The following is a 288,358-nucleotide window of genomic DNA, read 5'->3' as shown; positions in this document are numbered from 1 at the left end:
GTTGATTTCCCCATGGCCAGAACAAAAGTTAATAAGTAAAGAGAAACTTAAGAATCTTGAATCTGTCACCTCATACAAAAAGGTGTCTGGCCTTTCTATAAGAAACTAAATTCCAGTATTGACTTTGAAGATGAGAATGGAACAGTTGCAGATTTCACAATGGAAGATGATGAATGAGTGGAATGCTAATTTGTATCATATGTTAATACTCAGTGATCTATTGTCAAACCATCCCTGGGTCCTTATAAATAGAATCAATTTGAATTCATTTAAAGAGAACCAACAGCCAATTTGATTGATGAGTGTATGAAGAGAGGTTAATATTTCAATTCAATGGAATATGTACTAGTAAAACAGTCTACTGTGCTTCTCAATTATCTTAATGCCCTTTGCCAAAAACAGAAGTTTTTAAATTTTTAAACTCTAGATAACTTTAAATAGCTTTTTCTCAATTTGAAAAACTGGAGCTTGATGCCTTTTATGCAAAAACAACCCAGTTGAGACTGAACAAATGGATGGATGAAGTCCAAAAATGCTGTCATAAAACAAGTGAAGCTAAAACAGTGGTAAAGAAAGTGAATAGGGAAAGCAGGTCTTCAAACATGAAGCTAGATAATTATCCCCTGGAAAGTGTAAACCAAAAAGCTGTTCCTATCTTGAAAGTGTAATTTCTTCAGACAATTTAATCATGAAAGAGGCTACACATAGGTTCAGAAGAGCTCATGCTTTTATCTAACATGTTAAACAACTTATTTGTGGTACCAAGAAAAGCAAAATCTATAATATACAACAGCTACTTCTGGATAGTCCTAAAATATGCTACAGAAACATGCATTCTCATAAAGAGTGACTCATCTTGACTAAAGATGTCATCTTGTAGTTCTTGAGGTTGAAATACGGAAAATGAAAGTGGACAAAAGGTGAAATGAAAGGGTAAGGACATGGCTGGGAACTAAACAGCATTACTAGAGCAAGTTGGAATTTCTAGACTCAAGTGGTTTGGGCACACATTAAGGGTGGAACCAATGTGGGCAGCTTCAGTTAATCTGGAGATAAACTGAAGGGAGTCAGACCAAGACAATGCTGGATGGTAACTATAAATGTGAACATTGCAGTGAGAGGAGAAACACTGGATGATGGCAAGAATAATAAGATGTTTGTTGATAGGGAAGTATGGAGGAGACTTGTGTGCAACACCTGGGGAAATGGAGCTGTTAGATGATGATGATGAACATTTAAAAAATCATTAAGAGAAAGACCAATGATGTGAAGGTAGTGTTAAAAAATTTTCACACCAGCAGTTCCAAATTGTTTAGAGAATGTACACAGTAACTAGTGGGCATGTTGTCTTGTGTACAAGCCTTCAGTTGTCAGTATCAGACCTCAGTTTTTAATTGTCTTTAGTGTACATTACATATTACTCACATTCTTGGCACCAAAACATTCAAAACTACTCACTTATTTTGTTCCAAACCGTATCTGCCATGATTTTTTGTACAGATTAAAGATATTTGAAATTTTTATTTTATAAGACATTAAATAACGCAGTTGTTTCAAGTCTGTCATGACTCAAGGTATTACTTGCAACAGAGTCACAATGTGTGATGAAATTTCTTCAGTTATTGTTATACTGGAAAAAACGCATGTATGCTGATGTCATTCATTGTTTTATGAGTATGTGGCAACACTATTGGTATCTACCTCGGATGTAGTTACATGGCAACATTTCTACACAACATTGCCTAGGACAGGGGTAGGCAACCACAAAGCCTTCACGATCTACTATTCCGTACCAACAGATTAAAGTGATCTATTTTTAAAAATTCAATTGCTACATTTTTAATTTTTGGATACTGGTACTGTAAATGGCTCTGAGCACTATGGCACTTAACATCGGAGGTCATCAGTCCCCGAGAACTTAGAACCACTTAAACGTAACTAACCTAAGGACATCACACACATCCATGCCCGAGGCAGGATTCGAACCTGCGACTGGTACTGTAAAACAACTATTTAAAATAAAAGTTTTAAATCTTCACTATATATTCGAAACATAATAATTTTATTTCATAATATTCTCAAGTATATTCTTTCATTAATAACACAAGAATTATTTTACATTTAATGTGAAATCTGAGTAACTGTTTTGTCAACAATGTCCTTCATATTTGGTGTTTAACTTTTTACACTTAGTTGAATATACGAGTCTAGATGTTCATCAGTCAACCTTGTTCTGTGTTTATTTTTAATAAAGTTCATATTTGAAAACAGTGATTTACACAGGCCTTTATTCTAAGAGCAACGTTAACTAAGATAGATCAACACTTTTGAGAAACAAATCATTTTTAATGATATTATTTCAAGTTCAAGAGCTGCCCTATCTATGTCAAAAACTTTTCCAATGGAAGAAGATATATTCAATAGTTCAATGTTAGCTCAAGGGAAAGATACAAACTGGGTTACCACTGAAATCTTTTAGAAGTCTGAAAACTGGTCGCTGAAATCATCCCTCAAATTGGAGATCATTATTGCGTGACATTCACTATTGTTAAGATAGCTTACTTTCTTCTGTTTGTGTCTTCAGAGTTGGAAAATGTCTTAATTCACTCCTCCTAAGGCAGCACTCCCACAAAAACAATTTTTCAGTAAAAGAATTTACTTCAGATAATTTCAAATTCAGCTCATTAAGCTTTTCTGTTAGGTCAATTAAGAAAGCAAAATTCATAAGCCAGAGAGGATCTTCAATACTGACCAGCTATTCTCATCCTGTTTTTGCAAAAACAGTTTGATAGCTGGTAAAAACTTGTGGAAAACTTGCAGCACTTTTCCCCTTGCTGAGCCAACGCACTTCAATGTGGAGCAGAGCAGTAAATCTCCATACTGTAGTTCTAGTTCATTTGGCAAATCTTTGAAAAGTCTTCTTTGAAGAGAGTGAGACCTAATTTTGTTGACTATTTTACAACAGTATTCATAGTTTCATTCAAATTTAAAAACTTTCCACACAGAGACTTCTGGTGTAAAACACAGTGATATGTTAAAAACAATGGAAAACTTTCATGTCTTTGGCACAGAGCAATAAAAACACTTTCAGAACCTCTCAAGGCTGGGGCTCCATCTGTGGTAATGCTTACAAGCTTGTGGCTAGGTATTTTCTCCGATAGAATGAGTTGCTTCATGGCAAAAAATATATCTTCTCCTCTTGTATGGCCTTTCAAAGAAATTACTTTCAAATTTCTTCCTTGACAGTAAAGTTAATAAAAACCATTCTTACAAAAACTGGCAACTGAGCAGTAGGGGAGAGTGGGGCACGTTGAACCATAAAAAATATTTCTTCATGTTACTCATGCAATAATTTTATTACAGAGTTGTGATTTACAGATGTTACAGTTTAATCATTCAAGTATCAAATGGCCTTATATGACTGCATTGTCATTAATTGTTTTTAGCTGCACACCTTTGAAGAAAATTGGGTAAATGGTTCATTGTGCCCCACATGTGGTGTACAATGAACCACTTTAAACATGTTCATTGAAAGAACTTATTTAGCATACAAAGTAAGTGTACATGTACTTTAAACATAATGTTTACATATATTCCATGTGTGAATCATATAATTAAATCTGTAGGTACACAATCATGTAACTTGTTTTGGAATTACCGAACATCCATGGACTCGAACCAGATTCCAAATTTGAAATATGATTTTTGTCTCTTTGTCACACCATCAGTAGCAGGTCATGGGAGCATGCAAAGTATGTTGCTAGCTGGAACAAAAGCTTCATCCTTTACATGAGGAAATGATACCTGATAGTCTCCTGCATCATCCTTCGGTTTCAAAATCTTCCCCACATAGTAAACTGGTGTTTTGTTTTTCAGTTCAAATTTGGTCAAAACGTAATCATCTGTTTCTGGTAATTTGTCCAAGTCTTCAAAGTTGTACTCAGATTCACCAGACACATCCACATTGGCATAGCTCTCTTCATAATGCGCCTCACTAATGTCGCCATCTGATTCCTGTTCATAAAGCTTCCGGTTGACCTTTTTATTGGGATGTTTTGTGGCTTGCAACAAATCTTTCTCTGGTGTATCAGTTGCAATTAAACTTCGTCCTCTCATGTTTACTGCTCTTCTTTCTGTACTCTGCTTTTGGATATCCTCGAATTATTTCAGGAGAAACTCCATTAGGAAAAGCTGTTTGGGTGTTAAGTACTGCAGATGGTCCTGCTTGCTGCACATCTTGTGCCTGGCTGACAATGACTGAGGCTTGTCCTGCAGATCATTCATTCTTGATATGATGGAGAGAATTAACATCTGAACTTGATCTGTTTGCCTCTACGACCCTGTCTGTTACTTCACTGACCATAAAGTCTTCATCAGTGAAAAAATCTTCATCAAATAGAAATATTCCACGTTTCTTGAAAGCTGAACATATGTTAGTGGGTCTCATTGATCTGTCATGAGCAATTTTGACACATACAGCTACATCATAAGTAGTGAGAGGAGTGCCTTTTTTGTGTAGGAGTTTTGAATTTAATTCTGAGTAATAAGTTCCCTTGAATGAAGAGAACACTCCTACATCTAGAGGCTGCAGTTTGTTCGAGGTATGGGGGGGAGGGGCGCAGTTAGCATAACCACCCCATTGGCTTTTGCTACATCGATTACCTCAGTTGACAGATGGGTTTCATGAATGTCTAAAATTAGAAGCGCAGGATTGTCTTTGCTACTACTGAATTTGTGGGTGAAATGTTTCACGACATCCACAAAAAGTTCGCTATTCAGCCAGCCACTCTTTATTGCTAACCCCAGGGTGCCTGTTGCTGCATTCCTTACCATATGTTGTTTAAAATGTACTTGAGGAAATATTGCTGGGGGCAGGGGAAAGTACCACCTGCACCGATTATGCAACAGGTGGTCACTAAGACACCACGTTCTCCACTAGTAGCTTGAGAAAAGTTGTTTACTTCCCTTTTGTGCCACTACCTTTGGAAGCCTATCTGGTACAGTTGAGGTACTTGCTTCATCCAGATTGAAAACCCTTGTACCACCAGCAAAAGTAGGATATTTCTGGTAAAGGTCTTTCGTGTTTTTGAAGAAATTCGAAACAGTATATCGATTAAAGGATGTTGCTCTGGATAAGCTGCAGCCCTCTGGGGTTCAGATACTTAAACTGGGATTTCGTTTCATGAACCCATAGAACCAGTCTACACCAGCCATTCCCTCCGTCCAGTTCTCAGGATATTTCATACCATTTTTCACAGCCAGCTCACTTGCTAAGCGCCTGCATGTTTTAGTGTCAACACCAAAGCAAATCTTAGAAGAATGCAACAAATACTCCACTAATTGTTTCTCCTGCTCCACAGAAAATACCTTTCGATTTTCATAGTTTGGTGTCAATCTTTCACTGGAACCACATTTAATGTTTTGAACATGCTGTTGAAGAGTAGGGTAAGATATTGAATGAAATTTAGCTGCTTGGTGAACTGACATACCCTTATTAAGAACATCTTGTACAGCTTTTTGCATAACATCATGGTCAGTTTTACCTCTGTCCGTCTTCCTGCGGTACAAACAAACCATCTTCAAACGTGATAATATAAAACAGGACTGCTGAACGTCTGTAATTTCAAAGCCTTAAATACCTACACATATGTATTTCCTATGCTAAGGAAACAAAGTACAGAGTGCTTGTATTGGACAATTAAAATATTCCTGGGGCACAGTGGACCACCCTGGGGCACAACGAACCATGGCTCATTGTGCCCCGGGAGAGCTTGGTTCAGTCTGCCCCAACTGTACATATTTCAGACAAAGCTCATGTGAGGTTATGTACGAACATTGTTAATATTTGAAGATTTGTATAATTAAAATACAGTATTGGTATTGTTGCAATGACCTACTTTCTCTCAAATTTGGTGACAAAGGACTGAACAAAATTCAATCTATCTACGTCTCCAGAAATTACTTCACTGTCACGAATCTAACATATCACCAGTACAACACTAATGGTGGGAATTAGATCCTGCAGAAAACAAATGGCAGTACTGACAACATATGCACAGAGGAAAAAATAATTTACCACCTTATACAGAAATTATGCTACCTGATTCATTGTGCCCCATGGTTCAGAGTGCCCCACTCTCCCCTACCTGTTGCATCAATGGACTCACCTAATTGCACTGAAAACTAACAGCACTCATCCAAATCTGTTTTCAGTTGAGAGGAAACATCAGTACACATATTTTTAACTCTCCTTTTGACTGTTCTTGATGAAAGTTGAAGGGATTCAATAGCAGCAACTATTTCAGACTTGTTCTTGAAATTACGAAACAACTCGTCAGCAGCTTCTTGAAACGCTTCTTTTATGAATTCACCATCTTCGAAGGGTTTCTTCCTTTTTGCCAATACATTCAAAACATGATAAGAAGCAAGAGTGGCAGCAACACTTTTGTTTACTGTTTTCGTGAACATGCTTTGTTGAACACTTAATTGATTTTTAAGTTTCTTGATTTTCTCTTTTCTCAGTTTGGAATTTACAGGAAACTCGGTGTTAAAATGTGGGTGCACAGTTTTGAAGTGTCTCTCAACCTTTATGTGAGTGCAGGCTTTCTTGGCGAATTTCATATATCAGGTGTTCACGGGTTGTCAGCCGAGTAGCATCTTCATCTCATAGCAACATTTTGATGGAATGCATCTCCATCATCTTCAGGCAAAGTGTCGGGATATTGCTCACTCTCATCTTCTACTTTCCCATCTTTGGGGAAGTGTGTGGGAGAGTTTGTAGCCTTTCGGCTTTTACTCCTCTGTGTACTTGTGTGTGTGATTTTATCTGTTATTTTTTTGTGTATGTGAAATGTGATGAATGTTCTGTATGTGTCTGGTACTTGCCTGAGGTTGGCATGATGATTGGTAGTATGTGGGAGGGAGCAGGGTTAGGGACTGGATGTTGGGATTTTCTCTTCGACTTAATCATCAAAGATCATCATTGGGCGTTTGTGCTTATTGTGGGACATGTCATACCGACCTAGGGAGCGGATGAGAACGTTTCCTGATCTGGAAGAGTCCCCATAGAAGGCCCTTGCCAGATCTTGGAAACGCTCTCTTAGGAGTGGGATTTCAGCTGCAGCGTGCAGATCATTGGTAGGGAATCCAAGGGGTAGATGCAGTACCCTCCTGAGGGCGTGGTTCTGCAGCCTCTGGAATTTGTTCAGGTGCTGATTTGCTGTGGTTGGGATATAACTCTCTCTCTCACCTTTTACTTTCCCCTCCTTGGGGAAGTGTATAGAGGAGTTTGTAGCCTGTTGGCTTTTACTCCATAGTTTATGTTGTGGGTGTGTGATTGTCTTTGATTGTTTTGGCTGTCTGTGTGTTGTGTTGGTGTTCTGATGGTGTCTGGTACTTGCCTGAGGTTGGTGAGATATTGGGTATTTTAAGGATTAAGGATTGGTGTAAGGATTTGGAGATTTTTTGGGATTTTTCTCTTCGACTTAGTCGTCAAAGATGGTCATGAGGCATTTGTGCTTATTGCGGGACATGCCATACCGACCTAAGGAGTGGAAGAGGTTATTTTTAGGTCTGGAAGAGATCAGGATATCATTGGTCAGTGGCTGATATCTTTGCTGGACCGCTCTCTGCTTCTCACCACTAGCCAATCACGCACCCATGGAATCGCCCGATGTGCCTGGAGCTGCCAGTAGTGGGGGGGGGATGCGTGTGCGGGGTTCGTGTCCCAGTGTCCGTCTCTGTCTGCTCCTTCCGTGGCCCTTGGTCTGTTGACGTTTGTCTTTTTCACAAATGCAATCTTAGCATCACACAATAAACAAATGAAAAATTCGTGTTCCCATTTGGAATGAAAATGATAAATTTTATGTTTTTTTGATACACAACTCATTATACGTGAAGTCGCTGCACTACTCAAACGTTCTCGAAAAGTGTCAACAAGGTATGCAACTACACATGCTCAGTGCTGAGTACTGACAGCACAAAAAAGTTCTACCTATGTCCTTTCCACGCTCTATTACATTGCAGAAGTTGGTAGTACACGGCACGAAACTCAGCACCTTCTCCTGACACATATCAAACACATTTCACAAAGATGAGTGAAACAGTGCAGCAATGAGAGGTGCGCAGGTGGCAGCTGATTTAAATTTTAGAGGTTCAAGGTTGATGTTGATACCAGTTGTAGGCTGTTATTAACAAACAAAACAAATTGTGTCGAACGAGCGCGCATTTTTACTGCTACGGAAAACCACTGATGATTTTATTCAACCATTTATCTTTTGTACTCTCAGTACTTGTGCGATCTACCAAATAAGCACTCGTGATCTACCAGTAGATCGCGATCGATGTGTTGCCGACCCCTGGCCTAGGACAACTTACTTCACATTCCCTACAGGAATGATACATAGGGGGCTATTGAATATCTCTAGATTCCTTGCTTACTTGTTGTTTTCAGAACTTTAAAAGCAGGCCTTTGTGGGATAGTTAACTAGCTTCAAACATTTGCCAGTCCAGTCTTTGGTATTTCTGTGTTACACTACTGTCAGTCAAAGGAGACAGTCACGATTTGCACTGCCCTACTTTGTATGTTTCATATCCAATTAGTCCTATTTAGTATAGATGCTACACACTTGTACAATATTCTAGGATGGGACACAACTGACAATATTCCATCTTTCCATATCATTGGGAAGTTCACAATAATAGATTAATGAGAAAGATGAAGAAAGTTCTTGAGTACAACTGGCAATGACAATACTTAGGTGGTGATTCACTAGAGAGTAATGATGTAACTGTGACTGATTGATTTTTACCCCAGTTACCTTTGTTTCTGTGATGATACCTTCACAACAGAGAAAAATCATGTAACATACAGTAACCAATATGTACAAAACAAAACACAGAGTAATGCAAAAATGTCAAATGGAACACATACATTTATCACCATGTTGTCATGATACTCTTTCATTGAATTCAGTGGATACATACATGTGGTGCATATTGGCCAAATATTCCATCAGTAAAATTAGCCAGTGTTGTTTATCACTGTTAATGTACAAATAACATTGCTGGGAAAACAATCCCAGGACAGAACTGAGCAGTACTGAAGAAAACCGAAGGGTGAAGTGTAGAGTGAGCAATACAGCTTTCAACAAGTACCATGAATAAATGGAACAAACTTGTTCCCAAACCAGACACACACAGCTCATGCCCTCATCATTTTACAGATACAAAGATAACTGGGGTATGAAAATGAAACGCAATTACCCTCTAATGAGCCACTGGTGACCATGGGTCCCTTTACCATAATACTCAGAAATATACCAAACAATCTCCAAAATTTTGTCAGTGGAGTTCACACTCTTCAAAAAAGATAATCCAGCTTGAGATTCTGGAGCTGGCAGTCATATGTGCATGTGGTGCACATGCTTGTGTGTTACACTTTTGCTGATGAAGGCTGTGGCCAAGAGCTTTATTTAAGTGTCTTTTAATTGTAACTGTCTGCAACTTAACATGTCTCCTTTATGGTAAATAGCGCTCTGTCTTTTCCTACATTGTTGATATCCTACCTGAAGTTTGTATTGTTTGATAATCTGGAGTGTTTCAATTAGTCACCCAATTGTAAAATCAGTTAGGACCTCTGAAATAGACAGGGATGATGGTTTATTCCATCTCTGGCTCATTGTCTTGAATTCTTGTACACATAACTTGAAATATGTTCTTTAACATTCATTCTGGAAGCCTTAGCCACATATGACAGATGTGCTCAAAGTTTGTAGGATGAAACACACTAAATGCCAGTGGTTGTGGTTATAGCTATATACTCTCAGGACTCATCTCATCCATGATGAGGCACCACCTTGCTTGGAGCAGTGGCTCACCATCCTGCATGTGCAGATTCACAAATGGGCTACTCCAGTAGGTGTCTATTGATCCTTCATGATGGGACAACATCTAGTATTATCTGATAGGAGGACCACGTTCAATTATAAATAGCACTACAACTTTGTGAAACTACAGGAGGCAAATATTGTTAGCATTCCATGCACATCTCCTGACGTATTTCAAAGTGTGATTGCATGAACTTTTTTCTAAGATCTTTCATATGTGGTAACCAGGTGTATTTCTTGTCAGTGATTAATCCAAAAAGATACATATCATTTCACATTTAAAATAGTTTCCATCTTTTTTAACTTTAATTTGTTAAAAAAGATAAAACATTGCAAAAATAACTATCTTATATTAAAACCTGAAATCAGTATTTCCTGCCCATTCTTCCCACCTTCAGCTACACAGCTGTAGCTTTCATATTGTGGTTGTAAGACTGAACAATGAGCAAACGGTGTCAAAATCATTCACAACCAGCAAATACTTAACAGGACTCCTTAATGAGAATAAAATGCTATGGATGCCTATTGCAAATCATATTATACCTAAAATATTGCGTTGAGGAAATTGTTTGATGTAGCACCACTGATATGTTCATTGAAATAGTAGTGTGCCCCTTGGAAAGACTGAACAAAAGTTGGCAGATGTCCTCAAAAGCACCATTTGTGGAATTTGAGACTTCTTCCCATGACTTTTTTAACTACTGCATATGCTGAGGTTTTACTCTTGTAATATAAAAGACAGATTGCTACTTAATGTAAAGAAGACACTTTAAGTAGCAGGCATGACAAGAGGTGCTGACATATTAGCTTTCAGTCACAACTTTTGTCAGAAAAAGAAATGGGAACACACACACATGTGCATGAGACATGGTTACTTGTGTGAATGAATATGTGTGTGTGTGTGTGTGTGTGTGTGTATGTGTGTGTGTGTGTGTGTGTGTGTGTGTGTGTGTGTATTTCTGTTTCCTTTCTGATGAAGGCTGTCACTGAAAGCTAATAGCTATGTGCCTTTTAGTTGTGCCTGTCTGTAACTTAATCTTTATGGTAAGTAGCAATCTATCTCTTCCTTATATCGTTGATATTCCAATCTGGAGTTTCCATTGTTTGAGATCTTACTCTTACAGTTTGAAAGGCTGCATGATTTTCTACTAATGGGTTACATTTAAACTTCTGAAAAGCCTCATGAGTGTCCATTTTTACCAATTTGCATTCCTTACTCTGCCAGGGAGGAGAAGATTAGTGTTTAACGTCCCATCGACAACAAGGTAATTAGAGACAGGGCACAAGCTCAGACTAGGGAAGTATGGGGAAGGACACTATCCGTGCCCTTTCAAAGGAACTATTCCAGCATCTGCCTGAAATGATTTAGGGAAATCACAAAAAACCAAAATTAGGATGGCCGGAGATAGGTTTTAAACCATCATCCTCCCAAATGCAAGTCCAGCAAGCTAACCACTGTGCCATCTTGCTCCGTACTCTACCAGGGGACAGGCACCCAGGTGACCGAGTGATCTTAGAAGGGATGCTCCAGCAGCATGTGAATCATGTTGATAGTGTGATCCACGATGTCTTGCATATGTCTCAGAGTTTGGACATAGCTATGTGACATAAAAATAAGCAGCTCTACCAGCTAAGCATTCATTTAGGCAGCCTCTTGTGAAGTACTGCTCTTTAAAGAAGGAAAAATATTGTCATATAGAAGAAGGTGTAATTAGATGAATGACGAACACTAACTTCACTTAATCAAGGTTTATTCAGCACTTGCACATACAAGAGTGTGAAGCAAACTGCCTCCAGCCAGAACACATACAGTATATACATACAGCTACAGAACATTCCATTACAATGATTCTTGAAATTTGTGGATACTTCTAGGATGTACTTGATTGAATATAGAAATTAAAATTGTACAGTTCAGGTGAGTTTTGAACTCATGACCCTCCATGCAACAGTTTAGTATCATAACCACTAGACGACAGTGCTACTCAGCTTCTTCTGTGACATTGCTTCCTCCTTAAGAGAACAGTGTTTCAGTGTTATGTCCTCCTAGACCAGGAATGAGTCATCAGTCCTGGATACTTCGACTCCCAATTACTGATGCTCACCCTGGTGGTGATCTCCTTAGAACTTCTTTTGCCGCTATGCTCTTTGTCACCTTTCTGCTTGTTGCCTGTCACTGGAGCTTCGAATTTACCCTGGGTGGCAGGATACTTGTAGGGCTTCATTTGAAGGACATCGACCATATCTCTGATCTTTCGTCGTCTCGCGTTGGGGTTGAAATTTTCAACTTCATAAGTAAAATCAGACACCTGTCTTACAACCTTATACGGTCCAAATAGCGCGTCAGGAGCCTCTCAGAGAGACCAACCTTTTGAACAGGAGTGAACAAGGTCACCAGGCTGGTAGGCAACAGGACGGTGGCTCGCATCTTACATTCGGCAATTGTTTTCGTGAGCCTGCAGCGTGCGGAGTCAAGTTAACTGCTGAGCTTCCTCAGCTCTGGTTAACACTGGGCCAACGTAGTTGTTGTCCATGTCATCAGGATGTAACGAAAACACAGTGTCCATCGTTGTAGTCACCTCATGCCCATGCACCAGGAAAAATTACGTAAATCCTGTAGTGTGTTGTTTGGCAGTGTTGTAGGCAAACATCATGAAAAGTAGCACCTCATCCCAGTTGCTCTGCTCAATATTGACAGCATGTAGGCCAAGTTCTTATTAGGGCATTCAGTAAGCTCATTAGTTTGCTGATGGTAGGCAGTTGTTATGTGATGAGTAATGTTGCACCAACGGTTTATTTCTGTTACAAGATTCCATTGAAAAACTTTCCTTCGATCCATAATTAACGACCTTGGGGCACTTTGTTTTAATACAATGTCTTCCACGATGAATTTGGCTACCTCGGATGCTTCGGCTGTTTTCACGGCTTTTGTAATGGCATAGCATGTCAGATAATCAGTGCAAACAATAATCCATCTATTGTCAGTAGCAGACATCAGAAATAGTCCAAGGAGGTCAATCACAACACACTGGAAAGGTGTTTCGGCTGGTGGAATTGGTATGAGTCAGCCAGGTGGTTTCTGGGGACCTGTCTTTCTCCTCTGGCGCTCTCAACATAGTGACGGACACTCCTAAATAAATATGGCCAGAAAAATCTCTTGTGGACTCTATCATAGGTCTTAATAAATCCTAAATATCCAGCCTTAGGTGTGTCATGGAATTTCTGTAGAACATCTAAGCGCATGTGTTTAGGAATCACTGGGTTTCTTGAGAAACAGTCGGCTTCTTGGTGTTTTCTTCCACTTTTGTACACTATGGTAATGTCATACTCTTGAAGACGTAGTGCCCACATGGCAAGTCGTCCTTTTGGATCCTTAAGACCTATCAGCCAACAAAGTAAATTATGGTCTCTAACAACTGTGAATGGCCTTCCATAGAGATACTGTCGAAATTTGCACATGGCCCAGATCACAGGAAGACATTCTCTTTCTGTGGTTGAGTAGTTTCTCTCGGCTTTTCTGGGTGTCCTAGAAGCATAGGCCATAACCTTCTCTTTTCCATCCGAAATTTGCACCAGAAAAGCACCGATCCCATACCCACTGCTATCTGTGTGTAGTTCTGTAGGTGCTCTCTCATCATACAGACCAAGTACAGGGTCAGTCGACAGAGCTTTTCACAGCACATCGAAAGAGTCTTGTTGAGCACCACCCCAGATAAATTTAGTATCAGCTTTTAACAACTCTTGGAGTGGCCGTCTTTGATACAAAAGTCTTTGATAAAATGATGGTAATAAGAACATAATCTGAGGAAGCTTCTCTCTAATACTTTTAGGAATAGGAAATTCCGTTATAGAGCTCACCTTTTCTGGGTCTGGCCACACACCTTCGTTTGAAACAAGGTGTCCAAGTATTTTGATTTCTTTTGCTCCAAAGAGACACTTTCTTGGATTAAGTTTCAGTCCGCCTTCTTGGAGATACTTAGGAACAGCCTTCAGTCTTTTTGTGTGTTTATCAAATGTCTCTGAGAACACTATAATGTCATCTAAATAACAAAACACACATCATCCACTTCACGTGACTTCGAAGATTATCCATCATCTGTTCAGAAGTTGCTGGTGCATTACACAAACCAAACGGCATTACCTTAAACTCATACAGGCCCTCAGGGGTGATGAATGCAGTTTTCTCATGATCAGCCTCATCTACTTCGATTTGCCAGTATACCGAGTACATGTCCATGGTTGAAAAAAAAAACTTAGCCCCCTTCAGACAATGTAGTGTATCGTCAATTCATGGAAGAGGGTAAACATCCTTCTTAGTTATCTTATTAAGCTTCCTGTATTCAACACAAAAGTGCCAACTGCCATCCTTCTTCCTGATGACGACCACTGCTGATGACCATGGGCTCTGCGAAGGCTGATTGATGTCATTCTTCATCATTTTCTGTACCTTGTCCTGAATTATTCGTCATTCCATTGCTGACACACAGTATGCTCTCTGGCTTATTGGTTGATGATCTCCAGTGCTAATCCAGTGCTTCATTGTCAATTTGTCTAATTTGCACTTCACCTGTGGATTGAAGCATTCAGAGAACCCTTGAAGAATGGCAAGTAGCTTCTTCTGTTGTTCCTTAGTGAGATCTGGTGGTAGTTGAGCTAGATCATGTCTCGTAGTGGTAGTGCTAATTTCACCCACAGACTCAACATGGGAGGTTTCTATGACACTCAGCTGTTCTTCAATTAATGGCTCAGTGTTTCCTATGGATCTGTGTCTAGAAATGATCTGTGGTTCTCGGTGACAGTTAACTATCCACAATTCACCGAATCCGTTCTTAAACAAGTAGACAGAGGCTGGGATGACCAAGTTATTCTTCATTGGTATGCTTCTCTTACATTCCACTACAAGATCCATGGGTTGATGATGCATGGCATGACACGTGACAGTTACCTTTCTAATGCTGACTGCAGGAATGATCACTTCATCCAGCACATATAGTCTCCACACACTCGGATGTGCATCTTCCTATCCACAGTATCTCATCTCGTCTAGCATATCATAATCTTTGAGCGACCACAATCTATAATTGCCTGAGAAGCTTTCAAAAAGTCCCATCTGAGAATGACGTCATGACTACTCTCTTGTAAGATGATGAATTCTAAGGGCTGTGTAAGGCCACTTAAACCCACACGAACGGTACATCTTCCTGTTGGTTTTCCATATTTCCCTTTAGCCACCTTCAGTAGAGATGTTTTACTGTTGACGAATAAGGTTTTCTGCAGCTGGCGACAGTACTTCTCTGAAATGACTGAATATGATGCTCGAGAGACCACAAGAGCTTGAAATGGTCAGCCATCCATGAAGATATCGATGTAGTTACCTATCATTTTTGTAGTGATCGATGGCAGAGGGTTTTTCTCTTCAGTGGCCTCACCTCCAAGGGAGGTTGCACCTTTTAGCTTTCCATGTAGCGATGGCTAGGTGATTGACTGGAGCTACTAAACTGCAATGGAGACCTTGATCGGTGTGTTGGGGAGCATCCTCTCCAGTGGCTAGCTTGTGGCGATGGTGACGTACAGCGCTCTGCACCCACATCTTCTTCTTTATCTTCGTCATCCCGGAGTTGGCGTTGGGTAAGATCAACCTGCTGTCTTATGGTGTGGGCGTCATCACATATCCACTGCCTTTCTCGACAATAGCGCACCACATGTCCCGGTCGTCCACAGTGGAAACATACTGGTTGGTTTTCCTGGGTCCTCCAGACATCGGTCTTCCTTGGTGCCCAAACAGGTTCCTCATGTGGCATTGTAGGAACGTAACTCCGCTTGGGTCTTGACTTTTTCACCGTTTTAAAGAGAAATGAAGGACGAGAGATTGGGTTCAATGTCTGTTCCACTTCCTCCCTTATGACCTCTTGAAGTGTTTAGGTTTTTTTACTTGCCGTGCAATCCAAGTGCCTTCTGAACTTCGTCTCTCACTATCTGACAAAGAACACTTGTGAAATCAGTTGCTTCCTCCATCACAGACATCAATATGACGTTTGGAAGCCATTCAAACTTCTTGCATGTAATTCTTTTTTGATGCGTTGTCTCGATAGACTGGCACCATTTTATGAAGTCGTCTGCTGTCGAAACCTCCTTCAGGAGCAGGGCTTGACACATGTCCGCAGCAACACCCTTCATGAGATGTGCAACCTTATCTTCCTCCTTCATTCTAGGATCCACTGTTTTACACAGCTCCAAGATGCCTCGAATGTAGGGTGCTGATGTTAAGTCCCATAGTGCTCAGAGCCATTTGTAGGGTGCTGTTGTTTCTCTTGGATGCTGTGCCCTGCACTTTAATTTGTCTTCAGCCTTGCACTTCTGTCATTGTGTGTTGCCGAAATGCTTGTGCAATTTCGCCTGGAATACTTCCCACCTTGTGAACTTCTCCTCGTTGCTCTCATACCATGGCTTGGCAGTGCCCTCCAAGTAGAAAAATACATTTGCCAAACACATGGTGTCATCTGATTTGTAAAATTTGGCTATATGCTCTCATACCTTCAGGCACTTGTTTGGATCTTGGCCATCGTCACCAGAGAACCCAGAAGGATGTCTCATGAGGTGGCACACAGTTGCTATCATCGTAATGTCCTCTTCTTCTTCTGTCTCTGGTAGATTGCGATCTTTTGAAAATGGCTCAAACTCAGGTTTCTCGCCACATAAATGGCGGCTCTGTTGTGGCCTGATGGGAGCCACTGTGTCGTTGATAATTTGCGCTATCACAAGTTCCGACACCCTGCGTCTCAACCAGAATAATGCCACAAAGAAGAAGGTGTAATTAGATGAATGACAAAGACTAACTTCACTTAACGAAGGTTTATTCAGCACTTGCACATACAAGAGCACGGAGCGAACTGCCTCCAGCCGGAACACATACAGTATATATACAGCTCAAGAAAATTCCAGTACAATGATTCTTGACATTTGTGGTTACTTCTATAATGTACTTGATTGAATATAGAAATTAAAATTGTACAGTCCCAGTGAGTTTTGAACTCATGACTCCATGCAACAGTATAGTAACATAACCACTACACCACAGTGCTACTCAGCTTCTTCTGCAACAATATTATCATGTCCAGTGGTTTGTATCAACCCTGTTACAATCCTGATGGGTGTCCCTATCCCTCTGTAGAACAGAAAAATGTCCTCTCTGAAGAACTGACTTTCTAGAGCTTGATCACTGGAACAGATATTAGCAGAGCCCCATGGCACAATACATGCACTAAAATCACCTTTAGTAGTAACTAAGTGTGGAAGGTGCCTCTTGAAGAACCATGGTTGTAGAGAGTCAGGCAGTGACATGTATGAAGAGTCTGTCATTTTTTCAGTGACAAATTCTGACAGCAGTAGCTTACAAGCGAAATTCATTAGGGTATTATGTGTTGGTGACAAACACAGTCACCTCTTCTCTAGCCCTAAGATCACAGTGGTAATCTTTCTTTGTGCCGGTGTAGCCTCTTATCACAGGTGTGTTAATATCTTTAAAGTTTTAGACACACAAGTGTAGGGGTCTCCCCTACGCAAAGAGCTTTAATTCTTCTGCATGAGTGCTGAATACAGTCATATTCCACTGAAAAATATGACTCATTTTAGCAGTGAAATGTGTTTTTGTGGTATGCGCAAGACACTGGAGGAAGGTGTCTTTAAGAATTACTGGTTTTATGAAATAGAATTATGAGTCAGAATTGCTGGCCAATACCTACCTTTCAGAGGCAAAATGTCTAAAATTGCCTATCTAGGTTTGAAATTTTTAGTTCCTTCTTTGGGAAGGAAAAAGGGATATGTTGACAAAAGTGAAAAAGGAAGAGCATGTAACTCAAATTCTAAGATAAGAGGCTCAGTTTCGCAAACCTGTTCATCAAATTTCTCAGAATTTTCCACAATTTTCAATATTTTTTTCCCTCAGTGTTTGTTTTTCTTAGACTACACACATTGCTTCTATTGAAAACGGGGGTTATGTATTGTGATAGACACACATTGTTGCCATCTCATACCACTTGTATTTTATGTTACCTTTTGTCACTGATTATGGTTGCCAAAATTCCTCACAGCCAATTGTGGGTATTGATTCGCAAGCACACTTGTAGGTGCAGGTAGTATTGTGGCAATACCACATTTTATCTCTGGTTTTGGGATTATATACCGTGGCGATAACGTTATTGAAAGCACAGAAAAATAACATATCAAACATTTGGAGCTACAATTCTGTAAATGCCTTTCATGCTTTAACATAAGGTATTCATTCAATACCTTCAATTTAGATTTTTTAAAATCTTCTTGGCAAACACAAGACAGACGTTGATCCTCACAGAGAAATAACTAGAATAAATGCAAAATGAAAAGGAAACTGAATGGCATTTCTAGTTCATATGCAGCTGATCCACAATCCCCATAGTTTTCTTTGCTTCCAGATGAAATTATTTTGTGTTTGGACTTTTGCTGGATTATATATTTGCTCAGTAACATAATATTTTACAGAGAAACATTATTTAGGAACATATATTTTACTATATTTCATGTTTCCCAAGAAATTTACAAAGGCATACAACACAGAGGCATATAACACAGAAAATCTAGCACACATGCCTAAGAATACATACAATAAGCAGAGACTTCTATACACATTAACTCACTGCCGACATACATCTCAAATATTTTATTCATCAAATCCCAACACTTCCCTTCACTAAATATTTTTAAGTGTTCGCAATACTCAAACACTACACCATCTCAAAACACTATGCATGGAACTTGATGTTAAATTATACAATTTTTGGAATTTGTCATTACTGGGAGGCTTGGTCAATAAATCAGAAAGCATTTCCTCTGTACACAAATAGTTTCTAGTATTATCCTTCTGTTTTTGGTAGCATATATGAAATGGTGTCTAATATCAATGTGCTTGGATTGCACAATTGTTATTTGGTTATGAGCTAACTTGATAGCACCCATATTGTTGCAAAACACTTGGGTTGGCTCTATAATCATATATGGCTCAATTCTACCTGGTAGAGACCTTAAAATAACACTCCTTGCATGGTGAAAGACAATGCCATTTACTCAGCCTCAACAGTAATCAAAGCCACAATTCTTTGGTTCTTGTAAGACCAGGATAATAATCCTCCCGTCAACTAGAAACAGCTACACGTAATAGAATGTCTGTTAAGTAGTTCATTTCCCGAGTTCGCACCACTATAACATTCCAGATTAGAGCTTCCTGTCTTACAGTACCTTAATTTGTAATCAACGGCTCCTTTTAAGTACCTGAATATTCTCTTAACTGCAACCTAATGTTTAATTCTAACATCTTTGCAATTATTGCTCACAGTATTGGTAGCAAAAACAATATCTGTCCTGGAAATATGAGCTAAATATAAAAGCCTTCTCAGTGTGTCCAAATAAGATACTTCCATTTTACACAATGTAACCTTACCCTCCCCCCCCCCTGCCCCCCCAATACATCACCATTAAATTTTTCTTAGTGTCTTCATTAGTTTCAAAAGCTTTTAGAAGTGTAAGATTTACAAAAGAAAGACTTTGTAAATGAGTCCAGAAATAAACTTTATAATTACTGGCAAATTGTGCAATTAATAACAGGAAATTTAAGTAAACCAGAAATTTTGCAATTTCTAATACTTTTAAAATAAGAGTAATTTTAATTGTACTAATTCTCTAAACAGTGAGTTCCGTGACTATACAACACGCCAGAGTAATGACTTCCACAGAGAAGTGCATAAGATAGCCCAGTACAACACGAGTGCAATATACCACCTGAAAATTCTCTTCCCTTAAAAATTAAAAGGATTCAGAAGCTGAGCAGTTTTAAAAGTGAACTCAAAAGAATGTTAATTAGTAATAGTTTTTACAGTGTTAGTGAATACATGAATTCTTCAGAAAGATAGCGTGCCTTCACCTATCTTATAAATCACTCATATACAAACTTGTATCGTGGGGTAGACTCTTTTATGTACACACAAAAATTAATTAATATGTCAATATAGAGTGTTATAATCATTGTTTCTTGTTGCTGTCCATTATACACAGAATATATGTAACCTATTTGTGTCCTATATTGTTACAAATTTATATCATGTAAGCTATAATTGTTTTTGCTTATATATTTAATTCAGATTTGTTCACTGATATTTTTTACATAATATGTTGTTATTCATATTTTTTCTGTATGTAACACATGACAAATCCCATATCATTGTATATGATAAAACGGGTGCTCAATAAATCAAAATCAAATCAAAAAATTTTAGTTAAGCAGCTCAGATAATGTTCACCTATACAAGAATCGATAGTATAAATGGTATTGCTTATTTCTATAAAAAATAGTAATGTTAGAAAAGGGGGTCCCATTACAATATCCCCCTCACAAAATTTGTCTGCAGAGTATTTTGTGACAGTCTACAAGGTTTGCCAAATGATGTATGTAATGATGCCCAGGATAGCAGATAAGTGTATAGAAGTATCTGATACATAACATATTACAGAAAACATAAGAAAAATATCCACTATACAAATCATTATCTATACGTATATCAGGATATAGCATTCAGATTTTCAGAGCTGTGGAACATACTGTCACAAGACAAATACTACAAGGTCAAAACTACAATACTACACCACTAAACTACAGAAATAAATACAGAGACAAGGAAAATTACTATGTTGACTCATGAAAGAACAAAACAATGGTAAAATATTAGGGCCTAAGTTTGCACACACACACACACACACACACACACATTCGCAATGACCAGGGGTACCCAACATAAAGCTAAGCGTGAGTCTGTCCTCAACTCAAGCTCCAATCAGATAAAATATTGCAATATTCAGGATAAATTCAGGTAAACAAACTCATAAATTAGCTTTGAATGATGACACAATCCAGTAGCTCAAGGACTAAAATCAGTGCATGAAAGCAGACATGTATACATCTTATTATATTGTCCATACTAGTAAATGTCTTCCACACTATTTGCTAACTGTCCATACAAAGTAACCTATGTACAGAAAGACCTAGAACAATTACATGCTGATTTAAAGTTACATAATGTGTTGGAAAGCCAATCCCCCTACTCTTAAAAAGAATTTTAAAAAATGCATTAATGCTGAATAACACTGTCTTTAGCAGCCTTAGTTAACAATTCACAAATATCTATCACAACACAGACCCAGTTCACAGATGCTCAAGTACATTATCCAATACCCATGATCTTTTGCAAGTTGATTGTTCCAGCAAGGTACAGCCATACAGCAATGTGGGGAGCGGATCTGCCCATATCTTTCAGTTTCCTTCTTAGAGTTCTCATCACACACTCCAACAGATAGGTAATTTCCTGTCTAGCAATCACATCAAAGCCTGAAACATTGTTTTATGTACTAATTACATTGTTCAATACCTTCTTCACTTCACACAAATATGTTCTGCTTAGTAACTTTTCAAAGTCTATTATATGGGATTTATGTCAGTTGGGATTAAAAAGTGTTCACATATGAAACATTAATAAACTTAGATAGATTAAGATACTATTCCTAATTTTTGTAGTACAAATTATGAACATTGTCCCATTTCAAAATTGTAAAAAGATCAAATTTACCCTCAAGGCATATATGTATCAAACTCTAAGGCACAAATCTAATACAGAACATAATTATATATTGTATCATGGATTTTAACTCAGTCTATACATATGAAGATCTTCAAAAATCACGTAATCTTACATACTAAATTCCAGACAATCAAAACACAATTAAATATTTTTTATGAAACTACTAAGATTTAAACTCAGCCAATGGATAAGACAGAACTTTAGAAACTACATGATCTTACATATTATGTTCATGGCAAATAAATCACAGTTACATAGTCTTAAAAATTGACAGACATAGTGAATATTTTCTTCTAAACTAGGTATCATTATGCATCCATGTTCATATCTCTTGTCCTCTATACTAAATGTTAACAGTACTTGACATCTTACATACTTGCTTTTCTTACCAGTAGCTCCTCTGATCTTTACATGTGCAATGGACATTTTCATAAAATTCCTACTGTATTTAATCTTGTCTCCAAATTGTTCAGATATACCACAAATCAGGCTACCTGTATCAATCAAACAGTTCCCTTCCCACTGATAAGTCTTAATCTTAATATAAGGACATCCAAAATCTGAATCATCATCATCTCTGTTATCAGATGCTTCGTGTAAAAGATTACTTCCAATTTCATCAAATGCTACATCTACACCGTTTTTGCAGAGTTTTATCAACTTTACTGGTATCATAGCATTACTTTGGTTACACATGTTGTCAGGTATAGGCTGAACACGCTGAATGGATTCCACAGCATAACTAACCTCACTTATTACAGAAGAAACACAAAATATGTTACCATCAAAATTACATTTCCTGCTTAGATATTCATTCACTTCATTCCACCAATTTGGATACAAATTTTGACTACACAGCTAACTTATTCCAGAATGTGCATTTGTCATCGATCTTGTTTCAAACAAATTTCAAAAAGTTTTCACCTTTATTCTCTAGGCTTACAGATAACTCACCTCTACTGTTAGGATCATTACTCTGCATGACATTAATGAAAAACTGCTTCGACTGGACTGGTATTCCATAACTCTCACTTACATCATCACATACATCACTCAACTTACCTGTGTTCCCAAATTAACTCTGAAACTTCACCATTCTTAACCTGTTCCCAAATTACTTCATCAATAACATCATTAATAAAACAAGTCTCATCACCATCAAAGTCACATGCCTCACCTACATTCATTTGCAATAAGCTATCAGTCTCAGACATACCTACCTCAGTCATTTCACAGCTCTCATTCACATCTACATAAAAAATACCACCTAATTCACATCCGATAAAGTCATCACCTGTTTTGCACACATCAGTAGCACTGTTCTCTGACCAAGAGAAGAAGTCATTAGAACAAACTACATCAAAATTCACATTACTCTCACATTCTAGTTTGTGATTAGTATCTACATTACTATAATTAAACATAGTATTCCAAAACTTGTGACCAAAACATAAATGAGAAATCCGATAGTCCTTCTGTCCAACTTCAGATACCTGTGCCACATTATTAATGCTGTGGGGTCCTGTACTTCTTGTGTTTCCTCACCCCAAAACTATGGACCTTCCTTGAGGCAGACTGCCATTTCCTGAATATTTACCTTTATGATTGTTTCTCCTGTTAAATTGCCCATGGTTATTCCCATTGTTCCTATTTTGTTGATGTTCAAAATTTCTGTCTCTGTTACCTTTTTGACCCTGATAGAAGTTACCACTATCTCTGTTTCTGTAGTTGTTACCATTGTGACCTCTATCATTTCGATTGTTACGGTACATGCTTCTTTCTACTGCCCTATCTAGCCTGTCAACATACTGCAAAAATTGTTCAAGGCAATTGTCAGGTCTGTGTACTAAATCTCACTGCAACCTTCCTGGTAATCTTCTTTTTAGTGTGCCAATCAATGTCATTTCATCAAATGGTTTATCAAGGTGTGTTAATTTCATAAGTTGATTGTTACAGAACTCTTTCAGGGTACCATCCATATTCCTATAATTTGGACCACTCAGATATTCACTTTTAATTCTCCCTTGTTCAGCTTCTGAACAGAATTTATTTAAAAAAACTTTTTGTGAAACTTTGATATGTTCCCCACTGACTTAAATTTAGATTTGTCCACGACAACTTCACCTTCAAGACATCTTATAACAAATTTAATCTTTTGGTCATCACTCATGCCCGACCCAAAACTATCTCTACAGTGGTCTAGAAAATCCACTGGATGTAAATTGTGTGATGGAAAACTTTTGATTGGCATGCAATACCGTTGTTATTTGGATGCAGATTGTTGTGAATGCAGTTTTCCTGAACTACTGAAATTTTTTGATCTAAAACATTTACATTAGTTAGCATATTGTTTCAACATTTAAGATTTTTTAATCTAAAGTACTAAAGTTCTGTTCCATTTTCTCCTCTATGGCTTTCTGTTGAACTCTGACACCATTAACATTCTTCTCATGGTTTGCAGATTGTGTGACTAACTCATTTTCCAAAACAGTAAATTTATTTTCTAATACACTGACTTTTTCATTCCACTTTTTAACCCATCTGACAACCCATTTTTTAGCTCTGAAACATGATTACTAAGTTGGTCTATTTGGTATTGTACCTTGTCCATTTTATCATTGCTTTCAGTTCGGATTTCCTTTAGCTGATCAGTAACTGCACTCAGTTTTCCCCAAATCAACTGCATGACATCGGTTTTAACTGTTTCTTTGCTAACTACACTTTCACTTGGTTCAAACCTGTCAACGCTACGTCCTACAGCTTTCACTTCATCACCACTACCCTCATCTCTATTCATTTTTCTAGCAATCACACAAGTCTACCAAAACAATGAATTTCACAAAAGTCTGCACTTATCTTTTTTCTTATCAATGTCCCTCTTTGTAGTTGTAAAGTCCTCTTTCAATTCATGTGGTCCAACATTGTCTATATTATCTCGTCACTGTTGATACGACTTTGTAGGGCAGTTCCTGGGTCTTCTTTCATCAAGTAATTGGGACTTCATTAATATATAAAAACTTCAGATATAGAAATGATTGTCCTTACTTCTTCTGCAATAGACAAAACTTCATTGTCTGTCAACAGATCACGGCTGATGCCCACACTTGTAATCTTACCCTCCAACACATCACCATTAAATTTTTCTTAGTGTCTTCATTAGTTTCAAAAGCTTTGAGAGGTGTAAGATTTACAAAAGAAAAACGTTTTACTTATCTTCATTTTCTCTTTTTGTTGTTGGCTCCAAGTCTTATGTCTAGAGGTACATTTTTGTGGATGAAATTTTAATTTAACGTTGTGGTTTCCTGATTACTAAATAACTGATAAAGATTCACCTGAATATTTTTTGAGTTTTATTCTTTGTCACATTATTAAATATCAGACCATCTTTACAATTTCCACTTCTATCGCACCACAAATATCACTGTTAGTGACACAATCAAAAACACGTCAGATTCCATCCGAGGCATGCCCACTACTACCAACATTCTGTGGTACTCATAATATTCCAAAGAGTTTACAAAGCAAAAGAGTTTACACACTTTCTTGACAAAAGACTAAAATATATCATCATTTTTAAATGAGTCCAGAAATAAACTTTATAATTACTGACAGATTGTGCAATTAATAATAGGAATTTTATGTAAAGCAGAAATTTTGTTCTATCAAATATTTTTTAAAGAATTTTAGCTGTACGTACATAGTACTACCAAATTAATTTTTTTGTACGTTTTAGCCTCAAATATAATACATTGTATACGAAATCATATTAAATTCTTTTAGTTATATGGCTGCGATAATGTTCACGTATACAAGAATTGATAGTATCAATGATATTGGTTATTTCTATAAAAAATGGTAATTTTAGAAAAGAGTGTCCCATTACAACATTTCATCATATTCTGTTACTAACAGCTTCACATTCTGTTCCATAGTTGTGGAACCTGGCTTACAGTTTTTCATGCCAAATGTTTCTAGTGTCCTCTTTGTGTAGACTGATTGGTCAATCGACAATTCTTCTCCGTTGTCAGTTCTTATGATCTTCATGCCAAACCATTGTTACACATCATGTATAGGCCTATGAAATTCAGTCAGAAGATCTTTCTTGAAGCTACTCATTCAACTTTCACTTTTCATCAAAATAAAAATACATTGTTCGATAGAATTAGGAAAACATGTTTCAGTGTCCAGTATGGTAAGTCTATTTTGATAAAGACAGTACCTGTAGTCTTATTGAATGGCTTGAGATCCTTGCTTTGAATGTAGGCTACAATTACAACCATTCACTGTCTATTGGTTGTGCTGTGCATTACATTGTCAGGTGAGCCATCAGTAGGAAGCACCAATATCCCAGTGTTTTCTACTGTGGTACACAGACGGTAGCTGTCATTTGTGGATATTGTTTACAACCAAGCACTTGCAATGCACCATCTTAATACAGTTCAAGTTCAAATGGCAGTCTGTTTGATCCATTAAGCAACTCGAATCTCTTCTATCCCATATATATATTCAAAAAATAAAAATACTGTAGTCTTAGGAGACTTTAACATTAACCGTCTAGTTTATGATAGTACTAGAGCTGACCTGCTACATATAATGAACACATACAACCTCACACCCATGGTAGACTTCCCCACAAGGGTTATGAACTACTGTTCAAGTCTTATAGATAATATTTTCATTGATGAGAATAGAAACACCAATGCAACAGTAAAACAAGTCCCCAAGGGTCTTTCAGACCATGATGGCCAATTGCTAACTATCAATGATATATGCCCATACAAGAAGGACAAAGTCTATAAAAGGTCATTTAAGGTAATTAATAATGAAAATCTCATGATCTTCAACAGTTATCTTCAACTCATTGACTGGAGTCCAATTTATAGAGCACTGAAAGTCAATGACAAATTTAACCTATTTATAAATGAATTTATGTGCCACTTTGAAGCTGTCTCTAAGAACTCCAAAGAACAAGTACCAGAGCCAACCAGCAAACAGTGGCTCACAAAAGGAATAAAAACATCATGTAGGACTAAAAGACTGCCTTATGTTCCTCTCAGAAGTGCTAATGATCCTGAAATAAGAGCTCATTATAAAAGGTACTGCAAGATCTTAAATGAAGTTCTGATAAAGGCAAATAGTATGTTCATCAAATCAGAAATAGATAATTCTGGCAACAAAATAAAAACCATCTGGGGTATTATTAAAAGAAAAACTGGTAGTTACTCAAACGATGCAGAAAATATTGAAGTTAGTCATAATGGGAATATCATTGATAAAGGTGAAAATGTTGCAAAAATTTTCAACAAGCATTTTTTGACTGCAGCAAATAAAATAGGGTGTAATGGTTCTATAAATGAGGCTCTGAATCTTTTACAAAGAAGTGGACTTAGTGCAACACCCCAGATTAGCATACTTCCTGTCACTGTTGAGAAAATTAAGAAGATAATAAGGACCATGAAAAACAAAAATTCAACTGGTATTGGTGGCATTTCCATCAAAGTGTTGAAACACACACACATTTTCATTTGTGAAGTCCTGTACCACATCTTTAATGAATCGCTGAGACTGGGAATTGTCCCTGATAGACTTAAATATGCAGTGGTGAAACCATTGTACAAGAAGGGTGACAGAAACAAAGTAACCAATTATCGTCCTATTTCACTCTTAACTTGTTTCTCCAAGGTTCTCGAGAAACTAGTACACAGAAGGATTCTTGAACATCTTAGTAAATACAATATTCTCGATAAAAGTCAATTCGGTTTCCAGAAAAAAATCTCAACAGCAGATGCAATATATTCTTTCACCAATGCAATTCTTGAATCAATCAATAATAAAATGTCTCCAACTGGAATTTTTTGTGACCTTTCTAATGCGTTCGATTGCGTGAACCATGAGATTTTTCTGAGAAAGGCAGAATTTTATGGGCTAACTGGAGAAGCAGGGATGTGGCTTGCCACCTATTTAAAGGAGCAGAAACAGAAAGTCATGGTAAACGACACTAATGGGGAACCACTGTCCTGTTCTTGGGGCACAATAAACTGTGGAGTCCCATAGGGCACTATTCTGGGTCCTTTACTTTTCCTTATTTTCGTAAATGACTTTCCAATGTGTAAAAGGGCTAAGATAAAATTTGCTTTGTTTACCAATGACATGAAAATTCTGGTAGACAATTCAACAAATACTAATCTTGAAATCGGTGTAAACGAAATTTTTAGGAGACCTTAAACTAGTTTACCTCTAATGGATTATCACTAAATTTTGAAAAAACTCAAGTGATTCAATTCCATACAAGCCAAAATATCGAAGGGGAGATTAATGTTAAATACAATGATGGGAATTTAGCAAGAGTGGTGTCAACAAAGTTCCTGGGTCTGCTTGTTAATAGCAATCTAAACTGGTCCTTACACATTCTTTACCTACATAAAAAACTAAGCTCAGCAATTTATGCTATTCGTGCGACTGCTTCCTTCAGTGACTTAAATACTTTGAAAGATGCCTATTTTGGTTATTTTCATGCCCTGATGGCCTATGGAATTATATTCTGGGGAAATCAACCAAAGGAAAACAAAATCCTTATAGCCCAGAAAAGAGTCATTGGGATTCTGTGTGGTGTCACTTACAGACACTCCTGCAGGAAACTCTTCCAAGAACTAAGAATACTCACAACAGTATCTCAGTACATTTTCTCTCTCATGTGTTTCTTGTGTAAAAACCATTCCCTTTTTGAAATGAACAGCATGTATCATAACTGTGACACTAGGGTAAAAAATTATCTACATCTTGAGCAAAAGACTAAGTAGGGTGCAAAAAGGAGTACACTACTCTTGCATAAAAATATTTAATGCTCTCCCTCAGGCAATAAAAATGTCAGTTACTGATCCACCTACATTTAAAGATCAACTGAAACAGTATCTTCCAAATAAGACCATTTACTCACTGGACGAATTTATGTATGAGAATATGTGAATTGATTTTGATCTATTGTAAGTTTGTTCAATGTAATTTGTAACTTTTTACAAAAAACAATACTTGTAAACATTTTTTCTAAGTGATATATTATTCTTTGTACAACCTATTATTGTAAACAAATGTCTCAAATCTATGTAAATCACACGTTCTACACCCAAGCGATTTATCGCTAATGGGTCTACAGAACACGAATGAAATAAATAAATAAATACTTTTGGTTGTGTTGCTGCAGATGCTGATGCCTCTCCATGTGTCATCCACAGGTTAAGGCCACACTACAGGGAGACAGGTCAATACACAAGGCGGGCTGGACAAGGTCACTGACACATTACAACCCCATGTAAAGATCAATATCTGGCAATCTATGCGTTAGGGTGCCATACAAATATTGCCAGTGCACTGCAGGATGATCTCTGAACAGCCACTGGAATCACTATGTCCAATGAGACTGTAATGTACAGGTTATGAGAAAGGATCTTCTGACCCAGACGCCTTGTTCACGTTTGCTGCTTGACATGACAACACCTTGCAGTTCACCTTCAGCTCTGCTGTTTTCATGTGAACTGACAACTTAGTTACTGGTAAAGTGTGTTATTCACAGACAAGTCTAGATACCCTCTGATGCAACGTGATAGCCGTGCTCATGTGCGGAGATATGCGATAAGTGGTACCTGCCAAATGGTGTCTAGAAAACTGTTAGATTTCCAATGTTCTCTGCTGCTGTGTGGAGGCTTCAACGATTATAGGCATATGGATCTTGTTGTCCATGGTCACGTTAGGGCCAGGCAGTACATCTAACAGAACCTGTTGGTTGATGTGGCGGCTGGTGCATACGGTGTTGGCCCTGAATCCCTTCTAATGCCAGGGTCCATGTGGCAGTATTCAGCAGGGATGTCTTGCACAGGCTGGATAATGAAGTAAGTCCCAACCTAAACGCCATAATACGTATGCAGGACATGGCTGACAAATGAGTTCATGTTCGTGGCCATCCTGTTTGTAATATATACATCTATATGAATAAGTATAGTAATATGGTTGCACTGTTAAAATGTTTGTGCTTATTGGTATTCTTTTGGGCATCGGACTTCCTTACACTTTTGTTGAAGCTGCAAGCTGCAGAGGGCTCCAGGGACACCGGCGCTTGTCGTTATCACGAAAATCCTCTTCCTGTACTTTTCCTCTTTACTACTTCAATAAATAAAATGCTTGATACGGTTCTTTAACATTATATTATTCACTCACACATATAACACATCGAGATCCCAATACTTCATCTCTAAAATCGCCCATCCTCAGTGTCCTTCTGCGTACGAGTGTTAGCCTGTATCTGTGTAAAACAAAAAATTGAATGAGAAAAAGTTTTCGTTTGTCTGCACCTTACTGCACATTCATAATTAACGTCTTTGCCAACCCTCTGGTTACTCGGTGTTTCAATTTTTTGTTTTTAAATAAATCTTAATTTTACAGCATCCTGGGGGCCTTTCCTCATGTACTTTGACAATTGCCCCAACACTGCATGTTGATATGTTGTGGGGACGTACAGTGTTTTTTTACTTAAATTTTCCTATAGAGGTCGATGTCTTTTATTGTCGGCTTCGTTTTTATTTAATGGAATTCAATATGTCAGCTTTTCCTATGTATATTAAAGTTCTACAAGAAATTAAAATATTATATACATAATATGTGAGTCCAGTACATATTTAAATTTAGCGCACTAAGAATAATGTCCAGTTTGCTCCATTCTCGCTGCCGTCTTCCATGCTGGCGCACTGGCTGATTTGGTGGCAATAACTAGTTGCCAATGGTCAACATGCCATATGCTACCATTGCACGTTCGTGCACCCGTTTTCTTGGTGTTAATGCCACACTGAGTGTCGCACTTTCACCTGAGTGCCACGAGAGGTATCGAAGAACTGATGTGGCGTTTGTCTTCATTCTGGGTGCAGTGAGTGTGTGCCTATTGTTCAAAAACCGACGCTGTGGCAGAAGATCTCCATTTTTACGGCCCAGGCGTCATTACTACCCTTGAATTTTCAACGGAGAGAACACTGACCAATAGCATCCGTCGATGAGGTGAGTACCCGCTCGAACAACTATAGTTCACTTGTCCATGTATCAAGCGTTGTGAGCCACGATATTCGTAAGTTATTTCGTTGCACACGCATGTTCATGTCACCACACTTGAGCGTGCACTTGTTGAAATACACATATAGCAGTCCAAAACATTGTATGAATTGCTTGTATTTGAAATTCATTTCTTCATATAGAGTTTGGTTTCCAATGATGATTCATACAAATATTGAGTAACAACAATATATATAACGTGATAGCTTATACCTGTGGCTGACATTCCATCCACTGGTTTATATTACAAACATAAATTTTTTAAGTTTTAAAATGTCATAAAAATTTTCATGAACCGGGTTCTGTTACTACAGTTTGTTTGTTTGTTAGTTTCAACATACCTTCGTTCACATGACATACACAAATTAATTATATATCACATTTTTATGACACAATACAAGCATATGACACATTTTTGCTTCATTTTATAGATAGGCCTTTATCACTTATGGGGGCTTATTTCTTTCTTAGGTACAGGAGAGTGAAAAACATTGGAAATAGGACTTACACACTGTGCGCATTGCTGGCCTAACTATGCCTGGCGCCGCCACCTTTGTTTGTAAGTGAAGGAAGGTAATACTCGTCTACTGGTTCGGGGATTTATGAGAAAATGTTACTCGTACAATCATGGACTAGTTGCCAAGAAACTTCTGCTTCATTCAAATAATGTGTCCCGACTAATCATTGACGAAGTGTCAGGTTGTTTCTTCACGTACTTGTGTTGTTTACTTCAATTCACAGATAGCTTAGTGTGAAATCTGATGTTTTAGTCATTGTATACTTATCTTTCTCAAATACGTAGAAATGTCATTATTCAAGCTTTCATGTGTGAAGATAAAAAATTAATTGGTTTTTGTAGAATCTCATACTTAAATGTTTATGTGTACTCTGCAGCGATGATGCATATTTCATTTTTCATTTGCCTTATGACCTTTATTGTAAATATCCTTATAACTAAATTGTTTACTCGAGGTGCGGCCCGTTTCTTCATTTGGTACCCTACTCTCGACGTAATTCTCTTCTTCTGCAACGTGACGATGTATTGGTCGCTGAAAGAAAAAAAAAACTTAAAAGTAATTGCATTTCGTAGCTCGATGGCCACAGATACAATTGGTCATTGCATACACCCGCAAACATTCCCATATTTTGTTTAAATACACAGACATTCGTTTATTCTGTTACCCTCTATGATCATTTTCCCTGCAAAGAAAATTATGTGACATTTATTACGGTATTTTGTTGTTCGTCCTTAGCTTACACGTCTCGTACAGTTTTTCATAATGCTTCCTTTTGGTTGTAAATAAGTTGTATAGAACTTAGTATTTAATGAAATCTCTGTGTACGCATATCAATAGGTTCCTTAGTTCTTAGACAGTAGATGTATTTAAATAGTATTTCCGTTTACCTTGTGTTTGAGTTAGGTAACATATTGCATTCCTACTTTGGATGTGCCTTCAGCCAGCTAATTTCGTTTATGCTCTCGCTTTGAAGGAAGCGGTGTGTTATTTCTCCTTACTGATAATTTTTATGCCTATGTGTACAAATCAAAAGAATCATTTATGTCTATACACATTACTTTATCTTAACATACACTCCAGAAGAAAATTACACTTAGAATTATGTACACTATGTACAATTATCTTGTGAAAAAAATGTTACCACGCTTCGTCATTCTACAAAGGCTTTTATATCTTTGTGAGGGTAGAGACCCTTGTCTCTTCCTGTTTTCTCATAGTCTAATCTGCACGTCGCAGGCTATGGTATTCTGGAAATTACATATGGTCCTGAATAGAGCAATTGCCGCTTCTTATTCGGTTTGCCAAATTTTGTCGATTTAGGGTGAGTCCGTAAGAGGACACGTTGCCCTTCAAAAAACTGTGTAACCACGTTTCAGTTTATTGTTATAAATTTTCCTTTTATACTCGGCCCTTTTTCCTAATGTAACCAGCTTGTTTGATTTTATCTTGTAGTGTCATTTCAGTAGTGGGTACCTTTGGTATGGGCGACTCCCACTCATTCATCTGCTTTGTCCGGAACATCAATTCATTAGGTGTGAAACCTGCTGAAGAATGAGGAAGGTTATTAAAAATTTGCATGAAAGAAGTTACATGTTCTCCCCATTGGATATGTTTGTGATGGGTGTATGTCCCAATAAACCAGTAAATTTCTTTAAAGACTTGTTCAACTGGGCAAGCTCCTGGGTGAAAAAAGCTTGCTAACATGTGCTTTATGCCCTGTGAGGTCATAAATAGTTTCCACTTCCGCCCAACGAAATATGAAGCATTATAAGTTAGCAGTATCTTTGGTTTACCTACCCTTCTCAAATGGTCTCCCTCAGTTCTTTTTCTGATATTTGCGGCTGTTGCATTTTTAATGGCATACATTTTGATATGTTTCGAGAAAATATCGTAAAGTGCTACTATGTATCGTACTCTTCCTTTACTTCTTGGATGTGGACCAGCTATGTCCAGGGATACAATATCTAGAGGGTTTTTTTGTGAGTATATTTTGACACATTAGACTGTTTTTATTTTTGACATATCGCACACTTTCTTAATACCCGTAGGACTCGCCTTCTCAAATTTGGAAAATAACAAAGTGTTGCAATTTTTGCAGTACATTTGCTCATTCCATAATATTCCCATGCTTCCTGTGTGTGTCTTATAAATTCGTCGATATAATCTTCCGGAACACACACACACACACACACACACACACACACACACACACACACACACACCATTGATCAGATTTTCCATGATTCCTATGAAACCAAACGCCCTTGTACTCGTGATACCATTTACTTACCTTTCCGCCTTCATCTTTCGTAAGGTTTTGCATGACTTTACTCCATCTGCGATCTTGCTGTTGTAAAATGTTCATCTGCTTACAAAATTTATGATAATCGGACTGTTGTGTTGTACCTTGCATTAATAAGGTTTTGATTTCTGCATCTTGCTCTGTTAATTCACTAAATTTCTCTAAACCTAGTGGTAGCCTAGACTAGGTGTCTGCAATAACGTTCTGACTTCCTTTAATATAAATGATCTCAAAATTGAATTCTTGTGAATATAGACACCACCTATCTAATCTACGGTGCAATAGTTTACATGTTAAAAGAAATGACAGTGACTGGTGGCCACAGTAAACTTTGGTATTCTTGCCCCTCAAAAAAATATTCAAACCCTTTAAATCCCCATATTACAGCTAAACTTTCCAATTTTGACACGGAGTAAGACCTTTCTGCTTCTGATAATGTGCGACTAGTAAAACTGGTGACCTTAGGTACTTTCTTACCTCCTTCATCTCGCATCTGGAATAAGAATGCCCCCAGCCCTTGAGAGATGAGGCATCTGTGCATAGATAAAAATCCTTGGACATGTCAGGGTGGCTAAGAATGTTTGCATTTACCAATACCTGCTTAATGTTATTAAGGTCCTCTTGACACTTCTCATCCCAAAACCAAGGCCTATTTTTTCGTAATAAGTTGAGCAATGCATCAATGTTTATCAGTTGTTGTGGAATTAATTTACGAAAAAACGAAGCTAGTCCTAAAAAGACTTATAGTTTTCTTTTGTTCCTCAGAGCTGGACAGTTGCGTATGGAATCAAGTTTTTTCGGATCAGGTAATATATCTTGTTATGACACAACATGTCCTAAAAATTTGACTTGCTCCTTCAAAAACTAGACTTTTTAAAATTGGCTCTTTCTCCGTAATCTGCAGATCGTTGAAGCATCTGTTCTAACCAAGTAGGTGTGGCTATTAGCAGGTGTCTACCTAGACAGTAACTTTCCTAAGCAATTCTGGTCCTAAAACTTTGTCCAATGCAAATATACTATTTCGCTAATGTTCAGTCCAAAAGGTAGAACACAGAATTCGTAACATCTGTCTCCACAAACTGTATATTTTTTACTTTCTTCGTGGAGTTTTATTTGCCAGTAGGACATCTTGAGATCGAGTATACTGAAATATTTTGCATTGTAAAACTTCAGATGCTCTTCGTCCAAATTGTCTGGCCTTATGTGTACTGGTACTGTAATCTTATTTATACTTCCAGCATCGAGAACTAATCTTACAAAACCATCTGGTTTGCTTACTGGCAATATTGGACTACAGTAGGATGAAAATGAAGGTTGTATAATTCCCCATTTAATCATACGATTGATCTCTTCCCTTTACTGCCTCTCGTTTTGCCCATGGAATAGGCCATGACATTACACAAAATGTCTCATATGGATAGACTTCAGATTTGTATTCATAGTCCTTGGTTACTCCTGCCTCCTTACTTGAAACATTGGCATATTTAAATAACAAGTTAGAAAGTTCTTGCCATTGGATATCATTAAGTACCTGTGATTCACTTAGTTTCTGCTGTACCATTTCGTAACTAACCTCAGAGTTTGCTTCTTGTTCAGTATCAAATTTGTTTGTGAAATACACAGCTGGAAAGGAATATTGTACTACAACATTTGACTCTAGTTTGTTTTTCTTACTTTCATCAGGTTTTTGACTAAATCAATAGAAAAGATCTTATCCTTCACATGAAAGTGGCATTTACCATTACCTATGCCAATCTGTGTTTTGTACGTTTTAAATGTGTCCATGCCAATAAGACAATTAACAATACGTTTGTCACTACAAGAAAGTTGCACTTCACTGTAAAATGTTCAATTTGTACTGGAATAAATGCTTGATGCTTAACTAATTCAGTCTTACAGCCTGTAGCAGTTTGCACCTTGCAATTTTGTAGAGGAAATGTTGGGAACTTGCCTCTCTTCTACAATTAAAAAAAATAAATGCATTTGACATTAGGTTGGTAGCTGAACCTGTATCTAACATTAACTGTGAGTCAATGTTAAATATTTTCACCTTAATGATTGCTTCTACTTGTTCTTGCTTCACTTTATCTACTATATCTAACTCATGCTCATACAAATCATCCTTGATGTCACCTCGTTTGTCAAATCTTATGAAACATGTTCTGTCTTGCCTCCACTCCCTGAGAGGTTAATAGCCTAGGGCATAACTACGACCGGTTGGTGTTTTCCGATGGCGTAGTGTGACTTAGTTCATTACCTGGAGAAATTTCAGTGAGTTGCACTGTGTGTGTACCTTGCCAATTTGTATCGTTAGCTGCTGTGCAGTTATTTTCTGCCCAAAGGTCGGCTGCATTAGGCCCGTTTCACACGTATGCGGGTGCATTCGGTTCGGTTCGTTTCCGGTTCCTTTTCGGTAGCTACCCACAAGTGTGAAACAGTGCATCGGTTTCTATTCGGTACCTAATACAAACAGTATAGCACCGAATACTCCCTCCACACAAATAGGTTCCATCAGGTTTCTATAAGGTTAGAACTTGCGTCCAAGGAACTGAAAGCAATCAAGGCGTTCACACATATATGGTTCAGTTTCTGTTTTAACCTGATAGCGAGTGGATGTCTTTAAAAATTATCTCTTATTGTAATTTTTTTACAATTGTCGCAGTTTTTCTGATAAAATGAGCGATTTACCAGATGTTGATGTGGATCAGCTGATTTCTGTAGTGCAATCGAAACCAGTGCTGTGGGACAAAAGTTGTGAAAAATATAAGGACAAATTTAAGACGCTAGAAGCCTGGAAAGATGTTTCTGTGTCGAAATTTTTAACGACTTTGATGAATCTGACGTCTCTAAAAATATAGAATTGCGTAAGAAATGAATTCATTTTTGTCGAATAAGACACGTAGTACATTATGGCAACTGGTAAACTCATGGCGAATCAGAGAACATTTAAAAGGAAATGATTTGAAATTTAAGAAAATAACCAGTGACATTTATTTAAAATACATATCAAACTAAAATACAGTACACCATTTTTGTCATAAGTATTAAGGTAAATCAGATTTTAGAAAATTGCCAACTCACTGAACCCACTTCAGTAATGAAGTAATCTTTCAACACATCTCTTACATTTTTTGCCAACATAGTTGCCTGATCTCTCCTTTCACCTGAGGGGACATCTTCAAAACCCGAGATGGACAACGTGTTTTCCATTTAAAAACCATCTCAGTCTCTTATGAAGTTGCGCAGAACTACACAAGCTTTCACTGTGTCCATTGCATATTCAGGATCCAAGTTAATTGCCCAATGGAAGATCCTCCATTTGTTGCTAAGTATTCCAAAAGTGCATTCCACGTACCTGCGAGCTCTGCACACACGATAGTTGTAGAAATTTTTCTCTACCGTCAAACTATTTCCACTGTACAGTTTGAGGAGGTGCTTATGTAAGCCAAAAGCATCATCTCCAAGGAATTTTTGGGTCATTTGTGCCTGGAAGACACTTGTCCTCAGGTAGGTCTATGGTGCCGTTAATGATAGATCTCCATAGTTGACAGTTTTGAAAAATGTGCCGTTAATGATAGATCTCCATAGTTGACAGTTTTGAAAAATGTTGGGAGTCGCAGCCCTTCTCGTATGCTCCAACATTAGCGTAAACAAATCGGTATTCTGCATCAGCTACTGCCCTCAGAACTAAAGACGAATATCCTTTATAATTGATATGCATCGAGTTGAGAGGGTGGAGATCCTTATATGTTTTTCTCATCAATGGCGCCCAAGTAGTTCGGGAAATTAGAGTTACTTTCAAATTTCTGGTCAATTGATTCCCATTTCTTCTTATTTGGAGCAGGAATGCATTCCAATCGTAATACCGTCCAGATTGCACAACAAACCTCTCTGAGTATCTCACTTATAGTCGAAATCCCCGGGAGATACGTGTAATGCAAATCTGAGAAAGTGTAACCACTTGCCAAATACCTAAAGCAGAAAAGAAAAACACCAGATTAAAAAATATTTAAAATATTGTAACGCAAGTTGATATGTAAAACCACGAACGGGAGATTGACAGGTCTTGTGATTAATTACATAAATTTTTTTTCAGGTAAACACGTTCTGAAGAAGTGGACGCAAGTGAGAGACTCGTACCAAAAATCAATTAGCAAAACCAAAGATAAATCGGGAGCAGGGGCATCAAAAGCAAAAGCCTACATTTATGCATCTCAATTGCAGTTCCTGAACCAAATATTTAAAGAAAGAGTAACAGAGGACACACTCTCACAAAATATTGATGATAATGATGGTGGTGTTGCGGATGTAATTGTTGAAAATGATACGACTCCTATACAGTCAGTTCCAAGCGTACCACGCTATGCGGCTGCAGCTGAAAATCCTGAATCGTCTTTCAAAAAACCTGCATAAAAAAACCGAAAATGGATTCTGTTGAATTGAAAATGATTGCAGCCCTCAAGGAAACACCAAATCGGCACCTTTCGTTTTTTAAAGGATTACTCCCTTCTCTTGATGATTTCGATGAATATGACACTCTAGATTTTCAAATGGAGGTGCTGCAAGTAGTAAAGAAAATCAGGCAGTGGAAGCATCCTCTTCTGTCTACATTCGGTACACCAAATGCCTACGACCTCTTCATCTGATACCTCACCGATGGTCCCTAATCAGTATATACAGAGCCAGCCAAATATGCAGCACGTTACATCAGCCTACCTAAAGTCAATTCATTCACAAGTGTCCTCTGTTCAGTTCTAAGAGGACTCACACAACCTTGTCCTGAACTGTCATCACAGTTCTTCTTCCGATGACAGCTCCGAACATGCGTATCACAATTTATAAAACATCATTTAACTTCGAATTTCCTTGTATTTACTCTAACGTATTATTTATGAACTTATGTTATTTCAGTTTTATATTAAAATCTAAATAAAAAAAGGGACTCTTTCAAAAAATTGTGTTAATTGTACTGTCTTACCTCAAAGTTACGGCCAGCATCTGAATCGGTTGAATAATTCCCTCATAAATGTATCTTGGCGTTGAGGATGGTCCCTTAGTGTCACATGTAATTCATCAAATGATTTCATTGACAACCTGAAGTAATTAAAAAAAATTGTCTTCGTGCTCTCGCAGCTTCGAGAAAATGGTGTAGGTTGCTCCAAATTCCTGCCGTAAAGTATTGGGAGGGTGGTCCCAATGGATTCTACCATTCCTCCTTAGTTTTTTAATTCTTTTATAGAGAAACAACATGGCAACAACTTGGCTTCTCTCCATGATCACTACTGAGCCTGTGTAGGAAGAAAACACTAAACCTAATATGAACCGCATGAGAATCGTATATTGTGAAAGGGTTTCATTCGTTTTCGGTTCAACTGAAAACGAATCGATTCGAACCGAACCGAATGTAACGTAGGAAACATGCCTTATTTTTCTTTTTCTTTTTTTTTTTTTAATGTTTGAATCTGTGTGAAATCTTATGGGACATAACTGCTAAGGTCATCAGTCCCTAAGCTTACATACTACTTAACCTAAATTACCCTAAGGACAAACTCAAACACCCATGCCCGAGGGAGGACTCGAACCTCCGCCGGGACCAGCCGTACAGTCCTTGACTGCAGCACCCTAGACCGCTTGGCTAATCCCGCGCGGCCTGTTTCTATTCATGTTTGGCATAGGACCTTGTGATGGCGAATTGTAATTTGCTCGTACGTTGAAATTACCTATGTTGTTTTGGAAATTTCTTTTAAATAGTTTGTTTTTTCCATTCCCATTACTGTACTCATTACCTCTAGGTATGTAATTTTGCTTTTGTATGTACCAAACTTCCTGCGTGTTTAAATCACGTTTTGCTGACTGATTTACATAATTATGTTGTTATTGTGCCTGATTTTCTGTTGCTCTACGGGGTAACGGTCTTTCCTCATAGATTAAGTCGATCGAATCGAGCACTGACAGAAAATATTCAGTGTCGTGCTCAGGCGCTGTCACTAATTTTTCTCTAATGTGCGATGATAAACGACTTTTCAAAATTTTTTATTACGTCTACCTGTGATATAGGGTTTGTCCAGTAGCGTGTCTTGTTCAGCTATTTTTCGAAGTATTCTCGTAGACTACCGTATTTGCCATTGAATGGTGCAGGGTTAAAACCCTCGCGTCTGAGTCTCTCTTGCATTGCCTCAGACCAGTATTTGTCGAGGAAAGCTCGTTCAAATTGGGTATAAGTGCTGCAACGTTCGGTCACTTCAGCTGCCCATAAGAGCACATCGCCTTGCGTATATCCCACGACAAATCTAATTTTCTGTGCTTCCGTCCAGTTGCGTGGAAATACATGACGAAAAGCACTATTAAATACTACAGGATACAGTCTTTTACCTTCGGCAGTAAATATAGAAAGCTGTCGATGTCTCAGCAAACCTTCGTCTGCAAAAATAGTTGATAGACTCGTGGCATTTTCGATCGTATTTATGTTGTTATTGTAGTTACCTGTAATTCCGGCTGGTTATTGTTCAGGTATTGGAGTTGTGGGTATGTTTACATTTTGCAATCTACAACTGTCACTGGTACCTGCTGTGGGACTCGTGACAGTTTGTGAATAGATACCAACAGGTTGTGGTTTGTTTACTGTAGCCTTTGTATTATTTACTTGCATATTTCGAGATCCATTAATATTTTCTTCTAAAAGATTGCAGATCTTATTTTCCGCGGCTTGTAGGTTAATGTTTACTTTGTTCACGATTTCACTTTCTTTTTTTCTGAATGGCCGTTTCTACTTACTACATTTGTGTATAACTTGACAATCGGTTACTAACTTCTTTGTAATTGTGTTACCCTTATCTAGCGTACCTGCTTCAGCTTGACTAATGATGTCACACAGATTTTCATTAATCTTCTCTCCCTCCTTCTTAGCACATGCTGAGAAAAACTTCTAATGTTGCTACCCTTAAAGTAAGTTCTTTTACAGCTAGAGGTACGCCTTCATAGTCTTTATTAAGTTTGTTAATGACAGTGGTTACCTTATTTACTGTCGAAACCAACTGGTTTTGTGTGGCTTCAATGTTTGTATCTGCATCTGTGATTTTCTACATCTGTTGTTCTACTAAATCGCGATAGTCATTATAAGAATCTACCTTCTGTTTTACCTCTGTAATGTTATTGTTAACTCCAGAAAGTACTTCATACTTTACCTGTGTTTTTATATCTTTCAATTTTTCGTCGATTTCAGTGCGAAATTTTTGGCTAAGTCATCGAATTTCCGAGAGACTGTGTCTTACAAATCCTTGAATACTTATTTTTGTTTTTGCTTCATTGTATTTAGATCTTGTGTAACAGTGTTTTGTTGCTGTTTTACCGTATTCATATCTTGGATAACAGTGTTTTACTGCTGTTTTACCATGTTCATATCTTGTGTCAAATTACTGAAATTGGTGTTTATATTGTGTTTCATAACATCAAATTTCGCATTTATGTTAGATAGTAGCTGCCATAGCAGTGCTCCAGTTGTACCACTGTGGTTGCTGTCCGAAGTTCTTCCCAAGTTAATGTTTGTGTCGTGACCAAGTGGTGTTTCTAACATGTTGTCAAGATTCATATTTAGATCGCTCTCCGACGTTTCATTCATGAGCGGTATGTCGCTCTGGGAGATGCGTGACATTGTCTCGTCAATTGTAAACATTGTGTCGTCAAGTTGATTCATTTGTGAAGCGTCGCTATCATTTGTCACTACTGCGACACTCATCTCTTTTCTATTTAAACCTTCGGCAGCAGGCATGCATGGCGCCTGAACTTCAGTTGTTCGATTTAGCAATTCTGCGCCATCTTGGCTGATTTTCGATGTCGCTATCAACAATGGGCATATATTTTTCGGCCATTTTATATGAATTCGCTAAATATGGAAATTTCAAAGAAATGTTAAGAATTTCATACTCTAATCATTACACTTGATAAATGTAAATCACATAATGTCAAAGCCTGTTTACGTCTATTATGATGCTCAAATTATTGTGTCACAGATCTTTACATTTTACTGACAATGTGTATGGCACTGAAAAATTTCTATAAATTTTTCGCCAATAAAATCCAAGGAAGGAAATAATAAGGAAAAGGTTTCTATCTACATCAAAAGAGTGGCTACCGAACGTAACGATGCAAGCAACTTGCATAGCCGTCCTACCTGTGCTGCACTGAACCATCAGCTTACCATGGAAAAATTTTTACGCAACCTGCATCCAATTCTTATTCCTTTCAAAATTTTTCTTCTCAGTTTTGATTTTTATTGCATTACTTGCTCTCAGTCGTGATTAATGCAAACAGAAAATACAGGCAATTAGTTTTCATAATTCATAACAATGTCATAGAAATTTCTTACTGTTACAATAGTTAACAAACACTATTCACGACCGGTGCCCAGAAGTCCTGGCACACAGATCAACAGTTGTGTGTGTGTGTGTGTGTGTGTGTGTGTGTGTGTGTGTGTGTAATTTTCCTCTTCACTTACTTCAATAAATAAAATGCTTGATACGGTTCTTTAACATTATATTATTCACTCACACATATAATTCATCGAGATCGCAATACTTCATCTCTAAAATCGCCCATCCTCATCGTCCTACATATGAGAGAGTTAGCCGCGCAGGAGGACCCAAGTCATGGACTCTGCGGCTGGTCCCGGTGGAGGTTTGAGTCCTCCCTTGGGCATGGGTGTGTGTGTTTGTCCTCAGGATAATTTAGGTTAAGTAGTGTGTAAGCTTAGGGACTGATGACCTTAGCAGTTAAGTCCCATTTTTATGAGAGAGTTAGACTGTGTCTGTCTAAAACTGTACAACAAATTGAGTGAAAAAATGTTTTCGTTTGTCTGCGCCTTACCGCGCATTCATAATTAACTTCTTTGTCAACCCTCTGCTTACTTGATGTTTCAATTTTTTTGTTTTTTAATACCGTAAATCTTAGTTTTATGGCATCCTGGGGGCATTTTATCATGTACTTATATATGTTCCACCACAGACTCTCCAAGAACTCTCATACGCTATCATTGAATAATGGGAATGCATACTACAGGATTACTCTGTAGACTTACACAGAGCACGCATGTTGCTGTCAGGCAGTGATAAATGCTCATGGAGGGGATACGAGCTGTTGAAGCTTTCAAAGTCCAATGTAAAGCCCCCTGGACGGGGTCAATGATTGTTTCCACTCTGTTTTTGACACGTATCGGACATTTCAGTTCTTTTTATGTAAATCCTCTAGGATGTAATGAAGTTTTTTGTGAACTTAATTTGTGAAAGATAGTAACATTTGGTAATGTACCTAGTCCTCAGCTGTAGCTCAATGGAGTATGGCACATGCCCAACGTCATGTTTCCCTAATTCTTTTGAGCAGTGTATCATCAACCCATATCACCAAAACTGTAGTTTGTTCTTCATTCCTTCTGTGATATATGCCAGGATCACTGCTGACGTTCTTGTACATCCTTGTTAATGCTCTATGTGAGCACTGATTCCAACAGTATCCACTCCGTTTAAGACTATACAAGCTCCTTTTTAGATGCCAAATTCTGTTCTTATCTTGAGGAGTTTACTTGGCCTCCCTTGGTGGAATCACAAAAATTTCTTCTTCCAGCTCTACATGCGGTCCTTGCATCCATGTAGTGGATTACTAAATTTTCTTCTAGAGCAAGGAAAAGGAGATATCTTAAAGAAGCACATTCACTACAGGTAAGAATGTTTCTTTGTAATCTTTCCCCCCATCTCAGATCAACCTTTGATTACTAAACGAGCTTTAAAATTTGGTATTGCTTCTTCAGAGGTTTTAATATTAAAGATACATCACACTTGTACTGGTTTCTTGCCTTGTGGTGCATCAACCTATTCGTAAGCATCATTCTCGGAAAAAGACTATTTTCTTTTCTACAGCTTTCATCCCATTATCTGCATTCGAGCTGGTCAAGGATTCTTCAACAGGAAGAGGTTCACTGTTGAATACTTGTGCAGCCATTTACGTCTCATAATCTGGTTAAAACTTAAGCTTTATTACACGATACCATACATTTACATCCTCTGCTTTTGGAGTTTCCTGGATCTCAATGTACATCTCATCTTCAGTAAACATATCCGACTGTTTCTGGACAGCGTCTTTTGGTACACTAGTTTCTAAATTTACTGGTGCCTTTGTATGTTCTTGGTCATCGTCTTCAGGATTAATATCGAAACGTATTTTTTCACCATTTTTTTTTTCACCAGACTCCAAAAAATTACATATCTGCTAGCAATTATCTGTTTGTTTTTATGTTTTATAAATCTGTAACCCTTAGGAATCTTTGAAGTATCCAATAAAAATACATTTTTAAGATCTGGAGTCACACCGTGTGCCGATTTATGTTTTACATTTGCATATTTTACAGTTCGTTTCTCCAATACTCATCTGCATTGCGATATATTGTGAAATTTCGAACATTTTGCAAGTGCCACGGTAAACTTTTACTGTTATCGTCAATTGTAGGCTTAAACTAATTTGTGTTCTTTCGAAATTTTTGAGAGCAGTAGGTCTGTCCTCTTTCAAAAGAATAGTTCTCTGATTTCACTGTACAATTACGTGAGAAAAAGTTAAGTTTGAGCGTTTGTGGACACTTACAAAACTACATTTTCGTAAGTTACTGGTACGATTATTTTGGACTTTTCCGATATTTTATTTATTTCGCAGCAAATCAGCGTTTGTGGTTCACAGTTCAGCCAAAGAATACATCAACAATGAGTTTCATTGTCTGTCAATGCAAATAAATGTTTTTTTAAGAATTTTCGGAAGTTACTATTGTCCTTTGCATAATTTACGAACAATTTGTAGCAAATCGGCGTTTGCGATTTAGTTTCTGTTGCAGATTTCCTAACTAACATATTGTCCTACATCCAGTTTTGTCCTAAAGAGGAGTAGCCCAATATATTATCTGCATTTATCGTAAACATCAAAACTCGTAATTTTACCTCAGATTATTGTGTTGCCCTTATATAAGGTTGCCATACGCCACGGATTTCACGGACAGTCCGCGATTTTAGGGTAAATGAAAACGTCCGGGCCGAAAAGGCAATTGTCCGCGATATATGCTGGATTTGAAGTCAACTTCCGGTAATTTCAAAAATTGCATCAATATGTTATCTCTTTGCCTTCACATTATATAAAATCCAAACAGAACAGAACAGCTTTCGAGATATGGAAACAATTGGCAGTCAGGCTCAGGCGTACGGTACATCCTCTTCGATTTGCGATTTGTCGATACAGTGGGCGGTCAGTCATCTCTGGCAGTGAAGAGTAAAGCGAAATGAGGGATGCTCAACTACCTGACCTACCGATAGATGGCTCTAGCGCGTGCCACAGGCGTCTAAAGCTAGCGAAATGAGGGATGCTCAACTACCGGACCTACCGATAGATGGCTCTACCAGCTGATTACTATCGTCTGTATTGCCCGCCATATTTGAATTTGCCAAGAAGTTTCTCTCGGTCTGTACGGTGTATAAGGAATTAAGGATTATCGAAATGGTGATTTCTTGTTCCGCTTTCAATTGTGCGAAGCGATGGAGTAAGGAAAGTGACTTACCATTTCACAGGTGATAAGACTGCCGATACAATACGACAACAATACAGACTTCGTGCGTTTGCTAATTCGATGTTTTTGAACAGGTTTCCTCTAAAGCACCCAGAGCTGCTAAAGAAGTGGATTACTTCCGTGAAGCGGAAAGATTTTAAACCTACGTCTTGCAGTTTTCTTTGCGGAAACCTTTTCCCACAAGATGATTACGTAGTGAGCCCCGGAACGTGGAAGAAACGTCTCAGATCCGATGCAGTGCCATCAATTTTTGACTTTCCGACACATTTGATGCCACCAAATAAGCAGCCACGACGACATTTTAGGATTTTGAGTGACAACGATGCTTCTCCATATGAGGTAGCTAATTAATTTCCTTGCTATGTGTGTGGTTTTGACTTTTGTGAATTTATTTCGTACGGACACAAATGGGCTACATAGGTCTAAGCAATGTTGTAATACAGTTCCATATTTTTGTTTTTAGCGTTCTGTCCTGGAATCCGTGCTTGATATGCCCTCTGCAGAAGCAACTGATTGCGTGGAGAATGTTGTCAATGAGAATTTTTCCGTGGAAAGCATGTCCCATTTATCCAATGCAGAAGCTACGAATTGTGTCGAAATCGTTAGTATAAGGATGTTTTCACACCCCCGAAGTTTTCTTATAATATTTTTTCATCAAGCCTTGAGTTATTTCAATCATATATAACGAAATTATTTCTTTATTTCAGAGTGCAGTTGGTTCTCAAGTAATTGATTGTGGTATACAGCCGAAAGTAGAAATGGAAGACAAGCGACCGAAACTTGCAATTTTTTCTCAGACATTGTGCACGAATTAAAACGTAAACTGAAGTGTGTCCGTGAAAAACTTCGAAGAAGAGAGAAGAAAGTGTTTTCCATGGATGACATCATAAGTTCATTGAAGGAGAGGGGGCATCTTCCTGAATACTTACATAACTCCCTCAATCATCAGAAAGGAACACAAGTGGAACTGGTGTGCAATTTAGTGGACAACTCTCTCTCGTCAAAGGGTAATAGATACACAACAAATGTGAAAATGTTTGCGATGACTGTGTACTTTTATTCACCAGCAGCATATGAATACCTGCAAAAATTAATGCCTCTGACCCATAAATCATTGATTCCCAAAAGGGGAGCAAGTGTCGACTGTGAAACTGGCTTCTTAAAAGATGTTTTTAAGTACATTGATTCGAACCCAATTGTAAGGGACCAGTTCAGCGATTCATGTCTAATTGTAGACAGTGTGGCACTTAGGAAGCAAGTAGTTTAGGACCAAGGAACTAAGCAATACACAGGTTTTTTAGAGTTTGGTGGGGAAGTGCCTCAGTCAAAAGAAGTAATAGAGGCATCTGAGGCTCTGGTTTTCATGCTTGTCTCTATTAAAGGCAAATTTATATGTTCGATTGCATATTTCTTTATCAACGGTGTACAGGCAAATAATCAGGCCACACTGATAAAATCCGCTTTAGAGAGGCTGCATAGTTCTGGCATTAGGGTTTGGTGTGTTACATGTGATGGCTGCAAGGGAAATATAAGCACTTTACGTACACTTGGCTGTACTTTAAATTTTTCCAAGGGTGATTTTAAGAGCTACAATGTTTATTGTATCTTGGGCATGTCATATGGTTAAGTTTGCCAGAAATGCTCTAGCAGAAGTATCTGCTATTGAGTCTCCAACTGGCGTTATTAGATGGCATTTCGTTGAGCAATTGAACAAGGTACATCATCTCCAACTGGCGCTATTAGATGGCATTTCGTTGAGCAATTGAACAAGGTACAACAAGAAGAAGGTATGACATTTGCCAACAAACTATCAGGACAACATATAAGTTATGTAAATAGAAAAATGAATGTTTCATTAGCTCCACAGACTTTCTAGTGTGGCAGATAGTATAGAGTGTTTGTGGAGGGTTGGTGATCCAAATATTAAAGGAAGTGAAGCAACAGTAGAATTTTTGTATAATATTGATAGGATTATTGATATTCTGAACTCCAGAAATCCATTAGGTAAAGGGTATAAGAGCCCCCTGAGACTTGACAACAAATCTTATTGGCTTGGCATTAAAAAAAAAAAAAAAATTAAATTAAAAAAAAATGGTTCAAATGGCTCTGAGCACTATGGAACTTAACAATTATGGTCATCAGTCCCCTAGAACTTAGAACTACTTAAACTTAACTAACCTAAGGACATCACACAACACCCAGTCAACACGTTGGTATTTTCAGACACACTGAAAATTATATCAAAAGCTTAAAAATCATTGGTGTTCCATTGCTGCTCCATGCAAGAAATATTTTTGCTTTTGGGATAATTTTCAATGTGCAATCAGTAAGGCACATAGCTCTGACAAATATGCTTCATGTTGAATCTCCTTTGAAGTATTTGCTAACATATAAACTGTCACAAGACCACATAGAGCTTTTTTTCCCCTGCATTCGGTCCAGATGTGGTTGGAACAACAATCCAAATGCATACCAGCTCAAATGTGCCATGAGAAAGTTGCTCTTGGGTAACAGTGTCACTGCAATGAATGGGAATTGCTCAAATTTTAATGTGTTGTTTGCCACCTGTTTATGATTTTCATGCAAGAAAGCATGTAGTAGAAAGTGATGAAAGTGCTGCAGAAAATGAAGTAGAGGAGTGGTGTGCACTTCTTGATGATAAGATTAAGTTCTCATTTCACAAGTAAAAAATACTCAATTATATTGCAGGGTATGTGTCATTGCGCCTTTCAAGGCAGATCACATGCAAAGGCTGTCTTCACATACTGAAGCCACCAGTAATTAAATCTGCATTAGAATGTGATTCTCTCTATGCTTTTCCGAATATGGCCAAAAAAAATGCATTTGTAAATTTTTTTAACTGGGGAAAACTGTTTAAAACAAGTGACTGCATGTACTCTGTTATAGAATACTCAGAAACTGTTTCAGATGTTTGTGATCGCTGGGGATATGCGACAGAAATATATACAGGCCAAGATTTTGCATTGTGTTAAAAATAAATTTGTAGATTACCCATTTCCTGCCCTTGGTCATGATTACAGTTATGAAATTAGGATTGAGGACTTATATCAGACTCAACTTGTTTGTAAGATTGCATCCCTATACTCCTGCATACGCTTAAAAACATGTGGAAAAAAAGCCTGCTGAGAAAATTTTAAACAACAAATCAAGTATAAGGCAGAAGTTAAATAAACTCATATTGTTTAATCATGTATAGTGCTCAAATTGGAAAAATTATGTAATGGGACATTCCATGCAGATGGGTGCGACATTTTGACAGATTTTTTAAAACTATTTTGTCCATAGATTTGTTGTTGTGTAATGATGAACTTCAAAAGGTGAATCACATTGAAGTAAAATTAAGTCTTTACATCCTGTGTAGATATTGTAACAAAATTATAATTGTTTATTATACAAGCTTATTTTAAGATGTTTGGTGTTACAAAATATGCACTTGCATTAAAAATGGGTGATTTTTGTGAAATTAATGAAAAAAAATGTGCTGAGACTTATTTGACAGATGGCTTTCAGTGTGAGAAAATATGTCCCTCAATAACTATGTTAACTTGAATTTTTCACTTTAAGAAAACAGTTTAATCACAGGATGGGTGTGATCTAATGAAGTATGCAGTGGCCCTATGTTTCAAACAGTAATGTTTGTGGATACTCTGCAACATAAGAGCAATAAAATTGTTACTCTGTTAATTCTTGTTTTAATACTTCCTATAATGAACACAATGTTCCAGTTGATCATAAGATTCTTATTACTTTATAACCATTCTAGAATAAGGGGACCTGAGACAGGCAAAACCTAATTTTCTGAATTTTGTCCTTATTTTGTTAGGATGTCTTTCTATTATATTCTCCTGTGTAAAAGGGGGGGGGGGGGGAAGAGAATGCAAATAATCATATAGAATTATCTTTCTAGCATTACAAAGTACAGAATACAGTGATTACAGGTACACATGGAAATCTAGGAAATTTCAGTATTCATGTTACATGCTTAATTTTCATCAACATTTACCTTAATTATACGGTTACACTTTTTGTTGATTTGAACTGTGTACTACATGTTAAAAAGATTTTGTTTGGTCATTGTAATAAAAGCATTTCATTTTGTTAGTTCTTATGTCCCATACAGAACTGAAATTATCGAGTTATGATGACAAAGGAAGGAACTAACATTAAGGAATCTTACTTCACAGAAATTATGTAACAAGGGTTACACTTTTTGCTAGTTAACTTTAACATAAACCATTTAGTTTTCCATTAAGAGTGAAAGCAGTTGTACGAGTCACATAAAGAACAAAGTTTCCCATAGGGAACTAAAGTATTTTACGTTTGAGTTATTGCAGACCCAAAGTATTGTGATCTTCATATTTCTATTTAAAAAAGTTTGTAACTCAAATTCACAGACATTTTGGAATCTGTACATACATGTGTGTAGCAAGGTACTTTTCATGTGCCATGTGAAACCTTTAATTTTCTGGCTTAAATATAATTTATTTCATGAATTACCTTTAATACCAGCACTGTCTGAATGCATTATTTACCATTTAGAAGAAGAAATATTAGTGTACAGAATAACAAACCTCATGAAAAATGCGAGAGATTGTTCTGTACAGAACTTGGAATGGCTCTTAATCAATAGCAGGTAAAAAAGAAGGCTTCTATTAAATGTTCAAAGAAACCAGTCAGTACCTCTTAATTCGCCATAGAGGTGATACAGTAATAAAACAATTTACTTTTTTCAGAATTTCTGCTAAGTATTAAAAGTGTGAAGACGTATTCAATTAGTATTTGCTTTACCAATAACCTGTAGTACAAGCACACGTATAAGCAGATAATTATGGGAGTCAAGAGTTATGTTAAAATTAAAGATACTGACTATTATTACTTGCTCACAAAGCACTGTAGTTGCTGTACAATTTATGCTGTATGTGGTGTACCCAATGTGATTCCTGGAGGACATAATATTCTGTTATCCTATGGGAGTGCACTGGTACCACACCTACTGAAAGTACGTTTTGTTGTGGAATAGTTGTATCAGGTGTCTGTACCAGAAAACAAATCTCCACTGTGACACCCTCATGTTCTTGGTATGCTATTAGCTATTATTACAGGAATACTCTTCACATGGAGGAGGAAGCATAGTGAGATTTTCTTTTTCATCATTTCCAACATTTTACACAACTTTCTTGCACTTTTATGTTATCACATTTTTCCCTTGATAATCGAAAAGAGAGAGGGGGGAAAAAAAATTTAAGCGAGCTTTCATAGCTGAGAACTCTACTTGCGTCATTTGTTATTTTCAAAATGTTACTCTCTTTCCCAAAACTGTCCTATTTCTTCAAACCAATTTTGAATTTCTCAGATTATTACATATTATTTACTGTACATTGTCCACCAATACTTCTGTTGTTACCAGATAGTTTGTAATGTTGCACTACCTTTGTGCCACTGGTATTGGCTAGTGTACTTTTGCAGATAAGAAAATCGACTGGACTAGATTGTCCTGTCAGTATAGGACAAATTCAGACAATATGGAACTTTTTACAATAAATTTGCAATATAATGTCACCCTTGTCTCACACAGATTGTAACAGCCATTGGGGTGCCTGTCAGGCCAGCTTCTGCAGCTTTCACTTTCAGGTTTGTTTTTTGCTTGGGCCGTATACTGACAACCACTCATTCCAGTGATTGACACCATGTCAAAGACTGGAACCAAGATTCACAGAAATAGAATTCTGTGGTTGTAAGTCAAAGTGTAATTAATTTTGCTCACTGACATGTTTTGAATTCAATTTTAAAATACTCCAACATTACGCAAAACAAACATAAATCTCTGTTCCTACCTCTATATTCCTCCAAAATGGTGAGCGGTGCTGTATTTGATTCGTCTGTCGCACCAGCTATTCAATGGAGCTCAACAAATTACCTTGGTTGCCGAAGCTTTTAACTACAGGTATAATTCGGAAAATCAAGTGTGGAAAACAGTGAAGACGTGTCTTGAAAAAAAGTTGACATCGTTTGCTTAGGCGTATCTTTACTGACAACAGAAATTACAACTGAACAATTAAAGTATTACTAGTTATAAACGGAAAAACTGTTATTTTTGTTTATCTGAAGTGATGCATTACCGATCTGCATATATGCTGACACTGTAATTGCAACATTCACTTACGAATTTGGCTCTCTCTTTGATCAGAAATTTAAATGCCATGATTTTATTAACACCTGTATATGACACAGTGTATTTTAACTGAGTGATAAGGTAGAAGCACCAGTTTTTGACAGTGCTTCAGTCTTTGATACGAGACAAGAAATACATTTAAATGAGACAAACACAAAGGCCAACGTTAAGGCTCCTCTTAAATGCATAACTTGTATCATTTGGAAGTTAAGTGTAGTAATAATATTATATTGGACTGATCCATGATGATGTAGGAAGTAAAGGAACTTGTTGAAAATAACATTGATCACAGCTCTTAATTTTAAGGTTGGGGTGTCTTAAAACTGTAATTTTCCAGTCTGACACCCAAATAATGACTGGTACCATGGTTTTATTTTAAAATTGAATTCAAACATGTCAGTGAGCAAAATAAATTACACTATGAATTACAACCGTGGAATTTTATTTGTGTGAATCTTGGTTCCAGTCTTTGACATGGTGTCAGTCACTGGAATGACTGGTTGTCATGATATGGCCCAAGCAAAAAACAAACCTGAAAGCGAAAGCTGTAGAAGCTGGCCACACAGGCACCCCAATGGCTGTTACAATCTGTGTTAGACAAGGGTGACATTATATTGCAAATTTAGTGTAAAAAGTTCCATATTGTCTGAATTTGTCCTATACTGACAGGACATTCTAGTCCAGTCGATTTTCTTATCTGCAAAAGTACACTAGCCAATACCAGTGGTACAAAGGTAGTGCCAAATTACAAACTATCCAGTAACAACAGAAGTATTGCTGGACAATGTACAGTAAATAATATGTAATAACCTGAGACATTCAGAATTGGTTTGAAAAAATAGAACAGCATTTGGAAAGAGAGTAACATTTTGAAAATAACAAATGACACAAGTAGAATTTTCAGTTCTTATGAAAGCTCGCTTACTTTTTCTTTTTTTTTCTTCTTCCTCTCTCTTCTCCATTCTCAAGGGGAAAATGTGATAAAATAAAAGTACAAGAAAGATGTGTACAACGTTGGAAATGGTGAAAAAGAAAATCTCACTATGCTTTTAACAGCATATGCTGCTGTAAAGCTTGCTCCTCCTAAGAACATGATTTTCTCCCATATCTCCCCCTCCCTCCCTCCTCCATGTGAAGAGTATTCCTGCAATAATAGCTAATAGCATACCAAGAACATGAGGGTGTCACAGTGGAGATTTGTTTTCTGGTACAGACGTCTGATACAACTATTCCACAGCAAAACTTACTTTCAACAGGTGTGGTAGCAGTGCATTCCCATAGGATAACAGAATATTATGTCCTCCAGGAATCACATTGGGTACACCACTTACAGCATAAACTGTACAGCAACTACAATGTTTTGTGAGCAAGTAATGCCAGTCAGTATCTTTAATTTTAATATAAGTCTTGACTCCCTTAATTACATGCTTATACATGTGCTTGTACTACAGGTTATTGGTAAAGCAAATACTTATTGAATAGGTCTTCACACTTTTAATACTTAGCAGAAATTCTGAAAAAAGTAAATTCTTTTATTACTGTATCACCTCTATGGTGAATTAAGAGGTACTGACTGGTTTCATTCAACATTTAATAGAAGCCTTCTTTTTACCTGCTATTGATAAAGAGCCATTGCAAGTTCGGTGCATTACAATCTCTCGCATTTTTCATGAGGTTTGTTATTCTGTACACTAATATTTCTTCTTCTAAATGGCAAATATTGCATTCAGACATTGTCGGTATTAAAGGTAATTCATGAAATAAATTATATTTAAACCAGATAATTAAAGGTTCCGCATGACACATGAAAAGTATGTTGTTACACACATGTATGTACAGATTCCAAAATGTCTGTGAATTTGAGTTACAAACTTTTTTAAATAGAAATATGACGATCACAATACTTTGGGTCTGCAATAACTCAAACGTAAAATACTTTAGTTCCCTATGGGAAACTTTGTTCTTTATGTGACTCGTACAACTGCTTTCACTCTTAATGGAAAACTAAATGGTTTATGTTAAAGTTAACTTGCAAAAAGTGTAACCATTGTTATACAATTTCTGTGAAGTAAGATTCCTTAATGTTAATTCCTTCCTTTGCCATTGTAACTTGATAATTTCAGTTCCATATGGGACATATGACCTAAAAAAAAAAAAAAAAAAAAAAAAAAAAAAAAAAAAAAAAAAAAAAAAAAAGGCTTTTATTACTATGACCAAACAAAATCTTTTTAACATGTAGTACACAGTTCAAATCAGCAAAAAGTGTAACTGTATAATTAAGGTAAATGTTGCTGAAAATTAGGCATGTAACATGAATACTGAAATTTCCTAATCCGCAACTTGTCGTCGTGTGGTAGCGTACTCGCTTCCTGTGCCCGGGTTCGGTTCCCAGCAGGGTCAGGGATTTTCTCTGCCTCGTGATGACTGGGTGTTGTGTTATGTCCTTAGGTTAGTTAGGCTTACGTAGTTGTAAGTTCTAGGGGACTAATGACCATAGATGTTAAGTCCCATAGTGCTCAGAGCCATCTGAACCATTTTTTGAAATTTCCTAGATTTCCAAGTGTAACTGTAATCACTGTATTCAGTACTTTGTAGTGCTAGAAAGATAATTCTATATGATTATTTGCATTCTCTTCCCCTCCCCCCTCCCTCAACACAGGAAAATATAATAGAAAGACCTCCTAGCAAAATAAAGACAAAATTAAGAAAATTAGGTTTTGCCGGAATCAGGCCCCGTTATTCTAGAATGGTTCTAAAGTAATAAGAATGCTTACAATCAACTGGAACATTGTGTTCATTCTAAAAAGTATTAAAACAAGAATTAAGAGAGTAACAATTTTATTGCTCTTATGTTACAGAGTATCCACAAACATTACTGTTTGAAACATAGGGTCACTGCATACTCCATTGGATCACACCCATTCTGTGATTAAACTGTTTTCTTAAAGTGAAAAATTCAAGTTAACATAGTTATTGAGGGAAATATTTTCTCACACTGAAAGCTATCTGTCAAATAAGTCTCAGAACTTTTTTTCATTAATTTCACACAAGTCACCTGTTTTCAATGCAAGTGCATATTTTGTAACACCTAACATCTTAAAATAAGCTTATATAATAAATAATTATAATTTTGTTACAATATCTACACAGGATGTAAAGAGTTAATTTTACTTCAATGTGATTCATCGTTTGAAGTTCATCATTATACCACAACAAATCTATGGACAAAATAGTTTTAAAAAATCTGTCAAAATATCACACCCATCTGCATGAAATGTCCCAATACATAATCTTTTCCAATTTGAGGACTATACATGGTTAAACAATATGAGTTTATTTAACTTCTGCTTTATACTTGATGTGTTGTTTAAAATTTTCTCAGTGGGCTTTTTTTTCCATATGTTTTTAAGCATGTGCAGGAGTACAGGGATGCAATCTTACAAACAAGTTGAGTTTGATGTAATGCCTCAATCCCAATTTCATAATGGTAATCATGACCAAGAGCAGGAGCAGGAAATGGGTAATCTACAAATTTAATTTTAACACAATGCAAAATCTTGGCCTGTATATATTTCTGTCGCATATCCCCAGCGATCACAAACATCTGAAACAGTTTCTGAGTATTCTATAACAGAGTACATGCAGTCACTTGTTTTAAACAGTTTTCCCCAGTTAAAAAAATTTACAAATGCATTTTTATTGGCCATATTCGGAAAAGCATAGGGATAAATACATTCTAATGCAGATTTAACATTTCTTGCATGGAGCAGCAATGGAACACCAATGATTTTTAAGCTTTTGATATAATTTTCAGTGTCTGAAAATACCAAGCCAATAAGATTTGTTGTCAAGTCTCATGGGGCTCTTATACCCTTTACCTAATGGATTTCTGGAGTTCAGAATATCAAAAATCCTATCAATATAATACAAAAATTCTACGGTTGCTTCACTTCCTTTAAAATTTGGATCACCAACCCCCCTCAAAAACTCTATACTATCTGCCACGCTAGAATTCAAAGTCTGTGCAGCTAATGAAACATTCATTTTTCTATTTACACTACTTATATGTTGTCCTGATAGTTTGTTGGCAAATGTCATAGCTTCTTCTTGTTGTACCTTGTTCAATTGCTCAATGAAATGCCATCTAATAATGCCAGTTGAGACTCAATAGCAGATACTTCTGCTAGAGCATTTCTGGCAAACTTAATCATATGACACATGTCCAAGATATACTAAACATTGTATTTTTCCACAGGATGAGGAAAGTAGCTTTTAAAATCACCCTTGGAAAAATTTTAAGTACAGTCAAGTGAACGTAAAGTGCTTATATTTACCTTACAGCCATCACATGTAACACACCAAACCCTAATGCCAGAACTATGCAGCCTCTCTAAAGCAGATTTTATCAGTGTGGCCTGATTATTTGCCTGTACACCGTTGATAAAGAAATATGCAATCAGGCATTTAAATTTGCCTTTAATAGAGACAAGCATGAAAACCAGAACCTCAGATGGCTCTTTTACTTCTTTTACTGAGGCACTTCCCCACAAAAGTCTAAAAAACCTGTGTACTGCTTAGTTCCTTGGTCCCAAACTACTTGCTTCCTAATTGCCATACTGTCTACAATTAGACATGAATTGCTGAACTGGCCCCTTACAATGAGCTTGAAAACATCTTTTAAGAAGCCAGGTTCACAGTCTACACTTGCCACCCATTTTGAAATCAATGATGTATGGGGCAGAGGCATTAATTTTTTCATGTATTCATATGCTGCTGGTGAATAAAAGTACACAGTCATCGCAAACATTTTCACATTCGTTGTATATCTATTACCCTTTGATGAGACAGAGTTGTTCACTAAATTGCACACTAATTCCACTTGTGTTTCTTTCTGATGATTGAGGAAGTTATGTAACTTCTCAGGAAGATGCCCCTTCTCCTTCAATGAACTTATGATGTCATCCACGGAAAACACTTTCTTCTTCGAAGTTTTTCACAGACACACTTCAGTTTACGTTTTATTTCGTGCACAATGTCTGAGAAAAAAAAGAAAAATGCAAGTTTCGGTCACCTTGTCTTCCATTTCTACTTTCGACTGTATACCACAATCAATTACTGAAGAACCAACTGCACTCTAAATAAGGAAATAATTTCGTTATATACGATTGAAATAACTCAAGGCTTGAAGAAAAAATATTATAAGAAAACGTTGGGGGTGTGAAAACTTCCTTATACTAACGTTTTCGACACAATTCGCAGCTTCTGCATTGGATAAGTGGGACATGCTTTCCACGGAAGAATTCTCATTGACAACATTCTCCACGCAATGAGTAGCGTCTGTAATGGGCAAATCGAGCACGGATTCCATGACAGAACGCTAAAAACAAAAATATGGACCTGTATTACAACATTGCTTAGACCTATGTAGCGTACGAAATAAATTCACAAAAGTAAAAAGCGCACACACAGCAAGGAAAGTAATTAGCTACCTCAAATGTAGAATCATCGTTGTCACTCAAAATCCTAACAACATGTCGTCGTGGCTGTTTATTTGGTGCATCAAATGTGTTGGAAACTGATGGCACTGCTTCTGGTTTGAAACGTTTCTTCCACGTTCCAGGGCTCACTACGTAATCATCTTGTCGGAAACGGTTTCCGCAAAGAAAACTGCAAGACGTAGGATTAAAATCTTTCTGCTTCACGGAAGTAATCCACGTCTTTAGTAGCTCTGGGTGCTTTAGAGGGGTCGACAGAAGCGTCCGATCCAACGCGTCGGCTTTGACCCGTGACGTAAGGGTTTGGTTTGAGTGTGGCTGTCTCCAGTTCTGTTTTATCTTATTTTATTTACTTTTCTGATCTGTTCGTTCTATCTCGTGAGATTTTTTTTTTAAATTTAAAAACACTTATTACTTATTTTAATTATCTGTTTCCTCGAATTTCTGTTTTAGTTTATTATATTTATCTTTCTGATCTGTTCGTTCTATCCCGTGAGATTTTTTTTTCTTTTAAAGACAAACACTAATCAGCTACTGAAGCATCTTTATCTTCTATGGGTTGCAGGGGTAACGACCCGTGGGGAGGTGGGTGGGTATTCATGCATGGCTGTCTTCACTTACACATTGTAGCTACGCAAGGCGTCTAAATTTGTTTATATTTAGTTTGCCCCCCACCCAAAACACCCCATTTCCCGCGCTTGTCCCGTTAGTGTCATTAGGCTTCTTGTGGAAAGTGTGTGTGTGTGTGTTTGTTTTTGTTTCCGCCATATTTGTGACGTCATGGGGTCAAAGCAGACGGGTGGGATCGGACGCTTCCGTATTTCTCTTTACATCTACATCTACATCTATACTCCGCGAGCCACCTTACGGTGTGTGGCGGAGGGTACTTATTGTACCACTATCTGATCCCCCCTTCCCTGTTCCATTCACGAATTGTGCGTGGGAAGAACGACTGCTTGTAAGTCTCCGTATTTGCTCTAATTTCTCGGATCTTTTCGTTGTGATCATTACGCGAGATATATGTGGGCGGTAGTAATATGTTGCCCATCTCTTCCCGGAATGTGCTCTCTCGTAATTTCGATAATAAACCTCTCCGTATTGCGTAACGCCTTTCTTGAAGTGTCCGCCACTGGAGCTTGTTCAGCATCTCCGTAACGCTCTCGCGCTGTCTAAATGTCCCCATGACGAATCGCGCTGCTTTTCGCTGGATCATGTCTATCTCTTCTATTAATCCAACCTGGTAAGGGTCCCATACTGATGAGCAATACTCAAGAATCGGACGAACAAGCGTTTTGTAAGCTACTTCTTTCGTCGATGAGTCACATTTTCTTAGAATTCTTCCTATGAATCTCAACCTGGCGCCTGCTTTTCCCACTATTTGTTTTATGTGATCATTCCACTTCAGATCGCTCCGGATAGTAACTCCTAAGTATTTTACGGTCGTTACCGCTTCCAATGATTTACCACCTATGGCATAATCGTACTGGAATGGATTTCTGCCCCTATGTATGCGCATTATATTACATTTATCTACGTTTAGGGAAAGCTGCCAGCTGTCGCACCATGCATTAATCCTCTGCAGGTCCTCCTGGAGTACGTACGAGTCTTCTGATGTTGCTACTTTCTTATAGACAACCGTGTCATCTGCAAATAGCCTCACGGAGCTACCGATGTTGTCAACTAAGTCATTTATGTATATTGTAAACAATAAAGGTCCTATCACGCTTCCCTGCGGTACTCCCGAAATTACCTCTACATCTGCAGATTTTGAACCGTTAAGAATGACATGTTGTGTTCTTTCTTCTAGGAAATCCTGAATCCAATCACAAACCTGGTCCGATATTCCGTAAGCTCGTATTTTTTTCACTAAACGTAAGTGCGGAACCGTATCAAATGCCTTCCTGAAGTCCAGGAATACGGCATCAATCTGCTCGCCAGTGTCTACGGCACTGTGAATTTCTTGGGCAAATAGGGCGAGCTGAGTTTCACATGATCTCTGTTTGCGGAATCCATGTTGGTTATGATGAAGGAGATTTGTATTATCTAAGAACGTCATAATACGAGAACACAAAACATGTTCCATTATTCTACAACAGATTGACGTAAGCGAAATAGGCCTATAATTATTCGCATCTGATTTATGACCCTTCTTGAAAATGGGAACGACCTGCGCTTTCTTCCAGTCGCTAGGTACTTTACGTTCTTCCAGCGATCTACGATAAATTGCTGATAGAAAGGGGGCAAGTTCTTTAGCATAATCACTGTAGAATCTTAAGGGTATCTCCTCTGGTCCGGATGCTTTTCCGCTACTAAGTGATAGCAGTTGTTTTTCAATTCCGATATTGTTTATTTCAATATTTTCCATTTTGGCGTCCGTGCGACAGCTGAAGTCAGGGACCGTGTTACGATTTTCCGCAGTGAAACAGTTTCGGAACACTGAATTCAGTATTTCTGCCTTTCTTCGGTTGTCCTCTGTTTCGGTGCCATCGTGGTCAACGAGTGACTGAATAGGGGATTTAGATCTGCTTACCGATTTTACATATGACCAAAACTTTTTAGGGTTCTTGTTTAGATTGTTTGCCAATGTTTTATGTTCGAATTCGTTGAATGCTTCTCTCATTGCTCTCTTTACGCTCTTTTTCGCTTCGTTCAGCTTTTCCTTATCAGCTATGATTCGACTACTCTTAAACCTATGATGAAGCTTTCTTTGTTTCCGTAGTACCTTTCGTACATGATTGTTATACCACGGTGGATCTTTCCCCTCGCTTTGGACCTTGGTCGGTACGAACTTATCTAAGGCGTACTGGACGATGTTTCTGAATTTTTTCCATTTTTGTTCCACATCCTCTTCCTCAGAAATGAACGTTTCATGGTGGTCACTCAGATATTCTGCGATTTGTGCCCTATCACTCTTGTTAAGCAAATATATTTTCCTTCCTTTCTTGGCATTTCTTATTACACTTGTAGTCATTGATGCAACCACTGACTTATGATCACTGATACCCTCTTCTACATTCACGGAGTCGAAAAGTTCCGGTCTATTTGTTGCTATGAGGTCTAAAACGTTAGCTTCACGAGTTGGTTCTCTAACTATCTGCTCGAAGTAATTCTCGGACAAGGCAGTCAGGATAATGTCACAAGAGTCTCTGTCCCTGGCTCCAGTTCTGATTGTGTGACTATCCCATTCTATACCTGGTAGATTGAAGTCTCCCCCTATTACAATAGTATGATCACGAAACTTCTTCACGACGTTCTGCAGGTTCTCTCTGAGGCGCTCAACTACTACGGTTGCTGATGCAGGTGGTCTATAGAAGCATCCGACTATCATATCTGACCCACCTTTGATACTTAACTTAACCCAGATTATTTCACATTCGCATTCGCTAATAACTTCACTGGATATTATTGAATTCTTTACTGCTATAAATACTCCTCCACCATTGGCGTTTATCCTATCCTTGCGGTATATATTCCATTCTGTGTCTAGGATTTCGTTACTGTTCACTTCCGGTTTTAACCAACTTTCCGTTCCTAATACTATATGCGCACTATTTCCTTCAATAAGAGATACTAATTCAGGAACCTTGCCCTGGATACTCCTGCAGTTTACCATTATTACGTTAACTTTTCCTGTTTTTGGTCTCTGAGGACGGACGTTCTTTATCAACGATGATAATGTCCTCTCTGGTAAGCCGTCAGGTATTTTATCGTTTCGCCCAAGGGGGCGTCCCTCTAACCTAAAAAACCCCCGTGTGCACGCCACACGTACTCTGCTACCCTAGTAGCTGCTTCCAGTGTGTAGTGCACGCCTGACCTGTCTAGGGGGGCCCTACAGTTCTCCACCCAATAACGGAGGTCGATGAATTTGCAACCATTATAGTCGCAGAGTCGTCTGAGCCTCTGGTTTAGACCCTCCACACGGCTCCAAACCAGAGGACCGCGATCGACTCTGGGCACTATGCTGCAGATATTAAGCTCAGCTTGCACTCCGCGTACGATGCTGGTTGTCTTCACCAAATCAGCCAGCCGCCGGAAGGAACCAAGGATGGCCTCAGAACCCAAGCGGCAGGCGTCATTCGTTCCGACATGTGCTACTATCTGCAGCCGGTCACACCCAGTGCGTTCAATAGCTGCCGGAAGGGCCTCCTCCACATTATGGACGAGACCCCCCGGCAAGCACACCGAGTGCACACTGGCATTCTTCCTCGACCTACCCGCTATTTTCCTGAGGGGCTCCATAACCCGCCTAACGTTGGAGCTCCCTATAACTAATAGGCCCGCCCTCTGTGACTGTCGGGACCTTGCCGGAGAATCGGCCACTGGCCCAACAGGCGAGGCATCCTGTGGTGGCTCGGAAACGATGTCATCACCACTAGGAAGCACCCCATACCTGTTGGAAAGGGGTAAGGCAGCTGCCACGCGGCCAGATCCCACCTTCGCCTTTCAGCCAGGCACGCGCGAGCCCACCACTGTCCGCCATTCACCCTGGAGTGATGGCTGACCGGTAAGATGCTCACTGCCGGAAGACGCAGCGACATCAGGGGTTCCATGTGATTCCAAGGCCACCGAAGTAGGCATAGGTCTCACCACAGTTGCCCCAACGCCACTATGAGCCGACGCCTGCACCTCGAGCTCGATGAGCCTAACAGACAAAGCCTCCACCTGCCCCCGAAGAGTGGCCAATTCTCCTTGCGTCCGCTCACAACAACCACAGTCCCTACACATGACTATGTTTACCCTACTCTATACGGTGACAAATTCCCAAGATAATCTTCTGATGAGCTACTCTGATAATCAAGAAACACTCACTGAAATACGAGACGCGAAAACTACGCTAGGTTTTCCCAGAAAAACTATTTAAAAGCTAAGCGCAGCAAATAAGTACAAAAACGCTTTATACAAACAGTACTCGCTGCTGCTGGTGCTCTCGCTCTGGCTGTCACAAGACAACTGCTGATTCAAGGGACTAGTGGCTAACGGCCGCGAAACAAACAAAAGACGGTTTTAGGGCGCTTTCTGTTCTAAACGATCAAGAAAACACTAAGAAATCTAACACGAAAACTACGTAAAGTTTTATCAAGAACTGTTAGTTACTATGCAGAGCAGATAAACACAAATAGAATCCCTTCCTTAGTGGAAGGTCGTAAACAAAATGCAAAATAAACGCTTTATACAAACAGTACTCGCTGCTGCTGGTGCTCTCGCTCTGGCTGTCACAAGACAACTGCTGATTCAAGTGACTAGTGGCTAACGGCCGCGAAACAAACAAAAGACGGTTTTAGGGCGCTTTCTGTTCTAAACGATCAAGAAAACACTAAGAAATCTAACATGAAAACTACGTAAAGTTTTATCAAGAACTGTTAGTTACTATGCAAAGCAGATAAACACAAATAGAATCCCTTCCTTAGTGGAAGGTCGTAAACAAAATGCAAAATAAACGCTTTATTCAAACAGTACTCGCTGCTGCTGGTGCTCTCGCTCTGGCTGTCACAAGACAAGAGGAAACCTGTTCAAAAACATCGAATTAGCAAACGCACTAAGTCTGTATTTTTATCGTATTGTATCGGTAGTCGTATTACCTGTGAAATGATAAGTCACTCTCCTTACTCCATCGCTTCATACAATTGAAAGCGGAACAAGAAATTACCATTTCGATAATCCGTAATTCCTTATACACCGTACAGACCGAGAGAAACTTCTTGCCATATTCGAATATGGCGGGCAATACAGACGACAGTAATCAGCTGGTAGAGCCATCTATCGGTAGGTCGCCTGTGTGAAGAGTAATAGAGTATTATCCTCTTTGATTAGCTTGTTGAATGTTCGCATGATTTGCTGTGCTTGCGATTTCGTTGTGTTTGGCGGAGTGTGCTGAGACTAGAATGCCAAAAGGCACAGCACCACGAGGTTGTCAGGAAGGTGGGGAAAAAAGAAGCAAAAAGGAGAGGAGTGGGGAAAGATGGGCAGGTGCATTGGCAGAGTGGAGAAAACAAAGAGGTTGTGAGACAAGAATGGGGAGGAGATGATAGGGCAAAGGGGTCAGAAACTGTTGGGTGGAGGGTGTGGGGACAGCACGTTACCATAGGTTGAGGCTGGGATACTTACAGGAGTGGGGCATGTGTTGTAACAATAACTCATAGCAGCAGAGCTCAGAAAAGTGGAGGGAAGGATCCAGATGGCTCAGGTACTAAGCAGCCACTGCAATCAAGCACGTTATGCTCAGCTACATGTCGTGTCACAGGGTGGTCTACTTTGCTCTTGGCCACAGTTTGGCAGTGGCCGTTTGCCCTGGGGGACATCTGGCTGGTTGTCATACTAGTATAAAAGACTGTGCAATGGTTGCAGCAGAAATGACATGGTTGCTTTCACAGGCAGCGTGGCCCCTGATGAGATAGGATAAACTGTGACAGGACTGGAATAGGAAGTGCTGGGTGGGTGGATTGGGCAGATTTTGCACCTGGGTCCTCCACAGGGATATGATCCTTGTGACAAGGGGTTGGGTTTGGGAGTGGCATAGGGATGGACAGGATTTTGTGGAGGTTGAGTGAGCAATGGAACGACACTTTAGGAGGGGGAGAAGGATCTTGGGTAGAACGTTCCTTATTTCAGGGCACAGTGACAGGTAATCAAATCCCTGGCAAATGATGTGGTTCAGTTGTTCCAGTCCAGGGTGGTACTGGGTAACGAAGGGGGACTCCTTTGTGGTTGGTTCTTGTTGGGGGCGGTGGGAGGATTGAGGGGGTGTGAGAGGGAAATGGTGTTGGAGATCTGTTTGCGGACTTGGTCTTGGGGGGGGGGGTTAGTGCCTACCTGCAAAGGTCTTGTGAGCCCCTCAACATACTGAACAATGGAGTTCTTGTCCTTACAGATATGCCATCCCTGGGTGGCCAGGCTGTATGGGAGGGATCTTTTGGTGTGAAATGGATGACAGCTACTGAAATGCAGGTACTGTTGGTGTTTGGTGGGTTGATTGTGGACAGAGGTGTGGATGGAGCCCTCGGGAAGGTGGTGGTCATCTTCTAGGAAGATGGCACGCTGGTTTGAGGTGAACCAAGTGAAGTGGATGGAAGAGAAGGTGTTGAGGTTGTGAAGGAATGAAGGTACGGTGTCTTGGGCCTGAGCCAATATCATGAAGATATCATCAATGAACTTGAACCAGACTACAGGTTTTGCATTTTGGGAATGACAGTGGCTACCTGGTAGAGCTCTTTGATTCCTACTCGTCACTGTGGACACCCTTTCCATAAACACTAACATCCCTCATGCCCATGGTCTTAAGCTATTGAACACCACCACTCCCAACAAACTTCTGACTCCAAACCCACTACCTCATTCCTCCTACGCCTTACTAACTTCACCCTAACCCATAACTACTTCTCCTTTGAATGGAAGGCACACAAACAAATCTGTGGCACAACCACGGGCACCTGTATGACACCCTCCTATGCCAACCTGTTTATGGGCCATCTAGAGGAGACCACCTTAGCCTCCCACAATGGGCAAACCCTTAGTCTGGTCTATATTTTCCTGTATTGTTAATATTCCTATGAGGAATTTCATTGTTTGATACAACATTGTCAAAGCAATGTGTTGCATAGGGTATTAAGGACTGACAAATAACAATTGTCGACTGCTGGAGAAAATTTATTTAGTGTAGTTTAGAAAACAGGACACAAGTTTAGTGTGGTTCTCTCTTTGTGTGCATGTTGATTGAATGACAATAGAGGCAGTGTTACTACTGGATGGGGACAGTGCTTGTGGCATCTCATGTTTGGCCACATTTGCTGTTCTTAATGTTTTTTCCATATAGCATCTCGCCACCTAGGAGTTGTGCTGGCCTCCATGGAAGAAGATGGCCATGACAATGCATAATAAAGTCATGGAACGAAATACCTTCATGTTAGTAGGGTCTGCTATGAAGAGTGATACTAGTAATTTTGAATTGATTTCAAATACACTTGACAAGCAGACAGAAAAGTATTCAAAATTGTTTCCTGGGAGTAAAAAGTTGTTATATATGTGGTTTATGAAAGAAGAAATTTCTCTCATTTACTACAGTGCAGTGCAGCAGTCTATTGTCAAGTTTTCAGCACTCCGCTGCAGACCAAAAAGAAGCAGTAGCCAATGATACGAGGCATACACGGTATGGCTGGATGGTGATTTGGAGGGGGGGAGGGGAGAGAGAGAGAGAGAGAGAGAGAGAGAGAGAGAGAGAGAGAGAGAGGAAAGTTTTTCAAGTCAAGATGCCGATAATGACATTAGCAGCCTAACCTCCATCTAACGTTATGCATTACTCAGCAAAATTGTCATGGAGATACCCAGGAACTATTTTGCCACCTGTACATAAATCAATTTGTTGTGTTTAAATGAACATTTAATCTTCTCTTTCAATCTTCGCTAAGGATGTCCACATTTCTTCTATTCTGACGAGGCATAACCTGCACCTGCCCAATGGAATAGTGACCTAGAATGTACTTTTTACAGAGGCACTAGTCTGTTAAGACATAGCTTTTCAACTAAAAGGAAATTTCTTCCTAGATTTCTAATTCCCAGCAATTACCTCTAACCTTTAAGGATTATAAGGGAACTATTTCTCAAATTACCCATTATCTCTCCAAACAACCAGGCATACATTAGATTACAGTTTGCTATCACCTTCAAATATGACTGCTCTAGAGAACAGTTTTCACATGCTTTCTTAATTGGTGTTGTGTTAGTACTCATCAGAGGGCCACACACTTCAGTGGTACTTATTTTGTTTAGATTAGGAGGGAGATACACGTCAACTTCAGAGCACTATGTACGTCACCAAACATACTGCATCTGAGGTGTGGCAGATGCCCCAGAAACTGCTCACTAATCACTATTTTGGCCTCTACAGCCATCGTGCCCATCTGCACACAACTCCCCTTTGTGTGTTTTTTCTCATGAAGCATGCTCAAACTTTATGACTGTAATGGGTCTTGTGGCACTGAAAAGGCTCTGACATAAGAGCTTTTGGTTTACCATGACTGTATCCAGCCATTTCTGGGTGAATTTCCTGGTGGAACGATATAAAACATTCAGTTCCTTGACAGTAGTATGAAGGCAAACAAAGACAGGGTATTAATGATCAAATTAAAGTAAATCTATCTAATAATGCCAAAAACCACAAGCAATAAAAAAACTGAAGTACAGATGCATTAAATTTTTCCTGTCAGACACCACTGGCATGTGGCAAGGTCAACAGCTGTAGTGATACAACCATCACAGAGATAACAAAGATTTTTTGGTTACTGAAGAATAGCCCGCAATTCTTTGGTGATCTAGTGGCTGCAAGGAATAAAATCATGGAGGTTTGGAGTAGGAAGAGTGTACTTAAATAATCACCCAGACTGTAGACAACCAACTCTGAAGAGGCTGGCACATAGATCATATTCCAATAGAAGAGCCAAGTACAATACCTATCCTATGCATCCATCCAAGCACATCCCCTTCCAGTCCCATCACATGCATATCCTATCCTAGAAGAAAGAGGACATCTGTGGAAGCAGTGAACGTATACCAGCTCAGCTGTAAGTTTTGCAAACTTTTTATGTCAGCATTACCACTAATCAGCTCCCCACTTTTAGTGTGGGAACAAGGCTTCCTCCTAAAAATATTATGTATGAGGGTTGACTGAAAAGTAATGTCTCCACCTTCGTAACTCTTCAACAGTTGGCAGCATTGGTATGTGGCAGGTACTGGCTTGTTCCATAGCCTCTTCTCTACAGCTCTAGTTGGTGGGAAGCCTTAGCATTCAACGGTTGTGTTGTTAAAGTGCAAAGTATGGAACCCTGTGCAGACGGTCGGTCAATTCGATTTAAGAGCCGAGCAGTCATTGGATTCCTGACAGTAGAAGGTGTCACCCCAAAGGAGATTCATCAGAGAATGGGATGTTGAGACGGGAACATCTGACCTGTGTGACAAAGAGCTGGACGTCCTGTGACAGCAACCACTGAGTTTCACAAGCGAAATGCTGAAGATTAATTCAGGATGATCGTCTTATCACTCAGAGAGAAACTGCAACCACAATCAGTATTTCACAAGAACACATGGGTCACATTATTGCTTTCCTTGGCTATCAGAAGATCTGTGCACTATGGGTACCCCGGATGCTGACTCCTGAAATGAAAGCACACAGACTTGAAATTTGCCAGGAACTCCTCTCGCGTTACGAGAATGAAGGTGATGCCTTTCTCCATTCAATTGTGACAGGAGACAACCTGCAAGGACATTAATGCTTCTGATGAAGGCGTTGAGAGAACTGTGGTTGTGGAAACAGAGTGTTGACTTCTTCCATGATGGCTTCAGAAAACTTGTTCATCGTTAGAAGAAATGTATCCAATTGGCTGGTGATTATGTGGAAAGGTGAATATTGGTAATTAAAGATCACATTCAAAGGATTATTTCTGCATTTGATTTATTAAAATATTCCCATCCAAACCCAATTAATGAAGGTGGAGGCATTACTTTTCATTCAACACTCGTATCATCAGTCCTAGGTGGATCAAGTTGCTTGCTTTAAACATAAAATAGATATGGATTAATGGTTAATAATTAAACTGTGATACAACCTTTTTGAACTCACACATTTTTATTATTGTTTTCTTTTTATAAATATTGGTTACAAAACATCTTCTGTAACTAAATGAATGTCTACCTTGCTCTAGCACAGAGAAAGAAGTTGTGTGCCCATTGTGATTTTTACAATTTGTTTAACCAGAGCAAGCCCGCAACAACAACTTCCCTGGATTAAAAAATAATGTATATGACACACTAAACGAACCTGTCAACAGTAATTAAATAAATTGTACAGTAATTAAAATAATTATAATAAAATAACAACCAACTGATTCCTACCACTGATGAGGGAAGGAATTGTCCTTACAACACATAATTTGGTCTTGCAAATCTCCCTGGTCTCAATCTCTACTGGCCCGTGTTCCACCTTCACTTCCACACCAGTCCCAATGACCCCACTTCACTCACTCTACACCCACACCCACTCCTCTAAAGCCTCCCTTCTTTCTATTCTAGTTCCCTCTCCCAGAGCATGCAACCATTTCACTATTTGCCACAAGCAACTTGCCTGTGTCAGAGTGAGCTTACCTTTGGCACATTCCTATCCTGCATGCTTACTACCTCTCCGTCCCAGCCATCAGCCACCCTTCCCACCAACCGCCTTCCCCCTCCTCTCTCCCCTCATCCACTCCACCTGCTATAACCCAGCTGAGCTACAGTGTTGGTACAATGTAATCGGATGGGACAATGCAGACATGCAGGTGTATGTGGGTTTACATTTATTCTCTTATTTGTATTCCACCGCCACTTTCCAGTATTATACTGAAACTCCAGTTACTTATGAGAGTTTTTACCTTACATACACTAATCTGCAGCAAAATGGTTCACTTTTCATGTTTGTGAAACAGCTATGCAATTTTACTACACCTGCACACTCCCTTTGATCAGTTCAAACAGTTGCTAAACTTAGCATTTCTCTGTGGGGGACTGGTATTAAATGTCATATATGCTTGTGTTTATTGTTAATAAAACAGTACCATACACAGTACAACAAATCATGTTTAAAGTGACCACTGTTGCAACGAACATACCTTCTTCCTAGTGTTACACCATATCACATTACCTGAGAAGTGACTCACTTCAAAGAATTGGCTCAAAATAAAAGCACTGAAGTAATACTGATACAGAAACAAATATCTCATTCTGTTCATTAATTCTACATCACAAACAACAATAAGGGAATTAAAAAACAAAGCACTCACATATTTATTTATAATTTTTCTACTTCTGTGAATGTTTATGAATGTAACAATACTGTATAAATCTTATAAAATACAGTGCCACTAACACTTTAAGCATTGATGTGGCAGATATATTACGTGATTTATTTGATAATGGATGGAATAACAATACTTTAACATTTATTTTGTGTCAAGTGTCATGTCTTTTACACAAAAGCTGTTCAACAAATGAATTTTTAATAAAATATAAGTATGTTGAAGTTAGTTTGCTGATTCTATCAAAAAATTTGTCTGCACACAGCAGGGGTATATATTATTAAAACTATCTCCAGAATCATATTCCACTCGTTTACACAGTTTGTGTGTGTCAACATTATGTACAAAATATCAGTTGATTGAAATAGAACAGAGCAGCAAAACGGTTGTTCCTCAACCAATGATATAATATGACAGCAATCCAATGATCAGACAATTTCTCAGTGATCTCACACACTTCACTAACTCTGAAAACCAAACACTTAAAAATAAGTGTTACAGATGCAGAGAAGTTCACTTTGGTATTACTGGATGTACTATAATGTGACAGTTCACCTTTTTCATTTCCGTACTTACTGCACAATTTACTTGTCAAAATATCTTTCAACTGTGGTATGACCTCAACACATTCTACTTTCAGTCTTAGTTTTAGGTGCTTTCTTCTTTCATAGAAGAATCAAAAATATTTCCAAATGCTCTCCAAGACACACAACAAATAATTTACATCATGATGCATTATAGCTCAGGATTTGGATGTTCTTGAGAGCTATAATGAGAGTTAAATCTAAGGAAGTTAGTGATATGCAAAACAGAATCAGTTACTACATTATGTTAAAGGGCAAATTTAAATTGCTCTTCTACATTTCTGGCAATATATGAGAGTATTGAAGGCACATTATAGATTTTTCACTTGACAGCTTTCACTTTTTACGAAAAATGCCTTGCAAGTTGGATATATTAGCTGCTCGGTTGGTTGCAGGTTTATTCTGAAATATTTTTGACACACGATTTTTCATATCCTCCATGCCTTGGCCCATGTTTGCAGTTGCTACTGCCAAGCTTAAGGTACTGGACCTGCATTAAAATAAGAGCCAAATTAGTTAACAGGCAAGTGAAGTATTCATGAAATAATTATGAAGTATGACTGCGTTTATACCTGTCAATGGGCCTTTGAGAATCCAGACGTGATTCTGCACCTCGTATCATTGCCATAACTGTTTCATGATGCGTATACAGGGCTGTATTAGTGATAGGTTCCAAGTACCTGCAAAGAGCAAATATTTCACAATATAACCAAAATTTAGTACTGCAAATTGTTTTGTTTTCACATCTCATACAAACTTTATATCAAAACAGAAAATAATTATAGCTGAAAACGTCATGTGCTGCATAGAAAACGCATGAAACATTTAATCCCTGTGGTAAGCAACTTCATATTGGTGGTGACCTAGGGTATCTTTGTAGTAACCTTTTAATATTAGTGTTCTCATTTAGAAACAAAACACAAACAACAGGTGAAGTGACATGAAAGAGACAGAGGATAGGGTAAGATAGTGGGGACATGTGTAAGAGGGCAGGAGGCAAGGGGAACAGATGAAGAAGAACAGGGAAGAAGGGGGGGGGGGGAGGCAATGGGCAAGGACAGGTGGAGGAAAGTAAGAAGATGTGTGAGCAGAGCAGATTGGGGAAGTAGAGGGGCGGGATGGGAAGGAAAGGGGAGCTGAGGTGGCTGAGATGGGGGGGGGGGGGAGTGAGAGGGGAGACATATGGGGTGAGAGGGGCGAACTGCCGGGGGGAGATGCCGGGAGGGGGGAGCAGATGCCAGAGGGAGGGGGGGTTCGCAGAGATAATGGAAAGGGGGGGACGAGATACCGGGAGAGAGGGATGAGACGCTGGGGGAGAGGGGTGGGAGGTGAGGGTTGGATGGTTTTTTGGTTGGTTGATTGATTGATTTGGGGGAAGAGACCAAAGAGTGAGGCCATCGGTCCCATCGGATTAGGGAAGGAAATCGGCCATCCTGGCATTTGCCTGAACCGATTTAGGGAAATCCCAGGAAACCTAAATCAGGATGGTCGGCCATTGGTTTGAACCATTGTCTCCCGAATGAGAGTCCAGTATGCTAACCACTGCGTCACCTCACTCTGTAGGGTGAGGGGTAGACAAGTGGACAGGGGGGAGATGGTTGGATAGTGTAACATATCGTAATATTACAATCTGATCCACCATGTTTGTGATCTTTGTCAGAGTCTGTAGAATATTCCATAGCCATTATTACATGAGTAATTTAAATGAATTGTAATTCAATATATAATCCCATTTTGTTCTTATTTCTTGATTGATAGAGAAGAGAGAGAAAGTAATTGTGTTATGCTACGACAATAATATTGTTATTAATCTGAAATTCACAGTACTTCATTATTATCAGAGATCCTTTCACTAAAGTCTTATCAGCCAGTAGCTCTTGTTCCAGCAACACCACAGAGAAGTATAATGTTCATTTATGAATTATTTGCATGAGCTTCAAAGAAACTTTAATTTGTAAATTTCTTCCATGTTTGTGTGCTTACTATGCACAATCTCGTGTCTTAAGAAATGTGAGCTTATAGTTCCGTTACCTTTAGCGCGAACAGGGACTGTGATTGCTGTGTTCAGATACATGCTAGCTGGTGATGCTTTGATTACAGCTCCAGGAGGTACTAGCTTCAGGCACACAACTTGATGCTGTTGGCAATGAACATCACTTTGGGGGGGGGGGGGGGGCAGACATGGGGATCCGAGTGACATCCAGCATGTCCCCTATGTCCCCCGGTCCTCTACTGTGACTGCCTCAGTTACTGCTGCACTGAAGTTGACCCTGCACCGATGGTCGAGTAGGAGGTCTTTCCAATGGGTGGGTGGCAGGCAACAAAAGACATTCTGGGAGGGGAGGGGGTGAGGGAGTGGGTGGGGGAGGAGGTCCAGTGTGCACTCTGTGCACATAGCATGGGGAATCATCCCAGATGTAGAATGGGTTGTTCTGCATGCGATGAAGAGATGTAGAGCAGAGGATGCAGCCAGCTGCAGGCAGTGGCTCATGTTGGTATTAACGATGTGTGTTGCCTTGGGTCAAAAGAAATTCTTTATGGTTTCAGGCAGCTATCTGAAGTGGTAAAGACTTTCAGTCTTATTTGCTAGATGAAGGCAGACTCACAATCTGTAGCACTGTGGACTGGACCGATTGTAGGCAAATGGTACAGAGTTGAATGGAGGGTCTGAATCGGAGGCTCAAATGGTTGTGCGACTGTATAGGCTGCAGATTTCTTGACTTGCTCCATAGAGTGGTGGGGTATCAGGATTCTGCTTCATAGGTCAGGAGTCCATTACACACAGGAGGCAGCAACACAGGTAGTGGGGGGATGTATGGAGTGGACAGGGGTCTTTTCTTACGTCAGAGGGTCACAGGAAAGTGTAGAAAGAGCTTCAGTCTCAAAGGGTGCAGGTCAATCATAGGATGATGGTAGACTTGGGAACCATACGTATTATAATAGTAATTTGTTGTAGCTGTGTTGAGAAAGAACTACAGCTCCAAGCGCCAATAGAATGCACTGAAGCTCAAATCGTTATACATACAGAAAGGTGACTAAAGCTGGGGATAAGTTCAACCAAAAACAAAGGACCTAACTGTATTAAGAAAGGATAGATTAAATATAATTGGTGCCAGTGTATTTGTTGCTGTTAGAAATAGTTTATATTATAGTGAAATTTAAGCAGATAGTTACTGTGGCTTAGGGTGGGTCGAGGTTATACTTGACAACCAGACCAAGTTAATAATTGGTTCCCTTTATTGATCCCCTGACTCAGATAATACAGTGGCTGAAAGGTTTAAAGAAAACTTGAGTATCGTCTCAAATAGCTACCCCACTTACACCATTCTAGTTGGTGGTGACTTCAATCTACCTTCAATATGTTGGAAAAAATATACGTTCAAAGCCAGTGATAAGTATAAAACATCATCAGACAATGTACTATATGTCTTCTCCTAAAATAATTTTGAACAACTGGTTCAGGAGTCCATTTGAAGTGTTAAAAAACATACTTTACTTCTTAGCAACAAATAATCCCAAGCGGCTAGGGAGCATCATCACCAACATAGGGATTAGTGACAACAAGGTGGTTACACCAAGACTGAATACCACAACATCCAAAACTACCAAAAATAAGCACAAAATATATCTATTTAAAAAAATCAGATAAAAATTTGCTTGGCACCTTCCGAAGAGACAATCTCCATTCCTCGCAAACTAACCATGTAACCGTGGAGTATATGTGGCTTAAATTAAAAAAAATAGCATCGACAGAAATTGAGAGATTTGTATCAAATAAACTGATAAGAGATGGAACTCATTGCTATGGTACACAAAACAGTACAGGACATTGTTGCAGAAGCAATGAAAAAAAGCATGCCAAATGTAAAAGAATGGGAAATCCCCAAGGTAGGCAAAGTTTTACAGAAGCTTGAAATTGAGCTTGATTTCAATTTGAGATGCTTTTAATAGTTTCCACAACAAAACTAGCAAAATAGGGTACAAAATCCAAAGAGATACTGGTCATATGTAAAGTACACAGTGGCAAGACACAATAAATACTTTCACTGCCCGACAGTAATGGTAATGTTAGCGATGACGTTGCACCAAGGCAGAGTTACTAAGTACAGTTCTTTGATATACCTTCACCAAAAAAGTAAGTACACATTTCAGAATTTGAATCACAAACTGCAGCTAATAGGAGTGACTTAAAAGTAGATACCTTCGGTGTAGCGAAGCATCTCATATTACTCAATAAAGGCAAGTCTTCCGGTCCAGATTGCATACCAATTAAGTTCCTTTCAGAGTATGCTGATGTAATAGCTCTATATTTAGCAATCATCTATAACAGCTCACCCGACAAAAGATCGGTACATTAAGACTGGAAAGTTGCACAGGTCACACTAATACTCACAAAAGGAAATAGGAGTAATCCACTAAATTACAGACACATGGGCTTGTGGAAAGAGGTGCAGGTAACAGGAAAGGGGGGGGGGGGGGGGCAGTGGAATGAGGTATGGGTGACACAGGAGATGGGAGACAGGTGGGGGGACGGGGGACAAGGGTGCAAGACAGGGGAGGGGGCGGGGTTATGGCAAACATGAGGTGGATGGGGAAAGAGGAAGGGGAGAGGTGTTGGGTGTTGGTGGTGTGGAGAGAGGAGAGGAGAGGAGAGGAGAGGAGAGGAAATTATACTAAATTCATATGTGAAGTTACTACTGGTATCTGATCCTGAATAAACTTTGTAGGAAGTGCCACAATTTTTGGCATTTTTTAGGAACGAAGTTAAGAAGCCAGATATGCGGGTTCCCTGTGAGTTCATAACATATGAAAACACAAAAAATTGTGCCCTGTTGTTGAAAGACAGCATAGATCACACCTGTGTGCAAGAGGGAAGTGGAAATGATACACAAAGCTAACCAACCAACCATTGTGTTGCACCTGTTGTAGAACATACTCTGAGCTCAAATGAGATGAAATCTCTTTAAAAGAATATTTTCCTCCATGCCAAACAGCATAGACTCTGTAGACATTACTTGTGTAAAACCTTCCTCGTGTTCCTCTCACATAAGATCCTGAAACCAATAAAGCATGGCAGTAGGACACAAGCAGTTTTCTTGACTTCTTAAAACCATTTGACTGAATACCTAACTAGGTATGATCACATGTGATCTTAAGCAAAACTTGTGAATGGGCTCAAGATTTCTTGGTAGGGAGGATGCAGCACATTATTTTGGAAGGACAGTCATCCTCAGCATATGCAGAAATAAATTCAAACATGCCCCCAGGGAGATGCATTGGAACTCTTTCATTAATGTTGTATGACCTGGCAAACATTATTAATAGTAATCTCAGACTTCTGGCAGAGATTGAGTTATTTATCATGAACTAGTGTAAGGTGAGAGAGACTCCCTGCACCACTCTGACTTCAAATATTGGAATACTGGATAATATCTTTGCTTCATGTGTGTTTCCTGTCACAATTCTTAGATATAATGTAACACAGTTTAGAGCCACTGAAAAAGTAAAATATCACAAAAGCACAGCATCATTTCGTCCAGTGACAAATGGCCAAGCAGAATGTTATGCACATACTATTAAGTGTGTCATCTGCGCATTGTCTAAAATTGCAGGATAATTACAAGTGAACTTACATATATTCCTTCAGCAATACAGGAAAGCTCCACATATTACAACAATCACCTTCTCATTCCTTGGATGCAGTATACAGACCACAATTGACTTAGTATGTCCTATTGAAATACATCATTCCAACGATTTTAACATATGCAAGTAGTGTACTTCCTGTCAATCTGTTTAGGGGTGAATAGATTAGAGGTGCAGCTGTTACAATATTTGTATCAGATTGGTTATGAAGGCTACTGTTTCAAGAGCCTTAGTGACTGGATTTCAACACTGCTCAGTACAGTGTGACATTTCATTCAGCAGTATGATGGAATATTATTTCTTCTGGCATTTAGTACTGCAACTTTCAGTCAGCACAACATTCTTCACTTTGGCAGAACTGTACTGGCAGCCCAATTTATCCCTTGCTATTAGCACTTAGTACAGAGGGAGTTGAAAGGTTCAGTGCTTATTGCAATGGTAAATATGCTCCAAAAGAGGCAGTCTACTGAGCTTTTGTTGCAAGTTGTTAAAAATAAATGGGAATTACAGCTCTTTTTCAAAGAGAAGTATGCTAATTCACAATGTTTATTACGCAGTTGCCTAATTAGGGGCATCACAAATTTGCCGCAGAATCCCATTACAACACCATGCACAGACATGCCGTTGCAGCATCCCTGAATATGGAAGTTAATAGGAATACTATAAAAGGGAGGAAGGTTTATCTGTTTAGCAAGAGTAATAGAAGGCAGATTTCAGACTACCTAACAGATCAAAACGAAAATTTCTGTTCTGACACTGACAATGTTGAGTGTTTATGGAAAAAGTTCAAGGCAATCGTAAATTGCGTTTTAGACAGGTACGTGCCGAGTAAAACTGTGAGGGATGGGAAAAACCCACTGTGGTTCAACAACAAAGTTAGGAAACTACTGCGAAAGCAAAGAGAGCTTCACTCCAAGTTTAAACGCAGCCAAAACCTCTCAGACAAACAGAAGCTAAACGATGTCAAAGTTAGCGTAAGGAGGGCTATGCGTGAAGCGTTCAGTGAATTCGAAAGTAAAATTCTATGTACTGACTTGACAGAAAATCCTAGGAAGTTTTGGTCTTACGTTAAATCAGTAAGTGGCTTGAAACAGCATATCCAGACACTCCGGGATGATGATGGCATTGAAACAGAGGATGACACGCGTAAAGCTGAAATACCAAACACCTTTTTCCAAAGCTGTTTCACAGAGGAAGACCGCACTGCAGTTCCTTCTCTAAATCCTCGCACAAATGAAAAAATGGCTGACATCGAAATAAGTGTCCAAGGAATAGATAAGCAACTGGAATCACTCAACAGAGAAAAGACCACTGGACCGGGCGGGATACCAATTCGATTCTACACAGAGTACGCGAAAGAACTTGCCCCCCTTCTAACAGCCATGTACCGCAAGTCTCTAGAGGAACGGAAGGTTCCAAATGATTGGAAAAGAGCACAGGTAGTCCCAGTCTTCAAGAAGGGTCGTCGAATAGATGCGCAAAACTATAGACCTATATCTCTGATGTCGATCTGTTGTAGAATTTTAGAACATGTTTTTTGCTCGCGTATCATGTCGTTTTTGGAAACCCAGAATCTACTATGTAGGAATCAACATGGATTCTGGAAACAGCGATCGTGAGAGACCCAACTCGCTTTATAGGTTCATGAGACCCAGAAAATATTAGATACAGGCTCCCAGGTAGATGCTATTTTCCTTGACTTCCGGAAGGGTTCGATACAGTTCCGCACTGTCGCCTGATAAACAAAGTAAGAGCCTACGGAATATCAGACCAGGTGTGTGGCTGGATTGAAGAGTTTTTAGCAAACAGAACACAGCATGTTGTTATCAATGGAGAGACGTCTACAGACATTAAAGTAACCTCTGGCGTGCCACAGGGGTATGTTATGGGACCATTGCTTTTCACAATATATATAAATGACCTAGTAGATAGTGTCGGAAGTTCCATGCGGCTTTTCGCAGATGATGCTGTAGTATACAGAGAAGTTGCAGCGAAATGCAGGAAGATTTGCAGCAGATAGGCACTTGGTGCAGGGAGTGGCAACTGACCCTTAACAAAGACAAATGTAATGTGTTGCGAATAAATAGAAAGAAGGATCCTTTATTGTATGATTATATGACAGCGGAACAAACACTGGTAGCAGTTACTTCTGTAAAATATCTGGGAGTATGCGTGCGGGACGATTTGAAGTGGACTGATCATATAAAATTAACTGTTGGTAAGGCGAGTACCAGGTTGAGATTCATTGGGAGAGTCCTTAGAAAATGTAGTCCACCAGCAAAAGAGGTGGCTTACAAAACACTCGTTCGACCTATACTTGAGTATTGCTCTTCAGTGTGGGATCTGTACCAGATCGAGTTGATGGAGGAGATAGAGAAGATCCAAAGAAGAGCGGCGCGTTTCATCACAGGGTTATTTGGTAATCGTGATAGCATTACAGAGATGTTTAGCAAACTCAAGTGGCAGACTCTGCAAGAGAGGCGCTCTGCATCGCGGTATAGCTTGCTCGCCAGGTTTCGAGAGGGTGCGTTTCTGGATGAGGTATTGAATATATTGCTTCCCCCTACTTATACCTCCAGAGGAGATCACAAATGTAAAATTAGAGAGATTCGAGCACGCACGGAGGCTTTCAGACAGTCCTTCTTCCCGTGAACCATATGCGACGAACAGAAAAGGGAGGTAATGACAGTGGCAAGTAAAGTGCCCTCTGCCACACACCGCTGGGTGGCTTGCGGAGTATAAATGTAGATGTAGATGTAGATGTAGACAGAGAATCTAGTTTTAGATGGCAATGAAAAAGTAAAACATTACAACAATGGACAGACAGTTTGTAAGGGATTCATTGTTTTGTACACCTAGAAGCACTTTGTGCTAAATTTGCTGGCCTGAAGCATGTGATGAAATTGGAGCTACAAAAAGCAATTTTTTTGAAGTTGCATGGATTATTACACTATCAGGTTGAACAGCTTCAGATGGTGTGGAATGGAGTGTGTAGAGACATTATATATTACTGAGAAGTACATTGATTAAGTTGAAGTGAATGCCTAGAATGGATTTTTGATGTTAGACTCACTATTATTGAATTTCTGAAGGGAAAGGGAAAGCAGGAACAAAAATTAGACGATCCAGAATCATTTGCAGACCTGACATTTATAGCTAATTTGACTGCACACTTGAATGTCCTCAATAAGACACTGAGAGACGGGAAGAAAATTATTCGTTTTGATGGGGAAAGTGGAAACATTTGAAAAGAAAATCAGATTGTGGAAGAAACAATTTCTGACAGAGAACAAGATCAAGTTCTATAAGTTCTCTGGGTTTATAAAAATTTGAATTTTGAAGACCCCATTGTCAAGCTGAAATAATTCAGGAACAGTTCTCCAAACCTTTTAGTAGGTTAAAAACCAAGTATCTGTTTTGAGCTATTTGCAAGACCATTTGCCATTTCAGTTGAAAGTGGTCTGAGCAAGTGCAGATGGAATTGACTGATCTGCTGTAATATCCCTTTAAAAGATAAATTATTTTATGTTACAGCTGTCCAGGAGTTATGTGCAGTTTTCCCTCAGGAAGAATTTCCACCTCTGCATAATGACACTGCAAAAATGATACCAATTTCCTGATCAAAAAATATCTGTGAAAAGTTTTTTTGATTATGGAACTAAATAAGTGACAATTACATAGCACCCTGAGTGACGCAAATCTATGAAACTTTTTGCAACTGTGTGTGCTGACAGTTTGTACCAGATATAAATTTTATTATGTCTTTAGCAAACGAAAAATAACTAAATAGTGAAAACTTGTTCTGTTTGTCATCTGTTTTTGAGGAACGTACCCATTGCAGTGTTGTCAGAGTAAGTCGTCATAATAAAATTTGAGTCTAGCTGTATGTGTAAGAAATATTTATTCCACTCCCAAAGGCATGCTCTAGACTATCTGTTTTTGTCTCTGTATCTAAGCTTAAATGTTGTTAGAATTTTAGGAAACAATGTGGTGAGCACAATAATTCTAATGGAATACATTTGCAAACCTAGCTTTTTTTTTAGTTTTGTACACGTATTCTCATCTTCCAACAGTCAGAAGCAATATAATATTGCTCTTTATGATGAGTTGCACACACCTTCAGATTTTTTAATTACCTAATCTATGTAAATAAAAATGTAAATGTTTGCTTGTTCAAGATCGTGTATCTCCGGATCTTCTTGACCAATTACTTTGAATTTTATGTTGGATTCTAATATAGATTGTTTTAGGTACCAGTGTCTGACTCAGAGTGAGTGGCAGCAAACAGCATCTGAACCAGAGTGGGTGGCTGGTATCATATGTGGAAAGCACTGGGAAGCTACCACATTACTATTCGCAAGGTGCACTTGACATGGCCCTCTATGTCCAAAATAATGATTCCGGAGGGAAAACATCCCCTCAATTGGCTCTCCGGGAGGGGAGTACATCGAGGCTAATTGAAAGTGTAAAGATAAAGAAAAAGAAAAGGAAAGAGGAAATGCTAAGGATTGGTACATGGAACGTTCGCAGCCTCTTACAATCTGGCAAAGTGGAAAATGCAAAAAAAAGAGATTGAGCAGAACAACTACTTTATTCAGACGAGGAAAAGAATGGAAGGAATGGAGTATCTGATACAGGTCTACATACCAACCAGCCAACAGAGCAATGATGAGTTTGAAGAGTGCTACTCTCAGATTTTGTAAGGAAAACTCACTGGTAGTTGGAAACCCGCTTTTTGAACATCACAAAAGAAGACGGTACACACGGACATCGATTATAGACAATAGTAGATACCAGATCGAGTACATACTAATACAGAGTACATTCCTGTCATGCATGAGAAATGCCAAGACCTATCCAGGAGCAGATATTAACTCTGACCACAACTTGGTTGTAGCAGATGTGCAGGTTAGATTGAAAAGAATGTTGGTAGGTAAAGGGAGAGAGAAGGATGCTCAAAAGGAAAACGGAATAATCTAAAAGCTTGAAGAAGAGTTTTGAGACAAGTGGAAAATTATAGAAAAGACAGAGGGCATAAATGAACAGTGGAACCACTTCAGAGGCACCCTGAAAGCAACCAGTAAAGATGCTGTTGGTCTGGTGAAGTGCAAGGGGAGAAGGAAACCACGGGTTACTGACGAGATGATCTTGAAGATGGCAGAAAGGAGAAAATGGAAAAAAACACACAAACTGACAAAGGAAAAAATACAGAAGACTGAACAATGAGCTGAGAAGAGTATCTGATCAGGCCAGGAAAAAACGGACAGGGGAAATCTGCTCAAAAATTGAGACACCGGAGAAAGAGGGCAAGTATGAAAAGATGTATCGAGTAGCCAAGGAAATAGTATTTCAGGGAAGGAAAAACAAAACAAATATGGAGATAGAAGGTAAAGATGGAACTCTTAAGTGACCCACATGCTTTTTAGAATAGATGGAAAAAATATATTGAAACTCTCTATGAAGCGGATCAAAGACCTTCTGTATTAACAGGATCCATGTTGTCCATCGCACTTCACATAGTGTAGACCGGTAACTGTCTGCTAGGCATGCCCGATGTAAAACTGACTGGACATGGCTCATGCTGCCTGAGTTGTTGTTCAGCCGGCAGAGAGCACGGCCGAATTCTCGTGTGCCCTCTGGTGGATGGGACTTTACTTGCAGCAACTACTGTCCATGACGCGCCATGCCGATGTGCGCCTCCCGTGATCTTTCTGTTAGCTACTGCACTCCTCCTCCTTCGAGGGATGAAGCCACTGTGATCCACTGCGTCGGAAGGTGGAGTGTCGTGCAGTAGCGATGACCTCCACGTCCATTGGAATGCTGGAGTCGGGGGGGGGGAACTGCCAACCCTCGAGCCGGAACCTTCGAATACGATTGGAAGTGACCCACACGAAGAGGCCCCCGTCATCCCACCACCAGAGCCCAGGACAGAACGGGCGACATGCTGTTGAATTCCGGATTCTGTTCCACCTCGGGAGGGGCAAGACCCAGTGGCGGGGACGATGGGGAAGTCACGACCACAGGTGAACCAGCCTCCTGAGAAACCAGGCCTGCGAGGGGGGTCAGCTCTCACTAGGGCATCTCTAATGATGGCGATGCCAGTGCTGGAGCTACTAGAGGCCACCAAGGCTGAGAACCATCGAAGTGTGGCGGAGTCACAGGCGGGAGGGGCGGTAGCGTCCCCTGAGAAAACAACACAGGTTCCGGCAATGGGGAAGCTGGGGTCCGAGGGTGGGTGCCCAAACGTGGACGTAGCTGATTTTGGTGATGACATACCTCCCGGTCCCCCGCTTGCAAGGTATAGAGCCGGCGGCCATTGCGGCGCAGGACCACCACCGGTATCCAACGTGGATTGCGACCAAATCCACGTGCCCAGACCGACATACCCGGTGGAAAGCCAGGTACCCCGTTTTGCGAAGACTGGCGAGGACCAGGCCTGAGGAGGTGCAGCAGAGTCCTAGGTTGGCACCCATGGAAGAGCTCTGCGGGGCTGCGTTCTCCCATCGGTATGGTCTGGTATGCCATCAGGAAAAACGTCAATGCCTCCTCCGCCGGAAATTTGTGCACATACTTTTTCATCTGCGTATTAAATGTGCGCACCATGCGCTCGGCTTCCCCATTCGAACCAGGTCAGCTGCCATTTCCCTGGCGACTCTAGAACTAGTGATTGAGAAGCCATCAACCGCTTGGCGGGACGCCACATCCAAATGAAAACACATAATCTCTTCCCGATCGAACTTTGGATCCGGGCCCACTGGAAGACGGGAAAGAGCGTCGGCGTTGGCATGCTGTCCAGTAGGGTGAAAATGAATGTCATAATGGTACTTAGGGAGGAACAACGCCCAGCGCTGCAGTCTGTGGGCCACCCTATACGGAATCTGAGAGGCGGGGCCAAATAACAATATCAATGGCTTATGGTCAGTGATTAACTGAAACTTTGTGCCATACAATAAAGGGTGAAACTTGGTAACAGCATAGACAATGGCCAAAGCCTCTTTTTCCACCTGGGAATAATGGGCCTGCGCGGGACTAAGAGTTTTAGATGCAAACGCCAGTGGCTGCTCGGAGCCATCCGCGTTGCGATGGGCCAGGACTGCCCCCACCCCATACTGCGCAGCATCTGTAGCCAGGACCAAGGGCTTATTGGGGTCAAAAGTAGCCAAACAAGGTGCTGACATGAGGAGGCCCTTCAACGAGGTGACCAATCAAAAGTAACACCCTTGCGCAGAAGGCAGTACAGGGGAGGCGGGCTATGGTGGAAGCCCTGGGAATGAACCTTTTGGTAATAGGCAATCTTGCCTAAAAAAGCTTGTAACTCCTTCAGTGAAGTGGGCCGCACAAGGTCGACGATACCTTGGACCAAACTTCCTACCGGCTGGACGCCGTGCCGAGAGATGGTGTAGCCCACATACTCAATGGAGGATTGGAAGAAGTTCGACTTAACGTAGGTTGCAACGCAGGCCCACGGACCTGAATTTGAGAAGGAGGGTTTGAAGGTTGTGCAAGTGTTCCTTCATGCTGCGGCCTGTGACAATTATGTCGTCCAGGGAATTAATACAATGAGGGATGGTCGACGTGACGTGCTCAAGGTAACGCTGAAATACCGCCAGGGCACTGGATATTCCGAAGGCCAAACAGGGTGTTGACGACTGCCAGCCGTTTGTGGAGTCCTCATCAAGTGGTATCTGATGATAAGCCTCCGAAAGATCGATTTTCGAAAAATATTCATCAGAAGGAGGCAAGGGATAAGTGTCCACCACCAATTGGGAATTAATGGTGGCCTTCAAATCGCCACAAAGGCTTAATTTTCCCGAGGGTTTCCTGACAATAACGAGGGGCGAAGCCCACTCACTAGAAGAAATGGGAAGAACGACTGCGAGTGCTGTCAGCCGGTCTAGCTCTGCTTTTACCTGAGGGCGGAGAGCCAAGGGGGATCTGCCGTGCGCGTAGAAAACGCAGGCGAGCCAACGCCTTCAACGTTACCAGGCCCTCCTCAAAGATATCCTTAAATTCAGAGGTCAAAGATTCCAATGATTGATTGGGAACATCTTCGGAGACCAACTGTATGGTGTCTGCGATAGAAAAACCGAAAGCTTGAAAGGCATCCAATCCAAAAATCTTAGCGGAGCTCGCATCACTGACAACAATAAAAGTAAGAGGCCGAATGACTGATTTGTAAGTAACGTCGGAAGTGAATTGACCCAGTAGGGGAATGAACTGTTTACCATAACCGCAGAGACACCGGTAAACTGGTGCCAACGGGGGCGACCCAAGGTCGAAATAAGTTTGTGAATTCAACAAGAAAACTGCCGCGGCTGCACCTGCTTGCAGTAGTAATCGGCGTAACCGAACCGACACCTCGATAATGAGTTTGTGTGCCGATGCGTCGGGAGCCTGGCCTGATGAAACTTCCTGAATATCGATGTCCATGTCCTCTGTACCTGCATCCTTCGATTCTTTTGAGGCTGAGCGGCAAACTTTAGCAATGTGTCCTTTTTTGTTACATTTGCGACAAACGACCCAACGCTGGGGGCACTCTGACCAATCATGATGTATATAGCACGACGCACAGGGCGGTAACAGGGGCCGGCAGCCGGAACTCTGTTTACACGCTGTGCGGGAGCGGCTGTAACGGCTGGATTGTACCGCTCGCACGTCGTCCACCCCAGACGCAGCGGACACGGCCGTGCCAGCCTGAACTGCTGCGACATCGCACCACTCTTCCAACTGTTGACTTCATACGGTTGAGTAATAGACAAGACTTCCTCAAGGGAAGGGTCTTCCAACTGCACGGCCTGCTGCCGGACCTCCCTATCAGGGGCCGAACGAACAATGACGTCTCACACCATAACGTGGGCATACGACTCTCGCGACTGCTCCGTGACAAAATGACACTTGCGACTAAGGCCGTGCAGGGTAGCGGTCCACGCCCGGTAAGACTGATGGGGCTGTTTCTTGCACTGATAGAACTCGACCCTAGTCGCCACAACATGCGTGCGGCGGCGATAATATGAAGACAGCAATGAACACAATGTGTCAAAAGACAAGGATGAGGGTTCCTACAATGGCGCTAGCTGCCGCAAAACTTGATACAGCAAAGGAGATATCTAAGACAAGAAAAGAGCACAACATACCTCCGCATCGGCAACATGAAATGCCTGGAAATGCTGCCAAAGGCAATGTTCATATGTGTCCCAATCCTCCGCCATCTCGTCATATGGGGGAAAGGGAGGAGGGAACGGCGCTGGAGCAGACTGCGTGAAGAGCAACGCTGGAAGCACTTGTTTCATGGCTGCCATGAGATCCGTCTGCTGCTCAACCAAAACCCGCACTAAATCCTCCATGCTGTGGATAAGCTGCGAAACCGGAACAACACCGCAACACATGAAAGAATGACCATACTCGTCACCAATTGTGTATTAACATGATCCACGTTGTCCGGCGCACTTCACATAGTGTAGGCCGGGAACTGTCTGCTAGGCATGCCCGATGTAAAACTGACTGGGCACGGCCTGTGCTGCCTGAGTTGTTGTTGTTCTGCCGGCAGAGGGCGTGGCCAAATTCTTGCATGCCCTCTGGTGGATGGGACTTTACTTGCGGCAACTACTGTCCGTGACGCGCCGTGCCGATGTGAGCCTCCCGCGATCTTTCTGGTGGCTACTGCACCTTCTGTTGTGCAGATCGAGAAGGAAGAATCAGTAAATGAAGATGAAAGAGGAGATTTTATCCTAGGTTCAGAGGTAAATAAGGCATTGGGAGAACTTAAAAACAACAAAGCGTGTGGTGTAGATGACATTTCGGCAGAAATCTTAAAAAGTTTAAATAAAACTGGCGAAAATGTGTTGACCTCTCTCTGCTACTACATCTACGACAAAGGGGAATGGCCAGAAGACTTTCTCGTAAGTATAATAGTCCCTATCCCAAAGCATGATAATCCTAAAAAGTGTGAAGACCACAGGACAATCAGCCTAATATCACAGGCAGCAAAAGAAGTCTTCGAATTCTGAATAGGAGGCTATATGGAATGCTGGAAGAAACACTTGGTGAAGAACAATATGGTTTCATGAGGGGAAAGGGAACACAAGATGCCGTTTGTCTCTCACCAATCATATTTAACATCTATCTGGAGAAAGTACTGGAAAGCTGTTTGGATGGGACAAGAGGCTGACTCAACAAAATAAAAAAAATTAGAGTTCCTTCCACATGAATATTAAATAAAATAATAGGTGGGCAGAAAATCGAATGTATAAGATTTGTAGCTGACATGGCGATCCTCACTGGAAATCAAGAGAGACTGACTCAAATGCTAAATTATCTGAATGAAGCCTGTGCAGCATATGGTATGAAAATTAATAAAAAGAAAACCAAAAGCACAGTCATAGGCCAAAAGAAAAGAAATGTGAAAATTAAGTTCGTGTCAGAAATCATAGAGCAGGTAAGAGCATTCACGTATTTGAGAAGTTGGATTAAAGAAGACATGGATTGCCAACAACATAACAAAGTGACAATGGCTCTGACAATAGAGGCATTTCAAAAGCAGAGAAGACTCCTGACTAGTTTTTTAAACAAGGAATTAAGGAAGCAACTGGTTAAGTGATTAATATGGAGCATGGCCTTGTATGGAGCAGAAATGTGGACGTTGAGAAAGCAGGATGAGAAGAGAATTGAAGCTTGTGAAATGTGAATATGGCGTAGAATGGAGAATATCAGCTGGACTGATAAAGTTAGGAATGAACAATTACTGAAGAGAGTTGGAGAAGAACGGAGGATGCTGCTGATGGTGAAGAACAGGAAACTAAACTGGATAGGCCACAATCTGAAGAGATAGCCTCCTAGTAGAGGCAACTGTAGGTTTCGTTCCGGGAAAGAGAGGGAAGGGCAGAAGAAGGTTCGAGATGCTGGATGATGTCAGCAGGCCACAAAGAGGGTAACAAAGAGTGAAGAGGAACGCAGAAGACAGAGAAGCATGGAGGGCTATGCAAAAACTTATATATAACATATATTCAAGAAATAGCTAAAAGAACACACACATGTAGAAATGGAACATTGTGTCAAAATTTCAAAGCAATCACTAAAAAACTTTCGGAGATTTGCGATTATGAACAACCAAGTTTTATATATAAGTGCAAACAAAGATGTTTGTTTCTTCAAAATCTCAAACCTCCAAAAATTATCATGGATTGCTTTGAAAAGTTGACACAACATTGCATTCGAATAAGTGTTTTTATGTACCTACTGGAATGCTATCTGGTATGTGTGTACTAAAAGAGGAAAGTTATAACACACACACACACACACACACACACACACACACACACACACACACAAAAAAAATATAGTGAAACACGGTACGCAAATAGGAAAATTGTATTGGTTTATGATTAGAATAGAATCTGAATCCCCAATAACAATAAACAAGACTCCAGGTTTATGATTAGAATATCACTTTAGAATCTGAATTTCCAATAACAATAAACAAGGCTCAAGGTCAGAGAGAGGGAGGAAGAGGAGATGGGGGCAAGGGTGGGAGAAAATGGCCATAGAAAACAGGAAGGAGGAGATGAACAGTGATGGGAGGGGGGGGGGGGGCAGCAGGAGTTGATGAAAAGGGGGAGGGAGGAAAAGATGGACAGAGAGAAGAAGAAGAAGAAGAAGAAGAAGAAGGTGGGAAGAGATAGGGGAAGGGGGAGATGGACAGAGACAGAGAAGAGAGAAGGAGATTAGGATGTATATCCAATTCCCACACATACTAGAAACAAGCTGTGTCTTTTCGTTCTTTTCCATTTAAGCACACCAAGCCACAGCAAAGCATGGCCTGGTACAGCTAGCATAGCATAAAATAAAATAAAGCTAAATGCAGGCCATTCAATGTTCCTTGTGCAATTGCCTTGCCACCTAATGTAGCATCAATAAGCCATAAATACAACTTCGAAATCTAACGTGGCATGCAAGAGCTCTGCATGCATTCAGAATTCTTTGCCATCCCTATAGTACATACATCAGGGTGGTGTTCCTAATTCCACAGGTCTTCTTACATCTGACAAAAAATAAGAAATTGGATATCCCTATAAATTTAGATGATAATTAAAAATAAAATTGATTAATTTTTCTTTCTACGAACTGTCTGCTTATATACACTGAAGGACTGAAGATTTCTCTTAACTGTATGACAAGTAAGAATGTTCATTGTAAATCTGTGTCTATTGTAGTCAACTCAGCTAAAAAAATTAGAAGAAAAAAATTGGGTAGTTGCAAATTTTTGTACATTGGTAAGAAGGAGTGTCATGAACAACTTTCTAAAATTGGGATCAGTGGGTATTAGTGCAGGGGTGGTGGAGGAGAGTGGGGTAGGTGTTAGGTGGGCATTAAAAGGTCATTTTTTTATGTCTCTCCCAAATAACTCAAAAACCGTGGTTTATAGTGAAAGTGTTTTCCATTACAAAATTAAACTACACTAAATTTCGTACATAAAAGGTCCTCTTCATTTTTTATTGACCTAGTAGTTTTTTCATTGCAGGGGATGGGAAAAAAAAATCACAGGATGTTAAAAATAGTGTTTTAATGATATGAAATTAATGTGTAATCAAACAATGGAAAATACAGGATAGCATAATGATAATATTATGAAAAGGGTACATTGCTACTCATTGTGTAGAGAGGACGATGAGTCAGTCTCTCTAGTCGTCTACCACCTCCCACATACCCACCATCTGGCCACAAAGGAGCACAGCCCCACCGTTCAGTACCATCCACGAGTGGGGCAAGTAAATCACATTCTCTACCATGGTTTTAAATACCTCTCATCATCCTCTAAAATGAAGAATATCCAACCCACTATCCTTTCCACCCCTCCCACAGCAGTGTTATGCTGCCTATAGAGCTTATGCAATAGCCTTATTGATCCCCACTCCATCCCTGCTTCCAATCCCTTTGTCTTATGGCTCCTATCTCATACACCCTCCCACCATGACCTACTCTAGTCCAGTCACAAGCATCTTCTATCCAGCCATCTGTTCTAGAAACTAAGCTGCAACCACTGTGCTGCTTTCTAGATGGGCATGACATCCTGTCTGTATGCTGAATGGCCACGAAAAACTGTGGCTAGGAGATAGCTGGACCACCCAGTTGCTGGAAATGCTGCCCAACACAACATGCCTCACTTCAATGAATGCTTCCCAGCCTGCGCCATCTAGATCCTTCCTATCAACACCAGCTTTTCTGAATTGCACAGGTGGGAACTCTCCCTGCAATATATCCTATGTTCCTGTTAACTCCCCTGGCCTCAATCTTCGCTAATCCCTATCCTTCACCTACCCCTTCCCTGCTTCCACTCCAGCACTACACAGTCTTCTATTGCTCCATCACACCCACTAGTCTTTTTCCCCTCTTCTACTTCTCTCCCTTCAGCTCACTTTACCCCTCCCCTCCTTTCAAACTTTCTGCTACCCTTCGTCTACACATCCCATCTTCCTCCTTATCCCCACAACCCACAGATTGCTTCTCCCATCAGTCACATTATTTGTATGCAGTCTGGCCTCAGGAGCCACAGACAGTGATATATATAATAGAGGGAAACATTCCACATGGGAAAAATATATCTAAAAACAAAGATGATGTAACTTACCAAACGAAAGCGTTGGTATGTTGATAGACACACAAACAAACACACACACAAAATTCAAGCTTTCGCAACTCATGATTGCTTCATGAGGAAAGAGTGAAGGAAAGGGAAAGATGAAAGGAAGTGGGCTTTAAGGGAGAGGGTAAGAAGTCATTCCAATCCCGGGAGCAGAAAGACTTACCTTAGGGGAAAAAAGAGTTTTGCAGAGATGTCAGTCGAGGTGGAAGTACAGAGGCAAAGAAGTTGAATGACAGGTGAGGTATGAGCAGCAGCAACTTGAAATTAGCGGAGGTTGAGGCCTGGTGGGTAATGGGAAGAGAGGATATATCGAAAGGCAAGTTCCCATCTCCGAAGTTCAGATAGGTTGATGTTAGTGGGAAGTATCCAGATAACCCGGATGGTGTAAGACTGTGCCAAGATGTGCTGGCCGTCCACCTAGGCATGTTTAGCCACAGGGTGATCCTCATTACCAACAAACACTGTCTGCCTGTGTCCATTCATGCGAATGGACAGTTTGTTGCTGCTCATTCCCACATAGAAAGCTTCACAGTGTGGGCAGGTCAGTTGGTAAATGACATGGGTGCTTTCACACATGGCTCTGCCTTTGATCATTTACACCTTGCGGGTTACAGGACTGGAGTAGGTGGTGGTGGGAGGGTGCATGGAACTGCCCCCGGTGTAAAACCTGTCCCATGCACCCTCCCACCACCACCTACTCCAGTCCTGTAACCCAGAAGGCAGAGCCACGTGTGAAAGCACCCACGTGATTTACCAACTGACCTGCCTACACTGTGAAGCTTTCTATGTGGGAATGACCAGCAAGAAACTGTCCATTCGCATGAATGGACACAGGCAGACAGTGTTTGTTGGTAATGAGGATCACCCTGTGGCTAAACGTGCCTTGGTGCACGGCAAGCACATCTTGGCACAGTGTCACACCGTCCGGGTTATCTGGATACTTCCCACTGACACCAACCTATCAGAACTCCGGAGATGGGAACTTGCCCTTCAGTGTATCCTCTCTTCCCGTTACCCACCAGGCCTCAACCTCCGCTAATTTCAAGTTGCCACCGCTCATACCTCACCTGTCATTTAACAACATCTTTGCCTCTGTACTTCTGCCTCGAGTGACATCTCTGCCCAAACTCTTTGCCGTTACATATGTTTGCTTGTGTGTGTATATGTGCGGATGGATATGCGTGTGTGTGCACGAGTGTATACCTGTCCTTTTTTCCCCCTAAGGTAAGTCTTTCCGCTTCCTGGATTGGAATGACTCCTTACCCTCTCCCTTAAAACTCACATCCTTTCGTCTTTCCCTCTTTCCTGATGAAGCAACTGTGGAAAGAGGGAAGGAGAGGGAAAGACGTGTTCTAGAAACTAAGCTGCAACCACTGTGCTGCTTTCTAGATGGGCATGACATTCTGTCTGTCTGCTGAATGGCCACGACAAACTGTGGCTATTCCCTCTTTCCTGATGAAGCAACTGTGGGTTGCGAAAGCTTGAATTTTGTGTGTGTGTGTGTGTGTGTGTGTGTGTGTGTGTGTGTGTTCGTTGTGTCTCTATCAACATACCAACGCTTTTGTTTAGTGTATGTGTGTGTGTGTGTGTGTGTGTGTGTGTGTGTCATTTCTATTTTAGGAGGAGGACTGTTGTGCCTGTCTGTGACACACTGTCTCCTCTACCTGGTATGTAGTAATCTATCCTTTTCATAAAATTTGTGTTTACTGTTAAATGAAGTGGGTTAAGAACAAATACAGAATGTGTATACCATGTCTAGGTGCAGTAGAGCTAAATTGTATTCTGGAGCAGTAACAGAGTGGAGGAGCGAAGTGGAGCATAGAAGTATGAGGAAAAGTGGGTTGTCAGAATGTGATCATGCAATTTCCTTCATCACAGGTCTGCATATCGAAGAGGGAGCAGGAGATTCACCAATCTGGCTACCCCACTACATCACATGAGTGTTTTGCAAAGTTACACCAACCCTCTGAAGTGCACCGTATGAATCACTGGCAAAGCAGTGTACAGACATACCAGGGAATATATATTATCCAGAAGGTGTGTTAACACTACATGGAATACAGATCTGACTTAGTAATGATACTAATGTAAGAAATGCACATGGACAGAATCCACGTAAATCTCTGCACAGTGTTCTACACTGCTAAAGGGAAAATTGGTTCTTAGTCATGCTGTATGGCAGCTGTAGCATTTCTATTTACAGACACTCTATATCTCCCCAGCATTTCCTATCCAGTTCTTTTATGTGAGAAGACAAAATAACTTCACTGAGTTCATGTGTATACAGAGGAGTTACTTTCAGTTTATTAAGTGAGCACTTACTTTCAATCGTTAAGTGAGCTTCTATGTAATGTACATTCCTATGAATAAAGGCTGAGAACGCAAAGGTGATGCTTCAGTGACTTTTGTAATTTGGTGGGAAAGGGACTGGATCAGTAAACACTTTCTGCATTAGTATTATTATTAAATCATATCGCCGGCCGCGGGGGTCTAGTGGTTCTAGGTGCGCAGTCCGGAACCGCGGGACTGCTACGGTCGCAGGTTCAAATCCTGCCTCGGGCATGGATGTGTGTGATGTCCTTAGGTTAGTTAGGTTTAAGTAGTTCTAAGTTCTAGGGGACTGATGACCACAGAAGTTAAGTCCCATAGTGCTCAGAGCCATTTTTAAATCATATCTGTATCCTCGTAATGTTAATACCCTTCGTGGAAAATTAACATTCTCCAGGCATGTCTGCACACTGTGTCGCCAATGATTCTTAAGGTGTGCTGCAGAGGGTTGGCATAACGTTGTGGAACACCATGTAGTTAGTTACTTCAAGTGGCATAGTGGGGTAGATAAGAATGGGGAATGACCTACTTTCTTTTCAGTTTGCAGACCTATGATGGAGGGAATTGCATGATCACATTCCAGTGATCTACATTCCTTCATGCTTCTACCCTTCACAACCCTTCTCTCCCCCCCCCCCCCCTTCCCCCCCTCCACCCACCATCCTGTTACAGGCCCAGAACACAATTTATCCCTTAGAACAATTCTACTGCATTTAGATGTGGTATAGACAACTGTCATTTGTTCTTAACCCACTTTATTTAACATTAAAAATCAATTTTACAGTATTAAACACTTTTTAATAATCTGCAATTTTCCCATCCTTTGCAGTGCAGCAACTTGTAATCCAAGAGAGAAAATGAACAGGATCTTCTCCATAGGAAATTTAACGTAGTTTAATTTTGTACTGGGAACGATTTTCGCTACAAGCCACAGTTTTTGAATTAGTCAAGTAAAACATTTGAAAATGACCTTTAAATGCCCCTCCCCCCACCCCCACCTACACGATAGTATATTGTTCATGCTCTCCTCCCTACCACTGTACAAAAAATTGTGCCTACAAGACTTTTTCCCCTATTCTATTGTTTCTGGTCTTCACTCACTGGGCTATTCCTATGAAACATAGATAATTGTTGCTTTATAATACGTATTAATGTGGTAACGTAGTTATTAATCCTTTGGTAGTTACTAGGGTCAAATGTCCTGTCTGTCCGGCTGGCTAAGAGGATGAACATTGTGCGGCTCACCAGTGGGCGGCTGACACAACCCTACGACCACTGCAGGCCAATCAGACGTTCCAGTGCACACAGAAGCAGTCTTTAATAATACTCTTTATAAAATCAGTATCACACTATGCAGTCACAGTGGTTGGAGTTTCTTTTAGCCACAAAAGAGAACTTCAAAACTAATCCAAGTCTTCTGTTGTAAGTTTATCCTGAGGGTGACAAAAAATTATTTTATAAAAATTGTAATAACTTTTTTATTTGTTTGTTTGCATGGCCATCATCCACAGGAAGCACAGAAATATTCGTTTTGTAAATAAAAAGTGCCTTTTCTTGTTGCAATGCATTTTATTTCTTCCAGGCACATTCCACATTTTACTTTGAGGCATCATTCTACGTTCCACTGAAGATGCCTTAAAGTAAAAGGTGAAATGTGTCTGTAAGAAATAAAATACATAACAGCAAGAAAAGGTGGTTTTTATTTACAAAACGAATATTTTTTATTTGTAGTTGCAAAATTCTGTAACTTAAGATTTACATTACTGATATATTTGCCTATAATCTATTAAAATCTCATTAACACCAGACAAATAGATTTCAAGATAAATAGTTTTAAAGAGAACAGTTCCTAGTTTCCTAGTGAAGACACCCATTAACTGGCCGTACATACCGCACTGTTCTGTTTTTGTAACATCTGATATGTCAGTTCATTAGGATAATTCATGTGCTTTAGACTATTTATGTTTATATAATAGAGGGAAACATTCCACGCGGGAAAAATATATTTAAAAACAAAGATGATGTGACTTACCATATGAAAGCACTGGCCGGTCGATAGAAACACAAACACACACATACATACACACAAAATTCAAGCTTTCGCAACAAACTGTTGCCTCATCAGGAAAGAGGGAAGGAGAGGGAAAGATGAAAGGATGTGGGTTTTAAGGGAGAGGGTAAGGAGTCATTCCAATCCCGGGAACGGAAAGACTTACCTTAGGGGGAAAAAAGGACGGGTATACACTCGCACACACACACATATCCATCCACACATATATAGACACAAGCAGACATATTTAAAGACAAAGAGTTTGGGCAGAGATGTCAGTCGAGGTGGAAGTGCAGAGGCAAAGATGATGTTGAATGACGGGTGAGGTATGAGTGGCGGCAACTTGAAATTAGCGGAGATTGAGGCCTGGTGGGTAACGGGAACAGAGGATATATTGAAGAGCAAGTTCCCATCTCCGGAGTTCGGATAGGTTGGTGTTGGTGGGAAGTATCCAGATAACCCGAACGGTGTAACACTGTGCCAAGATGTGCTGGCCGTGCACCAAGGCATGTTTAGCCACAGGGTGATCCTCATTACCAACAAACACTGTCTGCCTGTGCCCATTCATGCGAATGGACAGTTTGTTGCTGGTCATTCCCACATAGAACGCATCACAGTGTAGGCAGGTCAGTCGGTAAATCACGTGGGTGCTTTCACGTGTGGCTCTGCCTTTGATCGTGTACACCTTGCGGGTTACAGGACTGGAGTAGGTGGTGGTAGGAGGGTGCAAGGGACAGGTTTTACACCGGGGGTGGTTACAAGGATAGGAGCCAGAGGGTAGGGAAGGTGGTTTGGGGATTTCATAGGGATGAACTAACAGGTTACGAAGGTTAGGTGGACGGCGGAAAGACACTCTTGGTGGAGTGGGGAGGATTTCATGAAGGATGGATCTCATTTCAGGGCAGGATTTGAGGAAGTCGTATCCCTGCTGGAGAGCCACATTCAGAGTCTGGTCCAGTCCCGGAAAGTATCCTGTCACAAGTGGGGCACTTTTGTGGTTCTTCTGTGGGGGATTCTGGGTTTGAGGGGATGAGGAAGTGGCTCTGGTTATTTGCTTCTGTACCAGGTCGGGAGGGTAGTTGCGGGATGCGAAAGCTGTTGTCAGGTTGTTGGTGTAACGGTTCAGGGATTCCGGACTGGAGCAGATTCGTTTGCCATGAAGACCTATGCTGTAGGGAAGGGACTGTTTGATGTGGAATGGGTGGCAGCTGTCATAATGGAGGTACTGTTGCTTGTTGGTGGGTTTGATGTGGACGGACGTGTGAAGCTGGCCATTGGACAGGTGGAGGTCAATGTCAAGGAAAGTGGCATGGGATTTGGAGTAGGACCAGGTGAATCTGATGGAACCAAAGGAGTTGAGGTTGGAGAGGAAATTCTGGAGTTGTTCTTCACTGTGAGTCCAGATCATGAAGATGTCATCAATAAATCTGTACCAAACTTTGGGTTGGCAGGCCTGGGTAACCAAGAAGGCTTCCTCTAAGTGACCCATGAATAGGTTGGCGTACGAGGGGGCCATCCTGGAACCCATGGCTGTTCCCTTTAATTGTTGGTATGTCTGGCCTTCAAAAGTGAAGAAGTTGTGGGTCAGGATGAAGCTGGCTAAGGTGATGAGGAAAGAGGTTTTAGGTAGGGTGGCAGGTGATCGGCGTGAAAGGAAATGCTCCATCGCAGCGAGGCCCTGGACGTGCGGAATATTTGTGTATAAGGAAGTGGCATCAATGGTTACAAGGATGGTTTCCGGGGGTAACACATTGGGTAAGGATTCCAGGCGTTCGAGAAAGTGGTTGGTGTCTTTGATGAAGGATGGCAGACTGCATGTAATGGGTTGAAGGTGTTGATCTACGTAGGCAGAGATACGTTCTGTGGGGGCTTGGTAACCAGCTACAATGGGGCGGCCGGGATGATTGGGTTTGTGGATTTTAGGAAGAAGGTAGAAGGTAGGGGTGCGGGGTGTCGGTGGGATCAGGAGGTTGATGGAGTCAGGTGAAAGGTTTTGCAGGGGGCCTAAGGTTCTGAGGATTCCTTGAAGCTCCACCTGGACATCGGGAATGGGGTTACCTTGGCAAACTTTGTATGTGATGTTGTCTGAAAGCTGACGCAGTCCTTCAGTCACATACTCCCAACGATCAAGTACCACGGTCATGGAACCCTTGTCCGCCGGAACAATGACGATGGATCGGTCAGCCTTCAGATCACGGATAGCCTGGGCTTCAACAGTTGTGATGTTGGGAGTAGGATTAAGGTTTTTTAAGAAGGTTTGAGATGCAAGGCTGGAAGTCAGAAATTCCTGGAAGGTTTGGAGAGGGTGATTTTGAGGAAGAGGAGGTGGGTCCCGCTGCGACGGAGGACGGAACTGTTCCAGGCAGGGTTCAATTTGGATGGTGTCTTGGGGAGTTGGATCATTAGGAGTAGGATTAGGATCATTTTTCTTCGTGGCAAAGTGATATTTCCACCAGAGAGTACGAGTGTAGGACAGTAAATCTTTGATGAGGGCTGTTTGGTTGAATCTGGGAGTGGGGCTGAAGGTGAGGCCTTTTGATAGGACAGAGGTTTCGGATTGGGAGAGAGGTTTGGAGGAAAGGTGGTTCCAGATTGTGTTGATTGGAATTTTGAGGTTTTGGAGGGAGTGGAGCTGGAAGTGGGAGATTGAGTAGATGGGAGAGACTGGGTTTGTGTGCAATGAGAGGAGGTTGAGGTTTGCTGGAAAGGTTGTGAAGGGTGAGTGAGTTGCCTTTCCGGAGGTGGGAAACCAGGAGATTGGATAGTTTTTTGAGGTGGAGGGTGGCATGCTGTTCTAATTTACGGTTGGCCTGTAGGAGGATGCTCTGAACAGCCGCTGTGGATGTGGGAGAGGAAAGATTAAGGACTTTTATTAAGGATAGGAGTTGACAGGTGTGTTCATTGGCTGAATTGATGTGTAGGTGAATGATTCGGTGGGTGAGGGCAATGGATTGTTCAGTTTGGAACTGGTATAGGGACTGATGGAAAGAAGGGTTGCAGCCAGAGATGGGAACTTTAAGTGTGAGGCCTTTGGGGGTAATACCAAATGTCAGACAAGCCTGAGAACATAGAATATGGGAGCGTAATCTAGCTAGGGCGAAGGCATGTTTGCGGAGGGAATGTAAATAAAACTTAATGGGGTCGTTGTGGGGGTGTTGTGAGGGTGACATGGTATTAGAAGGTGGAAAGTGTAACATGAGGCTGAAATGAAAATGAAAATAAAAATATATGGGGAGGGATAAAGGCGGACTGGAAAGTAACTGGAGATCTGGTGTGAACAAATGCGAAAAGGTATTGGCTACAGCTGGGCTATGTTGGACTTGGGTTGGTAGACAACGATGTGCACACAGGTTAGGTGGTTGTGTTGCCGCCAAAACATGTTAGAGGATGGAGAAATTCGGGAAAATTTCGAAAAAAACTGCATGTAATATATTAAAAGGAGTGGTTTTGTCGTGGCAGATTATGAAAATGAGGCTAACAATTGTCTGACGAAGAAATAATGATGTTAAAACCTGTGGTAAGCGGCTAAAAATTATCTGTGATGTGGGAAAAACGGAAATGAAAATAAAGCGAAAGTTATTAGAACTAGCCGAAATGGTTGTTTAAAAGGTGAAAGGAACTGTTTGTGAACTAGAAATGGTGGATTTTATAGCGGCGGTAGTGTTGAAAGTGACAAAAAAATTTTTTGGTTATGGTTTGGAAGTGGGTTACGTATTATTGAGTATATACAGGCGGGATAAAATTGTACAGCAGATTACGGTAAAAAGGAGAAGGTGAATACAAAGTGAAACTACTGGCAAAAACAGAAAGAGAAAATAAGACGACAGAAAAGATTTCGAAATGCAACAGTGACAATAACAAACGTAATTGTTGGGTTCAAATTAATGATATCAATATAATAGAGAGAAACATTCCACGCGGGAAAAATATATTTAAAAACAAAGATGATGTGACTTACTTACCATACGAAAGCGCTGGCAGGTCGATAGAAACACAAACAGACACATACATACACACAAAATTCAAGCTTTCGCAACAAACTGTTGCCTCATCAGGAAAGAGGGAAGGAGAGGGAAAGACGAAAGGATGTGGGTTTTAAGGGAGAGGGTAAGGAGTCATTCCAATCCCGGGAGCGGAAAGACTTACCTTAGGGGGAAAAAAGGACGGGTATACACTCGCACACATACACACACACACACACACACACACACACACACACACACACATCCATCCACACATATACAGACACAAGCAGACATATTTAAAGACAAAGAGTTTGGGCAGAGATGTCAGTCGAGGCGGAAGTGCAGAGGCAAAGATGATGTTGAATGACAGGTGAGGTATGAGTGGCGGCAACACCGGCTGTTCAGAGCATCCTCCTACAGGCCAACCGTAAATTAGAACAGCATGCCACCCTCCACCTCAAAAAACTATCCAATCTCCTGGTTTCCCACCTCCGGAAAGGCAACTCACTCACCCTTCACAACCTTTCCAGCAAACCTCAACCTCCTCTCATTGCACACAAACCCAGTCTCTCCCATCTACTCAATCTCCCACTTCCAGCTCCACTCCCTCCAAAACCTCAAAATTCCAATCAACACAATCTGGAACCACCTTTCCTCCAAACCTCTCTCCCAATCCGAAACCTCTGTCCTATCAAAAGGCCTCACCTTCAGCCCCACTCCCAGATTCAACCAAACAGCCCTCATCAAAGATTTACTGTCCTACACTCGTACTCTCTGGTGGAAATATCACTTTGCCACGAAGAAAAATGATCCTAATCCTACTCCTAATGATCCAACTCCCCAAGACACCATCCAAATTGAACCCTGCCTGGAACAGTTCCGTCCTCCGTCGCAGCGGGACCCACCTCCTCTTCCTCAAAATCACCCTCTCCAAACCTTCCAGGAATTTCTGACTTCCAGCCTTGCATCTCAAACCTTCTTAAAAAACCTTAATCCTACTCCCAACATCACAACTGTTGAAGCCCAGGCTATCCGTGATCTGAAGGCTGACCGATCCATCGTCATTGTTCCGGCGGACAAGGGTTCCATGACCGTGGTACTTGATCGTTGGGAGTATGTGACTGAAGGACTGCGTCAGCTTTCAGACAACATCACATACAAAGTTTGCCAAGGTAACCCCATTCCCGATGTCCAGGTGGAGCTTCAAGGAATCCTCAGAACCTTAGGCCCCCTGCAAAACCTTTCACCTGACTCCATCAACCTCCTGATCCCACCGACACCCCGCACCCCTACCTTCTACCTTCTTCCTAAAATCCACAAACCCAATCATCCCGGCCGCCCCATTGTAGCTGGTTACCAAGCCCCCACAGAACGTATCTCTGCCTACGTAGATCAACACCTTCAACCCATTACATGCAGTCTGCCATCCTTCATCAAAGACACCAACCACTTTCTCGAACGCCTGGAATCCTTACCCAATGTGTTACCCCCGGAAACCATCCTTGTAACCATTGATGCCACTTCCTTATACACAAATATTCCGCACGTCCAGGGCCTCGCTGCGATGGAGCATTTCCTTTCACGCCGATCACCTGCCACCCTACCTAAAACCTCTTTCCTCATCACCTTAGCCAGCTTCATCCTGACCCACAACTTCTTCACTTTTGAAGGCCAGACATACCAACAATTAAAGGGAACAGCCATGGGTACCAGGATGGCCCCCTCGTACGCCAACCTATTCATGGGTCGCTTAGAGGAAGCCTTCTTGGTTACCCAGGCCTGCCAACCCAAAGTTTGGTACAGATTTATTGATGACATCTTCATGATCTGGACTCACAGTGAAGAACAACTCCAGAATTTCCTCTCCAACCTCAACTCCTTTGGTTCCATCAGATTCACCTGGTCCTACTCCAAATCCCATGCCACTTTCCTTGACATTGACCTCCACCTGTCCAATGGCCAGCTTCACACGTCCGTCCACATCAAACCCACCAACAAGCAACAGTACCTCCATTATGACAGCTGCCACCCATTCCACATCAAACAGTCCCTTCCCTACAGCATAGGTCTTCATGGCAAACGAATCTGCTCCAGTCCGGAATCCCTGAACCGTTACACCAACAACCTGACAACAGCTTTCGCATCCCGCAACTACCCTCCCGACCTGGTACAGAAGCAAATAACCAGAGCCACTTCCTCATCCCCTCAAACCCAGAATCCCCCACAGAAGAACCACAAAAGTGCCCCACTTGTGACAGGATACTTTCCGGGACTGGACCAGACTCTGAATGTGGCTCTCCAGCAGGGATACGACTTCCTCAAATCCTGCCCTGAAATGAGATCCATCCTTCATGAAATCCTCCCCACTCCACCAAGAGTGTCTTTCCGCCGTCCACCTAACCTTCGTAACCTGTTAGTTCATCCCTATGAAATCCCCAAACCACCTTCCCTACCCTCTGGCTCCTATCCTTGTAACCACCCCCGGTGTAAAACCTGTCCCTTGCACCCTCCTACCACCACCTACTCCAGTCCTGTAACCCGCAAGGTGTACACGATCAAAGGCAGAGCCACACGTGAAAGCACCCACGTGATTTACCGACTGACCTGCCTACACTGTGATGCGTTCTATGTGGGAATGACCAGCAACAAACTGTCCATTCGCATGAATGGACACAGGCAGACAGTGTTTGTTGGTAATGAGGATCACCCTGTGGCTAAACATGCCTTGGTGCACGGCCAGCACATCTTGGCACAGTGTTACACCGTTCGGGTTATCTGGATACTTCCCACCAACACCAACCTATCCGAACTCCGGAGATGGGAACTTGCTCTTCAATATATCCTCTGTTCCCGTTACCCACCAGGCCTCAATCTCCGCTAATTTCAAGTTGCCGCCCAGGCCCCCACAACCGCACTAGTGGTCGACTGTGAAGAGCGGACAAATTGAATAGCTGGCCGGCGGCCATTAGAGTGGTAAACTGACGCGCGGATTTCGAATGTTTATACATCGCTTTTGGTTATAAAATGCCTTCCCTAGAGTTAGGTCACAAACATAATGCCTCATTTAAATACGTTACTACAATATAGTTTTTAATTTATGAACAAACAGCAACTAGTCACTGTTTATGAATTTATATTACGTAGTACATGGAATCACCCGTAGCTAAAAGTTATGCACTGGACCCCTAGCATTTTTCGTAGTTCATTTACGATAGATGTACGCAAAATGCATCAAAATACTCGAAGATTTGCCCACTATGTCAATAGATATTATTTCTGACTCTATCTTGCTTTAGATTTTATGACGAAAAGTGCGTTATATATGGCGTAGTGCTTTGGCAACTCACGACCAAATTATCAAGTTTCAACCTAACCTAGACCATGAAAACACTACCGATCAGACAGCTACAACAAACAAGACTTCAGACAGGCATCCAGTATCGCATTAGTCACAATATTTACTTTCGAAGATGTACACTTCACTTTATATGTGTGGTTTTTTCATATAATAAATAAAACTCAACAACTGTTCTATCAAGAGAAGTTGTGAAATCAGATTACAATTAAACACATTCAGTTGCATTTTATAACGATAAAAAACCTGCTAACTCAAATTTTGTGTTGCTTGCAACTCAACTTTTAAAGTTAAAATAAAATGTGGTTCACAAAGAAAAATTTATCTTCTGCTGTATATGGTCTGGAAAATGAAAGATGGATGGAACAGCATCATCTTTCAGCTTTCTGCGATTTACGTAATTTTCAAGGAAACAACTTTCTTCAAAATGATCGGAACATATAAAATGGTATTCTGTCGGTCGGAAATCTTGCCTCCTTACAGCGTGTAACCATTTTTGTAACAGCTGTGGTTTTGAGAAAGGAAACCTGCAAATACATGCACAGACATTATGCTAATACCGTGTTACAAAAACATTTACTAAGCAAGTGCACTGACATACAAAACAACTTAAAATATCCACATACCTGTGAAATGTAATATTGGTTCCTTTCTCGAATTTATTTGTACAATTAATCGCTGCACAACTCTTCACCATTGTACTTCTTTTGATTGGAACGTACAGACAGTAGAATTACGAGTAACAAATACTGTATGTACGCCCCAACAAATATACAACGTTGAATCAGGGTCTTCATAAACAACAGTACTACACAACACATCAGACTACCACCACTATAATGGCGTCCAGCCGAAGGTTCAAATTATCCCGCGACTGCAGCGCCATCAGTGAGTCTAGTTATTTTTTACAAGGTCTTTGTTGCCGCCACTCATACCTCACCTGTCATTCAACATCATCTTTGCCTCTGCACTTCCGCCTCGACTGACATCTCTGCCCAAACTCTTTGTCTTTAAATATGTCTGCTTGTGTCTGTATATGTGTGGATGGATGTGTGTGTGTGTGCGCGAGTGTATACCCGTCCTTTTTTCCCCCTAAGGTAAGTCTTTCCGCTCCCGGGATTGGAATGACTCCTTACCCTCTCCCTTAAAACCCACATCCTTTCGTCTTTCTCTCTCCTTCCCTCTTTCCTGATGAGGCAACAGTTTGTTGCGAAAGCTTAAATTTTGTGTGTATGCATGTGTCTGTTTGTGTTTCTATCGACCTGCCAGCGCTTTCGTATGGTAAGTCACATCATCTTTGTTTTTAGACTATATATGTTGTGTCATTTGTCTGTGTAGGTTAGGAAATCAAATTGTATCTACTAGATTGACTGGTGAGCAGAAAGGAATGATGAACAGGTGAAAGCTGTACACTTTCCGACATCACAAAGGACGGCAGGTAACAATGTTGTCAGGAATGTTGAATTGCACACAACAGCAAGTTGCTATTCTATTGTGCACCTTTACCTGCTACCATTATCAGGCGTGCATGACTATCCTTAACTATTAGAACTTCCTCCCTGCCGGACATAAACTAATACCCGTAGCTGTCTGGAAATTCACTTGCTGGGCTGACATGTATGCCCATGGCCATCTGGATGCTCTAACTGCACAGCATACATGTAAATCCATAGCCACAAAAGGTTTAAGCTAAGAATAATAAATAAACATCATAACTTCAAAAGCAGCAGCTTTCTCCAAACAGCAGCTCTTCTGTTAATTTTACTATGCTATATTAAGCTTGAAACATTCCGAGTAATGTATTTTGCCAATTTATTTATTTTATTTAGCTTATGGCATGTAACACATCATATAGAAAGGACATAAAAATCATAAGACACAGAAATAAAGAGTAGTCACAGTGTGTAACATATAGTTGTAGATATAAAAGTGTTTAAAAATACTGTATATAACAAGTAAAAGTTCACAAACAAACATCCAGATTTGTGACATAGTCTATTGCACTTTCAGTCGCGGTCAGAAACTCATTGGGGTCTCCTGCAAAACGTCTCAGAGGGCAATCTTCCACGATGTGACGAATCGTCTGCCGGTCCGCACCGCAGTCACATCTCAGGGTGGTGATTTTACCCCACCTGTGGAGGCTCTCTGCACATCTTCCGTTATTTGTCCGAATTCGATTCAGGGTCGTTCCAGAGGTTGCCAAAATCCGGGTTGAGAGGATGCATATTTTTTGCCTTTTTTAAAGAGGGGTGTCTGGAGCGCAATCTGTTCATCTCCAGGGCAGGAACATCCTTATGGATTGGCAGTTTCTCGTTGTTCAGCACTTTTCCATACTCGCGTAAGAGAGCATTCTCTCTGCGCAGGTCCGATGGGGGAATGTTGCTCAGTATAGGTAGCCAATGTAAAGGCGTTGGCTTTATTGTTCCTGATATCATCCTCATTGTGTAGTTTAGTTGAGCATCGATCAAGCCTGTGTGTTTACTGTTTAGCCATACCGGTGCGGCATATTCTGCTGTTGTGTAGACAAGTCCCAGAGCCAAAGATCTCAGTACAGCCGTGGAAGAGCCCCACGTGGTCCCACATAGCTTCTGTATGATATTATTTCGAGTTTTAAGTTTTGCGGCTGTATTACTTAGGTGTTCCTTGAATGTTAGGGTTCTGTCAAAGGTGACGCCTAGATATCTGGGGTAATTATTATGGCCACAGATATCTAGGCGTCACCTTTGACAGTGTGATTTTAGCATTCCTGCATTATGTATGTTAAACATCAATTGTAATCACTTTTAAATTGCATTCTTGTTTTTTAAAAAACATGCCAATGGTTAATTATTAATTTAATACCTACCACCTGTTTTGCTATGTTAATGTATGCACTGACTAGTTCATTACCTCTAATAATGCCATTTCATGATGGAATGTACTGAACATGACGAATTTAATGAATGAGTGAAAAGGTAACTAACAGTAGAGAAAGACCCTCTTTCCTACATTTGATGTTGTCTTTCTTAGAATTCACAAGACACAAACTCATTCAGTTCTTATGTATATATGTATTGCTTAACAGTTTATAATAAATACTATGTAACATACCTCAATCCCGGTAATAAAGCTGTACTTATAGCCTGTTTAGACAATGGGCAAGACACTGCAGATGAAAAAGCTTCAATTAGGGCCTTAGCCAAGTCCACACGACGAGTTGCGTTTGACAGTTGCGAAGCAAAAGCTGCGGTTCCAGCTAACTGTGGCAAAATTACTGTAAACACAAAAGAAAAATATCGGTAATTTAGCCGAGTTGAAACCAGTTCTATCAATGGTGAATATAAGAGGTGAGTCAATACATGTTTGAACCATGGCAACAAACAGTCATTGCTTGACAGTTCATGCGCGAGTGTGATTTTAGCATTCCTGCATTATGTATGTTAAACATCAATTGTAATCACTTTTAAATTGCATTTTTGTTTTTTAAAAAACATTCCTTTAATACAGTCCTTATAACTATTCTGATTGTCCAACAAAATTGGTCCATGATTTTATACAGAGAAATTGGAAAATTGCCTGCAGCTGGACAGTTAATAAAGGAGTTGAGTGTCAGACAATTGAGTGTTAGACAAACTTTATTTGTGAATATTTCATGTATTCTAATACATTTATAACTTTTAACTAGGAGAATATCATAATATAGGGGCCTAGTCTGAGATTTGGTGAACGAAATTAAAAGCAACCCTGAAGTAGTGATTCAGGTAATGAGCAACATCAGAACTTTATGCAGATGAAAAATTCAAGATAGAGATTCTGGTGGTAAGTAAAGTATATCAACAGCAAGGCACAATCAATACTTTCATTGTACAACATCATTGGTAATGTTATCATTGATGTTGCCACTAAAGGGAAGTTACTAGATCAGTGTTTCCAAAGAAAGTGCAGTTAATACTCTAGAATTTGAATCGAGAACATCTGCCAATATGAGTAACTTAAAACTAGATACTCTTGTGTTGTGGAGCAACTTGAGTCACTTAATACCGACAAGTCTACTGGTCCAGATTCTACACCTTTCAGAATACACTGATGAAACACTCCATTCTTAGCAATCATACAACCACTCACACAATGAAAGATCAATAACTAAAGGCTGGAAAGCTGCACAGCTCATGTCGGTAAACAAGAAAGGAAATAACAGTAATCTGCTGAATCATACAGCCATAAATTGATGCCGATTCGTAGCATGATTTTGGAACATGTACTGTGTTTGAACATTACGAAATACCTCAAAGAAAATGATTTATTGACACACAATCAGCATAGACTAGGAAATATTCTTGCAAAACACTGCTGGCTCTTTATTCACAAGAAGGAATTAATGTTACTGACAGGGATTTCAAATTGATTCTATATTTCAAGATTTCCAGAAGGCTTTTGACACAGATCCTCACAAGCAGCCTCTGATCAAATTGTGTGCCTATGAAATATTGTTCAGTTGTGCAAATGAATTTGTGACATGGCTGGTGAATAAGAAGTGGTGTCTAGGGGTTTCCCAATAAAGTTTTGTAGGCCCTATGCGATTCTTAATCAATATAAATTATTTAGGCAATAATCCAAGCAACCATCTATGATTCTCTGCATATGTGGCATGCATTTAGTGTCTAATACAGATATCAGAAGATTAAAATGAACTGTCTAAGTCATTTTGCAAGATATCTGTATGTGAAATGTGACAACTGACCCAACAAAATAAAAAAAAGAGTGTCCCCTCCATATGAATATTAAAAGAATCCATTCAACTTTAGGTACATGATCACACAAATTTAAAAGATATTGATTCAAACTAAATACTTCGAAATGCAATTCTGAACAACTTAAACTTGAACATTACATAGAAATTGTTGTGGGGAAGGTGAATCAAAGATTGTGTTTTATTGGCAGAACACTTAGAAGATGCAACAGATCTACCAAAGAGACTGTCCTTCCTCTTCTGGAGTAGTGTTTTGCAGTATGGGATCCTTATCGTCTAGGATTGATGGAGGACACCGAAAAAGTTCAGAGAGGGCAGCTCGTTTTGTAAGGTTGCAAAATAGGGGAGAGGTTTTCATGGATATGACACACGAGTTAGGGCGGCAATACTTAAAACAAAGGTGTTTTTAACTGTAGAGAGATCTTAGAGATCTTTTCTAGAAATTTAAATCACCAATTCTCTCTTCCCAATGCAAAAATATGTTACTGGCACCCACTACATACAGAGAAACCACTATAATATAAAATAAGAGAAATCAAGAGCTTGCACAAAAAGATTTTGTGTTCATTTTTTCCACATGCTTTTCAAGAGTGGAATGGTCAAGAAATAGTCAATGAGGTTCTATGAATCGTCTGCTGAACACTGAAATGTGAATTACAAAATAATGATGTAGATATAGTTGTACACATAGGGGTGTTGTAAATACCAAGCAACCTTCGAAGTGAAATCACAAAATGTCAAAGACATCAGAAACTACAGTGAGTGTGGCATGGATAATCTGCCAGTGTGTCTATGCGGTGCCACCGAGCAGCAGCTGTCCACATTAGGTACCGACAAACCAGATAGTAGTGTGGGCAGCCACACAAAGTAATAGCAATGCTCCAGCTTTGTTTGTTTTGTGAGAAGCAACAGGATTACTAAAAATAAGTAAAAATAGTGAAAAAATGTACTGTCTCATGTAGCAACATGTATCTGAGTCTTGTGTTGGGTTTATCAACAACATAAAAATGAATAAATACTACTGTGAAAGTCAACAGGGTCTATAAATTTTGAAATAATGAACCAGAGTAGGCTCAATGGATAGTTGTGAAATGAAAGTGAACATCATAACTTCAGTACTCGAAGCTTCAGTGAAAATGAATAGTCAATTGGTTGTGATTAAACACAGTATTGAAGACCCAGAAGTTGAACTTATGAGTAGCATCCAGTCATTGGAAAATATTAAGCTGATACTGAAAACAAGCTGAAGTATGAGACCAAATGTAATTCAATGGATTAAATCTGGTTAAATGGCAAAATTAGGGATGATATCAACAAAACAGAGCAAAAGCTAAGAGCTGAATGTTCCATACTGGAAGTAATTAAAGTGTGCAAATATTGCCAGCAACAAGATAATATGATTAAGTATAACAGACTAAATAAAGCAGTTATAAAAGTATATGTCAATACAGGTTAGTATTCTACAGTTTCACAGGTAAAAGATATTTTATCAGTGATTGTGGTAATGGAAGATTTGCATGAAATAGTTAAGAAATTGCAAGGAAGAGATGATAAAATGAAAGTGTTTCCTATTTCATATTATTATGTTATGTTCTGCCATCAAACACCAACACAAAATACAGTTAAAATTACAAGTTATTTATTACGATGTTGTTGCTGGTTATTGTGTTGTCGATAGTATTGATGGTTTTATTTGGAATAATGCTGAAGTGAATTTGAATGAAATTGTTAATTCTGGATATGATAATGATGCAAACAGTGAAGTAATATTGATGATGTAGTTGACTTTTCTGATAATGCTGGACATGTTGAAGTGGTAAAAGTTCAAATCAGGTGTAATAAATGGCGTAGTAAAATTTGAAACTCTGAAATCTAGTGCATTCATATCAAATTTAGGGACGCATTAACGGAAACTGTTACAGAATATCAAGTAGCTTATGAAATTATGGTAATCGAAGATTTGCATGAAATAGTTAAGAAATTGCAAGGAAGAGAGGATAACAAAATGAAAGATGATTTTCTTCACAGAGACAGACATGGTATGCCAAGAATAAGAGGGACTGCCAAAATTTTGCATGCAGCAGACACAAGTGTTTTATTGGAAAACCAAAATCATATTTATGTTGTTCTCTTTGATTTTAACCAAACATATAACATGAAATAAAATAGAATATGCTCAGTGGGTTAGCACCCTTTTCTGCAGACCCCTTCATATGAGGAGAAGCATTGTTATCAGTAGGATAGTTCTCACTATTTAAAAAAAAATACCCTGTATAGTGTGTTTATTTGCATTGTGTTAAATTACAGTGTCCGGAGACTGTTAGACAGGGAGGTGGACAGACGGGGCATCAGGCAGTGGAAAAGGACAGGAGTGGGGAAGGAGAAAGATGGGAGGGTGCATTGGCAGAGGACAGCAAACAATGAGCGTGGGAGGACAATAATAGCAAGGAAATGATAGGACAGAGGGGGGTGGAAACTGTTGGGTGGAGGGGGTTGGGACAGTGCATTACCGCAGGTTGAGGCTGGGATAATTCTGGAAGCAGAGACTGTTTCGTTATCCTGACCTCAACCTACAGTAACCTACTGTCCCTACATTCTCCACTCAACAGTTTCACCCCCTCTGTCCTACCACCTCCTAGTTATTTTCATCCCCCTCCACCGTTCCCCACAGCCTCTCAATGCTGCACCGGTTGCAGTCTTGTCATGCTTCCTACTAGTCTCTGCATGCTCTGCCAGGCAGCACTCTTGTCTCCCCCCAACCCGTAACCTGCTATCCCTTACCCTTCCACCAGTAACCTGCTATCCCTTACCCTTCATTGCCTCCTCCAGATTGCTGCTTCTGTTCTAGCTGCTAGACATGGCGGTCATGTATGCACGAGGTGTGCTTCCTTGTGTGAATGAATGTGTGTGTATATTAAAAACAAAGATTCCATGACTTTCCACACGGGAAAGCGCTGGTAGATAGACACAATAATAATAAAAAAAAATAATAATAAAAAAAAGAAAGAAAGAAAACAAGCACACACACAAAATTTCAAGATTTCGCAACCGCTGCTTCGTCAGGAAAGAAGGAAGGAGAGGGAAAGACGAAAGGATGTGGGTTTTAAGGGAGAGGGTAAGGAGTCATTCCAATCCAGGGAGCGAAAAGACTTACCTTAGGGGGAAAAAAGGACGGGTATACACTCGCGCACGCACACACACGCACACACACACACACACACACACACACACACACACATATCCATCCACACATATCAGACACAAGCAGACATATTTAAAGACAAAGAGTTTGGGCAGAGATGTCAGTCAAGGTGGAAGTGCAGAGGCAAAGATGTTATTGAATGACAGGTGAGGTATGAGTGGTGGCAACTTGAAATTAGCGGAGATTGAGGCCTGGTGGATAACGAGAAGAGAGGATATATTGAAGGGCAAGTTCCCATCTCCGGAGTTCGGATAGGTTGGTGTTGGTGGGAAGTATCCAGATAACCCGGACAGTGTAACACTGTGCCAAGATGTGCTGGCCGTGCACCAAGGCATGTTTAGCCACAGGGTGATCCTCATTACCAACAAACACTGTCTGCCTGTGTCCATTCATGGGAATGGACAGTTTGTTGCTGGTCATTCCCACATAGAAAGCGTCACAGTGTAGGCAGGTCAGTTGGTAAATTATGTGGGTGCTTTCACACGTGGCTCTGCCTTTGATCGTGTACACCTTCCACGTTACAGGACTGGAGTAGGTGGTGGTGGGAGGGTGCATGGTACAGGTTTTACACCGGGGGTGGTTACAAGGGTAGGAGCCAGAGGGTAGGGAAGGTAGTTTGCGGATTTCATAGGGATGAACCAAGAGGTTACGAAGGTTAGGTGGACAGCGGAAAGACACTCTTGGTGGAGTGGGGAGGATTTCATGCAGGGTGGATCTCATTTCGGGGCAGGATTTGAGGAAGTCGTATCCCTGCTGGAGAGCCACATTCAGAGTCTGTGTGTGTGTGTGTGTGTGTGTGTGTGTGTGTGTGTGGGGGGGGGGGGGGGCGCGTATACCCGTCCTTTTTTCCCCCTAAGGTAAGTCTTTCTGCTCCCGGGATTGGAATGACTCCTTACCCTCTCCCTTAAAACCCACTTCCTTTCGTCTTTCCCTCTCCTTCCCTCTTTCTTGATGAGGCAACAGTTTGTTGCGAAAGCTTGAATTTTGTGTGTATGTATGTGTCTGTTTGTGCTTCTATCGACCTGCGAGCGCTTTCGTATGGTAAGTCACATCATCTTTGTTTTTAAATATATTTTTCCCGCGTGGAATGTTTCCCTCTATTATATATATATATATATATATATATATATATATATATATATATATATATATATATATATAAAAACAAAGATGAGGTGACTTACCGAACAAAAACGCTGGCAGGTCGATAGACACACAAACAAACACAAACATACACACAAAATTCAAGCTTTCGCAACAAATTGTTGCCTCATCAGGAAAGAGGGAAGGAGAGGGGAAGACGAAAGGAAGTGGGTTTTAAAGGAGAGGGTAAGGAGTCATTCCAATCCCGGGAGCGGAAAGACTTACCTTAGGGGGAAAAAGGACAGGTATACACTCGCACACACGCACATATCCATCCACACATACAGACACAAGCAGACAGATATATATATATCTTACCAAACAAAAGCGCTGGCAGGTCGATAGACACACAAACAAACACAAACATACACACAAAATTCTAGCTTTCGCAACCAATGGTTGCCTCGTCAGGAAAGAGGGAAGGAGAAGGAAAGACAAAAGGATATGGGTTTTAAGGGAGAGGGTAAGGAGTCATTCCAATCCCGGGAGCGGAAAGACTTACCTTAGGGGGAAAAAAGGACAGGTATACACTCGCACACACACACATATCCATCCACACATACACAGACACAAGCAGACATTTGTAAAGGCAAAGAGTTTGGGCAGAGATGTCAGTCGGGGCGGATGTACAGAGGCAAAGATGAAGTTGAAAGACAGGTGAGGTATGAGCGGCGGCAAAATGAAATTAGAAATTAGCGGAGATTGAGGCCTGGCGGATAGCGAGAAGAAAGGATATGCTGAAGGGCAAGTTCCCATCTCCGGAGTTCTGACAGGTTGGTGTTAGTGGGAAGTATCCAGATAACCCGGACGGTGTAACACTGTGCCAAGATGTGCTGGCCGTGCACCAAGGCATGTTTAGCCACAGGGTGATCCTCATTACCAACAAACACTGTCTGCCTGTGTCCATCCATGCGAATGGACAGTTTGTTGCTGGTCATTCCCACATAGAACGCTTCACAGTGTAGGCAGGTCAGTTGGTAAATCACGTGGGTGCTTTCACACGTGGCTCTGCCTTTGATCGTGTACACCTTCCGGGTTACAGGACTGGAATAGGTGGTGGTGGGAGGGTGCATGGGACAGGTTTTACACCGGGGGCGGTTACAGGGGTAGGAGCCAGAGGGTAGGGAAGGTGGTTTGGGGATTTCATAGGGATGAACTAAGAGGTTGCGAAGGTTAGGTGGACGGCGGAAAGACACTCTTGGTGGAGTGGGGAGGATTTCATGAAGGATGGATCTCATTTCAGGGCAGGATTTGAGGAAGTCGTATCCCTGCTGGAGAGCCACATTCAGAATCTGATCCAGTCCCGGAAAGTATCCTGTCACAAGTGGGGCACTTTTGGGGTTCTTCTGTGGAAGGTTCCGGGTTTTAGGAGATGAGGATGTGGCTCTGGTTATTTGCTTCTGTACCAGGTCGGGAGGGTAGTTACGGGATGCAAAAGCTGTTTTTAGGTTGTTGGTGTAATGGTTCAAGGATTCCGGACTGGAGCAGATTCGTTTGCCACGAAGACCTAGGCTGTAGGGAAGGGACCGTTTGATGTGGAATGGGTGGCAGCTGTCATAATGGAGGTACTGTTGCTTGTTGGTGGGTTTAATGTGGACGGACGTGTGAAGCTGGCCATTGGACAGGTGGAGGTCAACGTCAAGGAAAGTGGCATGGGATTTGGAGTAGGACCAGGTGAATCTGATGGAACCAAAGGAGTTGAGGTTGGAGAGGAAATTCTGGAGTTCTTCTTCACTGTGAGTCCAGATCACGAAAATGTCATCAATAAATCTGTACCAAAATTCGGGTTGGCAGGAATGTTTCCCTCTATTATATATATATATATATATATATATATATATATATATATATATATATATATATATATGTGTCTGCTTGTGTCTGTATGTGTGGATGGATATGTGCGTGTGTGCGAGTGTATACCTGTCCTTTTTCCCCCCTAAGGTAAGTCTTTCCGCTCCCGGGATTGGAATGACTCCTTACCCTCTCCCTTAAAACCCACTTCCTTTCGTCTTCCCCTCTCCTTCCCTCTTTCCTGATGAGGCAACAGTTTGTTGCGAAAGCTTGAATTTTGTGTGTATGTTTGTGTTTGTTTGTGTGTCTATCGACCTGCCAGCGCTTTTGTTCGGTAAGTCACTTCATCTTTGTTTTTATATATATATATGTGTGTGTGTGTGTGTGTGTGTGTGTGTGTGTGTGTGTGTGTGTGTGTGTGTGTGTGTGTGTGTCTGTGTGTGTGTTTTCCTTTTCAGCCAATAGCTAAATATGTACAAGGGGCATTTGAAAAGTCCATGCAAAAATAAAAACTATTTTCAACATAGTCTCCTTTTAGACTTACACACTTCGTCCAACGCTGTTCTAATTTGTTGATCCCCTCCAAATAATAGAAATCATTCAAGTCTGCAAAATAGCTACTAGTTGCTGGCAATCACCACCTTGTTTGAATAAAATCTTTTGTCCCACCAGCCATTTCTTCAAATTGGGGAACAAATAGTAAAATTTTTTCTTTCAAAAATTCAGTCCTGATCACACCACGTATGCTTCAAGAACATAGGTGACCAGTTTCGGTCATATCACATGACCAACATCAGACCCATGGCAACCTTCGAAGATGGTAGGTGGAGCACTCTTCTCAGCTGCTCTGATGTCAACTGTGAATTTTTGAAAGAAAAATTTTTAAAATTTTTGATTACTGCTCCAAAAATGTTTATTAGAACAAATAGTAGTCTGAGAGAGCCAAGTCTGGAGAATACAGGGGATATGAAACTAGTTGGAATCCTATTTCCATTAATTTTGCAACCATAACTGCTGAGGTGTGTGCTGGTGCATTGTCATGGTGGAAAAGGACTTTTTTGCGGTCCAATCAATGGCATTTTCCTTGCAGCTCAGTTTTCAAATGGACCAATAACGATGAATAATATGCACCCGTAATAGTTTTACCCTTTTCCAGATAGTCGATGAGGATTACCCCTTGCAAATCCCAAAAGACAGTAGCCATAACTGTCCGAAGGAATGGTCTTTGCCTTTTTTGGTGCAGATTCTCCCTTGGTAACCCACTGTTTTGATTGTTGTTTGGTCTCAGGAGTATAGTAATGTATCCATGTTTCATCTACAGTGATGAAACAACACTTAAAGTGTTGCGGATTCTTCCTGAACAACTGCAAACCATTCTTGCAACACTTCATAGGATTCCACTTTTGGTCAAGCGTGAGCAATCATCGAACTCATCTTGCAGATAGCTTTCTCATGTCCAAATGTTTATACAAAATATTATCTACCTGTTCATTCGAGATGCCCACAGAACTAGCAATCTCACGCTCCTTAACTCTTCTGTCATCCACCACCATATCATGGATTTTATCGATGTTTTCTGGAGTTGTAACCTCCACAGGGCATCCAGAATGTTCAGCATCACCTGTGCCCATATGGCCATTCCAAAAATTTTGAAACCACTTGTAAACTGTTCTAATCGAAGGTGCAGAGTCACTGTAATGTTTATCAAGCTTCTCTTTAGTCTCCTGAGGAGTTTTGCCTTTCATAAGGTAATATTTAATCACCACACGAAATTCTTTTTCGTCCATTTTTTGATAATCACTCTACTTCCTTGATTCACAAGAATGAGAAACACAAAGAAGTAGACCAATATGGCTCCAACTCGGTGGGTGTTCTTTCCAAATATGCTACTCACTACACATGACCTCAAAACGTGCCAGTGGTGCCATCTCTCGGACTTTTCACAGACTTTTCAAACGCCCCTCGTAACTGTCTTTTCGTTGTGCCTCTCTGCAATGGAATTTGTCACCTTTATGGTGAGTATCAGTGTGTCTTTTTCCTTATATTATTCCAAACTGGAGCTTCCATTACTAAGTTTAAATTACCTTTTATGACCAACAATTATGTTCATCCCCCTTCAGAACTATGAGGTGACCCACACATGCCTCCTTGTTGTACTACATTAAAATGAAAGAAAGATGGAAACAGATATATCACTACAAGGTAATATATGATCCTTGAACACATTTAGAATATTATAGAAATTTTATCTTGCATGAAAAGCAGCTAAAGGAAATTTATCCCCTTCTAAATGCATCATCAAATCTACTACTTGACTGTATGTATTCTGAATATAACACTTTACCATCATCTCGAAATGCTGGTTCACATGCAGTAACAATGGAGCCCATTGTTTTTACAAGCTGTATCAGTGAACTGTGATTATCTCTTGTTCCTGCATCTGCCATTATACTCTGAAGCTGGAGATATACCTTGGCATGGATCTGGAAAAAAAGAAAAATATACAGTATATGTACATGTATTGTTACCATTCAAGAAAAAATGGTTAAAAAGCTCCCCACACCTGTGGCTTATGAATAAAAGATATCTTGTACAGCAAGTACAGGAAACAAGATGATGATCAAACAAAGAAGGACCGAAGATCACTATGAAGACTTCATCCACAGATAAAAATACTCTGATGAGCTGAGAGTAAATTTGACATAACATAATTGTCATATGCTCTGTGTACACTTAGTATTAGTATGTTTGCTTGTAAAAGTCCTGTGTCATATACTGATATTCAAGACATGCTCAACACATTATTTAAGTAATGACAAATGTAGTGTGGTGGCTTATCTGTGAAGATGGTCCATGACTGAGACTGGTTAATACTTGGGGGTTAAAATAAAAGCAGCTGATGGTCAAAAATGTGTTTTATACATTACTTGATGACTGCTAATAGCCACCTTCCAAAAATGTTTAAAACAAAATAAAAGTAAAATAGTGCAAATCACTAAGTCGTACAACCAATTGTTGAGTTATACTTGGGGCCATTGAAGACAATGCCTGGTGGTCAGGAAAAAAAAAAAAACCAGTAAAAATGGTCTGGGTTTTGGTAAATCAGATAGGGCCTTTTCAACACTAATCTTTCAATGAGTATGAAATGGAAAATTTACAATCACCTTGTATTAGCAGTTTTGACTTGGCAGTGATCCATGGACTTCTCAAGCAAAAACTGTCTACAAACTTTGGGCTGCTTAGGATGCATTAGAGAGACGTATGCTGAGAATTACTATGAGATATAGGAAAACAAACAAATGTAACGTATTGGAGTGAGGTAATGGTAACAAAAATTTAATGGAAGTGGGCAGGAAAGCACTCAGGTAAAGGGATAGTAGACAGAAATGCAACTACTTTGCTGTATTCCAAGAGATGAGAAAAGACAGAGTTGATAAACTATTGGAAAGGTGGTAAAAGCATGCAGGAAAGATGGGGTTACATATAGCAGCAGGTTTCATAAAAATAAAGATGACACTTTAATTTAGTAGAGGATGTTAAAGGGCTGATGACTGCAACATTATTACTAGCACATACAATAATGTATGTCTAATATTCAACTTCTACATGTTTTAAGTAGATTAATATGATCAGAATAGGTATATATTGTTAATTCTTTTCTTTTGAAAATGCTTGGTGTAATGGTCTAAAATATTTTAGCAATTCATTTTATATACATCTACACATTTATGAAAAGTGTAGTATTAATTTTTAAATGAAATGCATTTGTAATGTATGACTTATTCTATACGCCTGAGCAGTACTTCACTTTGAATACGTGCAACAAAGATTGAATCTCAGGATATCAGTTCTTGTGTAGATTAATTATACCATATTTTTCCTTTTCTGATATATTCCTCATTCAGAATGATCTCCACACCATGCATCCATGAACACAATGTAATCCATTCTAATCTAATCGAACTTATAATCACAGAAGATTTTGAATTGCTTAAGTGTGACTGACAGTTCAAGATATTGCCTACACTTCTGCAGGAAAACTTTGCATTATCACCTTTTACTGTCTACATCTACATTTACATTAGGTTTTGTGTAGATCTGTATTGTGCAAGTCACATTTCTGCGTGATGCAGACTGTATTTGTCTGTTCCATTCCCAAATGGTGCATGGGATGAACAGCTATTGGTAAGCCTCCATAAGAGCTCCAATTTCTCTTATTTTCTGGTTATGGTCATTTCCTGAGATGCATGAGGGAAAAGGTAATATAACCCTTCCTGAAACATTCTGAAATTTCAACAGTAAACCTCTCCGAGATACACAACAGCTTCCTCGAATTTGCCAACACAATTTATTGAGCACTAGTGCATATGCTTACTAAACAAACCTTTGATAAGGCATATCGCTCTTCATTAGATCTCTCTCTCTCTCTCTCTCTCTCTCTCTCTCTCTCTCTCTCTCTCTCTCTCTCTCTCTCTCTCTTTTCCAGTAATAAAATCTAATAAAAGTCCCGAAACAGCCAGAACACTCAAGAATTTGTCGCAAGACTAGGGTTGCAATTCCTTGTGACAGATAGAATGGCCACCAGACGGCATTAGTGTTGTTCATGTTTACTGTTGTTATCAGGCCTGGTAGATTACATTAGGGGCATGAACAGCTCAGATGTTGAGTGAATGGTGTGAAAGACAAGGAGATGCCATATACTCAAGTGGGATGGCAATTATCAGCACCAGATGTAGTTTGAAAGGAGTGTCATTGAGGGTATCCACTTGACTGGATAGTCAAATTGTGCAATATCTCGTTCAGTCATGACATGGCCCAATGTTGGAATGCATGGGAACGTGAAGGTAGGCATAGTCATCATCAAGGTTCTGATCAAAAACACCTGACCATCACAAGGGAGGATCACCATACAGTGCACAGAGCACATTGCAATCATGTCACATCCGCACCTGTCATCGGAAAATAACTAATGGACTCCCTGTAACCTTCTGTGTAATTCTGCACCACTGCTTGGAGACTAGTAGCAGCTGAACTAGGGAATTACCATCCCATACATACGCTGCCGTTAACACCACAACACAAATGGCTGTGTTTAGAGTGGTGCCATGTTCAGGATGCTACGATTACTGAGAAACGGTGATGCATTCTGTTCGGTGACAAATCATGGCTCTGCACTACCCCAGATGACCATCATCAATGAGCATGGTGGCAACCTGGGGAAGGGTCTCCGGTGTTACTCTTGGTGTCAGTCTGGGGAGCCATCGGGTATGACTGCAGGTCATGGCTTGTAGAGACTGAGGGCACTCTGATGGCACAATGGTGTGTTACAGACAACATGTTTACTCACAGATTCTCTCTCGTGCAACAGTATCATGCAGCCATTTTTCCACACATGACATGTGTTTCTATGAACTACCTGAGTGTTGTCGAAGTACTCTCGAGTTGTATTCAACATATGTGGGACAAAGTAACATTCTGACAAACTTTTTGCAACATTGTGAAATTTTGAACAATAAATCTCTCCAAGAGCCCTAACACCTCTCTTGCATTTGTCAATGGGATTTATTGACTACCTCTGTTAAGCTCTCGGCTTACTAACAAACCCATAACAACACAAGCCATTCTTCATTGTATCTTGTCTATCTCTTCTATTAATCAAACCTGATCAAGGTCCCTGGCTCACAAACAAATTGGCACCCTTCAACCCAAACTAAGCCTCCAGCTATGCTACAGACCACTCTGTCAACACAACCTATACTTAAAAAATATACACAAAAAATATTTTCAGTGTTCTGTGCTCTTTCTTTTTTCAAATTAAGATGTCTTGTGCCACAACATCATTACATTATGAAGTGAAGCTGACATCCAGCAAGTTCAGTTGATGCAATATCCCCTCCAGTGCAAATTCGTTTGCACCGATGAGCCGTTGTAGTTGATTTTCTATTCCACTGTCACTCAGCTTAATATCTGTAATTTCAGCATCCCAGTGAGACTTGAAAGGAGGGACCATGTCTTCTGCAGTAAAACAATTATGTGAGACCAAATTCAATATTTTGGCCTTTCGTCATCATCTATGTGGGCTCTAGGTGACTGAATAGATGGGTTCGATCCACTTCCTTACTCTACAGTAGACTAAAGCTTCTAATGAGTTTTGGTCAGATTGACTGACAAAATATCACTTTTGAATTCAATGAGCTTTCTCACATTGTTCTTCTTATGCTCATTTTGGCTTCAGACAGTTTTTGTTGCTAAAATGTTATTAATTCACTTACATCTGTGGAACAGCTCTCTTTGCTTTCATGTTAACTTCATAACACAATATAACAGGCTGTTCTGATACAACACTGAACAATTGCATGTTGTATACTGTACCTGATAGATGGCCTTATTTTCTCACAAAGGCTACAGCCCAGCTGTCTGACTGCTCATGCATGATGAGTTTGCCCACGGACAGGCTTTCAAGCTTGGACATCCTATAATAAAACTATGGCTGATCTTTACCAGCTGCTCATCACATACAAGTGTAATACACATCATACAGTGTTTTTGGTTTATCTATTTGTGCTTCACATCATCATTACCAGAGATAAATATCTGATGTTGACTGTTCAGATACTCTGCAATTTGTTTCCTGTCACTCTTTCTAAACAAAAATATTTTCTTATCTTTCTTAGCACTGTTTGTAACACCTGCAGCCACTGATACTATGACTGCCTTATGGTCACTGAATTGCCCCTCTATGTTAACTCTTTCAAAAAGTTCATTTCTGTTACTTATAACAAGTTCTAAGATGTTGTCTTCATGTCAGTTCTTTAACAGCTCTAAACCTGCAATTTACTAAAAGCACATCAACATTTTCTCTTACTGATCTGTAATGAAGCCATAAAAGAGAAAAACTTTTCTACTACCTATGTAGATTCTTCCTTTGTTTAGCACATGTCTGACCTACTGAAGGAAGACATGCAGTTCTCCTCCTGATAACAGTGGTTGAGAAATATGTATACACGTTCATCACAGAATCATCACAGCTTCTGATTTATAACTACTTCACAGGTCCAACTAAAAGGCTCAAACTGAGGGCAGAATGGTGGAAACTGTGGACCCTACTTCACCCTGTCAACAAGGCTTTCTCTCTTCAATTAGTTCAACAAACCATCTACAGGAACCAAGGATGGCCACAGCACTCAGGCAACAAGCATCATTTGTACAGACACGAGTTGCAATTTTCGGCAGGTTGCACCCAGTGTGACACACAACAGCCTTCTTTCCCAACCTGTGTGACAATTTTCTGAGTGGCTCCATTAACCATCTAACACAGGAGCTCCCTATGACCAACGCATCTACTCTCTGTGCTTGTCTGGACATCATAGTAAAAAGATGAGACATCCCAGCACCTTGTACCTGTTGCTAAGGTGTAAGGGGGCAACCTTGTGGCCAGTCCCCATATTTGACTTCCACTCAGACAGGTATCCACACTATGTGCCCCTTATCCTCAAGTGATAAAGTGGTCAATGTTGTGTATCAGAAAATACAAAGCCATTGGGGTTTCCAGGGGATTTCAGTTGGATCAAAGATGATACAGCTTTTGACACTGGTGCTCTTCACCACAACAGCAGGCTGATGGATGTCAACCATGGTCAACAAAACTTTTTTGGCTGTATCTGCCCAGAAATCAATCCACCTTAAGTCCACACCAAACAAGCACAGTACCTTTCAATTTTCTCCTACATAAATCAAACAATGGAAACTCCAGGTAGGAATATCAACAATGTAGTAAAAGAAAGATTGCTACTTACTGTAAAGAAGACACGTCAGGTCGCAGACAGGCAAAATTAAAAGATACGCGGGTCGGAACGCAACATCACGTGGGATACAAGCAGCAATCTGGAGGGGGCGGAGAAGGGGAAGGGACAGCAATGTGTGGGTGGGGGGAGACATGAATACTGTCTGGTGGACTGTGCAGGGATGAGACTGGCAACACACACAGTGTAAGGATGTTGTGGGTCAGGGAGGCAAGAAAAAAAGGAGCAAAAAAGGAGCAAAAAAGGAGAGGAGCAGGAGAATGTGGCATAGATGGTAGGACAAAGGGAATGGAAACTGTTGGGGGGAGAGTATGGGGACAGTATGTTACCATAGGTTGAGTCTGGGATAATTGAAGGAGCAGAGTATTTGTCGTAAGGATAACTCCCATCTATACAGTTCAGAAAAGCTGATGGTGAAGGGAAAGATCTAGATGGCTCAGGTAGTGAAGCAGCCACTGAAATCAAGTGTGTTATATTCAGCTGCATGTTGTGCTCTGCCCAACAACCTCCTGACGCTGCGCATGTTGCCAGTCTAGTCTCTGCACAGTCCACCACACAGTGCTCATCTCTGTACCCACTCATACACTGCTGTTCCTTCCCATTCCCCACCCCCTCCAGATTGCTGGTTGCACATCCCATGCCCATGTGATGCTGCATTCCGGTCTGAGATGCTGGAGTTGGTAGCGTGTGTGTGTGTGTGTGTGTGTGTGTGTTTTACTGATGAAGGCTGCAACCAAAAGAATTGTGCCTGTCTACAACTTGACACATCTTCTTTATGGTAAGTAGCATCTGTCTTTTTCCTACATTGTTCATACTCCTCCTACATAAAACTACATAAAATTACAAAAAAATGTACTAACCTAAGTAGTCGCCTCCTAATTGAGTAACAATAAGTAGACAACAGCAAGAGCTCCAAATATCGACTGGGATGTTTTAAGTGGCATAAACTTATAAAATGAAAACACACAAAATAAAAAACAAGAGAAATAAAATATAGCTCTGGTTCTTTTAACCAGAACTGGAGGCATTATTTAAAAAAAAAAAACACACACACACACAAAAACGGAGGGGGGGCCGAGAGAGTATATAATAATGTACACAACTGCCACTCAACACAGACAAATACACACTTTCACTTCTTTAAGGAAGAATGGTAAATCCTGTGTACAAAGTATATACTATGGATGTTGCTGCATGTGACTGCTCTCTCCTCCTAGCTCTACCGACTATTTTCGGTACAATGTAACTGGATGGATAAAAAGTCAACTCACCAAGCGGTAGCAGGAGACTGCACATATTAAGGTATTTAAATTTGCGAGCTTTCGGAGCCAGTGGCTCCTTCCTCCGACAGAAGGGTTGAAAGGGAAGGAAGAGAGGTGAAGGAAAATTATTGGTGAGGTTTAGGAAATGGGAAAGTTCAGAAAAGTCACCCAGAAACCCAGGTCAGGGGAGACTCACTGGATGGGATGAGAAGGAAATACTGTTATTTTTGTTGACTATTTACAATGTTATGTAGAACATTAACAAAACTGAAAGTCAATAAGGGGACTATAGTGCTTAGGGTAGCAAGAAACTACTTTATGTCATCAGTACACATGATTTTAACTCTTGAAAAGTATACAAACATGTGTCCATTAGTCTTAAATCAAATTCTCTCTCTTCGCCTACAACTCCAGTGAAAAGTTCTTCTAGCATGTGTGGGTTTTGATGCAATTTTTTCTATAGTTATGCTCTTATTTCTACACTTGAAAATTGTTTTCCAATTTTCATTTATATTCCCTTTGGACTGGTGGAGTAACAAACAAAATTATATTGATAATTTATTAACACATTCACACTTCTCTGTGACATACCACCCCCCCCCCCCCCCCAAAAAAAATGAATACATCATCTTTAACATTATATCAGGTTTTCTCCAAATGGTGATATTTTTACTGTGTTCACTTTCTGTAGGTTTTATTTGTAGGTGAGCTTTGGTGACAGTTTTATTTTGCTTACTGTGTATTAGCATTTTTAACGCACTCAGAAATTCTCATGCTGCTCTCTCCCTACCTACATGAAAATTCAATGGCAAGTCTTGTTTGCTGTGTTTACCTGGGATCCCGCAAATAATGCTGAGCATTAAGTAATGGTGACACTCAGGTGAACACTTAAGTACTCAGAGGTACAAACAGGTTATGGTCTATTTTAACAAATTTATTAATGTAAATTGAATTTCTACAGTGCCCACAAATATTTCTACGATAAACCAAAGAAGTTATGCTCAATTGAAATGTATTTTTTTTTAATACGTTTATCATCTGGCAACATACATCTGAATTACATATAAATGTGATAGCATGTGGTGCTGACTGCTTGGCCAGTTTTCTCTAAAGGGCTATGGAAGGGACTTCGGCTTTTAAGAACATAATACACTTTTATTACTGCTTATAGTACGGACTTACCTCCTTAATTGCTATACTGGTTATAACTTTTCCACAAGCCGGAATAGTAGCAGTCCTGACTCCCCTAAAAATAGATTTACAGATGAATTACAATGAATTTTCTTGAATATGTTATAATCCACAAAAATTTGGTAGTACTATGATGTAACTGAACATGACATCTAGAAAGAAACACGTTACAAGAAAGGAATCTGCTGACTTTTTTAAGGAGACCAAGTATTTCTTCAAAGAAGAGTTTCAATGTGGCTTGCAGCAAATCATAGTGACACTGTGGCATGGTAAACCAATTGTAAGCAGTTTAAAATGCATGCAAGAATCAAATTTGTCTCATGTTTAATTTTCAACAACAGTCCCTCTCTACCATAAAATAACAACGTGTTACAAGTATTAAAAGTACAATGCACATCTCATTTTTGAACAGTACAGCTCAGTACTACACTGGCAGCTGAACATCTAGCTAATGAAAGGTTAAACAAAGAATGTTGAGTCATACGTTATACTTTTCTTAATAATTCCTTTAACTTTCTTTTTGTTTAAATATTGAATGCTGACGAAGAAAAATTTGCTTGTTTTCATACCCTACTTCATCATCTCACTCAGAAACATGTTGTCTGTGAGAGCTACAGGGATGTGGTGGGGACAGGCCAGGGCTGCTAGGTGCAGCCTTGGGAGGCTTTCCTGGAGGGGGGAAGGAGGGGGGAGGGGATAGAAGGAATGCGTAGTGCTGGAGTGGGAGTAGGAAAAGGGATAGGTAGGTGGATTACACAAGCTAATGAAAGGTGAGGCCCAGAGGTTATCAGAAGAAAGGATAGAAGCATTCAGAAAAGTTAGTGTTGATAGGAAGACTCCAGATGGCACAAGCTCTGAAGCCGTCACTGAAGTGAAGCACACTGTGTTGGGAAGCATTTTCAGTAAATGGGTGGTCAAGCCACCAGTTGGCCACAGTTTGGCAGTGACCACTCATGTGGACAGGCAGGACATTAGATATAATGCCACATAGAAAGCAGCACATTGGTTGCAGATTAGTTGGTAGATCACATGTCTGCTCTCACAGGTGGCCCTGCCTTTGATGGGGTAGAACAATGGTCGGCAAACTCATTTGGCAGAAAAGCCAACTATCAACAGCCCAAAGATTTAAATACCTTTAGAGGGACAATTCTTTAAAAAAAATTAAGCTATGTGGGTAGTTAGATAATTTTTTACTTAATTAAGGCATTTATAAGCTGGCCTTTGCTAAAAACATCCTCAATATGAATACAGTACATTGGCTCAGGTCAACCCCTTTGAACTGTTGCATCAACACTCTTCTTATATACTTGTTTCGTCTCTCTCTCCTTTCCTTCATACTGTCTCTATGTCCAAACCATCTCAAAATAGCTTTTTAATAATCAACACTACATCTTCTTTCATTCCACAATGCTCCCTAACATTAACTTAATAAACTGTATTTATATTTGTAAGTCTTAGTTAAAACTGAGACGGGCTGAACAAAACCTATTATAGTACATAAAAACAGTATTCTATATTGATAGAAATTAAGTCATGACAATGACTGGGCTACCAAAAAGTAAGATGAACAATAATTTTGCATCTCTTTTGGGTAAATCAGGTTCTCAGTAATAAGACAACTTCTCAGTTTACTCTTGAAAACTTTATGCTTGAAAGTGACAGTTCGCATGAGTAAAAGGATAGAAGAGCAAACCCTATCTTTGTTTCAGAGCTCTTGCTTAAAGATAAAGACAAATCACCTAAGTATGTAAAAATGGAAATAAGAAATTCAGTCATATCTAGGAAAAATACTATATGTAACTGCACAAGCTTATATTTCTTTGTCATTTAGATCATCTGTTTCACGTACTTCCGACTGAGAATTAATATAAAATTTCTTTCAAACTGTTTGTTAGTTCATTAAAACATAAATTTCTTCTTCTTTCACCAAATTGAACGCTTTTTCCCACACATCATGAGAAACTGTTTCACACATTGCAATGGAATAGATACCCCAACTACTTCATTTTCTGATTAAAACTGTGTGCCCGACCAAGACTCCAACTCGGGACCTTTGCCTTTCGCGGGCAAGTGCTCTACCATCTGAGCTACCGAAGCACGACTCACGCCCGGTACTCACAGCTTTACTTCTGCCAGTATCTCGTCTCCTACCTTCCAAACTTTACAGAAGCTCTCCTGTGAACCATGCAGAACTAGCACTCCTGAAAGAAAGGATACTGCGGAGACATGCCTTAGCCACAGCCTGGGGGACGTTTCCAGAATGAGATTTTCACTCTGCAGCAGAGTGTGTGCTGATATGAAACTTCCTGGCAGATTAAAACTGTGCGCCCGACCAAGACTCGAACTCGGGACCTTTGCCTTTCGCGGGCAAGTGCTCTACCATCTGAGCTACCGAAGCACGACTCACGCCCGGTACTCACAGTCATGCTTCGGTAGCTCTGATGGTAGAGCACTTGCCCGCGAAAGGCAAAGGTCCCAAGTTCGAGTCTCGGTCGGGCACAAAGTTTTAATCTGCCAGGAAGTTTCATATCAGTGCACACTCTGCTGAAGAGTGCAAATCTCATTCTACTTCATTTTCTGTCATTTTTGTCACACTAAAAATCTCACATGCACAGTCCGTCCCCCTCCCTCCCCCCACTCCAATCGACTCACACTTTTGTAGATACTGTCACAAGCAGTCATCTACACCCCTGTTTAATGCCACTTTTTCAAAATAGACTCATTCAGCTCAAAAACCAACTGCTGTCTATGGACCATGAAGGTTCATTTGCACTGTCTATTTTGTGGAAGAGCCACACTCAAGGGATCAAAGAGCTGCTTGTGGCTCCCAAGCCATGACTTGCCAACCACTGGGTTCGATGCCTGCGGAAGAACTGGAGTAAGTGGTAGTTGGACGATGTATGAGACAGGTCTTGCAGCTAGGTCTATTGCAGGGATATGAGCCACGCAAAGGACTGGGTGGTTACTGAGTCACAGGAAGAGTGCTCCTTTATGGCTGGAAAATGGGTATGTTGGAGGGAGGAGGTGACTGGAGAGACGCACTCTATCCACATTCCTCCAGAACATCCATAGCTTCTGTCCCATTTGCTTCACCTGGTAATCCTCAACCCAATAAGCCACCCTCATTGATGATGAGCTCCACCTCAAGAATGCTACTTCTGTACCATCGATGATACCTCCTCCTATTCCACATCAAGAACTCCCTCCCACACAGCTTAGCCACCTATCGTTGTTGCATCCATAGTGATGAGCAGTCCATCTCCAAACATGCAAAGGGTCTCACAGAGGCCTTCACAGACCAAAATTATCCTCCCTGTCGTGTCCCCAAACAGATCTCCCATGCCTTGTCTCTCCAGTCACCTAACACCTCCCACATAGCCATTTTCTGGGTAGAAAGGCGTACTCCTCTCCTGACATAGTAGCATCCAGGACCAGAACAAGGGAATCACATTCTCTACCAAAGTTTTGATTAACTTGCATTGTGCCCTGAAATAAGGAAAATCCTCCTCACCCCTTCCACAGCAGTATTCCACCATCCACCGAATCTATGCAATATCCTTGTCCATGCCTACTTCATCGTTGCTCCCACCCCATTGCCTCAAGACCCATATCCCTCAAGAGATCTAGATGCAAGACCTGTTGCATACATCCTCACATTGCCATCTGCACCACTCCTGTCACAGGCATCTTCTAATCCATCACAGGCAGAGCCACCTGCAAAAGCACCCAAGTGATCTACCAACTAAGCAGCAGATATGGTGTCGCTTACTTTATGGGCATCAAGACTAACAAGCTGTCTGTCTAGACGAATGACCATCGCCAAACTGTGGCCAAGAGATAGCTGGACCGCCCAGTTGCTGAACATGTCCAACATGATATACTTCACTTCAGTAACTGGTTCACACCCTCCACCAACACCAGCTTTTTTTGAAATGCACAGATGGTAACTCTCCCTACAACATACCCCTCATTCATGTATTCCCTTATCTCAACCTTCGGTGGTTCTTGTCCTTCACCTATCTATCCCCTTCCCCTGTTCCCACTCCAGCACTACTCACGCCTTCTATCCTGCCGATGCACTTACTCGTCTTTCCTCCTCCTCTCCTTCCCCTCATTCTCCTCCCCACTTCATCCCCTTTCCCAAGCACAGCATCCCGAGACTATACCTAGCGGCCCTATCCTACCTTCCTCACTGCCACAGGCAGCACAGCACCTTCCCCCATCCTTGCCTGTTATCTCCCCCCTCCCCTCCCTGCCCCATGTTGCCTCCTTACCCCCACAACCCAACACAGCAAATTACTGCTCACATCAGACGAAGTCACAGCCAGCCAAACCCCAGTGCCCAAGAGACAGTGGCCCTGTGTGTGTGTGTGTGTGTGTGTGTGTGTGTGTGTGTGTGTTTTGTACTTGTGTGAATGTGTATATGTTTTCTACTTCAGAAAAAGGACTCTATCTGAAAGTTTAAACAGTTAGATTTTTTTTCCATCATGCCTGTATGTGATTCAGTGTGTCCGTTACGTGGTGAGTAGATCTTGTTATCTGTTTATGAAGTTTTTCCATATTTAAGACTTGAAATAATTAATTCGGTCTTCATCTTCAGTAAGCTCTGTTAACAAAATTTAAAGCAGAAAGATGAACACACATTTTTAAAATTACCTTGTGGTATCCATCACCAAATGTTCAGTAACTGTGATACAGTTCACACATACGCTTTGTGAGATCAGTGGATTACTCTAGAGGCACTTTACATACTGTTTTATTATGCGGGTGCTCATGATGTAGGCAAAATATCAAATCAACAAAGTGGTAGAAAAGGCCTTTCAATCACAATGTACAAGATTTACAAGCCCTACATCACTATCTCACACTATAAAATTGTGGTGGCAATATTTTACAATAAATTAGCAAAACTTTTGTACAGAATTGCGAAGCAATGTCAGTCCACTGACTTACAAATCTTGGTCATTTCCCAGCGTCACAAGGGCTGGCACAACACGTGCAGCCACCAGCTTCTCGCCAATGGCTGGCACAGTTACTGCAAACAGTGCAGCAGCTGCACGTCTTACTGCAGCTCTAGGGTGTACAACTGCCTCCCATAGAGCTCCCAGAACATCATCACGGCAGTGACCCCCATCTCCACCGACACCCACGCATAGCAGATGCACACTCATTTCCAGACATGTTAAGGGAGCTCCACATGTTGGCAGGGCACATACAAACCGCTGCAGCACTTTTGCCAGATCTTCATCCTGAACATTTTTAACAGAATGAGATTGTAGATCATTCAACAGTGATGAGAGAGAACTCAGTTTATCTGAAACTATGAAATTCTCAATGGCATTTGATGATAATTTCTACACAATAGCTAAGAAAGCAGTGAAAACAATATAATACTGCATAGCATTCATTACAAAAGGAGTTTCAGAGTAACTTACCTTCAAAGGAGCTAATACTCCAACAATATAAACAGGTACAATTGCTAATGGTGGATACATATTTCCATTCCTAATATCGGTTAATGATACTTCTATATTCTGTACACGTTCAATGAAGCATGGTTTAACCTAAAATAATACAATTACAAACATTACTTTAAATTAATTCAAATTAACAAATTTTCTTGAAAGTTACAAAAAATAAATGCTGCATGTCTGCAACAATGATTTTTTCAGGTCTCTTTTCATAACAAATGTCAATTTCCACATCAAAATCACTACACAATTGTATTTGTTTTGAGATTACAGTCCTGCTGAGTTTTTAACTGACATGTTTGCCACTGATTATCTTATTCATTCCAATTTTCACAAGTGCAATTTCAACCTTTCATCACATCAGTGCACAATGCATGAATACCAATGATTATATGACAAATGTTGACATAATCTACAGAGGCTCACATCAATTTGAATCACTTTATTAATGTTGACAACAGTCGTCTTTTAACACTATACCACTTTAATAATGACCAAAGTTTGAAACTGCAGTTGTGGAAATTGTAATAAATAATACAGTCAATGGCAAACATGTCATTTAAAAAAAATCATGTTATTCATCACCAACAGAAGAGTCTGCATTATTAATGTATAAGCAGTCTTCACGTCTTCCAAACTCCTGAGACCTAACAAAGGAGAAATACGATTCAAGAAAAGTTGCAGGAGCACACTATAAGGTGAATGGAGAAAGTAGGGGCAAAAACGTAGTATGATGAACAACACAGTTAATGGGACTTCTGTACTTGAAAAGCGTGACAAAAAAATTAACAGGCAGAGATGTATTCTTTGACTTTTCCTACATTACAGTACATATTTTGTACAGAATGTGACTTAACAGAACCAAATAAAACTACAACAAAATAAAATCTTGACTAAAGCTTTCTATACATCTGTAATTTGATAAAAGAATGTCGTTAATGGGACTGTATGTTGGTAAAAGGATGTGATTGAAGTTTACAGAGACTTCAGCCACCTATATGTTGTTTCTATCTAAACAAAAAATCAGACACTGGAAGTCCAGTATGGAATAACAACAATAATATGGAAAGGATAGTCAGGTCGTAGTGCCCAGAGACAGTGCGCAGCGCCCGCCCCCCCCCCCCCCCCCCCCCCACACACACACAGTGTATGTGTGTGTGTGTTGACCTGTTTCAAAATTCTTATAAGTATTATTAAGTTCTGGTATCATCATATAGCCACAGCCAATTTTATAGAACATACAATAATTTCACTATCTGTTCAAGCCATATGGTGTGACATATCATCACATCAGGCTTAAAAAAATAATTTCTCTCTCAGCAGAATTAATATGCTTCCTGGTAATCTTTACTCCCTTACAAGAGAAACTCTCCATCACACTGCAATCGAATTTAATGGTAAGATGGACCAGTGGGTAGCCCGTCAAAAAACTGAACAGAGCTCAAGTATGAAAACAGGAAGAGAAAAAGAAAGCAAAGTAGAAACTGTGAACAGTCCAAGGACAAGAGGTGAAATGAAAAGCAGCCTGAAACAGAAACGGCATTGTAGTTAAGTGGTGACAGTGTTTGGCTGTGAAGCGGGCAAGCCATGTTCAAAACTCTCTTGCGCCATTTACTTTCATTTTATTTTTTCACAGCATTATGAATTGTCCATCTGGTCATTGAAATGTTTGTTCTCTTTCTGTAGTCTTGGCAGTTGTCATACTATACACTGGTTACAGAATATGAGTCATGTGGTAAGATGACGTTACTGTCGCATGTAAATGTGGTGCATATTGAGAGCAGGTGAGATACCACATAGATATCTCACAAAAAAAGAAAACAACAAATAAACAGGTGTGAACTATGTTACAACAAAGGAATTCAAGAGTCAAAGCTTCCAAAATGGAATGCAACTTCAAAAACACATGTTTTGACAGAGCACAGAGAAACCACGTGATTGTGAAACTATTGAGTTGATTTGTTACGGCTTATGTGACAAGCTATCATGTTTTCATCATTTCCTTGGGAGTGACCACATTCACATTCATACAAACACTTAAATCTGTGAGATGAGGAGGCTTGCTCTATATTGCAGTTCTTGTTCTTAGATCATTCAGTTTCTATTTTGCTTCTTCCAGTTTCCATGCTTAATGTGTGTTCAGGTTTTGACGGGCTCCCCATCGAGCCCTCTTACCACCAAATCTGAGGGGAGTTTCCCTTGTTAGTATCTGTAATCTAATTTGTTAGTGTGAATCCATCCTACAGCAGTATCTGTTTGCCAAATTATTTATGTATTCAGTATTACTTAAAGCCAAATAACAAACCAAAAGGTAGCAGATGCCATTAGAATCTTTTAAAAAAGAATATATTCAAGGCATTCATTTTTTACCTACATCTTCAAACAAATTCATATGAATTTTCTGAAAAATAAAGTATGTTATATACGCATTACACACACCTTCTGTCTTATAATAGAACTGCCAAATCCATTGCATAAATCTCTAAATAACTTCACAAAGCCAACGACAATATCATCCCTCATGGTTTCCATACCTTGGACAATATCTAAAACTTCTGGTATCCTACAAAAAGAGAAAGTACACTGTCACACAAAGTACAATCAAAATTAATAAACAACTACCCATAGCAAATTATATTAAACAATGTCTGATTAATTACAACTCACATCTGTGCAAAGATCCATTCTAGTTCTGGCCATTCTTCATACCATTCTTGGTCAACATATGCATCAAATGCTCCCAAAACCATTGGTATTTCATGCTTGCTATCTAGAAATGTTGTTGGGTTGGTTAAAGCATGCCCTGCCCTAAATGAACGAGACCCTGCAAAAGAAAAAAAAAGCGAATCAAAAAAACTAAACAACAGTATTACATTTTTCACACAATGGAAAATCCAGAATGAAATAATGACAACATTATGAAATGGGTAGACTGCTACTCACCACATGGCGGAGACATTGAGCCACAAACAGGCACAAGAAAAAGACTACTAAACATGTTAGCTTTTGGCCAGGAGGGAGAACCAATCTGCATCTGGGTGGTGGTGATGGTAAGGATGAGGCTGGGGTGGGGTGGGGGAGGGGGAGGGGGAGGGAAAAGCATGGCATGGGTGAGGACAGTGAGGTGCTTTGTAGGAGCATACAGGGACAATGTGGAGAAAGGTTGGGGGGGTGGGGGGGGGGGTGGGAGGGGGTGGAGGAAGTGGAAAAGAAGAGAACTAAAAAGAATGTGGGTGGGTGTGCGGAATAGAAGGCTGTGAAATTCTAGACTGGGGACAGAGAAGGGGATAGGTGGGTGGAAGACTATTATCAACGGTTGAGTCCATGAGGGTTACGGGAATGTAAGATACATTGCACAGAGAGTTCCCACCTGTGCAGTTCAGATAAGCTGGTATTGGTAGGGAGAATCCAGATGGCACAGGCTGTGAAGCAGTCATTAAAATGAAGAACATTGTGTTGGGCAGTGTGCTCAGCAACTCGTGTTGTGTTGGGCGATGTGCTCAGCAACTGGGTGCTGCAGCTATTTCTTGGTCACAGGTTGTCCGTGGCCATTCATCTGTGCAGAGGGCAGACAGCTTGTTGGTTGTCATGCCTAGGCGTGGTCTACAAGTTAAGTTGCAACTACTGTGTTTCATTCTATGTCGGCATGAAAACTAACAAGCTGTCTGTCCGCACGAATGGCCACCGACAAACTGAGACCAAGGAACAGCTGGATCATCCATCTACATCTACATCTACATCTACATCTACATCTATACTCCGCAAGCCACCCAACTGTGTGTGGCAGAGGGCACTTTACCTGCCACTGTCATTACCTCCCTTTTCTGTTCCAGTTGCGTACGGTTCGCGGGAAGAACGACTGTCTGAAAGCCTCCGTGCGCGCTCGAATCTCTCTAATTTTACATTCGTGATCTCCTCGAGAGGTATAAGTAGGGGGAAGCAATATATTTGATACCTCATCCAGAAACGCACCCTCTCGAAACCTGGCGAGCAAGCTACACCGCGATGCAGAGCGTCTCTCTTGCAGAGTCTGCCACTTGAGTTTGCTAAACATCTCTGTAATGCTATCACGATTACCAAATAACCCTGTGACGAAATGCACCGCTCTTCTTTGGGTCTTCTCTATCTGCTCCGTCAGACCGATCTGGTACGGATCCCACACTGATGAGCAATACTCAAGTATCGGCCGAACGAGTGTTTTGTAAGCCACCTCCTTTGTTGATGGACTACATTTTCTAAGGACTCTCCCAATGAATCTTAACCTGGTACCCACCTTACCAACAATTAATTTTATATGATCATTCCACTTCAAATCGTTCCGCATGCATACTCCCAGATATTTTACAGAAGTAACTGCTACCAGTGTTTGTTCCGCTATCATATAATCATACAATAAAGGATCCTTCTTTCTATGTATTCGCAATACATTATATTTGTCTATGTTAAGGGTCAGTTGCCACTCCCTGCACCAAGTGCCTATCCGCTGCAGATCATCTTGCATTTCGCTACAATTTTCTAATGCTGCAACTTCTCTGTATACTACAGCATCATCCGCGAAAAGCCGCATGGAACTTCTGACACTGTCTACTAGGTCATTTATATATATTGTGAAAAGCAATGGTCCCATAACACTCCCCTGTGGCACAGCAGAGGTTATTTTAATGTCTGTAGACATCTCTCCATTGATAACAACATGCTGTGTTCTGTTTGCTAAAAACTCTTCAATCCAGCCACACACCTGGTCTGATATTCCGTAGGCTCTTACTTTGTTTATCAGGCGACAGTGCGGAACTGTATCGAACGCCTTCCGGAAGTCAAGAACAACAGCATCTACCTGGGAGCCTGTATCTAATATTTTCTGGGTCTCATGAACAAATAAAGCGAGTTGGGTCTCACATGATCGCTGTTTCCGGAATCCATGTTGATTTCTACAGAGTAGTTTCTGGGTTTCCAAAAACGACATGATACACGAGCAAAAAACATGTTCTAAAATTCTACAACAGATCGACATCAGAGATATAGGTCTATAGTTTTGCGCATCAGCTCGACGACCCTTCTTGAAGACTGGAACTACCTGTGCTCTTCTCCAATCATTTGGAACCTTCCGTTCCTCTAGAGACTTGCGGTACACGGCTGTTAGAAGGGGGGCAAGTTCTTTCGCGTACTGTGTGTAGAATCGAATTCGTATCCCGTCAGGTCCAGTGGACTTTCCTCTGTTGAGTGATTCCAGTTGCTTTTCTATTCCTTGGACACTTATTTCGATGTCAGCCATTTTTTCGTTTGTGCGAGGATTTGGAGAAGGAACTGCAGTGCAGTCTTCCTCTGTGAAACAGCTTTGGAAAAAGGTGTTTAGTATTTCAGCTTTACGCAGGTCATCCTCTCCTGGAGTGTCTGGATATGCTGTTTCGAGCCACTTACTGATTTAATCTAAGACCAGAACTTCCTAGGATTTTCTGTCAAGTCGGTACATAGAATTTTACTTTCGAATTCACTTAACACTTCACGCATAGCCCTCCTTACGCTAAATTTGACATCGTTTAGCTTCTGTTTGTCTGCAAGGTTTTGGCTGCGTTTACACTTGGAGTGAAGCTCTCTTTGCTTTCACAGTAGTTTCCTAACTTTGTTGTTGAACCACGGTGGGTTTTTCCCGTCCCTCACAGTTCTACTCGGCACATGCCTGTCTACAACGCATTTTACGATTGCCTTGAACTTTTTCCATAAACACTCAACATTGTCAGTGTCGGGCAGAAATTTTCGTTTTGATCTGTTAGGTAGTCTGAAATCTGCCTTCTATTACTCTTGCTAAACAGATAAACCTTCCTCCCTTTTTTTATATTCCTATTAACTTCCATATTCAGGGATGCTGCAACGGCCTTATGATCACTGATTCCCTGTCGTGCGCTTACAGAGTCGAAAAGTTCGTGTCTGTTTGTTATCAGTAGGTCCAAGATATTATCCCCACGAGTCGGTTCTCTGTTTAATTGCTCGAGGTAATTTTCAGATAGTGCACTCAGTATAATGTCACTCGATGCTCTGTCCCTACCACCCGTCCTAAACATCTGAGTGTCCCAGTCTGTATCTGGTAAATTGAAATCTCCACCTAAGACTATAACATGCTGAGAAAATGTGAAATGTATTCCAAATTTTCTCTCAGTTGTTATGCCACTAATACTGCTGAGTTGGGAGGTCGGTAAAATGAAGCAACTATTAACCTAGCTCGGTTGTTGAGTGTAACCTCCACCCATAATAATTCACATGAACTATCCACTTCTACTTCACTACAGGATAAACTACTACTAACAGAGACAAACACGCCACCACCGGTTGCATGCAATCTATCCTTTCTAAACACCGTCTGTGCCTTTGTAAAAATTTCAGCAGAATTTATCTCTGGCTTCAGCCAGCTTTCTGTACCTATAACGATTTCAGCTTCGGTGCTTTCTATCAGCGCTTGAAGTTCTGGTACTTTACCAATGCAGCTTCGACAGTTTACAATTACAATACCGATTGCTGCTTGGCCCCCCCATGTCCTGACTTTGCCCCGCACCCTTTGAAGCTGCTGCCCTTTCTGTACTTGCCCAAGGGGCCATTTAACCTAAAAAACTGCCCAGTCCACGCCACACAACCCCTGCTACCCGTGTAGCCGCTTGCTGTGTGTAGTGGACTCCTGACCTATCCAGCGGAACCCGAAACCACACCACCCTATAGCGCAAGTCGAGGAATCTGCAGCCCACATGGTCGCAGAACCGTCTCAGCCTCTGATTCAGACCCTCCACTCGGCTCTGTATCAAAGGTCCGCAGTCAGTCCTGTCGACGATGCTGCAGATGGTGAGCTCTGCTTTCATCCCACTAGCGAGACTGGCAGTCTTCACCAAATCAGATAGCCGCTGGAAGCCAGAGAGGATTTCCTCCGAGCCATAGCGACACACATCATTGGTGCCGACATGAGCGACCACCTGCAGATGGGTGCACCCTGTACCCTTCATGGCATCCAGAAGGACCCTTTCCACATCTGGAATGACTCCCCCCGGTATGCACACGGAGTGGTTTTCTTCCCCTCTCTTGCTGCCATATCCCTAAGGGGCCCCATTACGCACCTGACGTTGGAGCTCCCAACTACCAGTAAACCCACCCTCTGCGACCGCCCGGATCTCGCAGACTGAGGGGCAACCTCTGGAACAGAACAAGCAGCCATGTCCGGCCGAAGATCAGTATCAGCCTGAGACAGAGCCTGAAACCGGTTCGTCAGACAAACTGGAGAGGCCTTCCGTTCAGCCCTCCGGGATGTCTTTCGCCCCCTGCCACACCTCGAGACAACCTCCCACTCTACCACAGATGAGGGATCAGCCTCAATGTGGACAGTATCCCGGGCAGTCGTAGTCCGATCGGGGGATGCGTGGGACGAGGTGGCCGTCCCCGACAAACCCCCATCCAGACCCCCACAGTGATGCCCATTGGCAACAGCCTCAAGCTGTGTGACCAAAGCCAACACTGCCTGAAGCTGGGAGCGAAGGGATGCCAACTCAGCCTGCATCCGAACACAGCAGCTGCAGTCCCTATCCATGCTAAAAACTGTTGTTCAAAGAACGTCTGAACTAATCTACAGAGAGCACAAACAATTTGACACAAAATTTCAACGGTTATTAAAATACAAGATTGCCTAGTAAATGCAGTAATGCTGCTACTTGTGCACTGCTGACACACTGCTCGGCGGCGGAAGGAGACTACATGATTTTACACTATTCAGGTACTAAAACACGATGCTACAACTCTCCAATACTATAACACGCCCGAAATTTATGAATTAAACAATGCAAATACCAAAACACGCAAAGAAATTGAGAATTAAACTATGTAATAAATAAGTTAGCTAAGAGTATACGACTTGCTGCTGGCAACTGCTTATCCAACGGCGGCAGGGAGCACCCAACACAACATTCTTCATTTTAATGACTGCTTCACAGCCTGTGCCATCTGGATCCTTCTTACCAACACCAGCTTTACTGAAATGTGCAGGTGGGAACATGCCCTTTCTATGTTCCATAGCATTTCTGGCCTCAATATTTGTTAGTCATTGTCCATCACCCACCTATCCCCTTCCCTGTTCCCAGTCCAGCACTACACAGCCTTCCATTCCAGAAGTGCACCACAGACTTTTTACTTCTCTCCTTTTATGATCCCCCACTCCACCCTCTCCCCACCTCCTCCCTGTTTTATGCTCCCAAAAACAGCACATTACCGTCCACACCCATACACTGCTCTTCCTTACTCCCACTGCCCAGGTTACTTCTCCCATAACATGCAGTAGCTCGCAGTCTGGCCTTGGCAGACAGAGACAATGGTCATGTGTGTGTAAACTGCATTTGCAGGAATGTGCACATGTATGTTGTCTATTTCAGAAGAAGGCCTTCTGGCCAAAAGTTAATCTATTTAGTAGTCATTTTGTTGTGCCTGTCTATGACTCAACATCTCCACTGCAGGCTGAGTAGCAATCTATCCTTTTAATAATATTACATCCTTAATATTTACAGACATTTATCAACATGACAAATACTTTATTAAAATTTATTTCATACTGTTAACTGATGTAGAACAGTAATATTAATCTACTTACGAATGGAGCTCGCAGCCTGAGTATCTAAGGTCTCTAAGACTGGTTTTACTGCTACTACAGACATCACAATGTAAGGCACCAGAGTCTTTAGAACAATTACAGGGGACAGAAGGCGTTGTTCTGCGTTCTTTTGCATTGCTGTTCCTGGAGAATTTGGTGGGCTCTGTGAACAAAACATAATTTGTTTAACAAACTTAAAATATAATGAAATACTTCATTAGCATCTAGGAAGGTTTTAGAGTGAATCAAATGAATGTCTTTAGCATAATAAAAGCAAATTACAGAATCACCTAGTTTGTTGGACACAGGAACATCCGGTACTGCAAATGATGAATAACAATTAAAAAATGGGAATTATGTGTCAATAATCTAAAGATTTATGCCTCTCCTCTTAGTCTTGAGAGTTTGCTTTGAAACTTCTGGCCATATTATGTGTATGGGAATGAAGTTTACTTGCACAACATTACAGATTTAAATCTGAACAGTTCTTTCCCAGTGAAACTGATTGGTGAGCTGGTTCTCAAGATAGAGGAAGATAAAGATTATTTTGTGTGTGTGTGGGGGGGGGGGGGGGGGGGGAGTCTCTCAATGTAAAATATTATACAGGTCATCTCCACCCGTCCAAAATGCATGCCAGAGAGAGAGAGAGAGAGAGAGAGAGAGAGAGAGAGAGAGAGAGAGAGAGAGAGAGATAGAGAGAGATAGAGAGAGAGAATGCAAATGTGCAGGCTAACTAGCCCCACCCCCTATACATGGGGCAGATCATGCTTTAGCCAACCCAACAACATTTCTAGATATCAGCACAAAATAACAATGCTTTTGGGAGAATCTGATGTATGTTTTGACCAACAATGTTAGAGGACCATAATTCCTAAAAACGGTAAAGGAATTTTTGTCTCACAGTCACATTTATGTTTTTATGCATTTGGCTTTGAGCACATAAAAATGCCTGAAAAATAAATTCATTTTAAATACTCAGAAAGATACAATTGAATTGAGTACTGCAAGCATGAAAGCTGCAACTAGCATAAAATTAATGCAACATAAAATTAATCCAGCATTTTCATTAGTTTACTTTCAGTCTACGGGTTCAGCTGCTATTTTTGACATAGAAATGAAAGAGGTGGAACAATAATCTCTCACTATAAGAAAAAAAGAACTGACACACAGCTGCTGCACTTACTGTCCCAGTTCCATTATTATACCAGGAAATACAACGAAACAAGAGTTGTCATGCTTTTCAGACAACTGGAGGATATCAAGGTGAAATGATTTATACCATTTTCAAGGAATACCTACAGACTTCAACACCTCCAGGATATTTTGAATAGGCATGATACTGACTTTACTACATTAGTGATCATTTCAAGATTTACCACACTTATGTACAACCAGCTGAGCAGCAAAGGCATAAACATTTGTGTCAAAAGGTCACAAGAGAAAACTGGACCTGAGAGATGTTCAACACTATTGATTAAAAATAAAATTTCAATGAAGATGGCACTGAGTTCTATAATAACGCTCTGCCAAAGAGAACACTGCATTTTAAGCAAAGAAGTCTAACAATGGGAAAATCCAGGAGTACAGAGTAACTGTTTTGCATATGATCAAGCTGATTAGCTACAAATTTTCAGCACTTGAAAAAACCTACTACTATTATATCAATGGCATAGTTGGATATATCAACAGTATCTTGATATCTGGCATGCACACTCTGGATACAAAGCTGACAAGTTGATACAAATTGTGCTTCCATACCAGCATAAAATAAGAAAGGAATAACTGCCACTTCACAGAAATGCTGAAATCTATAGAAAAAATCATGTCCTTCCATGTAAGTCCTGTAACTGTTGACATTTACGAGAGGAAGCAGATCATTTCTGGGGGAAAAAACAACTTGATGGAAAAAAAACAAAAATTGCAACAAATGCTATCTGTCACGTATATACATACGCTGCAAACACTATTTAGTTTTGTCATCCCCTACAACTTCAAGTCCAAGCCAGTAGTTTCTACACTTGCAGAATTGATCAAATACTCTAGTGTTTGGAAAAAGTCATTGGATAAGAGTATGTTATTAATTATTTTTATGTGGTATTCACCTTAAATAAAAATTGTCATACCCAAAGATCACTACAAATTTTTGCATCAGTTCAACAATGTGTGTATTACAACAACAAGAGGCATTTAATAAATAACGCAACACAATTTTTTCCCTGAAAACTGTTTGGTTTTATTCAGGATTCCAGTACACCATATTATTATTCACTCTTTTGACTACAATAACCTATTTTAGAACATAATCTCTGTTCAATGCAACAGCCTTATGCCACCTTACTAGGAGGAACCGTGTGCCCGCATGGTAGCACTCTACCCATCAATGACAGAGACAACGTCTTGCTGTATCAATAAGTTCCCCATCATACACGTGCAGCTTCCTGCGGAGTTCATCCTTCATTGGGTCAAACAAGTGGAAGTCTGAAGGTATGAGGTCCAGGCTGCAGGGCTGGTGAGGAAGAATAGTCCAATGAAGTTTCGTGAGCTCCTATCGGGTGTGCAGACCTTTGTGAGGCCTTGCATTGTCATGGAGAAGGAGAAATTTATTTACATTTTTGTGGCACCAAAAACGCAGAAGTCATCTCTACAATTTCCTGAGGGTAGCACAATACACTTCAGAGTTGATCACTGCACCATGAGGAAGGACCTCAAATAGAAGAACCACTTCAGAGTGCCCGAAGACTGACTCCAGTGAGGATGCAGCCAGTGAGGATGCAGCTTTGAACTTTTTCTTCAGAGGAGAGGTGGTGTGGTGCCACTCCACGGATTGGCAATTTCTTACCTGTTAAAAGTGATGAACCCTTGCTTCATTGCCTGCAATGATGTTCGACAAAATATGGTCATGATCATTATCATAACACACAAGCAATTGCACACAGATGGCCCTTTGTTGCTCTTTACAGTCTTCTTTTAGGTGGCAAGTGACCCAAAGGGTGCAAACCTTTGAGCAATCCAACTGGTGGATAGGTGAGTCAGCACTACCAATGGAGACACCGAGTTGAGTAGCAAGGTGTTGGATTGTGATCCATTGATCACCTTGAATGAGTATGTCCACATATCCTGACACTGCAGGAATTACAGCTGTGTGCAGCCAGCCAGCATGCAGGAAATCAGATAGGTTTGTGCAACCCTGTACCAATGATGACAGACGTCTCATCCAATGACTCATGTGCTTTTGTTCACTGCCAGGTCTCTGTAGACATTCTGACGCACTTATGAATATTTGCAACACTCTGATTTCTGCCACAAGAAACTCAATGACAGCTCTCTACTTGGACTGCACCTTCTTCAAAAAATCCATTTTGAATGCTACGCATAGTGCCACCACCTACAGGGACTTCATGAAACTATAGGGGCTGAAGTGGGAATATTCCTTGATGTCCCATGACAAATTCCATATTTTCCTCAACCAAAACTGGCCAATAAAAATAATGTGTTGCATTACTTATTGAACACTCCTTGTAGATGAATGTCCACTACATCTTAAAGATCTACAGCTCAGGAATATTACCAGTGATCAGGAAATTATGTTGTAAACCAGCACTGAACTTCCAAGGTAATAATAACAGCACAATTGTCAAATATAACACAGCTATTACGGCACCAACCAAACACTGTTATGCGAGTTAAAAAAGAGCTACAGTATACCAAATGTGAATACAAAAATATACATCGTATGTCAAGTCCTGTTACTACAAAGTTGGTTTGCATGTGTAAGGAGAAATAGTCACGAGGTAAGATTTAAAAAAAGTGTACACAATACAAGGAAGGAAAGTTACTCTAACACTTAGATCAGATGAGACATAAGAAGCCAGAGTAAAAAGAAGGAAGTAGGGATAAAGTATAAAGTCGACTTCGCAAAGCTCTTATTGACTTAAACACGATTTACAGGTGATAGATGAGTTTCAACATCTGGAGATTCGCATTTCGAAGATATCTTTGTGACTTTAGGATAAAAAATGAACAGACAGAAGAAGAAGAAGAAGAAGAAGAAGATGATAACAATGAATTGACAAATAAAATAAATCAGAAGAAAAGAGGGGACATCAAAATAAAATAAAAGACAGACAATGGTGATAAGGTAAAAAAGTAAAGGAAATAAGTTTTGCTTTTTTCTCTCTTGAAAAAGAGAAATCTCCGTGTACTTGTTTACAACCCAGGGCCAACAGAAATCCATGAGAAACCCTTGTTTTCTCAGATGGTGGGAGGGGAGGGAGGGAGGGAGGGAGGGAGGGAGGGAGAGAGAGAGAGAGAGAGAGAGATGTCCCTCTCAGAGAATAACCAGAGGTTCCTTTTGTTGTACTTCACGGTGACTTCATGTATATCCGTCTCAGTTGTTTGTCAATACATTTTAGCATTTTGCAGTTTATTTGGGAATGGAAAAGATATGCCTAATGCTCATAATGTTCAATTATTACCTTCACCTGGATGTGAATCCGCTGGAGAAGTCTAGTGAGAAGATGTGTATGTAGTCGTCCTATGTCCAGTGACCACTGTGCCAGGACTGGAAACAAGATGTTTGTTGTACTAGCCACCACACTTGCTGCTGGATCATCCAATGCAGTCATTGAGAGCTCCTCACACTGGAAAAAAGTTTTTTTACTGTTTGTGCACTCAGCTGAGTAACAGCAGATTCCACAGACAACAAAAAATATTTAATGAAATCTATGATAACCATACTTCTATAGAACCATTCTCGAAGTGTTTTACTACTTACCTGTCTCATTATTTCTAATGATGTCATTTCCATGTTATCAACTTGTAAACATACTGTAATAACTAAAATCTCAATTTTTCACCGTTTATGGATTACAAGACTTCACAAATTTTTCACCTTTCATCTCAAAGTACAGATGTATTATTTATTTCTTGAAGATAGGGCTGGACCCTACACTGTTGCAGCACTAATTTTTAACATGAAAGTTGCGTTTGCATATGAAAAACAGGTTCAGTGCTAACAACACATCAAGGCCTGAATAAAACAGGGTTAAAAAAAAACTACTTCGTGAATGATTATTGTTGGTTGTATCCATGTCTTTTATATTTACACAACGTGTTTTGTACAACATTCTCATCTAGCCAGTTTTAGATGCTGTAGTATCACATATCACGTGCATTCATGTGCCAGGAGATCTGATGATTGGATAGCAACCAGAGTGCTTTTCTGATATCATGATGAAAAAGAGAATCCCCAACCGATGAAAAGTCCAACACCATCACTATCCTTAAGTAGGAAAACCAATCAATGAGTCAATATACAAGATTCTCGAAAAATAGTCATCTACAAAAAGACAACTCTGCTATAACATTTGAGAAAATTCTGATTGAAAAGCTGCCTTTTGCCCAGAAAGGAGCTGTACAGACCATATAACGTCACTCACGACTTACACAGAAACAGGCTTTCATAAACATTTGAAAACAACAACTAAATTTTTAGATTTCTCAGCAGCTTACAATACAGTCGGGAGACAGCACCTTCTCTACAAACCCATTCAAATAATCCTATACAGAAAAACAGTCCAACTTTTAACAGCATGCTTGCCACCAGGTCATTTTGGATCATACTGGGCAACAGCATAAGCTCTTCAAAGATGCTAAACGATGGACTACCTCAGGGACCTGTCTTTGTTCCACTGCTGTTTAATTGGTACATCTACAGTATGCCTAAAACTAGAGCTCTTAAGTTAGGACATGACAATGACTGGGTGCTGGCAGCAGGACAACAAAATTTTCAAGAAATGGAAGCCATCTTAACATCTCATTTGGTGATAATGGGAACATACTTTCAGAAGTGACAATTGAAACCAAACAGCTTACTTTCATTTGTGTGACAGAGTGGTGAACAGACAGTGCCCCTACTTCATCATAATCAGCACCCAAAATATCTAGGAGTCATATTGAATGACCCCTCTGCCTTACAAGAAGCATCGAAGATGTGCATTAGGAACAACATCCCACACAAGTTGTGGTGGTGGTGGTGGTGGTGGTGGTGGTGGTGGTTGCTGGTGGGTGAGTGGATGGGTGGGTGGGGGGACTCTGCTGCTGAAACTGTACATTTCAGCACTTTGACTAGTCTACTGTACAACAGAATACGGTGCTCCTTTATGGCTCAATAGTGTGTGTGTGTGCGTGCGTGCGTGCGTGCGCGCGCGCGCCCGCACACACACACACACACACACACACACACACACACACACACACACACACATATACAATGCTTGATGCACAGCTGAACAACATAATGAAAAATATCAGTGGTACACAAGGCCAATCCCTGCCCATACTGCACCACATTCTACTCTCTGGCCTTCAATGAAAAGCAGCTCTTCTCCATGAGTTTAAATGCATACAAGGCAACCCACAACTATATATACGCCAAGATGCAGTTTTCCTAGATATAAATTGGCTTCTATGAGGAAAACCATCCATAAAAACAGCCACAGAATTGCAGCATACACCTCAGTTCAATTTAACCCAGTCACATGAACCAGATTGGACAGAGAGTTGCCCTCCGCATTGTCAGAACTTGTCCTGTATAAGGAAGAAAGACACTGTCTTCAACAAGTCGTGCAGAATATGGACAACGATTAACATAACATGCACCAGCCATGGCAGAAGCACAGACACTCTTTTTCTTATGTGATTGTGGAGCAGCCAAGGCAAACAATTTGCCACACTATTACAGAATGTCCCAGCAGGGCATATTATGGAACCTTCAATGATTTCCTGATAGCTATGAATGATGTAATCAATTTTATTAAGATCTTAAATGTATGTCTGTAAATTACATGTGCTACTGTTGGTATTTTATTCAATATTATGCTTAAAACCCCTACAGTAAATAAATTTACATTATATTGTTGTTGTTGTGGTCTTCAGTCTGAAGACTGCTTTGATGTAACTCTCCAGACTACTCTATCCTGTGCAAGCCTCTTCATCTCTGAATAACTACTACATTCTACGTCTATTTGAACCTGTTTACTGTGTCCAACTCTGTTTCCTCCTACACTTTTTACACTTCCCTCCAAAACTAAACTGATGATTCCCTGATGTCTCAGAATGAGTCCTATCAACAAATCCCATTTTTAGTCAATTATGCCACAAAATTATTCTCCCCCATTCCTAATCAGTACTTCCTTGTTAGCTATGTAATCTACCCATCTAATACTCAGCATTCTTCTGTTGCACTACATTTCAAAAGCTTCTATTCTCTTCTTTCCTGAACAGTTTATCAATGAGTGGCCAGCCAAAACAGCATTGGCTACATTCACATTATTTTTCTTTTATATTTTTATGTATACTCCATGAACAGCACAATCTCTAAGTCATTCACCTACTTCCTTATTTTTCTTATTTTGTTAACCCAATTTATTTTCTCTCACTATCTGCCTGTGTTACACTTTTGTAAATTTATTCTGAATATAACATGTAGTTAACTTATGTCAAAAATACACAGACAATCTTATATACAAAGCTGCATCATCAACAAAAAAACATTTCAATCATCAGGTTTTTTTTTTTTTTTGTTTTTTTGTTTTTTTTTTTTTGTGGTTTTAGGGCGCACAACTTCAATGGTCATTAGCACCCAGACTACGTTAGGAATGCACCGCGAGGCACAAGTTTAAAACAGCAACTAAAAGGGAAAACATGATAAAAGACAGATTGACAGGCATAGGATTAAAAAAACAGCATAATCAAATGTCCTTAGAGAGGTTTGTCAAGTTGATAAACGAAGAACGCGAGCAGGCCAAGATCAAGACGCAGTGTAGTAAAATCCGGACAGGACGTTAAAATGTGGTGGACCATCAGCAATTGCCCACATGGGCAGAATGGTGCCGGCACAGCCGTCAGCAGATGGTGATGGCTGAACCGGCAGTGTCCAATTCATAACTGGGCCAAAACGACCTCCTCCCGCCGAGAAGGGCGTGAGGACGTCGTCCAAGCCACGGGAAGAAGTTTCAAGGCCCGAAGCTTGTTGTCCGTAAGTGCAGCCCAATCGGCATGCCACAGCGATAAAATGCGCCGACAAATGACCCTGCTACAATCTGATGAAGGGACACAACAAGAAGCTGTCCGAGGCTGGAGGATCGCAGCCTTGGCCGCGGCATCTGCAGATTCGTTCCCAGGGATACCGACATGGCCAGGAACCCATATAAAGCTAACCGGAGAACCGTCGTCCACCAGCTGCTGAAGAGAGCGTTGGATCCGGTGCATGAAAGGGTGAACCGGATACGGATCACTGAGGCTCTGGATGGCTCTCAGGGAATCGGAGCAGATGACATAAGCAGAATGTCGGTGGCGGCAGATGTAAAGAACAGCCCGGTAGAGGGCAAAGAGCTCAGCTGTGAAGACCGAACAATGGCCATGGAGCCGGTATTTGAAACTTTGTGCCCCGACAATAAAAGAACACCCAACCCCGTCATTGGTCTTAGAGCCATCTGTATAAATGAAGGTCATATTAATGAATTTCGAACGAAGTTCGACAAAACGGGAGTGGTATACCGAACCGGGGGTAACCTCCTTTGGGAGCGAGCTGAGGTCAAGGTGAACGCGAACCTGAGCCTGGAGCCAAGGTAGCGTGTGGCTCTCGCCCACTCGAAAGGTTGCAGGGAGTGAAAAATCAAGGTGTTGAAGGAGGCGACGAAAGAGAACTCCAGGGGTAGCAGGGCAGAGACATACAACCCGTATTGACGGTCGAGAGAGTCGTCAAAAAAGGAACGATAAGACGGGTGGTCGGGCATTGAAAGTAGCCGACAGGCATACCGACAAAGCAGTATATCGTGCCGGTAGGTGAGTGGCAATTCACCAGCTTCAGCATGAAGACTCTCGACAGGACTAGTATAAAACACTCCGATCGCAAGACGTAAACCCCGATGTTGGATGGAGTTGAAGCGGCGTAAGATGGACGGCCGTGCAGAGGAGTATACGAAGCTCCCATAATCCAGCTTGGAGCGACGATCAACCGATATAGGCGAAGTAGGATGGTTCGATCCGCTCCCCACGACATACTACTGAGAACACGGAGGACATTTAGAGAACAGGTACAACGGGCAGCCAAATATGACACATGTGGAGACCAGCTAAGTTTCCTGTCAAATGTAAGACCTAAAAATTTTGTTGTCTCCACGAATGGGAGAGCAATGGGACCGAGTTGTAAGGATGGTGGGAGAAACTCTTTGTAGCGCCAGAAGTTAATACAGACCGTCTTCCCGGCAGAAAAACGGAAGCCATTGGCGACACTCCAGGTGTAAAGACGGTCAAGAGAACGCTGAAGACAGCGCTCCAGGAAACATGTACGCTGCGCGCTGCAATAGATGGTAAAATCGTCCAACACGTACCCTGAACTGACGATCCATTAAAAAGGAACGAATAAAAAGAGGGAGGCGACTGCGAAGGCCCCATGTATGCATGGTGCGGAGAATGCCCGCCCTCCAACAGGTGTCGTAAGCCTGTCGGGCACTTCCGCAAGAAGTTATTCATAATGAAGGTCGACAAGGTAACCAGATGGTCAACAGCAGAGCAGCGCCTACGAAATCCACATTGTACATTGGTAAGTAGGTGTCGAGATTCGAGCAGCCAAACCAAACGAGAGTTAACCATTCGCTCCATCACCTTACAGACACAGCTGGTAAGCAAGATGGGTCGATAACTGGAAGGCAAGTGCTTGTCCTTCCCCGGCTTAGGAATCGGTACAACAATAGACTCACGCCAGCATGCGGGAACATGTCCTTCAATCCAGATGCGATTATAAGTACGAAGAAGGAAACCTTTACCCGCAGGAGAAAGGTTCTTCAGCATCTGAATATGAATAGAATCAGGCCCTGGAGCGGAGGACCGTGACCGGGCAAGTGCATTTTCGAGTTCCCGCATGGTGAATGGGGCATTATAACTTTCACGATTCGAGGAGCGGAAGTTAGGTGGCCTAGCCTCCTCTGCCTGTTTTCGGGGGAGGAAGGCAGGGTGGTAATGAGCGGAGCTCAAAACCTCTGCGAAAAAGCGGCCGAAGGCATTGGTGACAGCCTCAGGGGCCACAAGGACGTCATTCGCGACCGTCAAGCCAGAAACTGGTGAGTGGACCTTAGTGCCAGATAGCCGGCGCAGGCTACCCCAGACAACAGAAGAAGGAGTAAAACTGTTGAAGGTGCTTGTAAAAGCAGCCCAGCTGGCTTTCTTGTTTTCTTTAATAATACGACGGCACTGCGCACGTAATCGTTTATAATTGATACAATTTGTCACTGTAGGGTGGCGTTGAAAGGTGCGTAAAGCATGTCGACGAGCACGTAAAGCATCTCTACATGCTGCGGTCCACCAGGGGACTGGTACGCGATGTGGAGAAGAAGTAGTGTGAGGGATGGAATATTCAGCAGCAGTGAGAATGACTTCCGTGAGGTGTGCGACCTGACTATCGCAGCTTGTGAAGGTTTGATCCTGAAAGGTCGCCCTGGAAGAGAAGAGCCCCCAGTCTGCTTTGGAGATGTTCCAACTAGTTGAGCACGGAGAGGGGGTATGATGCAGGAGATGGATAACACACGGGAAGTGGTCACTCGAATATGTATCAGAAAGTGCATACCACTCAAACCGGCGTGCAAGTTGAGTAGTACATAAAGAGAGGTCTAAATGGGAATAGGTGTGAGATGTGTCCGAAAGAAAAGTAGGGGCGCCAGTATTGAGGCAGACAAGTGAGCTGGTTGAAAAGGTCTGCTAACAGGGAGCTCCTCGGGCAGGATGCTGGAGAGCCCCAAAGGGGATGGTGGGCATTGAAGTCTCCAGTTAACAAAAATGGTGCAGGTAGCTGAGCAATAATTTGCATCATGTCTGCCCTGGTAACAGCAGACAGCGATGGAGTGTAAACGGTACAAATGGAAAATGTAAAAGTGGGGAGAGTAATTCGGATGGCAGCTGCCTGCAGGCCGGTGTGCAATGTGATGGGATCGTAGTAAATATCATCCCGGACCAGCAACATAACCCCACCATGAGCCGGAATACCTACGACAGGGGGTAGGTCAAAACGCACAGAGGTGTAGTGTGCCAAGGCAATTTGATCGCATGGACGTAGCTTCGTTTCCTGGAGGGCTACGACGAGTGGACGGTGCAAGCGGAGCAGCAACTTCAAGTCCTCTTGGTTGGAGCGAATGCTGCGAATATTCCAGTGAATAAGTGCCATCGTGAGAAGAAAAGGAAGATGAAAGAAGGGGTCACCTGCATCTGACTTCTGGGTCTTCGTTTTGGCAGAAGCTGATGGGAGTGCTTGTGTGAGGGGTGACGGGAGGAAGTGGAGACGTCGACCGTGCGACCTTAGCACTGGCCGAACGGATGACCGTGGTGCTGAAGGTCAGATCGCATGTCTGGGTTGCCACCTCCCTGGTAGTCCGAGGAGAGGCGAGGACAGTACTGTATTTCCCCGCTGGGAGCAGCGTGGGCTTCCTACTAGCAAATAGCTTGCGAGCAGCTGAGGTGGACACTTTCTCTTTGACCCGAATTTCTTGGATACAGTGTTCTTCCTTATAGATGGGACAGTCATGGGAGGATGCTGCATGGTCACCCTGACAGTTCACACAACGAGGAGACGGAGGTGGACAGTCACCCTCATGGGTATCCCTGCCACAAGTGACATATTTAGCCGCATTGGAACAAGACTGGCGAGTGTGATTAAAACGCTGACACTGGTAGCAGCGCATAGGTGTCAGGACATAGGGGCAAACAGAAATAACCTCCTAGCCCGCTTTGATGCGCGATGGCAGCTGAACACTATCAAAGGTCAAGAAAAGTGTCCGGGTCGGTACAAGGTCATTGTTGACCTTTTTCATGACCCTATGGACAGCCGTCACACCCTGCTCAGCGAGGAAAGACTGAATCTCCTCGTCAGTCAATCCGTCGAGTGATCTAGTATATACCACACCACGAAACGAATTCAAAGTTCGGTGAGCCTCCACCCGGACAGGGAACGTGTACAGGAGTGTGGCCCGAAGCAGTTTTTGTGCCTGAAAGGCGCTCTCAGTTTCTAGTAACAAGGTACCATTACGCAACCTGGTACAAGACTTAACAGTTCCGGCTATGGCATCTACGCCCTTCTGGATAACGAAAGGGTTGACAGAGGAAAAATCCTTTCCGTCCTCAGATCGAGAAATGACGAGGAACTGTGGGGCAGGTGGTAGTACTTTTGTCACTGGTGGCTGGTCAAGTTTCTGTTTGTGGGCAGAAGTCGAGAGAGAAGAAGAAGAGAAATCCATTGCGGAGGAATCCCCCATGATTGCCAGCGTCTCCGATGGCGCGCTCCTTCCTTGTGGGGACCCTCTCAGAGGGCACTCCCACCTTAGGTGAATGTTTACACCTCACGTCACACCTCCTGAGAAACAGACGGAGGGACCAATCGGCATGGTCAGAAGGTATCAGCTCAGGCAATCACCCCTCCCTAGGCCTGGCCTTTACCAGGGGGTACGTGCGTGCCTTACTTGTCGACCCAGGGCGGGGAATTACGCGTTACCCCGTCACCGGCTACGCGTGCAAATGCATGGGTCGGCCTTCAGGCGCGCACAGGGAGGAAGGAAGAAGAGGAAAAAGAAGAGAGAGAGGGAGAGAGAGGACAGACTGTCTCAAACGCCGAGGCGGAGACCAGAGAAGACAAGGAGAAGAAGGCAGGGGAAAGAGTAAGGAAGACAGTGAGATGGAGAAGAACAAAGAAAGGAACCAACCAAAGGAAGGAAGAAACGAGAAGAAGTGAAAAACCAAAATGACCGCAAATATAGGCAGGCGCTAACTACCCCCTTGAGGGGGAGGGACTCCTTTTAGTCACCTCTTACGACAGGCAGGAATACCTCGGGCCTATTCTAACCCCCGGACCCGCAGGGGGGATCAGTTTCTGTGATAAGTTACCTTGTTTAATGTAAGAAGATTAATTCTTTTGAGTCAGCCATGACTACTTTCATTTCTTATGGTTGTCCAACTTCTTTCTAATGACTTTACCTCTCCCTGTAATATTCCTTCATTCCTTGTTTCCTTATCCGCTGAAAGAACTCACGTGGTACTTAAACCTATTCTAATCACCCAACACCTATAATGAGGAAACTGATTTTAACCTCCACAAATTCTTCCTTGACTTTACAGATATATTTGTGGGTACTGAAACACTTTACACACTCATCAGTTTCACCACAGAAACATTTTCAGGAATGAGGTCTTATTCAGAAACATTAAAGAAACTCATGGAAAACTGCAAGGGCTAATGGTAATTCTTGTTATTGTTGATCACTTGCCCTTCACTTGAACAGAATTCATGCCATATTATGTAAATAAAATTGACATAGCCTCTTGGTATTGAAATTGCCTTTCTATATTCGAGCACAATATCTGAACACTATGAAATGGCCCAACATTGTATCTTAGCAGTAGTATATTTTTTGAAATGTTAATGACAGACTTAAGGAAGATTATAGAAAATCCCCAGATACTCAGAATAAAATAAAACTTCAAATTGTGGAATACTTGGACTCAAGGATGTAAACTCTGTGAAACTCTAACATTATATTAAACAGCTCTTGACTTGACCAGAATTTAAAAATATGACAGTGGTCTGTATTAAGTTAGATAAATTATTTCTTTGAAGAATTTGGTAAATAACAGCAGCTGAGCAGTAGAAGAGGAGCTGTCACTTTTTTCAAAATAGCTATTTTCTTCATATGTCCTGTGTATAACTCTGTATACAAAAATTATTTATGATACACAGATAGTGGCACAGATTTTATTTACCTGTACAAGTCACATCTTAGTTACGATTTTGCTTCACTTAGAGATGTACAGTTTATAAATAGACAACACAAAATCAACAAGTTTAGAAAAATTACTAATGGCAAATCATGATTAACACCTCTAAGTTCCTTGATTTTATCTTTAAGCTATATTTACAAACATTACAAATATAACTGCTTGCTTTATCACAGTTGTTATGTATGGTAAAAACAGTGAAAGTAACTAGCTAACCATGGTTACCTGAAAATATTTATCTTTATCATCCATAAGCAATATAATCAGAGCTAAGCTTCTTACAACACTTTCTCTCACTGTTTCTTCTTTATCCTCCAACAGCATTTGTTGCAACATAGAAAGCATTAAGGAGTTACGAATGGAACTCTGAAATCAAGTAAAACGTCTTGCAGTGTAAAACAGTTTGAAAACAGTGTAATTGCTTATTAAATTATTTAGATCATTAAATTTATAATAAACAGTTTCAAATTATTCTGCCACTACATCTTGACGTTCTGTGGTTCACCCAAACTACATAAAGTGTGTGCCTGGATGAGACAAAAGCACAGTTTTGAACTAAAAGATGCTGTGCTGCCAGTACATTAATTTCTCTAAATAATTAAAACTGTTTGGGTGCAGTAAAATACATTACAAAATGACAAGAAAAAACACCATTTACCATTAAAATAGGCTGAATGTTCCCACGATGATGATACAAACTTTCAGAATTGGTGGAGAAGGGCAAATTTATTAATATGAGCTACAGGATCTTGTTCCAGCAAAGGGCAAGTTGAAACTTGGGGGGCAGTGCGGGCGAGGGCGGGAGGGGGGGGGGGGGGGGGGAGGACGGGCGAGGGCGGGGGAGCCGAGGGGGCGGGGGAGCCGAGGGGGGGGGGAGCGAGGGGTGGGAGTGAGGGGAGGAGCGAGGGGAGGAGCGAGAGGTAGGAGCGAGAGGTGGGAGCGAGGGGTGGGGGAGCGAGGGGTGGGAGAGCGAGATCAGATTTACCATTGTTGACATTTTCTTAACTGATACCTAGAAACCTGATATGGTTTGAAACCAAATGCTACAGCAGTTATGGATTGAATTAAGATCCTACATAACCTCTTCTCTGAAAGTCTGAAAACTGTTTTACTGCTATACTGAATGTAGTAATTACAATCCAAATTTCAGTATGATATACATTAAGAATATATATATGGTGAACTTCATCACAGTCTGTGAAGTTCAGCACTTTATTACCTACATTCTTCCATTACTTTACTTCAAATGTTGAAACGGAAGAGAACATAGCACGGCTAAATCAAATATGACAAATTAAACGAGAAATGGCACCAGAATTTATGAGTTTATTATCCTCAGGCAGTTACTTCATCCAAAATAATGAAGACAACTGTTTCATAACCATAAAACATTCCTTCCCCTTGTATTGTACTGTCCACAAAAGCTTTTGTACAATCCAGCAGTTTTCCTTCTGGGCATTTCACCTCCCCATCCTTGCTGCCTGTTAACTGCCTACCAATTCATTCAGGTTAAAGCATTAGCACAAGTAAAGAAGTTCCTTAACTGTAGAATTTCTTTTGGGACTTCATTAGCTGTAAATATTTTCACATTCAAGCTCATTTCACCAAAACAAAAATTAATTATTGTAATAACAATAACAGTAACATAATAATAATATTAAACAATTTTTATCAAACAATGGAAAATACAGGATGCAATGTAACAATACTATGAGAAGGAAAGTTGCTACTCACCATACAGCGGAGATGCTGAGTCGCAGATAGGCATGACAATGAGACACTCACAATTAAAGATTTCGGCCATTAAGCTTTCGTCAACAATACACACACACACACACACACACACACACACACACACACACACACACACACACACACACAAACAAATGCAACTCACACACAAAACAAACAAATGCAACTCACACACAAAACAAACAAATGCAACTCTCACACACACGACTGCAGTCTCCAGCAACTGAAACTGCAACTCAGCATCTCAGCTATATGGTGAGTAGCAACTTTCCTTCTCATAACAGTTTTTATTTATTTATATTCATTGTTAAGCAAGGTAATTGCCAGTTATGGCTGACAAAAATATTTGTTTATCACCATTGCAATTTCAAACCTTCCTCATTTTCAACTGAGAGTAGAACACATCTATTACATGCGCAAGTTCATAAACACAACCTTGTGTCCTACTTTTTTTAAAAAAACTCTCTGTGAAATTAGTTACATATGGCTAATGTAAGTAACCACAGGGCCCAGGAAATGATCTGTGGCAGTCTCTGCAAACACCTTGAGACTCTGGCAAAAAATGGAAATGATATGCGATTACAAAAACTCAGGAAGAGGGTTCTCTTAGCCTCTGTCACCTCAATTCTTCAACTTCCTACCTTCACATAGTACTCCTGTTTATCTAAGTAACTCGGTGGAAGGTTAGGTAAGCAACCACAACAGGAAACTGAGTCAGTGAGCAGACAAGACTTGGAGGTTAGTGGAAGGCAATGGGAAACCATTATTGAAATTATCTCAAGAAAACCCCCAGCTTTACTCAACACAAAATGTTCCAGAGTTACAAGTTCCCTGTTTGGATCTCCAAGGGGGAAATGGGGGGGGGGAAACTAGGTTGAGAGGAAGCATCATGAAAAGTAAGAGTCTGTAAGGAGTACTGTTCAGGAACGTGGAATGTAAGGTATATGTAACAGGGAAAACTGGATGTAGTCTAAAAAGAAATGGTGACAGCTGGCATCGACATATTGGGAATACATGAAATAAGGTGGACTGGCGTAAGAATTTGCTTCTAATGGCTGTACAATATACTATTCTTGACAAGAGAGCAATAGAAGTAATGGAATGTGCTTCATTATTAGTAACTGTGTATGAAAAGCAACAATGGGGTGCAATTATAAAAATGATAGAATGATGTCCATCAGATTTCAAAGTCAACTCCTTAACATCACAGAGATTCAAGTTTACGAGCCAACCACCAATGCTAATGAGGACATCACTAATCATATTTATGGAGATTTGCAAGTATTACTGCTCCCAATATCAAAAAAGGTGGTCTTCTTCATTGTTGGATTCAATTCAATTCAATTTTTATCATCACATAACATGCCTTATACAATCAAAGATTGTGACATAGGTGACTTGTCAGTTTTTACACTATATATAACAATACTAAAAATAGACAATAAACTAATAATATACATGGTGTAACATCTTCAAAGAGGTATTTTAATTACAATTATAATGCATTGTTACCATTCATGAAATCTTCTACACTATAGTAACATTTATCTTTCAGATATTTTTCCAGGTCTCTTTTGGTGCCTTTTACATTTGGGTCATCCATATCTTTCCATATTTTATTTACAAATTTCATGCCCATATAAAATGGGGTTTTTTCATATGATTTTAAACGGTGGGTAGGTAACATGTAGCTCGTTCTATGTCTTGTATCATATTGATGCAAGAAGAAGTTGCCCTCAAAAAGTTGTGGGTTTCTTTTCGTGAAAGTGAGAGTTTCATAGATGTATATGCTTGGAATGCTCATTAGATCCAGTTTTACAAATAAAGGTTTGCAGTGTTGCTTTGGTTTTGCTCCAACCATTGCTCGGATGATTCTTTTTTGTAGTCTAAAAGCTCTAAGTAAATTTGTTTTTTCAGACCCCCAGAAAATTATACTATACCTAATGACTGAAACAAAATATGCATTATATACAGTTTTTCTTACAGCTAAATCAGTAATACTATACAAGATATTCATAATATATACAAGGCTATTCAGTCGACCCAGTATGTTGTCCACATGGCGACTCCATAACAGGTTTTTATTGACTAACATGCCAAGGAATTTGACACAGTCTGCAGTCTCTAATTTTTTGTCCATATACCTTATTTCACTTATAGACTGTGCAGATTGTTTTGTGGTAAAATGAACAATTTCTGTTTTTGTAAAATTTAATGTCAAGTTATTATTTTTGACCCATGCCTCCACTTCCCCAAGTGTTTGTTCAATATGACGAATTAGGTCTACCTCATTTCTACAACAGACTACAGCTGTTGAGTCATCTGCATAGAGGATAGTATCAGACTGGACCTGACATGGCATATCATTAATATAATATAGAAAATGCAGTGGCCCTAATATTGAGCCTTGTGGAACACCTAATTGAGTGTTTTTCCAGCCAGAGAGAAATTTCTTGCCGTTGATGTTAATAAGTACTCTTTGTTTTCTGTTTGCCAAGTATGATGACATCCAGCTAAGAGATTTGCCTTGAAAACCATAGCGTGCCAATTTTTGGAGAAGCAGGTCATGATTTACTGTGTCGACGGCTTTGGACAGGTCACAAAAGATGCCTGACACACACATTCTATCATCAAGACATCTGCTGACTTTTGTGACTAATTCAGTTATTGCATGGATTGTGCTGCGGCCTTTTCTGAAACCATATTGATTGCCTAGGATAATGCTGTTAGATGAATTGTGATTTTCAATCTGATCACATGCAGCTCTTTCAAATATTTTTGAGAAAATTGGTAACAGTGAGATTGGCCTATAGTTGTCCAATTCATCTTGTTTGCCTATTTTGTGTACGGGCCGAACTTCTGCATATTTTAATTGATCTGGGAAACATCCCTCATCAAATGATTGGTTGATTATGAAAGAGAGTGGATATGCAATACTGTGACGGACTATTTTTATTATTTCAGTGGGGACCTCATCCCACCCCACAGATTTTGAATTTTTTAGGCACATTATGATTTTGATGACATCTGAGATGGAAACATGAGAAAACTTAAAACATGTGCAATTGCTATCTGTCATATTGAGCTTTGTATTTGGTGGTGAACAGTCACCAAATTTGTTACAGTTTATGAAAAAGTCATTGAATGATTCACAAATGGCACTGGGTTCTGTAACAGCTCTACCATTTACCACTATTTTAGAAGGACATTTTCTCTCTGCCTCACTGCCAACTTCACTTCTTATAACAGACCAAACAGCTTTTGATTTGTTTTTTACATTTGAAATGAAGTCGTTATTTGCAGTACGTTTTGCTAGTTTAACTATTTTGTCAAATGTTTTTTTGTATGTGCTTACATACTTAAGAAATTGAGGGCTTCGATTTACTTTTGCCTCCATATGCAGTTTCCTCTTAGTAGCACTAGACACTCTAATTCCTTTTGTTACCCAGGATCTACTTTTTTGGGACCTGGTCCTCACTGTTACAAAAGGGAAGCATTCATTGAATATACCCAAGAATTCAGTTAAAAAGTTATTGTAATTGTCACTTGTGGAAGTGTGTTTGCTGACTGTCCACTTGGTTTGGCTTAGTTTTTTGCAAAATACTTCCACATTTTCTTGACTGAAATTCCTACATCTTTTTGTTGTGTAGACTGAATTTTGCTTCGGTAGTGATACAAATAGTGCTTTATGGTTTGATACTCCTAAATCTAGAAGAAACTTTTCTTTTACATAATAATTATAACTACTTACAATATTGTCAATACATGTTGCAGAGCTTGCTGTAATTCTTGTATACTGATCGAAATTGAGATTTAGCCCATTTGTGGCTACCAGGTTCTTTAAGTGTGAAGAAAATTTGTCATCAGTCCTTACATCTATGTTGAAGTCAGCACATATAACCACTTTCTTGTACAGTTTCTCACATTTTAATTTATGTAGCAATGTATCAAACTTATCTAAAAATACAGAGCTTATATGGTACCCAGGGGTGTGATATATGCTGATAATTAGTGTGTTATACTCTTTAAGTTCTATACAACAACTTTCAAATGTGCCTTCTTCATTCAGATGGCTAAAATTCTGTCTGATATCATAGTCTACCGTGGAATGAACTAATATGCAAGAGCCTCCATACCCATTGGTCCTACAAAAGCTGGTAGCCAGTTTATAACCTGTAAGCTTATTTAGGAGACTGATATTTTCAGATTTTAGCCAATGTTCATTAAGGCATATTACTTTCACAGATTGTTTCACACTTTCTAGCAAAATTTCTGTATCGTAAAGCTTCCTGATCATTCTTGGAGACTTAATGCTAGAGTAGAAATTAAGCTGTAGAAGATGTATGGGAAAATTTGGTCTTGGCACAAAAAATGAAGCAGGATAGAGACTTCTAGAATTCTGCCAGGACAATTTGCTGCTTATTACTAATACACTGTTAACAGCTAACCAAACAATGCCTATACAACTGGACTTTGCGTCACACCCAATACCACAACCAAAATGATCATAAACTTTGTAATCAGAGGTGGAAGCTACTCAATAATTGCTAATTGCAAATCAGATAATGAGCTGTTAATTACAAAATTCTGGCTGAAAATGAGGAAAGTAGCCAAAGGTATTACATCTCACAGATACTACTTAAGGTTGTACCTTCTGATTATACAGTAGAAGTCAAGAATAGATTTAATGCATTACATTCAAGGAGTCGGCAAAAAAACACATTCCCAAGAAATAGGACAGCAAGAAGGCTAGATGGTTACCAATCAATGCATTGAAAATTTCAGAAGAATTATGTAAAGCAAAAATCAAATGACATTGATCAGCAACACTGAAATACAGGGTTTTGGAAATTAGCTAAGAGAGACAAGAATATAGTCTTAAAAATGAATGGTGCAAAGAAGCTGAAGAGAACAGTATGATGGAAAGATGAGAGATCCTTACAAGAAAATTAAAGACATAAAAGAAAAATTCCAGGTGAAACCTGGAATTATAAAAGAGTGGCAGCAGAGGACATTAAAAAAATATAGACAGAATATGTAGAAGTTCCCATAAGATAGAACTGCATACTGATGATTATGAAGTTAATGTGAATTTAGAACCAAAGCCAGATATTTTGCAGAGTGGAGTCAAATGGGCCCCTGAAAGTATTGCTGGAAACAAGGCTAATGGACATGATGGAATTCCAGCAGAACTGTTCAGAATCTTTGTAAAGAATGCAATAAAAGTGTTGCATTCAATATGTCAGAAAGCACAGAGAATCCAACGGTGGCCAAAAGACTGGAAAATCTCAGTGTTCAGCCTCATTATGAAGAAGGGAATTTCTAAACGCTGTTCAAATCACTGAATACACACATTTATCACACATGCTAGCAAAGCCATGCTTTAAATCTTACAAAATAGACTTTGCCAGTATACAGACTGAAAATGGTCCGAAGAACAAGCTGGATTACATACAGGAAGAGGGACCAGAGATCAAAGTGCCAACATCTGACAGATTATGGAGAAGGCAAGAGAATTCCTAAAAGATATGTATATCTGCTTTATTGATTATGCTAAAACCTTTGTCTATGTTGGTCACAAGTAATTAGGGGAACTACTCAAGAACATGCGAGTACCAGATCACCTCATTTACCTCAAACAGAATTTATACTCTGAACAAGAAGTCACTGTGAGAACCATACATGGAACAACTAAATAGGTCAAAGATACAGAAAGGAGCATCACAAGGGTGCTTTATGTCACCTCATTTATTCAACCCGTAGACTGAGCACATAATGAGGAACATCAGGTTAGATGATAAAGAAAACAGAATTAAAATATCTGGGGTAAGTATAAATAACCTTAGATATGCAGATGATACCACACTAATGGTAGAAAGTGAAAAAGAGTTAAATATCCTCCAACAGGTGTTGAAAGAAGAAAGTGCACAGACTGGTCTAATGCTGAAAATTGAAAAAATGAAACTTATGGCAACTTGACCTATTACTTCATGGAATGTAGGAGGAGAAACAATGGAGACAGTTTCTAGGTTCAAGTATGTCAGCTCCAAGATTTCTGCTGATGGTGACTGCATGCACAAAATCAGGAGACACTTGTTAGTTGATAAGCATGCAGAGTTCCTTTCCCAAGTATTGCTATGGTGTAGAAAGGTATGTGAATATCTATGAAGGAGTTGATAAGATTAAAAATTTCAGCAAAAGGGGCAAGTAGGAAGAAGTAAAAGTAGGAGACATATAGAAGGTGCCAACTATTTGGGCACTGAATAGTTGTCCTATCTGAAAACAGTGCTTAAAATCAAAGAAAGCTGTTTACTATTCATCATGTAAAAATGAAAACTTACAGAAACATACGGTGCCAGTGCACTACAAGATTCTACAACCAGAAGCCGCCTTTCAATGTGTTTGTGGCTCAGCTGCTCCCAACACTGAGGAAGCACTTCTGTCTCCACAAGGGCTGGCCCTGAGCACTGTGCTATTGCCACCATGCCTGAAATAAATCACTACGTATTAACATACACAATGAGAGGTATGTAAGATATTTGTCACATCAGTTTACAGGAATTAATTTTGCAGTCACTGAATGTGGGTACAAAAAAATTGCTTTTGTACCATCTAGGCATTGTAGGAGCATATCACACGAGCATTTACATTATTTTATAGAGCATTTATGTTACTTTATACTATTTTATGTTTAACGTCCACCACTTAGAGAAAAATTGCCTATCAGAACATGACTTGATTTTGTGTGTTCATCTTATATACCTTTTCATTTTAGTTATGTTTTCTTGCCTCATGTGAGTTTTTGTCTATCAGTTTGTATAGATGAAACATAATGATGTAGCTAAAATGCTGCAAAAACAGTCGTGCCTATAAATAAAGAACTTACAGCTAAAGAGTCAGACGACCTTACCTGCTGAGATGGAGATAGGAGTTCCAAGGAGTGGGTGGTATGGCAGAAAGAGCATCATGAAATCTACGAACCCAAAATGCCAAACATAATAAATGTGTTGCAACTGTTAATTATCAAGTTTAATATCAGATCTGTTAAGTGAATTGAATCTCACTTCTTATTTATGTGGTGGAGTGAATGAGAATCAGAAGTTAATTTTCAGCAGCTGTATCTGTAGTCTGTAAAGGAGGTAAAGTCTGAGCCAAGTTGGAGGAAGAAGGCACACAGATTCAGAGCACAGACTAACTGGACCCTGATTAATAATACTTAACTGTGATTGAATATTCAGTAAGCAACATTTTATATAAAAGGAGTGTTCAGGTGACAATTTATTTAAGTGTTTGGTGCTGACCTGGCAAAAGAAGTATACCAGTTTGATTACTTTAAAATGCTGAGATGTATCTGTTCTACCACCCGACAAGGTCATTTGTAGATAAAACACTCTATTTGTTTATAATCAAAGTCTGAAGGTTAATAAATATAAGAACAAAAGAAGCAGAAATTACTCAAACAATAATACTGTGTAACAGACAATTATAACTGGCAGATTTACAAGAGTTATAACTGGATTTTATTTGGCAAAAAGCTAAACATTTGCTTGAAACAATATACACTAACACACACAGCACTTATGTTGTCATATTTCCCAAAATAGAAGTTGCTGTGTTGTTGTACATTATTCCCTTATCTGTCATCAGAGTGCAAATGTGAAGCTTAAATGAAGGAATTACAACACAGTAGAGTGGCACAGTACACCCACTTGACAAAGGCAACTTGCAGATATCTGTATTGTTTTCAGTGTATCTGTACTGTAGCAGACTGACATTAAAGGCCACAGAGATCACACTGTCAACATCTTTGCAATGAACTGTTACACTCCAATATGTTTTAATCACTTCATTATAACACCATATTTGCACTCAATAATGAGACAGTGAATAACATATGACAACAAGGATACTTCTATTTAAGAAAATATGAATAAGTAACGCTACTTCTGTAGCCTGCAGATTCATTAACCTCCAAACAATGACTTTACACAAATGCACAGTTTTACAGACAAATGACCTCCATGGATGCTAGAGCAGACATCTCCGATTTTAAAATAACTTTTATTCTGTTTTAGCCATTCAAGCTGGAGTACTTACTTTGTTATAACTTGCTCATGGAGCCAGTGATAGGTGGCCCTACAATTTAACATGCAATTTGAATCACAGGGTATCTCAGTATTACCCAAATACACAAACATCAAAGCATGCCGAGTGTGAAAGGCACAAACTTTGACAAACGAACACCACACAGTAATGAAATGTTAGGCCATTTCATTTGCACAAGGCACGTTTTATAAGCAAATACAATTCTGAAATAAAAATAAAGCAGATACATTTGCCTTAGCAAACTTATTTTTACAAGAAGGCCTGTACTTTAACATACTTTTCTGTGTAATTCTCACACATATTGACTCATTTATCGTACCATACAACAAAATTTTAAATACCACCATTGTAGAAATCTGCTGCCTGATTAGACACCCATTGTAATATAGTTTCAAATAAAGCTCACTTCTTGACAATTGAGGAAACTCATCACATGTCTAAATCTCATAAAGCAACTGGTCTCTCTCACATTTTTCAACTTTCTGCACCAAATCATCAGTAATGACTGGAGGTTTCTCACTTTGTTCCTCATTGTGCGTCTCATACAGCGATCTTTGAAAGCTCTCACCCATTGCTGCACCATCTCATCACTCATAATGTTTTCTCCATACTGTTCACTGACCTGATGATGAATTTCAACCACTTTCACACACTTAGCACTCAAAAAACCAACCACAGTGCGTGTTTCAGTCAGCAGGATCCTCAACTGGAGGAGGTATATGAAAGCTAGTTGTGCAATATGTTAGTGCCTTAATATTGGTGGAAATTAAGCAGAAGAGTACAATGAAGTACTGGCTTTCATGTAAAAATAAAATTGCTATGGAAAGACTACTTGTTATATTTTTATTTCAAAATGGTACTTACTAAAAAAAAAAAAAACATGCCTTGTACTTTTTCACTTACCCACAAAGTGAACATGTTACACTGTATAATACTGAAAAAATGACATGTATGATTGCCTGCTTATTGGCTAGAATTTAGTCACCACAGTGCGTCAATGCTCACTAAGTGTGGGAATCTGGAATGGTCTACAGCATCTGACAAATATTCATCATTAGTCACTTGACATCCACTGCTGGATAAAGGCATTCTCAATATTTTTCAATGCATTAGGATCTTCAGCAAAACAATTTCATGATGTTGCTGCATTTTGTCTAATTTTGTCTATCCACGAAACACCATATTGTCATGTCTTTTCTTATCTTGAGGAATGCAGCAAAGAACAATATTGGTCCATGTACCATCCATTCTTTCATTTGGCTACATTACCCGCCCATTGCTATTTCATATTCCAATACAGTATGTTCCCTGATCCAGCAATTTGTTTTCCTGCCACTACTAGTAACCCTAAGGTGCAAAGTTCCAATTCTTGCATAAATAGCTTCACTATCATAAGTCAAAACCTGTAAAACAAACCTATTGTAAACTTCAAGCACAAAAATCAGCAATATTATCCAAAGGATAGGTTGCTACTCAACTTAAAGACGGCAGATTGAGTTGGAGAACAGCACAATGAAAAGATCGTTACACACTGAGCTTCCTGTCAAAGCCATCTTCAGAAAAGAAAGGAAAACACACACACACACACACACACACACACACACACACACACACGTTCACACAAGTAGGCACACCTAATGCAAGCATGACCACAGTCTCAAGGCCCTCCAGCCAGACTGTAACAGTCAAGTTGAATGAAAGTAGCAATACAGAGTGTGGCAGGGAAAGGGTAATAACAGCAAGGTACAGGTGGGGGGATGTCTGGTGGAGCACACAGGAACTAGAATGCACTAGGACAAGGCTGCTGTGTGCAACATTGGGACGCTGTGGTGGAGAGGGGAAGGTGGGAATGGGACATGAAAAATAAATGGAGCAGAGAGGGAGAAAAGGCCAGTGGGTGCATCGGCAGAGAGTGGCGTACATGAGAGTGAGGGGATGTGAATTAGGGGGAGGTGATAGGACAGAGGGGTTGGAAACTGTTGGGTGAAGAGTGTGGGGACAATAGGTTATCGTAAGTTGACATCAGGATAATTTCAGGAGCAGAGAATACGTTGTAAGGATAACTTCCTTCTCTGCAGTTCAGAAATCGGTGGCGGATGGGGGGATGCAGATGGCCCAAGTTGTGAAGCAGGCACTGAAATCAAGCATGTTATGTTCAACTGAATGTCGTACAACAGGGTGGTCACTTTGCTATAGGCCACAGTTCAGCAGTGGCCATTTACCCTGGTGGACAGCTGGTTGGTGGTCACATGAATACGAAAATCATTGCACAACTTTTGATTATTTCACCCTCATTGTGCACTATTCTCTGCCAACACACCCAAAAGTCTTTTCTTGTTCTCTGTTCCTCTCCTTTTCTGACCCCCCTCCCCTGCTACTGACCAACACTGTGCCTTGCATCCTTGTCCTGCCACCTTCTAATCCCTGCATGCTCCAGCAGACAGCAATCTTCTTTCCCGACATCCATATCATGCTATCCCTACCCCTGCCCTACCACACTCTGTAGTGCTGTTTTCATTCAATGCGATAGTTGCAGTCTAGCCAAGGTGGCCAAAGATAGTGATGATGTGTGTGAGAGATATGCTTGCTTGTGTGAATGTGTGTCTTTTCCTTTCTTTTCTGATGAAGGCTTTAGCCAAAAGCTCAGCATGTGACAGTCTTTTCATAGTGCCTGTCTGCAACTGAACATGCCATGTTTATGGTGAGTAGCAGTCTAGTCTCTTCATAGTATTATTGCTTTATTATTGCTTTACAGATGACTCTGGAGCTAAGTTTTGAAAACAATATTTAGTTTATCACACTCTTTTCAGACCATTTCCAATCTTCTGTTTATTTTCTTTCCCATCCACCCTGCTGTTGTCTTCAACTGTCCTAAATATGAAAATTTGTCAACTGGTTCTATGACCTCAGTGTTTATTTTTAGTCTTCCATTCTATGCTTCATTGTAGACTATTTTTGTCTTTTTATAGATGATTTTCAGATCTAATTTCAAACGTACCCTATAAACTTATTCAAAGTTGAAGTTTAAATATGCATGAACATATGCATGAATGAATCAATTACTCAATAAATCAGTCAATGAAGGTATCAATCACTCTAATCAACTAAATGTCTAGAGAGAGAGAGAGAGAGAGAGAGAGAGAGAGAGAGAGAGAGAGAGAGAGACTGACCATTAAATCAATTAGCAGTGGGAAGTGACTAAACTACAGTAGGAACCTTGCTGGCTTCAGTTCGCATCATAAAAGTTTAATGATGGACACAGACAGCAGGTACTGCACATTTGACACTGTGCTCCACTGTAGACTTAACAAAGGTTGCCTGATATGTGAATGTCTCAAAGATTTCATAAATAATAGAAACCAGTATGGTGTACTCGACAACAAAAGTTCATAAGACACAACAATATCAGCAGGAATGTCCCAGGGAAGTGTGATAGAACACTATTATTTTCTATATAAATAAACAATCTGGTCGACAGGGTTGGCAGCAGTCTACTGTTGTTTGCTGATGAAGCTGTGGTGAATGGGAAGGTGTGGAAGTTGAGTGACCATAGAAGGATACAAGATGACTTAGACAAATTAATAGGTGGCATGATGAATGGCAGCTAGCTCTAAATGTACAAAAATGTAAGTTAATTCTCATAAGTAGGAAAAACATGCCTGTAATGTTTGGAAACAGCATTAGTAGTGTCCTGCTTGACACATCCATGTCATTTAAATATCTGGGCATAATGTTGCAAAGCAATATGAAATGGAACAAGAACATCAGGATTGCTGTAGGGAAGATGAATAGTTGAGGTGAGGTTACTGGACGAATTTAGGGAAAGTGTGGTTCATCTGTAAAGGAGACCGCATATAGGACACTAGAGCGACCTATTCTTGAGTAGTGCTTGAGTATTTGGTATCCAAAACACGTGAAATTAACTCTTACCATGCTAAGCGCTAGCTGCATGCTACTCCCTGTGCTCTGGCTGATTTCCAATAGTTTCATTAAACTTTCAATCGCTATAGAACAAGCTTAGTATGAAATATACAAAAAACTAAAAGTTCTTTTTGAAATGACATGGTTTCAATTTCATGTGGGGCAACATTCATGTATGTGGAAGATAAATCTTTTTCAGGAAATGATGAAGCTTATAGAATGAATGAATCATTTTTTGAAGTTTTGCATCTTTATCACATGCCACAGCAATTAAAAAGAAGATAAACAAGTTAACATCAATAATACACGTGCCAAAAACAAAGGTAAACAAATGAAAGAACACCATAGAAAATGTAACAGACAAACCACAACCAAACCTCCTTAGTTCCTGTGGTCTAGCACTTAAGTGATTGATTAAAAGCTTTAAAGAACCTACAGTTTTTAGTAGGAACAGTAAAATTATGTGTGAAATTCAAAATAACACTGAATACTGCACAAACATTATGGCAGCTGCATTTTCTTCTTTTCTGCACCCAACCTAATATTACAGCAACAGCATGGTAAGTGTTAAAGTAAGATATCGAAGCAATTCAGAAATGGAATGCCAGATTTGTTACCAGTTCGAACAACATGCAAGTGTTGCAGAGATGATTCAAAAACTCAAGTGGGAATCCCTGGAGAGAAGGTGACACTCTTTTCGAGCAACACTATTGAGAACATTTAGAGAACTGGCATTTAAAGCTGACTGCAGAACAATTCTACCTCCACCAACATACATTTCATGTAATGACCATGGAGATAAGAAAAAGACATCTGTTAGATGGATGCGAAGACCTGCTGTATATCCACTTTCAGTTGGATCATGTTATCATTGATGGTATGGTTATGCATGGTAGCTATAAGTGACAACCAGAGGTGCTAGCATTGCAGCATTTCAAGAAAATGTGTACAAAGTTTGGAAGGAGTGGAGAGGATCCAGTGAGAAATGGAAGCTTCAATTACTTTCACAATGTGTGCTTGAGTAGCTCAGCTGGAAAGCACTACCCATGACAGACAAATTTCCCAAGCCACTGCACAATTTTAATTTGTCACACACAATCTAAAAAATGTATACTACACCAGAAACAAAAGAATGCAAATCCATGTCACAAAGTTCTTTATAATATGGAAGCCATCCAAATAACTGCTTGTTATGTGTATCTCCAATAGCCCATAAGAACAATGTTGGAAACAATTAACATTTATTTTCAACAAAGTGCTGATTTTTGTCTCTACAAAAAATATACAAATGATTCAAATGCGATTGATTCCTATAGGGATAATGGAAAATGTTTTCCAGAGTTTATCAGCCTTTTAAGGCAAGAAACAGAATGAACTACAAAACTGTGATGATAGTAATATTCAAGAATACAAACTGAATAGTTGTATTAAAAGGAAGCAAGTCAGAACATGTAAGAAGAGGTTGAAAAACTAATGAACAAAATCAGGCATGCACTTATCTTTCATTATTTTTGTAGCTGATGCAAGAGTTACTGAAAATTTACTGACCTGCAATAATTGTTAACCTCTCTTCTTCATTAGGTTTTTTCTTCAGGTTGAACAACAGATTTAACAACTTATCTCTACTGTCTGCCTCTGGATGAAGCTGAATTGTCATGACTATAAGAGGTATTATTTCCTGTAAGTAAATGAGAAAAATATTTTTATTCAGTTCCACACTAACACATTATGGGCTAAAATTTCTATCATCATATGTAATAAGCATAATCGTTTACAAATAAATGTTTCTAGTACATCATGTCTTGCAGTGTGCGCATTTGTGAGTCTATTGTTGATGAAGGCCTTGGCCGAAAGCTTTAATTGTGAGAGTCTTTTTGTTGTGCCTATCTGTGACTCAGCATCTCTGCTTTAGGGTGGGTAACAACTTTCCTTCTCATAATATTGTTACTTTCCATCCTGGGTTTTCCACTGTTCGACTAAAATCAAATTGGTTACTTCGGAATCTTCCAAACTTCTGAATTAACTTTTAACAACAATGAAAATTTCTGGATGGAATAACACATAGAATAAATGAAAGGCAACCTCTCATCTGAAGCTACATGATATGTGGTGCAGAGATACCTGCATTAGAAAACAGTATTTACATAAGCTTTCGAGCTCTTGCTCAATTATTGATAGTTGTTGCCTGTCAGGTGGAGGTGGGGAAGGGGTACAGAAGGACACAAGAGGAAAGGAGTGGGACACAGGGCAGTATGAGGCAGAGCTTTCAACAGATGAATCAGTGGTTGCACGACAAGACAAAAGGTGTTCAGAGGGTAGAGCATTATCAGAGATAGAAAGGGGAAGAGGTGGAGGAGAGGAAAGTAGAGATGAAGAAGAAGGGAAAGGTTGGGGGCGGGGGGTAGGAGGAGGGGGGGGGGGGGGGGAGAGGGAGGAAGAGAAAAGATAAGGTGAGGCAGTGAGGAACATGTTAGCAGAGGTTTATGCCAGGGGTACTGTGAGAGCACAGGAAATGCTCGAGAGAGAATTCCCACCTGCATGGTTCAGAGAAATTAGTGCTGGAAGGGAGTATCCAAATGGCCCTTGCAGTGAAGCAGTGACTGTGTGTGAAAACAATGTATCAATGTATTGTACTGCATATCCAAGTGCAGCTATGAAATATGACTTCTACAGGCAGTATTTTCATGAAAAGTATAATTATAAGTTCTGCAGACCACAGATGGATGTTTGTTCTCTTTGTGAGGAGCTTAAAGTGAAATTAAAAAGTCCTCATCTCTGTGAAGCTTCAAAACTTGCAGCCAAGGGAGATTTGCAGAATCATCTTCGAAGGAATTGAAAGTTTTACACATCCGTGAAAGGAGCGAAGTCTCAGTGTTTTCAAAATGAAGAAATAGGTGCCATTGCTGCCTTTGACTATATGCAGAATTTGCCCTTACCAGAAATTCCTGTGCAAGAAGTATTTTATATGCGGCAACTATGGGTAAATGTGTTAAATATCCACAATTTAAAAGATGACAGCAACGTGGTCTATCTTTATCATGAGGGTGATAGAAGAAAAGGTGCAAATGAAGGGTGCACTTTTCTATACCACTACATTAAAAACTATGTTCCAGACACAATCAAGCATCTCAACCAGTTCTCAGATGGATGTACTGGACAAAACCAAAATCACACAATGGTGAGAATGTATAGGACTGACTACAGTTGGTAGATTTGAGTCAATCACCCACATGTTTCCTGAACATGGTCATTCATACCTACCATGTGATAGAAATTTTGGGGTATTCAAGAATAGAATAAAAAATTGGGAAAGAGTTTATATTGCAAAAGAATATGTTGAATTAATATCAAACAGCAGAAAAAATGTGGAAGTTCATGTTGCAGAGTGCACTGAAATCACTGATTTTGATAAATGGTGGCCTTCCTGTTTTATTAGGACTGTTATATCAAGGGAAATTGAAGATTTTGAAGACATAAGAGGCACGCATTTTCTCTCTTAAAATTCAAGCAATTCAAGTACTGCAACAACAAGATTGGAGAGTTTGAAGCGTCTGTTTACATCAGCTCTCCTGTTATATACAGACTCTTTCTGGGAAAGTCATAGTTGCTGCCTTATTTTACCATACCATCTGAAAAGGTATACAAGAACAAAAGTTCCCATAAACTTCAAAAAGATACAGGACATTGGAAAGTTAGTGAAATATGTCCCTCACGATGCAATGGAATTTTACGAGAACATTCTAAAGTGGACAATTATCGGAACTCTGAGTGAATCTTTCTGTCACTAGTAGTTATATGTGTATGTTTCTTCATGAATTTAAATTATATTCAGTCATAGTAATAATACATTTTGTAATTAATATTACTGTTGTCCATTAATATGTATTCAATAAACACATGATTAATATACCATATTAAATTTATTAATCAATACAGGTTGTGAATTTACTAGTAACTGCAGGGTGAAAAGCATTAAGTCCATTTTTTAAAAACAAAAATTAATGTGGATGAAACATTCAAATTGTATTTTCACTAACAAAAATTACATTCTAATAAATTATTTTATAGCTAATAGAAGTTAAATCAATATTTATTTGGCTTAGATACATCTATACAGTCTTTTCCTTCTCCTGAAAAATTGTGAAAATTGACTTGAGGCCTTTCAGCTCTGACCGATTCAATTGTCAAACTGACTCATTCCACACCTTAGCAAAAAGTCACCAAACAAGTAAATAGCTAACTAGTTTTGTTTAAAAAAATCAACTGAAAATTACAAATACTGAAAAAGATGTTCTCTATGATATTATACCCTGAGGAAACACAAAATAGATGTTCTTATTTACATACCTCACGTTTGTTAAGAATAATGTTTGGTATGACACGTGGCAATGTCTGCCCTAACACAGGAAGTAAATAATCACTTAAGTTGTCTTTCTCTGGTATCTCTGCCAGTAACGGCTGGCTCTCATGCTGTTTTGATGTATCCACAAAACAGCGCACTAACACTTCCTTTCGAAATGCAGGTGGTAATGACCTAGAATGAGAAATACATATTATTAAATAGGTGGCTTATCCTTGTACAAGTTGCTTACAGCCACAAAAGAGAGCAAATTTAAAATTCACAGGAAAAAGAGAGAGAGAGAGAGAGAGAGAGAGAGAGAGAGAGAAGGTAGCTTAATACCTGTATTCTGGACCTACAAGTCAGGGGTAAGTGATGTTGAAAGTCCATGATGATGACAATGAGACACAAATACAAGATTACGGAAGAGAAAGAACTGTTCAACCTTAAGCCACAACTAATAGATACAATTCCAAGAAATGCATGACAACTTGATTGTACTGAAGTTCATAAATTGATTCCTACTGGATATGGTTCTAAACCATCATCCAGGGAAATGGAAGAAACAACATGACTTATACATGCCACAGTTGAATGCCATACTACAGTATAAATTACAACAATTACCAAATGCTCACAGGGGGTCAATGTGACTCACTCAACTAGGACAGAAAGACTGAATCATTGAATGAAGAGATGACCGTCAAAATTTAAAAAAAAAAAAAAAAAACAAAGAACCAAACAATTGGGATCGTATAAATACAACATGACAAAGCTCAGGAATACAGAAACAGCAAAGCAATAACTTAACTGAATCTTTGAATCATCTCTCAGTTCAGAATTCATTTCCATAGGCATTCATTCAAAAAGTACCAATGTAGGTTCCTAGCACAGCGTACTACTTAAGTGTGATTGTCCAACATAATCCTGTTCATGTACAGTGCATGGTTCTAGTGCGTCTGAACTGTTATGAATGACTATGGAAATTATAGAACAATCTGGTGCCAGCACATGTGTTACTCCTCACAGAAAACTCCAATGATACTCGATTATTGCCAAGGCCATGAATCAGCTGGTTCTAAACAGCAAACAAAAACAAATCTGAAATATTAAACTGCATTTAAAAATACTTTACTACCACCTGACCACTGCAAAAACACAAAAATGAGTCCATTTAAATAAGCTCTCCTAGTATTTAAACCACTCTAAGTAAACCAAGCATCATGCCCCGAGTAAAATTTATAGGGTGACAATTATTGAACTATATGAAATAAAATCGTCATAACTTCTGAACGGTTCATGTTAAGACATTCAAACTGCACAGTTGGCCATGGAGCATGATGGGAATTAGTATGCGCATTATGGTTTGGTCTAGCAACAAAGTCCACTTCCATTTGGATGCATTTGTCAATAAGCAAAATCGGTGCATTTGGGGGGCTGATAATCCGCATTTCGTGATTGAGAAGTCTCTTCACCCTCAATGGGCGACTGTGTGATGTGCAGTGTCCAGTCACGGAATAATCAGTGTGATATTCCTTGATGGCACAGTGACTACTGATGGGACATGAAGGTTTTGGAAGATGATTTCATCCCCATTACCCAAAGTGACCATGATTTCAACAACATGTTGTTCATGCAAGACAGAGTTTGACCCTATCAAAGCAGGAGAATGTTTGATATCCTGGAGGAGCACTATGAGGAGTGCATTCTGGCTCTGGCTTGGGCCTCAACTGGCCGCTATATTCTTCGGAGCTGAAGGCGTGTGACTCATTTTTGTGGGGTTGAGCTGAAAACAGCCATTCAGGTGTACATCGATAGCACTGACGTTTCGACACTTCAGTGGGTCATGCAAAATTTCACTATTGGTCTGCACTCTGTGCCACATCATCGGCAATGATAGCAGCCATATCAAACATGTCATAACCTAAATCCGAACATCTGTAGCAAAGTTTACATGTTGAATAAAGTGTGCACAGTGTAGTTTGCAACTAATTTACGTATTTTTTCATGTAATTCAATAATTGTCAACCTGTATATTATGTCTTACACTAATACACTATAGAATAAGCATCTTTGTTTGAGCGTACGTACGGAGACACACTTATGGAACAAATTCCCATATGTTTGGAAAAGAGAATATATCACTCCAGTTTCTATGAAAATTAAGTCAAGCGATTCATGAGACTGAAACACCAGTGTCTATAATATCTTTTACTGCTCGACCCCAGAGGATGTTTTAATCTCAAACATGATGCGTTTCTGCAAGGAAATGAACTTCCTCTCAAAGAATCAGCAGATATTCTGAAAACACCATTCATATGAAGCAGAATTCCCTTTTCCTATATACCATACGCAGGTAAACAGGTAGATTCTGTCTTCCTAAATTATCAATCTGTCAACCGAGATATGATCATTTGATGCAGCTCCTCATATGTAAGATTGCCTCAAAGAATTTTTTGACTCACAGAGACCAGTTCCTTATGCTGCATAGCAAATGGTTAACAAAAATGGAAATAACATCAGATTAACCACAAAAGAAGCATAATAAGATACCTAAAGGTCTCAATATCCACGAATGGCTTATCAGGTAAAGTCTGCAGGATTCTCAGATTTTTCTGTGAAGATACTATTATCTGTTGGAAAGTGTCACCACTTGGGCGATTGTCTAGAAACGCAGAGTGATTTTGTCACTATTTACATTTGGCGAACTGATAAAGCAGCTTTCCATAAATGTGAATACTGATCAGCAGCTTTCCTTACATGTGGATAAATGCAAAACTGTGCAAAGAACATGAGTAACAACCCAGTAGTAGTAGTAGTAGTAGTAGTAGTAGCAGCAGCATATGATGAATGTCATATTGTTTGCACAAGTATTATGACAAAATAAATTAGCACAATGAACATGTGGAATAAGTGCTAGGGAAGGATACTGGGTGACAATCTGTTGGGAGAATCCTGTAAAAAAATGTTAAGTAAACTATAAGCAGAATTACTGAACTAAATTTCAAACCAGTCCTGTTCAGGAGGCGGCTAGGAGAGCATGGCACTCAAGCTCACTCGCTATTGGGAAATGAGATTTCATAATAAAATGGGGCAATTAGATGTCATTGCATAGGGCAGTGAAAGTGCTATTTTCAGAGGAATGCTGACATGTTGGGTTTGCCATAGCCTTAGATGCAAGGGCATATGCTTACAGTGTCATGCTTAAAGTGGAAAGCAGCTCATATTAAATCAATTAAAAGTAGCACAATGGCCAGGTTAGGAACTTCAAAGCTAAGGTCAGACACATCAACAACAGTTTATAACATGACAGTGCACAGTGCACAGCTACAGCTACAGGCCTGATGTTTAGCATGACAGGCAGTTACATGGGAAGTTTCAAACAAAATAAGTCTCACACACTTGCACAAAAATTTTCCTCAACATTGATTTCCACGACTTTACAAGTTTGTAGCTACAATTATGTCAATTTTTTAATCTATACTTAGCAGTGCTTGTAAAATGGCCCAAAAAATAAGTAGTGTTCATTGACATCCAGTGTTTTCAAGGTTGAAGTGGGAATAAAATAGTTACAAAATACAAATTTATGTCAATTTAAACTTCATTCAGAAACTACATTCATCATAAAGTTGCAACAGTCGTAAAAAAAGAGCGAGTTTCATAACTAGTGGCCCCATTTTCTTTGTTTCATCAATTAAAAGAAATGTAATTATCATTTCATTATCATTTCTCATTAATGCAACAGTATTAATTAGCCACCACAGAGTGTACAGGTACATGGAACTAACATTAGCAGCTGTAGAACAGACGTTGACAAGTTTCTCATGTGGAACTACCTTGTTGAGATCCCCCCTCACCATCACATGCTGTGAGCTGGCCAATGGCTCACTTCTGTGACGTGAGCATAAGTTAGCTAGCACAAGCAGATTGATGAACAGGGTTGTTCTAAACTACTGCTCCACTGTTAGAATTCTTTCAGTGTCTTACATCAGGACTCCACAGCCTTGCTGCTTGGATCTCAACAAATCAATATAGTCTACAGAAAAGTGTAACAGAGGCATTTAGGTGATAAATGGGAACTAAGGGAAGAAAGGGGATATTTTCATGAAATACTGTTACATAAAGAGAACCAGTACTTGAGGGATACTGGGCCACAGTTTTGTCGCATCTATTATATGTATAATGCAAGAACCAAAAGAATATGATAAGAAAAACTAGAGCACATATGGTGGCATACAGACATTTACTCCTCACTGTTGAGAGAACTGAATGGAGCAGGGAATGGTTAATATTGGAACAAAATACCCACTGCCTTACACTGTACATAATTAAAAACAGGGACCACTGATGGATAACTTTTAGGACTGAATTATCTTGTGCTATGAAAAGAGAACCCTACTTAATTCAAAGAACAAATTGTGGTCAAGAGTTGGAACTCAATTACCACTTTACATTTTTAAAAACCTGTAGTGTGTTACTGTAAAGTGGCACACTAGACCAAACTGTTCAGATATGCTTAACTTGCAAAGTAATGAATACATAGCGACAACTGAAAATTTGTGACTGACTGGGATTCACACTAATTTTTTCAGTTAATATATATCCTTCGCAGCAGCTTAAGCCATGGTCCTCCACTGTTCCCATTCTCTCAGAGGTGCTATTCCCACATAACCTATGGGACTTCTGTTACTAGTGTTCAGGAATTATAAATACAAGCACTAGTGACAATGAAAGTTTGAGTCAGGTCTGTAGGCATACTCAGATAGCCTAAAAGTTACTGTGATTTCTTGTGATAAACAGGAAATCTGTATTCAGGTCCAACAAAAATTTTCAACTGTCACTAAATAGCCATCATTTTACATTACCTTCAGCAGTCACTGTAAGTACCATCAAAAGACATTTGTTTCAGAAACATAACTCCTAGGAAGATCAGGTTACTAGAGAGTAATGGTTATGATAGCTATGATTGTGTTTCTATCAAACTATTAAATTTTGTCCTGACTTAATAGAGCTAACCTTAAGTTATGTTTGAAATTCACCATCATCTTAGGGAACACTTCTGGGCAGATTTCAATCTGCTGCAGAAAATCCCACCGACAAAACTAGAGATAAGCAAACTATCTTCCTTTACAGACCTATTTCATTCATTCTGATTTTTGAAAATCTTCTGAGAAAATGATCCACGATAAAATAAGACTCACATTTCTGAGCGCAAAAGATTGTCCACAGAGAGAGACATGCAACATTCAGAGAGAATTCCTGGCAGAAAAACAAGAAAAAATATCCTGTTGGTATGTTCTGTGATCCTTTGGTTGTGTGGGCTACAAAATTCTACTTGCCAAACTAAAAAAACTATACTAGAGGTTGAAAATACGACTTCAGTAGTAAATTTCTTTTATTATCATGACCAGTTTCGGGCTCTCATAAGCCCATCCTCAGGTGTCGCATTGGAAATAAGAGGCGGGAGATAATTTTCACATTACATATATAAAAACAAAAAAATTTCATAAAAAAGTTTTAAAAAGCTTTTAAAAAAAATTTAAAAAAATGTTTTGAAACTGCCGGTCAGGCTAGGTGCTGAGAAACCTATAGCAATGCGAAAATGACACCACACAGTCCTATGGACAACTGAATGGGTAGGGAAAAATACAAATAATAGCACAACACTTACACTGTGCTGTGGCCCCCAAGCGCCACGGTGGATTTGTACTAGATGCGGTGTGCTACTTATGAGCACAGAACAGGGCGTAGCAGATACAAACGAGGTAGCAAATTGGTAAACCAGAGTGACTAGAGTGCTGCCATCTATTGATGGAGAGAAGAACGCGGGGCCACTAGCCCGGCCGTTCACAATTTGAATTAGTGGTTTACATTTAAAATGAATAAAATAAATTACATAATAAATACATGAAATAAGTTAAAGAAGTTACAGAACTGTGGTAAAACTGAGTGGAAGCTGTGATATAAGATTATTATGTTGTTGTTGTTGTTGTTGTTGTGGTCTTCAGTCCTGAGACTGGTTTGATGCAGCTCTCCATGCTACTCTATCCTGTGCAAGCTTTTTCATCTCCCAGTACCTACTGCAACCTACATCCTTCTGAATCTGCTTAGTGTATTCATCTCTTGGTCTCCCTCTACGATTTTTACCCTCCACGCTGCCCTCCAATACTAAATTGGTGATCGCTTGATGCCTCAGAACATGTCCTACCAACCGATCCCTTCTTCTGGTCAAGTTGTAACCACAAACTTCTCTTCTCCCCAATCCTATTCAATACTTCCTCATTAGTTACGTGATCTACCCATCTAATCTTCAGCATTCTGCTGTAGCTCCACATTTCGAAAGCTTCTATTCTCTTCTTGTCCAAACTATTTATCGTCCATGTTTCACTTCCATACATGGCTACACTCCATACGAATACTTTCAGAAATGACTTCCTGACACTTAAATCAATACTGGATGTTAACAAATTTCTCTTCTTCAGAAACGCTTTCCTTGCCATTGCCAGCCTACATTTTATATCCTCTCTACTTCGACCATCATCAGTTATTTTGCTCCCCAAATAGCAAAACTCCTTTACTACTTTAAGTGCCTCATTTCCTAATCTAATTCCCTCAGCATCACCCGACTTAATTAGACTACATTCCATTATCCTTGTTTTGCTTTTGTTGATGTTCATCTTATATCCTCCTTTCAAGACACTGTCCATTCCATTCAACTGCTCTTCCAAGTCCTTTGCTGTCTCTGACAGAATTACAATGTCATCGGCGAACCTCAAAGTTTTTATTTCTTCTCCATGAATTTTAATACCTACCCCGAATTTTTCTTTTGTTTCCTTTACTGCTTGCTCAATATACAGATTGAACAACATCGGGGAGAGATTATTATATAAACCGTAAAGTGCAGTGAAACTTTTCTTTTACATGAGTGACAAGCAAGTTTTCAATTTAGTGAGGATATATATAAGTGGCAACATGGAACAATATGCCACAGCCATCAGTTAAAAAAACATACACATGTACCACTTCTATTTACAAGCTCTCATTATGGATTAACGGGAAAAGTAACGAAAACTTACAGTCTATGGTGTCCGAAAGTAATATGCCAATTAAAATCTAGCAGCAATTGCATAAAAGGACACATTAAAAGTGGGGTCAATTTAAAACCTGCTAATCAACAGTCGACAACTAATGGAGAATTACACGAGACCCAAGACCCATTTTACATCATGAAAGACAGGTAATTTTTTAATTAGTGAAGGCACAGATAATGCCACAGTACTATAATGTGCCATAGTCATAGGATAAAATGAAAAACATGCGAAGTATATTATTAAGAGGGGTCAATTTTACAGCTATGTAAAATGAACTAAATGGACCTAGCAGACCTCACTATAGGAAACATGCATATGCTGTACATTCGTTAAGCCTACTGAAGGCTGCAAAAATTATGGCAGAAAAACACTGACCCAATTAAGAACTAAACATGTATGGTGTACAGTAATCAGGGACCAGAAAGAGAAGGAAATGAGGTTGGGCGCTGCTTTAAAAAAAAAAAAAAGTTATTCGGCAGGACTGCGTGCTTAAGCGCAGTTTGCTCGTTCAAAGTGCCAGACAGATCATGGCAAATGCTGCGGATGATTTCTATTTCTTCTAAAATGTTTAAAACTGGGGCCTTGCATTGAATATGTAGTATGCTGCAATTTGTGTTTATACTTGAAATGGAATGGTTATGATCCTTCAGGTGGTTAGTGAGAGCAGATTTGGAATTGCTAAGATCCTCATGCTCTCTGAACCGTATGTTAAAGGAGCGGCCAGTTTGGCCTATGTATGTGGAAGAGCACTCACTACACTGTATGTGATAGACGCCCAATTGTGCGTAGCAATTGTCTTCTCTGGTTTCGTGGTGCTTCAATAGGTGCCCGACCTTATGCAGGGTGTAGAAGGCAGGTAAATCCTCTCTTTTCTAAGCAATTTGTCAATCCTGTCAGATACAACATCTACATATGGGATCCTGCAAGAAATTTTTTTAGAGTTATCAATATTAGTAGATGACAGGGTAGTCCCATACAGATCGTTGGAAGCGCCTTTCGATTGCATTGGCTGATGAAGAATAAAAACAACAATTGGCTAGCAGCCATTAGCATGTGCTATGACTTTAATGGTATCCAAATCACACTGGTAGTTCTCTTTTGAGAGAGGGACTCTGGCCACACGGTAAAGCATAGCAAGAAGAGCTGCCATTTTTTGCTGCTTTGGGTGGACTGAAGAGCAACAAATAATAGAACTAGTCATACTTGGTTTTCTAAATACGTTTAAGTGAACATTACTGTCCTGTAACGAAATTTCCGGGTCTAAAAATGGGAGTGTAAAGACAGAGTGGTATTCTATCGTACACTGAATCTTGGGGTGCATTTTGTTACAGTCATGTTGAAATAGTTGCAGCTGGGCGTCGGTCCCGTTATATAAAAGTATGATGTCATTGATGTATCTTTTGTAGCACACTACTCTTTGGAGGTGTTGTGGGTGGGTTGAAAAAAAACTGATGTTCAATGTGATTGATGTAAATATTAGCTATTACACTGACAATGGGGAATCCCATGACTAACCCGTCAGTTTGCCCATATACGGTGTCATTGAAGACAAACTAATTATGGTCCAGGACAATTCTGAGCAGATGAAGGAATTCATTAATTTTTTGTGAATCTAGATGATGGAGCATCCGTAAGTTGTACTCAATAATAGGAATCAACTCTTTAATGGGGATATTTGTGTACATGCTTATGATGTCAAGACTTGCTAGATTTGTATCACTGGTTACAGTTACATGTTTGAGGTGTGTAATTAACTCCTCTCTGTTCTTGATGGCATGATCAACACGGAAAAAATAATGCTTACTGAGGAAACTTTGCAATTCCCTAGTCAATAAGTAATCTGGGGCATTAATAGTGTTGATAATTGGCTTTAAAGAAGCCTATGGTTTATGAAATTTCACAACACCCCTGAAAGTGGGCGCTCTCGGATTCAGCGGTATTAAAGTTGTGGTTTTTTTCGCATCCGCTACTCCCTGTTCTGCGCTCATAGGTAACACACTGTGCCTAGTACACGTCCACCGCAGCACTGGGGGGACACAGCACAGTGTAAGTGTCCTGCTATTATTTGTGTATTTCCTACCCCAGGCAGTTGTCCGTAGTACTGTCTGGTGTCATTGTCGCATTGACATGGATTTCACAGCACCTAGCAAGCCCGGCGGTTTCAAAATGTTTTTTAAAACTTTTTTATGAAAAATTTTTGTTTTTTATACGTGTTGTGGCATGTGAAAATTATCTACCACCTCGTGCTATTTCCAGTGTGACACCTGAGGATGGGCTTATGAGAGCCCAAAACTGGTCACGATAATAAAAGAAATTTACAACTGAAGCGGTATTTTCAACCTCTGGTATAATGCTCAGTTGTGGATGTTCTTCCAACAGGATTGTTTGTAATAAAATATTATAACATTAATGACACCCTTCTTGCATGAATTGAGTTTTACTTCGTAACAGAAAGCAGAGCATGCATGTCATCAAATTGTCTCATAGCAATGAAACTGGTCTCAGAAAGAGAGACCATAACATGTAGTGCCCCATGGAGTGATACTGGATCTGATCTTGTTCTTAACTGACTTAAATTATCTTTCAATGACTTTAAAGGGTGACTCAAAGCTTATAATATTTACTGACTACATAAGCATCCTAATCACTAGATCAACCTTTTCATACATCACCCAAATGATAAGCAAACAGGCCTACAATTGTTTCACAACAAACATTCTAAATCTTTGTATCAAAAATTCATAACATGCCATTTCTAACAAGCAAAATGTCTAATCCAGAACCAAATGTTCACACGAATCATCATACACTAAATGAAGAACTGTGCAAAATTCTTTGGAGTTCATTTGGATACCCCCCGCCCCCCCCCACCCGCATGTCTACTACAGCCAGCAGAAGGTGATCAGTATGAATATTGCATTAAGTAGATAATTCAGAAGACTGTACGTCTTTCAGAAGCCTTTTTAAGGATCCACATTTACTCCTTAATGGCTTCTGTTGCTGATAATAAAAATCAGTTTCAGCTGAATTCGATTTATGCAGTCATAACCCACGACACAAAAATAATTTTCATTTAGATTTTGCCTCCATGCCTAGGATCCAGAATGGACCAAAGGTATTAAACAAACTCCTGTCTAATAAAACAAGAAATTTGGAATCCTACTACATCAAACAAAAGTTCAAAAAAATGCCTTACTAGCAACTTCTTCACCAAATTATCTTATTACCTCGATTCAAGGATTGAGAATTGTCCATAGTAAATAGTAGTGTGTTTTGTAAACCTGCATGACAAGTAATAGTGTACTGTAAACATATCTCTTTTGTTAAGCATGAAGCCAACTACTTTCTTTGAAAATACTAGTGTATTCACGTAAATATTATGCTACCAATTACAGATAAGAAGTCTCTGTTTGATGTCATCGAGAAAGCAGTAGCTTTCCCTATAATTTACAAGTTTTGACAATGTGGTGTAAATGTTCAATTTCACACAATGATTGGCTTTGTTAAGGTTTACCTTGACTTGTCCCACATTCCTGATGGTTCTCCCCTTTAATGAGCTCTATGTAACAAAATTAATTAATTAATTAATTAATTAATTGTGAGTATATATGTAAATGTAGCTGTGGATATATAGGGGTTATCAGTCTTACTGTTACTATGTGACCGTCTGATTAAGGAATTTCAAATCTACCCTATTTGCTGATCACAGTTGAAGATTTTTTACATCAGATCTGTGTACATTTGTGTTCCTTTTTTTGCATAGTACTGCATACAAAAATGCAGCTGAAATTAGATATAAATTGTACAGTCTACCTAGACACTCACTACAGAATTTGCAATTTTACATGGAATCTGAACCGAAGTTCAACTCTTCAGTTGGCCCTAACAAAGTTTTGATGTGGAAGACAAATTTTGGATAGGACAACTTTCTTTTTGATAACAAAAAAACAAATCCCTGACATTTAGGCAATAAAACTGTTTCTCTTGGAGTCATCAAAATGACACATTAATGTATGCAAAAGTGAAAGGAAAATTTAAAACAGTAACCGAGTCAATGTCATAGAAGTACTTGTATACATCAGCAATGAAACACAATCTAATAAACTACCTTGAAGTACTGGTGTCTAAAAGGACTTTAGTTTCTGATTCAGCTTCAGCACTGGAAGAAGCCATCTCATTTTGCAGTCTGCTTGAGGTTTCTGCAGGTTCCGCACCACAAGTGCTTCCAACTCGAGTCCATTCAGCATCAGTGTCAGTAAGGCTGATAGGTAACTCATCATCTTCATCTTGCAATGCACTACAGTCATCTTTAGTTTCTACATCCAAGATCTCAAAACACTCTGGTGTCCCACTATGGGATGTTGAGGTAGTTAGAATTCCAGCCAGATCAGATCCTGGTGTAGTAACATTAGAAACATCCACATTTGCAGCTGCAAATTTGGAGTCCATTGTCCACAGCCTTTGGAGCTCTTGTTTTTCTTGGTCCATAAGTGATAACTGCTCCTTAAGTTGTTCAACTTCCATTGCCTGTGCATAATGAAAGTAGAGACTTAAGAGTACTCTGAAACCAAGTTCATAAGACATATGGAAAGTAAGGTTACAACATGCCTGTAGCTCGGAGCATATTTGTTGGAGCAATATTAGTACTCCTAAGTAAAGAGCCGTACTTAGCACACAAAACAAGTAGTGTTGGGGCCAACAGATTCAGCATTTGTGTGAATGTTGTGCATAAACATTAACACAGCAATTCTCAATTCCACCTAGCATGGAGTTTACTCCCTCATCAGCAATCTTGCTAACACACAACATAAGAAGCCCCTTTACATTTAGCACAAAATTGAGACTATTTACAATAAATTAATGTCACATAGCAAATTGCAAAGTAGGTAGATAATTAAAAAATGGTTGAATAAATATCCATGATAACCAGAGTATTAGGTTATTGTCTATTTTGGCTGAGAAAGTTGCTAATGCAACCTTTGATTCCAACTCAATATATAAAGACTTGCTGAGTCATAAAAAAAAAAGGGAGAATGGCTGTCGCATGTACTACTTTTTGCACAATAATATTGCACCAAACACTGCAATTGTTTTGACGGGATATTTAGGAAGATCAAGTCCTTAGTACTAATGTATCACCAAGCTGTCCATTTTCTCTTTCTTTCTTTTTTCTCCCTTTAAGGTAACATTTTTCAACAGACAAGGAAGACAGTTGAGGGAGTGGCAGTGCCACAGATATACAGAACTTGATACCAAAGTCTTGGAACTTAATGACAATCTCTTGACAGAGGGGAGAAGAAACAAAACTTGATACCAAACGCTTGGAGCATAATGACAGTCTTTTGAGAGGGGGAAAAAAGTTCTATTCCTGCCCAGCTGACAAGTTTTGGGAATAAATATGCAATTTTCTGTGTAAAAAATATGTTGTAACCTCACTTTACAAACATGCCTCTTAGATACACAGCTGATACATAACACACAAAATAAACATTTTCCATCACACAATAACACATATTTCAACGTCTATATGACTGCTTTCAGATAACAGTATTTGAATTATACAGCGATACACAACACACAAAATAAACATTTTCCATCACACAATAACACATATTTCAACGTCTATATGACTGCCTTCAGATAACAGTATTTGAATTATACAGCTTACACTAAAAGTTTACATTCTTCAAATGTAAAATAATTGTACCTCATGAACCCTAAAACTGTATGCAGTTGATGACATTTCAAAGTTTTTGAAGTGAAGAGCAAACTTGTAAGTCAGATGTGTATGCACAAAAATCTATCCCAAAACAGAAAACACATTTTATGGGACATTTAAGTACAAAGGAGTTCAAAGACAAAAGAACAAGGCTGGGTGGTTAGCTGACTGTAATTCACATCTAATAATCTCTCAATAAAAGATCATTCAGGAAACTAAATGGCTTAATATCATGTCCAATCATAATAGGAGTTCTATACATAATCATGGTATATTACTTTGCTCTTTTGTCACCATATACAATGGGCACTACACGTAACACATCTCATTAACAAGCTTAATTTGGAAATGAAAGATGAAAAGAAATCACTAGGTCAATTGGAAATTTTATTTGTCTTGTGTTCAAAAGTAGAAGTTACAATGTCACACTCAGGTTTTCGAGTTTGCAGCTAAGTCTGTGTCATAATTTATGATATTCCCAACCTCTTCAGGTAAAGAAACTGACAAAATACTATGAAAAATTAAAACTTGGCTGCAAATTTAAAAATCTCATAGTTATCATTTTGATCAAAAAAGCCTGAGGTGTCAAGAAAAAGGAGGAACTTAACTTGATCCAGATTCTAAGTTAAGATCACTGGGAGAAAATGTTATTTTCAAGAGCGAACATCCAAAAAATAATTTAACATTTATAACAATAGCTCATACAAATACAAACACCACCACAAACTGTAACTCACCAAAAAATCTATCAGTCCTGTTGTGAGTGAGTGAGTGAGGGAGGGGTTGGGACTGTGTGTGCAATTTTCATAAAAGACAAATTTAAATATATCTCAAAAGATACACTATATTTATTCTGGTGATTCTATCAACATGTAATATAAGAACAACTTCGCAACTGAGTATTTTTCATCTAATAGCTCGACAAGATTTTTGACAATATACTGCAATATCTTACCATGTCTTGTAGTTTTGATTCCTTCTCGAGGTCAAGTTCATCAGTTTGGCAGGCAACATTCTGGCACAGCACTTTCCTTTGGCCCGACTGCCTCATAAACTCACGATACAACTGAAGCAGTTCAGCTGGTTTTGGTATATTCAATCCTACATCATCCCAATCTTCAAAATCCTAAATAAATATTTTTGAGGTAACTTTCACATAATTGATTAACATTAAATTATTCACCACACAACAGAAATCCATCATTAAAGATAAGTGAAACTGTTGGCTCACACAGATTATCACTAAGCTGACAAGAACAGGAAACTGAATTTCTCAATATTGATATTTCTTCTGCCAAAATTGTTCTCTGTGAGAGCCCAAGAACAGACATTTGGTGGAAGGGGGTTATAAGTCTCCCATAAACTTGGATAGAAAAGCCTGAGGTACGAATAGGAAAATACAAGACATGCGTGTGAATACAGTTCACATTAGCAATAGCCATTAGATTAACTTTGAATGTGAGAAAGCTCTAGACCCATCAAAATAATAGATTATGCTCAAAAAAATTATCTGAACTGTAGGGTTCAAGGTTCCCTGGGGATAAAGCAAATATGAGGATTGTTTGACACAACATTAAGTGATGAGCATTCTCCTTTACTTCTAAATTATTTACTTAACATTACATTAGTATACTCTGTCAATCCCAAGGAGAGTAATTGCCAAGATTTACATTTAATTTAATGGCAAAGCAATTAAATGACACTAAATCATTTTAAATTTGGGAGTTTCTTCGAAGATACTCTTCAATGGAGTAGTGGGCATTTCCCAATGCATAGTTCTTTAATTCAGTCTTAAACACCATTACATTATTCAGGCAACAATGTGCTGTCTGTCTGACACCTTTCTGTACTAATGTTGTTTCTGGTCCTAAGGTTATGTTCATATTGTTCACTATTTTTAATTATTTTTGAAGAGAGAAATATAAGTAATGACAAAGACATTAATGAATATATGTATTATGAAGCAGTTCTCAAATACCCATTTTTTTTTACAAGGTCTCTGCAGAATGTTCTTGAATTAATACAATATGTAATTCTTATAACATGCTTCTGCATTCTGAAAATACTAGCCCCTAACTTGAATTTCCCCAGAAAATAATTATACAACTCATCTGTGAATGTAATTACAAAAATAAACTAGTTTCTACATTTTTAAATTTCCTTTAGCACTTCATTAATGCTAGACAGCCTGGTTTCCAGTAAGGTTGTGATCTACCTGTATTCCAAAAAACTTAACTTTCCATTTCTTTTATTTCATTATTTAATAAACTTATTTTGATAGCTTGTGGGGTTCTGTGAGAAGTACTAGAAACTATGTACAGAGTTTTACCAAAATTCAATGATAATCTGTTTACTTTGAACTATCTGTCAATGTTTAAACATTTCATTACTTGCCTTTTCGGTAGGGTGATTGGTACTATTTTTATATCTGTACTTTCATCTTCTGCAAAAATTTCAAAATTTTCATGTTTTGAAACTGCACGTGATAAGATCATTCATGTATATCAGAAATAACAGAGGACCCAAAATCCAACCTGTGGTACATCATATCTGGTTGTTGCAAATTCTGAGTGTGTATCAATATGTGACTCGCACAGAACTGAAACGCACTGCTTTCTGTCATTCAGATAAGATAAAAACCAAGAATCTGCTGTGCGCCTCCTGCTCCATATCATTTTCACTCACATTAGGATTTCATAGTTCACACAACCCAAAGCCTTAGCCAAGTCACAAATATTTCCAGTGGCAGTAATTTTTGTTTTGTTGACTCTAGTATATCATCTGTCGAGATAAATATGGTCTGCTCAGTTGAGAGTAATTTTTCAAATCCAAAGTGTTCGCTACTCAGTATTTTTTCCTGTACTAAGTGTGTAAAATCTATTTCGTTTTCTGAAGTGGCTTGATAGCAGCACATTAAAGTGTTTCTGGAAAAATACCACTGCAAATAGATTCATTACCCAAGCAACTCAAAATATCACTAAGTTCAGCTGAATGATATTTCATTATTTTGCTTCTAATTTCATCTTAATCACATGAACATTAATTTTTACAAGTTGATAATACTGAAAACTTATTTTGGAGATGCCAGATGAAGGTGAGTTTTGTCAAAAATTAAACAATGGAAAATCCAGGATGGAATGTAACAATATTATGAAAAGGAAAGTTGCCACTCATCATATAGCAGAGATGATGAGTCACAGATATACACACACACACACACACACACACACACACACACACACACACGATTACTGCAGGCTCAGGCAACTGAGCAGTGTGGTTACAGTTGCCTGAGGCTGCAGTTGTGTGTGTGTGTGTGGATAAATGTTCAAATCTAAGTTATCTGCTACTTACCAAAGAAGTTATTAAAAGTTTCTGCACATTCAGGGTTACCTTTGATCAGTTCACTATCTACCGTTTCAGACATTCCATCATTTCCTTGATTTTTGCTCTGTCATTTTTTACCGTATTCCAAATAGTTTTTATTTGTTGCTGGAGAAGTTTATTTTTTTCTTAAATGTAGGCCTATATGTATTTTGATGTTCTGATGACTTTACTTAGAATTTTAAAATACAGTTTGTAATCAGATTTAACTATGTTCTAATCTGTGTCTCTTGATGCCAGTCATCTCTTAGCTAGTCATGACATTCTGATTCCACTTGTAATACAGGGTTTAGATGCACTTTATCTGCTTCCATCAGTTGATTTCTAAGGAAAACTGATTTCAAAATATTGTACTCCTATTTTCATTTATACCGGGGGTGTTGCACATCTTAACAGTCTGTATTTTTGCAAATTCTTCTCAATTTCCTCAATTCCTTTCTCATTTATTATCCTTATAGTTTTTTAATCATTTTTGTTTATGCATCGATATTGAACATCAACAGTTGGCCATGCTGGTTTGAGAGGTTATTATTTATAGGATAACTCTACTATTCTGCATTCTCCATGCTTTTACTAAAAATGTTACCAACAGCAGATTTGGTGGTTCCCATAACTCGTCACAAACTGTAGGAGGGGAGCTAGATTATGTGAAATGGCAATGGACCCCATGTAAACTCTAGAATAGGTATGCTCTACAAAACTGAAATTAATATACCCACTTAATATTATGTTATTCCACTTGAAAGTCAATATGTTGAATAATGCATAAAGTTGGCATACTGTAACTTAAAGTGACCACAGTAGCCATGAAATACCTCAATCATCATATTTAAAATACAAAGGAAGAATAAGGACAAATTTTGTCTGTCAAACTGCATGCTTTAATGGATAGTAAGGAAGAACTCACTAACCGCTATTTACTGTGCCTTCAAATAATGAATGTATCATCAACATTCTTGTACCACATTGATATTTTCTACGAATCAATTCCAGTGTTTTTCTTTTTTTTTCCTCCTGTGTGCCACTTGAAAGAATTGATAATTATCATGGTTTACTGACACATCATAGCTTTCTGTTCATAGGATTCACCACTCCGCACAGAATATTTGCTTTAAACAGTGTCTGCACTATTTGCTGGTATCACAGAAAATGATAATGTCAAGTCCCATGCCATCTTTTAATAACACCTTGACGATGCAATCCTCATAAGTCGCAAGACTCTAGAGAGGAGGGTTCTGCTTCCTGTGTGTAGACATGAAACGTTCTGCTCAACCGACATTTCAAATTCCTATGGAGAATACCAAGTATTATTTGACTTTTCCTGTCATAAGGGTGCTGTAAATTAGATGGAAAAAGTTAAATAACACTTGTTACACAGCAGATACCACAGAAGAGAGCCATCCTGACAAACTGTGTAGTCTCTATTCAGTTTCTTGTATAATATTTGTGAACCCAGAAAGTCTCTGATCTCCATCCATTATCTTCCTGTCCATAACCAGTCCATAACAAAGATATGCAAGAGTTAGCATATTGTGAGGGTAAAAGTTGCAGTTCCCTTATGCTCTATTTGATGTCAGTAGTTTGGTCTAATGTGACATTCTACAGGACTGTCAACAGTTTTTAGATGTGAAAAAGTTGATAAAAGTGATAAAATTTAGCAAAAAAGTGACAACTTTATTTAAGATGTGACAAAATGTCCTTCAAAATTAACAGTTAATTCTTTGATTTTTTGTTAAAAAATTATTTTATTAAAGCAATTTTTTACTTATCAGCTCTAGAGTGGAGAGCATCTGCATCTTGTTTCTTATTCAGACTTCCTTTCATGACCTGAAGAGCACCTCACCTGTCAACATGCACCAGGCAAGTCTCGTTTCTGAAAGTCTCCCTTCTGTAAGGAAACCTTAAGTCTTTCATTAGCTTCAGATGCCAGCTTTCAGCTGCCATAAAGTTTTTCTGTTCCAGTGGTCTTTTATTTAAGTATTTCTTCACAGGATGAAATCTCCTTTTTTTACAGTGCAAGTTTTGTGTTAACTTTCTTCTGCCTCTGCTTCTCTCTTTTCCTCTTCATAGTTTTGTTTTTCCTTTTCTTCCATTATAGAGGCAATTCTGGTTTTCTTGTATGCACATTTCACTGAAGAAAAGCAGCTCTTTCGTCATGTGTACTTTTTCTCGTTTGTTGTCACACCCTTTCATTGTGTATTACTGTTGTATCTGCATGGACAGTTTTTTTTTTTTTTTTTTTTTTTTTTTTTTTTTTTTTTTTTTTTTTTTTTTTTTTTTTTTTTTGAGTGATTCCCAGTCCTCTGTAAGATATGTTCTTGATGAAAAACAATTCTTTCAACACCAGCATTCCTTTGATACAGAGCTAGAGTTACTTTCACCAGTTTACTTCTCTGGGGATATTTTGGTTCACCTGTCATACATTTAATGCTGATGAATTGGTTCCAATAACTGTCAACTGGAGTCTGTGTAGTACCTGAACTTATGTTGGTTTCCAACTGATTTCCAATGGTAATGCTTTTGCAATCCTTACAGTATCACTGAAACTTTCTGTTTATGTTATGTCACCCAGGTGAAGACACCAGAAATTTTGCAGAATCCTTTACCCTGCCAGGTTGGCTTTAAGGATGACATATTTACAAGCCTCATTAAAATACTCCTTAACATACATAAAAGACTGAAGGTGGTTCTTTCTAGATCTGTGCCTACATACTCTGGTGCATAGCAGAGGGAACCTTGCACAACTACTCTGCATTTCCTTTCCCTTTCCACCAGCAAATACATCGAGGGAGAAACGACTGTCTATATGCCTCCATAGGAACCCTAATTTCTCTCATCTCATCTTGGTCCTTACATGAAGCGTACATTGTTGGCACTATATTCACTCAGCAGCCAGCTTCAAATACTAGTTCTCTAAATTTTCTCAATGTCTTATGAAAAGAAAGTAGTGTTTCCTACACAGATTCCTCCTTGAGTTCACAAAGCACCTCTACAACACTCATGTGGTGAACGAACTTACCAGTACCCAACTACCAGCACACTTCTGAATCTCTTCAATATTTTCCTTTAATTCAACCTGATGAGGTTCCCAAACACTCTAGCAGCATTCAAGAAAGGGTCACACTAGTGTTCTATTGTTGCCTTCATTATAGATAAGGCATACTTTCCTAAAATTCTTCCAATAAACTGAAGTCTACAATATGCCTTCCCCTCTACCTTCCTTATATGCTTGTTCCATTTCATATCACTTTGAAACATTAGGCCTGCAAATTTAATTGATGTGATTGTGTCAAGCTGTACATTACTACTTTGTAGATACCTGGAGGAGAGTTGCTATATCACCACCACCATAAAGCATGTCTTTTACAGGCAGTAAACTGAATTTCCTGTAAAACATCCTCTGATTGTTCATGAGTCTTCAAATTCTTCCTAACACACGTGAAAAAGTCTTTATTTCACAGTGAAGCAAATGTTCAGTGGCTCCTTTTTCTAGAATGTTGCAGTTAATTGGCTAAAAATGTTTGCAATGGAGGAGACAAATGTCAATGCAGCTTCCATTGTGGGTTTCTTCAGAAGCTGATAAATTTGCCTGTATCTACTGTTGGGAGCTGGAGTAGATATCTCAGCTGGAATAAAATGTAAGTAATATCTTTTGACACCATCCCATTACTGTATCATTCTCTCTGCAGCTGTTTCCAGGGTTAACCATTTGGATGGGCTTTGCTTTATGAAATAACACCCAAGCAGTCCCAATGAATGCTGTATGTCTGAGAAGTCTTCAATTTTTTACAGTCAATTGCTGAAAATTTATACACAAATACAATCAGATAAGAAGAATTCTCTCCTAGATGATGCTGTACTTTTCAGAAAGCATTATGTTTGAGCTGAAAATTCCAGGAGATGTGAGAACTAAGAAGTCTGATGTCACAATCTCTCAAAACCCTGGAATATAATATGTAAATATTTTCACTTGCAAAGATTACCAGACACAAACTAGGTGACAAAAGTAATCTTTTGGCAGCACTGCATTCTAGCTGTCTTGTTCCTCAATTGGAATAATACCAAGTGAAGTGACACTCTGCTTAGCACACTAGACACATTAATTCAGGAGAGTTAGCAAAGCAATTCACGTCCAGCTATACATAATTATGTTTTCCATTATATCCTTAAATCAAATGCAGTGAATCCTGGGAATGATGTCTTAGTGACCAATCCAGGCTTATTCTGAGTAACAAGCTTGGTGGTGGTGGAACAAAGATTAACACCCTAATATTTCATTCCATGAAAAATCCAGGATGGAATAATACAATATTAAGGAAAGGACAGATTGCTACTCAGCATATAACAGAGATGCTGATTCACAGGTTGGCACAACGAAAAGACTACTAAATAAATACATAAGCTTTGAATCAAAAGGCCTGTCTTTTTGTTGTGCTTTTCTGTGACTTGACATCTCCGCTGTGTGGTGAGTAGCTATCTATCCTTTTCATAATATTGTAGTAACTTTTCATTCTAGTTGAATAGCCTTAATAATGTTGGCAATTCCCACCTTCTGCAAAGACAAATTCATTCTAGAGTTATCTTCTATTTATTGGTCTAAGCAGTTGTCAAAAGATGTTGGCCCTCTGTTGTCACTCTGTAGTTCTCAAAATTATAAATACATGGTGCTTGAAACTGCAATGAATATATTTAAACTTCAAAAGCTTTGGCGTGTTCCAAAGTAGTCGGGGAACACAAGAAATGCCCTTCAATTACAGTTGGTCAAGATTCTGTAATAGTGTTAAAATTCCCTCTGTATAGACACACTAATTACTTAGGTTTGCTTGGTCATCAAATGCACTGTTATCCAGAGTAAAATTTACCAGATTTTTGGGTTGTTAGATTGCCTAGTATTATAATGGCAGCAATATGAAAGGCTACTGACTTCCCATAGCCATTAGCTTCCATTATCAGTTTGCTATTACTGCAGTGAAGAGAGATTAAACTGATACCGACATGTACTTCTAGACTGTATTATGTTATTTATTTTGTATATAGCAATAGATGTTTGATGTAGCTCTTAATGAAGTCAAAGTACCACAGAACAAATCATTTACCGAGCAAGGTGGCACAGTGGTTAGACACTAGACTCGCATTCGGGAAGACGACGGTTCAGTCCCACGTCCGGCCATCCTGATTTAGGTTTTCCGTGATTTCCCTAAATCGCTCCAGGCAAATGCCTGGATGGTTCCTTTCAAAGGGCACGGCCGACTTCCTTCCCCGTCCTTCCCTAATCCGATGAGACCGATGACCTCGCTGTCTGGTCTCCTTCCCCGAAACAACCAACCAACCAACAAATCATTTCGGCCTTCCTACTACTAGAAATAGTTCTCTAAACGCACTTTAGATAAATTTTTGATCCAATAACATTATTTTCAATTTTGAAAATCCAAAATAGAAGATAGGTTCATATACCACCTCCTACACAAAAAACTGAGCAGCCACTACAAAGTAATCTATAAACCCAACATAACAGAAATTCATTTGAGGAACCAATTCATTCAGTCATGTTCTGCAGAGTCCATTCAGAAGGAGAACCTTCAGGGATATGGAACAAGTCGAGGTATACAACGGGCAGTCAATGATTAATGCAACAATTTTTTTTTTTTTTTTTTCTTTCTGAAAGCACATTGGTTTTATTCAGGATTACAATACACCTTATTATTCCCCACTCTTTTGTCTACAAAACTCTACTTTTCAACATAATCTCCATTTAATTTGATGGCCTTACAACACCTTACTGGCATGGGTGTGCCCTCATGGTACTACTAGTCAATGCTAGAATCAATGTCGTGCTGGATCAATAATCTCCCCACATAAACTGCATCCTTCATTGGTCCAAACAGTTGGAAGTAAGAAGGTGCGAGAGGTAGCAAGATATATTTCACAGTTGATTGTCGACCCATGAGGGAGGACATCAAAGAGAATATTCTCTTCCAAGGCCCAGAAGACAGTCATCTTGACTTTACTGGCTGAGAGTGTGGCTTTGAACTTTTTCTTCTGAGGACGGGTGGTGTGGTGCCACTTCATGGATTGCAATTTTGATTCTGGTTCGAAGTTATGAACTCACGTTTCATCGCATTTGACTCCCTTCCACACAAAAATTGTCACAACCAGCCTCCTAACACGCAAGGAATTCTGCACAGATGGTCCTTCACAGCTCTTTATGGTCTTCTATTAAGCAGAGAGGAAAACAGTGGACACAAACCTTTTAGTACCCCAACTAGTGGACAAATATATCAGCATTAACAACAGATGTCCAATTCAGTGGGAGGTGTTTGTTTGTGATCCATTGATAACCTCAAACAAGAGTGCATGTTGCAACATTGCAGGAGTCACAGCTTTCTGCAGCTGGCATGCACATGGGACATCAGGCAGGTTTGCAAGACCTTGTTGCACTGATTAAATACGTTTTGGCCAATGACTCACCATACTTTTGTTCACTGCCAGGTCCCCATAGACATTCTGCAAGTCGCTATGACTATCTGTGATGTTATGGTTTTCTGCCAAAAGAACTCAATGACAGCTCTCTGCTTGGAACGCACCTCCATTACAGATGACATTTTGAAAGCTTCTTATAGCGTTGCCATCAATCAGAACTTCATGAAAGGAGTTGGAGCAGGAATATTCCACAATGTCCCACAAAAAATTCCACATTTTTTCAACTCGAATTGACTGAGATATAAAATGCATTGTGCTACTAACTGAACACCCTTTGTTCAGTAACACAATACTCTTCCAGCTAAGTGTCGTCTTGTAAAGTGACAGGAAAGCCACTACTCCAACAGGAGTTCTGATGTTGTTCTAGGGGTAGCTTACTATTTACATGAATCCATCGGCATTTAACAAAGAAAACAGTTCCTATACTTCTAACAAAAGAGTTATTCACAATACTCTACCACTTGTCATTCAACTTTAAGATGAACACTACTGCTTGCTAGGTTGCCAAAAGAATTATTTTTAATCCTTGACTCAAGAAAATAAAATAATCTGTAGAAGGGTGAGCTGCTAACCTATGCACTTTTTTTTCAATTTTGAAGGGATTCAATTTGTCATTTTGTACTGGATGGTAGCTTGTCATCAACATTTAATCTTAACTTTTTATGTAACTGCGCTTTGGCCCCAGACAAGAGGGCAAAGCCTACATGAAAATTATTGGGTGTCTTGTGTTGTGAGTGTGTACATTAAAATTCAGCTCAAATGGATTTTTATCACTAGCAACAACAAACGATTAGGGATTAAAGATACTGGGGAGTGAGCACAAGAATCCAAGGTACCTCTGCAAAGTGTCTGTTGTTAACTATAATACACAATATTCTTATGACTCACTTCTGCTGAATAAATAATTTTGTACGACTTCAGGTCAATGTAATGATAAATCAATCTAAGAACACCACATGTCAAACCAAGCTTCTTGATTGTACACTGCCTGACCAAAAAATATGAAGAGCCCAGAAAGAGAGAGGAACATGAAATGAAACTTCACAGGTTGAGAGGATATGTAATGTTATTTAAGTGATTACATAATTGAATCAAATTTGCAAAGAACTTGGCAATATGATTTCAATTATCAGTATGACACTACACTACATCTTGCTTAGATACATGTATTGTTTCAGTTGGAAAGGGTATCATAAAGCTGTTGTGCCTCTCCTGAGACAAGTTGGCCCTAAGTTGTAAACAGTCCACGATATGCTGGATACTGGCAGGGAGAGCGTGTTTACGTCCCAGCTGGTTCCACACATGTTCTATTGGGGAAAGATCTGGAGATATTGTTGGTCATGAGAGTATCTCAACATCACATGGACTGTGCCATAGAGATTCTTCAATCACTACCTAAAGTCATACCAATGGCTCCCCACATTGTGACACAAGGTGTGAGATCACAGTGCCTCTCAAAAACCTTTAGAAGAATTGGACTTTTCCTAGGTCACCCACAATGGTCATTTCACGGTAATGTAAAACGGTGATTCATAACTGAACATACTATGCAGTTTATCAGCAATCCATGCTTCTTGGGTCACAGCACCACTCCAAACATAACCGTTTGTATTATGGGGTTAACTGCAGGAAATGCATGGGATGAAAATTCCCTAAACCAGCTGCATCTAGTCTCCAACAGATGGTGTGGGATGACAGATAACATTGCAGGCGGTCTGTTACTCACAGGTGGTAGCTACATATGTGAAGGGGTTACAATGTACTTGGTGCACAGTATGGTGAGAGTAGGTGGAGTGGAACTCTGATGACAAGAATGACTGCCCTCATGTTCTCATGCAGTCCAACACTGGGCCACTGTCACATTCAAATGTCCCACAAATCTGGATATTGCACTATTTGACAAGCTGGCCAAATGGTGACCCATGATAAGGCCACTTTCAAACTCTGTGAGGAGTGGATGATGCTGTCTCTCACATGTGTGTGCCATCTCCATGTCCTTTACAGTTATCATTCAACATCTGACACTGTTCACACCTCTTATATGCACTATGCCTGGTAACAACACTAAACATGAACAATGCCAATGCACTCTGGTGGTCATTGTAACTGTAATCATTTACATACTCGCTGATGGTGTGTATGTGTACAAAGTTTCATTGACATCTGACTATATTCTGTGTGCACTGCTTTTTTTGTCAGACAGTGTATATGATTGAAATTGTCTTGTGACAGCCAGAGCGAGAGCACCAGCAGCAGCGAGTACTGTTTGTATAAAGCGTTTATTTTGCATTTTGTTTACGACCTTCCACTAAGGAAGGGATTCTATTTGTGTTTATCTGCTCTGCATAGTAACTAACAGTTCTTGATAAAACTTTACGTAGTTTTCGTGTTAGATTTCTTAGTGTTTTCTTGATCGTTTAGGACAGAAAGCGCCCTAAAACCGTCTTTTGTTTGTTTCCCGGCCGTTAGCCACTAGTCACTTGAATCAGCAGTTGTCTTGTGACAGCCAGAGCGAGAGCACCAGCAGCAGCGAGTACTGTTTGTATAAAGCGTTTTTGTACTTATTTGCTGCGCTTAGCTTTTAAATAGTTTTTCTGGGAAAACCTAGCGTAGTTTTCGCGTCTCGTATTTCAGTGAGTGTTTCTTGATTATCAGAGTAGCTCATCAGAAGATTATCTTGGGAATTTGTCACCGTATAGAGTAGGGTAAACATAGTCATGTGTACGGACTGTGGTTGTTGTGAGCGGACACAAGGAGAATTGGCCACTCTTCGGGGGCAGGTGGAGGCTTTGTCTGTTAGGCTCATCGAGCTCGAGGCACAAGCGTCGGCTCGTAGTGGCGTTGGGGCAACTGTGGTGAGACCTATGCCTACTTCGGTGGCCTTGGAATCACATGGAACCCCTGATGTCACTGCGTCTTCCGGCAGTGAGCATCTTACTGGTCAGCCATCACTCCAGGGTGAATGGCGGACAGTGGTGGGCTCGCGCTTGCCTGGCCGAAAGGCGAAGGTGGGATCTGGCCGCGTGGCAGCTGCCTTACCCCTTTCCAACAGGTACGGGGTGCTTCCTAGTGGTGATGACATCGTTTCCGAGCCACCACAGGATGCCTCGCCTGTTGGGCCAGTGGCCGATTCTCCGGCAAGGTCCCGACAGTCACAGAGGGCGGGCCTATTAGTTATAGGGAGCTCCAACGTTAGGCAGGTTATGGAGCCCCTCAGGAAAATAGCGGGTAGGTCGGGGAAGAACGCCAGTGTGCACTCTGTGTGCTTGCCGGGGGGTCTCGTCCGTAATGCGGAGGAGGCCCTTCCGGCAGCTATTGAACGCACTGGGTGTGACCGGCTGCAGATAGTAGCACATGTCGGAACGAATGACTCCTGCCGCTTGGGTTCTGAGGCCATCCTTGGTTCCTTCCGGTGGCTGGCTGATTTGGTGAAGACAACCAGCATCGCACGCGGAGTGCAAGCTGAGCTTAATATCTGCAGCATAGTGCCCAGAGTCGATCGCGGTCCTCTGGTTTGGAGCCGTGTGGAGGGTCTAAACCAGAGGCTCAGACGACTCTGCAACTATAATGGTTGCAAATTCATCGACCTCCGTTATTGGGTGGAGAACTGTAGGGCCCCCCTAGACAGGTCAGGCGTGCACTACACACCGGAAGCAGCTACTAGTGTAGCAGAGTACGTGTGGCGTGCACACGGGGGTTTTTTAGGTTAGAGGGACCCCCCCCTTGGGCGAAACGATAAAATACCTGACGGCTTACCAGAGAGGACATTATCATCGTTGATAAAGAACGTCCGTCCTCAGAGACCAAAAACAGGAAAAGTTAACGTAATATTGGTAAACTGCAGGAGTATCCAGGGCAAGGTTCGTGAATTAGTATCTCTTATTGAAGGAAATAGTGCGCATATAGTATTAGGAACGGAAAGTTGGTTAAAACCGGAAGTGAACAGTAATGAAATCCTAGACACAGAATGGAATATATACCGCAAGGATAGGATAAACGCCAATGGTGGAGGAGTATTTATAGCAGTAAAGAATTCAATAATATCCAGTGAAGTTATTAGCGAATGCGAATGTGAAATAATCTGGGTTAAGTATCAAAGGTGGGTCAGATATGATAGTCGGATGCTTCTATAGACCACCTGCATCAGCAACCGTAGTAGTTGAGCGCCTCAGAGAGAACCTGCAGAACGTCGTGAAGAAGTTTCGTGATCATACTATTGTAATAGGGGGAGACTTCAATCTACCATGTATAGAATGGGATAGTCACACAATCAGAACTGGAGCCAGGGACAGAGACTCTTGTGACATTATCCTGACTGCCTTGTCCGAGAATTACTTCGAGCAGATAGTTAGAGAACCAACTCGTGAAGCTAACGTTTTAGACCTCATAGCAACAAATAGACCGGAACTTTTCGACTCCGTGAATGTAGAAGAGGGTATCAGTGATCATAAGTCAGTGGTTGCATCAATGACTACAAGTGTAATAAGAAATGCCAAGAAAGGAAGGAAAATATATTTGCTTAACAAGAGTGATAGGGCACAAATCGCAGAATATCTGAGTGACCACCATCAAACGTTCGTTTCTGAGGAAGAGGATGTGGAACAAAAATGGAAAAAATTCAGAAACATCGTCCAGTACGCCTTAGATAAGTTCGTACCGACTAAGGTCCAAAGCGAGGGGAAAGATCCACCGTGGTATAACAATCATGTACGAAAGGTACTACGGAAACAAAGAAAGCTTCATCATAGGTTTAAGAGTAGTCGAATCATAGCTGATAAGGAAAAGCTGAACGAAGCGAAAAAGAGCGTAAAGAGAGCAATGAGAGAAGCATTCAACGAATTCGAACATAAAACATTGGCAAACAATCTAAACAAGAACCCTAAAAAGTTTTGGTCATATGTAAAATCGGTAAGCAGATCTAAATCCCCTATTCAGTCACTCGTTGACCACGATGGCACCGAAACAGAGGACGACCGAAGAAAGGCAGAAATACTGAATTCAGTGTTCCGAAACTGTTTCACTGCGGAAAATCGTAACACGGTCCCTGACTTCAGCCGTCGCACGGACGCCAAAATGGAAAATATTGAAATAAACGATATCGGAATTGAAAAACAACTGCTATCACTTAGTAGCGGAAAAGCATCCGGACCAGACGAGATACCCTTAAGATTCTACAGTGATTATGCTAAAGAACTTGCCCCCTTTCTATCAGCAATTTATCGTAGATCGCTGGAAGAACGTAAAGTACCTAGCGACTGGAAGAAAGCGCAGGTCGTTCCCATTTTCAAGAAGGGTCATAAATCAGATGCGAATAATTATAGGCCTATTTCGCTTACGTCAATCTGTTGTAGAATAATGGAACATGTTTTGTGTTCTCGTATTATGACGTTCTTAGATAATACAAATCTCCTTCATCATAACCAACATGGATTCCGCAAACAGAGATCATGTGAAACTCAGCTCGCCCTATTTGCCCAAGAAATTCACAGTGCCGTAGACACTGGCGAGCAGATTGATGCCGTATTCCTGGACTTCAGGAAGGCATTTGATACGGTTCCGCACTTACGTTTAGTGAAAAAAATACGAGCTTACGGAATATCGGACCAGGTTTGTGATTGGATTCAGGATTTCCTAGAAGAAAGAACACAACATGTCATTCTTAACGGTTCAAAATCTGCAGATGTAGAGGTAATTTCGGGAGTACCGCAGGGAAGCGTGATAGGACCTTTATTGTTTACAATATACATAAATGACTTAGTTGACAACATCGGTAGCTCCGTGAGGCTATTTGCAGATGACACGGTTGTCTACAAGAAAGTAGCAACATCAGAAGACTCGTACGTACTCCAGGAGGACCTGCAGAGGATTAATGCATGGTGCGACAGCTGGCAGCTTTCCCTAAACGTAGATTAATGTAATATAATGCGCATACATAGGGGCAGAAATCCATTCCAGTACGATTATGCCATAGGTGGTAAATCATTGGAAGCGGTAACAACCGTAAAATACTTAGGAGTTACTATCCGGAGCGATCTGAAGTGGAATGATCACATAAAACAAATAGTGGGAAAAGCAGGTGCCAGGTTGAGATTCATAGGAAGAATTCTAAGAAAATGTGACTCATCGACGAAAGAAGTAGCTTACAAAACGCTTGTTCGTCCGATTCTTGAGTATTGCTCATCAGTATGGGACCCTTACCAGGTTGGATTAATAGAAGAGATAGACATGATCCAGCGAAAAGCAGCGCGATTCGTCATGGGGACATTTAGTCAGCGCGAGCGCGTTACGGAGATGCTGAACAAGCTCCAGTGGCGGACACTTCAAGAAAGGCGTTACGCAATACGGAGAGGTTTATTATCGAAATTACGAGAGAGCACATTCCGGGAAGAGATGGGCAACATATTACTACTGTCCACATATATCTCGCGTAATGATCACAACGAAAAGATCCGAGAAATTAGAGCAAATACAGAGACTTACAAGCAGTCGTTCTTCCCACGCACAATTCGTGACTGGAACAGGGAAGGGGGGATCAGATAGTGGTACAATAAGTACCCTCCGCCACACACCGTAAGGTGGCTCGCGGAGTGTAGATGTAGATGTAGAAATTTATCACGTTGCCAACTGGATCCCAAAGAATTTTACACACACTTTTGCATTAGTATGTGACCATTAATGTTGAACTCTGCTGATTGCAAGTTATTTTTGCTTGTTAGAAATTTCATAATATGAATTTTTGTGCAATTAAGATTGAAACTCTTTGTTATGAAGCATTTGTAGACCTGTTCAGCTTTCATATAAGCTGTATCAGGTAAGATTGATTATTATGCTTATATCATCAGCAGACATCACAGTTTTTGAGTCATCTTTTAAAATCATCTTCTTTATACACATTTATGAAAAATGCCACAATGTGGAATTTGTCAGTTAAACAAATGAGGGGAAAAAAAGAATAGAAAAAAAGTTTGTGTGGTTACAGGCTGGTTTGCAAGTTACTACTTACTCTATGGCACAGCCAGAATTGTTAAGTGCAACCTTAATCTACTTCTGATAACACTTCAGCTATAAGTGAAATTTTTTTTTCATGGGGGGTTGGTTGGGGGTGCAATCAAGGTTTTAGTGGAGTATTTTACTCCTTTCGGTGCCAAGATGACATTCGCTAGAAGGAAATGATGATAATTATTTTTCTAACATTTTACTAGAGAATATATTCATTACTCTGAAACTACAATAGATTGCTGGGAAAAAATCCTAGCAGTGAAAAAATATACTTAAGAGCTGCAGTTAATATTTTCAGTTCATAAAATTTTCTTGGTGTTCAAGCCACAACAGGTCCCAGTTAAAACTAACATTTTTGAACATTTTCACCATAGTCTTCGTGAGAAGCTGGCTGACAGTCAGGAGTTTGTGTCATACAGCAATGTGAGAGATTATAAATACTGGGGTGATGTAATCAGCAGTAGGATTTGCATTCAAAATGGACAGTGAAGAGAGTGTAACCCACCCTGAGCTAGAATTTTGGGGCATCCATAGAATGGAGACGGCCTACAGCATAACTGATTCCTTCGAAATCAAGTTCTTTGCAGACTTAAAACCTGATTTTACACATGGATGTCACAGCAAAAAACTTTGCAGCAATTAATCCATAGGAAATCAAAATATATTACATTATTGATTCCTACATCCCCAAAATTGGCTATTATTCTTATGAAACAATTAATTAAACCTAAAAGTTTTACCAACTCCACTATGTGTGTGTGTGTGTGTTTTTTTTTTTACGTTTTCATTAATAAAAGTACCCAATAACTTCAAACTTTCTACTCTATTGGTTTTACTTGTACACTATACTAACAGGAAAGTGTGTTTCTACCAATGTTTAAAATGAAGCCACTGTTGACAACCAGTTAAAGAGTTTTAGCAAAAATATCTTACTATTTTCCCTGTGGATGCTTCTTGTTCAGACTGAAAATAATGCTTAAGCCTATATAATCTGCAAAGAGGACCAATTCTGCCTTCCGATTCAAATAAAAAGGTAGATCAGTAACAAAAAGCAAGAACAATAATAAGCCAATACTGAACAATGTTGAACTTCAGTTTTATTTTTCAAAATGTACATGATTTGGAGTCCCTATCTGTATTACTCTAATATCCATCTTTAATTATCTGAATACAGTTCCTTCAATAAGAACTAAACCAGGCATGTGCTGAACCACATATCTCACAAAAGCTTAATTTATCTAATAGAATTTTATGATTGACAAAATAATATGCTTATGATACATAGCAGAAGAGCCTAACTAGTCACATTCTATCATTCAAAACTTTTGATATATGCTTAGTAAAAGTATAAACAGATGCTTCTGTAGAGTAGCCCTTTGAAATCTAGACTCCAACAAGGAGCCCCTTAAGTGCAAGGTCGTAAGTCCAGTCTTTAATAACACTCATTTGAAAGTGTTGTGTTAACAATTATGACAGGAAAAATATTAGCTGCTAATGACTCACCATGGGCATCAGGAGGGCGACAGAAAATGAGTGTCCACGAGGTGTTTACATCAAGTTTCTATGGGATGTGCACATTACACTTCACAAACTGGACATCGCAGACATTCAAGATATGATGTCCAAAACACAGCATTAACTTGCATCACAAAAACACAGAATGAAAAACAGCACACTACAGCAATCACAAAGTTTCACACCACTGAGATCAAAGGCAAATGGCTTTGAAATTACAAACTGCACAGGAACTTCAATTAGGTATCCATTCTTAAAGGATGCATATAGAATTATATTGGTGAAATAAGGAGATGAGAAGTGATGGACTATGATGGCATGCAAACGAATGCGAAACAGTCTGTCGAGGAGCTTATCATGAACTGGCTATCCTTTAAGGCAAAGCTGCAGATTGTGCGATAATATGTTTTAGAGTAAGCATCCTGTTAGAATATGCGGCAATTACCACCCATAAGTACATTACCTTCTCAAATAGTCTGCAGAATTATTTAAGGAGTGAGATTGTCTGTAGTTATCGACATTTGTGAAGTTACCTTCCTTATAAAGGACTGACAATAACATACTTTAATTTGGCTTGAAAATACCCTGAATTAATTACGTGCATGACAGAGAACCTTCGATTTTATGAGTTCACAACTTTTTGGTTTCATGTTTGCAATATCAACAATGCCTTATGATCTTTTACTTTTGAAGATTTTCATTTCACCAAATTTCCTCTGTATTGTAGGTTAAGAAAGACTATGCATCGCATGGATACCAACAGTATCAACCATTCTAAGACCAGAGTAATCTACAAAAGGGGGGGGGGGGGGAGGGGTATGCAGTAAGAGTGGGGGAATGGCGAGAGGGGACACTTGCCCCCATAGATTCTGGGGTACAGACTTTATTCATCACACAATTCTTACATTTTTCCAGATGCTATCATCTATGATTTTAATGAACTCTAGCTCTAGCACTGTGAACTGTGATGGGAAATAGTTAGTTTCATTATAACTATTTTTATTTTATTTTCTTTGCGATCCCTGAATTCATGGGAAATTGTGTCTTTTCCACAGTGTGGTGATGGTTTAATCAATGTCCTGCAGTCAAGGTGGATATGAACATTTAGCCCTACATAACATTTCCAGATCAGAGTACCCACTCTATTCCTTGTCCCTTGCTCACACAGCCTTTATCAAGCTGCACAGATTGGTCATTCCACACAGAGTCCAGTTCTATTTTCAGTACAGAGTATACATGGCTGCAGTATCCCTGCTCATCACCTGTCTGCCATCCCCACAAGTACACCCCCTTGTCCCATGGCACAACTTAATCAAAAGTAGTTTACCATCTGTTTATAGTAAAAAAAATGATCTATCACAGCTTGCTGGAACCACTCCAGGATTTGTGACCATCTCAATCCATGGGGTGCAACATAGTGCACATGCATTCATAGAATTATGAATTCTGCTGTCCAGCTGCACAGTGTGCCAAAATTGAGAGACAGGCTTGTGTGTGTCAGCTGTATCATCCAATCTGAGTTTGTTTTGGGAGGCTTCGGAGTTTCATCTCTCAGAATGCTAGCCTGAGTCACACTTCAGCCAAAAGACCTCAAAGAATGCAATTTTCAAAAGACATTTTACTGAACTTTAATTAATTCAGTAAAGTTAAAAAAAATAGAAGGTATGAAAATGATGCAATAAAGTCATTAGCATAATCAGATGTGATGTTTCATAGGTAACACATTTTTTAATTTCCTGTTTCTCCACTTTGAGGAGTATTAATCAGTGGCATTTTCCTGGTTATTTTTGTTAATGACTAACAGAACTCTTTAAATGGTCCAATGTCTCTTCTATTTCAGTTTTCAGGGTCAACCTAATATTATTGGCTTTTGAACAAAATTTCTATATTTTCTCACTTTAATTCCTATCTTCTTGTACTCCAAAATATTGGGTATAATTAAATCAAAAAGGTGTTATTCGTATTTATACTGGTAATACAAGATTTACTTCGCATATACTAAGCATGCTTACCTTTAGGTACCAAAGTAATCAACCTTCAAAAAATATTAAGCTAAAAGTAGCAATTATTTGACATACAATATGTGATGCATGCTTCCTGGCAGATTCACTTCCAAGGTGCGAGACATTTTCAAACCAAACGAATCAGTTGTATCAAAATGCCAAATTTAAAATATTGCCCCCTATTGGATACATTTCCATGGAAGCTCACAATAGGACCCTACATGTTATGATCCCAATTTTAAGGCCAGTTTCATTTCTGTGACACAGTCTGTCAACTTTCGGTATTAATAACAGTAAAAGAATAGATTGCTACTTACTACGTAGAGGAGGCACTGATTTGCAGACAGACAACGGAAAGACGTAATTTTTTAATGCTGCTTCCCTACACCAGAGAGAGAGAGAGAGAGAGAGAGAGAGAGAACATGCTACTGTCTATGAGCCTAGGCTGTGCCTAGATCTGATGTGACCAGCAATTCATAGTGGATGGTGGGGGTAAAGAGGAGGCATGTGACAGGGAGAGGGAGGGATGGCTGGGTAGGAGTGGGGGAAGTTGTGCTGCTGTGGCAGAACGCACGGCCATGGTGCAGACAGTTTGGGGCTGGTAGGTGCAGAGTTGGGAGGCTGTGCCAATGGAGGAGGAAGGGGGGACGTGTGTGTGTGTGTGTGTGTGTGTGTGTGTGTGTGTGTGTGTGTGTTCTGAAGAAATTTTTGTCTGAAAGTTAAAAGTTCAGCAGATTTTTTCTTTTTTTTCTTCTATCTGCGACTCAAGTGTCTCCTCTATGTGGTGAGTAGCAATCTATCCTTTTCATATCACTGTTATAACATTCTGGACTTTTCACTGTTTGATTTAATATTGTGCTTTCTATGCTGCCATAATAATCAATAAATGTTTTAAGCAGTGATACTGCTGGAATCTTACTTACAATGTCCTATTGAAGTGATACAGATAAACTAGAGATAAGGCGTATTGGAAGTAATTCTTAGAGAACTATTTCTGTCAACAATAGAAACAATGGTCAAAAAGGGGTATCTGCTGCTTTGAAGCTTCCTGGTGGGTAAAAACAGTGTGCCATATTCCAACTCAAGTGGGCGGTAAAAGGAAAGACTCATTATGGAAGCTTATCTGATCTGTTTCAAGACCCTTTTTCCAGGAGTGCTACACCAGCTTGGTGTGCCACAGAGCTTCTGCAAAGTTTGTGAAGAAGAGGTACTAGCAGAAGTGAAGCCGTGAGGGTAGGTTGGAGAGCTCATTGGACAAGAGCATTGCCCATAATCTGCCAGAAGGTTCTATGTTAAAATGCTGTCGTGCATAGTGTTCTTACGTAACTTCAAACAAGAGACTGGGATAATGAGGAATATTCACGATTAGTTCTTGGTATGACCTGTGACATAACAAATGTGACAAATGTCATAAACAATATGGTGACTGTAACATGATACTTTTTTTTTTTTTTTTTTTTTTTTTCAAATGGGCTAAGCTACGGACCAATGTGTCGTCACAACCAAGCTTTTTGCTTTCACATTTGTTGGCTTCACCAAACAACAACCACATTGTGAAAATACATGCTAAAAGGTGACATCGCAGACGCTATTAACATTGTATCATGTGTCAAAGCCGACAACAAGTATCGAATATTTCTCTTGACCCACAGCCAATGCTAGGAAAAAATAATGGCACTGAGAGAAGGGCAAAGATAGTGAGAAAGGTGAAGAGAGCAGGTGGAAAATGAGCTATAGTACTGAAATCCTATTTTTGGCTGGGACATAGCAGAAGTGAAGCAGACACAGAGGGAAGAAGAAATAGAAGGGAAAAAAGGGCATAATGGGTATCTACCATGATCAATAATTTCTCACCTGATTTTCATTCTCGTCAGAGAATGTAATTGATGTCAATTTATACCCATATGTTAACAAATATTCATTCAACAGGAAATTAAGTGCTCTCTGCTCGTGAGGTTTAATGGGTTCATTGTGCAGTTGTCTGTTAGCCGAAGAACCCTCAGGCGTGTTTGCTTCAGACTCTGTAAGACAGCAATTAGTTTATTACAAAGTACTAATTCTGCACCTGACTCAGTTATTTAATCGGTTGACAAACCTGTAGCAACCGTCAAGTTGGCTCTAAGTGCACTGATTGTCTCCTTGGCCTTTCGCAGTTCAAATTCCAGAACTGCAACTCTTTCATCGACACCCCTTTCGCCATCCTCTGAATAACGCCCTATATCCAGAGAATCTAGAGTTACCTGACTCGATGACCTGCCTGTGGGCAAAAATAAAAATTGGATTCAAGTTTTAGCATATTAATCATCACGAGTTTAATTCTTAACAGCTGTCAGCGACATCTGCCACTAAGCAGACGACATGTGTCCGCGTAATGAAATAATACATCAGCAATGGTTGGGCGTAACAAGCTTTTCTTTCGACAAAAAATACTTTTCAATTAAATATTTTGAGTAATACTCACGTATCTCTACAATGTCAGGCTTTGTGTAAGCTTGCTGTTCAAAGTTTCCTGGGTTCGAAAAAAATTCCTTCAGTTTCGTAACTTCCCGTCCAGCCTCAAGAAGTTCCGTATACAATTCTAACGCAGTCAACAATAAATTGTCCTTTAGCAGCTTCACTGCTATATCACTGTAACTGATTTCTATATTGTGTGGGTTTCCTTTAACACAGTTCATATGCATATCCTGGTCAAGACCATCGCCACATATATTTGCCATATTCTACACAGCAGCGAAACACTATGATGCCTCACGTCATTGTTGTGAAACACTTATAAACACCTTACAATAAACACACAAACTGATTTACTTGAACCCATTTCACAACGCACAGCGCGCGTGGATGGTAAACAGATGATCTGCGACCATCTCACCTGTATGTTTTGGACTGCCAACCAATGCAACTGTCAAGTTCCGAAATACCAACATGAGAAACACAAATATTCGTGTTTGGAGACACTTCACCAGTCCAATAATTGCTCGCCAGTTAACAAAATCCGATAAAAAGTTACAATTAAAATAATTATTTGAATTTTGTAAAAAGCTGAGCAATCAACCATCAATTCTTTTTCATTTGGATGTTTCGTTTACTACAATATGCGGTACATACGGAAAATTCGGCTGTGGTAGTTACCTAGCTAACGCCGGATTTCCTCAGGCATCAATTTCTTAAAAGTGCATCCCCACCCCTACACCGCTATCCTTGCATGCAACCACACGCCGAAGTCGGGAACGAAACTTACACGACTTTCAAAACAGCATCAAGTGGAGTTATTTGAAGGGCAGTTGCGAGTTCTTTAACAGAAGAGTTTGTATTGAAGTTGACGAAGATAAAAAGGACCCACAAATGTTGGTCATCTATGGAAATAGACATGATGTAGGAAATGTTTGGGAACATCCAATACGCTAATAAAGGAATTATTTGCCGAGGGCGACTCTCAGTTAGAATGAGTAAAATCAATTTTGAAATCTTTTTGACCCATATTCTGGCTCTGTACAAAAACATATATGTGAAATGCCGCGCCAGTTCGCATTAAGTCAGGTTTCCATAGGTATGAATTTCTTAAAACATGCATCCCCCACCACTACCCTCACACGCACGTTAGCGTTTCCGCACGCCGGAATTGGAATTGGTACTTACGCTACTTTCAAGTTGGCGACAAGTGAAGTCGTTGGTACAGCAGTTACGCAACTCTTAGCCGAAGAGCTTATAGTGAAGGTGACGAAGAAAAAACCGACCCACAGATGTGGTTATGGAAATGAGCATCTCGTAGGAATCGTTTGGGAACATCAAAAACGCTATTAATGTGTTGTCTTAAGGTACGTTTACACCTGTACACCTTGCGCCTAGTCACCGTGCAACCTTGCTAGCCCCATACGCAAGTAGAGACACAGCTGTAGGTTGCATGCCTCTTCCTCAACATGTGAATGTGAGTATTTTCGTTCACACCTGTGTTCACAATGGACCCTTCTACTTCCGTGTTGTGCAAGCTACAGTCACACAGTGACTAGCTGCAAGGCGCACAGATGTGAACACGCCTTTGTGAGGACGTCTTTTTGTTCGAAAATAATTTTCGAATGAGTAAAAACAGGTTTTGAAATCTTTTCGATACATATTTCTGTCTCTGTACAGAAGTCTAATGCCCTGCCAGGTCGCATTAAATTACGAGTAACATTGAGATATCTGGCAACTGCAGCCACTACAATATATATGTTGCTTTCCAAAGAACACTATTTCTAAATTGTTATGTTATCTACAGTGCACTGAAGGTACATAAGAAACTAAGGTTTTTGCCTCAACAGTTCAGTTTTATTTTTGTTTTTACAGTTAGTCAAGGTTCTAATAGGCACAGGGGCTATAAATATACATTTGTTTTACTGGTACAGGACTTAATTTTGTGACCACACATTGTACTGCTATACAGAACTGTCATTACTCAATGACAGCACCAATACAAAGCTCTTATATTTACATGATATTTTAACGAGGGTCAATAGTAGTTTTAAATCTCTAAAGCGACAAACAAATCTCTATTTCGCAATAATATTTCTACTCAAAGACAAAAGCAAGAAGTTATTGCCATACACAAAAAATACATTTACATCGTTGAGTGTTCTGCAATAATATGAATCTCAGTAAGTTTATGCTCTCTGCTTCAATACATATATAATCATAAAGAGTCTCTGAATGCTAGAACGATATTCCTATCACACTGTTTAAGAACATTATGCCCCTTTCAAAACTATTTATTTGTGAGATTGAAGATTAAGCCCATTAATTTGGCATGACGCTAACTTTCCATGTACATAAACAAACGATTCTAGATCTGTGCTGCTGAATGAATCAGAACACAATGAGAGCAGATCCACCTATCAACAATTGCTGAAGCTTGTAGGCAATTGTGGAGGAAGCGACATCGTGCAAGAAAGTAGAATGCCTTTCAACTTTCGTAACTTAAGCCCGGTCCACACGCAACGATGTGTCTGCGCAGCCATCGGCGCAGATGTCTGTACAAGCAAAAGATCGCTGCAAATGTGTTGTGTTCACACGACACAAACCCCAATCTACTACTCGCTCGCCATTTGTTAGTGTAGAAAAGAAATAACAGTGGCAAGCGACTACGCTCCCCGTAAACGTCAAAAATGTAATTCAGTTATTTTGGAATATAAAAACGGAGGAAGTTCTGTTGTGGTCTGTGTTCGCAACTTGTGCTACAAAAAACATTCAGACCAACCGCAGGAAACAGAGAAAGCGGTCAAAATGGTGTAGACAGTGGCTGCTAAAGCGAAAGCAGTTTTCTCACGTAAATTTACTGCGAGAGTTGCAGGGCGAACCTAACGACTGGCGAAATTATTTGCGGATGGATGTCGAACTTATAAGTATCTCTTAAAGCTTGTAACCCCTCATATTATGAGAAAAAATACTTGTATAGAGAAGGGCAATTTCTCCTCATGAACGGCTGGCGGTAACATTAAGATTCCTAGCAACAGGAAGGAGCTACAAGGATTTGGAATTTTCTACTGCAATATCGAAACAAGAGTTGAGTGAAATAATACCCGCAATTTTTCAATTAGAGCATTATATACTGCTGTCTTTTTGTCTCGGTCACTATATTATTTACTTTAATCTTTCACAAACATGGGTGTTTTCTATATATTTCAATGAATTCACGTACAAACTCTCGAGAACACTGACGGGTATCAGCCATTTCAATGCCCAGTGCGCACAAACACTAGACTGAGCAAACAGCTGTTTCGCGCCAGATTTGCGGAGATCTTCTGTCCACACGCTCCAACTTGTATGCGCAGATGTGGTTTGAACCCACAGATTTGAGAGATTTCGCTCAAACCTCCAACTCCAACTTCCAGGTTTGCACACACCTCACGTTGGTGCAAATCTTCTGTCCACATGCAACGATCTGTCTGCGCAGATGTGATGTGCGCAGACATTTGCGCAGACAGATCGTTGCGTGCGGACGGGCCTTTATACGTAATTAGCATGTCAGTATGCAAGTTGGGGGTTTCCTCATGTAAGCCGGACTAAGCGACTTTCGCGGGGTATGCACTTTTAAGAAATTCATGCCTATGGAAACCCAGCTTTAAGGTCAATTCGCACTTCACGTCACGTCACGTCACGTCCCATGAAAACATTCTACAACATTATAAATGGCGGCGTCCACACTGGCCACTACGTCATGTTACGTCATGTCATGTCATGTCATGTCATGTCATGCCACCATCAAGGTTACTCGAGAAGAAAGTTGTCGAAAATTGTCGAACACAAGAGCTCCTCCACCCCCCCCCCCCCCCGCCCCCAAGCTCATTTCCTCCCAGTACACAACTGTGACCTCATCTCCACATTTCGTTTCATCGTGATTTTTTGTGGCTGGTATCAGTTGTTATTCTAAGTCTTTGTCGTTTGTCATTTTTATTACTTATTATAAATTGTTCTGTTTCGTTATTTGTTTGGCTAAAATTCATAATTTTGTAATGAATGATGAAAGATTAACTGAAGCAGTGAGGCAGCTGTCTGAATTGTATGACATTAGTGTACTAAATTACTCCCCCTACTACACTTGTAAAGTGGATTTTTATATATACTGGTACCTTACTTAATATTTTACAATGAAATGGATTGCAATATGGTTGTGACTTGAAGCAAAAAAGATGTTTTGGGTAGAATCAAATTGATTAGTAAGTGGAATCGATTTGTATGTTGTCAGGTATTTGTAATGCTTCACAAAGAAACGGACTGAAACCTACAGACACTGCACCAGTGGCAAAATACATTTTCCTGAAGCCTACATCGATATAATGAATTAGAGTTGTTTGTTTAAATATGTCTGTGGCAGGCTTAATTGTTGTTAAGTATCTGTTTGTATTGTGTATCAGACAGTGGTCTATATTTATGTGTTTTCAGCAGCTAACCACAGTACAAATAAGGTACTTGAACTACACTCCTGGAAATGGAAAAAAGAACACATTGACACCGGTGTGTCAGACTCACCATACTTGCTCCGGACACTGCGAGAGGGCTGTACAAGCAATGATCACACGCACGGCACAGCGGACACACCAGGAACCGCGGTATTGGCCGTCGAATGGCGCTAGCTGCGCAGCATTTGTGCACCGCCGCTGTCAGTGTCAGCCAGTTTGCCGTGGCATACGGAGCTCCATCGCAGTCTTTAACACTGGTAGCATGCCGCGACAGCGTGGACGTGAACCGTATGTGCAGTTGACGGACTTTGAGCGAGGGCGTATAGTGGGCATGCGGGAGGCCGGGTGGACGTACCGCCGAATTGCTCAACACGTGGGGCGTGAGGTCTCCACAGTACATCGATGTTGTCGCCAGTGGTCGGCGGAAGGTGCACGTGCCCGTCGACCTGGGACCGGACCGCAGCGACGCACGCATGCACGCCAAGACCGTAGGATCCTACGCAGTGCCATAGGGGACCGCACCGCCACTTCCCAGCAAATTAGGGACACTGTTGCTCCTGGGGTATCGGCGAGGACTATTCGCAACCGTCTCCATGAAGCTGGGCTACGGTCCCGCACACCGTTAGGCCGTCTTCCGCTCACGCCCCAACATCGTGCAGCCCGCCTCCAGTGGTGTCGCGACAGGCGTGAATGGAGGGACGAATGGAGATGTGTCGTCTTCAGCGATGAGAGTCGCTTCTGCCTTGGTGCCAATGATGGTCGTATGCGTGTTTGGCGCTGTGCAGGTGAGCGCCACAATCAGGACTGCATACGACCGAGGCACACAGGGCCAACACCCGGCATCATGGTGTGGGGAGCGATCTCCTACACTAGCCGTACACCACTGGTGATCGTCGAGGGGAAACTGAATAGTCCGCATGTATCCTGTGCCACCCAACGTGCTCTAGAAGGTGTAAGTCAACTACCCTGGCCAGCAAGATCTCCGGATCTGTCCCCCATTGAGCATGTTTGGGACTGGATGAAGCGTCGTCTCACACGGTCTCCACGTCCAGCACGAACGCTGGTCCAACTGAGGCGCCAGGTGGAAATGGCATGGCAAGCCGTTCCACAGGACTACATCCAGCATCTCTACGATCGTCTCCATGGGAGAATTGTTGTTGTTGTGGTCTTCAGTCCTGAGACTGGTTTGATGCAGCTCTCCATGCTACTCTATCCTGTGCAAGCTTTTTCATCTCCCAGTACCTACTGCAACCTACATCCTTCTGAATCTGCTTAGTGTATTCATCTCTTGGTCTCCCTCTACGATTTTTACCCTCCACGCTGCCCTCCAATACTAAATTGGTGATACCTTGATGCCTCAGAACATGTCCTACCAACCGATCCCTTCTTCTGGTCAAGTTGTGCCACAAACTTCTCTTCTCCCCAATCCTATTCAATACTTCCTCATTAGTTATGTGATCTACCCATCTAATCTTCAGCATTCTTCTGTAGCACCACATTTCGAAAGCTTCTATTCTCTTCTTGTCCAAACTATTTATCGTCCATGTTTCACTTCCATACATGGCTACACTCCATACGAATACTTTCAGAAATGACTTCCTGACACTTAAATCAATACTGGATGTTAACAAATTTCTCTTCTTCAGAAACGCTTTCCTTGCCATTGCCAGCCTGCATTTTATATCCTCTCTACTTCGACCATCATCAGTTATTTTGCTCCCCAAATAGCAAAACTCCTTTACTACTTTAAGTGCCTCATTTCCTAATCTAATTCCCTCAGCATCACCCGACTTAATTAGACTACATTCCATTATCCTTGTTTTGCTTTTGTTGATGTTCATCTTATATCCTCCTTTCAAGACACTGTCCATTCCATTCAACTGCTCTTCCAAGTCCTTTGCTGTCTCTGACAGAATTACAATGTCATCGGCGAACCTCAAAGTTTTTATTTCTTCTCCATGAATTTTAATACCTACTCCGAATTTTTCTTTTGTTTCCTTTACTGCTTGCTCAATATACAGATTGAACAACATCGGGGAGAGGCTACAACCCTGTCTTCTCCATGAATTTTAATACCTACTCCGAATTTTTCTTTTGTTTCCTTTACTGCTTGCTCAATATACAGATTGAACAACATCGGGGAGAGGCTACAACCCTGTCTTACTCCCTTCCCAACCACAGCTTCCCTTTCATGTCCCTCGACTCTTATAACTGCCATTTGGTTTCTGTACAAATTGTAAATAGCCTTTCGCTCCCTATATTTTACCCCTGCCACCTTTAGAATTTGAAAGAGAGTATTCCAGTCAACATTGTCAAAAGCTTTCTCTAAGTCTACAAATGCTAGAAACGTAGGTTTGCCTTTCCTTAATCTTTCTTCTAAGATAAGTCGTAAGGTCAGTATTGCCTCACATGTTCCAGTGTTTCTACGGAATCCAAACTGATCTTCCCCGAGGTTGGCTTCTACTAGTTTTTCCATTCGTCTGTAAAAAATTCGTGTTAGTATTTTGCAGCTGTGACTTATTAAGCTGATAGTTCGGTAATTTTCACATCTGTGAACACCTGCTTTCTTTGGGATTGGAATTATTATATTCTTCTTGAAGTCTGAGGGTATTTCGCCTGTTTCATACATCTTGCTCACCAGATGGTAGAGTTTTGTCAGGACTGGCTCTCCCACGGCCGTCAGTAGTTCCAATGGAATATTGTCTACTCCGGGGGCCTTGTTTCGACTCAGGTCTTTCAGTGCTCTGTCAAACTCTTCACGCAGTATCATATCTCCCATTTCATCTTCATCTACATCCTCTTCCATTTCCATAATATTGTCCTCAAGTACATCGCCCTTGTATAGACCCTCTATATACTCCTTCCACCTTTCTGCTTTCCCTTCTTTGCTTAGAACTGGGTTTCCATCTGAGCTCTTGATATTTATACAAGTCGTTCTCTTATCTCCAAAGGTCTCTTTAATTTTCCTGTAGGCGGTATCTATCTTACCCCTAGTGAGATAGGCCTCTACATCCTTACATTTGTCCTCTAGCCATCCCTGCTTAGCCATTTTGCACTTCCTGTCGATCTCATTTTTGAGACGTTTGTATTCCTTTTTGCCTGTTTCACTTACTGAATTTTTAGATTTTCTCCTTTCATCAATTAAATTCAATATTTCTTCTGTTACCCAAGGATTCCTACTAGCCCTCGTCTTTTTACCTACTTGATCCTCTGCTGCCTTCACTACTTCATCCCTCAAAGCTACCCATTCTTCTTCTACTGTATTTATTTCCCCCATTCCTGTCAATTGCTCCCTTATGCTCTCCCTGAATCTCTGTACAACCTCTGGTTCTTTTAGTTTATCCAGGTCCCATCTCCTTAAATTCCCACCTTTTTGCAGTTTCTTCAGTTTTAATCTACAGGTCATAACCAATAGATTGTGGTCAGAGTCCACATCTGCCCCTGGAAATGTCTTACAATTTAAAACCTGGTTCCTAAATCTCTGTCTTACCATTATATAATCTATCTGATACCTTTTAGTATCTCCAGGGTTCTTCCATGTATACAACCTTCTTTCATGATTCTTAAACCAAGTGTTAGTTATGATTATGTTGTGCTCTGTGCAAAATTCGACCAGGCGGCTTCCTCTTTCATCAGCCTGCATTGCTGCGAAAGGTGGATATACACTGTACTAGTGCCGACATTGTGCTTGCTCTGTTGCCTGTGTCTATGTGCCTGTGGTTCTGTCAGTGTGATCATGTGATGTATCTGACCCCAGGAATGTGTCAATAAAGTTTCCCCTTCCTGGGACAATGAATTCATGGTGTTCTTATTTCAATTTCCAGGAGTGTATTAAAAGCCAAATACAATATGTAAAGAAAAGCTGTATATCTTGAAGGGAAAGGTACTGAAGGAGATACGAGTATTGCAAAAAAATTTGCACTGTACTGACAACTAAACTTAAACAAACCAGTTTTTCACGGGATGTGATGGCAGCTCATAACACTGTGTTCCTCTTAGTAGTTCTGGATTCAATTTCATGTGACAAATGAAAAAGCTGGTGCTGAGATATCCTGTACTACTTATAAAAAAAAACAGAGTTCTCTTTCTCAAGCTCCTTTCATTGTGTGTGAAATTTCCTTTTGTAACACATTATGACAGTTTTCGGACCTATACTCTTTTTTTTGTAGTTCTGTCTTCCTTTTCTAATACACATGCTATCCCTAAAAGCTGCAAACTATTCGAGTCTAATAAATGTCTTTTCGTAGAAATGCGGACTTCAGCTTCCATGCATGTAAGCTACCGCATTGTGTACGTGCACTTCGCATGCGAAAACATTTGAAAATCATCTTGTGAAAATCGCAATTCCCGCAAAAAGACAGTTGAGGGCAGTCATGCGGGTTGACATCATGTAACATGAACTGAATTGAAGTGCCATGGCGTGATGGGCAGTGTGAGTACACCTTGACGTGACAGTGCTGTGACAGCCAGTATGAATTGGCCTTAACGACTAAAACATAAAATTGTTATTGTTATACCGAAATAAAAAGCATCTTTACAGTATTGACTGCCCTGCAGTAATATAAGCACAGAAAGTCCACACTCCCAGCTAAAAAACTTTTAAATCCATTTTGTGACTTCAAACTATTAAGTGTTAAGATCAATTCACACTGACCGTCACGTCACATCAAAACATTCCACAATGCATTTCAAATGGTGGCATCCACACATGCAGTCAGAGTATCGTCAAGAAACGCCACATCATATCACGTCAAGGTTTACAGGGAAGAAAGTTTTGGCAGTGTCGACGTATGCTAATATCAGAAGTTAACCTATATTCACCGCTCTCACACGTTATAAAACTGGATCATGTGCTTCTGTGATTTCTTAATTTATATTTTTATTATTATGGTTTGTTTTCGTGGGAAATTACAAATGTTCCATATGGCTTGGATATTTTCCCCGTTAAGTGTTCTTCCACAAGCGAGGTCAAATATCTGAAAGAAAAAAATTATTTAGGATTTACGAAAAGAGAACTCATTGACACTCACACTGTATAATTAAGAACATAAACTGTCGAAGCAGTTTTCAGTAAATAACATTTTAAGTGAAAAAGTCAGCTCAATTGAAGAAGAAAAATACAGTTGTTCATTACGCTACTAGTTATGTAAGATAAAAAATGTAAGGATCAGGTATACAGGCTCTATTTATTCCCTTATAAATACTGTTTGATGTGTTTGTATGTTTTCGCTAGCTAATAAATATCGATGTTTTGAAATATTGTTCCACTTCTCAGCACTTTACCACACAAAACTGATCAAGAACATACGTTATAAAGTTTTCTTTGACCATTACTAAATTTTATGGTTATTAGTTCATCAATTCTGATACCATACTCTGGCGTTTTGTATCATGGACAATAACTCATAACCTCACTTGAACTGTTCAGTGCTGGGCTAAGCGATTTGACGTGCCGTGACAAGCAATGTGAATACATCCTGACTTGACAGTGCTGTGATGTGACACTGCCATGATTGCCATTGTGAATTGGCTTCTACTCTATTACAAATAAGTGGTTACAAGCAGTTGCTGAAAGCTAAAATGATATTCTTATCGACTACTTAAGAACATTTTGGCACATTAGAAATTAATTATGTACTCACTTGAAAAACAAGCCCATTCTTTTGGCATGACACTAACTTCTTAGGTACATGAACAACAGATTCTATAGATCTGTAACATGAAATGAAGCAGAGCAGACCGATAACAGATCCACATATCAGCAGTTGCTGAAGCTCATAGCCTATGCTGGGAGAAAAATATGTGGTTTCATGGTACACAACATTACGCTGGGTTTCCACATGCAACAAAAATTACATCAATTGGCCGCTGCTCGAGTGGATTCACCAAAATTGCGCCTAGAAACACCCAGAATCCCATGGCGCCACTCGAGTGGTGTCACTTTTAGACATGCCACAAAAGTTGAAGATGCTTTAACTTTGTGACACCACTTCCCTTCTCCCACCAATGAATAAATTCAAACAGGGCCACCATTTTTTAAGTTAACACTCTGTATTTGATGTTTTTAATATTTATATATGAAGGTGGTTTGAAAATTTCTCAGAAGAGAATAGAAAAAAGTACTTATATCACTGAAACTTTTTTTATTTTGCACTGTAGTCTCCTTGTAGATTAATGCACTTGGCCCAACGATTTTCCAGTGCCTTGATCCCATCTCGAAAATGGGTTTCGTCCAGACCTCCAAAATAGTTCTCAAGTCTGACTATCAGTTCTTTGTTTGAAGTGCATCTTCGTCCACCAAGAATAATTTTCAGTTTTGGGAAGAGATGGAAGCCTAACGGAGCAATATCAGGTGAATGAGGCGTGTGTGCCAACATTTCATACCTTAGTTCGTTCCCGGGTTCGATTCCCGGCGGGGTCAGGGATTTTCTCTGCCTCATGATGACTGGGTATTGTGTGATGTCCTTGGGTTAGTTAGGTTTAAGTAGTTCTAAGTTCTAGGGGACTGATGACCATAGATGTTAAGTCCCATAGTGCTCAGACCCTTAGTTCGTGTAACTTTGCCATGGCAACGGCACATGTGTGTGGACGCGCAACGATCTAGCCTCAAGAGTCGTGGCACTCATATTGAAAAAATTATTTTTTCATTTCTAATTCTTGAATTAAAACGTGATATACCCTTTGAGATGACATCTGGCAAGTGTGAGCAATTTCACGCACTTTCAATCGGCGATCCTCCATGACCATTTTGTGCACTTTTTCAATGATTTCTGGGATTGTGACACATCTTGGCCAACCACTGCATGGATGATCATCTAAGCTCTTCCGACCAAATTTAAATTCATTTGACCACTTGGCAACAGTTGGATATGAAGGAGCAGAGTCCCCCAGTCTATTCTGGAAATGAACATGAATGTCCTTTGGTTTCATACCTTTCTTTACGCAGTACTTAATCACTGCTCGAATCTCGATTTTTTTCCGTCTTCGCAAATCACTGTGCGGGAATAACAACAGAGCCGCGTTACCGCCACAGCTCCCTTCCATGAGCACTGACGTGGCACGTGTTCACAGGCACAACTCGTTGCGCTAGCGTTGACGTCTCGTGGTGATTCTGAGAACTTTTCAAACCACCCTCGTATGTATGACACTAAAATACATAATTTCAAGGATCTCTCCAATACACATTGTTTTGAGTATGTTTTGTTATGCTGCAATCGTAGGATGTGCATCTTCAGGGTTTTGTCAGTGTGGTAATAAGCGTGTAATAGTTAATTTATATGGTGAAAGGTGATGATGTTTCTATTATATGATGCATGGATAACATTGCCTGTGTGAACAAGTATTATCTACTTAGTGAAAGGTGATTTGTGGTTTACAACAGCACAGTTAATTCTAAAAATGGTGAAAATTAATGCAATACTGGGCATATACTCAGGGAAGTATATTCAGATAGCCTAATCATATTCTAGAATTAGAAACATCAATGCTCTTTAAACACATTCTTGGTTGACTTGAGAAAGGAAGCAACAAGGTTTCTAGTGGCCTCATTTCAGATTGAGTGTAACTTTTAATAAAGGAGATCAGTTATATTAGCCTGCATTGTCCTTTAGTGCACTTCCATGAAGCACAGAACCAGAATTTGGTATAGAATAAATTTAATATTTCGTCATATTAAATGATTTGAGTGTAAGAGTGAAAAATATTAGACTGTGAATGAGTCGCTGGGGCTCCATAAACAGAATTCAACAAATTAGACAAAAACTTTGAAACTGTACATTTGTGAGTGTGCTATAAACCTAAATATTATGAACATCTAATCGCAGATGACAAATATCAAAGTATCACTTCTAGTTTTACTACATCCACAGCCGCATCTTTTATGTATCGGATTTTTTAATAGAACTCGAATCACACTTCTACAAACACTTGAAACTAGCTTTCATTATCTGAAAATGTTTCACATATTGGTTACCGTTTATGAATGCTATGTTGTTTATGTTGTTTGGTGCTACAATGATATTTGTGTGTATTTTCCACTTCAAAATCCAACATTTGTGCTTTTTCTTCTTATTATTGAATTCTTCGCTCAGTTAGTGCACCATAACCTGAATGGCAACACCAATGTCTGTACAAATAATCCCATCTGACGCCATATTGAAAATAGTACCATGACAATTTGGCAGGAGCATATGGAAACAGCAGTATTCAGCGCCACTGCCTTATTAGCCATCATGTCACCTGCTGCCGAGTTACTTTTGTCACTTGTGGAAACCTGGCTTTACTGCAAGCTGTGATAATTAATATACAGGGAATAGATATTGCTAGAAATTTGAATACATTTAGTAATGGTAACTATGTCTTTTAACTTGCAATTATGTTGTATTGTTACATTACCCAAAGTGTACAGAAGCAAAATGTAGTGAGTGCACCAGTTCTCCATGTGCTAGATATTCAAAATTCCTTTACACTCTAGATTAATGTTGACCTAAGGAGTATATTTCTGACAGTTCCTTAAATATTCGTATTTTCTTCTTCCAGTTGTAATCTAACATAATTTGTATGCAGCGAGTTTTGCATCCTTTCCCACAGATCTAAAGAGTTTTGTTTCTGTGCAGATAGATGTGCATATATTATCGTTACATAACTGTAAAACGACACCTTAATACTGGTACAAATAAGAAATAGAAAAGATTTAATGACTACAATTGATTGTGGTTAGCAAGTACATGACAGTAAACAAAAGTTTGAAAGTAATTACAGCGCCACAAGCTTACAAGTCCTGTCCAGCGCTGTATAAATTAAACTGACTACTTATTACCTTCTGGATGAATTTTAACGTCAGGGTAATCTTCTGCTGTGTTCATAACTGTTTGACAGTTGTTTATATTCTTGTACAAAGCAAATATTTCCGTTTTCTCTCTAAGTCTGTCTAAAATGCTTTTTGAGCAGGAAGTCAATATCCCTCACTTTTGCTTGCTTTAAGTCTCATCTAATTTGATTAACATTTGGTTCCATGGACGAGTAGGCTTTGCTTCTTTTGCATATCGCTCTTCCCTCACCAGCGTCTATTCTGTAGGCCACTTCACCTCTTACCAGTCGCCAACTAGTATCAACTACTGGTGTTGGAACAGAGGAAGGCTGTGCAAATGGCCAGAAACCATACAGACGACCAGAAACCTGCCTACAGAAGATGTCGCCATCTCCTGTCCGGCACCCCCTGCTGGGCAGTCTGAGCACTGGCCTCCACCCATCATAATGGATATTAAGAGGAAGTACAAAAGATTCCTGCAGCTTCTCAAAAAGCGGTCTTCAATGTGAGGGCTGCTGGGGATGACAATGTGCGAGTCCAATTCCCAAATTTCGAAGACTCCAGGAAGGTCACAAGCGAAGCAGCTGAGTTCTTGCTTTATTTCTACACTTATGCTGTTGTTCCAGATAATCCCAACAAGTCAGTCTTCAAGTGTTTCCCAAATGTGGAGAACCGACCTCCTAATTGAAGCTCTGGAGGAAGCTCTGGAGGAAACTGTGCATTCGTTGATGTGCATCAAATCCAGCCAAATGCAGAGAGTCGCCTTCATTACTGGTAATCGCCAACAAGAACCAGGAGAACAAGAAGCTCTTGTCAGTGAAGAGGATGGTCGACACTTCAGTCACCATCAACGACTATGGAACAAGTAAGGCTCACCCAAGTGCTTCCACTGCTAAGGAGTGGGACTTGTGGCATGCCACTGTACCCCCTCCAAGGCATATGCACTGGTGCAAGTGCAAGTGCACTGGGGGATATGGCAACTCAAGATGCCCACTTCCTAAGTTGCACCCTCCCAAGTGCAAGAAATTTGGTGATCCATGCGTCACAAGCTACCATGGCTATGAAATATTTAACACTGCAATAGCCTGCCAACACCGCATTCCACTCAAGAAAAAGGCTGACTGATCCTTCCAATGTCTGCACTCAGGCATACAGGCAAGCCAACAGAACCAGCAGCGAACATTCACTGGCCACCAGTGCCTCCGCATCTGAGGGCAGCAGATGACGCCACATGCCAACAACTGGGCAAGGAGGAGCACTGAGATCGCCCTCCTCCCCCCTCCCCCATGGGGAAAACGTGTCATCCTGATGAAGACATCATCACAGTGACAGATGCAGTAACACAAGTACTACCAGAGCTATCCACGCCTTGCCACACAATCCACTATGGCCAGTGAAGACCTAGCCACTCGTCGCCTCACTGTCCATGATGCTCGAATAGATCTCACCTTACCGAGTCGTTGTGGAGAGTTTCTGAGGCACTGATGTCGGCTGCCCAAGCAGCACTGTCATCTACACAATGGGTGGCGCCATACGATTTCTCTTGATGCAACCCACATGCAAGTTACGATATCAGGCCAGCCATGGCTTACATCGCGCTGTCAGCACTGCTAACCAGCTGCAGTCACATGAATAATCTGAAGTGGAAACCAAGAAGACAAACAAAAGTACTCCACAACAACCTGAGGGAGGAAAGGGGGGGGGATGAAAAAAAATCCTGAAGAACCTAACACATCAACGCGCAAAATACAGTTTACAGATATGCTGATAATGAAGTTCATATTAAGGCACAAAATACGAGAGTTGATCATTCAATCTCACTTTGCACAGTTTGCTTTGCTCATCTTTCAGGCAGAAGGACTGGCTGATCTTTTATGGGCTTTCCTCTTTGAAACTGATTGTAGTCTATTCTACCATTAACCTGCATGATTAAGGATGAAATGATAAAGCAGTCTTGATATTTCATTCAAAGAAACACTGTAAACGTTCTCCATATGCTCACGAACTAGACAAGCCAAGAAACACGCGCCAATATGGCAAAGCAACAGGGAGCATGCTACTGTTTCTTGTTTCACAGTAGTCTGCAATAGGGACTACTTGGCGAAACTACCACACATAGCTCATAACTAACATTTGTGAGGTAATTAGCTGTGAAAGCAGCATTATTCAGATAACATACATAATGTGCACAAAGCCAGTTTTGCTCTTGAAACATTCCTAGGTAATGGCGCTTGCTAAGGATACAGCAGTTCCTGCTATTTTATCATGCAATGGATTTACTCACTTTTGGTACCCAACCAGAAATGTGTACATGACCTTTTGAACTTGTAGACTATTTTGCAGATACGTTTTGGGGCAGACACAAGCTATTTTCCTCATGTTTTAAGGACATAACCGATAGATGGCTCCATAGTGAACCAACTGTCTGCAATAACTTATTTTCGAAAAAAAAGTCGATTTACCACCATTTGTTTCTGGGCATCTCATTCTTCTGGTATTGCATCATAGTCCCAGAAATATAGAAGGATGTTATGTTCTGCTTCTAGAAACCTGTGACTAAAACCGTATCTGCATTATTTCAAAACCACTCAGTATAGCAATGATTTGAGTGCAGTAATGATGTTACTGCATTTTCACATTTTATAGTTTTGTAAATAAATTACATTCCTTATGAGAAACATTGACCCACTATGTAGTGTCTCTTAATTACTTGGATTCCTTCCATATAACTAAATGAAGTACGTAGGTTGGAACTTAAATAGTGGCAACACTGCTGTGGAGACACTATGCAGTGGAATCTACTATTGTCGATGATAGCACACGTTGTTGACATACCTACCTTACCTCCGAGCAAATGGACTCGCCTGTCCCACGTCACCGGCGTGCGCACAATCGACGGAAACACAGTCACTTGTGAGCGAGCGGTCTAACATAACGGTGTCACTACGTTTTCGAACCTCGCCCGGTTAGCAATGCGGACTAATGCAATGCTTTCGGGCAGGAAGGCCTGCCAGTCCCTGGCACGAATCCGCCCAGTGTCGAGGTCCAGTGTGCCGGCCAGTCTGTGGATGGTTTTTAAGGCGGTTTTCCATCTGCCTCGGCGAATTCGGGCTGGTTCCCTCATTCCACCGCAGTTACACTACATCAGTGATTGCAGTGCTAACACTTTCTCCATATACGGGTACACCATAATTACTCTACCATGCAAACATTGGGGTTATACTCATCTGGTGTGAGACGCTTCCAGGGGGGGGTCCACTGGGGGCCAAACCGCACAGTAACCCTGGCTTTGGTGTGGGGCAGTGGTGGGGTGAGTGTAACCACTTTGTGGCATTCACTTCAGAACTGTTTCAGAGCTTCGACAGGCAGTAGACAGCTCCATTCACACCATCAACAGAACAGGCTCTGCTAACGGTTTACTAAGCCTTCCACATCGTTGGAAACGGGTTCTACACAATGCTGGTGACAGTAACAGGTGCAAACATGTAACTCTTTTGTATGGGTTGTGAATAAATAGTTGCCACTATTTAAGATTCAACCCTCATATATTGTTTTTCAACAGAAATGGCATCATACGATTATCACTTCTCTAAACAAATTTTGAGCCTAGGATTACTTGTCTATTAGTATGTAATGTCTGCTGGAAAAATTTAAGGTGAATGAAAAGAATATAAAAAATTCTTGTATTTGTTTCGATCCACAAAATGAGTTCATCTCTACTGTTGACAATAACGACTGAACATGCTGTTTTGTGTCATACTACAGTACAAGGTCACCGTTACTATTGTTTATCAAGACTAAATAAGGTGTTCTGAATCACTTCTCAAAATTATATGAGATTTTGGTGTGGCCAAACGTATTGCCACTGCTTCATGTGATTCGTATTGTATACAACTGTAAATGACTTCTCAGTGTTCACAAAATAAACTATGATACCGATTTCTCAATCTAATCGCTACAGTCACAGAGTGCATTATAAAAATAGTAAGTGATGTGACGTGTGCAATCAGTCCATAAGTAAATACAATTGTATAGAATTTTACCAACAGCCATACCAAAGTGCATACACCAGCTTCTGTCAGATCACCAAAGGATGGGGCCAAAACTTGTTGGTGACTGATTGGGTATACCACTTGCTGCTCACAGTCTTCTATTTGATATTATAACAATGAGAACAGGAAGGGTGGTGGTGAAAAGTCTTTGCGCCAATGTCCTGAATTCAATTCCAAACCTTTCCACAGTGTCTAATGACGTGAGGGCATGTGGCACTGTTGCTTGTGATCTGTCCATTGGATGGAGATATTAGGCTCAGCAGGCCTGTTGGTTCTCTTTAAGAGGAGTAAGCTATGTGCTGGCACTGGGTTTCACCCTATCCCCTCTCTCATCATCTGCAACATGCACATGACACAACACTACACACCTACCACATTACAGATAAACTTACACACACAGCTCTCATCTGTGCAAGGAAAAGGTGCCTGCAGGCATGTGGGATAGGGAAAACCTTTCCAGAAGTATTTGTTACTTCATCTGCATATCGATTATTCAGATTCTAAGGGAAAAATGTTAATGGCTAAGGTCATATTCTTAATATATTTGTAATAGGGCTTTAGAAATACTCTTACTCTTACGCTCTTGGCCCCACAAACTGCAGCCGGTTTTTGGCCTCATCAAGAAGCCTCCTCCACCGAGTTCTGTCATTGGCATCTTCTTCCCTTTCTACAAGTATCTGGAGATCCTTGGCCAACTGGTCTCTAGATTCTATTTTCGACCTTGTTACAGGTCTTCGATCTCTGTATTTCGTCTCTGACACATCTTCCTTTCTTGATCTCTCCTATCTTCCTCAGATGTGCCTGGCCCATGGTAGCGCCCTCGTCTTAGCTTCCACAACAGTATCTGGTTCATGGTCTACCTGCCTGAGCTCCTTTATCTTTTTTCTTCACCGTTTTCCTCCCCCAAAAATTGGCCCAAATATGTTTCACAGGCTTTTATTTTCGAAAACCTTTATCTTTCTCAACCTTTATCTTTCTCTCTGTATACTTATATAGTCGGCATATTGCTGCCCCAAATAGGAATACTGGTCTGACTATAGTTTTATATATCATTCTTTTGGTTCATCTTGATAAAGGTTTGGATGACAGTAAGTTTTTGAGTCAATGTCATGCTCTGGATGCCGCTTTTATCCTCGCTTCTATTTTTTGTTTCTCAACGTTTCTGTTATTTACTACAACCCTCAGATACTTAAATTCTTCTGCTTCTTCAAACACACAATCATAAGTCTGTATAGTTTCCCAACTTTTTTTCTTACAATTTCTTTCTAGCCTCATGAATTCTGTTGTATCGTAATTTACCTCTAATTCAACTTCCTTTTCTTTTAGAAACAGCTTTCTTGCCTGTAATTTCAGGTGTTCTAGATTTTCAGCGATTATTGATGCATCACCCACAAAGGGCAGTATATTCACTTTTATTTCTGTGTTAATTTCCTCCTCTGCTTCATCGGTCAGTGGTGGATAATTGTTAATAATTTCCAGTTGCTTCTCGTCTATTATCTGTTACAAATACGCTTCAAATCTTTTCTGGAAAATCTTGGAGAACACTTTTTAGGCTGTACTAATTAATAAGATGTCTCCATAATTTATGCATTCTTATTTATTGCCCTTTTTTATGGATGTTTACCACAACCGCTTCTTTGCACTCAGATAGCATTCTTCCTTCATTTCAAATACTAGTTACGAGTTTGCGTACTTGTTTCGCAATTGTATCTCCTCCTTTCTTAAGTAGTTCAGTTGTTACTTCATCTCTCCCTAGAGCTGCGTTGCTTTTTAGTTTTCTGATTGCCTCTACTCTCTCTTTCAATGCCAGTGGTGCAACTAAGGGCTCCACATTCTGATATTTATGTTGTTCTCCATTTCTATACTTCCCTCTTCAAAATTTGAAAGCTCCTCATAATATTCCTTCCAAATTTCCATACCCTTTGTTCGTTTCAAAACTGTATTGCCATTTCTATCACTAATGCCTTACATCCATGGTATGTATCATTTTCTGAAGAACACAATTGACCTGCAAAAACGTCTTGCAATTCCCTGAATTTCATCCTCTTCTGCTCTTTACACTAGATTTCGACATGCTCTCCCTTTTTTCATTCTGAAAAGATTTTTGGTTTCCCTATTAGCATTGACATATGTTTCTTTGCTTTCATTGAAATTTTTCTATAGGTGTTTTTCCTTTGCTACCTTCTTTATTTCGCTTGTTGCTCACAATCTTCTGAGAACCATAGATTTTTCTTGCTTCTTTTTCTTTATCTGTGCACTTCGACTGCTGCTGATTCCACACTTGTTTTCATCATTTTACACAGCCCTTCAATGTCGAGTTGTCTTCCAATCCTGTGCCTCTTTATTATTTTTATTCTCTCCTTGGCTTTTCTATAGCTATACATTATCATAGTACTGTCATAATTAGGTAGTAGTCTCAGCCTCCCTCAGCTCATCTCATGGTTTCCACTTTCACTACACAACTTTTGTGCCTTTGATCTAGCAGGATATGGCCTATTTAGCTTTTTGTTCTACCATCTGGTAATACCCAAGTTGCCTTGTGGATATTCTTCTGAAGTAAGCCTTTGCTCACAATCCTTAGGTTGGCTGTACTTGCACAGTTAAGAAGTCTCACTCCATTATCATTACTTCCAGCATGAAAGCTTTTTATCCCTCCTATTCCCTTTCAAATGGTCTCCTATCCGACTTTAGCAATGACATCTCCCACAAAAAGTGTCATATCACATCTTGATGTCTTAATGAATATATTTCATAGAAACAGCTTTTCTTATTATCCCCCACTAGATTAGTTGGGGCATGTAGCATAATTATTGTTATATTTGTGAATCTACATCTTAGTCTTATAACAGCTATTCTGTCATCAATTACTTGAAAATCAATTACTACTGCTGCTACTCTTTTACTGACCATGAAACCTACTACTTTTTGGAATTTTCCATACACCAATCCCTGTGGTACAGAATCTGCTGATCTGTTTCAAGCTTTCCTATACATAGGTATTCTGTTTCTTGTAGTGCAACAAGATGCAGTTCATATCTATTTAGTTCTTCTGACAGAATATTGAGACTCCTAGGTATTGATAAAGTTCTAGTGTTCCGCATTACTGATCATAGTCCCATGCTCATAAGCCATTTTTTATGTTCCTTGTTTCTATTTTCATCCATGGTATGTTCTTGACATTTCGTAATGGGTTCCTTTTTATGGGATGAGCTGTTAGCCAAATGCTCAATCCCCTGTCTGGAAGACCAGTCATGGTGAGTATTTTATTTTCTCATTGCCCTCCAACTCTCCTGGTGGCAGAGCTGGCGAGTTTCTCAAATTTCAGTGGGGATGCACCAAATAGAGGTATCTGGCAAATCCCTAAGCGACCATATCATCCTTTCAAATATTTAAGTTAAAAATTTCAATCGTTTTGGAATGGATGTTACTATTCTACTCCTGGCAAAGAAGAGCCCTTCTTCACATTTACCAGTACTAGATTCCTTTGGGTGTAACACCTAGATAGGTTTCTGCTCTTGTTGATCATTCAGTTAATTTATTGTATTGGTTCAACAATTTCACTTTTTTCGTCGACTTCTGTACTTAACAACAACACTCCATACTTACAACACAGGCTATGGCAGTCAAGGCCTCAACTGTGAAGTCCACTTACCACAAGCAAAGAAAATGTGTACATGTATGCCCCTCCCCCCCCGCCCCTCCCCCGAAGCACTGTATCACTAGCCTGTTTAACAGTCTACTTTCTCAGTATCATACAAGCCAGTGTGATAGAAAAGTTAAAACGTTTAACTTATTGTCCTAATGCATCTTTCCCCTCCACTATCCAAGAGCTTCAGTAATGTCGTTTTTCTGCTTTTGTCTGATTGGAAACACTGGCAAACTGACCAATGCTTTGCTAAATATGTGTGGGTATTTGGTATATGTCCTAATCCCCTTCCCCCCCCCCTCCGTCTGTGTGTCTCCTTCTGCATCTCTCCATCCATCTCTTCCTCCTAGCTCCTCTCTCTGTCCATCACCACCTCCCCACTCTCTCTGTCCATCTCCTCCTTCCCTCTCTATATATCCATTTCCTGCCTGCCCTATGGCCATCTCCTCTTCCCAACACTGAACCTTGTTTGTTGTTACTGCAAAATTGTATTCTGTGGTTTCTAATCATAAGCCAATAATCCATAAAAACCACTTTTCTGTTTTCTGTGAAAACCGCCTGTTAGGAAGAAAACAAACAGCACAATGTTTTGTATCCAATTTTTGTTTAAAATATTGAAAGGTGGCTACACTGAGCCACTGCGCCAGAGATTGCGCCAAAGAGTATTATTAAGCCGCCTCCACAGTGCTTGTTAAGAGCTCGTAGAAGTCAGTGCTTGTTGAGAGCTCGTAGAAGACAGTGCTTGGAGAGAGCTCGTAGTAGTCAGTGCCTGTCGAGGTCTCGTGGTAGTTTGTGCTGAGATGTTGTAGCAGAGAGTGTTTGTTGAGATGTGCTATTAGGCAGTGCTTGCTGAGATGTGATATTGGAGAGTTCTGGTTGAAATGTGATAGTAGAGAAACGGTGTGACATATAATGTAAGGATTAGAGTGACTTTCATCAATATAAATGAGGTAACTAACTCCGTTTCTTTTTATTTCAGTATCCTAAATAATGCGTCATTACAGGTTCAGTCAACAAGCATCTGGCGTGTGTTCTTGTATTAGAGTTTAATTCTGCTTTCCTTACGCAATTATAGTATTTGTAATTTTCTTTTATCACGTCAGTAAAATTGGTATTTAAAAATTCTTGTCTTGTTGAAGAAGAACCGTGCCAGATGTGCGTTGAGTCATACTTCCACATACAGAACAGTTATACTTATGCTTTGGTTTCGTAGGTTTCATAGTTGCTGGGGACTTAATTAATTAATTGTATTAACGAAATTTTCTTTCATTGTTTGTTGTTGTTCTGTGCATCAGATTGCGTACAAATACTAGTCAGGGCCAACCGATTACGAGACACAGCGTAATCGGACATACAGCCACGAAAAATAAAAAATATTTTCAATCATATTTAATTAAGCCCCCATGCACGTGGCGACCGCTGCTTCGGATCGTCCCTTAGAATTCTTCTGATTGTAAAAATAGTAGACAGTAGTATTGTTGTAGTAATTTGTAGTTTAGTAATTGTAGTTTATATTGCATGTGTAGATTTGGTAATTGGCATTCTTCTAATGGTATTTTTCAAAATTTAATTTTTATTGTCTTGTCTATGGGTTTGACAATTTAGTGCAATTATTTCAATTGTTCGTTAATCGTGTTTGAGGGAAGCATTTCATGTGAATGGTATTGTTGTAGATAAGGAGTCCTTGTGTGTAATTTTCGTACAGTGACGAATTTTTTGTATGTTTTGTAAATGATTACGCGATCTATGAAAAAGGCGAAAATGATGAATAGTGAGAATGATGAAATTGTTGACATGGCGAACTCGCCAACACAGGACAACAGTATGATGAATAATGGAGTTGAAAATAATTTAATAAGTCGGGAAGACAGTCCGGAACCATTTCAAAATTTTTCTCAATCAGAAAATTCACAGAATCTGAGATTAACGACAGAAGATTCTGGAATAGTATCGAACACAGATAGCCTTATGGCTATGCAGAAGGAAGTTAGTTTTGCGGGAAATGTTAGGGGCGAAAAGAATTTTGAAACAGTTAATATGGAGCAGTTGATGGGTGTAATATTAAATTTGGGATCTGAATTAAAAACAGTGACAACACGGTTAGACTCACTGGGATCACAATTACGATCTGAATTAAAAACAGATAGGGGAACAATGGAAACACGGTTAGACTCACTGGGATCACAGTTGGGATCTGAATTAAAAACAGTGGGATCATAAATAGGAACAATTAAAACCGAGATGGGAACCTTTGGATCTGAATTAAAAACTGATATGGGAACAATGGAAACACGGTTAGACTCACAAATAGGAACAATTAAAACAGAGATGGGAGCTTTACGATCTGAGTTAAAAACTGATATAGGAACAATGGAAATACGGATGGGAACAATGGAAACTCGGTTAGGATCTGAATTTAAAACAGAGATGGGAACTTTGGAAACACGGATAGATTCACGAATAGGGACATGTTTCAAAAATATGAAAGATGAATTAAAGAAAGAAATCAGAGAAGAAGTACAACCAATTTTGAATGCTCACAATAATAGATTAATTGCAGTAGAAATCAGACAAAGGGAACAGGACAGAGAACAGGAAGAAAGAGATTGTGTGATAGTACAGAAATTTTCAGAGTTAAATTTACAACGTGCAAAAGATAAGGAAGAAATATTTGAGAGAATCGAGGAATCCGTACCAAATGACAGCGTGAATAACTTAGCACAACAATATGAACAGTTAACTACCAAATGTGTCAATACCGAAACCCGAGTCGCGACACTTACGGCAGACGTAGATAAACAGAAAGAAAAAATAGGTGACACATCGGAAAGAGTTGAGGAAATCTCAGATAAACTGATAAGTCTTAGTTTAAATGGGGACAGAGATTCGGATGATACAGCTCCATTACCATTTGCAGAAACCGAAGAGTACCAGAACATTAATAAGCATGTTGAAAATCAGGGAAAATTTAATGAACGCGTTAAAAAGGAGGTTGAGGCATTACGAAAGCAAGTCAAACAAATCGAAGGCGAAATCGTAGGAAAAGATAGCAAAAGAAATTTAGAATCACAGATAGCAGAGGGCTTTGAAGAAAATAATTTGTTTCATTTACGAGATGCAACAAGAGAGCGCCAGGCGCGCGAACTTGACAATAATCGACATTGGGACTGGGACAGACGGGGTAGATCTTTGTCGCCACGAGGCGATAACTTTGACTATAAACACTTTTTGACTGTTCGGAAATTTAAGATCTTCCGCAATTCTAAGAATGACATACATCCATGTTCATGGTTAGATCAATTTACGTACGCACTTCCGCCAGATGTGCCACAAAGTCACAAACTGGAAATTATGTGCGGCTATTAAGGTCCTCAGGGGATTCACTACTCTAAGTGAATATGTGCCGTAGCGAGCATAGGGCCCCGAGCTGTAGTGGTGCTATTTCTCTTTTAGTTTTCTGTACCGCTGCCTACTCTTTTACTATTCTTTGCATCTGTCAAAACAACTCGTCGACTATCAATCTATCTAGAGAGTAAGTAAACAGTAACCGGATATGACTATTTACCTAAAAGTGATTTCGGAAATTACCGTTTGGACTTACTGTATCTTCTGCAGCATTCATTCATAGTTTAAACGAAATGTTACCTGTTTATCTTCGTGACAATATTACTTCGTATGTTGACGACTTTCTTATTGCTAAACGTTCTTGGAGTTGAGCATAACAAAATTTTGGATTCATCATTATGTATTTTTGCAAAAGTTGGCATTACAGTGAACTTAGAAAAATCTGAATTTGGTCGTTCTCAGGTGAAATTTCTCGGTCACATTATTTGTACAGAAGGTATTCTTCCTGATCCAAAAAAAAAAATTAGACGCTATTCGTAATTATGCTGTTCCTACCACAAAACGAGAGGTTCGTAGTTTCCAAAATTTTTGTGGAATGATATACTTTTGAAAAATTTTTGTGGAATGACATACTTGTGAGAAACTAACAGCTACATGTAAAAATGCAGAGAGTACAAGGATACCGCGCTGTGTTTTGGCGGCGGCACATACTCAAAGCAACAGTCAAGTCTGCGCGCCGCACGAGGCAGTCGTTGACCGCGAACAATTGCTTCCTACGTCACGCGCCTACAGCTGATCGAGCGCTCAGTGCGAATGCATTGACAGCCGTAAACAAATACACAGTCTAATTTCTCCGACTAAATTCAGTATAAAGCTATAGTGACTTGATGAATTATGTTATTAACATTCAGTATTTTTCAGGATATGGTTCTATAAAATATTTAAGAACTTCAGGTAAAGTCTGTGTGTCTCCAACGTTAAGAGGACTTGCTATCGAGAAATTTTCAGAAAGAATGTAATTTCCAAGAAGAAACTAATAAACTAAAAAGGTAACTATTAATTGAGTTCATTTTTCAGGTAACATATTTCCACTTAGGTACGTACTTTAGACGTAGTTTGCTGCTCGCAATTACGTGATTCATACTTTGTGCTAAATTTCATGTTCTATGAAATTACTTGTGAAGCGACGTGCTTGCCTACGTTAACTGATTTTGACAATGATTATTAATGAACTGGGTTGTAACTTGTGTATATTATGCATCGCTTGGCTGCACTGCTTTTTCACTGATGTCATATTTTTTTTAATTATGTGCCTCCTGTGCTTATTTATTTAAATTATAATTGTCACCTGATTAGTTGTGCTGATATGTATGTAAGTTATACTTTGTGATTTATCTGCTTGCGCCTTCATGTTTACTTATTAAGATGACATATGAACATTTATTTGCTTATGCTGATATGATGCTAATGACCTGTTTATTATTTTAGATAACATATGTTTGCTGCTATGCGTATGGATTGCATATTTATACATTTCTGTTTTGTTGTCATAACTACTCTTTAATTTGGTGTATAGAAATGCTGATATTCTGTGTACAAACAGAGAGTTTAGGTCACACTATTGGATTAATTATAGATTGTTCGCTTGGCAGAGCCTCGTTGTAAGAATTGTGCTGCATACACTTGTTGACATTCTGTTCTCTACTGGTATATTTACTCGCTATTGCTTGTTTTGCTTACGCTCAGTGCCTTATATTTTTAAGATAAGAAAATGAACTGCTATAATTCGACGAACGACATTGGTACAAAGAACTTCGTTGAGGTCACATGAGCTGGAGGTTTTATGGAAGCTGTATAACTTTATGCTAATAGAAAGGAAGCTAACGACATGACATACCATTACTAGGTTTAGACCATTAACAATTATTACACTGCATTTTTCGCGAGCAATTGAAATAGGAAGTGACACTTGACACAAGAAATACTCCACATGTTTGCTTCTGCCATAATTCTTGAAGTGGTGTACACACTGTGAAATATGATCATTCACATTCCGTAATCGTACTTAATTACTGAGAGTTATTCAAACTAAGTCTGTTAGAGGTCATGTATGCATTTCTTTTGTTTATAATTCATAATGAGTAGAAGATTTGGCTCAGATGGATTACACAGAGGTTGTGTGTTGACAATGTGTCTTCGGATTGTATGGGATGATGAGGTTTGCATTAGGATTTCATCTGTACTTTTTCGAGGAGACTGACTAGAGGAAAGAGTTGTTATGGAAGTGAAATGATATTGGTAATAAGGTTTATATGTATCGACGCATTGAAGAGGTATTATTGAGGTATTATTGAGATTGTGTGAAGTTGATGATTATTGGAGTTTTGGTGGATAAGAGGTAAAGTAAGTGAGGAGCATATATTGGCAATAAGGTTTATATGTATCGACGTATTGAAGAGGTATTATTGAGGTATTATTGAGATTGTGTGAAGTTGATGATTATTGGAGTTTTGGTGGATAAGAGGTAAAGTAAGTGAGATGCATATTTTTTTTTGTTGGTCTTATGGAACAAGGAGGATGAAGATAGCAGACTAGAACACTAAAGTAGAAGGAAGATAGTCTATACACACACTTTGTTAAATCACTAAGCAGTATATACTTTTTTTTGAAGAGAGGAAGTATTTGCATATCTTGGCTCACTGACAGTTGTTCAGCAACAGTACATTTGATCTGGCTTGGCAAACATTGATCTTGACATGATGACTATGACGTTGACCTAACTATTATTGATTGTTATACATTGCTGCCACTACTACTTGATGCACATGATGAACATCAGATTTTGACAGAATTACATTTAAACAGTTAACACTATTCAATTACACAGTAGTACTTAATGTGGACAAAAGATGAATGAGTGTGTTTTGTGTGTTTTCCTTTTCTAATCCTACCCACCTATCTCGTAAATATTATTTTATTTGTTTGTAGTGGCTTGCACTGACACCCATAAATATTATAGGTTTACTGATATTTGAGCATTTGTAATAGTTAATATGACAATTATCTGATATCATTTGTGTGTTTATTAGAATTTATATGTCTAGTGTGTAAAAGCATTTGTATGTGTATTCAAACTATTGTTCATGCCTGAACTGTCTGATTAGTGATGGTAAATATTATGAACTGTTACCTGCACTTTTCAACTTTACTAGGTGCCACTAGGACATGTTTAATTTCTGCTGATGAACAGTGTGATTAGTGATAGTGAATATTATGGACTGTTATTTGTACTTTTTCTACATGATTGGTGCCACTAGGACATGTTTAATTTCTGCTGATGAACAGTGTGATTAGTGATAGTGAATGTTATAGACTGCTCTCTGGACCTACTCAACATTGCTGGGTGCCACTGATGAACTGCTTCTACTGAAATGATGTCACTTGTTGGTGTCTGCACCTGCTCAACTTTACTGGGTGCCACAGATGGAACTGCTTCTACTGAAATGATGTCACTTGTTGGTGTCTGCACCTGCTCAACATTGCTGGGTGCAACTGATGGACTGCTTCTAATGAAATGATGTCACTTGTTGGTGTCTGCACCTGCTCAATTTTACTGGGTGCCACAGATGGAACTGCTTCTATTGAAATGATGTCACTTGTTGGTGTCTGCACCTGCTCAACATTGCTGGGTGCAACTGATGGACTGCTTCTACTGAAATGATGTCACTTGTTGGTGTCTGCACCTGCTCAACATTGCTGGGTGCAACTGATGAACTGTTTCTACTGAAATGAAGTCACTTGTTGCTGTCTGCACCTACTCAACATTGCTGGGTGCTTCTGATGGATTGCTTCTACTGAACTAATGTGACTTGTTGCTGGGTGTACCTGCTAAACTTTACTGGGTGCCACTGATGGACTGCTTCTACTGAAAAGATGTCACCTGTTGGTGTCTTTTTTTGTATAAACTAATTATTGAAAGCATTTACGTGAACATTTGTATAAACTGATTTTTTGTGTATTGTGTAAACTATTATGTAAAGCCACATGTATGAAAAGAATTTGTATTGCCTACTGTGTTTTATATATTAGGTTATTGAAAGGTCAGTGCAAAGCCAAAATTTTAACTAATTATGTGATATTTAGGTATTAAAATTATCTTTTATTTTTGTCTGTATTTTTCTGGACGAATTTGGTGGTATTTTCACCACCAATGCTGGCAAAAATACCATCAAATTCTGGCCTGTGGAGGAGGGGCATATGAAAGGTGGCTACACTGAGCCACTGCGCCAGAGATTGCGCCAAAGAGTATTATTAAGCCGCCTCCACAGTGCTTGTTAAGAGCTCGTAGAAGTCAGTGCTTGTTGAGAGCTCGTAGAAGACAGTGCTTGGAGAGAGCTCGTAGTAGTCAGTGCCTGTCGAGGTCTCGTGGTAGTTTGTGCTGAGATGTTGTAGCAGAGAGTGTTTGTTGAGATGTGCTATTAGGCAGTGCTTGCTGAGATGTGATATTGGAGAGTTCTGGTTGAAATGTGATAGTAGAGAAACGGTGTGACATATAATGTAAGGATTAGAGTGACTTTCATCAATATAAATGAGGTAACTAACTCCGTTTCTTTTTATTTCAGTATCCTAAATAATGCGTCATTACAGGTTCAGTCAACAAGCATCTGGCGTGTGTTCTTGTATTAGAGTTTAATTCTGCTTTCCTTACGCAATTATAGTATTTGTAATTTTCTTTTATCACGTCAGTGAAATTGGTATTTAAAAATTCTTGTCTTGTTGAAGAAGAACCGTGCCAGATGTGCGTTGAGTCATACTTCCACATACAGAACAGTTATACTTATGCTTTGGTTTCGTAGGTTTCATAGTTGCTGGGGACTTAATTAATTAATTGTGTTAACGAAATTTTCTTTCATTGTTTGTTGTTGTTCTATGCAGTCAGATTGCGTACAAATACTAGTCAGGGCCAACCGATTACGAGACACAGCGTAATCGGACATACAGCCACGAAAAATAAAAAATATTTTCAATCATATTTAATTAAGCCCCCATGCAATATATGTAATGAAAAATGAATATATATGAGAGAAACAATTGCATATTTTCACAGCAGAGCACACTACAGCATTTTATTTCTCACAGTCAATCTTAACAGAAAACCTCTAGGTTATTGTTTAAGAAAATGTGTAGTTTATATCTGTCCAAATGTTCATTAAAGTATTGAGTACAAATCTGAAGCAATTTGTTCAAAATTTTTCACTTTCTATATCATATGTATGAATCACATGCAGATGATGTTCCTCAGACATATTGAGTCTCACCTTTATCTACGATAGTGATGTATGACGAAGCAATGAATTAAAATTTGCACAGAGAATTTAGAAGGGGAATAGCAATGGGCTGAAGCTTGAGTTGGAATTTGTGTTGAGGAGGGAGACATACTACAGTAACCTGTGGACCTTTGGTCGCTGCAGTGCCAGTGTATCATAATGGATAGCACATCTATCTAGTAAGCAGTAGACCCCAGTTCGGATCCCAGCACTGGTAGAAATTTTAATTTGTGTCTGTCAGAATGTTAATTAGAGTATTGAGCAAAAATATGAAGTAAATCTGTCAAGTACATTTCCAGATTTTTCGTAACAATGATAAACAACGACTTGCCTTTGTATAGCAATATAGATTTGTTTGCACATGTAAATAGTGGATTTTGTCTTTAACTAATTAAACAGATTCTTTGTAAAGTGGCAAAAACTTTTTTAATATTTATTATATGGGTCTCATTCTACGCTGTAGCAAATACTTACAATCACTCATTTGTGCTAATGTAGCTCATCATCATTTGCAGCAACGCAGAATAATTCAGAAGTATCATAACTCTGCAAGTCACTTTATTGCAGAAACATCGGTATTGTAAACGTATAAGGGGCGATCAAAACCCTTCCATTCGAAGGCACTCCCAGATGATGTGGTCTTGGGTACTGATTGTTCCACATTCACAAATGTCTGTGGTGCGCTGCCGTATTTTTAGTAAGTAGCTGGGATGTGGGCCATGTCCTGACAGATAGAGTATAGCTCCCTTGGTCAAAGGGAAGTATGTCATTCTTGTCCTTTCTTTTATTTTAGGAAGGAACTGGTAGATTCTCCTCCCTGTTTCTGCCGTGTCACAGATTTCTTGCCATTCTCTATCAATACATGCTTTTACTTTCCTTTTTCGATATGGCTCTCGTGCCCCAATATCTCCTTTAATTATCATAGTCGCGCTTTTTGAGCCAATATTTTGCCCCACTCTTTCTTACTGCTGTGTCTATAGGTAGCAAGCCTAATATCACCAGCAGCACTTCAGTTGGTGTTGTTCTATATGTGCCTATCAGGCACAGGAGTACGTTCCTCTGTTCTCGCCAAGAGCCTGTGCTGTCTTTATGTCTCTAGTTCTATGAGCCCAAACGCTCGACCCATAGCCCACAATAGCGAGTAAAATTGCATTGTGATACATTCTTATTGCACTTAGTGGCATCCAAAAACTTCTTTGGCCAACTGTTGCTATTTTATTTATGAATACAGTGCCCCTCTGACAGATGATTTCTACATGTGCATGGAAGTTTTGCGTTTCGTCAATGTTAATTCCAAGGTACCCATATACTTCTTTCCTTTTCACAGACTGACCATTAATTACGGTTGTGGGATTTCTCGTTCTTAATAATATTCCTTTTAGTAACATACAGATTTCTTGTGCACTGCTTTCGTTAGATCGTTTTCCTTGCACCAATTGCTTAGTGTTTCAAGAACTACCTTACTGTTTTCCTCTACTTTAGCCATTTTGTTAGCTGGTTCTGTAATTAACAGATCGTCTGCATAGGCGATACAGCCTCTAGTGTTCGTTATATTCTGAAATTGGTTCAGTAATGGCTCTATGCCAACATCTTAGAACTCTGGATCATAAACAGAGCCCCATGGGCAGCCTTTGGAAATGTCTTTCACAATTTTCTTTCCAGGACATTCTAATTGTACCAGCCTGTCACCTGTCTGTGCAATAATATCGTAGAATGTCGTAGAGACACCTTGGACTGTCCATCTGTTACAGTCTTTTGAACAGGACAGACCACCACAAATTATCAAATGCTCCAGCTATATCAATCATTATGCCTATAACACACTTGTCATCTCAGATGTTCTCAATATTCATTGCATGATTTACCGAATTCTCGGTGGAATTCCCCTTTCTGAAAGCGCACTGCAGGGGCTCATGCCTATTAACTGTCTGTCGTCTCTCAGGCGGCGACACACAAGCTTTTCTTGTACTTTGGCTAGAGCAATTACGAAGCAAATCGGCCTGTAAGATTGTGGTTCTCTTTTGAGTCATTGTTTTCCCCCCTTTTTAAGATAATGATATTCAAGTTTTTCCGGATTCTGGGCACCCAACGCTGCAAAATACATTCGTTTAATAATAATGTTATATATGCCACTACTTTGCGTACTACATGATGCAACACTTCTGCCAGTATTCTGTCTGATGCTGATGCTTTCTTCTTCTTTGACTCCATTATTGGCAGTCTCTCTTCCTCCGGGCAAATGGAATCACAACACTATTATTCCATTGCTGCTCTAGTAATCCAGAGCGAAGATGCTGATGGAACTCTGTGTCGTCTATCATTGTATCATCCGACAACGAAGTTCTGCATAGGTAGTGAACTCGTGTTTCCCAGTCTGTCATCATTGTGAGGTCGGATCTTCTCAGGGTTGATAATACAGTGGCTGATCGAACCATATTTGTTTCAGGTTTGTGTGGAACACCCCAAACATCTTTTATCATTCGGTCCTTAATGTACACCTCCCATTTTCTTCTCTTGTTTGATGTAGAAATTCTTTATATTGTTGTTTGTGTGTTCGATAGAAAATCAGCCTTCTTTGTAGTTCTGTTTCTCCTAAGACCTTTGGTAATGTCTCCGCAACTGCCTTGCTCTACGTTTTAAGGACTGTAGAGCGGGATTACAGGGAATTTTTAAAAGATACCAATTCGCTCTGCGTAGACATTACAGTCGCTCGGTCTGGTTCTTACTGTCTACTTCCTTATCTGCACTTACGATGGTGAAGTAAATGAGATTATGATCACTTGTCCATCACAGGCCTTCCAGCGGGCAATGTGGTCACTGAGTTCCGAGACTGCGAGGGTGATATCTATATTTGTTGCTGTCCCTGCGCTATTTTGGAAAGTAGTTAAGTTGAATGGTCTATTCATGTCATGAAGGTCGAGTTCTTGTGTAATGTCTTGAAGGCAGTGTCCTCTTTTGTCCATTACTCTGCTATGCCACAATGTTGATTTCGAATTTGCGTCCATTACGAAAATATGTCTGTCGTGTCTATCCTGTATTGCTGCTGTTTTTGGGTTTTCTATGGTGGTTGTATCTCCTGATTTACTGAAAATATTTATTAGTTACATAAAATTTTCCTAAGACAGTCATTATTTCTATTGTTACTGCGAGTTAGTCACAGGGTTGCTGTATATTGTTACTGTTGTTTCTTCATCTGGCACCACAATCATCTCTATTGAATGTTGACTTGATGCTATGATCTGTGCTGTAACTGGGATGGGGTGTATAGCCCTGTTTCTGGAATATGGCTCCTTTATACATAGTATGTGTAGGTTCAACTCCTCCAACACTTTCCCAAGATCTTGCGTCACCATGGCACTGTGCATCGCATATCCGGTCGATTTTAATCATTTGTCTCTGTTCCATTGCCGTTGGGGTGCGATCTGATTGCAAATGAGTGCTATGGGAAACTAGTGAGCACATACTTATGTTGCGTGTGTAACCTGTAACCATGTACAATGTGGCAATGTGTCATCACTAATTGCCTGTACAGATGCTTTAATGTCAAGTGTCTTCTGTCTCCTCTTAAAGATGACAACAAGATTAGATTAGATTAATACTAGTTCCATGGATCATGAATACAATATTTCGTAATGAATTGGAACGAGTCGAATTTTCCAATACATGACATAATTAGGTTAATTTAACAACATACTTAAGTTAATATAACAACTTTATTTTTTGTGTTTTTTTATTTTTATTTTTTTTTATTTTATTTTTTTTATTTTATTTTATTTTTTTTTAATTTGTATCTAAAAATTCCTCTATGGAGTAGAAGGAGTTGTCATTCAGAAATTCTTTTAATTTCTTCTTAAATACTTGTTGGTTATCTGTCAGACTTTTGATACTATTTGGTAAGTGACCAAAGACTTTAGTGCCAGTATAATTCACCCCTTTCTGTGCCAAAGTTAGATTTAATCTTGAATAGTGAAGATCGTCCTTTCTCCTAGTATTGTAGTTATGCACACTGCTATTACTTTTGAATTGGGTTTGGTTGTTAATAACAAATTTCATAAGAGAGTATATATACTGAGAAGCTACTGTGAATATCCCTAGATCCTTAAATAAATGTCTGCAGGATGATCTTGGGTGGACTCCAGCTATTACTCTGATTACACGCTTCTGTGCAATGAATACTTTATTCCTCAGTGATGAATTACCCCAAAATATGATGCCATATGAAAGCAATGAGTGAAAATAGGCGTAGTAAGCTAATTTACTAAGATGTTTATCACCAAAATTTGCATTGACCCTTATTGCATAAGTAGCTGAACTCAAACGTTTCAGCAGATCATCAATGTGTTTCTTCCAATTTAATCTCTCATCAATGGACATACCTAAAAATTTGGAATATTCTACCTTAGCTATATGCTTCTGATTAAGGTCTATATTTATTAATGGCGTCATACCATTCACTGTACGGAACTGTATGTACTGTGTCTTATCAAAATTCAGTGAGAGTCCGTTTACAAGGAACCACTTAGTAATTTTCTGAAAGACAATATTGACAATTTCATCAGTTAATTCTTGTTTCTCAGGTGTGATTACTATACTTGTATCATCAGCAAAGAGAACTAACTTTGCCTCTTCATGAATATAGAATGGCAAGTAATTAATATATAATAAGAACAACAAAGGACCCAAGACTGACCCTTGTGGAACCCCATTCTTGATAGTTCCCCAGTTTGAGGAATGTGCTGATCTATGCATTTTACGAGAACTACTTATTTCAACTTTCTGCACTCTTCCAGTTAGGTACGAATTAAACCATTTGTGCACTGTCCCACTCATGCCACAATACTTGAGCTTGTCTAGCAGAATTTCATGATTTACACAATCAAAAGCCTTTGAGAGATCACAAAAAATCCCAATGGGAGGTGTTCGGTTATTCAGATCATTCAAAATTTGACTGGTGAAAGCATATATGGCATTTTCTGTTGAAAAACCTTTCTGGAAACCAAACTGACATTTTGTTAGTACTTCATTTTTACAGATATGTGAAGCTACTCTTGAATACATTACTTTCTCAAAAATTTTGGATAAAGCTGTTAGAAGGGAGATTGGACGGTAATTGTTGACATCAGATCTATCCCCCTTTTTATGCAAAGGTATAACAATAGCATATTTCAGTCTATCAGGGAAAATGCCCTGTTCCAGAGAGCTATTACACAGGTGGCTGAGAATCTTACTTATCTGTTGAGAACAAGCTTTTAGTATTTTGCTGGAAATGCCATCAATTCCATGTGAGTTTTTGCTTTTAAGCAAGTTTATTATTTTCCTAATTTCAGAGGGAGAAGTGGGTGAGATTTCAATTGTATCAAATTGCATAGGTATGGCCTCTTCCATTAACAGCCTAGCATCTTCTAATGAACACCTGGATCCTACTATATCCACAACATTTAGAAAATGATTATTAAAAATATTTTCAACTTCTGACTTTTTGTTCGTAAAGTTTTCATTCAATTTGATGGTAATACTGTCTTCCTCTGCTCTTGGTTGACCTGTTTCTCTTTTAATAATATTCCAAATTGTTTTAATTTTATTATCAGAGTTGCTGATTTCAGACATGATACACATACTCCTGGATTTTTAATAACTTTTCTTAATATAACACAGTAGTTTTTATAATTTTTGATAGTTTCTGGGTCACTACTCTTTCTTGCTGTCAGATACATTTCCCTTTTCCGGTTACAAGATATTTTTATACCCTTAGTAAGCCATGGTTTGTTACAAGGTTTCTTACGAGTATATTTAACTATTTTCTTGGGGAAGCAGTTTTCAAATGCATTTACAAAAATGTCATGAAATAAATTATATTTTAAATTGGCATCAGGTTCACAGTACACCTCATCCCAGTCTAACTGCTGTAGGCTTTCCCTGAAATTTGCAATTGTTAAATCGTTGACTGAACGTACTACTTTGGAGGACTGTTTAGTATTGCTGAATGGAGCTATGTCATATATTGTAACTAGCTGTGCACCATGATCAGAAAGACCGTTCTCAACAGGCTGAGCATTTATCTGGTTAAACTTATCTTGGTCTATAAAGAAGTTATCTATCAGTGAGCTGCTATCCTTTACCACCCGAGTAGGAAAATCAATAACGGGTGTCAAATTGAAAGAACCGAGTAATACTTCAAGGTCATTTTTCCTATTACCCTCTTTCAGAGAATCTACATTGAAGTCCCCACAAATAATAATTTGCTTCCCCCTGTCTGACAGATAGCACAACAAGGAGTCCAAATTTTTCAGAAATAGATGAAAATTTCCTGATGGGGACCTATATACAGTTACAATTATAAATGTGCCTTTATTTAATTTAAGCTCACAGGCACATGCTTCTATATGTTTCTCTACACAAAACTTTTTTGTTTCTATACTTTTTGCACAATGATAACTTTTGACATATATGGCAACTCCTCCTTTCTCCATATTTTCTCTCATTACATGTGCAGAGAGCTTATAACCACTTACATTTACCTTATCCATATCAGTAACAATGTGATGCTCAGACAGGCATAGTATATCTATTTCATTCTCAGCTTCTAAATCTTCTAAACAAACCAGAAGCTCATCTACTTTATTCTTTAAACTCCCAATATTTTGATGAAATATACTTACATTATTTTTAATTATACTTTTATGAGAACCTTTCCTTATTCTAACATTTGCAGTACTCTCCTGTCTGAGTTTCTCATTGTGCTTAGGCCTAGTTCCTATACCAGTGGTCACATGGTGTTCAGAGAGGCACATTATGTCAACTGGGTTGGGTGACTTTAATTCATCAATGGAATTACCTAGGACTGAGATACAACTTGGTGGAGATAAAATTTCTGGTGATTGGTGAAAATTTATAATTGATAGCTGTGATTGGTGATCCAATGTGCTAGAATTGTGCTGTTTAATTTCTTTCCTAAACTGAAGATTTGTTTCAATCCTGACCTCTCGTAGAACTTGACATCTTTCTGTCTTACCTATCCTAAAAAAGGTGCTGCTCCAACACCTGTAACCACTGGTATTTTACCATTCATGGCAGTGCCTCCCCCCCTTAAATTTCCTGCTATTACCCCAGCCAATTTCCCCTTCCCTTTCCTGTTGAGATGTAGGCCGTGCCTGGTATAGTCCCACCTACTGAGATAATCAACAGGAACCACACCAATATGAGCCCCCGCACCCGATCCAAGCAGCCGTTCCATCTCCAAATTAACTCTCCCAACAGAAGAGTTCAAATGAGGCCGGTCATGGCGTCTCAGGACAGATACAAATTCAACATTGGTGTGTCTCGATGCTGACGCAATCTTTACCAGGTCACACTCTATACTGTACCCAGGATCTCTGTCGATGCTGTTCCCTGGCCCTCCCACAATAACCACGGTGTCTTCCCTGGTAAATCCTTTACAGAGTGAACCTAAATCCTCTGTCACCTGATCCAGACTAGCACTTGGTTTGAAAAAATTTGTGACCTGGTATTCTGGTCCTAATTCCTCCTGCAGAAGTTGGCCTACACCTCTGGCATGAGAACTGCCTAACAACAAAACTTTCTTCCTTTTCGATGACTTTCCTACATTCTTTTTCAATTTCCTATTGAAAGTTTGTTGTGTCCTGTCTACACCTACTCTGCTTGAGGCTCATCAGTTTCTAACTGAAGCAACAGGTCAAACTTATTTTTGACATTCACCACAAAACTGTCAGACTTAGTTCTAGGCCTATTCCTTCTGCTACCTGTTGCCACTTCCCACCTCTCTTTGCCCTTCTCCCTCCTTAACCTGTCCAGATCTTCCCTAGCCTGATCTAGCTCAGCCTGAAGGGCAGCAATTTTCCCCTCCTGTTCCACTATCTTCCTATCTCTGCTGCAAATCCTACATAACCACTGATGAGCCTGATCCACTTTCCCAACACCCACGCCACTGCAGTCCCCCCAGTGAAAAAAACTACTGCATCCATCACACCAAACCCCGGAACTAACAATTCTACGGCAAGTCAGGCACTTCTCACTCATGGCAAAAATAATACTTTAGCTAGAATAAATCAATTAAATTACCGAAAATCAAAAAAGACGTTACAAGAATTAAGCCTATTCACAAATGTATATAAGCAAGTTTCTGATTTAAAATTCCGCTGTTTTTCTGAGATCTGTATTGAAACAACGACGGTATACGCTATTTATTATATATTTCACTCGATGGAATGAAAAAAAGGACAATTAAACGAGATACTTTAACTTTGATTCTCCAAAAACGTTACGAGAATTAGGCCTATAAACAAATGTATATAGGCAAGTTTCTGATATAAAGTTACGTTGTTTTTCTGAAATCTGTATTAAAACAATTAAGTTATACGCTATTTACGGTAGTTTACTTATTTGTTACCGAGAAACTAGTTAAATTACCGTGAAACAAGAAACAAACACGTTTACAAAATTTAAGCCTAAGCGCGACTTCGCGAGGTTACGATCTTTTCGTGTTTTCTGAAAAAATACGCAAAGAAAAGTCAAACCTTTAACGGCAAGACTAAACGATACACTAATGCACGTATTTAATTTGTTGTCGGCGTTAAACTAAATTATATTCCTGTCTAAATCACTTAACTTTCTGGAAATGGTTTCTGGCGTCACTTACTCGGCGGCCATCTTGGAGCAGAGTCTGCAGATCCATCATATTTATAGGCATGTTGTTGACACTGTTCTGAATATGATCAACTTCCTCCATGACAGGAAAATTTATGGTAGAGCCTTTTGGATAATTGTGCCTAACCAGGTGTCTTATTGCTATGGTTAACACATGTATATCCTCTAACTTAGCCAGTCTCACTGTATTTTCACACAGTTGCAAAGAGGCCACAGATCTGCAGATCCGGCTATAAACGTCTTGCATTTTTCATGTCACATCCATCAGTATTTGTATCCTTTTCGTAATTCCCATTGCAGTCTGTAGGTTCTATTATCTGTGTATTTTCACAATCTTCCTCTATTAGCTGTGTGCTATGACACTCTGCTACTACAACGTTTTTTATGCTATCACATCTTGGATTTATTGAACTTTCAACTTTTTCTGATTTTGATAGTTGTAACCTCCCCACACAGAATGATAATGAAAATGTGCCAAGTGTAACCTCCCCAAAGAATTGTTTATATTTAAAATATGAACCATGTGTAAACTCCCCACAAAATAATAATTAAATGAATTTTAAATATTGTAAACTCTGAACAAAATTGGCTCCCATTTTATAATCTGTGTGCAGAAATGCATTCACACTTAATGTTCCCACAAAATTCTTTTCTCATTTAATGTTAAGTTCGAAACAGAAAAAAATTCCTAAACACCAAAATAATGAAAAAGTTTAGTAACCTGATAAATTTTATGAGGATAGCAGCGCTGCCCTTTGGCCCAGTATTCTGAATGAAAAAAGGAAAAATTCTTACCTCAATAAAAACTGCAATTATATCTGCTCTTAAATAGGTATTTTTCGACACAGCTTCGTGCAATGCTGGCGTATATTTTTTTTTATTCTTGGAAGGAATGATCATGCATTGGAAATATTCTTTAAATTGAAGTGAATGCATTTCTTTAAAAGAGTTACTTTATATTATAAAAATTAATATTGGGGCATTTTTTTGGAACAAATTAAATTACAATTAACATACATTATTAAATATGCGCAAGGCTGCTGCTTTACCTTCTACAACAATACTCATCCTCCAGAGTCCTGACCAGAGTCACGAGCAGAGCACACAGCGGACACATACTGACTCCACCAGACTACACCAGACTATTACAGACTACTGTCGACTCACGCAGACAGGCGCAGACTAGAGGACTAGAGACAAGCTACAACTAACGACAAACTACTCTCTGGTCAGAGATTCTGTCATGCCTCATCCATCGCCGGCAAAGCATATGTCTTACATAACCCTCCACTGGGGGGGCAAAAATTTGGCAGCGATGGTGAGTCAATTGGACTTGCCATGAGCAACAAATTTTTCTTAATTAACTAACTTTACAATCACAGAATATGTACATATATATAGGTGCAGAACATGAAATAAAATATAGTGCACATGCACTGAGTACAGAACATATCAGGCAATGACAAAATGTATACACAATGAGTACAAAACATATTAACAAATGGCAAAAGTGCACACGCACTGTAAAACTCTTTAGCATTTTTACAACAAATAAACATAATGAGTACAAATCATATTGACAAAAGACGAAAGTGCACACGCACTGTAGTTCAGAACATATCAGCAAATCACAAAAACGTATATGCAATGAATACAAATCATGTTAACAAAATGACGAAAGTGCACACGCACTGTAGTACAGAACATATCTGGGAATCGCAAAATGTATATGTAATGAGTACAAATCATATTAACAAATGGCATAAAGTGCACACGCACTGTAAATCTCTTTAGCATTTTTACAACAAATAAACATATCAAGGAGTGAAATAAAGTGCACACGCACTATAGAAGTCTTTAGCATTCTTACATAACATATCATGGAGTGAAATAAAGTGCACATGCACTGTAGAAGTCTTTAGCATATTTAGGACAACTGATCTTGTTAACCAATGAAATGAAGTGCACACGCACTGTATATGTCCTTATCTTTTTACAAGAATTTAAACGCATTGTATAAGTGTTTACCATTTTACAATAACTAGGAAAGAAATGGGAAGGATTGCGTCATGGTTGTAACACTTTAGGTTGCATGCAGCTGCACTGAAAGTCCATATCTTTCTATGGAAGCACAACACCAAGTGAGACAATCTGAAGTTCTTTTCCTTGAAGTATTAATCAGTGTAGCCAAGATACTGAAGTGTCGTAATAATATTCCATGCTATCATTTTGGTAGTACACTGGGTACACCAAACAGTGGGACCATAAGAAGATCTCCATCACTCAAGATGGTGGACAGCATGTCGTGTCAACACCACATTCTTGTAAAGTACACCAACGTAGAATTAGTGCAAAAACCAAATATAGTGCTCCATGATCATGAGGATAGACAGGACAAACGGATATTGCAGTAATTTCTGGTAATTAGGTCAGAAGGTGAAGGACATTAAGTCACATACTAGTCTTCATTGAGAATTATACTAGTCTAACAACTGATTTGAGTAATTGGTGGCACTCATCACCCAGTTACTGAACATTTCTATACCACGTATGTAGTATTATAGAATAATGTTCATAAATTATCTGTTTACAGAGAACATTGGCACTCATTGGCCAGTTACAAACCATCATAAGTCATCATTCAAAACAGGAGCTAATGAATGGCATAATATTAACATAATTCACTTGGTTATAGTAATCATTGGCACTCATTGGCCAGTTACAAAGCATTTTTTATGCATTATTCAGAAGTCATCGTTCAAAATGAGTCAATTATTGGCATAGCATTTATTCATAATTCATCTAATTATAGTAATCATTGGCATCATAGGTCATCTCATTACAGTAATCAGTGGCATTCATTGGCCAGTTACAAAGCATTTTTTATGCATTATTCAGAAGTGATCATTCAAAGCAAGAGTTAATTATTGGCATAGCATTTACACATAATTCATCTAATTATAGTAATCATTGGCATCATAGGTCATCTCATTACAGTAATCAGTGGCATTCATTGGCCAGTTACAAAGCATTTTTATGCATTATGCAGAAGTGATCATTCAAAGCAAGAGTTAATTATTGGCATAGCATTTATAGAGTATAACAAAAATATTATTTACAGAAATTATGCACATAGTATTTATGCATTATTACAAAGCATCATTCAGTATTACTCAGAATTCATTATTCAAGTGACATACTGCTCAGAGCTGATCAGTATTACTCAGAACTCTCTTAAACTGATAGCATTATTTGGGACTGGTAATACATTTTTTGTGTGCTAGCAATGCATTGCATTGGAATCGATAATTAATTGCTGGGGTATGAAAATATTTGCTTTTGACTTATTGCTGGAAATGAAGATGTGTAACGTCATTCGTCATGAGTCAGCTGTAGCAAGGTTATGAAACCAGTAGAGTATATGTGATCACATTCATAAATGACATAGGTTTAATGAACAACTGCTTATAGCACATTAATTTCATGAATAATTTCTCCTACAAAAAATATAAAATGGATTATTAAACTGAAAGAAGAAACTCATATTATGCTGAAAAGTAGTGAACTTCGAATTAACAGGTAGTGAAATGTGTCTAAAAATATATATGTTCTCTAGCTGTCCTTTCCAAAACCTTCAGTCATCATACCATGCGATATAAGACATACTGTCAAAACGAACTGCAACAAATACTTAAATAACTACATAGCATAAATACATAAACTTCAACATTATCCTCATCTGCAAAGAAAAAACTTCATTATCCATATTATCATAACTTCATTATTATCATCACCTGTAAAGAAAAACTTCATTATCCATAGTAGCATATTCTTCATCGTTATTCATCACCATTCATTACCATCTGCAAAAAAGTCACTTCATTATTCATTATACAACTATTCCTTATTTCTAGCATATTTCATCACTAAAACTGTGTAGTTCTGTCTGACAGCCTGCATCAATCGCCTCGTATTCTGAAAGAAAAAATTAGTTGAGACTGCTATTCTATGATAGTATATTCTTGCTAATGCTTGTTAATTCTGATCCATTTACTCTTCGTCACGAGGTATTGCATCTTCTTTCGTTCATTCCTAAGGTGAAATTCCCATTTCTGTTTAATATATTTCTTTTACACGTTATTGCATTCTGAAAATGATGAACAAATATTAATGTCTTGCATTTAAATCATATATCCACTGAATAAAATCTGGTTTATAGTAACATAATTGAGCATACAGCATAGCATGACAGAAAACGTAATATGTCAAAAAAAACATAGACAGTGTGCAGGTGCAAAAAATGTACACAGAGTATCACAATGTAGCAGCAAAAAAAAAAAATGTAAAGTAGTTACGATGTTGAGATAGCAAAAATGTCAAAGTCAAATGGTGTTTGTTATATCCTAAATATTTCATAGTGCATACAAACAAAACAGGAAAACAATCATACATACATGAAAAATGGAAAATATGCACAGTCTGATATACGATGACAAGAATTGTGACCTTCTTTGTGTTCAGCTTGTATGTTGTGTAGTTAATAGAGGCGAGAATTGAAGACTTTAATGGAGAGAGAATTTAATAAAATTAATATGTCACTAGATAAAATTGCATAATTATTCATAAGATACGTAAATTTATCTGGAAAAATGTGCACGGTCTGATGTGTAACGACAAGAAAAGCGACCTGCTAACCATACCTTGCCGGGCACTTGCCAAGAAAAAATACGATAATTATCAGTAAGTAGTCACATAAATATAATTGCATAAGTGGTCAAAAAATGTGTAAGTTCATCTGGAAAAATATGCACGGTCTGATGTGTAACGACAAGAAGAGCGACCTGCTAACCTTACCTTGCCGGGCACTTGCCAAGAAAAAATACGATAATCATCAGTAAGTAGTCACATAAATATAATTGCGTAAGTGGTCATAAAATGTGTAAGTTCATCTGGAAAAATATGCACGGTCTGATGTGTAACGACAAGAAGAGCGACCTGCTAACCTTACCTAGCCGGGCACTTGCCAAGAAAAAATACTATAATCATCAGTAAGTGTTCATGTGAATATAATTGCATAAGTGGTCATAAAAATTAGGCAATGGCATTACAGTGTGATAAATCATAAAGTATGTTCATTCAATAAAAGGTTTGATGTTGGAGACGTGGTGGTTCCCTTTGGTTTTTCTGGTTCTCAAAGTTTCGACATGTACTACATTGGGGTGAGGAATGATGCGAATCCGATACGGACCTGCGTATAGAAGCTCAAATTTACTGCATCTACTCTTTCCTCTGTTGGATAAATAGTGTGTACGTACTAATATCTTCTGTCCGATGTGAAAGTCACGGCGTGTACAAACCTGTTTTTGCTGTCTTCTCCGGCGCTCTGCGGCACGTTTGATGTTGTTCAGCGCAATGTCAATTATTTCATGGTGTCGTAGTCGACGAGATGTAGGAAAGGTCACTAATTCTTTAATTTTGGTAGGTGGTTCAACATTTTTCAGTATAACAGACGGAGATAGCATAGTAGATTCATTTGGTATGGAATTAATTACATCCTGGAATGAGTGTATGTGTGTACCCCAATCAATATGTTTTTTATGGCAGTATATTCTACACAGTTTACCAATTTCTTTCATTAATCGTTCACAAGGGTTCGAAGAAGCATGGTACCTGGATATATAGATCGGAGAAATGTTTCTAGCTCGTAACATACGTGTCCATATAGCACATCGAAACTGTGATCCATTGTCGGAAATTACTTTCAACACATGCCCTACATGAAATAGAAAATGTTTTACAAATGCTTTCGAAACAGTTTTAGCAGGAGCTTTGCGTAACGGAGTGAAGGTAACAAATTTTGAAGTGAGTTCAACAGCGACAAAGATGTAGCAAAAACCTCTATTAGTTCTGGGAATCGAACCAAAAATGTCTACAGCGGCCATATGTCTCAATTTAACAGGTACAATGGGATGTAATGGAGGAACATGTGAAGTCGTCTCTGATTTAGCTTTCTGGCAGATTTTACATGACGCTAAAACTCGTCGTATACGTTTCCCCATGTTGGTAAAGTAACAGTTCTGTCTCAGTATAAGAAAACATTTTCTGGCTCCGTAATGTGCGTAACTTAAATGAGTATACCAGATTAATTTGTTAACAAGTTCGTCAGGAATGCATAATAACCAATTGTTGCTGTCAGTATGAGAGCGGCGAAACAGAATGTCATTGCGTACAGTGTAATGGTTTCTAATGGTAACATTATTCCTATCTTGCTAAAGGTGTTTAATTTCTTTCCACACGTTGTCTTTACTCTGCTCTTGTGCTGTGTCTCGTAATGACGACGAAATGAAATTTTCAAATGCAACTTGTTGAATGTACATGACGCTGAAATTTGCTTTGCAGAAGTTGGTTACGATGTCTTGCTGATTGTTGTTAAGAGAACGGGATAGTGCGTCTGCTACAATATTTTGCGTACCAGGAATGTGAACAATTGTAAAATTAAATTCCTGCAAATAAAGTTTCCATCTACTTAATCTGTCGTGTGTAAATTTAGCCGAAAGTAAAAATTGTATCGCTCTATGATCTGTGTAAACGGTAGTGTGTCTTCCATAAAGAAAATGCCTAAATCTGGTAAAAGCCCATGTTGTTGTTGTGGTCTTCAGTCCTGAGACTGGTTTGATGCAGCTCTCCATGCTACTCTATCCTGTGCAAGCTTCTTCATCTTCCAGTACCTACTGCAACCTACATCCTTCTGAATCTGCTTAGTGTATTGATCTCTTGGTCTCCCTCTACGATTTTTACCCTCCACACTGCCCTCCAATAGTAAATTGGTGATCCCTTGATGCCTCAAAACATGTCCTACCAACCGATCCCTTCTTCTAGTCAAGTTGTGCCACAAACTTCTCTTCTCCCCAATCCTATTCAATACCTCCTCATTAGTTACGTGATCTACCCACCTTATCTTCAGCATTCTTCTGTAGCATCACATTTCGAAAGCCTCTATTCTCTTCTTGTCCAAACTGGTTATCGTCCATGTTTCACTTCCATACATGGCTACACTCCATACAAATACTTTCAGAAACGACTTCCTGACACTTAAATCTATACTCGATGTAAACAAATTTCTCTTCTTCAGAAACGATTTCCTTGCCATTGCCAGTCTACATTTTATATCCTCTCTACTTCGACCATCATCAGTTATTTTACTCCCTAAATAGCAAAACTCCTTTACTACTTTAAGTGTCTCATTTCCTAATCTAATCCCCTCAGCATCACCCGATTTAATTTGACTACATTCCATTATCCTCGTTTTGCTTTTGTTGATGTTCATCTTATATCCTCCTTTCAAGACACTGTCCATTCCGTTCAACTGCTCTTCCAAGTCCTTTGCTGTCTCTGACAGAATTACAATGTCATTGGCGAACCTCAAAGTTTTTACTTCTTCTCCATGAATTTTAATACCTACTCTGAATTTGAATTTTTCTTTTGTTTCCTTTACTGCTTGCTCAATATACAGATTGAATAACATCGGGGAGAGGCTACAACCCTGTCTCACTCCTTTCCCAACCACTGCTTCCCTTTCATGCCACTCGACTCTTATAACTGCCATCTGGTTTCTGTACAAATTATAAATAGCCTTTCGCTCCCTGTATTTTACCCCTGCCACCTTCAGAATTTGAAAGAGAGTATTCCAGTTAACGTTGTCAAAACCTTTCTCTAAGTCTACAAATGCTAGAAACGTAGGTTTGCCTTTTTTTAATCTTTCTTCTAAGATAAGTCGTAAGGTTAGTATTGCCTCACGTGTTCCAACATTTCTACGGAATCCAAACTGATCTTCCCCGAGGTCCGCTTCTACCAGTTTTTCCATTCGTCTGTAAAGAATTCGCGTTAGTATTTTGCAGCTGTGACTTATTAAAGTGATAGTTCGGTAATTTTCACATCTGTCAACACCTGCTTTCTTTAGGATTGGAATTATTATATTCTTCTTGAAGTCTGTGGGTATTTCGCCTGTCTCATACATCTTGCTCACCAGATGGTAGAGTTTTGTCATGACTGGCTCTCCCAAGGCCATCAGTAGTTCTAATGGAATGTTGTCTACTCCCGGGGCCTTGTTTCGACTCAGGTCTTTCAGTGCTCTGTCAAACTCTTCATGCAGTATCTTATCTCCCATTTCACCTTCATCTACATCCTCTTCCATTTCCATAATATTGTCCTCAAGTACATCGCCCTTGTATAAACCCTCTATATACTCCTTCCACCCTTCTGCCTTCCCTTCTTTGCTTAGAACTGGGTTGCCATCTGAGCTATTGATATTCATACAATTGTTTCTCTTCTCTCCAAAAGTCTCTTTAATTTTCCTGTAGGCAGTATCTATCTTACCCCTAGTGAGACAAGCCTCTACATCCTTACATTTGTCCTCTAGCCATCACTGCTTAGCCATTTTGCGCTTCCTGTCAATCTCATTTTTGAGACGTTTGTATTCCTTTTTGCCTGCTTCATTTACTGCATTTTTGTATTTTCTCCTTTCATCAATTAAATTCAATATTTCTTCTGTTACCCAAGGATTACTACTAGCCCTCGTCTTTTTACCTACTTGATTGTCTGCTGCCTTCACTACTTCATCCCTCAGAGCTACCCATTCTTCTTCTACCGTATTTCTTTCCCCCATTCCTGTCAATTGTTCCCTTATGTTCTCCCTGAAACTCTGTACAACCTCTGGTTCTTTCAGTTTATCCAGGTCCCATCTCCTTAAATTCCCACCTTTTTGCAGTTTCTTCAGTTTCAATCTGCAGTTCATAACCAATAGATTGTGGTCAGAATCCACATCTGCCCCTGGAAATGTCTTACAATTTAAAACCTGGTTCCTAAATCTCTGTCTTACCATTATGTAATCTATCTGATACCTTTTAGTATCTCCAGGATTCTTCCAGGTATACAACCTTCTTTCATGAGTCTTGAACCAAGCGTTAGCTATGATTAAGTTACGCTCTGTGCAAAATTCTACAAGGCGGCTTCCTCTTTCATTTCTTCCCCCCAATCCATATTCACCTACTATGTTTCCTTCTCTCCCTTTTCCTACTGACGAATTCCAGTCACCCATGACTATTAAATTTTCGTCTCCCTTCACTACCTGAATAGTTTCTTTTATCTCGTCATACATTTCATCAATTTCTTCATCATCTGCGGAGCTAGTTGGCATATAAACTTGTACTACTGTAGTAGGCATGGGCTTTGTGTCTATCTTGGCCACAATAATGCGTTCACTATGCTGTTTGTAGTAGCTAACCCGCACTCCTATTTTTTTATTCATTATTAAACCTACTCCTGCATTACCCCTATTTGATTTTGTATTTATAACCCTGTAATCACCTGACCAAAAGGCTTGTTCCTCCTACCACCGAACTTCACTAATTCCCACTATATCTAACTTTAACCTATCCATTTCCCTTTTTAAATTTTCTAACCCCATACAACACATAATGTTTCAAGTTCTGTAATAGAATAATTTCGTTCAGCAGGTGACAGAATGCAACTTGCAAAAGCGATGTTTTTAATTACTGTACAACCATCTTCTTCAATTTCCTGAAAAATATGTACACCTGAAGCGGTGTTAGAGCTGTTGGTCGGAATGGAAAAATTTCTGGTAAGATCGGGGTGCGATAAAAGTGGTGCATTCAACAAAGCATGTTTCAAATAACATTCTCGTGAACATGATTCTGCATGTCAAAATTATTACTTGCGTTACTGGAATATACAACCTGTACTGTATCTAGTCAAATTCTATCTGACGTGTTATTATTTTCAGGAGGATGCTGTGGCATTTCAACTATTTGTACTGTTCTGTTGTGCGATAGGAATTAAAATTGTGTGTCTTTTGTACATACTGATTCTCTTGTTGCTGTGCGTTACTATTTGGAGCTGATGCTATACGTGCAGGCGGCGAAACATTAAAGCTTGGTTGACCTTGTACATTACATTGTTGGTTAGGTATGCTAACCGGCTGGCTTTCATGCTGTTGCGGTGAAAAACGTCTATTGTTACCAAAATGTGGTTCCTGTTGCTGATAATTTTACACATACTGATGATTAAAATTTTATCTGCTTTTAAAATTACGGCGATAGTTGTCATTCCAGGAGTGTCTAAAGAGAACTGTCACTTTCGGTAAAATTTGTCTTATCGGGTTTTCTTTAATAATTCTTAATCCTAGATAAAGCGATAGTTAAAGAGCTGTTTTGATAGATATAAAGGATAGTAGAAGAGAAGGCAGCAGTGCAGAAAACTAAAGATGAAATAGCACTACTACGGCTCGGGGCCCTGTGCACGCTATGGCACATATTCATCAAAGTGTAATGAATCCCCTGAGGTCAATTACGCGCTGCAAATAAACTTTAGCTTCTGCATTACAGGCAATGCCGGTGAAAATTCTAAAACAAATTGTTGTATCCAAGCCAATGCTAGTTTCTGCATTACACGAAATGCCGCTGAAAATTGAAAAGCAAATTGTCGTATCCAGTCTAATTCTAGTTTCTGCATTACAGGCAACGCTGTTGAAAATACAAAGGCAAATTGTCATATCCAGTCCAAAGCGTGTACCTGTACTCGTGTCATTTTTAAATACCTTAGATTTTTTTACGGATAAAAATTGCTTATAATCAACATTATCGTCTCTGAATTTGTGAACAGGTTCGGGTTTGTGTGAGAATCTGTTTGTCTGTGTCACTTCGTATTCTAAGTCACGTAGTCTCTGTAAATTACCTAAGTTACACTGGCTGTGTGAGTGTGAGAAATGTTCGGAATGTGCCGTATGCTGTGACGTGTTATTAACTGAAACATTTTTCATTTCTGTCACTTTAATACGTTCGTCAATTTGCTTGTTCTGTTGTTCACATTTCTTATCGACTTCCGTATCCAGAGTGTGTGAAAGTTCTGGTGACTTTAAATTGAACTCGTCGCGTATCTGTGTTGCGTTTTCTGAACATTGTTCAGTGACTGCATTAATTTCATCTCTAAGTGATTCTGTTGTGCCTGCATGTCTATTACCTAATTCTTGTGCAACAGATCTAATTTCTTCACTACTGTTACTAGCACAAGCCTTAATTTCGTCACGTAATTGTTCTTTAGTATCATGACGATGCACGGTAACAGCTGTAATCTGTTCACTAAGTTGTTTGTTCTGTTCATTAAGGTTGTCGTGTTTTTCGTTCGACTGTTTGAAACTTTCATTAAATTGTTTGCACCATTCATTAAGTTGTTTGAAATGGTTGTCGAAACTTTCATTAAGTTGTTTGAAATGGTTGTCAAAACTTTCATTAAGTTATTTGAAATGGTTGTCGAAACTTTCATTAATTTCATGAATAAGTTGTTTGTGATGGTTATCTAGCATTTCATTCCATTGTAGCAATACTGCCATAATTTGGTCCAAGCCAATATTACCGGCTCTATTCTCTGTACTGTGTGATGGTGTGTCTGCAATTGTCACGTTTTGTGTAACCATTTGGTTATTCTGTGATTCTTGAAAATGTTTGCCAATCGGATGTGCACTGTTAGCCACTACACCGGAATTAAATAAATCTGTCGTACTTTGAGTACATCGTTCATTTTCGTTAGAAATAATTATCTGTTCATTACGTAAATTTTGCAAACCGGGTGTATCAAGCTGGGCAGCGTTCATTGTACCAGAACGTGCTGCTTCATCCATTGTCGTTAAATTAACAGATGACACAATTGAATTTATTTGTTCATCATTAGGATCAAAATCGTTACTAGCGGTCGGTACGCACTGATTGTCTGTAAATGGAGGATTGTCATCATTACACTGTGTGTCGCAAGTACTATCGGTCAAATTATTCGAGTCGGCTATTTCACTCATTACACATCGCGATGTACTGTTAACAGTTTTTCGCGGCATTTTTCACAAATCACAATTATTCACAAATGAAACAAAGACAATGCAAAATGCAACAAACGCAATTACAACAAAGAGCACCAAATTGCCGATGATCTGTGAAAGAAAGAGTGACAAATTAGTAAAATGCGTTGCGCCAGATGCAAACTACATTTAAGTAAATAAGAGCAGATATATGACTACTTCTCAGAAGATTCACAAAGAAATACGATCCTGGCAGGATGTCGCTAAGTCTAACCTCCCCACACAGAATGATAATGAAAATGTGCCAAGTGTAACCTCCCCAAAGAATTGTTTATATTTAAAATATGAACCATGCGTAAACTCCCCACAAAATAATAATTAAATAAATTTTAAATATTGTAAACTCTGAACAAAATTGTCTCCCATTTTATAATCTGTGTGCAGAAATGCATTCACACTTAATGTTCCCACAAAATTCATTTCTCATTTAATGTTAAGTTCGAAACAGAAAAAAATTCCTAAACACCAAAATAATGAAAAAGTTTAGTAACCTGATAAATTTTATGAGGACAGCAGCGCTGCCCTTCGGCCCTGTATTGTGAATAAAAAAAGGAAAAATTCTTACCTCAATAAAAACTGCAACTACATCTGCTCTTAGATAGGAATTTTTCGACACAGCTTCGTGCAATGCTGGCGTATATTTTTTTTTTATTCTTGGAAGGAATGATCATGCATTGGAAATATTCTTTAAATTGAAGTGAATGCTTTTCTTTAAAAGAGTTACTTTATATTATAAAAATTATTATTGGGGCATTTTTTGGAACAAATTAAATTACAATTAACATACATTATGAAATATGCGCAAGGTTTCTACAACAATACTCATCCTCCAGAGTCCTGACCCGAGTCGCGAGCAGAGCACACAGCCGACACATACCGACTCCACCAGACTACACCAGACTACTACAGACTACTGTCGACTTGCGCAGACAGGCGCAGACTAGCGACAAGCTACAACTAACGACAAACTACTCTCTGGTCAGAGATTCTGTCATGCCTCGCCCATCGCCGGCAAAGCATACATCTTACATAGTATATCTTTCCTTAAGTCTTCCTTGTCTAGAGGCCTGTTCCTTGTTTCTCTTTCTTCTTAGCCATATCCAGAAGTTCCACTCCTTCTCTCCATTATTCTTACTATTGGCCTTTTCAGGGTCCATTTCATTATCGCCATTGTCTGTATGATCAGTCACTTTTTCAGTTCGTGTCACTATATCTCTTCTCGTTCTGCCCCTACAATCAGATGCTCAGAAAATATTTGCAATGTATTAAAAGGAGTGTATTCAGAGGACTACATGGAATAATTAATTTACAGTAAACCTCCCACCCAAGCCAAGCTACTTTGGGACGTACTTGTAAATGGCACAGTATGCATCTCAACAAATGTAGCAAAAGGGTACTAGTTTTTGTCATAAGCTGGGCTCTCGAGGAGATATCTCTCATTAACGAAAGCAGAAATGAATCTGTTGTTGTCTTAGGTACTCCATCACAGGGAACCAAACATAGTGGACCAATTCCCGTGGAATTCGGTCCTACAGTGACAAAATAATACAGGATTACAATATGCAAATACAAATCCAGCAGAGATGACTCAATTTTCATTATATATTATCAAAACGTCCAGTCAATGAATAATAAACAGAAGCTGAAGTCTACTTGTCAACCAATAGTATCAGAACTGATGTTACTTGTTTCACCAGAGCCCTGGCACAAAATAGAAAACAGTGTGTTCTTCAGCTTTCCACATTAGACAATCGACAACAGTTTCTGCAGATCAGACAGCAGGAGGGATGGCTGTCTGATACTTGCTAAGAAGGGCACAGTCTTCAGCACATGCAACAAAAATGAACACTTAAATGTTGAGAAGACCTCTGAACATTGTGCTATAGAGGCACATAATATACTAACCATCGAAGCAGTATCTGTATAGGCCTATACGAAACCAATCTTTTTTGTAAAGCATACTGTACTGGCAAATTAAAAAGAGAAATCCTTGAGTACAACATAAGAAGTAAGAGTAATTACCACATAAAAAGGAAACATCTTGAACCAGAGGCTAAAGACCAGATAAATGAAGATGCATTTTTAGCACTTTTCCATATAAGTGCTATAATACTTACAATTTAAGCAAGACACACAAACATTAGTTGCATGTAAATGTTTTTATAGATATCATAGTCAAAATGTTTTGTCTTTGTGTGTTACTATAGGTATGTGTGAAACAGAGATACTACACAACATTTATATCCTACTAAACATGTACATTCTGCATTTTCTTAACACTTATGACCCATAACCACTATATAACAAACAAAGATGCGGACTAAATAATCCATCCATAAATTTTTTCACCACATCAGTACTGAAGAAAATTACCATATAGAGAGGGTAAACGGTGCAAGGGAAACAAGATTTAAAGGACCAGAGAACTCTACGTAAAAGCATTATTTAACACTTTATAGTAATTGTATAGATGAGATAGCACAAACAGAGAAAAAGAAGGGTGAGAATAGAACAACATACACACACACAAATGAGAAGAAATTGTCAAACATGTAGTCACTGGTACATGATTAGTATTTTTTGAGGGTAAACTCAGATTTCAAACAGTCAACATCAAGAGAAGTAAATACAGCCAAAAAATGTAGGCCTTAATCAAGTAAAAGAAAGAGCTTGAAGTAAACTTATTGTACCGAAATAGTAAAAGCTCAAAAAATGAAATAAACGATTCTGGCTTTTTAGATAAGCTACAGGCTAAAAATCCGGTAGATCTGAAATGCGTTTCTGAACATCTTATGACCACTGAGATAAAAATCATTAATATGAATGGATATAACTTAGCATACAGTTTCCATCGATCAGGCATGGGAAAGAAGAAGTTACCTACACAGATTAAGAAGCAATGGTAATAGAACAAAGCATTGATGCCCATATATTTTGTAATGGTCAGCATTTTGAAATCTGTGCTCCAGAACTTTGTGGAAAGTTAACAAAAGCCAGAACATACAACTGATAATTTCGAATTATTTGTGAAATAATATGATGAATTAGGAATCTTCTTATCCTTCAAACAGGTTAAGGCAATACTATATCAAGATAGGGAAGCAATTTAATGTTTTAAAACACATGTATTGTAGAGACACATTTTTATCTATTAATATTTAATAAAATCTATTTCCCCTAATGCAGTTTGTAACGAGAGTTGCAGGAAACAACAACACTGCTTTTATAAACTAAGATGGTATCTGTTTTTCGGACATGTCCGAAAGTAGCTATGGGTGTTCATTTCTTTGTAATTTAACACTGCTTTTGATACGATTTCCATAGCTGCATCATTATAGTGTATTTATTTTTATTTGATTCAATAAATCATTTTTAGTAGATTGTTACTACAAACGATATAGTACAAGTCAGAGGTAACACAATGAATTTATAATTACAATTGTTGTTAAGTGAGTCTAGATAATCAACACAACCGAAATAAATAACAATATAAAGTGATGTAAGACATAATTAATAATATTTGGTACATCAATTTTATTTAGTACATTCAAAGGCAGAGTAGCAATAATCTAGCTAGAGCCGTTTCAACTTTACTTTAATCGATGGTAGGCAATGAAAACCTCATTGACTCCATATGTTCGTGAAAACCTCATGACTCCAGTAACCAGTAACTCCATTATCAAAGAGATTTCAAAATGATATAGCAACTTTGTCTGTAGCATATTATGTTATTTTTTAAGAGACAGTTTTTACTTCTTCTTTAAAATTTTACAAAATGGAGAAACAAAGATTTCATTGCCTATCATCGAAATGTATTTAATGTTGATATGTATTTTAAGTAAGAAAGTATATGGTTATATAACATAACTCCAGTAAGATGTACGGCTCTTTCACATAAATTTGTACTTACTGTGTTTACATGCAGCTTGAGCAGGATGGAGGTATCATGTGGTGTGAAAGTTAACTGCCATAGATTTTTCAGAATTTATTATAAGCCTATTAGTCCTGAATCACTATGCCAAGCCTGGTGTTACTGATGGTGCAATTTCCTACACATTTTCTTCACTGTGTCATCTAATCGGAATATCAGTGTCATCTACAAAGAGTATTCTGCTTCTGTCAGTTATTTTACTCCCCAGGCCATTTACATAGAGCAGAAATAAGGCAGGTCCCAGGACTAACCTCACAGGACTTCATACTTGATATTTTGCTCATTATTGTAAAAAGTAGAAATTCTCTTTCACTGCCTTTGCGTTTTATTTTTGTAATATGTTGACAGTGGTTGAGGTATGATTGGCTACCCCTTTTAGATTGGCCTCTTATTCTATAATTACTTAACTTGTGCAAGAGAATGCCATGATAAATAACACTGAAGCCTTTACTAAGATCAAGAAAGCCATAGTGTAGTGTGCTTTATGAGCCTGAGAAAAAAGCGATGGACTTGGAAGAGTGGCTAGAAATGTGAAGATAACCCTGACAACTGAGAAAGACAATTACGTATTCGACGAAAACGAGATAGGCTATTCTTCCATAATGGGAATGGCACAATGCAAGTGGCGGACGAACTTGGGGTCATTGTGAAGAACAGAATGGACGTGAGAGAAACAGTCCTATCTCTGTATATAAGGTACAAGGCGGGGATGGGTTAGATTTCCACAGGAGGCTGAAGGAAATCGTATACTTTCCAATTGAAATCTAATGCTTTGACAATGACAGGCTGATTTCTCGATAAAGACATTGTCCCAGTACCAGAAAAAGTGAGCAGAGAAAGTAGATACGGAAAAGTCAAGGCAGTCCTCTGGGGTCTGCTGAGGCTGTGGAAGGAGAGGGATGTCTATAGAGAGCTGCTGTACCCTGGGTTCAGAGATGTGGTGCGCAAACTACGAATTAGAAGAGGCTGCTGCTCTTCACATTGTGGATACGACCAACAACATGCATCAGAGGAAGGAAGTAGAGAACATCTTCGAACTGAAAAGATTCTTACATTTTCAGGTTAAGCTGGAGATTCTCCCAGCAGAATTCAGCTCAAACACTCAGTGCTTCAGGCGATAATGAGAAGGCCACATGGAAAAATACTTCCATGATCTGGTGAAATGCATCAAATGCTGAGGTAATCGCAACAGCCACATTTCTGCGCTGAAGAACAAAATGGTTCAAATGGCTCTGAGCACTATGGGACTTAACATCTGTGGTCATCAGTCCCCTAGAACTTAGAACTACTTAAACCTAACTAACCTAAGGACATCACACACATCCATGCCCGAGGCAGGATTCGAACCTGCGACAGTAGCAGTCGCGCGGTGCTGAACAACAACCAGCTGACGTGAGCCTTGTAGAGCGGACTACATGTCGCAAGTTGGTGATGCTGCAACACCTTCTCAATATACAGCAACGCTGGTGCAAATCATAGGGTGAGAAGACCTGCGTAGATGAATCCTGCTGATGCTGACAATGCCAAGACGAAGAAATGGAGGAGAAGATGCAGAAAGCGCATATCTACATATCAGTAACTCTTCCTGAGTTCAGCCGCAAAGGCTACCAGTGAAGGCTGGTGGGTGTAACTGGCGAAACGGCAGGGAGCAGCGGCAGTCAGCACCGAAAGCAGACAAATACAAGCTGCCACAGTGAGAGAAGGTTAACCAAAAACTGATGAAAGCATGCAGCCTGCCATGGAGCTCGCCACTGAAGTCAAGACATGGCTCAATGTAGCAGTGTACAAGCTATACAACCAGCTCGATCAAGGGCTACTAGCACGCCCAGCTGTACATAAGCAATTCTCAAGAGATAGAGACATGCACAGAATGGTTCTAAGGAAAGTCTGGATGATTTCCAAGAGATGAAAGAAGATCAGGGTTTAACATCCCAAGAACATTGATGTAATTAGAGACAGGATGGGAAAACAAACTTTCCAAGGAACCATCTCTGCATTTGCCTGGCGCGATGCAGATAAATCATATAGAACCTAAATCTGGGTGGCCAGATGTGGATTTCAACTATCATCCCTCCGAATGCGAGACTAGTGAGATCAATAGTTTATGTGAAGCATTTTGAAGAAGATGGCATAATAACAATTGGTACTTTTAAAGATTTGTAAGGAAATCAATGAGCTGCCTAGGAGATCAACCAAAATTATGTTAAGGTGCAATTCCAAGAATATTCCCCAATTTACCAAATTATTGAACCACATCAGTCTTGAGTTTAGAATTTGCGACTGAAAAGTTTATATTGTTTGTCTATGTGTTGTTCTGGGACAAAATAAGACTCAAAACCCAAATTTTAAAAAAAATTATGATTCACCAAAATATAGGGCATGTAGCATATATCCTACATCAGGAACCAAATGCGATTTTTATCATAGTAATGACACGTTTTCAAGGATTCCTATGATGGATTTTATTTGTAAGCTGACAACTGAAATATATAAACTTATTTATGTAAGTCCTAAAAAAACAAAATTTTATTATTATATCCGAAAACAGAACCCAAAGATTTTTTATATGAGGGGATTTCAAATGGTAAGTTACATATTACTGTGGCAGTCCAAGTAACTTTTATTGAATGCTGCATTACACTTCAAAGTGACACAGATGCATGACACTATTTTTCAGCATATTCACCAAATCTGTAAACAGTGATCAGAACTTTCTATTATTCAATTACTTGTGATAAAGTCCACTCCTTTGTCATGGAGCCATTTGAGAAATGCTCTGTGGATGTCTTCATCATTGTAAAATTTCCAGTTGCTACAGATAAATTCCTTGACTATCTGGACGTTATCGTCTGCAGCTGCTGGATGGCTTTCCTTACCAATCAGGATCAACCACGTCTTGCGGCTCTGATCAATCTGTTGACACTGTTTCATTACAGTTCGACGTCACATTGCATTTGATCCATACACTGTCAGAATAACAGCAATCTGTGTGCAATTGCGCTTTTCAAGTTGCTGCGCCATTTGACTCCCACATTTTGATGCACCAATTATTTGTACCACAGTAGAATTGTCTGTGTGGGAAACCTGGAAGATGTTTTCTCCTCTGGCAATTCACCACTCTTGTTGACATTGATCTTAGTGTATAATGACATGAGTAATTTACTTCCTGAAATCTCTACATATATGGTCCATTCTTCTATTTTTTGTAGAACTGAAAAAAAGAGTCCTCTTTTCTGTACAACAGATACACATTTTGCATTTAATGCACTGCATAAATGTGAATTGGTTACATGCAGAAAACCCACGTCTTAAGCGATTTTCCATGTTTTATTCATCATCTCAGGTAGATACATAGCATGGAAAATCTTGCTGTTGGTGATCACAAAGGTTTTGATGTTTTGGGGAGTTTCCTCATTGGAAATGCATGCTCTCTGTACAGCCCAATGTATACCAAATGCTACATAGAAAAAAATATCACTGTGCTGTTGTCAGTAAATAATCATAAATAAAGTCAGTAAATAATCATAAATAAATCATTCATTCGACAACTTAGGATATTTACATCACAGCTTATTAAAAATACATACTAGTTGAAAAATATTAAAAATGAGAAGAAATTACCTTTATTTTTCGAGGTTGTCATAACTCTGCGATAAAAAGCTTTCTTCAGTCAGTTAAAGCAAACTACAGGGAGCTCACACGAACGTAACTAAGTGATGCACAGAAAACACATGGTATATAGTACAAGCTACAGTAAATAAGACACAGAAAGTCTAGCTAATTGCCTGACCTAGAAAAAAAATAGTAGTTGCATGTAGCATATATGCTGCATGAGGACTGGAGAGGTGAAGTAAAAAAACTTAATTTCAGTCTGGTAAAGTTCCTAATGAAAGATGACTGAAGCTACAAGCAAATCTTTCTAAGAGAAATGAAGACTGGCTTGCAAAAAATGTGATTAAGAGCCTTAGAGACGTGTCTTTAAATGAAAGTATAAAAAACAACTCATTACGTTTCTACAGGTTATCAGCGAAAAAAGTCCCAAAACTGAAACAAATGTTAATAGTGATGGATATAAACTTGTTGTTTCAGCTGAAAATCAGTGAAATGAACACTGTCCATGATATCACAAAGCACTTGGTAAATTTTAATAGTTGATAGCACATTGTCAGCATCTTTTACATTTGTTAGTGTAAAACTGTTTACAGATGTGTTATTATGTTCACATCACACATGCTGCTCTATACTTTAGAGCTGCACATGTTTTTTTCATGTATCATACTTTTCCTCACTTATTAAAATTCCGTTATTGACCATTTAAATGGGAATAATACGTATTACGGATCAGTTCTTGTGCACTTGTGTTAATCATAGCATTAAATATGATACGTGCCCGCCATATACTTCTGCACAATCTTTCATAACGTTTAAGACTTATTTACATTCTATTTGTGCTATTTAAACTTGAGGATATAAGTGATTTGTTGTTGTGTGTATGTGTTAAACATGTAAGTGCTGTAACGTTCCCTGGCAACACTCACACTATTAATAAACTAAAATTTAATTGTACTACACTCCTGGAAATTGAAATAAGAACACCGTGAATTCATTGTCCCAGGAAGGGGAAACTTTATTGACACATTCCTGGGGTCAGATACATCACATGATCACACTGACAGAACCACAGGCACATAGACACAGGCAACAGAGCATGCACAATGTCGGCACTAGTACAGTGTATATCCACCTTTCGCAGCAATGCAGGCTGCTATTCTCCCATGGAGACGATCGTAGAGATGCTGGATGTAGTCCTGTGGAACGGCTTGCCATGCCATTTCCACCTGGCACCTCAGTTGGACCAGCGTTCGTGCTGGACGTGCAGACCGCGTGAGACGATGCTTCATCCAGTCCCAAACATGCTCAATGGGGGACAGATCCGGAGATCTTGCTGGCCAGGGTAGTTGACTTACACCTTCTAGAGCACGTTGGGTGGCACGGGATACATGCGGACGTGCATTGTCCCGTTGGAACAGCAAGTTCCCTTGCCGGTCTAGGAATGGTAGAACGATGGGTTCGATGACGGTTTGGATGTACCGTGCACTATTCAGTGTCCCCTCGACGATCACCAGTGGTGTACAGCCAGTGTAGGAGATCGCTCCCCACACCATGATGGCGGGTGTTGGCCCTGTGTGCCTCGGTCGTATGCAGTCCTGATTGTGGCGCTCACCTGCACGGCGCCAAACACGCATACGACCATCATTGGCAACAAGGCAGAAGCGACTCTCATCGCTGAAGACGACACGTCTCCATTCGTCCCTCCATTCACGCCTGTCGCGACACCACTGGAGGCGGGCTGCACGATGTTGGGGCGTGAGCGGAAGACGGCCTAACGGTGACCGGGACCGTAGCCCAGCTTCATGGAGACGGTTGCGAATGGTCCTCGCCGATACCCCAGGAGCAACAGTGTCCCTAATTTGCTGGGAAGTGGCGGTGCGGTCCCCTACGGCACTGCGTAGGATCCTACGGACTTGGCGTGCATCCGTGCGTCGCTGCGGTCCGGTCCCAGGTCGACGGGCACGTGCACCTTCCGCCGACCACTGGCGACAACATCGATGTACTGTGGAGACCTCACGCCCCACGTGTTGAGCAATTCGGCGGTACGTCCACCCGGTCTCCCGCATGCCCACTATACGCCCTCGCTCAAAGTCCATCAACTGCACATACGGTTCACATCCACGCTGTCGCGGCATGCTACCAGTGTTAAAGACTGCGATGGAGCTCCGTATGCCACGGCAAACTGGCTGACACTGACGGCGGCGGTGCACAAATGCTGCGCAGCTAGCGCCATTCGACGGCCAACACCGCGGTTCCTGGTGTGTCCGCTGTGCCGCGCGTGTGATCATTGCTTGTACAGCCCTCTCGCAGTGTCCGGAGCAAGTATGGTGGGTCTGACACACCGGTGTCAATGTGTTCTTTTTTCCATTTCCAGGAGTGTATATACGCTGCTATGAAGCAATTTGTATACTGTAATTATTTAACAAAAAATATTATTTAATTTTGTGCAAAGGACATTCGTTATTATTGTAATATTTTCTGTAGTAATATTCTCGATGTATTTATGATTGTAATATTTCTATACTCATAATGTAATTGCAAAATGTGTCAATATCTGTGATAACAAAAATGTAAAATTCAGCCACAGTGGAAAATAATGTTGTGAAATTACAAAGAGATGTTAATGGTCAGCAATAATATAAATAATACTGCATGGTGTGCGTTCTTTGTTGTCTTCCTCGAGAGCTGAGAGAGAGAGGAAGCTGTGATGTAGCATTTTATGAATGGGTAGACTTCTTTTGTCTGTATCTAGATTTAGCCGCCATTAGAGGAGAAATTACAAACTAATGTAAGTTGAATTATTGCTGTGGTCTAAATACATTATAATTTATCAAAAGTGTGTATTACTAATGTAAATTAGCTTGCCCATGTCATCTATAATATTTCTTTAAAGAATTTTCAGCATTTTTAGCAATGATTGCTGGTGTTTCTGGGCTGTGCCGCGACCGAACGATTTGCAGCAGCGGCACATTTAAAAAATTGTTCCGCTAAGAAAAATTAACCAAACCCATAAATCGGGAGCAGATAAAAATTAGCAGTGAATTAAGAAAATGTTTTTCTTTTACAGCGATCCTGAGACTGACGGATTTTATTACTAGTTTCACATTTGTGCATTCATAGGCGGACAGTTAACGTTGAAATTTAACAATTTGTTGGTTCTTTCAAATAACTTAAATGTATAGTGAAGTGTGTTTTATCAATGATAATTAAACGTTGGCTTGGCAATATTTAACCATTTTCTGCTAATAGAGACAGTCTTGTGTTCCATAGCTAACGCCGGGAAAGAATTCAGTACATATTTTAAAAAAAAAACCACTGCATTTAGAAAATGTGTGACAAGGCCGAATTATGTAAAGGATTTAATTCTCAACTAAATATTCTTAATCAGTTAATATGAATTTATCAGCATGAGAGGGTTGACTAAGTTCACGTAATTTTAAATGTACTTAATTCTGTGTAAATGAATTTTTATTACCACACGTAAATAAGGGGTTCTACAGCAAAGTTCGTACTGAAAGAAAGAAGGAAAAAATTTAAAAAAACATTATAAAGAAAGTAACTATTTAATTTTTATAAAATTTAATTTCATTAAATTGGCGCCCAACGTGGGGCCCGAATATGCAGTGGCCACAAAATACCCATGAGATAACTAGGGAATTATTGTAGTCGAACTTTGTTGGAGAACAATTAATAATTTTCTCATGTATTGTATGTATTGCCTAACCAATATTGTGTGGTAATACCTGTATATGATTTTTTTGCATGAGAACACTATATACCCAGAGGCAAGCTGGAGAAGAGAGCTCATTATATCGAAAAATTAATTACCTGCACAATACCAGGGGGCAGCTGCACCCAAGATAGATCACCAAAAGGTAAAGCTACAGTGTAGTTGTCCTGTGGGTAGTAAAGTAGCCTCAGTGCAGTGTTCTCGGATCATTAGTGGTGTGCTTGTTGTTAGTGTTCTTTTTTTTAAAAAATAACAGGACATTTGAGTAGTTAGTCATTGTAGTATATAATAGGTGTGTTTCAACAAATGACCCTTCCTTGTGTGATTATGTCAGTGAAACCTGAGTGTTAGGATATTTAGTTCAGATTTTGTTTCTTTTGTTGACTATGGTTAGACTGCGTAGTCAGAAAGATATAAACATGGATAATGAACAACAGTTAGCAAGCAGTGATACCGAGTTAGAAAGTGGGGCACAAAGTAATGTTAGTGGCGTAGTTCAGGAAGTACAATGTGAGAATCTGGGGCAGAAGGGCAAGAAATGTTGCCACTGCCAGCCAGTGATTCAGTTGATAGTAGAAATACTGTACCACCCACAAGCACTAGACATGGACCAGAGAGTGGTGAGGTGTCAGAAGTGCAGTCATTAAGGGTTATGTTCGAGCGTATGCTCAATTTCCAAGCTGAATTTGCACATATGCAAGCAGAACGCGATAGAGAACGTGATGCTAAACAAGCAGAGCGTGATCGACACTTGCATGAGAGAAACTTGCAGTTAATGCAGTCTTTGGATGCTATGCAAAGTGAGATTGTTAGTTTGAGAGAAAACTATGAAACCATACCTAAAGCGGTGCAAGAACTGAGCGAAAGAGTAGATAGTATCCAAGTGGCTAACGCCAGTATCGTAGATGAAATTAGTGTACTGGCTAACAGGATGGAACAATTAGAAATTGACATAAGTCAAGTAATTGATCAGAAAATGTCCGAACAAGTGCACAAAATTGAAAACGAATTTATAAAAAAAATAGACGAGAAAGTGCACGCCGCGATTGAGGCCAATGACGTGGGCTCCAATGCGGAAGTGCAAGACCTAAAAAAGGCGGTGCAGACTGACATTACGCTGTGGCAGAGGAATGTCAACCGTCGTCTAGCGGAGCTGGAAGGCAGCTTGCTGCACGGCGACGCGCAGGCGTGTGTCACGCCAGCCAGGTCCAACAATGATAAGCGTATAAGTACAGCAGTGAAAAATTGCGACTGCGAGACAGAACAGGCAACCAATGTTAGCGAATCAAACAAATGTCACTCCAAAATAGTGATTGAAGAAAGCCTGATTAAAAACCGACAGTTTCAGATCTTTACAACGGAGAAGAAATCTGTTCACCCTGTAGTGTTTATCAAGGGATTTAGAAACATTTTGCCTAGCGTTTGGAGTCAAACACAGAAAATACAGTTCGTTATGTCTTACATACAAGGAGATGCTGCATTGTGGGCAACCGAAGCAGCTGACAGTTGCGACACATATGAGCAATTTGAAAAGGCATTCTTGGCCAAATATTGGTCAACATGTATTCAGGAGAGATTACGGAAAGAGGTATATAATCCAGAGCCGTATTCTCCACAATTAGGCAATTCGCGAAAATATTTTGAGAAATACATTAATACGACCCGTTACTGGAACGAGCAGATTTCATCCCGGGATTTGATCAGACTTTTGAAATCACACTTGCCGATACACGTAAAGAAAAAACTTATACACGTACCGGAGAACGACATGGAACATTTCTTGTCTTTTCTGGACTCAATTGACCTGATTCAGGAGGATGTTAAGGCAGCCTCTGAACAGGCTAGGAGTAACGGAAACGGTTACAGAAATTGTCGAAATAACACGCCTCCACCAAATAATGGAAACGGCGGAGGTAACAATAGGAGACAAGATTTTGTACAAAACGGGAACAGAGGTAGAGACCGGAACGGCAATAGTCCGCCGGTGAAAAATGACCGGAAAAGGAGGTCAGAGGACCGATATGAAACAGGCCCACCAAGCAATAGTAGATGGAAAAATGCCAGGGGGCCGTGGAACACTAATACCTATAACGGTGCAAACCGAACATGGCCACAGAACCAGAGGCCCAGTCCGGACCGGCAAAACAGTGAAAGATATGACAATAACCGACCGCCACCACAAAATGCGCCAATTGCGCAACCGTGGCGGCCGACGCAACACAACTTACACATAGTGGAGGTCAGCGACACAGAGCAGCCACACCCATCCACCAGTAATAATCCAACAAACTAGATTCAGCCGAGATACGCTCTCCATCGTCGGCTGAGGTTTGGAGTGAGAGCAGCCCGACACAGAACAAAACATGGGGTATCTGTATCCTCAGGTATAATGACGGGGTACAGATGGGACATGAATTAATAACTGAACCACCCACGTGCATAAAGGAGCACAAAGACAAAGTACAAGCGATAATAGAGATCAAAATTAACAATATTGATGTGCAAGCAATCGTAGATACAGGTGCTACTGTCAGTGTCATGAGTATGGACTTATTCAGAGTACTGGGGAAAGAAAAGCGTATGCTGACTTTTCCTGTGAACAATTGCAAAGTCACTGGAGCCATCAGTGCACAGCGACAAATAATTAAACTCCAAGTGCGGGTAGAGATGTATATAGGGGGAGAAGCCATAGCGTGGTCATTCCTGGTAGTAAAGGGTTTAAAGGTGGCCTGCATTTTGGGGGTAGATTTTTTGAGAGAAAGGGATGCAGAAATCGACCTTTCTCGGGGAAAATTAAGTTTGACGAACGTGGGTAGGAGGATAGAATTGTCCATCCTCAGATCTGAAGAGGTACCTGTGCCTATTTGTAATGTTATTAACATAAAATGTAGGAATCAGTGGATACTACATTTAGGCAATCATTCTCTAGGACAAAATCTCTATTATCCAGACGTACAAAGTGATCAATTAAAAGCAAATGTGGACGCACTTGTGAACAAAGTATCACAGTCCGAAAATCTGAACTCAATGCAACAGCAGGATTTGGTACAGTTATTATCTAACTATGCAGATGTATTTTCAGAACGAACAGGAATTGTTAAGGGATAACAATACAATATCAAGGTGAAGCCTCACAAAACCTACTGTCGAGCCTCATACTCCATTCCTTAGTCCAAGAAGGAAATAGTAGCTATCTCTTAGCAGATCCCCACTCAGGGAGAGTACGGGGACTGTATCCGCGTAAGGATGTGAAAATATTCCTACAGTAAATGACTAATAGTCCTATGTGTTATGTGTAAAAAAAAAGGTACACCATGCTTTTGAAAATGAATGAACATTAATGATGTGTGATCTGTAGAGATAATGTAGAGATAGTGTAGAAGTATTTAGTTGTAAGAATATGATTGACTTTCTCTTTTGTTTATGAATATTTGTGTTATGTCTTCTTTTAATTAGTGGTAGCTTAAACATGCTCTAAATGTCTGCACAGATAACCTGATTAGTGCAATTATTTGTAGTGTTAAATTGTGACAGAGATCAGTCAGAAGGAACATTTTGGTAGTGATTAGTTTGTGTACTGCATAATATTCTATATGTGTGTCAAACTTGAAATATTTCTTGGTACAATCTTTTCTCTTATATATATATATATATATATATATATATATGTGTGTGTGTGTGTGTGTGTGTGTGTGTGTGTGTGTGTGTGTGTGTGTGTGTATATGTATATGTATATTTGTGTAGCTGTCAGATTGACAGATTCGAACCCAGAATAATATCAATAATATGAGACCCTGAGAACTTTATTTTCAAACCAGTGTTTTCAAAGAGAATAATGCACCCAGTAGTGACCCGAGGGCACCATGGGAGGCAAACTTATTGCAAATTTAAGTAACGCAAAGTTAAGCACAAAGAAGCTTCAATTGAAGAATGTGCAGATCCAATCAGTTAAAAGAGCTAGCCTGATACAGTCCAAGTCAATTTTAGACTACAGAGACTACACTGTAGTTACGTAGGACCTTGCAAGTAAAGTGAGACATGATTTCAAAGGAGTTATTGAACAGTATGCCTGAATCTGGTTGGAATGCACAAATAATATCTACTCGAACATAAATATAGATGATTTTTGGGCAAACTAATACGAAATTTTAATATTTGTTACCATGTACGCAAATATCACACACCTTGGTAAAGAGCGAACAAAGAAGTTACGAATGTGCTGTTACAAAAATTGCACAACGGACATTGTAAATGAAAAAACTTAAACAAAAGTGCAGTATTGTGTGGCAGAGACAGACAGTGACTGTTAAACCTGCAGCAATACGTCACGAGGTAGTTTTGAACAAGCAATAAGAAACTGTATCATCACCATGTGTGCAAGTGGACAAGGAACTAGCACGACACGAACAGTGAACCGATAACAGACGGTGGACCAAGTTAGTGTCAAACTATAACTCTTTGTGTGTCAAGGGACGCTAGGAAAGCGCATTGACTACAGAGATACAATTTGTCCTAAGGTGAAAACTTGAGTGTGACTAATGACAAGTCATGACATGGTGAAAGAATATTGTGTGCCCATAAAACGTGTTACTGTGACAACGAAACATTGTGCAAACCAGACTAGTGAAGGCCTACTGAATAATAACTGCCAATAACTGTGTGCGTTTTTTCCCACAGCAGGAAAAATGCCCACAAGGATAGTACACTGTTTGTGAACTTGTTGCATGTTTGCTGGAGCACTGCAAGAAGATGTCGCATGGGCGAGCTGATATACAACGTGCATCCGGCTACGTCAGCCATGCAGCGGCCGCAGCAGCCCATAGCAGACCAGAGAGCCACAAGTCTCTACGCGTCGTAACTGTCAACACCGGGGGCGGTGACCTACACGGAGCCGACGCGCCGCGCCGAGCGCCGCTCAAGAATCACTCCGCACCGCTCACCAACTACAGCATTATTGACATATTCCTAAATATTTACACAAACTGCATAAGATGTCAATGAGCTCGATTTTTGATAAACATTGAACATTTATTATGTATACCCGTAAATTGACAAGAGAAAATGAACACTAACAAGTGTAGGAGATGGATTTGTTACACGTAGGTAGTGGGAACATTATGAAAAGTGACGTTGTGCTAAATGATTTCAAAATACTAAGTGATATATCCTAGGACAAGTGACCTTGCAGTATATCGCAAAAATAATAATAACGAGTTGTTAATCACACACAACAAACTTTCGTTGAACTGTATGTGACTGTGATATTATGTAACCTTTGATGACAAAATGCTAAATAAATTCAAAAGAATGACTGTTAAAGAGACAAGATTAATCATGAACCAACTGCGGTGGCTGGGCTCCGGCACAGTTTTGCCCAGGTTTCCTGCCTGCCTTCGCCCAAATGGGGGAGCCACGAACATATATAACCCTGGGACTAATTAAAAGAGCCATTCCATAAAAAAATACAGAATTGTAAAGAACGTTACTGGCACCATTGTGTCAAAGTATAGAAACTCTTTGCAAAAGCTTCCAGGGGGCAATGTAAAGTTCCCTGGCAACACTCACACTATTAATAAACTAAAATTTAATTGCACTATATACGCCGCTATGAAGCAATTTGTATACTGTAATTATTTAACAAAAAATATTATTTAATTTTGTGTAAAGGACATTAGTTATTATTGTAATATTTTCTGTAGTAATATTCTCGATGTATTTATGATTGTAATATTTCTATACTCATAATGTAATTGCGAAATGTGTCAATATCTGCGATAACAAAAATGTAAAATTCAGCCACAGAGGAAAATAATGTTGTAAAATTACAAAGAGATGTTAATGGTCAGCAATAATATAAATAATACTGCATGGTGTGCGTTCTTTGTCGTCTTCCTCGAGAGCTGAGAGAGAGAGGAAGCTGTGACGTAGCATTTAATGAATGGGTAGACTTCTTTTGTCTGTATCTAGATTTAGCCGCCATTAGAGGAGAAATTACAAACTAATGTAAGTTGAATTATTGCTGTGGTCTAAATACATTATAATTTATCAAAAGTGTGTATTACTAATGTAAATTAGCTTTCCCATGTCATCTATAATATTTCTTTAAAGAATTTCCAGCATTTTTAGCAATGATCGCTGGTGTTGCTGGGCTGTGCCACGAACGAACGATTTGCAGCGGCGGCACATTTAAAAAATTGTTCCGCTAAGAAAAATTAACCAAACCCATAAATCGGGAGCAGATAAAAATTAGCAGTGAATTAAGAAAATGTTTTTCATTTACAGCGATCCTGAGACTGACGGATTTTATTACTGGTTTCACATTTGTGCATTCATAGGTGGATAGTTAACGTTGAAATTTAACAATTTGTTGGTTCTTTCAAATAACTTAAATGTATAGTGAAGTGTGTTTTATCAATGATAATTAAACGTTGGCTTGGCAATATTTAACCATTTTCTGCTAATAGAGACAGTCTTGTGTTCCATAGCTAACGCCGGGAAAGAATTCAGTACATATTTAAAAAAAAAACCACTGCATTTAGAAAATGTGTGACAAGGCCGAATTATGTAAAGGATTTAATTCTCAACTAAATATTCTTAATCAGTTAATATGAATTTATCAGCATGAGAGGGTTGACTAAGTTCATGTAATTTTAAATGTACTTAATTCTGTGTAAATGAATTTTTATTACCACACGTAAATAAGGGGTTCTACAACAAAGTTCGTACTGAAAGAAAGAAGGAAAAAATAAAAAAAACATTATAAAAAAATAACTATTTAATTTTTTTAAAATTTAATTTCATTAAATTGGCGCCCAACGTGGGGCCCGAATATGCAGGAATTATTGTAGTCGAACTTTGTTGGAGAACAATTAATAATTTTCTCATGTATTGTATGTATTGCCTAACCAATATTGTGTGGTAATACCTGTATATGATTTTTTTGCATGAGAACACTATATACCCAGAGGCAAGCTGGAGAAGAGAGCTCATTATATCGAAAAATTAATTACCTGCACAATACCAGGGGGCAGCTGCACCCAAGATAGATCACCAAAAGGTAAAGCTACAGTGTAGTTGTCCTGTGGGTAGTAAAGTAGCCTCAGTGCAGTGTTCTCGGATCATTAGTGGTGTGCTTGTTGTTAGTGTTCTTTTTTTTAAAAAATAACAGGACATTTGAGTAGTTAGTCATTGTAGTATATAATAGGTGTGTTTCAACAAATGACCCTTCCTTGTGTGATTATGTCAGTGAAACCTGAGTGTTAGGATATTTAGTTCAGATTTTGTTTCTTTTGTTGACTATGGTTAGACTGCGTAGTCAGGAAGATATAAACATGGATAATGAACAACAGTTAGCAAGCAGTGATACCGAGTTAGAAAGTGGGGCACAAAGTAATGTTAGTGGCGTAGTTCAGGAAGTACAATGTGAGAATCTGGGGCAGAAGGGCAAGAAATGTTGCCACTGCCAGCCAGTGATTTAGTTGATAGTAGAAATACTGTACCACCCACAAGCACTAGACATGGACCAGAGAGTGGTGAGGTGTCAGAAGTGCAGTCATTAAGGGTTATGTTCGAGCGTATGCTCAATTTCCAAGCTGAATTTGCATGTATGCAAGCAGAACGCGATAGAGAACGTGATGCTAAACAAGCAGAGCGTAATCGACACCTGCATGAGAGAGACTTGCAGTTAATGCAATCTTTGGACGCTATGCAAAGTGAGATTGTTAGTTTGAGACAAAACTATGAAACCATACCTAAAGCAGTGCAAGAACTGAGCAAAAGAGTAGATAGTATCCAAGTGGCTAACGCCAGTATCGTAGATGAAATTAGTGTACTGGCTAACAGGATGGACCAATTAGAAATTGACACAATCAAGGAATTGATCAGAAAATGTCCGAACAAGTGCACAAAATTGAAAACGAATTTATAAAAAAAATAGACGAGAAGGTGCACGCCGCGATTGAGGCCAAAGACGGGCGAGCTGATATACAACGCGCATCCGGCTACCTCAGCCATGCAGCGACCGCAGCAGCCCGTAGCAGACCAGACAGCCACAAGCCTCTCCGCGCCGTAGCTGTCAACACCGGGGGCGGTGACCTACTCGGAGCCGACGCGCCGCGCCGAGCGCAGCTCAAGACTCACTCCGCACCGCTCACCAACTACAGCATTATTGACATATTCCAAAATATTTACACAAACTGCATAACATGTCAATGAACTCTATTTTTGATAAATATTGAACATTTATTATGTATACCCGTAAATTGACAAGAGAAAATGAACACTACAAGTGTAGGAGATGGATTTGTAACACGTAGGTTAATTTAATATCATTATACTTCTGCACAATCTTTCGTAACATTTAAGACTTATTTACATTCTATTTGTGCTATTTAGACTGGAAGATATCAGTGATTTGTTGTTTTGTGTATGATGGTCCATTCTTCTATTTTTTTCTAGAACGGATGTCTTCACATTGTAAAATCTCCAGTTGCTACAGATAAATTCCTTGACTATCTGGACGTTATCGTCTGCAGCTGCTGGATGGCCTTCCTTACCAATCAGCATCAACCACGTCTTGTGGCTCTGATCAATCTGTTGACACTGTTTCATTACAGTTCAACGTGACATTGCATTTGATCCATACACTGTCAGAATAACAGCAAAATGTGTGCAATTTAGACCTTTTTCCCACAAGAATTGCGCTGTCTCGAGAACTTCACGTGTAGAGTACTTTTCAAGTTGCTGCGCCATTTGAGTCCCACATTTTGATGCACCTATTATTTGTACCACAGTAGAATTGTCTGAGTGGGAAACCTGGAAGATGTTTTCTCCTCTGGCAATGCACCACTCTTGTTGACACTGATCTTAGTGTATAATGACATGAGTAATTTACTTCCTGAAATCTCTACATATATGGTCCATTCTTCTATTTTTTCTAGAACTGAAAAAAAGAATCCTCTTTTCTGTGCAACAGATACACATTTTGCATTTAATGCACTGCATAAATGTGAATTGGTTACATGCAGAAAACCCACGTCTTAAGTGATTTTCCATGTTTTATTTATCATCTCAGGTAGATACATAGCATGGAAAATCTTGCTGTTGGTGATCACAAAGGTTTTGATGTTTTGGGGAGTTTCCTCATTGGAAATGCATGCTCTCTGTACAGCCCAATGTATACCAAATGCTACATAGAAAAAAATATCGCTGTGCTGTTGTCAGTAAATAATCATAAATAAAGTCAGTAAATAATCATAAATAAATCATTTATTCGACAGCTTAGGATATTTACGTCACAGCTTATTAAAAATACATACTAGTTGAAAAATATTAAAAATGAGAAGAAATTACCTTTATTTTTCGAAGTTGTCATAACTCTGAGATAAAAAGCTTTCTTTAGTCAGTTGCAGCAAACTACAGGGAGCTCGCACAAACGTAACTAAGTGATGCACAGAAAACACATGGTATAAATTACAAGCTACAGTAAATAAGACAGAAAGTCTAGCTAATTGCCTGACCTAGAAAAAAAAATAGTAGTTGCATGTAGCATATATGCTGCATGAGGACTGAAGAGGTGAAGTAAAAAAACTTAATTTCAGTCTGGTAAAGTTCCTAATGAAAGATGACTGAAGCTACAGGCAAATCTTTCTAAGAGAAATGAAAACTGGCTTGCAAAAAATTTGATTAAGAGCCTTAGAGACGTGTCTTTAAATGAAAGTATCAAAAACAACTCACTATGTTTCTACAGGTTATCAGCGAAAAAAATCCCAAAACTGAAACAAATGTTAATAGTGATGGATATAAACTTGTTGTTTCAGCTGAAAATCAGTGAAATGAACACTGTCCATGATATCACAAAGCACTTGGTAAATTTTAATAGTTGATAGCACGTTGTCAGCATCTTTTACATTTGTTAGTGTAAAACTGTTTTCAGATGTGTTATTATGTTCACATCACACATGCTGCTCTATACTTTAGAGCTGCACATGTTTTTTTCATGTATCATACTTTTCCTCACTTATTAAAATTCCGTTATTGACCATTTAAATGGGAATAATACGTATTACGGATCAGTTCTTGTGCACTTGTGTTAATCATAGCATTAAATATGACATGTGCCGCCATATACTTCTGCACAATCTTTCATAACATTTAAGACTTATTTACATTCTATTTGTGCTATTTAAACTGGAAGATATCAGTGATTTGTTGTTGTGTGTATGTGTTAAACATGTAACTGCACATCTCAGAGAGTATTGTTTTTAATGTGGATTGAGAGCTCCAGCCTGGAAGTCGGGCTGTCTACTTGACAACTGGGCAACGTTGTCACACTGAAGACTCCGGCTTGTGTAGAGTGGGCTATGCTACTAGAGAAGATGACAACACCAGTCCTTCTGCTGAAAGAAGGAGTCAATGCAAGCAACTCTGGCAGAGTCTTAGGAGTCCCATGCACATTTGTTCCTGCTTCCAAATAGATGTGTGAACAGTTATTAAAATAAAATAGAATATGAACAATATACTTACAACACAGGGATTCATTACCAGGAACAAATGAACAGGAATCACAAGAAAATTATGCGATGAAATAAGCTTTTGTTTTATATGGAACAAAAAAAAAGAAACAAATGTGAAATCATTTACTCAACCCAATACACATATGTTGTTGTTGTGGTCTTCAGTCCTGAGACTGGTTTGATGCAGCTCTCCATGCTACTCTATCCTGTGCAAGCTTCTTCATCTGCCAGTACCTACTGCAACCTACATCCTTCTGAATCTGCTTAGTGTATTGATCTCTTGGTCTCCCTCTACGATTTTTACCCTCCACACTGCCCTCCATTGCTAAATTTGTGATCCCTTGATGCCTCAAAACATGTCCTACCAACCGATCCCTTCTTCTAGTCAAGTTGTGCCACAAACTTCTCTTCTCCCCAATCCTATTCAATACCTCCTCATTAGTTACGTGATCTACCCACCTTATCTTCAGCATTCTTCTGTAGCACCATATTTCGAAAGCTTCTATTCTCTTCTTGTCCATACTAGTTATCGTCCATGTTTCACTTCCATACATGGCTACGCTCCATACAAATACTTTCAGAAACGACTTCCTGACACTTAAATCTATACTCGATGTTAACAAATTTCTCTTCTTCAGAAACGATTTCCTTGCCATTGCCAGTCTACATTTTATATCCTCTCTACTTCGACCATCATCAGTTATTTTACTCCCTAAATAGCAAAACTCCTTTACTACTTTAAGTGTCTCATTTCCTAATCTAATCCCCTCAGCATCACCCGATTTAATTTGACTACATTCCATTATCCTCGTTTTGCTTTTGTTGATGTTCATCTTATATCCTCCTTTCAAGACACTGTCCATTCCGTTCAACTGCTCTTCCAAGTCCTTTGCTGTCTCTGACAGAATTACAATGTCATCGGCGAACCTCAAAGTTTTTACTTCTTCTCCATGAATTTTAATACCTACTCCGAATTTTTCTTTTGTTTCCTTTACTGCTTGCTCAATATACAGATTGAATAACATCGGGGAGAGGCTACAACCCTGTCTCACTCCTTTCCCAACCACTGCTTCCCTTTCATGCCCCTCGACTCTTATAACTGCCATCTGGTTTCTGTACAAATTGTAAATAGCCTTTCGCTCCCTGTATTTTACCCCTGCCACCTTTAGAATGTGAAAGAGAGTATTCCAGTCAACATTGTCAAAAGCTTTCTCTAAGTCTACAAATGCTAGAAACGTAAGTTTGTGTTTTCTTAATCTTTCTTCTAAGATAAGTCGTAAGGTTAGTATTGCCTCACGTGTTCCAACATTTCTACGGAATCCAAACTGATCTTCCCCAAGGTCCGCTTCTACCAGTTTTTCCATTCGTCTCTAAAGAATTCGCGTTAGTATTTTGCAGCTGTGAGTTATTAAAGTGATAGTTCGGTAATTTTCACATTTGTCAACACCTGCTTTCTTTAGGATTGGAATTATTATATTCTTCTTGAAGTCTGTGGGTATTTCACCTGTCTCATACATCTTGCTCACCAGATGGTAGAGTTTTGTCAGGACTGGCTCTCCCAAGACCGTCAGTAGTTCTAATGGAATGTTGTCTACTCCTGGGGCCTTGTTTCGACTAATATATGAGAAAAAAATAACAACATATTCACAATGGAGTTCAAAGTGTGCAACACCCACAAGAAATCATAATGAAGAATATAATCAAATGAAACCAACTTCTGTGGCGTGTCACATCAGACGATTTTAATGCTTTTTGACCTGTGGTTAGGCACAATTATTCTACTTGATAATGATCGCAATGGAAATTACATTATTGGGTTATACAAAGAAAAAAGTGTTATAGCCAAAAGCTGGCCATGACATCATTTACAAAATGTTACCTAACTGTGAAACCTAGGCACGAGAAATTAATTTTAGTTTTTGATTAAGATTTCTTGAATGTATCACTTCACAATGTTCCAAAAAATTTTTGGTTTCCAGGCACACACTTTACTACTATGCTATGAGGCCCACCCTTAAAGTGTAAATGAAAAATATTGTCTTCTAAATCGCGTATTTCTAATTAAAAGTACGGATTTTCACGCCATATTTTCTCTTATTCAAAGTTCACTGCCAGGTCACCAGTGGGACACAACACGGGCCTTGCATTTCTTATATTTTGGTGTTCCGTGATTGAGGCACTCAGCAAGCAGACATAGAGAAAATAAGGATACTGTAATGTACTTAAGAGTATTTTTGACCATCCAAGAATATTTTTGAGCTTGAAATACTAACATTTTACTATTTTTTTCAATGTTCATTTTAACTATGTTTCTGTGTGATCTGAAATATTCTCAGAGGTATTCAAACTACGATCCAGGCAAAGGATAAAAACAATTGGACACTGTATGCAGTCACACACATAGTATGAATATAAACGTGGTGCTTTTGAAACTAATCGCTAATTACTTTTAGAGGACTATAGATAAATGACAAATAGGGCCTACAGGTGTCCTACAAGCATATAATCATGTGAGGAACCTCTACGCAAAGAAAAGACATCGAAAAAGCCGTTAATAAAGGGAAAAAGTTTAGGACACCACTTCTAGTTTGCAGTTCTCTATAGTTTCGAACATCTTTCAGAAAAATCATGTTAGTGAAGACAATAGGCAAGCCAGACAAAATGAATGGATCTGATAAAAATCGTATAAATCAGCAATTAAGGTAGATAAATCACAATTGCACCAATAAAAAGTTTAGGCTTAATTTTCTATCGTCGTTATCATTTTTCAAATATTTAAAAATGTCTTAGATGGGGCAGATATGATGAAATATATTGGGAAGAGGAAATAGGAAAAAGCTGTGATTTACAGAAACAGACTGAACCGATTAAAATACCGGTACCGGTAATTAATTAGTTATTGACTAGTAGAGGTACACGCAAGATAAAATGGGTTGTTCACAAAAACGCATTCTCGTTCTTAGTGCTAAACGAGCACACCCCTCTGTTTCAAAGGGGTGATTGCCTCAGGTGTCTGTCGTCTACCGAGCCATGTGCTTTGTCCATTACGGTCGGTTCGTTCTCTGCAAGCCTCAGCCACACTGCATGAACGGATGTGTGCGCACACCGACTGCTCTAAAACTTCGTAAACTACTTTAATGAAACGATGCAGTAAAAAAATTGATTCTCACACATACCACAGCCTCATGTGTTAACTTCCTTATGAACTGCATGTCATTTCATTAAAGGCCATAGTTACTATAATATTGCTATATTCAGCAAAGTACTGTGCGAAATTCCAATACGAGGCATCTGAGAAAATCAATCAGACTAAATTTTTATTTACCAAAGTTTTAATTTTTTTGAAAGAACAATATTGTCCTCGTCAAAGTAGTTACCTTTGGCAACTATACATTGGTGGAGCCATTGTTCCCCGTCTTGACAGCAGTGCTGATGGTCTTCAGCTGGTAGGGTCTATAACATGTGAGTCACATTCTTTTGAATGTTCTCCAGAGTTCCAAAACGATGTCCTTTTAAGACTTTTCAATCTCAGGAAACAAAAAATGTTACAAAGACTCATATCAGGTGAATCGCTGTGGAACAATAGGAAAGCCTTTTGAAGTCAAAAATAACGTGATGGAAATGGCGGCACGACATGGGGCGTTGTCATGATGCAGCATCCACATGTCTGCAACGTCCAGGTCACTTGATTCGCCCTTTTCCTAAGCCTCTTAAGGACAGCTTTGTGAAACACTTGTCTGATGGTTTGTCCTGGAGGAGCAAATTCCTCATTCATGATACTCTTACTGTCAAAAAAACAATGCAGAATTGATCTTTGATTTGCTCATTGGAGCTTTTTTCGGTCCAGGAGATCTCAGTGTGTCATCCCTCACTTTGCCGCTTTGTCTTAGGATTATAGTAAAAAATCCAGGATTCATCACCTGTGATCACACAACTGAACTAGTCTTGCTCATGCACTATTTTGGAACAGACCTTTTTCGTGTAAAAATCTTCGGTCAAAATTTGATGTACGATAAAAGTGTTTAAGCCTAGCAGGTCACCTATCATATCTATTTTTAAACGTCGATGTGATATCACAAGAGAACTTAAACGTTCGACGTTTCGTCGGCTTTTGAAGTTGAAGGTGTTCCTGAACAGAATCATCTTCAGCGTGTTTTCACCCTTCCAGAAGTGATTTGTGCCAGTGGGAAAGTCTGCTCTTATCAAGAAATGTTCCATTTAGGCCTATTCCCACTTTTCAAAGGTCACACTCCCGTATTCTCCAAGTTTAACACAGAACTTGACTCCATAACTAGATTTTTCTCTAAACTGGAGACAAGATCTGTATCTATTCCCAGTTTCAAGAAAATGGAGTATCTGTAGGGACTCACTTCCGATCGTTGCGCTATCGACAGAGTGCAAGTGAAATATACATAACATCTCTATTGTCTGAGGTAGCGAAAAATTTTTTTGGCAAAACAAAGCATAATAAGCGGAGAGTATTTTGCCATGTAGCTAACATGCAAAACTTTCTTATCTATTGCACGTTATGGATGACTATTTTTTTTCAATGAAAGTAATGTAAACATTTTAGGAGCTATCGAAAACTGGTGAAGTTAGACTTAGAATTGTTTTTATACTAAATAGGAGCTTTTCATAAGTTGTTGACCTCTCTTGCTCGCAGTTGTTTGATTAATAGCAAATTGTTACAGAATTCTGGCGCAACTGAAGCTACATTAGCATGTCAGTGAAGAAAAATTGTGTGAACAACGCTGTGTTTGGGAAAAGAAGCCACTTTTAACAGGAGAAAGAAAGAAAGATGTACAAGACAGGAGAAAATTATTCACTTCCGCTATTGCAATTTCAGCATAATCTTTTACTCATTGTGTGTGTTATAATAAGCGATTGAATTGTTGAATTGTTCGTCATACTACAGTCTAACAAAACAGTCGCGTCACTCACTGCTGTAAAAGCTGTTACCGTTTGACAGAGGGAGCGACACTAGCGCTCCAAGCGGCGAGTAAGGTGAATGTCAGACGCGTCATAAGCATAATGTTTGTATTGCACCCATTTCCTACATAATTTACGAAATATTTGAGTTATTTTTTTGCCTCCAAAGGTTTGTGTAGTATCAGAAGGCATGTTTCTACAAATGATTCCAAAATAAGCGCAAGTATGGACAAAAACCGTGAATCGAATGGCAAGTTACAACACATTCGTGAAGAAACCCTTGTGACGTTGGATAGAACTGCAGCTTACCACGTTGGTATCAAAAGAACATAAACACACAGATTCACACGTAAGAAGCACAGACATGTACCTCTACATGTAAAAGCGTTTGTCAGCTCATTTATCGTTCTGTAGGCCTACTGTGTTTGTCATTGTCGTCTCCTGTTGCCACAAGTACGACCTTCATCTTTACATTATTCTAAGTGGGACAAGCAAATGCCAAATAGTCTGAGCAATATGTTGAAAATATTATACTGAGCTGATTGCATTACATTTCACGTAAGACCAAATATTTGAATAATTTTCAAACAATCTGTTAGTGAACAAGGTGCTTACAAAATAATGTCTTCACACGAAGGAAACTAGGGAAATTAAGTGACTAACAACAGAAGTGAAGGAAATACGTGCCTACAGTCTTCAACATTCGTTTGTCCTTGTTCACTTAATCGTTCTGATACAGTTTCTGTCACTGTCTGTAGACACTTTCCCTGTCCTGTAATAGGTTTGCTCGAAGCGAGCAAAACTTCACACACTTTTGTAAGACGTGAATAGCTGTACTTACTCCAACCACTTCATCGTCAAAGGAGGTCTGTGTTGACGATTCACACGAATCTGGTACTGATACATGGAGAGTTGAACTGGCTGCTTCTGTGTCATAGGTTTGTTTTACAGCTTTAGATGGATTGTCGAATCTTTGTGGCAGTTTCCTCTTCATCGTCAGTTGAGGTAGCTTATTTGGGCCGTCAAACAGTGTGGATGCTGTATTCGACACGAGTTTATTGTTGTCTGCGTTCATGAACTGATTTTGTTCGAAATGTAGCGAAGAAAACCTAATATTATTATACAGGTAAACTAGGTCTTTTTCCATAAGGTCGTTTCGTCTGCCATTACCTAGCCATTTTCTTCTCCTAAAACGAACATTATTCATTAATACACATGTAGTTTTCAAGTGAATCCTGATGATACAGTTTAGTAACATGATGGTATATACCACTCAGGATCCTCAGGAAACCTAAAAAAAGACCGCTGTGGTATCTTCTTCCTGCTGTTGCTGCAATTTATTGCGCTACAAACGCTCCCACTTGTAAAAACCATTGTGGAAATCAAAATAAACAACCACTATTCGCTTTCACGATCGCGCCGAACCCACACTTTAACTTACTGGCCGCTTGGGGCGCTGCTGGCGCGGTAGGCAACAAAATCGAGTCGAAGTGTCGCGACTGTTATGTTAGACTGTGGTCATACTGACATAACCTATTATAAAAAAACATTTGCAGACTCACGAACTGTAGCTTACAAGTTCCATACGACAGGCGTTTATGTGAAGGTTTCAGCTATAGAACTACATCTCCCTTACTGCACTGTTTTGTCTGTAAAGGAATCCCCACTTCTATCATTGTCCCCACCCCTACTGCACCTTCTGTGCAGGTAGTTGCCAAGTAATACTGCATGCACTCTACAGCATCTGAACTAACTTTGGGGAATAGAATGCTAATAGAAATTTCCAACTATCTAGAGGTCATAAAGCACCAATATTTCAACTGATGCATTCATACCAAAGAACAAGTCAGACAAATTAACAGTACAATGAACTACTCTAACCACTTCTAATGATGCTTCTTCACTGAACACAGGTATTAGGTATGGCTAGTTGTGACTCTTGGTCAATAGGTTCACTGTGTCCAGCTTCATTCTGTTGGGATAGTTAACAACAAAACCCAGTTTATAAGTGTTAAGCAACATTTTCAAATTGTTTCCTTTACTTGAATGCTTCACAAAATCAGTATCAAAATCTTCACAGAATATTATTTGCTTTTCTTTGTCTGTGGCATAAAAAAGAATAAGTTTTTTTTCTAAAAACTTTGGAGGTTTGCCACTGAGGATCTCTATACCGTAATAATTAACGTACAAATGAGTTTCCAGTAGCAACAGTTGACAAATACAGGCTTTCTATTGTTGATCTAAGGAGATACTACTTATTTCAATGCATCAGAAGATGATGATATTTCTTAAAAAAAGTCAGTTCATCTTTTCTCCAAATTTTCTCTTAGAGAAATAGGCTGTTGATCTATAATCATCTATATTGTGACATATGGATACCTATTCATATGGTGCTCAGTCAGGCGTTATATATCAGCTTCCTTTTGATGTTCTTGGTCATTTGAATCAACAAGAAGTTCATAAACTTTATTTTTTTAGTCATTTGTCAAGTGCTTTGTGAGGTATATCACCAGTTCTCACCAAATCAGCGGAGTTACGCACCGTTGGGTATGGCCAGTTCTTGGATGGGTGACTGTCCAGTTATGCTACGTGCTGCTGACAATTTACCCTTTGCCTTTGTGGCACAGGGAATAGAAGCAGTGATGACATTAAGTCCCTGATCACCAGCCTTTGCGTCAATGTCCTGGATTCAATTCCAAATCTCTCTATAGTCTGCTGTGAAGTGAGAGCACACGACATAATTGATGGTAATCCTTCCATTAGATGAGGACGCTAAGCTTGAAGGGCCCCTTGGTATACTTCGGGAGAAGTAGGCTATGTGCCAGCAGCAGGTTTCACTCTCTCCTTTCTCTCATCATCTACTACATGACACTACAATAAAAACACACTATTATAGATGTCCACAGTTAACAGATACACTTGCATACAAAACTCTCATACTTATTGAAGGAAAAGTGCCTGCAAGTGCAGAGGACAGGGAAAGCCCTTCCAATTAGGGTGCTAAACCTGCCCTTCGGGGTCTCTCAACCATTCATGCCATATGACTTTACTTTACTTTTAAGTCTTCTAACGATCTGATGCATCACAGTAAGTTTATTCACACAAGTTTCATTTTTATGTGACATTACATTTATCTGAACCTCAATTAAAGCAGTCTTGACTGAAAGAAACAATAGAAAATCTGGAATGACATAAAACCAGTATGAAAAGGATAGGTTGTACTCATCTTATAGAGGAGGCATTGAATAGCAAACAGGCACATTAAGAGCAATCTTTTTCTTCATGTTCCTGTCTGCCATCCAACATCCCCTCTATGTGCAGAGTAGCAATCTGTCCTTTACATATTATTGTCTGAATGGGGCGTTTAGCTTATAAAAGGCGCATGTTTCAGACGAGTAATTACAAGAATTCTACCACTTGTATATATCTATCTCACAATAGCATCAACTGGCACAACCTAATATGAGCCGTATCTAAAGTCAGCAGCAATCTAGTATGATGCCAATGTTCATACAAATTTGAACATGCTGCTTCAGGACCACAACAGAGCTCACATGTGTGTGAGGCTGACGACTCTAGCTTGTTGAGGTCGCTTCCAATATATGTTCTGTATTATTTGGTAGGCTATTTTCTGCTCTACCAACTATCAATAATTACAAGTTCTTATTATTCAAATCCCTAGTCAGTGCTTCAGTACCCTCTACTACCTGTCCAAGGCTAGGTTTTACAATACTTATAACTCTGACCCTCGTTTTTCCTTAAGCTGTTGGCCTACACATCTCTCATGATTACTATCCAGCAGTAAGATCTTTCTTTTTGTACTCAGCTCAGTTTCTGGCCTGCCTTTTCATTTCTTACCAGTGGTCTGCTGTGGCTATATTCTTCTACAGCTAAATAAAGCTCCTTCATTCCAAAAGGTAACAGGCTATATCTGTTCTTGACCTCAATTGCAAGTTACCCTTTCCCATGTCCCACATTCGTTTCCCCCTCAACTGATCTAGCTCAATTTTTGTGACCACAGTGTCTTTCTAAGGACACAACTCTTGATTTATTGGTCTGTGATACGCTTGTCTTTTATACAAATCCTGCATATCTTTACATCTTCCATATAGTTAAGCAGGATATGAATAGCGGAAACACCAAGTGGCTCAAGCTAAACAAAAATGTTGTTTTGTCACTTCAGTCTTTCTTATGTTTGATTAAGGTGGATGTGACTGGACAGGTGATGTGATTTCCACACCAAATGTTAGTTCGTGAGTTTCTTTGATGTTGTTGTCCTCATACTTACTTGTCTTAATACATCCAAGCATATCAAGGTCTTGAAATCATTCCACTACTTCAAATACGACATTAGATGCACCTAAGAATAACAAAAATGAAATTCATGCTGTGCTCAAAAGGAGATTAAAGCCTTACTTATTATCACCAGCATAGCTTCCATCATGGCATATGTTATTCCTGGAGTGCTTGACAGTGAACCAGTATAACAGGGACTGTCATTTTTCTCATGTAATATTCTGTTTGTTTCGTATGTCACATGACACCCTTTTTATTTAAAAATTAAGAGTTGCATTGAAGAGGACAGCTTCTAAAATTGCCATTATATTGGTAATATAGCCTCAACAGATTTTCCTCCCTCTACTATCTCAAACTACTTGACTTTAAATTTCTGTTCAGCCACCTGCTTTTTTTATATAATAATGGTTTCACATTTATGGACGACTCTGTATACCACTTAGTATGCCACGGCTACTATTGACAGAAATCTATTACTATAGGATATTACTTAATATTAGTAATAGAATACCAAATATTCATTACTACAACTTATTCCTATTCTTCCTGTGCTGAATGTGACCAACTGTAGATCACATAAAATAGTTACTCAGAGGAATAGGTCTTTCAAATCAGGTTCTTCTTCCAATCCTCCCACTACTTTTTCATTCTCTCATTCTGCTGTTGGTTTTGCAGCTGAGTGAATTATTCCATATTCCTCTGCTTTTCTTGGAAATCGTTGAGGTTTTTTTTATTTTTGATTCTGAATTTTTCTCTGTTTAGAATTTTTTATAGTTATAATCATTTTTACATATATCTGAGTTTATTTGATTCACTTACGTTTCTTCTTTTGTTTTTTAACTCTCTACTGCTCATGTGAGCGACACTTGTCATCCACATGGATTTCTCTCTCCATTTTGGCTGACTGGGGTGGACCGAGTTCGTGCCATTTTCGCTACCTTTCCATTAATTCTCCGTCTGTTAGCTTTAACCATCATAGGCGTTCAGTTACAGAGGGCTGTATTGTTTATGGAGCATTATTATAGCTTGAGGGACACAGGTCATCTGCGGGAGCAGTACTGCTACAGTCTGAAACAAAGTAAGTTTGTGTTACTTTACTGCTTTTCTAGATTCAATCTAGCTTTCACGTGAGTAGTTTTAGGCATAAGGAAAATAATTATTTGATTTTTAACTAGAAGACCTACCTATGAAAAGTAAATATACTCTATACTTTTAGTTTGTGGAATCAATATTTAATGTAAAAACAAAACAATGACAGATTTTAGCAGAGCTCCTGATGTATGGCTGGAATGGTTCCATTAGCTGAGAGATGAAGAGCCTGACAGTGGTGCTGCTGACTCAGAGAACAAGGCTTGTGTACATGAAAGTAGTCATGATTCAGAAACAGCACAAGAAGTGTCAGAACATGATGAATATGGATCTCAGGAAGAAGTAAACCAGGAGGACGTATTTCTTTTCGGAAAATATGGGCTAGCTAGATGGATGAAAAGTTATATATCCTACCAATGTTAGAACTAGATCTTGTAATATTATTATGCATTTACATGGACCAAAATATAAAGCTTGTATAACAAAGACAGAAATAGATATTATAAAGTTAATTTTGAATGGTAATATAATACTCATTATTTTAATATGTACTGATATTTACATTGGTATAGTTTGTGGCAACTTCTCTAGTGAAAGGAATGTTGAAAGAACAGCTGTTATAGATACAGATTTCCAAGCTCTTATTGGTTTACAATATTTATGTAGATCTTTGACAGATTCTAGAAAGCATTTACTACAGTTGTGGGATAACGCAAAGAGCAACAGACTTGAATCATGTAACTTACACCACATGAGTGAAAAACAATTCATCACACACTTCAGATGTCTAATATTTGATAATATTCTTGACAGAGGTGTTCACAGAGAGAATGACAAGTTGGCTGGAGCTATTTACGATCTAAAATTATTTACCACCAAGTCTGTACTTTGCTGTATTATTTATTAAGTGTATTACATACATTGTTTGTGTTGTGGATGAAAGAAGGGAGAGTTAAATGTTGGAAGATTCTTTACGTTAATCTACTATTCTCCATTGTTTTCACCTGTCCGTAGAAACTGACCCACCTCCCTTGAATTGCTTCTAAAAGTTTGTGAATCCTTTGATAGAGTTCTTTGTTGATACTTTTCTGATGTTCCTATTTTTAAGCTTGCCAATGAACACTTCTGCATAGAGTGCTTGCAGTTTTATAGGTGTACCATAATTTATAATTTCTGCATTAATGGCGATTGATTTTTTATTGTAGGTGTGTTTGGAGAATTGATACACCATCTCCAGCTTCTAGGGTCTGATGCTTGCTTCTTTCGTCACTCCATAAGTCTGAATGATTACTCTGAAGTATTCCAATTTTTCAATTTAATTAATTTATTTGAAATATTTTTTAATGAACTGGGAGCATCTATAGTATTCGTCATATATTCAGTTTTGCATGCTGAAATCTGCAGGCTTTTTTTCACTGATTTTCTTGTGAGGAGGCACCCTTTAAGAGAGGCAGGATGCAATAAAATTTTGACGTTGATTGGCTAATGTTCATAGCATCATATGCAAAACACTGGGGCCCATGGCAGCATGCTTTCAACCACAAATGTTGAAGTATAGCCCATGTCTCCAAAAGGTCACCTTATTTACATATTGCTACATTTTTCAAGTGGTTCTTCACTGGCTTTTCCTGAGGACTGATAAATTTCTCTTTTGATATGGTATCGATTCTGTGACAATAGACATACATATCACTATTTTGGAGGATGTCAAAGTAAATTTTTGAAAAGAGCAGAGCGACTGGAAAAAACACATAATTACATATATGTCCTTTATTTGACTGATAGCCAGTGATATATATATATATATATATATATATATATATATATATATATATATATACTACATGGACATAGTGTTTTAGAATCTGGTTTTTCCTTTTATGTTTTGTATTAAGGTTGCCATTATATTCTTTTGGTTTATTTCACTTTGCGGAAGTTTACCTGGGATCCTTTATGATAAATTAATGTATTCAGCTTCAAAGAGTTTTTTACATCTGTCTATAAATTTTTTGACTCCTTTGTTGGTTTAAAGATTGTATTGGTTTCATTTCTCTAGTGGAATCATTTTGAAAATTAATAAGTTAATAGAAGACTTAAACATCTTGCATTAAGTTTTCAAATATATGCATTTTTGAGGTAATTAACTTATTTAAATTTTATAACTTAAATAATTTTTCTGATGAATTTGTGGCTCAAACATTAATTACGAATTGGGTAAAACAAATGGCTGATACAATTTTACTGTTATAATACTTGGTTCTTCAACTGAACATCTTCCATTCCATGTTAATAAACAGACAACTACTATATTTCAAAATAATATTTGATGTAATACTACAGAACGATGTATTAGCATAAAATAGTGAAATTGTTAGAAGTCTAATTTTTAAAAATTGACCAATCACACTGCCTAACAGTTCTGAAATTATCTCAAAATAGCATAAGCAAATAAGAAGTATCATTCTGGTTAAATGTACCAAGAAGAGTTGCTGAACATAGTTTTCTGGATCTCCTAGAAGATAAGTGCTAATTAAACGTAATATCATTAATAATGACGTTATTAATACAAATTTAATTGATGCCTTAAACATAAAGTAATGGCATGGAATTTTTCAGTATCTCCATTTAGTTCTAAACTGTTATTTGACAGTGTTTAGGGTGATAACAAATCACGAATTTCAGGTACGGATGCCTTGATAAATTTTAATACAAAATGTGAAACATAAAATCAATGTAATGGTGTATTACTTACTTACTTACTGTGTTGGCTGCACAAACCGCAATCAGTCTTTGGCCTCACCAATCAGCATCCTCCAGCATCCTCATTCCATGTACTCTTCTTCAGACAGCTCCAGCATACTCATGTCCTCTCTGACCTGATCAATCAATCCATTGGGGTCGCAGTCTTCCCTGTGGTCTTTTGCTTCGTCCACTACCTGTCTGATGATCTGGCTTTTCGACGCATTAGGTGTCCATACCACTTGAGTCTTCTTTCTTCGGTCATTGCCATGACGTCCATCGACTTGTATAGCTCCTGCAATTCACAGTTCTTTCTTTTCCTCCATTCATCTCCATCCTTCACTGGCCCAAA

General features: G+C 39.4%; 1 protein-coding gene across 1 annotated transcript; it reads right to left on the bottom strand.

Annotated features, from left to right (window-relative positions):
- Positions 1–67,337: 67,337 nt before the first annotated feature.
- LOC124788146 (RAB11-binding protein RELCH homolog) lies at positions 67,338–203,341 on the bottom strand. Its single transcript, XM_047255292.1, has 20 exons — positions 202,924–203,341; positions 202,558–202,719; positions 202,317–202,483; positions 181,037–181,207; positions 178,471–178,889; positions 167,280–167,466; positions 164,481–164,610; positions 157,247–157,392; positions 149,379–149,519; positions 139,811–139,975; positions 135,336–135,498; positions 129,389–129,545; positions 129,161–129,284; positions 126,686–126,814; positions 126,204–126,499; positions 121,242–121,305; positions 113,340–113,478; positions 103,218–103,380; positions 69,717–69,824; positions 67,338–69,634 (listed from the first exon to the last, which is right to left on the bottom strand). Exons 1-20 carry the CDS (start codon positions 203,177–203,179, stop codon positions 69,481–69,483), a joined length of 3,441 nt encoding a protein of 1,146 aa, XP_047111248.1. The 5' UTR covers positions 203,180–203,341; the 3' UTR covers positions 67,338–69,480.
- Positions 203,342–288,358: the final 85,017 nt, after the last annotated feature.

This window comes from Schistocerca piceifrons, chromosome 3, assembly GCF_021461385.2.
Source record: "Schistocerca piceifrons isolate TAMUIC-IGC-003096 chromosome 3, iqSchPice1.1, whole genome shotgun sequence".
NCBI lineage: Eukaryota > Metazoa > Arthropoda > Insecta > Orthoptera > Acrididae > Schistocerca > Schistocerca piceifrons.
The sequence above is the reverse complement of the archived record's forward strand: the minus strand, read 5'-3'. Positions and strand labels throughout refer to the sequence as shown.

What these genes read in the sequence shown, in the direction of transcription:
- LOC124788146 (XM_047255292.1), bottom strand. Translation starts at nt 203,179, where the DNA reads ATGGCAAATATATGTGGCGATGGTCTTGACCAGGATATGCATATGAAC. An exon ending in AATCAAAACTACAAGACATG is followed by an intron (nt 178,890 to 181,036) that starts GTAAGATATTGC and finishes CATTATGCACAG; the next exon opens with GCAATGGAAGTTGAACAACT. An exon ending in CACTGGCACCGTATGTTTCT is followed by an intron (nt 149,520 to 157,246) that starts GTAAGTTTTCAT and finishes ACTTGATTTCAG; the next exon opens with AGTTCCATTCGTAACTCCTT.